This window comes from Macrosteles quadrilineatus, unplaced genomic scaffold (assembly GCF_028750875.1).
Source record: "Macrosteles quadrilineatus isolate MER2022 unplaced genomic scaffold, UCM_ALF_1.0 Scaffold_1__1_contigs__length_201487025, whole genome shotgun sequence".
Lineage (NCBI taxonomy): Eukaryota > Metazoa > Arthropoda > Insecta > Hemiptera > Cicadellidae > Macrosteles > Macrosteles quadrilineatus.
Genome location: NW_026542594.1, coordinates 191,153,410 through 191,441,767, shown reverse-complemented (window position 1 = coordinate 191,441,767; position 288,358 = coordinate 191,153,410). Strand labels below are relative to the sequence as shown.

General features: G+C 34.7%; 14 protein-coding genes across 25 annotated transcripts; 7 read left to right on the top strand and 7 right to left on the bottom strand.

The window, feature by feature from the left end:
- Positions 1-3,418: 3,418 nt before the first annotated feature.
- LOC128983400 (uncharacterized) lies at positions 3,419-14,913 on the bottom strand. The gene is made up of 5 exons (XM_054402679.1): positions 14,813-14,913; positions 13,485-13,545; positions 11,588-12,042; positions 8,244-8,262; positions 3,419-3,961 (listed from the first exon to the last, which is right to left on the bottom strand). The coding sequence occupies exons 1-5, from the start codon at positions 14,843-14,845 to the stop codon at positions 3,471-3,473; spliced, it is 1,059 nt and encodes a 352-aa protein (XP_054258654.1). The 5' UTR covers positions 14,846-14,913; the 3' UTR covers positions 3,419-3,470.
- A 6,237-nt stretch (positions 14,914-21,150) lies between these two features.
- Positions 21,151-29,262, bottom strand: LOC128983399 (uncharacterized). The gene is made up of 5 exons (XM_054402678.1): positions 29,179-29,262; positions 28,559-28,619; positions 26,319-26,773; positions 24,056-24,074; positions 21,151-21,691 (listed from the first exon to the last, which is right to left on the bottom strand). Exons 1-5 carry the CDS (start codon positions 29,215-29,217, stop codon positions 21,201-21,203), a joined length of 1,065 nt encoding a protein of 354 aa, XP_054258653.1. The 5' UTR covers positions 29,218-29,262; the 3' UTR covers positions 21,151-21,200.
- A 17,421-nt stretch (positions 29,263-46,683) lies between these two features.
- Positions 46,684-87,606, bottom strand: LOC128992722 (transcription elongation factor SPT6-like). 5 transcript variants are annotated; one of them, XM_054416456.1, is made up of 38 exons: positions 87,582-87,606; positions 85,092-85,272; positions 84,013-84,094; positions 83,128-83,330; positions 82,067-82,189; positions 79,503-79,517; positions 78,757-78,914; positions 78,108-78,245; positions 77,754-77,862; positions 76,924-77,064; positions 75,943-76,131; positions 70,144-70,286; positions 69,579-69,841; positions 68,684-68,813; positions 68,062-68,241; positions 67,180-67,345; positions 65,978-66,214; positions 64,815-64,970; positions 63,895-64,107; positions 62,812-62,949; positions 62,206-62,355; positions 61,745-61,890; positions 60,654-60,855; positions 60,155-60,329; positions 59,672-59,793; positions 58,044-58,139; positions 57,431-57,582; positions 56,576-56,780; positions 55,438-55,749; positions 54,546-54,683; positions 51,543-51,654; positions 51,209-51,345; positions 50,392-50,594; positions 49,896-50,072; positions 48,768-48,866; positions 48,255-48,352; positions 47,699-47,946; positions 46,684-47,024 (listed from the first exon to the last, which is right to left on the bottom strand). In XM_054416456.1, the coding sequence occupies exons 2-37, from the start codon at positions 85,128-85,130 to the stop codon at positions 47,723-47,725; spliced, it is 5,571 nt and encodes a 1,856-aa protein (XP_054272431.1). In that variant the 5' UTR covers positions 85,131-85,272; positions 87,582-87,606; the 3' UTR covers positions 46,684-47,024; positions 47,699-47,722. The 5 variants fall into 5 exon arrangements, with proteins under 5 accessions (XP_054272431.1, XP_054272439.1, XP_054272423.1 ...); XM_054416464.1 differs by lacking the exon at positions 87,582-87,606 and adding an exon at positions 87,357-87,425 and having other exon boundaries at positions 47,688-47,946; XM_054416448.1 differs by lacking the exon at positions 87,582-87,606 and adding an exon at positions 87,357-87,424.
- Positions 87,607-89,441: 1,835 nt separating this feature from the next.
- Positions 89,442-92,391, top strand: LOC128983396 (uncharacterized). Its single transcript, XM_054402673.1, has 2 exons — positions 89,442-90,455; positions 91,392-92,391. The coding sequence occupies exon 1, from the start codon at positions 89,506-89,508 to the stop codon at positions 90,448-90,450; it is 945 nt and encodes a 314-aa protein (XP_054258648.1). The 5' UTR covers positions 89,442-89,505; the 3' UTR covers positions 90,451-90,455; positions 91,392-92,391.
- A 6,955-nt stretch (positions 92,392-99,346) lies between these two features.
- Positions 99,347-125,207, bottom strand: LOC128992697 (keratin, type I cytoskeletal 9-like). Of its 2 annotated transcripts, XM_054416416.1 has the most exons (8): positions 125,111-125,207; positions 124,039-124,190; positions 104,471-104,672; positions 103,544-103,632; positions 102,644-102,783; positions 101,581-101,695; positions 100,655-100,827; positions 99,347-100,495 (listed from the first exon to the last, which is right to left on the bottom strand). In XM_054416416.1, the coding sequence occupies exons 2-8, from the start codon at positions 124,177-124,179 to the stop codon at positions 100,297-100,299; spliced, it is 1,059 nt and encodes a 352-aa protein (XP_054272391.1). In that variant the 5' UTR covers positions 124,180-124,190; positions 125,111-125,207; the 3' UTR covers positions 99,347-100,296. The 2 variants fall into 2 exon arrangements, with proteins under 2 accessions (XP_054272391.1, XP_054272399.1); XM_054416424.1 differs by lacking the exons at positions 124,039-124,190; positions 125,111-125,207 and adding an exon at positions 107,609-107,836.
- On the top strand, positions 110,304-121,964 carry LOC128992687 (proline dehydrogenase 1, mitochondrial-like). Of its 2 annotated transcripts, none has more exons than XM_054416393.1 (2): positions 110,304-110,492; positions 119,720-121,964. In XM_054416393.1, the coding sequence occupies exon 2, from the start codon at positions 119,722-119,724 to the stop codon at positions 121,609-121,611; it is 1,890 nt and encodes a 629-aa protein (XP_054272368.1). In that variant the 5' UTR covers positions 110,304-110,492; positions 119,720-119,721; the 3' UTR covers positions 121,612-121,964. The 2 variants fall into 2 exon arrangements, with proteins under 2 accessions (XP_054272368.1, XP_054272378.1); XM_054416403.1 differs by lacking the exon at positions 110,304-110,492 and adding an exon at positions 110,545-110,587.
- A 1,439-nt stretch (positions 125,208-126,646) lies between the features above and the next one.
- Positions 126,647-132,468, top strand: LOC128992679 (mpv17-like protein). The gene is made up of 3 exons (XM_054416381.1): positions 126,647-127,101; positions 128,152-128,283; positions 130,611-132,468. Exons 1-3 carry the CDS (start codon positions 126,835-126,837, stop codon positions 130,863-130,865), a joined length of 654 nt encoding a protein of 217 aa, XP_054272356.1. The 5' UTR covers positions 126,647-126,834; the 3' UTR covers positions 130,866-132,468.
- A 571-nt stretch (positions 132,469-133,039) lies between these two features.
- Positions 133,040-146,986, top strand: LOC128983395 (tetratricopeptide repeat protein 30A-like). Of its 2 annotated transcripts, none has more exons than XM_054402672.1 (15): positions 133,040-133,212; positions 134,413-134,478; positions 134,946-135,155; positions 136,109-136,234; positions 137,532-137,667; positions 138,260-138,424; positions 139,255-139,369; positions 139,535-139,688; positions 140,206-140,402; positions 141,258-141,318; positions 142,721-142,870; positions 143,382-143,557; positions 144,449-144,544; positions 145,041-145,153; positions 146,811-146,986. In XM_054402672.1, the coding sequence occupies exons 3-15, from the start codon at positions 135,000-135,002 to the stop codon at positions 146,939-146,941; spliced, it is 1,776 nt and encodes a 591-aa protein (XP_054258647.1). In that variant the 5' UTR covers positions 133,040-133,212; positions 134,413-134,478; positions 134,946-134,999; the 3' UTR covers positions 146,942-146,986. The 2 variants fall into 2 exon arrangements, with proteins under 2 accessions (XP_054258647.1, XP_054258646.1); XM_054402671.1 differs by lacking the exon at positions 133,040-133,212 and adding an exon at positions 133,811-133,962.
- A 173-nt stretch (positions 146,987-147,159) lies between these two features.
- On the bottom strand, positions 147,160-230,755 carry LOC128992647 (syntaxin-1A-like). 5 transcript variants are annotated; one of them, XM_054416337.1, is made up of 11 exons: positions 230,603-230,755; positions 225,684-225,773; positions 216,567-216,666; positions 180,841-180,915; positions 175,690-175,872; positions 175,218-175,291; positions 174,267-174,404; positions 169,813-169,923; positions 158,916-159,004; positions 155,613-155,665; positions 147,160-154,313 (listed from the first exon to the last, which is right to left on the bottom strand). In XM_054416337.1, the coding sequence occupies exons 1-9, from the start codon at positions 230,633-230,635 to the stop codon at positions 158,918-158,920; spliced, it is 891 nt and encodes a 296-aa protein (XP_054272312.1). In that variant the 5' UTR covers positions 230,636-230,755; the 3' UTR covers positions 147,160-154,313; positions 155,613-155,665; positions 158,916-158,917. The 5 variants fall into 5 exon arrangements, with proteins under 5 accessions (XP_054272312.1, XP_054272320.1, XP_054272328.1 ...); XM_054416345.1 differs by lacking the exons at positions 147,160-154,313; positions 155,613-155,665; positions 158,916-159,004 and adding an exon at positions 163,293-165,489; XM_054416353.1 differs by lacking the exons at positions 147,160-154,313; positions 155,613-155,665; positions 158,916-159,004; positions 169,813-169,923 and adding exons at positions 163,293-165,489; positions 169,471-169,581.
- Positions 230,756-230,928: 173 nt separating this feature from the next.
- On the top strand, positions 230,929-236,963 carry LOC128983389 (GTP-binding nuclear protein Ran). Its single transcript, XM_054402654.1, has 5 exons — positions 230,929-231,062; positions 233,749-234,013; positions 234,620-234,808; positions 236,025-236,195; positions 236,698-236,963. Exons 2-5 carry the CDS (start codon positions 233,774-233,776, stop codon positions 236,740-236,742), a joined length of 645 nt encoding a protein of 214 aa, XP_054258629.1. The 5' UTR covers positions 230,929-231,062; positions 233,749-233,773; the 3' UTR covers positions 236,743-236,963.
- A 3,909-nt stretch (positions 236,964-240,872) lies between these two features.
- On the bottom strand, positions 240,873-259,137 carry LOC128992638 (uncharacterized). The gene is made up of 9 exons (XM_054416326.1): positions 258,831-259,137; positions 253,119-253,191; positions 252,237-252,372; positions 250,342-250,467; positions 248,595-248,650; positions 247,503-247,581; positions 245,446-245,574; positions 243,145-243,353; positions 240,873-241,702 (listed from the first exon to the last, which is right to left on the bottom strand). Exons 1-8 carry the CDS (start codon positions 258,955-258,957, stop codon positions 243,147-243,149), a joined length of 933 nt encoding a protein of 310 aa, XP_054272301.1. The 5' UTR covers positions 258,958-259,137; the 3' UTR covers positions 240,873-241,702; positions 243,145-243,146.
- A 2,006-nt stretch (positions 259,138-261,143) lies between these two features.
- Positions 261,144-271,296, top strand: LOC128992632 (SPRY domain-containing SOCS box protein 3-like). The gene is made up of 6 exons (XM_054416313.1): positions 261,144-261,404; positions 263,321-263,511; positions 263,997-264,099; positions 265,309-265,434; positions 266,482-266,700; positions 267,542-271,296. Exons 1-6 carry the CDS (start codon positions 261,269-261,271, stop codon positions 267,694-267,696), a joined length of 930 nt encoding a protein of 309 aa, XP_054272288.1. The 5' UTR covers positions 261,144-261,268; the 3' UTR covers positions 267,697-271,296.
- Positions 271,297-272,958: 1,662 nt separating this feature from the next.
- On the top strand, positions 272,959-278,138 carry LOC128983664 (uncharacterized). Its single transcript, XM_054403040.1, has 5 exons — positions 272,959-273,282; positions 275,698-275,834; positions 276,115-276,194; positions 276,661-276,741; positions 277,933-278,138. The coding sequence occupies exons 1-5, from the start codon at positions 273,163-273,165 to the stop codon at positions 278,067-278,069; spliced, it is 555 nt and encodes a 184-aa protein (XP_054259015.1). The 5' UTR covers positions 272,959-273,162; the 3' UTR covers positions 278,070-278,138.
- A 3,912-nt stretch (positions 278,139-282,050) lies between these two features.
- Positions 282,051-287,311, bottom strand: LOC128983388 (ubiquitin-conjugating enzyme E2 S-like). The gene is made up of 4 exons (XM_054402652.1): positions 287,159-287,311; positions 284,573-284,720; positions 283,646-283,965; positions 282,051-282,542 (listed from the first exon to the last, which is right to left on the bottom strand). Exons 1-4 carry the CDS (start codon positions 287,165-287,167, stop codon positions 282,408-282,410), a joined length of 612 nt encoding a protein of 203 aa, XP_054258627.1. The 5' UTR covers positions 287,168-287,311; the 3' UTR covers positions 282,051-282,407.
- Between the last annotated feature and the right edge of the window lie 1,047 nt (positions 287,312-288,358).

Genomic DNA, 288,358 nt, shown 5'->3' with positions numbered 1-288,358 from the left:
ACAGCACTAGTATCGGACCAATGAGGTTCAAGGATTGAGAGAAAACAAGTGAAATTATTGTAAAGCTTCGAACGTCAACCTAGCAGCTGTTAAGAGCAATTTAATTGTTGAGTCACATCAAAATCAGTGGCAATAAGAGGTCATAAACGAAAACATAACCTCTCTTAGACGTTATGAGTAGTGATTGTTAGTAATTAAAAAATGATCGTAGGTAAGTCTACATAACTAGTCTTAACACGTTGCGTAAACTACTATTAAAACCCTGACTTTAAGTGTCATTTCAATGTTGAACGTTGTATGTGAATTTATAGACAACAAATAGTACCTTATTTCCAAAAGTAATCATGGATTTTCTATTCTATTATTTTTGTACAGTGCCATTTTTTTCTAACAATATAAGAGAGACACAGGTCTCCATCAACTACATTTACAGGACGGGAAATGCAAAATAGGTTTCATATTTCAATATCATAAAACGTCTTTGCCGTATCCATAGGCAAAGATAAAACGAACTGTAAAAGGCTAAAGTATGCGGTAAAACTCAATTAGTTTAATTAATTTGTACAAAATCTGAGTCACCAGCTCGACACTCTTTGCGTTATACAAAGTCACTTCACATTACTTGCAGCCATTGAATATTTGACTTGAGTCCTTTTGAAAAGCCTCAACCCCTCTGAGTCCTTAGAGAAAATGAAACAGAGTTGACGCTACTGGCTCATTTGGTTAATGGAATGTATCTAAAACAAGGAAAGTATTGCGTTTACTTGTAAAACTTCTTAAAATATCACTTACAATGTAATAAGTGTGATAGGCCTACCTTGCCTCCTTATTTTCATGTGTTAAGTAGGTCAAGTTGTAAAAAATGCAGAAACAATTTTTCATTAGGCTATCAATTATTGCAATATAACAAAAAGTCGAATATGTATAGTGACAAGAACAGGCATTGTACAATTTTTACGAACAAAAAACACACACACTGCGAATGATTTAGAAGATTTTATGCAAGCTAAGCTAGGACCAAAAAGGTGACAGTAGAAAATAAACATTAAGTGGGCCTAAATCGTAAACACTGATTAAAGAAAATATTTTCTGTTTTGATTCAAAGTGCATGTTTATATATTAATCCATTAAGTACATATAGTTCCTCATGCTTAAAAAAACACTGACTAATATTTTTGTGAACGTAATCTGGTGGACAATATTTTGCACTAATACTAATCATAATGGTGTTCATTTTGTACATACTTAGAAATCAAACTTTATTCAGTTTCTTTAAAGTGTTCAACTTAATATTATTAACATTAATATCAAAATTTTACATTACATAATACAACAGAAAACCACGCCTAAGTTAACATAACATATAGCAAATATTAATCTGGTTTAAAAGGGGTGAATTTTTGCTGAACATACCCTTAGTATCCCCTACTTAAAAACGCAGCCCGCGCTTTTTCACATAATGTGTTTGGACACAAAAACTTATTCACAGATCTGTTCTTTTGCAGAACGAAGGGTAAAATTACACAAAAACTCCCCTCGTCCTTTTTGAGAGAATTTTGACACTCAATGGGACATGTCGCTCGGAGCCTCGGGGCGTTTTGGGATCATTAAATGCTCGATTCCCCAACGTGAAATTGTATCCTCTATTAGCAAATGAGCTCATAAAGTACCTTCTCTTTATATTGTGAAAACGTGGAAAACGTGAATTGTTACTTTGCCCGGATTTTACCATGCAATAATAACATCAAAATGCAAGTTATATTGTTAAAATATTTAGGTGCCCCACCTGTCTCTATATGCCTCTATTAGGAAAATGAGCTCATAAAGTACCTTCTCTTAATACTGTATTGTGAAATCTCGTATGGACTGTAACTTTAAAAGGGGTTTTGCCATGCCATAATGGCATTAATACAAATTATATTGTTTGAATTACATGACAAAAAATTTAGGGTTCCCCACCATAAAACTGTATTATCTATTAGCAAATGAGCTCATAAAGTACCTTCTCATAATATTGCGAACATGTGACCCACAAATTTTACCATAAGTATATTACATTATAAATTAGATTGTATAAATATTGTTTGTCTTCTGAAAAATATGATTTCCGAATCTAGAACTGTACCCTCTTTAAAGAAACCATAATGCACCTTCACTTTATATTAAGAGTACCAGTAACTTACATTTAAAGACAAAGTTTACTTTGTAAGGTTATAAAAATAGTCTTTATAATTATCATCATCATCTTTTTTATTGATTTCCCTCAAGGGGTACATCAAAAAAATACATTTACAAAATACAATTACTGTACATGCAAAATAACCAAGGTTGGTAAATAAGGTTGTAAACTTTATAATTATAATGTCACATAATTCTGTCTTTACAAACAGGATTATTTGAAAAACAGGTAATAAAATGATTTATAACTGCATCAACGACAAAAGTAGTCTGCAGCTTTTTTTATTCATAGATTTATCATACCGTTTTAAACTGTCTCCCTTAAAGACTGCGGATGGCAAATTCGATGTATGTTTATGTCTCATAACGTTTATTTGTATTTTACTAAGTTGATGATCAATTTGAACATTTTTGACTAAATAGACCCATATTTAAAAATAATAACTCTCTGGTACGTATTGTAATAAAGCATACGCTGTAGAATTTTCAATAAAAACAGGGAGAAATTTAGTCATCATCAACGTATTCAAAGTGGTAAACGTAAAAACACGCATAACTAGATATTCCTTAAAAATTGTCTTATGATCTTCTGATTTTGAATCTTGTGATTGGCAATATAAACTTTGGATCTACTCATTTTGGATCTGGTGAAATGTCCCCATTAAAATTACCATGTTATTCTTATGAAAAATGAGTCAATCGTTGTAGATTGCTTGTTATGGACCTTTTTTCAATCCTCTTTTCTTGTCAATGGATTAATTTTATATTTTGTATGTGCTACATGATATAGACATGCTACATATAGATTTTACTAAAAAACACACTTTACTTTACTACCCTCCCTGAAGCAGCAAACCTAAGTACATGTTTTCATGTTATTCAATTACGGACTCAATCTGATATATTTAAAGAAATATTTAAGTGGAAATCCAATCAGGCAAATGGAAATTCGGTTAGTCAGCAGGTTAGCTGAGGTGGGGGTATTTAATGTTATCTAGTTTGTTATTATCATAATCTAAACTAAGTAAAACCAAACTGAACTTAACTAGCATAAACTAAGTGCCAAAGCACACTGTATAAAAAGACCTCTTGAAAAACAAACAATATTTATCGCGTGAAAACTGCATCTGAGTCTATATAAATATCGAACTAATACTCGTAGGTTCACCTAACTGGGATGTATGGTTCTAGGGTTGTAAATAATCCAATAATAAGTCAACAAGATTTTTATTTGGTTGATTATCCTTATTCAGACGAGAACTTCAGATGTTCGGGAAAGTGTATAAACCTGGCTAGTTGTCTTCAATTAACCAAATAGGTTTTTCCACTTTTAAGGCCTCGTTGCTAGTCCAATCCTTTGTCTTTGGGCAACTGACGTAATAAGGGTCGGTTCGAAGAATTCGAACTCTCGCTTTAAAATCATCGGATTCCAAAAAAATGTGCGTTTTATAACATTTTCCCCAAAAGTTATTCCTTTTAAATACAAGGGTAAATTTGTAATCATCAACGGCGTTCTTATCGACTCTGTTTATGTATATTCCTTCGTCCGTACAACGGTCTAGAAATAGCGTGTCCAAGATTATATCCTCATACGTTATGTATAGTCTTGCCATTGTTTTTGTGGTCGTCTTTTTGGTGCTGCTAATTGTTTCCTCTGTGTATTGTTGGCAATTCATCATGATTTTCGAATTAGCTTTCGCATTGAAAGTAATAGGTTTGCCGACAGGATTTTGAATTTTTTTATAATCCATGATTTCAGACGTATCCGATGGTAAAAAGTAATCTATAAAAACCAGTAAATTAATTAAAAATGTCAATACAATGGCAAGGTTACAGGAGTGGAGGAAAGAGAGAACGCTGTTCTGTAGATCTGCTGTATGATAAAGTTACACAATGCAATGGCAAGGTTACAGGAGTGGGGGAAAGAGAGAATGCTGTTCTGTAGATCTGCCGTATTGTAAAGTTACACAATGCAATGGCAAGGTTACAGGAGTGGGGGAAAGAGAGAATGCTGTTCTGTAGATCTGCCGTATTGTAAAGTTACACAATGCAATGGCAAAGTTACAGGAGTGGAGGAAAGAGAGAATGCTGTTCTGTAGATCTCCTGTATGATAAAGTTACACAATGCAATGGCAAGATTACAGGAGTGGGGAAAGAGAGAATGCTGTTCTGTAGATCTGCCGTATTGTAAAGTTACACAATGCAATGGCAAAGTTACAGGAGTGGAGGAAAGAGAGAATGCTGTTCTGTAGATCTGCTGTATGACAAAGTTACACAATGCAATGACAAGGTTACAGGAGTTTGGAAAAGAGACAATGCTGTTCTGTACATCTGCCGTATGATAAAGTTACACAATGCAATGGAAAGGTTACAGGAGTGGGGGAAAGAGAGAATGCTGTTCTGTAGATCTGCCGTATTATAAAGTTACACAATGCAATGGCAATGTTAGAGGAGTGGGGGAAAGAGAGAATGCTGTTCTGTAGATCTGTTGTATGATAAAGTTACACATTGCAATGGCAAGGCTACAGGAGTGGGGGAAAGAGAGAATGCTGTTCTGGAGATCTGCCGTATTATAAAGTTACACAATGCAATGGCAAGGTTACAGGAGTTTGGAAAAGAGACAATGCTGTTCTGTTCATCTGCCGTATGATAAAGTTACACAATGCAACAGGAGGGTTACAGGAGTGGGGGAAAAAGAGAATGCTGTTCTGAAGATCTGCTATATGATAAAGTTACACAATGCAACAGGAGGGTTACAGGAGTTTGGGAAAGAGAGAATGCTGTTCTGAAGATCTGCTATATGATGAAGTTATACAATGCAACAGGAGGGTTACAGGAGTTTGGGAAAGAGAGAATGCTGTTCTGTAGATCTGCTACATGTAAAGTTACACAATGCAACGGGAGGGTTACAGGAGTTTGGGAAAGAGAGAATGCTGTTCTGTAGATCTGCTATATGATAAAGTTACACAATGCAACAGGAGGGTTACAGGAGTTTGGGAAAGAGAGAATGCTGTTCTGAAGATCTGCTATATAATAAAGTTACACAATGCAACAGGAGGGTTACAGGAGTTTGGAAAAGAGAGAATGCTGTTCTGTACATCTGCCGTATTATAAAGTTACACAATGCAATGGCAAGGTTACAGGAGTGGGGGAAAGAGAGAATGCTGTTCTGTAGATCTGCTGTATGATAAAGTTACACAATGCAATGGCAAGGTTACAGGAGTGGGGGAAAGAGAGAATGCTGTTCTGTAGATCTGCCGTATTATAAAGTTACACAATGCAATGGCAAGGTTACAGGAGTGGGGGAAAGAGAGAATGCTGTTCTGTAGATCTGCTGTATGATAAAGTTACACAATGCAATGGCAAGGTTACAGGAGTGGAGGAAAGAGAGAACGCTGTTCTGGAGATCTGCTGTATGATAAAGTTACACAATGCAATGTCAAGGTTACAGGAGTGGGGGAAAGAGAGAATGCTGTTCTGTAGATCTGCCGTATTATAAAGTTACACAATGCAACGGCAAGGTTACAGGAGTGTGGGAAAGAGACAATGCTGTTCTGTAGATCTGCTGTATTATAAAGTTACACAATGCAATGGCAAGGTTACAGGAGTGAGGGAAAGAGAGAATGCTGTTCTGTAGATCTGCTGTATGATAAAGTTACACAATGCAATGGCAAGGTTACAGGAGTGGAGGAAAGAGAGAACGCTGTTCTGTAGATCTGCTGTTTGATAAAGTTACACAGTGCAATGTCCAAGGTTACAGGAGTGGAGGAAAGAGAGAATGCTGTTCTGGAGATCTGCTGTGTGATAAAGTTACACAATGCAATGACAAGGTTACAGGAGTTTGGAAAAGAGACAATGCTGTTCTGTACATCTGCCGTATGATAAAGTTACACAATGCAATGGCAAGGTTACAGGAGTTTGGAAAAGAGACAATGTTGTTCTGTACATCTGCCGTATGATAAAGTTACACAATGCAACAGGAGGGTTACTGGAGTTTGGAAAAGAGACAATGCTGTTCTGCACATCTGCCGTATGATAAAGTTACACAATGCAACATGAAGGTTACTGGAGTTTGGAAAAGAGACAATACTGTTCTGTACATCTGCCGTATGATAAAGTTACACAATGCAACATGAGGGTTACAGGAGTGGAGGAAAGAGAGAATGCTGTTCTGTACATCTGCCGTATGATAAAGTTACACAATGCAATGGCAAGGTTACAGGAGTGGAGGAAAGAGAGAATGCTGTTCTGTACATCTGTCGTATGATAAAGTTACACAATGCAACAGGAGGGTTACTGGAGTTTGGAAAAGAGAGAATGCTGTTCTGTACATCTGCCGTATGATAAAGTTACACAATGCAATGACAAGGTTACAGGAGTGGGGGAAAGACAGAATGCTGTTCTGGAGATCTTTTGTATGATAAAGTTACACAATGCAATGGCAAGGTTACAGGAGTGGAGTAAAGAGAGAATGCTGTTCTGTACATCTGCCGTATGATAAAGTTACACAATGCAACGGCAAGGTTACAGGAGTGTGGGAAAGAGAGAATGCTGTTCTGTACATCTGCCGTATGATAAAGTTACACAATGCAATGACAAGGTTACAGGAGTGGGGGAAAGACAGAATGCTGTTCTGGAGATCTGTTGTATGATAAAGTTACACAATGCAATGGCAAGGTTACAGGAGTGGAGGAAAGAGAGAATGCTGTTCTGTACATCTGCCGTATGATAAAGTTACACAATGCAACAGGAGGGTTACTGGAGTTTGGAAAAGAGAGAATGCTGTTCTGTACATCTGCCGTATGATAAAGTTACACAATGCAATGGCAAGGTTACAGGAGTGGGGGAAAGAGAGAATGCTGTTCTGTAGATCTGCTGTATGATAAAGTTACACAATGCAATGGCAAGGTTACAGGAGTGGGGGAAAGAGAGAATGCTGTTCTGTAGAGCTACTGAATGATAAAGTTGCACAATGCAACAGGAGGGTTACAGGAGTGGGCGAATGAGAGCGTGCTCTTTATGCTGTATAATATAATTACTCAAAAATTATTTACTTTATAAACAAAACACCTTTTTTACCACTAGTGTAGTTGAGTGGATGGACTGAAGCCCTTTGAGATCGGGCCTTATGCAATCTGTATAACTGAATCGTGCAATAATATATTGAGGCAAAATTTATAAGGGTTTCTTTTGACAAACAGTGACCATGTTATTTTACAAACTAAATTTAAATTGATATTGTCTGTTCAATCTAAAACTAACATAAACATTTTCAATTTTTAACTTCAGCCTTATCAATTGCTCTGGTTGTCACGAAGTATCACGCATATGTACACACAGAGTCTAGCATTTTCTCTTAGCAAACTAATATACGATCTAAATACAGTACATTGTATAAAAAACATTCGGGTGGAAACAGTTTATCGACGAATATACAATAAGGTATTACAGTTTATTACGATAATACCCCTGAATTGCCGTATTATAGGCCTACTGATTTTCTTTGTTCAATCCAAATTAGAACTAGATGGAATAATTTAATTCAGCTATTTAAACTTACTAGCAAACTGTCAAGCCAATGTTTATCCAAGGCTACGAATAGGCTTTTAGAAAAACGTCTTACTATTGATTGAAAAAAGTTACTGGCTACATGAATCATGCTGGAAATGTGCGCCTATGTCAATTAAATGTTTTTATTAGCATTCTGAAATCAAAGTATATTAAGGCTGTTATTAAATGATGTTGTGTTATTGACTCCATGCTAGTAGACTAAGTAGTCTACTTAATACACCTACTTACTAACGATTTCAAAGGGACAAGTGTCCGGATAGTGAAATATATATCTGAGCCTAGTGTTGGATGTGGAAACGGTTGAGTTCACCTACATTAACTAAATTGAATAAATATTTTGTTACTAAAATAGTATTTATCTACGCAAATGATAGTTAAATATGAAATCAAAATCAACTGTTCTATCAATTGTTACTTTTAGGCTTATATATAACAACAGTTGTAGACAATATAAGACTAAAGGTATTGTGATTCTAATTGTAGTAAGTACTTACCTGTAGTCGTATGAGGAGTCTGAAAAAAAGAAGTTGAATGAGAATTCTTTTTGTAAAAGGTTTATAACTGTCAATACCGTGTTCCAAAAAGAATGGATCAAATTTACATCTGATATACGCTGCATGGTAACTGGATGGCCAAGGGTCGTAGAAAAGTCAACTATGTCTGATTCTAAATCTGGATTTTTTTAGTTTTTCTTTTTACCCTTCACAATTAATTAGCTGTTCAATAGTTGTTGGTACGTAAGAATTCAAAAATGTACATTTGCGATATGGAGGTGCAGTTGAAAGCACAGAGAATTGAATTGTTTATAAAGACGAGATCTGTGGGTTTGTGAAAGATCAAGTGTGTCGTTCGCCGATTTCAAACGTAGATGAACGAAAAACAAAGATGAAGCAAAGGGAAGCCGTTGAAAAAATATCTAACGAAATGCGCCACAATGATTGACCACAGCTGGAACACTGACTTGTTCTTCGAGCAAATAACGGAGAATATGTAGAGGTTAGGCGATGAAACCATGGTAAAAAAACATATAAAGAAAAAAATGTATTAAGTAAACCCTTTATCTTTAACTGAGCGGAGCGAAACAAAGCGAGCAAAGCTCTTATACTACCCTCCTGCTTTTCTTTTACAAATACTCCTCCAGTACGGCTGAAGCAATCTGCACGAAAATTAGGAGTCATAGAAACCAGCCATGGGAAAGTATACATTTGAAAAGGTACGAATCGGACCACAGGGATTTTCCCGACGTGAATTTAAACTTCTGTAGACTTAACATAGGCCTTATGGATTAATTGGTCGCCATGATATTTTTTTGTGAGGTAGCAATAAAAAGGTAAACAAGAGTCGCAACATAGTCAACGAATCATCAAAAATAGCATATAACAAAAACCGTACAGAGAAAAAAGGAAGAACAATCGTATTTATATCATTGAGCATAATTTACTACAAATTTAAATGAATAACCAATAGTTAGGGTAGCGCGAATTAGGCTGATGCACCATTGACTTTAAATACTCCAAATAGCCATTCCATTTATGTGAACCGAATATAGCCCTACCATTGGGTTTGGATACTGCAAGTAGGTATTCCATTGCCGTGAATCAGACGTACCATTGACTTTGGATACTGCAAATAGGCACTCCATTTATGTGAATCGAATGAACCATTGACTTAGTATTATGCAAGTAAACAATTCATTTATGTGAACCAAATGTGCTATTGAGTTTGGATACTGCAAGTATATATCTCATTTACGAGAAACAGATGTAGCACTGACTTGAGAAAAGTATTGGATTAATGTGCTAGCTCCGCTCAATATTGAAAGCAGACAACCGCACTGTACACCTAGTAATAAAGTGATTATGTCAGTTTTCTTTTGATCCATTATCTTTAGACACCCGTTATTATGTTTGTTGCGATATATTATAGGTAGTTACCCAAAGATAATTATTGTAAAAGTAGATTCCTTGACCCATCCCCATTTACGGTGGCTGACTGGGACGGGTGGCGTCGTCCTGTAATCAAGCTACTAGGAGGTCACGAATAGTGGTTTTTTAGGCATGCACTGTGGATGCGATACTCCCTGGTGTGGATTAACGTACACACGAGTGAGTACTACGACCATCCGCAGTACTATCACAGAAAACATACTACTATAACCCAGAATGCCAACCGCATGGTAAAAACCATTAAGTGTTTTGAGAGAGCTTTGCCTATCAATCGTAGGCAGTGCCACCAGCGTTGCTGAGTGCATGACAACGCTGGTGGCGCTGCCTACGGATTGACAGGCAAAACTCTCTCAAAACGCTTAATGGTTTTTACCATGCGGTTGGCATTCTGGGTTATAGTAGTATGTTTTCTGTGGTACTATCCTGATAATTAGACCAATTCGTATATACCAAGGCAAAAATGTGGTTCGGATTCCACTATAAACGGTAGGTCCCTTAGTTGCCATTTATTAATTAACAGCTATGTCTAAGGAATGTCGGCCTTAGTCACTAACAAGACGACAAGATCGCGCCACTCATCCTACACTCATCTCCATTCATACTTGGCTTAAAATACCTACTTTGTGTGGTCGCCAATTAATAAGAAAGAAAAGAAAGTATGTTCGATAGCGGTATTTATGACCCTAGGGCCGATTGCGGTGGTTCAACTGCGACAAAGAATCTGATTGGTTGGTACCTAATTGGTAGAAGGTACCGACCTACTAACAGCCTTGCTACTACAGTAGTTATAGTTAGCAAGATGATGTAGCTAAAAATAAATACTCTTCGTGAAAAGCCCCATGGATTTATTTATCCTGTAGCAAACATTGCTCACATAAGAATTTGAGCAATGTTTGCTTGTATGTATATATGTTTGCTTGCACAAAGATCTCGAAAACGGCTTCGACTATTTCCTTCAAATGTTGTAAATGTATTTCTTTCTGTCCAAAAAACGTCACTGACGACAGCGACTACCTCATGACAATTCGTATTTCACTACACAACTCATTAGAAAATTAAAAAATACATTGGCGTTATGGGTTGCCAAGTAACTATGTTGGTTGAACAAAATAACAAGGAAAAAGTAAAAAAAAATACACGTGTGTATAACAAGCCATCCACATTCCACACTAGCAAATTACAATATACAGTACAGAGAGAAAAACATCAGTTGTTACTAATGAGCAAAGATTACACTGAAGATTACTGGATATAGGTGAAGATAGATCTGATCAAATACTGATTATTTTACTTGGCTCTCTCCTGCCAAAACGTAATCCCCGAAAGTACTGAGGCAATTGTTAGCAAACTTTGGTTTGACAGTGAAATAAATATTTGAAATATCAGTAAATAAAACGGTACTTTCCTGTTAAAGGGAACATTCATTATTATCGATTATTTCTTTCCGATACATCGATATTCTATTTTTGATCCGATAATGAACGAGATGTCAGCTGACAACTACGATAAGTAAATATTGTTCAGTATCAACAAACAATTTAAAAAATATTATATTGAAATGAAAATGTTCTGAACTAACCTTACCTAACCAACCAAACTTGCTGTAAAATTTCCTAAATATACATGCCTTTTCTTTTATCAAATGAAATTTTTTAATTATACAGCAAACCCAGCAAGTTTGGTTGGTTCTGTAAGGTTATTTTTGAACAGTTTTACTTGTTTATGTTTTGCCTAAACAAGATCAGTTGTCAATTTGTAATATAAATGTGTTTGAAGATATTAAAACAGAAGGTATGGATCGTAAAGGAAAACAAAAATATCGATATATCGAAAGAAATCAGATCGATAATAGTGAATGTTCCCTTTAACAGGAAAGTACCAATAAAACTTACCGGTGCACTATTGATGCAGTCTGTCAATATTGAGGGCTCTCTGTCAAATTTTGCGTAGTGAAGATGTGTGGTAACAATGTATTCTCTGGAGAGACAATCTTGATGAAAATTCCCCGAGAAGTATAAACGCTCAATCTTGTACTTGATTTTGAATTTCAAAACATCAACCGTAGGCCTAGTCACTTCATATCGAATTATGTCTTCCTTCACTTGATTGCAAACATTTTCAGTATTTCTTGGTTTAAATATATCTATTAGGTATCCTTCTGGTCCGTATATAAACACCTTGGCTTCTTTGCTATCTTTCACGCATTTTACAAGCAACTCTTTGCCTGCTACGAATGGTATATTGTATTTAGTTACGCCATCTTTCAGATGATTCTCTGGGTTGATGAACTTCGGCAAGTATTGATACAAATTAGAAAACTGGCGTTCTCGTTTAGGAATTACCTCAACTGAAAGATAAATATATGGGTTTATTATTATGAAAATATGTAGCATTACACAACTGTACTAGTTTTGATCATATCACAACAAAAATTTGAAACCCCCTTTCACTCAATTAAATAGACTTCTTCGAGTGTTGTCGAATTTAGTTCACAGTCTTTTTATTTTGTTGACAATTTGAAAGTATGTTAGTTGTTTTCAATTTTGGGTAACCTTTGAAAAGACAGGGTTTTGGTCACATAATGTAAAGCCATATAAACATTGGTTTTTTCATGTAGATTGTGGAAGGAAATGAACAAGTAACAGACAAGAATAAATTATCAAAGTCTACGAGTTTTAACTTGTATTCTAAATTGTTCAATTCAAATTATAAACTCAAAGCTTTAGTTCAATTAAGATTTATCATTATGATACGTTTTAGGTTTAAAAGATCATAACTTTTGACTGATAAAGTTTGGTGGAATATCTTTGAAGATGAACCTATTTGGCTGTAGTGCGATTATGTGTACATACGTGTCAAATTTTGAGGATAAATTAAAACAAACAGACTGGCATATATTCTTGGAATCGACAATAGTTAAATATACTTTAAACTTACCCTAGCCTACTTTTAGAAAAGTACTTGGCCATTATAAAATATTTACTGTGAAATAGAGACGTGATTCATAATTCCAAATCAACTAATGAACAGGTTTTTACCTAAATTATGGTATCCAAATTATAAGAGATGGTTGCTTTGAAAACAAAAAATTATATGAGTAAATATAAAATATTGAATCTTCTTGCAAAATTACTGTCGATTATTATATTAATAGGATAATGTGGGTGCTGTGAGTGGGATACACATAAAATAACTGTTCGGACATACAGTAATGATGATTTACGTTTCGTTTGAAAATCTCTTAACATATAAATTCAATGCAGACCCACCTTTTGGGTTTCAAGTTAGGGACCAGAATGATATACTATCGAGATGATAACTCTTTATAGACTACAGTTTTGACCAATTTAAATTATAGTAATTACAGCTAATTGTGTTGCTGATTATTCACTCATGCAATCAGATAAGTTCATTACGTACAAACAGGATAACGTTATACGACAGGCCAAGGAAGCAAGACTCGAGTTTGGTTTATAAAATTCAGTACTTAATGTTTTCTAATAAATTAGACAATTAAATATACTAAATTAATTCATTTCATCTTGAGCACTCTTTCGTAAGTAATACAACACGGTCCCTAAATGCCTGACAACATTTGTTTGTTTTGATCTTAAAAAACTTGACACGTATGAACACATGATCGCACTACAGCCAAATACGTTCATCTTCAAAAATATTCCACCACACCTTAACCGCTTCTAGCTAAACAAATCCAACTGTACAGGTTGTTACCTAAGTTTTAAACTACTATCTAAATAGAGAAATACTGATTATGGATATCGGTTATACCATGGCCTTTTATTTTCGACGTCAAAAAGCAAGAGGCTCCTTCAATATAGATCTGATGAATCTGAAACAGTTTAAGCCAATTTCAGTTTAAACACTCAACGAGCTGTTAGCCCGTCCTACTATCTAATACTATCTGATTGTACTTCAATAATCTAATAGTATCATCTAATTAGGTGAAAAAATCAACTATTCCCGCTATACCTCACTCTGTAACTCTACCTACGGTTGCATTGCCGTCTTTCGAAGTGGGATAAGTATACCATTTCATTGGCAGTTAATATCCATCACCCGATTATTAATCTCAACTAGTGAACCTGTGCGGATCAATGCCCCGCAAAATAACATAGGAATTTAGAAAACAAATTCATCGTGTTATATATTGACTCGACGTCGAAAATTAAATACAGTAATCATAAAGCCTTAGAAGAGGAGCAGTCCAGCCATTTTCTAGATGTATGTGTATTATATTTAGTAAATTAATAAGTGTTCAAGTTCAAGTTTGTTATAGGCAGCGAGCAAGGTTATAGGGTAGTTATTTTTTAAAGGTTTTTAAAACACATCTTTTACTATATCAAACCAATAGGTATGTAGCATATTTTGTGGGTCATAAAAATGCTGCTTTAAAGAAAGCACACTTTTAAAAATAAACACTAAAAAAACAATGTTTTTACCACAAAAGCACTTCCATGAATACTACGATTTTAGTCATAAAGTTACCTTCAGAAAGATTACCCTGCCGATTATTAATCTCAATTTATACAGCTATATTTCAAATCTGAATTCATTTAAAAAAAAAAATACCAGCTGTTAGTTAAACCACCACTAAATTAAACGACTAACTCGTCCGTCGGCTGCTAGACTTTTTTAATAATTTAAACTTAATTTCTAAAAAACTGGGACCCTAAACTAAAATTATGGCTTCGACATTCCCTAGTTCTCAAAATTATCTTTCTTTCAAGACAAAAATCATGAAAATCCGTCGAGTGGTTGATTCAGAATCGTGAAATAAAAAAACACTGTTTCGTTTTTATATTATAGATAGATTCCCCGAGCAAAGAATGGGTCAGCTGTTATTGTCAATTAAAAAAAAACAGAGAGTAAACAAAAAACAAACAACACGAAGAAAAATTTCGTCGTAGTCCTCACTAGTGCGGACATTAATCCACACCAGGGAGTATCGCATCCACAGTGCACGCATATACTTTACATCCTTAACCTGTATAAAATACAACTCTAGAAAAATTTCATTTTCATCAAATAACACAGTAAATATTAGAAATAATTAAAAGAGTATCTTAAGCAAATGAGTAAAACAGATAAAACCTTACCAGAAATGATCCAAAAACCACGATAAGTCTCATGGTACAAGAAAATGTGTCGTGAACTATTCGCGCACATGCATTTCGATCTCTAGATGTAGGCTTTCGTAATTTAGCTGTCAAACTGTGTAGTGACAAATGACAATTAATTGCCTACAAGTGGTATAATCTATCTAACTGACGTAGTACGCAGGTAAAACTCATAATTCATAAATGTATGCCGTGCACAAATTAATCTTACTTTGACGCAAATCGCTCACTGTTAACCGCCGAAGCATTAAAAACTGAACTCTGAAAAATATAAACGCGTACCTATATGAAAATTTAAAACTTTAAAATAAAATAAAAACCATTTTTGGAATAATAATGCGTATAATTTATATTATTTGAGTGCAACCAAATAGTTATTATCTAACTATGAAATACAGAAAATAAATCGAATGATTGTTTGGTAACCTTCCTCATAGCAAACCTGTAGACTACAAGAATTGAATTGTTAGTTATTTAGTGAAATCTTAAAAAAGGGGTGTTATAATAATAAACTTAATAAATCTTTCCCAGTACAATACAAAACGTGTTTCCCGAATGCATATTTAAGATGACCAGTATTTAAGATGCACGTATTTTTCAATTTGTGGTGAACTAAGACTCTTAGCAGAGTCCACTCATAATAACATAACAAATTATCATCTGTTTGAACTATTTACAGGTTAAGGAATATATTTTACCTAACCCGCCATGTTAAACTTCCCTATCCCAAGCGTGATGTATACAACTTCCTTACTTCTCGAGTGATGTAAAGTATCAAAAACTCACTCGGTGATGTAATGAAACCCATTTAAAAAACATTGAGTGATTAACTGAAATAGTTATTTGTGTAACTAGTGGTGAAAGTGGCACTTTGCTGCACACGAGAGCAATGTTTACGCACGAGCCGCAGGCGAGTGCGGAATGATCTCGAGTGCAGCAAAGGCCTTTTTCACTCGTGTTACACATTATATTTTTCCTACAGTCACTATACATCATATAAATAATAAGTCTTTCAAACACTATACAAGACGTTTTTAGATTCAGCTGGCAACACAAATGGTGTCCTTAGAGAAAGTAGTACCCGCGGTCCGTATCACTCCGCTATTTTTCCTCGGCAAGAAATGTGCTCCGCGTTTTGAGAATATAGTTCCGTATGTTTTTGTAATTTGAAGTGGTTTCCGCGCCTAAAAAAATGCTTTAAAGGTATTTTCTTGTTTATTAAGATCGTAGGAATGTTTTAAAAACGTTTAAAAGTAAAGTCCAGAAAGTTCAGAAATACCGAAAATATAAACACGAAATTACAGGTTAAATCGTAGTTATAATAGTCAATCAGCTGCTCATAGTATTTTAATCTTTAAGTGTTGCCAACCTATTTCCAAGCGTACACGGATTACGTGCATAATAGAACCACGCTGTTTTGTGTCGTTTCGTTGGAATCCTGATGAGCGGCAAAGTATAAACCGTACGGCAAAGTATAAACCGTACGGCAAAGTATAAATATGCAGCAATTAGCAGCTTTCTGTACTATAAACAGTACAAGGAAGCCAACTTTGGCACGTGACTGTAGGAAAACAAATATACCTCTATGGAGCCAACGACGTTCAACGCTAGAAATCAGCTGTGCGCTTGAATTTTATTGTTATGTTTTGAAGAATTTTCCTAAGCTAGCTTTTGTTTGTAAATGAACGTTACTGTTAGAAGATAAGTGAAATGGATAATGAAAAATATTGTTCGTAACCTCCTGTATATTGTCGGGTCAGGTAAAATCTTGTACGTTACACGTTTCGCAAAAGCGTGTTTACATCACTTAAGTAAATTATGCAACTCGCTTCCGCTCGTTGCACAACATTTACCTCCGTGATGTAAAAACGCTCTTACTACACTTGTAAGGTAAATAGCTATGACACCCCCACTTGATTTAATCTGGAAGGATAACCCATTGGTATTAATAAATTTAGAATTTAATACCTTTGTATATGAACTATAAGTTAACATACATCTTCGATCTATAAGACGACTTAAAACATAAACCTTTACCTTTAATGTTACCTTGAATTATTTGTTTTAGGTAACACCTATGAATTCTATTTATAAGGTAACTTAATCATTCCACTTTATTTATAAGATAATTGGCTGTATTTCCACAACAGTTGTAAACATATATTCCGCAGAGTGCGATACACCGGTCACCCTCTACTGGTTCTCATCCCTCTGTACCGACATTTACATACATTTACATAAGCCCCAAGTTCCATTCCATCACTACCTCAACTGGGGAACTCGTCTAATCGTTCGGAAAAGTTAAATATTCAATGTTGCGGTCGGAAGAATTGCGTTTTCAATATTTGCAGCATCTGTCTTTTCAAATCCGAAGAAAATCGTTGCAGTTGGAAAAAACGATCCGACTTGAAATTAAGTTTCTAGAGGCTTGAACTAACCGTCTCTCAGTGGTGAACAAAATTATAGAAATAAATTTGATCAAATGCAACAACGTCCGTAATGTTTTTTCAGCTCTTATACTGAATTCCCAAAAATGATACAGAAAGCAAGATGGTTTTACGTTAGTTAACGTTTTCAAGATTTAATTGATTATGTTTAATTGAGGCCGTTAAATTAAATAACCGGATAAGCAATCTTACTTATACTTTCTGCCACTGGCTTGTCAGCAACCCTTAAAGGTTAGCGGTAGGAGTATCTTTGATGTGATGTTATGGGGAAGATCACAATAGTTGCATTAACTTTTGAACAGTAATTTTGACAGCAATTGGAGTTATGCCATTTAGTTTTAGGTTGAAAGGAGTATAACATACTAAATTTTATTCCAAATCAGTCAAACCATTTCAGTTATGTTTTTTTTATAGGAAAATTACAGAAGTTGCAATAATTTCTAAACCGTAATTTTTACAGAAATAGAGGTCGTGCATGTTGATGTATTAAAGGTGGTTGGTCCCAGCAGATGAAAAATATTGACAAATCGAAACCTAACCCGGTAGGAACGATTTTGATTAAAAAACTACTATGTTATGGTACTCTTAGGCCTAACAAGAATTAAATCACCACTCGTTCATGATCACATTTTGATGATTCGTTTTTCATCACTTAAATTCCTCGGGCAAAAACCAATATAGAAAAAGTCGAAAGACAACTCCGACAAATCTGACTTCTAGAAGTCGTTTGGATCAAAAGAGAGCGCTACTTTCAAACAAGGCTAAGAAAACGCAATGACATTAAGAAAATAAAGCGGGGAAAACTTTGATCTTATACAAAAAGTTTCTCAGCGAAGCACGTGGCAGAGTAGGCTTGCTTCCTGGAAACTTTTAAATTAGTAAAATATGTTGAGGGATATTTACAAAACACTGACACGCCAATATGGGTAGAATAAATACCCCTGCTGCAGCAAACATACAGACTAGGCGAATTCCCATTTTAGTGATTGGATTTTACCTAAAATATTTCATATATTTATTCCCTATTCAAATAGCATCTACATTTTCAGGACGGGAAATGCAAAATAGGTTTCATATTTCAATATCATAAAACGTCTTTGCCGTATCCATAGGCAAAGATAAAACTAACTGTAAAAGGCTAAAGTCTGCAGTAAAACTCAATTAGTTTAATTAATTTGTATAAAATCTAAGTCACCAGCTCGACACTCTTCGCGTAATACAAAGTCACTTCACATTACTTGCAGCCATTGAATATTTGACTTGAGTCCTTTTGAAAAGCCTCAACCCCTCTGAGTCCTTAGAGGAAATGAACAGAGTTGACGCTACTGGCTCATTCGGTTAATGGAATGTATCCAACACAAGGAAAGTATTGCGTTTACTTGCAAAACTTCTTAAAATATTACTTACAATGTTAGATTTGTAAGTGTGATATGCTCACCTTTTAAGGCCTCCTTATTTTCATGTGTTAAGTAGGTCAAGTTGTAAAATATTCAGAAACTTTCATCAGGCTATCAATTATTGCAATATAACAAAAAGTCGAATATTAGTGACAAGAACAGGCTTTGTACAATTTTTACGAACAAAAAACACACATACAAGCTAAGCAAGGACCAAAAAGGTGACCGTAGATAATAAACATTAAGTGAGCCTAAATCGTAAACATTGATTAGAGAAAATAATTTCTATTTTGATTCAAAGTGCATTTTTTTTTATTAATCAGTTCCTCGTGCTTAAAAAAAACCTGCCTAATATTTTGCGAACGTAATCTGGTGGACAATATTTTGCACTAATACTTACATGTTCATTTTGTACATACTTAGAAATCAAACTTTATTCCGTTTCCTTAAAGTGTTCAACTTAATATTATTAACATTAATATCAAAATTTTACATTACACAATACAACAGAAAACCACGCCTAAGTTAACATAAAATATAGCAAATATTAATCCGGTTTAAAAGGGGTGAATTTTTGCTGAACATACCCTTAGTATCCCCTACTCAAAAACGCAGCCTGCGCTTTTTCACATAATGTGTTTGGACACAAAAACTTATTCACAGATCTGTTCTTTTGCAGAACGAAGGGTAAAATTACACAAAAACTCCCCTCGTCCTTTTTGAGAGATTTTGACACTCAATGGGAAATGTCGCTCGGAGCTCGAGGCATTTTGGGATCATTAAATGCTTGATTCCCCAACGTGAAATTGTATCCTCTATTAGCAAATGAGCTCATAAAGTACCTTCTCTTTATATTGTGAAAACATGGAAAACGTGAATTGTTACTTTGCCCGGATTTTACCATGCAATAATAACATCAAAATGCAAGTTATATTGTTAAAAGATTTAGGTGTCCCACCTGTAACGAACAGCTGTTCGGATCAAGATTATTTTTTCTAGCTGTCACTGATATGTTTACATTAAATGTTGTTTACAAACACCGCAAACATTTCCAATAACGTTTTTAAAGCAAAATCCAAACCAAGTGAGATTAAAAAGATTTTCCTTACATAAAGGATTTAATTAATCGAAAGTTCAATAATGTGTATTGTAACCGTAAATGAAATTAGAGATTCTTTGTGTATACGATTGTTCTGAAGTTTTGATAACCGGGAAAAAAGACCTTGAATCAGTGTTGCATAGGGCTGGGAACTTACATTTATAAAATCATCGTCGCCAATAGCTTACTAACAAGTTTTTCACTCATTGACGGCGTTTCAATGGCGGTTGAGTGAAGTGTACAGTGAAAAATCATCACTGCAGTGGGTGATAGTAACAGAGGTTTGCCGGTATACCGATGATGCTAAACTCGCTTTTCCAATGTGTCACTTTCGGTTTTACTCACCGCTATGTGCTGCAATCGCTGGACCATACAGCCAATAAGCCCATAAACTGTATCTTGGTGACGTAGACCTACCAAATTAATCATGACAACCTATTTGACGATGATCCTTGATACCGGTACTTTTACCTACAATACATGTCCTACCTACTTAGGAAATCAAATTAAAAACGTTAAAAAATACAACATTGTGTGATTTTTCACATTTCCTTCTTATGTTAACTACATGTACGAAACATAGTTTAGAGAATACGCAATCTTTTATATTACAAAAAGCTGTTTGGATGAGGTTGTTTTGTTGTCACCAAAATGTTTACATTAAAATTTGTTTACAAATAATTAAATTAATGTGAAATAACTTTGATTTTCTATAACTTTTTGTAATAAAATCCAAAACCAAGAGAGATCAATAGCCTCGGAACTAGATTAACGCATTTAATTGGTCGGATGTACTATAGTTCTTAACTGTAAACGTTAGTTTTTTGGTACTGGGTTTTTCCTTAGAACCGGTGGTATCAACAAGAATAATTTTTACGTACCAACACATCACTATTTACAGATTAGTTATCGTTAGTGTTGCACCTTATTTATTACAGTAGGATTCAATTTAACTGATGTCTTACTGTATACGATTTGCTTTTTCTTTATATGTCATTATATTAGTTTTATATATAATAGTTTTGCCAGCACATCTGAAAATATGCAAACCAACTGTTGTTCTTTGTATAATAAGGTTTCAACTGACTACTATAAGATCCCCGTGCGTAAAACGGACACACAGCTAGTCATAATCTAAACTAAGTAAAACCAAACTGAATTAACTAGCATAAACTAAGCGCCAAAGCGCACTGTATAAAAAGACCTCTTGAAAAACAAACAATATTTATCGCGTGAAAACTGCATCTGAGTCTATATAAATATCGAACTAATACTCCGATAATATATCTCGTAGGTTCACCTAACTGGGATGTATGGTTCTAGGGTTGTAAATAGTCCAATAGTAAGTCAACAAGATTTTTATTTGGTTGATAATCCTTATTCAGACGAGAACTTCAGATGTTCGGGAAAGTGTATAAACCTGGCTAGTTGTCTTCAATGAACCAAAAAGGTTTTTCCACTTTTAAGGCCTCGTTGCTAGTCCAATCCTTTGTCTTTGGGCAACTGACGTAATAAGGGTCGGTTCGAAGAATTCGAACTCTCCCTTTAAAATCACCGGATTCCAAAAAAATGTGCGTTTTATAACATTTTCCCCAAAAGTTATTCCTTTTAAATACAAGGGTAAATTTGTAATCACCAACGGTGTTCTTATTGACTCTGTTTATGTATATTCCTTCGTCCGTACAACGGTCTAGAAATAACGTGTCCAAGATTACATCCTCATACGTTATAAATAGTCTTGCCATTGTTTTGGTGGTTGTTTTTTTGGTGCTGCTAATTGTTTCCTCTGTGTATTGTTGGCAATTCATCTTGATTTTCGAATTAGCTTTCGGATTGAAAGTAATAGGTTCGCCGACAGGATTTTGAATTTTTTCATAATCCATGATTTCAGACGTATCCGATGGTAAAAGGTTATCTATAAAAACCAGTAAATTAATTAAAAATGTCAATACAATGGCAAGGTTACAGGAGTGGGGGAAAGAAATAATGCTGTTCTGTAGATGTACTGAATGATAAAGTTACACAATGCAATGGCAAGGTTACAGGAGTGGAGGAAAGAGAGAACGCTGTTCTGTACATCTGCCGTATGATAAAGTTACACAATGCAATGTCAAGGTTACAGGAGTGGAGGAAAGAGACAATGCTGTTCTGTAGATCTGCTGTATAATAAAGTTACACAATGCAACGGCAAGGTTACAGGAGTGTGGGAAAGAGAGAATGCTGTTCTGTAGATCTACTGAATGATAAAGTTACACAATGCAATGGCAAGGTTACAGGAGTGGGGGAAAGAGAGAATGCTGTTCTGGAGATCTGCTGTATGATTAAGTTACACAATGCAACAGGAGGGTTTCAGGAGTGGGGGAAAGAGAGAATGCTGTTCTGTAGATCTGCTGTATGATAAAGTTACACAATGCAATGGCAAGGTTACAGGAGTGGGGGAAAGAGAGAATGCTGTTCTGGAGATCTGCTGTATGATTAAGTTACACAATGCAACAGGAGGGTTTCAGGAGTGGGGGAAAGAGAGAATGCTGTTCTGTAGATCTGCTGTATGATAAAGTTACACAATGCAATGGCAAGGTTACAGGAGTGGGGGAAAGAGAGAATGCTGTTCTGGAGATCTGCTGTATGATAAAGTTACACAAAGCAATGGCAAGGTTACAGGAGTGGGAGAAAGAGACTATGCTGTTCTGTAGATCTACTGAATGATAAAGTTACACAATGCAATGGCAAGGTTACAGGAGTGGGGGAAAGAGAGAATGCTGTTCTGGAGATCTGCTGTATGATTAAGTTACACAATGCAACAGGAGGGTTTCAGGAGTGGGGGAAAGAGAGAATGCTGTTCTGTAGATCTGCTGTATGATAAAGTTACACAATGCAATGGCAAGGTTACAGGAGTGGGGGAAAGAGAGAATGCTGTTCTGGAGATCTGCTGTATGATAAAGTTACACAAAGCAATGGCAAGGTTACAGGAGTGGGAGAAAGAGACTATGCTGTTCTGTAGATCTACTGAATGATAAAGTTACACAAAGCAATGACAAGGTTACAGGAGTGGGGGAAAGAGAGAATGCTGTTCTGTAGATCTACGGTACTGAATGATAAAAGTTACACAAAGCAATGGCAAGGTTACAGGAGTGGGGGAAAGAGAGAATGCTGTTCTGTAGAGCTACTGAATGATAAAGTTGCACAATGCAACAGGAGGGTTACAGGAGTGGGCGAATGAGAGCGTGCTCTTTATGCTGTATAATATAATTACTCAAAAATTATTTACTTTATAAACAAAACACCTTTTTAACCACTAGTGTAGTTGAGTGGATGGACTGAAGCCCTTTGAGATCGGGCCTTATGCAATCTGTATAACTGAATCGTGCAATAATATATTGAGGCAAAATTTATAAGGGTTTCTTTTGACAAACAGTGACCATGTTATTTTACAAACTAAATTTAAATTGATATTGTCTGTTCAATCTAAAACTAACATAAACATTTTCAATTTTTAACTTCAGCCTTATCAATTGCTCTGGTTGTCACGAAGTATCACGCATATGTACACACAGAGTCTAGCATTTTCTCTTAGCAAACTAATATACGATCTAAATACAGTACATTGTATAAAAAACATTCGGGTGGAAACAGTTTATCGACGAATATACAATAAGGTATTACAGTTTATTACGATAATACCCCTGAATTGCCGTATTATAGGCCTACTGATTTTCTTTGTTCAATCCAAATTAGAACTAGATGGAATAATTTAATTCAGCTATTTAAACTTACTAGCAAACTGTCAAGCCAATGTTTATCCAAGGCTACGAATAGGCTTTTAGAAAAACGTCTTACTATTGATTGAAAAAAGTTACTGGCTACATGAATCATGCTGGAAATGTGCGCCTATGTCAATTAAATGTTTTTATTAGCATTCTGAAATCAAAGTATATTAAGGCTGTTATTAAATGATGTTGTGTTATTGACTCCATGCTAGTAGACTAAGTAGTCTACTTAATACACCTACTTACTAACGATTTCAAAGGGACAAGTGTCCGGATAGTGAAATATATATCTGAGCCTAGTGTTGGATGTGGAAACGGTTGAGTTCACCTACATTAACTAAATTGAATAAATATTTTGTTACTAAAATAGTATTTATCTACGCAAATGATAGTTAAATATGAAATCAAAATCAACTGTTCTATCAATTGTTACTTTTAGGCTTATATATAACAACAGTTGTAGACAATATAAGACTAAAGGTATTGTGATTCTAATTGTAGTAAGTACTTACCTGTAGTCGTATGAGGAGTCTGAAAAAAAGAAGTTGAATGAGAATTCTTTTTGTAAAAGGTTTATAACTGTCAATACCGTGTTCCAAAAAGAATGGATCAAATTTACATCTGATATACGCTGCATGGTAACTGGATGGCCAAGGGTCGTAGAAAAGTCAACTATGTCTGATTCTAAATCTGGATTTTTTTAGTTTTTCTTTTTACCCTTCACAATTAATTAGCTGTTCAATAGTTGTTGGTACGTAAGAACTCAAAAATGTACATTTGCGATATGGAGGTGCAGTTGAAAGCACAGAGAATTGAATTGTTTATAAAGACGAGATCTGTGGGTTTGTGAAAGATCAAGTGTGTCGTTCGCCGATTTCAAACGTAGATGAACGAAAAACAAAGATGAAGCAAAGGGAAGCCTTTGAAAAAATATCTAACGAAATGCGCCACAATGATTGACCACAGCTGGAACACTGACTTGTTCTTCGAGCAAATAACGGAGAATATGTAGAGGTTAGGCGATGAAACCATGGTAAAAAAACATATAAAGAAAAAAATGTATTAAGTAAACCCTTTATCTTTAACTGAGCGGAGCGAAACAAAGCGAGCAAAGCTCTTATACTACCCTCCTGCTTTTCTTTTACAAATACTCCTCCAGTACGGCTGAAGCAATCTGCACGAAAATTAGGAGTCATAGAAACCAGCCATGGGAAAGTATACATTTGAAAAGGTACGAATCGGACCACAGGGATTTTCCCGACGTGAATTTAAACTTCTGTAGACTTAACATAGGCCTTATGGATTAATTGGTCGCCATGATATTTTTTTGTGAGGTAGCAATAAAAAGGTAAACAAGAGTCGCAACATAGTCAACGAATCATCAAAAATAGCATATAACAAACACCGTACAGAGAAAAAAGGAAGAACAATCGTATTTATATCATTGAGCATAATTTACTACAAATTTAAATGAATAACCAATAGTTAGGGTAGCGCGAATTAGGCTGATACACCATTGACTTTAAATACTCCAAATAGCCATTCCATTTATGTGAACCGAATATAGCCCTACCATTGAGTTTGGATACTGCAAGTAGGCATTCCATTGCCGTGAATCAGACGTACTATTGACTTTGGATACTGCAAATAGGCACTCCATTTATGTGAATCGAATGAACCATTGACTTAGGATTCTGCAAGTAAACAATTCATTTATGTGAACCAAATGTGCTATTGAGTTTGGATACTGCAAGTATATATCTCATTTACGAGAAACAGATGTAGCACTGACTTGAGAAAAGTATTGGATTAATGTGCTAGCTCCGCTCAATATTGAAAGCAGACAACCGCATTGTACACCTAGTAATAAAGTGATTATGTCAGTATTCTTTTGGTCCATTATCTTTAGACACCCGTTATTATGTTTGTTGCGATATATTATAGGGAGTTACCCAAAGATAATTATTGTAAAAGTAGATTCCTTGACCCATCTCCATTTACGGTGGCTGACTGGGACGGGTGGCGTCGTCCTGTAATCAAGCTACTAGGTCACGAATAGTGGGTTTTTAGGCATGCACTGTGGATGCGATACTCCCTGGTGTGGATTAACGTCCACACGAGTGAGTACTACGACCATCCGCAGTACTATTATGATAATTAGACCAATTCGTATATACCAAGGCAAAAAAGAGGTTCGGATTCCACTATAAACTGTAGGTCCCTTAGTTTCCATTTATTAATTAATAGCTGTGTCTAAGGAATGTCGACCTCAGTCACTAACAAGACTACAAGATCGCGTCACTCATCCTACACTCATCTCCATTCATACTTGGCTTAAAATACCTACTTTGTATGGTCGCCAATTAATAAGAAAGAAAAGAAAGTATGTTCGATAGCGGTATTTATGAGTGGTTCAATTGCAAAAATACATTGGTCTTAGGGGTTGCCAAGTAACTATGTTGGTTGAACAAAATAACAAGGAAAAAGTAAAGAAAATATAAGTAGTAAAACATAAAGTGTATAACAAGCCATCCACATTCCACGCTAGCAAATTACAATATACAGCACAGAGAGAAAAACATCAGTTGTTACTAATGAGCAAATATTACACTGAAGATTACTGGATATAGGTGAAGATAGATCTGATCAAATACTGATTATTTTACTTGGCTCTCTCCTGCCAAAACGTAATCCCCGAAAGTACTGATGCAATTGTTAGCAAACTTTGGTTTGACAGTGAAATAAATATTTGAAATATCAGTAAATAAAACTTACCGGTGCACTATTGATGCAGTCTGTCAATTCTGAGGGCTCTCTGTCAAATTTTGCGTAGTGAAGATGTGTGGTAACCATGTATTCTCTGTAGAGACAATCTTGATGAAAATTCCCCGAGAAGTATAAACGCTTAATCATGTACTTGATTTTGAATTTCAAAACATCACCCGTAGGCCTAGTCACTTCAAATCGAATTATGTCTTCCTTCACTTGATTGCAAACATTTTCAGTATTTCTTGGTTTAAATATATCTATTAGGTATCCTTCTGGTCCGTATATAAACACCTTGGCTTCTTTGCTATCTTTCACGCATTTTACAAGCAAGTCTTTGCCTGCTACGAATGGTATTGTGTATTGAGTTACGCCATCTTTCAGATGATTCTCTGGGTTGATGAACTTCGGCAAGTATTGATACAAATTAAAAAACTGGCGTTCTCGTTTAGGAATTACCTCAACTGAAAGATAAATATATGGGTTTATTATTATGACAATATGTAGCATTACACAACTGTACTAGTTTTGATCATATCACAACCAAATATTTGAAACCCCCTTTCACTCAATTGAATAGACTTCTTCGAGTGTTGTCGAATTTAGTTCACAGTCTTTTTATTTTGTTGACAATTTGAAAGTATGTTAGTTGTTTTCAATTTTGGGTAACCTTTGAAAAGAGAGAGTTTTGGTCACATAATGTAAAGCCATATAAACATTGGTTTTTTCATGTAGATTGTGGAAGGAAATGAACAAAGAACAGACAAGAATAAATTATCAAAGTCTACGAGTTTTAACTTGTATTCTAAATTGTTCAATTCAAATTATAAACTCAAAGCTTTAGTTCAATTAAGATTTATCATTATGATACGTTTTAGGTTTAAAAGATCATAACTTTTGACTGATAAAGTTTGGTGGAATATCTTTGAAGATGAACCTATTTGGCTGTAGTGCGATTATGTGTACATACGTGTCAAATTTTGAGGATAAATTAAAACAAACAGACTGGCATATATTCTTGGAATCGACAATAGTTAAATATACTTTAAACTTACCCTAGCCTACTTTTAGAAAAGTACTTGGCCATTATAAAATATTTACTGTGAAATAGAGACGTGATTCCTAATTCCAAATCAACTAATGAACAGGTGTTGACCTAAATTATGGTATCCAAATTATAAGAGATGGTTGCTTTGAAAATAATAAATTATATGAGTAAATATTAAAATATTGAATCTTCTTGCAAAATTACTGTCGATTATTACATTAATAGGATAATGCGGTTGCTGTGAGTGGGATACACATAAAATAACTGTTCGAACATACAGAAATGATGATTTACGTTTCGTTTGAAAATCTCTTAACATATAAATTCAATGCAGGCCCACCTTTTGGGTTTCAAGTTAGGGACCAGAATGATATACTATCGAGATGATAACTCTTTATAGACTAAAGTTTTGACCAATTTAAATTATAGTAATTACAGCTAATTGTGTTGCTGATTATTCACTAATGCAATCAGATAAGTTCACCACGTACAAACAGGATAACGTTATACGACAGGCCAAGGAAGCAAGACTCGAGTTTGGTTTATAAAATTCAGTAGCCTATACTTAATGTTTTCTAATAAATTAGACAGTTAAATATCTATATATTAATTTGAAACTGTTTTTCTTTGTGACAGCTAATTTGAGAGAACGGCTGGGCGTAGAAACTCAGTAGAGGTGTCTAAAGAAAGGTCTTGGTCTGTAGATGAGCCATCAAAAGAGAAACATCGTGAAATCCCTTGGGGCTCTGCCCCAGTGGCCTTTAAATTCCCATCCCATGTTATTCTTATGGAGGAAAACGGTGTTTTGTGACAGCTAATTTGAGAGAACGGCTGGGCGTAGAAACTTGGTAGGGGTCTCTAAAGAAAGGTCTTGGTCTGTAGATCAGCCATCAAAAGAGTAACGAAGTAAATTCCCTTGGGGCTCTGCCCTAGAAGCCTTTAAATTTGCCTCTTTAGATTTGTTTACATTACGACCATATGCATAATTCTACACTACTTTTTAATGAAACAGCTGTTTAACTTAAAAAACTTGACACGTATGACCACATGATCGCACTACAGCCAAATTACGTTCATCTTCAAAAATATTCCACCACACCTTAACCGCTTCTAGCTAAACAAATCCAACTGTACAGGTTGTTACCTAAGTTTTAAACTACTATCTAAATAGAGAAATACTGATAATGGATATCGGTTATACCATGGCCTTTTGTTTTCGACGTCAAAAAGCAAGAGGCTCCTTCAATATAGATCTGATAAATCTGCAACAGTTTAAGCCAATTTCAGTTTAAACACTCAACGAGCTGTTAGCCCGTCCTACTATCTAATACTATCTGATTGTACTTCAATAATCTAATAGTATCATCTAATTACGTGAAAAATCAACTATTCCTCCTATACCTCAGTCTGTAACTCTACCTACGGTTGCATTGCCGTCTTTCGAAGTGGGATAAGTATCACCTGATGATTAATCTCAAATTCTACAACTATATTTTAAATCTGAATTCATTTTACAAAATATTCCCCGAGCGAAGAATGTGTCAGCTGTTATTGTCAATTAAAAAAAAACAGAGAGTAAACAAAAAACAAACAACACGAAGAAAAATTTCGTCGTAGTCCTCACTAGTGCGGACATTAATCCACACCAGGGAGTATCGCATCCACAGTGCACACCTACATTTAGGCATACGTTACATCCTTAACCTGTAGAAAATACAACTCAAAAAAAGAAAAATTTCATTTTCATCAAATAACACAGTAAATTGTAGAAATAATTAAAAGAGTATCTTAAGCAAATGAGTAAAACATATAAAACCTTACCAGAAATGATCCAAAAACCACGATAAGTCTTGGTATCATGGTACAAGAAAATGAGTCGTGAACTATTCGCGCACATGCATTTCGATCTCTAGATGTAGGCTTTCGTAATGTAGCTGTCAAACTGTGTAGTGAGAAATGACAATTAATTGCCTACAAGTGGCATAATCTATCTAACTGACGTAGTACGCAGGTAAAACTCATAATTCATAAATGTATGCCGTGCACAAATTAATTTTACATTGACGCAAATCACTCACTGTTAACCGCCGAAACATTAAAAACTAAACACTGAAAAATATAAATGTGTACCTATATGAAAATTTAAAACTTTAAAATAAAATGAAAACCTACTTTGGAATGATAATGCTCATAATTTATATCATTTGAGTGCAACCAAATAGTTATTATCTAACTATGAAATACAGAAAATAAATCGAATGGTTGTTTGGTAACCTTCCTCATAGCAAACCTGTAGACTACAAGAATTGTTAGTTATTTTGTGAAATCTTAAAAAAGGGGTGTTGTAATAATAAACTTAATAAATCTTTCCCAGTACAATACAAAACGTGTTTCCCGAATGCATATTTAAGATGACCAGTATTTAAGATGCAAGTATTTTTCAATTTGTGGTGAACTTAGCTTCTTAGCAGAGTCCACTCATAATAACATAACAAATTATCATCTGTCTGAACTATTTACAGTCGGTTAAGGAATATATTTTACCTAACCCGCCATGTTAAACTTCCCTATCCCAAGCGTGATGTATACATCTTCTTTCTTTACTTCTCGAGTGGTGTAAAGTTGAAAAAACTCACTCGGTGATGTAATGAAACCCATTTAAAAAACATTGAGTGATTAACTGAAATAGTTATTTGTGTAACTAGTGGTGAAAGTGGCACTTTGCTGCACACGAGAGAAATGTTTACGCACGAGCCGCAGGCGAGTGCGGAATGATCTCGAGTGCAGCAAAGGCCTTTTTCACTCGTGTTACACATTATATTTTTCCTACAGTCACTATACATCATATAAATAATAAGTCTTTCAAACACTATACAAGACGTTTTTAGATTCAGCTGGCAACACAAATGGTGTCCTTAGAGAAAGTAGTACCCGCGGTCCGTATCACTCCGCTATTTTTCCTCGGCAAGAAATGTGCTCCGCGTTTTGAGAATATAGTTCCGTATGTTTTTGTAATTTGAAGTGGTTTCCGCGCCTAAAAAAATGCTTTAAAGGTATTTTCTTGTTTATTAAGATCGTAGGAATGTTTTAAAAACGTTTAAAAGTAAAGTCCAGAAAGTTCAGAAATACCGAAAATATAAACACGAAATTACAGGTTAAATCGTAGTTATAATAGTCAATCAGCTGCTCATAGTATTTTAATCTTTAAGTGTTGCCAGCCTATTTCCAAGCGTACACGGATTACGTGCATAATAGAACCACGCTGTTTTGTGTCGTTTCGTTGGAATCCTGATGTGCGGCAAAGTATAAACCGTACGGCAAAGTATAAACCGTACGGCAAAGTATAAATATGCAGCAATTAGCAGCTTTCTGTACTATAAACAGTACAAGGAAGCCAACTTTGGCACGTGACTGTAGGAAAACAAATATACCTCTATGGAGCCAACGACGTTCAACGCTAGAAATCAGCTGTGCGCTTGAATTTTATTGTTATGTTTTGAAGAATTTTCCTAAGCTAGCTTTTGTTTGTAAATGAACGTTACTGTTAGAAGATAAGTGAAATGGATAATGAAAAATATTGTTCGTAACCTCCTGTATATTGTCGGGTCAGGTAAAATCTTGTACGTTACACGTTACGCAAGAGCGTGTTTACATCACTTAGGTAAATTATGCAACTCGCTTCCGCTCGTTGCACAACATTTACCTCCGTGATGTAAAAACGCCCTTACTACCCTCGTAAGGTAAATAGCTATGACACCCCCACTTGATTTAATCTGGAAGGATAAACCATTGGTATTAATAAATTTAGAATTTAATACCTTTGTATATGAACTATAAGTTAACATACATCTTCGATCTATAAGACGACTTAAAACATAAACCTTTACCTTTAATGTTACCTTGAATTATTTGTTTTAGGTAACACCTATCAATTCTATTTATAAGGTAACTTAATCATTCCACTTTATTTATAAGGTAATTGACTGTATTCCCACAACACTTGTAAACACATTATTCCTCAGATTGCGGTACAATGGTCACCCTCTACTGGTTGTCATCCCTCTGTACCAACATTTACATACATTTACATAAGCCCCAAGTTCCATTCCATCACTACCTCAACTGGGGAACTCGTCTAATCGTTCGGAAAAGTTAAATATTCAATGTTGCGGTCGGACGAATTGCGTTTTCAATATTTGCACCATCTGTCTGTTGATTGATTTAAATCCGAAGGAAATCGTTGCAGTTGGGAAAAACCGACTTGAAATTAAGTTTGTAGAGGCTTGTACTAAACGTTATATCGGTCCGTCTCACTGTGGTGAACAAAAATTATAGAAATAAATTTGATCAAATGCAACAACGTCCTTGTAATGTTTTGTCAGCTCTTATACTGAATTCCAAAAAATGTTATAGAAAGCAAGATAGTTTTACGTTAGTTAACGTTTTCAAGATTTAATTGATTACGTTGAATTGAGGCAGTGTAGTAAAATTAAATAACCGGATAAGCAATCTTACTTATACTTTCTGCCACTGGCTTGTCAGCAACCCTTAAAGGTTAGCGGTAGGAGTATCTTTGATTTTATGTTATGGGGAAGATCACAATAGTTGCATTAACTTTTGAACCGTAATTTTGACAGCAATTGGAGTTATGCCATTTAGTTTTAGGTTGAAAGGAGTATAACATACTAAATTGTATTCCAAATCAGTCAAACCATTTCAGTTATGTTTTTTTTTATAGGAAAATTACAGAAGTTGCAATAATTTCTAAACCGTAATTTTTACAGGATTAGAGGTCGTGCATGTTGATGTATTAAAGGTGGTTGGTCCCAGCAGATGAAAAATATTGACAAATCGAAACCTAAACCGGTAGGAACGATTTTGATTAAAAAACTACTATGTTATGGTACTCTTAGGCCTAACAAGAATTAAATCACCACTCGTTCATGATCACATTTTGATGATTCGTTTTTCATCACTTAAATTCCTCGGGCACCAACCAATATAGAAAAAGTCGAAAGACAACAACTCCGACAAATCTGACTTCTAGAAGTCGTTTGGATCAAAAGAGGGCGCTACTTTCAAACAAGGCTAAGAAAACGCAATGACATTAAGAAAATAAAGCGGGGAAAACTTTGATCGTATACAAAAAGTTTCTCAGCGAAGCACGTGGCGGAGTAGGCTTGCTTCCTGGAAACTTTTAAATTAGTAAAATATGTTGAGGGATATTTACAAAACACTGACACGCCAATATGGGTAGAATAAATACCCCTGCTGCAGCAAACATACAGACTAGGCGAATTCCCATTTTACTGATTGGATTTTACCTAAAATATTTCATATATTTATTCCCTATTCAAATAGCATTATGTTTAACGAGTAAGGTTTTCTACTACAGTGGAAATAATGTGTGTGTGTTAGTGTAATATAATTTAGCTTGGTATGAAACTAAATAAATTTAACAAAATTGATCAAAATAAGTCCATAACAAACTAAAAAATTGTACGTATCTTTAAAAGAATAACATTGGAATTTCAAATTTACAGCTTTTTGGAGTTATCTCCTTAAACAGCGTACAAAAACGTAAATTATTCAGTTTGATAAGCTCTAAAAGTGGTTTGGAAAATGTTTAAAATTTGTGTTAAGAATGTCAAAAACCGGAAAATATTATTATACATTCATAAACCATCCATAAAACTATTTGTTCATAATCCGAACATGTTGGTTCGCCAACTCCTTTGAATAAACGGACATTATAGCCTACTTTTGACCAGTGACGTATCCAGGGGGGGGGGTTATGGGAGTCTAGACCCCCCTTCCGGTCTTAAATATGATATGTTTTATAATAATACTGTATTGACGTTGGGGTTGATTATTTTCAATACCAAGAGAGCTAAAAAAGGCCGTTTTAGGACCTATATTTTTAGAGTTCTTCCCGGACCCCCATTTACCTGGGGGTGTAGAATACCCCCCAGACCCCCCGGTCGGTCGACCCCCCCTATTTAGAAATCCTGGTTACGTCACTGTTTGACCAAAATTATTAAGATGTTTACTCGATTTTACCATCATGACAGACACATATATCAATCTATCCTTAAATGTATGTAGTGAATTTGGACTGATGGTGTTTTTGGCCTCTGGGGACATCAAAACGATCAAGTAAACCGGCCCCGGGTCTTACCATGAGACACACAGTTACGGGAAATGCGCTAAAAACGTATTTAAATAGGGGAAGCTCAACACTTGAAGCATTCAAGCATCAATCTTGGAGAGTTTACAAGGTACGAAAGTTGAGAGTGAGTTGAAGCGATGTATGGGCGTATCAGGCTCTGGGGGACAATATACAACAGACAACAAGAACCAATCTAGCAACTTGTAGGTACAACTTGGGGAGAGACACGTCTAGTAATACCTTAGCAACACAGCTTGGATAATATCATGATTGCAAACACTATTAAGCTTTGTATTTTTAGGTAATTTATAATGAGTTTATCAACTTTTTTAACGTTCTTTCCCTGTAAATACTATATAGTAATAGAGAAAGTTTTGTTCGAGTTTTTTTTTGTGATTTTCCATAAACAACTATAAAATAATGGACAAATCAGATCCAAAAAACGGTAGGTACAATTTTTATTAAAATTAACTACTTTATGATACTCTTAACAATGATTGAAATGGAACGGCCCCCATTGTTATAAAGATTACGGTTCAAATGATGATCGTTTTTTATCTTCCTACAAAATATCACAGTTACTCCCACCACCATAAGGGTTACTAACAAGTTAATGGTTGAAAGTATTTTTCAGATCCCCGATATCGTTTATTTCATTTTACTACAGAGCCTATATTGCCTATATTATGAATAATTATAGTTTTAATCAATTAAATCTTGAAAACTTTATGTAACATAAAACCACCTTTTAAGTTTTCTATAAAATTTATGGAATTCAGTATAAGAGCTGACATAACATTACTTTTGGAGGTTGTTGCATTTGATCAAATTTATTTCTATAACTTTGTTCACCACTGTGAGACGGACCAATATAACGTTTAGTTTCAGCCTCTAGAAACTTAATTTCAAGTCGGATCGTTTTTTCCAACTGCAACGATTTTCTTCGGATTTGAAAAGACAGATGCTGCAAATATTGAAAACACAATTCGTCCGACCGTAACATTGAATATTTAACTTTTCCGAACGATTAGACGAGTTCCCCAGTTGAGGTAGTGATGGAATGGAACTTGGGGCTTATGTAAATGTATGTAAATGTTGGTACAGCGGGATGACAACCAGTAGAGGGTGACCGGTGTATCGCACTCTGCGGAATATATGTTTAAAAGTGTTGTGGGAATACAGTCAATTACCTTATAAATAAAATGGAATGATCGAGTCAGCTTATAAATCAAATTTAAATGTGAACGCAGCCCTATAAATGTAATATAAAGTTGTAAGTTACCTTGTAAATCAAAGGTTAAATTTTTATGTTACCTTATATATCAAAAGTATGAAGTTATCTCATAAATAAAATGTAATGGTGAAGATTTATAATGTTATTCATACAGATGCCCACGGTAGTGCCCTCCTCAAATTCACCCTATTTCCCATATTAGTGGTTTTTTTATGTATAGGCGTTGGCCTATTTATAGGGGGTTTTATAGGGGATTTTTATAAGGGTTTCTGCGTTACGTAAAAAACTATATTTTTACTAACATATATTGGCTGCAATTTAATTAATATTGCAATTGAGTATAGTGGTAGTGTATCTAAAGTAAAACGTAGTAAAAAGTTGACAGCAAAGGATTTTTACAGAAAGAAAGTGTTTCAACTTCCCCCGCTCTCTTGATCGCCGAATTCATCTCCGTCAACTAACTAGTGATGGATTGGAGTTTCGACGTCTTTTGGACAAAAACTGGATCCAAACTCACTCTATTTGAGTAGTGATCAACTGCAATGAAAACACTCGAGATACAAAATGCTTTATTTTCGTGAGGTCTCTCTATTGAGATTGTCTTGTGACAATTGTTTTGATATGATTTAAGTGTAAGTGGAAAAGTTAAAACCCACAGCATGTATGCGTTGGAATAGATGTCATTTTATTGGGTGTAATAGGACAATTGATTCAAACAATTCTTTCTGGTCTTAGAAGAGTACAAAACAAGCTATTTACTTGAAAATTACTCAAAAAAGGTAAATTGAGAAAATGCTGGAGAAATCCGACATGGCAGAGTCAAATGAAACATTACCACCTATGACTAAAGGATTTCAAGTAAATCTAGATGACGAAGATGCTACTGTAGCATACAGGGAGATTATTAGAAGTTAAACATTTGTAAGCACCACGTCGAGACCAGATATATGCAACAAGCTATTTGTGTCAGTTCATCGACAAACCAAGGCAATCAGCTTGGAAGGAAGCAAAACGATTTTTACGTTATTTGAAGGACTTGTGTACAGAAGAAACGATCACAATTTAATAGAGATAATTCTTATGCAGATCGGGCATCTTGTCAAAGAGACAGAAAAAGTTTCAGAGGCTCTCATTAAGTCTATACAGCGGAAAGACGATTTCATGGTTTTCAAGAAAGCAAACCCGTGAGTCTCTGTCATCTGCAGCAGCAGCAAATACATGTGACTTGGTACACATTTAAAGAATATGCAAAGATGATTTCAATGAAGAAATAACATCTAATCTACGTTGACAATAAAGGAACCCCGTAGACATTAAAATACATTACACAATCCTATGATAACAGTAACTAAGCACTGATACTCGCTATCAATTAAACTCGAACTTGGTGATAAGTGGACAAGTTAAAATAAAATACATTGATTAAAAAAACTAATTTTGCTGACATATTACAAAGTGCTCGTCAAAAGGACATTTTGAATTTATAAGAGACAAATTGAGTGTTTTGTAAAGTGTTTGTAAATTTATTTACAAATACGATGTTTATACTTCCAGACTAAAAATCGAGGGGGATGTCAAATATATTTCCTAACTGACTGTAAATAGTTCAAAATGATTATCATTTTTGTTACGTTGTTGGGATTTTTTTTAAATTGTAGCTGTTAAAAATGTACAATTTATAACGTCAAGCTTAATTTTTTTTACTAGGGTTTAGATTATGATAATAAAAAGATAATATTAAATACCTCACCGCAGCTAACCTGCTGACTAACCAAGTTTTCCTTTGCCTGATTGGATTTCCACTTAAATGTTTCCTTAAACAAATTAGATTGATTCCGTAATTAAATAACATGATTTTAACATGCAATCCTATATAAAAATGTATATATACGAATGTATTTATATATGTACTAGCAGAGTACCCGTCCTTCGTACGGGGTTGGAATATAAGTTTAAAATGCTTATTACAGTATACTCAAGCTTTGTGTTTGCAATGGGGGAGGACAAAGTTTGATACAATTTGCTTCTTTAAATTGACGGTATACTATGGTATTACACATATACCATAGCTATAATGTTTTACCACTTCAACACAATAAAACAATAAAAATAAATTATTAAAAATTTGCAAAAAAAAACACAAATTATTCATGACATTGAAAATATAAACATACTGTACTGCCCTGCTAAGCACAGTTGTGGTAACTGACATCTGGGTAAAATTGAGAAAATAAGGGTATTATATTTAAAACTATGCCCTACAGTCAAAAATTGAATTAAACAATTTTTTTTTGTCACATCTTATGTACTTTTTAACGCTAAATCTTTTTCCAAAATTATTTTTAACATGAAAAAATTCTAAATACTTAAGAAATTAGATAATGCTTTAGTTCTTATCAATTAAAATCAAATATACTTGGCCATATAGTGGCAGCTTAATTTTCCTAAGCCAATATGTTGTATCTCTGCAGATGCCACAAACTGGTCCAGCAAAATCATGGTTATTGTTTCAAATGCAACAAAATATAAGGTTCCCAAAATAAACAAAATTTCTGGATTGAAATATTTTTGATACTATGATTCTGTTTTGGCAACAAGTTGTTGAATTGTTTTTATGGGGGGTTGGAGAGGATACTGGTATTTAAATATATATGAATTATATCATTAGTGATGTTATTATAATTGTTATATGATTAATTAATCGTCCCCCTTAAATTGTTCAACTACCTACTAAAACTTTTCTCAAATAAGTTAGAAAATTGAAATATAAAAAAATATTTGTATTTATTATTAATTATTATATGTTAAGCAGGTGTTCCACCACTGTATCTAGTATCGCAACTATCACAACGTTATCGGTAACTTATCACAAAAGTCGGTAACTTATGCATTATGAATTTACCTATTTAAATAATTATTTATAATATAGAAGCACACGACACTACATATATGTATGTTATTCATGTAGGTTCGTACATAACTGGTATACAATTATAAACAATTGTATTATATTTTCCAAAAAAATTCTTTATAAGAAGAATTAATTAATTACCATGCGTTAACTGTACAATAATGATAAACATATTTTATTTTATTTTAATACTTTTCCAATTACTTTATTACATTTTAAAACAAAAATTTTTAAGCATTATAAGCTGTTATATAAACATGAATGATAAAACATATTTAGCTAGTATATATAATCCAAATTAAATGCATGCGACTTAAAAAATGGCCAAAACAGGGATAAAACCCATTAATTGAACAACTCATATTTGAATTGTATCTCATATTTAATCAAACATCAATAATCAAACAAATTAAACATTTATTTCAACATTGTTGAAACTTGTTTTTTTAAGAACTACACAAACTATTGTCTAATAGTTTTGCAAAAAATTTAAATATTGTAAAAAATTGATTTTAAAATTGTTGAAACTTGTTTTTTTAAGAACTAGACCTACACAAACAATTGTTAAATACTTTTGTAAACAATTTAAATATTGTTTGGAAAATTGTTTTAAAATTCTTTATAACAAAACTAAGAATAAAACAATTTCAAAATTGTTGTAAAATAGTTACAACTTGTATTAAAACTTATTTTGTATACTGCATAAAACGGATTGTTAAACAATTTAAAGATAATTTCAATCTTATATTAAAACTAGCTGTAACCCACGGGCTTTGCCCCGTTTAACTTCTTAATTTTCAAGATTATCTCGTTCGCATGGCTCAATCACGTCCTGGTCGAAGTTTGTTCGCTACGGTCACTCACCTTTAGGTTGGAGCTCGTTCGCTGCGCTCACTCACCTTTAGGTTGGAGCTCGTTCGCTGCGCTCACTTGCCTTCAGGTTAGCTCGTTCGCTACGCTAACTCGCCTCCAGGTTGAAGTTCGTTCGCTACGCTCACTCACCTTTAGGTTGGAGCTCGTTTGCTGCGCTCACTTGCCTTCAGGTTAGCACGTTCGCTACGCTAACTCGCCTCCAGGTTGAAGTTCGTTCGCTACGCTCACTCACCTTTTGGTTGCAAAGTAGCTGTTGTAATAAATGTAAAAGAAATAATAGTGCTGCACCCTGTTGGTAATCCTTGTAACTTTGATGCTATTGAACATCATAGAACAGAACCAACTTGTTTAATTGAAACAGCTGTTAAGATTCATTAATTCCTTTTAAATATGAAAAATCATAAGGTTAACATGGGAAACTCCAGAGCCACTGGGGCGGAGCCCGAAAGGATTTTTGAAATAATAATATGCCTATATGTTAATCGGGAATGTGAGCTATCATCATGCCAAATTTCAGCCCAATCCGACCAGTATTTTTCGCGTTCACTTGTCACAAACATACATCCATACATCCATACATCCAAACTTTCTCATTTATAATATTAGTAGGATTGTTGTAATGTGAAGTTTAAATCAAAATGCTTTTAATGGTTGTAAAAACAATTTTTGTAATACAACTTTTGAAAATTGTTTAACAATTTGTATGGTCATTGGGGATCAGCAATCGACGATCTGTCAATCTTGTTATGGGGCATCCTTTCCTCCCATCAGGTTTTGGTGACACCATTTTCATTAGACATATCTTGAATAATCCTATCATTGGTTTTGTTATAGTACAAGGTTGTAAAAAAAATGTTACCAACTTTTTGAGACGTTTTTGTTATGAGTAATTTCCATAAGTAGGTACATCTTCATTAAGATCATCAGATTGACCTGTTAAAATCTCAATTTCATTTATCAAGCCTACATTATCTGAACCAGAAACCCCTTCACTCAAGTCATAATTTATTTCATCAGATTGGCCTGTAAAAGTTTAACTTACAGCTTCATTTATTAGGCTTACATTATTGGCAGAATAAATTACCTCTTCTAAAGAAAGGCCCATCATTTAATAGGCCTACAAGATACTCTGTTAAAATTTTACTGTCAAAAATGATACTATTATCAATATCACCAAGTGGAATGTCAACATAAAGGAAATTAAATTCATTATATGATAATAATAGGTCACCTCAATTCAAAGAGACAAAAGCTTTGATTCCAACAACACGACACTTATATAGGAATACTGGGCCAATAATGGGGATGATGCTAAACTAAATTGCCGTAACTGATGGATTGCTAAAGCATTTTGTGGTAACATATCATTCCTAAGGAAAAATCGTTGTATCTGTTGTTGGATACAACTTAAATACCCTAGTAAATGTAAGTTACAACAACTGCGCTTAGTAAAACACTCCTAAACTGCAGATGAGTGAAAATTTAAAAACGTACGTTTTCATGTCCCTGGCCTTTTACTTCGTAGCTACTGGATTTGTAGTTTATTATTATGTGTTTTAATATTTTTTGGGATGGGGGCAACATGTTACACACATTTATTTGGTTTTAAATAGGTTCTATGTATTTTTTTCGTATTTTTAAAGTCTCGAAATTCACGACCATGACGTGTCCCTAGGGTACATTTTCCAACTTTCATGCTGTTTTTAGACTAATTATTCATGCCGAAATATATAAAGCCATATTTTTATGTCATCAATGGTTATTAAACTTACAAAAAAGGAGCATATTATAATTTTATTGTCATTGCAAACTGACTACCATGACATAATAAGTCTGTCCCTCGATTTGGCGTCACGACCATTTGGGAAAAATTTTCAACTTTGGAGCACGACAGTGGCAAGCCTGGCGTTGATGGAGTCAGTTGGTTTTAGAGACTAGTTCGGGGTGTACGTCAGGATTGTAGTGCCCGTCGTTTCGAGTTGAAAGGAGGAATTACAAGATTAATACAGGAAAGGTTGTGTTTTTTGTAATTTTGGTGTGTCCATGACCGTACATAGTCATTCGATGAAGTAGACATGGTGTTAATTTTTGTTTATAAGATATTTCAATTGCTAGATTAACCTAGAAGTCCACTTTGTATCCTCGAACATGAGGTGCAGAGCTACCGCCAGAACAGAGCCAAATACAGTCTAACCTTGATATAACGAACCTCGATATAACGAATTCCTTGATATAACGAATTTTTTTAAATCCCCTAGAACTCTCCATAAGACATAATGTATATTTTACCTCTACATAACGAACAAACCATAACAACGACCTTGATTTAACGAATTTTTCGTGATTTCAGCTAAAATAAGACACCTCAATATAACGAATTTATCATTGTCAGAACCTCTACATTGCGAATTTAACCTCTGCATAACGAATTGTCTACGTCTTTCCCTCGATATAACAAATCCCCCACCCAATTATTGTTTTGGGAGGTCACGTCATCGCTTGCGCTAACATTCGTCTGCTCCGTTTTACATCTTTGTCTGCTGTCGCTGCGCGCGCTATGTTGCAACTGAGAACTGATTTCATTCACTGAGGACTGATGACGACGTAATGTTTAGTAAGCTGTGATTGGGCGGTATGGGATAACTATGGTGAATTGGACAATTTTTGGATAAAGAGAGACCTAAGAAAGAATATAAAAACAAAACCAAAGAGAAAGAATAGCAACATCGTTATTTTAACATTCCTTTTACGAGTGTTTTTATTATCCTTAAGTTGGCTATGATTATACACTTTTATAATGACTTATCTAATAATTTATTGTTTTCAATACGATTTGTTTCAACTAGCAATACCAATGCTATAGTTAATGATTATTATTGACATTCCTCAGTTGTGATAATTCAGTACTGTACTGTAAGTAGCCTACCGGCCTATCGCGAGCAGTAGCTTACAAAACTTTCTACTGTTTTGTTTTGTTCTTTACATGGTTTATGACTACGCAATACAGTGTTTGGCTAGGTTTTAGGAGGGTTAGAACAAGCTGTGATTTTAAACTTACAGCTTTTAACCTGTACCAAGGTCAATGCCATTGTCATGATTGCGCAATATTCAAGATCCCTCCCCTTTATTATGCCGGATAATTTAGGTTCTACTGTACAATGTTAACACTGTACTGTAAAGTATTGTGGCCTATGCTACTTTAATTGTATTTTAATGAGGTCAAATCCCGACCTATATTGACCGACGCTGGTTCTGAACCTCGACTTAGCGAAATTCCTGCAAACCTAACCTCTATATAACGAACCTCGTTTTAACGAAATCCTTGATATAACGAATATTCAGTTCGGTCCCTTCAGATTCGTTATACTGAGGTTGGACTGTAACACGTAATTTCACGACCAAAGTTTCACGACCATCGCGGGTTTTTTCACAACCTATCCAGCCTTATGGATTATAGTGTGTTTGGTCGTGACAATAACTTTAATATAATTGTAATTTGAACAGTTTAGTTCAATTGAAACACATATTTTTACTATAACTAACAGTATAATTAAAGGATTGTTTAGAAAGATTTAGATTTTTTTATAAAATTCACGACCGTACCGCTTGTCTCTGACCATCACGTTTATGATTTCTGTCATAAAAATTTCAAAAATTAAAATATCGTCATATTTCAATGTTTTATACACAAAAGAAGCACGCCTCTATACAAACATAACGATTTTTCGGGTCTCAGGTAAGTTTTTTCAGAGTTATACAAACTTAAAAAGATATTATTGGTTTTTTTTCAATTTTTTTGAGTTTTTTATTTTTTTCTAGAAAGACCAAATATACTAAAAGCTCAGTGACCTTTTTAATGTATAATGGTCATAAAAGTAAATTAGTTAATAGCAAAACATAGTTATAAAAATAATATTAACTATTTTTAATATTCATTTAAACGTCTGTTATGGTCGTGACAGGATTTTGTGTTTTTCCACTAAAGATGCTCTTTTAAAAAAAAAACTACCAAAGATATTGCGTTACCATGGACATTTTATGAAACTTCAAATGTTAATGAAATCAAAAAAATAATAAAAGTTTTGAAAAAAGGGGAAAAAAATTTGCAAAGTGTGTTTCCTGAAAACGTACGTTTTTAAATTTTTACTCAGATACGGCAAAGAAAATAAGCATTTTATAAATAAATACAACAACATATACGGCATTTAAGGCTATTTATATGATCCTAAGTATGTGTAGAATCACATGGAAACCATATCTCATTTTCCCCAAAAATGTCAGTTACCACAACTGTGCTTAGCAGGGCAGTGTAAACAATCCTAATTTGAACGTTCTCATTTCCTATCACAGTTTTTTGTTGCTGCTTAGTTCAAATTAGCTGTTTACATAAATGAAAAAAAATGATAGTGCTGCATCCTGTTGGTAAATCTTATAACTTTTTAATGCTGTATATTATAGAACCAACTTTTTTAGTTGAAACAGCTGACTAAATGCTTTAATTCCCTTTAAATATGAATACTCATAAGGTTAACATGGGGAACTACAGAGCCACTGGGGCGGAGCCCGAAGAGATTCTTGAGATAAGAATATGCCTATATATTAATCGGGAATGTGAGCTATCATCATGCCAAATTTCAGCCCAATCCGACCAGTGGTTAATGTGTGATTGAACTTCAAACAAACAAACACACAAACTTTCACATTTATAATATTAGTAAGATTAAATTGTGTGAGTTATTTGTATATCTTACTCAAGTTATAAAAATTCCCTCTTGGGAAATCGAAATGAAAAATTAAATCGATCCCGGGTCTAGGTCTTACCGCGCCACTTACAGTAATAAGTACTTCTCTCTCGGGAAATCCGCTAAAAAATTAATTTGACCTATTCGCATTTTATTTGCCATTTTTTTCATATGGCTATAAACCTAAGAACTTTGCAAAACTTTTGAGAAGAGTTTCATAAAAGTGAGCAAGAAAATAGCCGTTAAAGTATTCATAATTAAGCCAGTTTACTGCCTAATAACAAGTTCAAAACCGCATCTGCTTAACGATACAATTCTGTGCTTCCCACTTCACTTGGTTGTTGATTAAGTTTTTATCACACTTTTAACAGCTTCTTGCTGGAATTAATTAATTCCTTTGTTCCTCCAATGCATAAAGAAGCAATACTACCTTTGTGATGGTTTTGCTTACTTTATGGCTTTATTAATAGATAAAGAATCAACTTGGGACTTTATAGAGTAAAGGTACTTTAAAAAAGGTGAAAGGATATCATCAATAGTCATAAGAAATTATGTTATATTCATAACTAAATTGACTATTGACATCTCATCTGCATGTTAAGGTTGTCGCCAGTTAAAAAAATCAAAATTGAGTTGATTTGTAAAAAATTTGATTTAAATAAATAATTTCTGTCATACATGAACACTATTTTTCCAAAAGAAAACTAATGGAATGACTTATTTGTGAGCTGTAGCAACTGTAACAACTCATCAACTTGGGTCAGCAACAAAAAATAAGGAAGAATTAAGAAAATAGTATATTTCATCACTAGGGCCTTTTCGACCCGAGATCAAGTTTTTACGATCGATGTGAAGCCGAGGTCGGAAAATGAGAGAGGGTTGAAGAAACTTGCCCGTGTGATGAACTAATTTTTTGTCGTTTTGCACCATTATTTCAACAAACCATGTTACAAAACCGAAATAGTTTTCAATCAAAGATAACCTCAAAAATACTGTCAAGATTGTTTTCAATTTCATTTGATAAGGGAAACAAGAAGCTACTGGTTAAAGATTCAATCGCATGCAATTAACAATCCAAATATACAACTGAGTTGACAACAGATTGTTACTCCCCTAGGGGCTAAAATTGTTCTTACTCCCTAGAGCTTTTTTTCTGTGGCATTCCTGGCTTTTTTACACAACTATGTTATCTTTTTCACAAAATTGGTGACAGTTGTCCATATAGATGGGACGTCAACTTCAGTCTCCAATAGTTCATTCTAATAAGTTCTTAGTAAACACAGATTTAGTTTACATTGTTAAATTACATAAGCATCCACATGTCAGTGGAGGCACCCATGGGACCAAGCAGTACAGAGGTTGAACAGAGGGGAGGTTTAAAGGGGGGGGGGGAGACACATATCTCTAGTGGACAACTTGTGTTAGAACCTACTTCATGAGTAAACATACAAAGGAATTACTCATCAACATATGGGGAAATGGAGGTCTGTTTGTGTTAACTTAGGATTTCTGATGGTATGGTCTGGTCCCAAAGAGAATTTTAAATACAAGTTTTAGCTTTAGAATTAATATAAAACATATAAATTAGTCTAGAGGATATATAAAGGATTTGTGTGAACCAGGGAAAGACAAAACTTCTTTGTAAAAAATATACAATTGAAACATTTTTAACAAAAAGTGTAATCTAAATCTAATATAAAACAATTATGTTGAAACCATTTATTTAACAATCATTTCACGATCACTGTATGTAACTTTTATTGAACAAAATAATTTTTAACATAAGTTTCATGACACGATAATTAAGTGTCGACAAAAACTGACAATGCAATTTCTTTTAACATTCAAAATGTGTTGTTTTGTTTGGGTATGCATTTACATCAGTCTTATACTATAGCTCAAATTGTATGTTTCTTTTAGTTAAAATTTCTCTTCTATTCCCTTAAATCAGCTTATTTTTCCCAGAAATGATGGACGTATGTAAATTTACGTACCTCCTTAGTTTCAGGTCTTTACCTTTACTGAGCTTTCACCCAATTGCTCGGTAATAGTTAGTTTAAGCAAATGACATTTCTTTGGCAACAATACTTTTTTTAATTTTTGCTGTTAATCTTTATTTAAACTCTTCCATAATGGGATTTATGTTCAATGTATTCCAGTCATTTTTAATTTTCCTTCTCTGACTAATGCCTGTTTTTAGTTTTAAGCTCGTCGGTTGAGTTTTCTCTTTTCCCTATAGGTTTATAGTACAGTATAGTGGCAATATTACTGTATTTTTCAAGGAACAATGTGTACTTTCTTTTTTTCCCAATGTTTTCTTCCTTGACCATTAAATTGCAAACTTTCATTTTTCATAGCTCTCCCTCTCTTATTCTTCCTTCTAGTGACTGTCAACCTGTTAAGCCTGAAATTAAAACATAGTCGTTATTGCAATAAGATTGTATCTATTTATTAGAACACACTCGAGAATTTTATTGAAGAATATAACAAGTTGTTAAACAGAGTACACTTACCAGAGGAAAGTCCTGAAGGCATGTGACACAATACAAATAATGCACCTTTTCACACAACTTTCAACATGAAACTTGTTCCAAATATGTAAAAAAAAATAATCATGTAATTTACAACCTTAGATACAGTCAAGGGTTTGATTGATTGTCCGATATTTTACTGAAAAGCACATAAGAAATTAATATATTTGGCAAAATTTATATTAATAATTAATAATTTCAAACCTGTATTTGAAACATACCAGAGGATGGACAATTAAGTACACAGAATCATACCATGTAAAGGTCTTCATCGTACGCATAAGGATGACTAATCTATTAGAGACAAAAGACAGGATAAGTATGATTTGATTACCTTAAAAATTATAGGGAAGCCTACAATCTTCAAGGTAAGCTTGCTTATCCTGTGCTTTGTCTCCTTAACTCTCAGGCAATAAGCACTTTCCAACACAACCTAATCTTATTGACAGTAAAAGTATACAAAACCAATGGTAAAACTCAATTTATCGGAAGACTTATCATACATAGCAGGGTTGCCAAGTTAGGTTAAAGAAAAATCAATAATCTAGCCAGCCCCCCTACCCCCAGATTAACACAGGCAAAAGGGACCAAAGTCAGGACTGTCATTTATTTATTTATTTGTATACGGTAAACACCATTTTACATTTTACATTGCAATTTATACAGATGGCAAAAAAAAAAAAAATGACGTAATAATAGTCAAAGCTACTACCTACACTTAATTAACAAAACAAAGTTGAGAAATAAATCAAGTTAAATCAAGTCTTGACAGAATCGGGACAGGGGGCAACCCTGCTCCCTAGGTTATTTAAACAGTTTTTAACACCTAACAGAAATGCACCTACTGGAACAAATAAACAAACACATTCAGTATATAAATAATACCTTTATTAAATATTTACAGATCACTGTAAAATAATTTTGAAGCAGTTTCTTTAACGATCAAATTCAAAAATAACATACACAATAAACATCTGTCACCACTACGAAAATGTTTACAAAATATAGTAAAAATGTTGTTCAAGATTAATATGATTTTGAATGAGATTTCAAATGACCACAACTATCTCTATATTTTATCAACCATGTACAATCATAAATTAGTGATAAAACTATGCAAATCACAAAATAGTATAAAATTTGTAGGGAAGGAAGAAGATAAAAACGGTCGATACTTTGACCTTAGATGAACTAGCAGTGAAACAACCTGAAAAGATATAAATAATTAAACTCTTTATACAGCAAATATTATTCTAATATATGCATTGATAGAATTACAATTATTGTATTTAAAAAGAAATAATCAAATAATAGGGTGTCTACTAATTGATCCAAGTAAATTTCAGTGACTTTAGGTGGATAGGACTTTAAAGGGGACAATCTCTTGTATCAATAAGATAAAGATACTTTTTAGGGACTTAAACATGAGATAGTTGGGCATAGAATATTTTGTCCAGTAGCGATTATGAACTTGTTGCCTACTCACAAAATATGTTCACTCTCTGATTCTGCACTATGAATTCAACAAAAGACAAGTTTGGAAAACTTTATTTTAGTTCGGCCCGATTTTTTTCTCAGTGACTTCCGTAACTTCAGTGACCAGTAGACACCCTGTATCTGCAAAACCCTGTAAATAAGATAGAACTAGGTTCTAGTACAATCTTACTGGTTTGTGAACTTGTTCAAATAAACATTGGTACCAAATTTAATTAAAATTTGATTATATTTCAAATAGAACATCTAATAACAACCACCTTTGGGGACCAGGAGCGTAACAGTTAAACAGAAATAGCCTTAAAATTCCAACCATTGATTACACAAAAAAGTTTTTGTACAGTTCCACACAAAGTTACTCTTCATAGTCGCTTACCCGCGTCTTACCTAACATTCTCAGTCTGTTCAGTTTCAGTTCTCGTTCTCGTCGTAGAGCGGCGTTGCGTCTCCCAGGCTGCTCTCTATCATGGACCTCGGGCTGTTGATGGTACGAGGGGTAGACCGCCCAGACCGTGGCGAGGGAACGTAGCGAGGGGACTTGGTGGACCCCAACCCATACGGGTCATACGGTCCTGTCCCAGGCGGCAGACGGGGCGACTTCAAACTGTCAAAGTTACGAGGAGATTGTTCGTAACCTGTGAAAAAAGTTTACGTTAGCAATATTCTTAGCTGAGTGGTTAAAATGCTTGCACGGTAATCAAAAAGTCACCGCAATACCGGTGCTGAGAGAAGTGTAGTTTGTTGATGTTCAAAACTTGGCCCAGCTGTTTTTGATTGAGTTTACAAATTGAACAGTTCATCCTAGTCAAAGCTTCTCAGGCCATCTCACACCATTCCACACTCACTATGGATTCAAATTAAGATTACAATATGAACCTATGTGTGCATCGCTGAAAGAATTGAGAATTGATCAGATTAAAATGCAGTTTTTAGTACAACATACCTTGGCGGGGGGAAGGCTTGTACTGGGGCTGCCGAGGGGAACGCAAGTTATTCCTGGGAGTCATCCTGCGATCTTCATACCTACTTGGAGTCGAACTTCTGCAAACAATCACTGTTCTTGACAAATACTCTTTTAACAACAATATTTAAAACTACTTGTAGTTTTAGTGGATGTTATTTACTCATTATTTTCAAAATTTGTTTTCAAATTCTATATGTGTTAGGCTATTCCCTAAAGTAAAAACAGTGCTGATATCTGCAGTGAGAACAATTAATGTCCGCCGTTTTGCTAATTTGCTCCAACATTGCTGAACGTGTTATGTGTGGATACAGCATTAACATATTTTTAAAACCTTTGGTCTGATGCCAGATAATTGAAGTAATAAATTTATTAAAGTTTGGAAAAATACAAAACCTTCAACCATTTATTTTATAAGGTTGTGGTTCTAAGACCGCTTAATACTTCTACTCCACAAGAATCACTTTGTTTATTGCTTGTCTACTATCAACTTACCCTTGCCGAGGTGTCGTGTTGGTGTTTTCTCTGTTCTTCAGTTTGGCCCACTCTTCAGCCGCCTTGCGCCAGTCCATGGGATCCGTCGGCATGTTGGTCCTGTAAAACAACCAACTTAATCAGCTGTTCAAACACATTTTGTTACAAAAATTGTTTACTGGGTAAATCATACAGAATTGCTTGCAACTGTTTATTAGTACATCGTTGTTGTTTTAGTAGGCCTATGTTTGTCATTGTTATATATTTTTTGTTGACATGATGGTGGTTTTTTTAAGAAAAGTATTGCGACCTCTTTTATGTTCCATTTACTTGTCCACATGGGCCACAGAGGCCTGTGCAAGGAACGTATTCAGCAAAGCAAGGGGTGAGCCGGTACTGGTACAATACAAGAGAACTTTAGGCCTACGGTACTGATAAAAAGTAGTGGCAGGGACAAGGATCCGATCCTTGTACATTGCTGCCTTGGGCCCGAAGTCCGTGGCGCTACCGACTGAGCCCCCAACTCACTAGCTCTATGCAATTTTAATTTGATGATAATAATGCAGTTAGACATAGACTATATGATTGATTACTTATTAACATTTTGTTGACAATTTTAGTCAATTATCAATTACAACCAATTCATCATTAGAACCATTTTATTGTTTATATTATTGCTCTATATGTAGCAAACAATTGCATCAATTTAAGGATGTAACATGCACAAGGGCCTAAGTTTTTAGGGTTTTTTGTGAGGTTAACAGGCAAACTGAATGGGAATGAATACAACCTGGCAAAAGAAACACAAAACTTAAAACTATACACAAAACATTGGAATATTTCCGTGTTGTTGATAGAATTTTCAACTACTTCATAGCCTACACATCCCTTCGTTGAAAATGCTGTCAGGAAAATATTCTCATGTTTTATGTACAGTACAAAGTTTTGAGTTTCTCGTGCCAGATTGGATTACTTCAAATTCCAAAAAACCTGCAATCCTACTCCTAAAAACAAACCCTTGCGCATTGTTAGATCCTTAACCTCGATTATACCAATTTAGTTTATTTTATAAACAATTACATTAATTGCAAATCTAGTTTATTTTTGTCCACGACCAGTGTGATTTATTTCACAAACCACGCCACTGACCCCAGTAATGACAGGAGTCTGGAAGTACGCAATGGTAGTTGGAAGGAAGCGGTGGAGTGTTGAGGGGAGGGTGCAAGAGAAGGGTGGAAAGAGGAGGGGGGAGAACAGCTGGTGAAGCTCTGGGTCGGGGAGTACGGAGAACTAGGAGAATAAGGACGCGCAAGAGGCGATAGTCTCCTGTAAAAGACATATTTGTGTGAAAAACATAACTACTGCATAACAGAATAACACGATGAAATAAAATTAGAAAGCGTTTTTTATACAAATTAAAATTAACTCTTATCTACAATAATTTGTTCAAATTGCAATTCTAGAACACAGTTAAACCAACCGTCTGATCAGATGGTACTAATTTCAACAGAATTATAGAAACAAAAAGGTTGGATAAAATAACAAAATAAATAAAATCTTGTCTTTTAAAAATAGATACATGCCGAATTAGGTTACACATTAGTTGTAAACATTTATAAATAACATAATTCCAAAGTAAACTCACCCAGACACTGATCTAGCAAACTGCTGTTGCGGAGGGGTGGGGGTAGGTGTATGTTGAGACGGCGTACGGCCCCCGCCAGGTGTGATGGTTCCAGGGTGTACAAATATTGGAGCCGCAGCAGACGGAGTCTGGCCCCCGTAGCGGGGTGTAGTTGTGGCGTGGTACGGCGTCATAAACGGTGTCTGCGCCGTAGGGGTATACGGCTACACAAAAAACGATCCAATTATATTTCTACATTCATACAGTATTTTGTTATTTTATTCTTCTCGAGATTTAGGATTGTTTGGTGTAAAAACTTCAGTACATCCTTTATAAATGAATTTCCAATCATTATATTCATGTTTCTCATATTGGTTCAATTGTCATGTTTTCAACTAAGAAAGAATGAAATTGCTTAGTTGAAAATAGTTGAAAATGCTGCCAATGACAGTGAAATATTTTAATGTTTTGTGTCTCATGTACCAGTTTGGACTTTCCCTATCAGGTAAGCCTGCTCCTCACTAAAAATTGATGGAAAGTTAGGTGGTTATAATATAAAGTGGTTGATAGATGGTATGTGGTATGACAATAGGATGGTAAGTAGTAGGTGGTAAAATGTAGATGGTAGCATGGTACTTTATAGGTAGTAGGGTGGTATACTGGTAACGTGGCAGATAGTAAGTTTTTCCCACACCTTCGCATCCTAGTCTCTAGACAGCTCGCTCCGAGCATGTAGAAGATTGTTAGGATGTAAATGGTAAGATGGTAATTAGTAGTCCGGTATGGTTGGATATGGTAGGTTGGTAGGATAGGATAGTAGACAGTATGTGGTACTCACCGTGTTGGGGTAGGTAGGCATGGTGTAGCCGCCAGGAGTGGTGGGATAGTGCGGAGTCTGACTGGCCACCTGAGCCAAGTTGTGCAGCATGTGTGGGTTCATGTTTTGAGCGACCCTGTGTAACGCTTCCGAGTTCACTGAAACATTACAAATCATCCTTCAAATAACCAACAATCACAATAGTTATTGTAAACATTCAAGTATGTGACAATCTCCATCAATATACGATTGAATCAATTCTATAGGTGTTAAAATATGTGGTCATGTCATGGTATACTCTGTTTTAGATTCATCATTTATGATTCATTGATTTATAGTCGATGTTAGTACTCACTGTTGATGTTGACGTTAGGTGTGTACGGGTTGTGAGGCGTGGTTGCCCGCCCTGTCATGATTCCGGACCTTGGAGTACTTGGAGTGCCTGGGATGGGATCCCGGAAATGTTCCTGGAAACAGGATCATAATAATTAACAACATTGATGCTGTTTTTGCAAAAATTGTTCATAATATAGTGTACCAAGGATTATATGAAGTTAAACAATTATTTATCCAAATAGGCTTAACTTGAGGCTATATTTTGAAATAAAACCAAAGTTAAAGTTGCTAATTAGAAACTAGGAATATAGTTCAGCTAGGCTTCCTTGAGAAAATTAGAGACCAGAGGGGGGGGGGTGAAAGACGAAGTCACAAAACATGACGCTGATATTTAACCCTATCTTCTATCAGAATGAAATAACACACACAATCTAGCTTTTTGATCTGTTATATTAATCTATTAGTCCCTAAACCTTTAAAGTAAGCTAGTTAACCCTTTTAAACCTGTTAAATACCTATTTAGACTGAAAGAGGTTGACAAATAGAGACATGAGCAGTCTTAGAAAACATTAAAGTATCATCTGCAAGGGCCCAGAAGATTGAAAGGGCAGATTAAACATACACCAATGACCATCAAGATTATAAAACGGTGGGAATGTTAGTTTTCTTTTCTACACGCACTTCAGATTTTACACAAGCAGGGTGTCTACTACATTCTGGATAAAAAATTCATGGACAATTCCCGTACATTTAAGGACACTTTGCCGTAACCTTTGTCGGTGTCATTAGGCCCAATTCACACCGAACGGACGTCGGGCGGAGACGTGGCACGGACGAGGCACAGACGTGGCAATGACGTGGCGTGTTCAATGCACACCGAAGGGACGGTGAAGGGACGGTACAGTGGCGAGACAACCTGTATGTAGACTAGAAGCTTTGGTTTTAGCTTATTACTATTAATGTCAATGGTGTTAGTTAATTTCTGTCAACTTAATTAGTATAAACAAGGGAATTGTTCTACTCTCCACAAAATTTTATACTAAATTCAATGTCATCTCGCATAGTGAAGAAATAACTCACAATCTACACACAAAAACAACTCTACACAACAAGGTTGGTAAGTACAAGCACACTATATACAAGACGGTTGGTAAGTACAGTCACAGAAAACGTACTATAGTAGTACGTTTTCTGTGGTACAGTACAATATTTGCAGTCCGAACAACGGGCGCCCTACGGACATGCCACTTCCGATACGCCACGAGGGACGCCGAAGCGACGTGGCGGTGGCGGGAGGGCGGCCGCCCGCGCCACGTCACTTGTGTGTGCATTGGCCAATTTGTTTACATGGGGAGGCGAGGAACGGACATATGTCCTCGCCACGTCCGTGCCACGTCTCCGCCCGACGTCCGTTCGGTGTGAATTGGGCCTTAGGCCTACCGAATAATTTTCCTGATTTGTCAAACTGTATTAATCTTGTTATTCACTGTAGTTGTACCAGAGAGAAAAGTAAATAATAATAGATCAGAGTTAAAAATTACAAAATAGAAATTTATTGAAAGTAAACAAACATAGGCCTACCTATACTTTAGGAAAGCTTTTATAGTGTAACAGAGAAACGCAATCATTGTCTCCTGCGATAGCGACAAATATCTCCATCTGTCACGTAAACTTCATAACATAGCTTATCCGATCCAGGCGGATTAATTTGGCATGATTCGCCCTGGCACAACGTTAGGTTCTCGACTACTTTTGAAAAAAAATCTTTAATGCATATTGTTACTCAATTCTTAGTACAAAATCAAGGTATGGTAAGCGCCTATTAATAAGCAATAAGCACAGAGTAAGATTATTGTATTTTCATTTGTAAAGTTAATATCGACACATAGCAATCATTAGTTGTTTATCTTATAGGCTCAATTACATTATCTTAATATATTTTACAGCTCTTTCAAGAATCAAAATACCCAGGCCTAAACCTAATTATTTAGGAGGGCCTATATAAACTGAGTAACAAACAATGAGGTTATAATAGCAGCAAAGTTACTATCATCATTCTAGTTCACATAAGATTTTGATTGCTTAAAGCATACAACTCAATAAATAAATATATGGAAAACAAAAAAACATTGAAACCTGAATAGCCAACAATATAAGACAAAGATACAGAAAATGCAATGACATAATTTGAAACCAAGCAGGCCTACATAGTGATAAAACATTAATGCAAACCACAATGCTTGTGGTTTTGTCAATTGAAAGATAAAATGTCCATAAAAAAGTGGTTAACTTACAAAATAAGACTGTAGATTATTTACCGGTACATGTTTAATATGAAACCATAAACAGTTTTATGGCACTAGGCAATGGCCGCGGCAAATTGAATCTTCAAGCCGAAAGTACAAGTAAGAAGTGAAATTTAACAGCCATTATAAAGCTATTATTTTCACAATAAAATAGGTTTGGGATCTAATAATAATTACCCTAGTAATAAAAAAAGAAGTTGTAAAGGAATAAAAGTGATACAACTTTTATGAGCTAGCTAGTTCTTGGAAGTACTTGACTTGACACTTGATTGTCGTGATAAAATATTAATGGGTTTGAGATTGTAATGGGATTTTTATTGCATAATTACTCTAGTAATAAATTATGAAAATGTAAACAAACATCTGATAAACCTTTTATGTGCTCCTAACCAACTAGCGATCAATGAAATTATGGCCCATTAAAAATTTAAGGACATTGTCTGGCATTTAAGGACAATTCCCGTACATTTCATGGCCACTAAAAATTTAAGTACAATTCCCGGTTTTCCCGGATTTCCCGGTTGGTAGACACCCTGACAAGGTAAACCATCAAAATTACCTATTCAAATCTAATGAATTTTTTTTTTGCAACCTTACAAGCCTTGTAAAATCTCTTTGTACTATGAAACACTTGACTTCCGCCAAGAACTTTCTCATGAGGTACTTAATGCACAATTCAAAATAACATAGAGTATGCCCTAGTGGGGCGTTCGTACCTTGAACCACTTGAAGCACATGCCGATGGTGTCAAAGGTTTGACCTCTGAACCGGAAGCCCTCTGGTGTTACGGTGATCAACTCGTGTTTGCATTTGTTCCTCGGCAGGTAGGACAGGAGGAACTTGCCTGGGTAGTTCTGTTAACACAGTGTAATTTCATGTCCTAGTGTACGGTACTTAGTTCTTTGAAAAGTGGAGTATCATAAAGTGATGGGTTCAAAAAGTGTAGGTAAATTCATGAGTAAAAAAATACCACTGACTGAAACATAAATGAATATAATTGTGCACATTGCAAAAAAGTCTTAAAAGTTAACTATATAAAGTTTTGCTGATTTCCTTATCTCCTCTGCAGAGTTATTAATTATTTAAGTATTACAAACAACACAACTTTACATAAATGCTTCACACATAAAATAATAATTGTTTTCTAGTGATTTCCAGTAAATCATGGACGCTAACTAATTCACTAAATGTTAAAAAACAATACGCTCTAGATTTTCATGTTTAGGGGTTTATGTGGTTAGAAACATTTTTTTTTAAACCTACGTTTATTAAAAGGTAATGTCAGTGGTAGTGAAATTACTGAACAACATGGGTAAATCTAACTATAAAGTTCTCATGCAAAGACCTGGAATAAAAGTGTTAAGTTACACACATACAAAAAGTGCATGCAAGTTCATTTCCCTTACACGCATAAATATTTATTAGCTGTGTAAATTCCTGTGGTAAATAAATATCTTGCCAGCTACAAATATTTTCATGCAAACAAAAATGTTCAATCAGCGATAATCACCCTTCTTGGGTCAAAATGAAGTGGAGTGCCCCATTATTCAGTTCTTAAGTTTCTTTAAAAATAATTGTAACTAAATTTTTAAGTTAAAATTTTTTTACCTTGGACACAGACACAATGTAGTGTATTTTCTGTGGGTTCTTCTTCTTCTCCTCCTTCAAGAACTCCTCGGCTTTATCCTTCAGCCCTCCTTCAGTGTCTTTATAATATCTGAAGGCAAACAAGTCTCTAGCGTGAGCCGCCATTGGGTTCACGTATCTCGCTATGATTTCATCCAAGTCTTCAAACTCTTCGTTGCCGATCCACAACGATGTGCCGAGTGAGAAGGCGTTTTCCTTTCCTTCTTCTCTCACGTCGATGTGCTGGTAAATTCCGTCCGCTACTTTCCATGTAACCGTTAGATGATCGGCACCCTGGAAAATACCAAAGAAACCATTGTTAAACAATTAACAGGATGCGTGGAAAGTAACCATTTTTGAACCTTGTATCCCCTACATTTAGGAAAATGCATAAAAAGCATGTCTAACATAGAAGAGACATTTTAAGAGTGAATTAAATATGTTATAGAATGTCAACAAATCTACTTCTATATATTACATAAATATTCCAAAATAACTAAAATAGTTACCGTAAGTGTTCTCATTCCTCAGGTAATGTTATGATCGAATGGCTACATTTAAACGTAATGATGAGAGTTAATAGAAATAGAAAGACCAAAACCACTAGCAAGTAACTGCAACTTCAAAATTTTGAATGAAGTACTAATTTATTTAATTTGAATTAACATGGCTTCTTGATCAACATTGTTTTGTATGTGTTAATCGTGTTATAAAATTTATAAAAAAGTAAATAAAAATATACCGTACGTCTAATAAAGGCTTCTGAAATATACCCATATTTACACTTACCTATAATGTTTACGGTAAGTGGTAACTGATTTGGATTGGACACTCAAATCATCATCAGACCTAAATAGGCGAATGACGCCAATATAAATCGATTACCTCTTCCTATTTTTATATTAATTTACCGTCTTGTGAGTTAACAGTACAAGTGTGAATATAAATTTTTAAAGAGTTAATAGACATATATTTCATTTTACTTCTGTGAGTTTAAATATTTAGGTTTACCATTATAGTCCACTCAATAAACACGACTGCGTCTTCAATCTTCAAATACTGCACAGATTACTTGTAGAAAGTTTTTTTTAAAGCGTAAGTTATCAAATGAACATTTTACCTTGCTAGATGGTCGGATGATGCACTCGCCCTGCTCCATATTAACCATGATCTTCTCAGCCTCAGCGTACGAAATGTTGTGGAACGCTGGATGCACAATCACTCTTTTGATGTACGTTTGACGTTGTTTCACCTTCTTCGCTTCTTCTTCAACTTTAATGTCTTTAGCTTCGGCTTCATGATCGTAGTACGGATCTTTGGTTGGTCTGAAAATATGATAAATCCAACTGAAGAATACAGTACTCTTATCTAAAAGAGTTCTTAGTGTGTAACCGGGTTAACACGTTTAAGTTACTGGCTATAAAAAGTAAAACGTGTTAAGTAGTTAATAAGGTTATTAAGAAGTATTCACGATTTCGAAGCTATGTAAAAGGTGATAGGGTTTATAAAGTAACAAGTTAGTTTACAAGATGTCTAAAACACAATTACAGTAGTTTAAGAAGTGATTAAGTACTTAATCTTTTTCCTACAATAGAAAGTGTTCTAAGCTGGAGAAAAGTGGGTTTACATAGTTTAAGTGGCGATGCTGTTGTTTAAAACTTATTTAGGTTGTTTAGGTTTTTAAAGTGTGTTTGGGTTGATAAAAATGTGTTTAGGTAGCTTAAAGTAAGTTGTAGTTGTTTTTAAAGGGTGATTAAGTAGTTTAAAGAGGTTTTTAATTAATTGTTAAAGATGTTCGTTTAAGTAATTAAGCTTATCGGTGTTACAAATTGGAAAAGTTTTTCAAGTGAGTTTAAGAACTTGAGGCGATTAGGTAGAAACGAACATAAAGTACAAAAACTTCAACTTGAATAGTTATGTCTGTATCCAAAACAGCATTTTAAACAACACCTTTACGTCAAACAAGTCAACTCACCTCCACTCATGTTTCTTGTCGAGCAGGTCGGAAGACTTGGAAGTGGCGTCTATGGCGAACCTATCAACGTCTATCTTGGTGATCCGACAGTGGATCATCTGTCCTCGACTGACTCTCTCCTCAGGGTCCGTCACATGTTTGTCTGACAGGTTCTACAACATAGCAGCAATAAAGGGGACTTAGTTGCACAACAGTTTTTTTTTGCCTCATATAAATAACTTATTTATCTTTTTCCTTAGTAGGCACTGAGCAGCCTACTATGACAAATCAAAGTTCAGTGTTTTTCTGTGATCCGTTTAAATGTTTTATTCAGTTTTGAATTATTTTGTTGGGGAACAATTTTTTAAACCACAATTTATATAAATATTGTATTATCTGGACTTTGTATACTCTACTGATTAGTTTAAAAAAGTTAAAACTGCCTCAGCAAAAACTAAATTGTTACAAGAAATTGAATTCTAGGTCTTCTAATGAGAGCCACGTCAAGTAGGTATTCACACTGTTTAAATACAGTAATTACCAACTTGACTCACACTGTACAAAACAATCAATACATTATACTTGGGATTAAGAAATGACGAACATTAATAGAACTGTAGACAAATATACATACCTTAATATGTATATACCCTGTGATACCATTGTCCAACCGGATTCGAACACCCGTCGCTTGTCCGGGACATCCACCAGCATCAAAGTGGTTCCACACCTGCAAACATTGCGTTTGGTTACTGCACACAAATAGGACCAAGTCCGGAGTCTTAACAGATAGCCAACATTTTCATTGGTAGAAGTAAAAGTTCTTTTAACAGTAACTTTTGAAGCCACAAAACAGATGCAGGATATGATTTTTTCTGTAGTTTAAAATATATTCAATAGGGATGGTCAAGTCTCGAAATTTCGGGAAATTTTCGGGAAATTTTAATTCTCGTTACACGAGACGAGATTTCTTTTTGGCCGAGATTTTTATCGAGACGAGAATTAAAAAAAAAAAAAAATTTAAAACGCCTGCAGAAAGTTAATGCAATACCCGCAATACAGGAGCGTGTTGTAGTTGCGTTTCCTTTGCGAAGGCGTTGTTATTTAATAAATTCTTTTGATGTAAATATTACTTTAATTATTTTAATAATATTACTTTAATAACATTTGAGAAGTTTTGTTAAGTGTAGGCAGTGTGAGGAATGTTTTATTACTATAAAAAGTCAAAACAACTAACTATTTTATAAAAATTAATATTGCTTTTATTTTATGATTTATTTTATTTTAGGATAAAATGAACTCTATCCTAACTGATATCACTATGTTTCCTAATCGTAGGCATTTTTAATAAGTTAGGCGTGATTAATAAAAAAATGTTATGCTGATGTTTTTTAAATAAAATATTGTAAATATTCTTGCCTATTATCATTATTTTTGTATTTAAACAGTCATCTAACAATGTTACAAAATCAGGTAAAAATTTTGAATGTGCATTTCCCGTTGTGTATGAGAAGGGAAATCCCGTCTCGATCTCGTCTCGAAATTTTATGAGAAATAAAAAATCTCGTCTCGTCTCGTCTCGGAACTAAAAATCCAATCTCGTCCATCCCTAATATTCAAGCTAAATATCATCCATTCAAAACATTGTCACTAGATCATAAACGTTCTACAATATTTACATGTAACTTGGCCTACTACTTACATAAGCAAGAAGAATTGCAAAATGTGGTGTATCAACAGGTTATAGTAGTTTACGCAACGATTGCGTAAAGATAGTGTTAACGACACGATAGAAAATTTTAGAAAACCTTCTACGAGTGTCGTTAACACTATTTACGCGAGTTGCGTACACTACTTTACCTACGACGGTGTTTTAAGTACTAAAAATCACTACTCATAACTTCTAAGAGAGGTTATGTTTTTGTTTATAGCCTCTAATTGCCACTGACAGTGATGCAACGAAACATTGTATCTAATACTAATTGCACCAATCATAAATTAAATTGGCCTGAACAGCTGATTAGTTGAATTTCGAATAATTACAATTTTGCTTCTCCTCTCTAAATCCTTGAACTTCATTGGTCCGTTACCCGTGTTTTTATGAGTAAAACTATGCTATTATGAATGTAAACAATGCGGTTATGAGACACTTTTCAATTCTAAGAACTGTACTGAAACGGCTACTTTAAAAAACGGTCGTAGGTAAAAAAAGTATCAAAGAGAAAAATAATTACTAAATAGCTAACAAAACAAAAAACTAACCTCAGAGAGTTCCGGAAAGTCATTCTTGAGACAGAACGGGCATTGCCACAAACCAGTGTCCTCCTTCCTTACAGGGTTGGCTTGATCTAACTGTTCTCCATCAGGCTTCTTGTGGGAGATTCCTGTGTTCAACATAATATATGTTTTTCAGTATTCATTAAAAGTAGGCCAGCTGGTGTGACAAAAAGAGAGTAAATTACACAAACCCCATATGACGAACAAGAGGTAAAAATACAAGTAAAAATATTAACATTGCTAATCACCACGCGCATTGCTTGCTCACACTTATTTCTTTTTTGTTTTCAAACCACTCTAATCTTATTTCCTCCAATAACTCCATTTTGGTAAAAGCTAATTAATTAACAAAATTAACAAATTCCCTAAAAGAAACCCTCAAGCCTAGCCTGAAGTATATAGTGAACAACGATTCCGCGCTAGAGCCTATTATGTGGAGGATATTAAAAAAAGTTAACACTAGCCTACCTGTAACAGTGGCTTGAACCATCTTGCCGATGTAAAACGTCTCCGGACACTCATGAGTGAGCATGTTGAACAGCTCCATGGCGTTGGGGCTCTGGTACGGCTGACGTAAGTCTTTGTACCTGTGATTCAGCTCGGCTCGGATGTCGTACAGAGTGATGCTCTTGTTGCCGAAACCCTACGGAAGACAATGCAACGGACTTTATAAATGGAACTTTACGTCATATTGGCCTACTAAGATTACAATACGTATTGCTAAGAGAACTATATAAAGATTCAGTAATTATTCGCGAAGTATGTAGTAGATGGATATCTTTTGTGGCTACATTGTGGTACTCTCTTCAGGCAAAAAAATATGTTTTACTATACAGGTTCAATGTACGTTATACAGCAACAACCAAGATGTTTAAGTGTGAAAGGACCCATACTCTTGCGGAAAGACTATAGAGTTGCCGTTGTTTACCACACAGTTAACAGTTAAATCACACCATTATTTCCTAACCTGTCTTTCCAACTCCTCAGCGAAGGCGTCCAAGTCGAGATCCTTGAGTCGTTCTGGAGCCTCCAGAATCTCCTCCAGTGCTCCAGCAGGGTTAGCGTCCTCATCATCATACTCCAGAGCGTCCACGGCCATCTTGCGCGCCCACTCGTACGTCTCTGGGTGTACACGCGAGCCGTCCAACACCTCTACGTATGACTCAGTACTGTGAACACACGTAGTTTGCTGATCAGATTAGTCATGACTTTATTAATCAAAATCACTGCCCTCGCAATGGAAAAAACTTTTTTTGTATTTTTGCTGAAACTGAAAACCAACTTTAAACACCTACCAACTCCTAAAGTGTGTTGAGCGGCAAAATATCAAAAGTTATGATGTTTTTTGGTAAAGATGGCTATAGGCGAGGGATTTCAAGGAATTTGTGGTGAATAGGTTTAACAGCACCTTACTGATAAAAATAGATGAAAATGCAGAAATAAACGCATAGAATTTTTGCAGCTACTAGCTCCTTCTTCGGCAGAGTCTTCTGTTTGTTCCTGTCAAAATACGCTATGTGTTTATTTGTGCAGTTTCATTAGTGCAAGTTCAGTAAAACCTCGGACAAGCTCAATACATATATAGGCCTCACAACTCAATCCCTCGGAAAAATGATCAATGGACACAGGCAAGATGTCAGACCTACCATGGACTCAATTTTCTCAGGTAATCTAGTTGGACAGATCCTTATTAAAAAACTCCTAACTAGCCATTTGGTCTTCCTTAAACATACAGATTGTTTAACTACTAGCACATATAAGTAAGTTGAAGAGGAGACATTCAATAGTGCACCTAAGTGGTATCTAGCACTAGTCACTGGTGTCTAGGGAAAGGTCCAGCATTGCCCTCCTAAACCCTCATGTACTACAACAGTGGAGGAAGACCTTGTAGGATAGGAATTTCCGCACAGAGCTTGCTGCCTAGGCTCTTCCTCGCTCATCACAAGTATACATCCGGAACAACATACAAGAGCTAAAAGTACATGGTCGTACCATAAGCATGTTTCCTCTGCACCTTGCTTCTCTGTGCTACTAGTAACTTATAGGCCTAGGGTTTACCTATCTCCGAGAGAGTTGGTGTCTATCTTGATGAACCCAGCACAATTGATAAACACTTTAGGTCCCATGTGACACGTGGTCACCAGCTGTGTTCTGTTCTCTAGCCTCTGATTGGTCTGCTTCATCAGCTTGATCAGTGCTGCACCCTGGAAAAAGGAGGAAAACACTCTGTAATATTGTAACTTCCAAGGGTTGAAGATGGTTTACCACTTAGTTGTTGATATGTATCTCCTGCTTGGTGAACACAATAAACAAAAACTGAGACAAACTGAGATAAAACCTAACCTAACTGCTGTCGCCATTCCTTTCAACACTGTGTGAAGACTTGAAAAAACATACAATCTATATTTATAGGCCTACCGTGAGAAAACTATATCCGATATGATACTACGAACTATATCCGACAGGACACCCTGCAACAGATTGATTAGTTTATTGAACGATCTACTAGAGGTACGTACCTTCCTGGGCCCCAGTCCACACACAAACTGCACCAAGTTGCCGCTGTACACGTTGGCCACCACTTGGTTGATGTCCACGCCCACCTCGTTTGTGCGGTTTACAAACTCCAGGTTCAAGGCCTCCAGTAACTCCTCCCTGACAAGATGGTCCTGCAAATAAACTCCATATTTAGGACATTTTGGATTATAGGTATTCATTATACATTTTGGGTAAATCGTTTAATCCAATACTTATAGTAACTGAGTAATACAAAGTGAGCCTATCATTTTTCTGCCCTATTCCGACACAAACACATTATGCTAAGAAGCAGTTAGTCATATTGTGAGTAAAGATTTCCTATGAGTATGTGGTAAATGGTCATGGTAAGGCCCTTCATTATTTGACGCGGTTATCATAAAAAATTACAAATGTGCATTAGTTAGATAGTTTCAACTGACGACTTTTATTGTACCAATGTCCAATGTTCTTAATCACTTAAGGAAATTAATCAGTATAAACTGAATGTAACAGTATCCTCAATTTCTAGACCAACCTTTAGCTTGCAAGGTTTTACAGAATATCAAACATGAAAATTACCAAACCTAAAAGTCAATCACATGCTTTACCTGTAAAGGATGGTATCTCAGACAAAGAATTTCTTCATCAGATGTGCAGAGCTGAGAAAACTCCACCAACGGGTCTTGTATCCTGCGAGCGAGGGAGATTGCTTGACGCAGCAACATTGGGTAGTCTCGGAAATCATTCTGTCAACAAATCAAACGTGTTTCACTAGAAAATGTTATGTAGGGAGGCAAAAAAGTTTTTCTTAACATGTTTCTCATATGTTTCACAGGACACTGTTTCTCAATAAGTATTTAGGATTATTCTACGGGATAGTAGTATTTATCGTCACCAAAACACTGCTACGAGTCTGAAATATACTTTTATTCTTAGATCTGAGATAAAACAACAATTATTTAAGTTTAATAACTGTAAATCTATTTAATGTTAAGTTTAAGGTTTTACATTATTTCTATTGACAAATTTGTGAAAGAATTTCTGGGTTATTCCGAAAATATAAGTGAACAGAAACAAGGCAGTTTATATAAGCAAAACAATGTTTGATGAGGTTTCATGTAACGTCTTACTTCAGAGGATAAATAGGAAGAAGAGGAATATCATGACATTGAAAATTCATTATTTAAAAATAATAATAGGCTATAAAGCGATGGGTTTAAAACAGGTGAACCCAATAAAGTATAAGAATTAAGGAAAACACAAAAAAGATATTCCTTCCAAATTCTACCAAAATTTGGGCAAAACTTAAAATATCCGTGATTTGTTTTTGCCTGCTAACTTCTGTGACGTTGACAATCTAGATTTTAATTGTTAGTTGTGCATAATTTCCTTCTTCAATTGATAAGGATGGAGGAACAAGATTAAGAAAATAGTGAATTTATGATTCTCTGTGGTTCTTATTTAATTGTTATTTTTTTACAAACTGTTAAAAATGGTATCTTACAAATAATTAATTAGGTCCTTAATCACCATGCTATATCCACACAGCAGTTGTAGCCCACCCATTTGACTTGTAAACTATTGCAAAGCTTCCTTTGAAACAAGCAAAATACAAAGGCTCCTATCAGCAAATGGAACTGGAAAATCAAAGGGGCTCCAAAACAGAGCCCTGTGGAACACCATTTCCTCACCTCTCCCTTGATAGAGTTGGCGTACACCTTGGCAAACTCATTGTCCATGATCTCCACGGGCAACTGAGGAAACTGCTCGTCCTCCACAAGAGTTCCGATGATCTCCTTCACATCAGCTGACACCATCATGGCGTCCCGGGACTCTCCTCCGATCACCACCGCGTGTGGCCGCTTGGTGGAGATGAAGTTGCGTAAAGCTAGCAAATCTGCCTCCTGCAACAACGATTGTTTGCTGTATTCCTTCCAAAATCCATGTAAAAAATTGGCAAATTAATTGTGAAATGGGTTTTTCCATCCTAGTAGCATATTTTTAATGAAAGTATAACAAGCACTTTTATGGCAACATGGTACAAACTCTCTTTGTTATACCAGGGGTTAAGCCAGTCTCTCTCGCAGTAAAATCTAAGAAGCTAACCACTAGGCTAGTGGCTAGTAACACAACAACACACCCAATTGAAAACTTAGTTTGAAATAAATTTAGTGGTGCCTTAACTTATGAATGGTCTTACAATAAATATTTACGGTATAGAGTTCGTAGCTAGCGAGACCAAGAAGTTAAGTAGGCCTACATTGGCGTAAGTTAAGTAATTACGCAAGTGTACCCTTCGTCTTGCAAGTGAAAATTTTTTGTCTTGTACAGACATCTACAATTTAAAATAAAGACAACTATCTTTATTTTATTAATAATGTTTATATACTACTGACAAAGGTGAGCCTAAAAAGTCCTAGACCTAAGGGTTGCGGCATTATCACTTAGAATCCATTGGTGATATGCAAGATTTGTACCAAGGACCTCAGGGACCAGAGTTCCGCTCCAGAGAACTCTAGACTAGCTTGCACTCCGAGTGACAGGAGCATCATAAAAGTGTCAAGCACATCGATTTAAAGTCTATCAGAGAAAATCCTGACTTCTAACGTACCTTGAGTAACTTCTCGTCTTCCCTGAAGGAGTTTTTCCGTTTCAGCAAGTTGGGCAGTCGCAGATGGTCGGTGCACTCTCCGTCTGGAGCTATCAGACAGGCGAAAGCTGCCTGGGAGTAGTCTGGCACATAGGCGATCGCCATCACTCGCAGACCCTGAAATCACCACAGTAAAGGTAGAGATGATTAGAAAGGATATTTGTTGTTACAAAAATGAATATGAATTGGTAGGTCTGCAGACTAGCCAAGGACCAATGAAGAAACATGACAAAACCAAGTAAGTAAAAAAAAACCAATGAAGATTTTGTGCAAACTGGTGGAATTCTCTGAACACTTGCAGCTCTGGACTGTTCAGTTCTAGTCCAGAGAAGATGAAATTTCAAAGGTGACTGAGGGCAAATGCAGTAATAGCTCCGGGTGTTCTAAAGCTGTTAGGATTCACAACAGAGCCTAAGGCTTGTGGAATAAATTATAAGGGGTGCTTCAGAAGGCTAAAAAAACATTAGGAGTAGCTGAAGGCCCTGAATTCCCCCGTCCAAAAAAAGAAAATCAAGACACTATTTGAAGATTGTTAGGTAACCTGGTCCACTACAGAACTTTTTACAAAAAAAATTTACCTTAATACTCTTGTCTTCCCGGATCAAACCACCCTTGGTTAGTTTTTCAAAGAAAGGCTCTAGGCCAGGATTTTGATTTGTATAATAAAGGGATAACTTACCTTAGAGGAAGTACAGATAGACCATAGCACACAAAAAAACCTAAAAACAAACAATATTTTTTTCCTAAGGGGACTTTTCAAGTGTAGAAGAAGAAAGTTGAAATATGGTTAACCCAATGCCATATATTTAGTGAACCCTCTTTGTCTACACTTGAACAAGTCCCCCAGGGAACGAAATATCGTCCGTTTTACGTGTCTTCTTTGTGTCCTATGCTATCCCTAAGCTATCCCTTCATTCTACAAATCAAACCTTCATTAGTTTGGAAATGCTGTGAAAAAGTGTTTTGTAGTGTAGTGATGTAGTGCAAATATTTTGTCGTCCCATAAGCAAGTTTCCTCTGTACCTTATTTAACTGTGCGAACACCTATTCACTGGTCACTCCTAAGTTAGGTCAGAGGAGAGTTAGACAATTGATAACATAGTCATAACACACGATCCCCTCACCTTGCTGGCGTCCCAGTCGTCGTCGTCCTCATCCCCAAAGTCCACACTGAGAGGTGCTACCTTGATCCAGTTGTACAGTTTCCGACAGCAAGCCTTCATCACCGCCTCCTTGGCTTCCTCCAGCAAGTGAGCTCGCAGTTCCTTCTTCAGATCAGGCAGAACCATCTTCTTCAATGCCATCTCCACACTCTCCATCCGCAGAAGGTTCCACTCCTGCACGTTCTTGCTGAACTCATCCTGGAGAAGAATGTTTTGTTAGATTTCACTCTTAATATTACACAAAAGTATTTTAAGCCCAAGGTTAAAATGGAGTGGTCATGTCAAAAGAATCACCTTACTTACAGGAGTAATCTAATAGGAAAGCGCAGGTTGGAAATGGATCAAATTTAGCTAGGTTACCTAAGAAGAATAGATTGTGTTCATTAACTGTGTATCTATTAACCCATTAAAGGCTCAGAATTTTCTCAGGTAAGCTAGCTGAAATCTATTCCTTTTCAAAAAGTCCCTAGGATGTGAGGTTATGGTTACAAAAAAGTTTTATTTTCTGGAAGTCAAGCTGAACAAAATACACACAAGTCTGTGAACTCTAATCATTTTAGGGATTTTTGGAAAGGAATTGAGTTCAGCTTGCTTCTGAGAAAATTAGAGTCTACAGGCAATAGATACACAATAAAAGACCACAATATAATATTCTTAGGTAACCTAGCTGAATTTCATCCCTTTCCAAAACAACTACTAGTGAAATTCAAGTATTTTGACAATAATGCAAGGTATTTGCTATGACTGGGCCAGTTTTAAAAGTTAGTTAAGTTGTCCGGTTTACCAGTTTTTATTAATAAAAAAACCGTGAAGCAACGGAAAATCTCAGGCTCAGGTTTTGTTCATCGGTTGCTAACCAATAATTTTGCTGCAATTGAGGGAGACAATGATGACTTCACAATTGTAAAAGATTTCCAATGATACATTTTTATGATTTTCATTGTTACAAAAGTAAATTTAAATTTATAAACAGTTAACTGTGGAAACACTTGTCTTGTTTATTGTTATAGCGTGCACAACACACACAGTCAACTTCCCATACCTGCACATCTCTTGCTACCTTACATCTTAATTTGTTACAGACTGAAACTTGTGGCTAAGTTAACGAGAATTACTTTATCCTCTATAGTTAGATTTGGAATGGATTAACCCCTTCGATTTACCCTGTAGTAAAGTTGTTTAGCCTCCTCCAAGTAAGATGAGCTGGTGATTCCCTCGATTTGGTCGTTAATGCTCATCGTGATAAGCCGATCACTCTGTGCGATAGACAACTTGAGGAACATGTCTGCGGTCAGATCTCTCACTGGCTTGCCCTTCACATACTTCATGCTGCAACAAACACACGTTTTTTACAGACACTCACATTTAGAAACCGATAACTTGTTAAAATGTCATTCTGGGACCTAGTATTTTTTATTCTTTGTTAAAGAAATGAAAACAATTATAACACAATTTAAGTTGGCTATAAATTAGAGATTGTTAATTATTTTATTGACGTACTTGTTTTTTTTTCTGCTTTAGCTAGTTTACCTGGAAGTTCTAGACAAACGTTTGCAAGAATCGTACTATTGGCCCTAATTAATTATTATTAATGATATTATTATTCAGGAGTGTTACCGCTGCAATTTATTGCACTTTTCAGAAACTTGAAACTCTATAACCGCAGTATAGATAGTGGTCAAATCTCTAGCGAAACTATAGTTTTTTACAAAACAGTTTATGATTGTTTTGGCGGAAATATTTCATCGGTGTTTCAGTGGAATAAAGACAAAATAATCAACATTTTCAAATATTCATCCAACTAATGCAAATTCAGTTACAAAAAAAAAATATTGTTGGCTCTCCACAACATTGATATTTGTCTAAAACATTCATGTAACATAAGAGGCACATAACATCGATAAAAAACATTGAACATCGATAGAAAAACACAGATGATTAAAAAACATTGGATGCTCATCCCCAAAGACTTTACCAGATATGCAGATAACCATACTGTAGTCAGAACTTCTTCTCTCTACTCTGACCCTATTCCCATCACTAACCTATAACAGGGATGGTTCTCGTCTATCTCCTTGAGTCCCTTCTTGGTCGGAGCAATGTCCAGCTTCGCTCGCTCAAAGAACGTCTCCCTCACGCAGTTCCTCACCAAGGGGTCGCGAGCTATCTGCATCGCAACCATGTACTTTGCGGCCCGCAGCGCGTCTTCTGGTGTGGTGAATTTGCTGCAAATAAGTATAGTTGTAAAACTGATTCTTCTATTTAATCTATTTTATTTTGTGCTAGGTAGAAACAGTCTTTAAAGTGTCTGATAATTTTCAAAATGAATCAATCAAATTAAATCTGTAGCTATTGTTAATATTTATGCTATTATAAAAAATAACATGAAATTCAATTAAAACTTGGAAAGAATAAGTATAGTCAAATTTATTCCCAAGATTTTTTTTTTTTATTTGAGCTTGAGTTTTTTAAATTACTTTAAGATTATGAGACAATATTACAAGTTGATGCTTCAAGAGGAATAGCCTTTTATCTCTGAAGAGGTTTTCATGAAGACAAAACAACAGTAGTGTGTCATTTTATTGATCTATAAACCCTGGAGTCTAATTTTCTTAAGTAAACAAGCAAAACCACATCCCTAAGAATGTTTGTGTTACATATACATACCCAGAGACATATTCCTGAGCCAGCTCCAAGGGTGAGACAGCCTCTTGCTCCACCTCGTGTCTCTGATAGTTGTCTCTCAGGTTCTCGCCAAACTGTTCCGGAGTCAAACCAAACCTCTTGGCAAACCCGTCTGAAACAAATATCACATCATCAATAGGCCCTGAGTCCTATGATTAAATATACACATTCCTCTTAAATATAACCAACTTTTAGGGATGTATTTATAATAGGATACTGATCCAAGTTGGTGGCAGTTTTAACGGCTAGGGAATCTTTTTTTAAGACACCATTCTAAGTTGCTTGAAGAACAATATTCACGCTATTTTGAGATTGCTAAGAAGGCCGACTAGATCAGTTGTTAGAGGTCTGCTGGTCCCCGATTTTCAGGTCGGGTCGGACAAGAATTGGTCCGAGAGGTCGGGTGTAGGTCAGATATAATTCAAAAGCCATGCTTGGGTCGAGTTAAACTGAGCTCTTATTTTTGCGATTGCAAGAAGCGTCTGTGAAGAAGCTTGATTGAAGATGTACGATTTCCTCGTTATCATGGAAGATGCACACAGTTTGGCCACGATTGTAGGAGACGATAATATCAACGTGACCGCGAAAGATGTTTAGAATTTAGCCGTGCCCAAGGAATATGTTTAAAATTTTTCCTGATTGTGGAAGATGTTCGCCAATTCACTGCGATATGGGAGAGATAATGGACAATATTGTATAAACTAATTGTAGTGTTAGAATTTATTTAATTATTTAATAAAAAATCAATATTCTTTAAAGCAACCCAATTCTGTCCGAGGTCTCAAGGATAGAATAACCCGAACCAACCTGAAATAAAATCTCTGACCCATCCCTACTGAGTTAGTCTTGTCAAATATGTTATGACACCATGACCTACCTATCTTTGCTTTCCTACACATGGCGTAAGGTCCGCTGCGCACAGCTTGTTTGATGGTGTCCGAGGGTGGTGGGGGCGGTGGCTCCACCACCTCTACCTCGTCTCCCTCCTCTCCCCCCGCCTCCCTCCGTCGTGCCTCCGCCTCAGCCGCACGCTCCTTGGCTCGCACTGCCTCCTGCATGGCCGGCACCTCGTGTCCATAGTGTAGCAGGAAGTGAGAGTGGACGTCCTTTAACTCTTCAGTGGTCTGGACGGCTCGCAACCTACAAATAGAATAGTCAATGTAGTCACAAATTTGAAAAGTGTAACTCTAGACACAAATTTTCAAATAATTTTACAATACAGAGTCCAAACTTAAACTTGTCCCAACGTAAAAATTTAATTCACGGTTTATTTGCAGTTTCTTACTGTAATTTTTGTACATTTTTTGTACCACTGATAAGGGACCATTGTTTAAACTAAGCACAAGGCAAAATAACAATATTGCAGCGTGTCAGAGCTAACCTCAAAGAAAAATTCAGTATGGAGACCCACAGTAAAAAACTCGACACATTTCTCAACGAACCTGTCAATATCCTCATCACGGATGAGTCTGATGCCCTCTGGTAGATCTGCGTTGATATCTTTAGTCAACTGTTCTGCTTGATAGTCCCTCATCTTCTCAAACAGGCTGATCAGTGTCATCTTGCGACTTCTCAGTAAGCACCACTGTTAGAAAAGTAAAAAATTATTAAAACAGCTACAAATCTTTGGTTTTCCAACATTTATGATTTAAGGTATTTTTAGAATATTAAACAGAACTTACTGTTAAATATAGTCATTAGTTTGTGTGGAATAAAACTGAAAAATTTTAAATAGCAGCCATTTTGAAATATTTATTGTGAAAAATTGCCAAAACTTGTTTATTAACAGAAGGCCATTAACCTGTAGGCTAATATTGACTGAGTGGATTCTTTTTAACTTGACTCTAGGCCTACTATCTCTAAAGTTCAAGAAGAACAGTTTAAGTTTCTTTACAGTAAATCAGGGCTGTGCGAATCCAGAAATTTTGGTTTGAATCCGAATCCGAATCATAGCTGTACAGATTTTATCGAATCCGGATCGAATCCGAATATTTTAATTAATCCCGAGTCGAATCTGGGTCGAATCCGAATCTCAAATTTACAGCCATTATCGAACCTGGATCGAATTCGAATCTGAAATTTAAAGCTGTTATCGAATCCGAATATTTAAACCTGTTCAGAGTCGAATCCAAATCCGAGGAAAGTCAGCAGTACCAATTTTCACATTTTTAGACCACATTTTCTGGGGCTGAAATAACTTAGGGAATTGCTTAAAAAAATTCTTGAAATGGGCCAAATAAAAAAGTTATAAAATTTAGGCCTACCTATTTGAAGTTTTGAAACTAAAAAATTGGGCATAAGTTAGGCATACCACCTAGGCCTAAGTTACTCGCTAAAAGTGGTGGACTACCAATTTGTGTAGTCTAAAACATAGGCCCAGCCTATTATACACCTCGGTGTTAATCCTCCACACAAGCCTATGTCTGCATTACTATTACAAGTAACAACTAACACTGTGAGGTTAAGTTTACTGATAGCCAAGATAGGGTTCAAATGCGACCTACACTAATGTGCCTAAAGCCTAACCAGGGTGGCTACTGCATCAGTAATTTTAAATTCCCTGACTTTTCCCTGACTTTTCCCTGACCAATATATAATTTTCCCTGACCAAAAATACAGGTGATTTGCGTTAAATTAATGTTCTTACTTAGATATAATCACTAAATAAAACATAAAAATTACTGACTTCAAGCTATAGAAGCGTTTTTCAGGTTTTTCATTAATAGATTGCTGAACGTAAAAAGTCGAATAAATAGGCTAGGCCTACTAAAATATAAATATTTTATGGTTAATAACTGATGGAGTAGGCTTACCCAAATATATACTAAGATCAAGATGATAAGAAGAAAAAAGAAAGTGAAAAAATATAGGCTAGCCTATCACTGCTAGTTTTGGGCTATTCAGATAATCAGATATAGGCCTACTCTATAACATAAATAAACTTGCTGCTGGTATTTTAAGTAGAATTTTATTAGTATACTTACAGCTGTAGTAGTGCTGCTAAGTTTTCAACCACTCCTATTAAATCAAAGTTTATGTACAATCTATTTACACTGCACTCCACGAACATTTGTACAACTTATTTACATTTTTTCACATCCACATCATTAGTTTTTCTTTACAATACTTTTGATCTGCTCATTCAGCAGATCAGTTTGTTTTTGAGCTTCTTCCAGAATTTTTATTTTCTTAGTTTCTAATTCCTTTAAAAGTAGCTGCGCTTTCCTCTTATTCTCATTCTTCTCTGCTTCTTCTGTCATAACTCTCTTCTTTTCTTTTGAAGCTTCGACAAACCTGGAATGGGCATTTCTGGCAGAATGTATGAGGAGCTTATCAACATCCAAGTTTTGTATGCCACCCTTGGTTGAAATTGTGTCATAAACGACCCTCCTTGCTACGAGAAGTTCACATTTCATGTTTTCCATTACACATTCTGAATTAACTGAAAACCCTCTTTCAACATTTGCGTTTCCATGAGAAAGGGTTGAGACCAACTTTAAAACTTTAAGTAAATGTGGACTTGAGCCAACGGTTACAAGATTTTTCCAAAACTTGTCAAGACGAACATTTCGATTGTAGGCTTTTAACTGGATCATGGACTCAGGCTGCTGACAAATAGTTTCATACTCCCTCATGACTTTGTCCACAACTGTGCTAGTGATCCAATTATTCTCCAACAAAATTGTCAATAGTAGCTCCATCCTCTTCTTTGCGAGACCAAAATTCACTGTGACTACTTGTGGATCGAAACATGATACTGCTCTAGTCAATTTAAAAAACAAAGGTGACTTTATTAACATCTTGTTGATAAATTTTAACAAAGCATTTTTACAACTTTCTCTAAATTTCAAAATTTGTTGGTCAGAGATATTTTTTTTGTTGACTTTTGAAATAGCATTTTTTGTGGCGATACCAATAGCTACATCTTTACAGGGCAATAGGTTACTTTTCTCCAATTTTACCTCTTTCACAGATTTTGCTCTCTTTAATTCTTCTGGATTTACAATTCTATCCATCTGTATTTTTACCAGTGTAGTCAGATCGTTAAAAAGGAAAGGCGCCATCGGGACATCACTTTGGAATTGTGTCAAAAAAGGCTCCACATCAGAAGCAAGACCTTTGAAAAATTCCAATTTAGCATGAAGCAACGGATCTGATATAGCCTTTGAAATTACATCAAAACTGTAGGTGTTGATGGCTTTGGATTTGTTTACTTCTTCAACAAAAAGTTTCAGGCTTGGAAGAATGTCTATTGCTCGCTGAGCCACATCAGCATTGTGAAGCCACCGAACTGAACAAAACTTCTTGGGAAACAATTCAGACTTTGTAACAAAAATGAAGTGAGCCCTCCTAGCCGGACTGTCCTTAAAGAGGTTATACAGGGCTCTAAGGAATGGCACGATACCCCAACCTGTTTCTATCATTGCTGACTTAAAAGCATTGTGTAAAGTATGAAGTCCACAGCTGCCCAAATCTAAGATTTGTTTGTCATCTGGCTCACTGTTCATGTCATCTTTAAAGTCTTTCAAAAATGTAAAGTTAACATTAGGTCCGTCCATAGAAATCTGAAGAATTTTCTTTACGTCTACAGATTTAAGACCATCTTTAAAGGCATTGACTAGATCAGCAGCTGTTGCACGGCCTAAGAACTCAGAAGTTAAATAACGGGTTACTACTTCATCAGAGGTATCATCCCAAAAGCGGATATTAAAATCCATCTGTTGCTTTTGGGCAACTTTGTTCAATGATTCATCGAATCCAACAACTAAAAATTCGCATGTGTTTACTTTCTGTATCAGTTCTTTTTGGAAATGTGGGGCAATGCCATAAGCAAGAAGGTAGCCTACTTTGTCACGCTGCATTTGCATCTTTTGTGCTATTTCACTGTCAGGGAACATATGCTTAAAAATACTTACATCACTGCCTGCAGTTCGCAGAGACTTATGCGTCATAACACTTTGTATAGCCCATATAATTTCAGATTTTGTAACACTGTCATTAAACAAAAACCTTTTTAGCCCACGAAATGTGTTGGCATCTTCTTGAGTAGGCCTAACCATAATAGCCGTATCCGTAGAGCTTGAAGCACTTGAGTCCGTCGTTGTTGCTTGCTGTTCACTTTCTAAGGGTTTGGAACCAGACGGGACCGATTGCGACTCACTAGGTCTAGTTAAAAAACATTTAACAGAAGCAGACTGTTGACGAGCTCGCATGTTTTTCTTGTGTTTTTCGCCTGTCATGTGACTCGTAACAGCGCGGCGGCCCATATTACTCAAATTAAATGTTTTTTGGCAAACTTTGCACTTAGCCACTTTTGTGTTTAGTGGTACACGCACAAGCCACGAACTAAACTCAACCTCGTTTAGCCAATTTTCTTGAAAAACTGTCAGTTTTGACATCGTTAATATAATATTAGGACGAAACGATTAATTAATACGACACTCAAAACCAAATCATACTGAAAAAACAATCGAACAATAACATTTACATTGCGCAATACCGGTAAGTAATGGCCGACCAAGACTCTGACTACTAACCACTTTTCGTGTCGTCAACGTCCGATACGAACTCCCCCACTTTCCATAAAAATGGAATCGCCCAGCCGTTGTCTTGACAACGGTCTCGTTATCGCAATCGCAGTCGCTGATTCGCTATGAGTCACTGAGCACGCGCATCATCATAATCGTCACTACCCACCCCACCACCCACCAAATTCAAGAATCCGACATTCTATTCTTTGTTTTTGAGGTGTTCTACTAAAAAACAAATTTCAATATCAACTAACTATTATTATTAATCAGTTATGTATATATATTTTATTGAAAAACATACTGTAACATCTTACTTTACATCACGAAAAAATGATAAATTGGTTTTTACAAATGTTTGCAGAAACTACGTGAACAAAATAGTCCGTATTTAAAATTCGAAGTATGTTGTAAATGTTAGGCTGTAAATAACTAATGCATTAGTGTGAGACATTTAGTCATCCGGCCTGTAATTTTGATAACAGAAAGAAAGAAATATATTGAGAACAACGTTAGAACAGAGGTAGAGTGTGTACGTGCGTGTGTGCGAGAGAGAGAGAGAAAGAGGGAGAGGGAGAAGGGAGACAACCGTAGAGAAACACAACAAACATAGGCGAATGGCTGGAGGGAGGGAAAGAGAAGATTGAGCAACGAAAGTGACCTTGAGGCATACTTAGCGACGTAGCTGTTGTAATGCGGGTGGTGGTGAAGGGGGGAGGGGTGGCAGGCGGCCTCACGGGGTCTCACAAAAACGATTACACCACTCAAAAATCTTTTTTAAACTCAAATATTTTTACTACTCGGGTACTCGACCAACCCTAGATAGCATAATTATTTGACGTTCATTCAGTTAAGTCATAAATTATCGGTAGGCTAAAAAATAATTCTTGCAATCAATATTAACCCATTATTTATTTTGGTAATGTTTATATTAATCATTAATTATAGTTATTTGTAGAAGAAACAAAATTTATTTAATTATTGAAGTCATTTTTAATAACAATAAAGCCAAGGAGCAGAGTGGGATTGGGCCACTGTCCCCCGCCCGATTTCCTCGCTGCTACTAGCAGACGAAACCTCTTGTCAACACGATAATGCGGACTCACGGCGGAAACGTATCCACGCAACAACATTCATTCAACTTTAAGTAATGTAAATATTCTGTGGTTATACTTTTCTATTGTAATCATCAATATATATCGCCAATCTACTTGTTTAACACAATTATTAAAATGCATATTTTCCCTGACCGTTTGCAAATTTCCCTGACTTTTCCCTGACTTTTCCAGAATTTTTTATATCCCTGACTTTTCCCGGTTTTCCCGGTTTTCCCGGTCGATCGCCACCCTGCTAACACCAAAGTTGGTCAGGTTCCTAACATGAACCAGTCAACAGCAAATCGGAGTGCACAAGTAGTTTTTTAGTGTCTAAAAAATTATATTGAAAATTATATTCAATCAGAATCTAGTAAATTTGAATATCGAATCCCAACTCGGATCTATTTCCAAGAAATTCGAATATCGAATCCGAACCCGGATCTCTTACCAGTAAATTCGAATATCGATTCCGAATCCGAATCCAGTTAGAAACAGTAGATTCGTTCTCGAATCCGAATCGAATATCTAAAAAGATTCGGATTCGATTCGTTTTTCGAACTATTCGCACAGCCCTGCAGTAAATCTAAATATAACATAACTTTTATGGTTATTGTACCTTAGCATCAAACTTGTAGACACGCCAAAGATCGTTGATGGTGAGTTCCGGCTGCACGTACTCTTTGCGGTAAAAAGCAATGAACGGAACTTCGAAGAAATGGTTCCTCATGAAATCCAGCGCCTTCTTGATCTTGCCCACCATTTGCGGTCCTCGCCGCTGTCTGTCGCGTTGCTCTGGCGGCCCGTCCTGAATATAACAGTTGTGAGATAAATAAACAAATTATGTCAAACTATCTAAACACAAGACATAGATGAGGGTTGTAGTAGGTGTTAGCTAAAATATTTTAATGAAGCTATCCAAGAAAAGCAGTAGCCTTAGCAGAAAGCACTGAGCCGTTATTTAAAGAGTTACGGAACACTTTTTACTAGTCAGAGAAGTTAAAAATAAACAGAAAATATACATCCACCACTAAATATCTTGCTACTGCTGGGGAGTCAAATGAATGCTTAGTTGACATAACCCCAACTATCCTAAATAAAGAGATTTAGGCCATTTCAAAACCTAATATTTGTTTTTTTAGGAATAGTTTAGCTAGCTTTCCTGAGAAAATAGAGACCAGAGGCTAATAGACACAAAACAAAAGAACACAAACATAACACTGATATTGTGTCCTGGAGTAAAACTTGTTCATAGAGTAGGTTGAAGAGGAAATCTACAAAAAAAAACTTACTAGCCAATTGGCATTCCTATATTATATTGTATCCTATATTGTAGTCTATGGTTGACATTCAAGAGCTATTTCGGTTCAAACACATCTGCTGCCAGACGTTTTTACATCATTTTATACGGCATTGTCGTCTGCTCTAATACACTCCGTTGATCAGCTACTCACGTCACATGGACGATTCCCGTAGCCTAGCTAATTCTGCAACCGATTTGAATTTCATTAACATGATTCGGTCAAGCTGGGTTATGGTTTAACACAGTGCGCTTAAAAAGGAATTTGTTGTATATATGTTGTAAACACTGTCAACATACCTGACTGGAGATGGTAGTTTTACAGAAAGCTTGTTTGTATATCCACTCGGCCTCCTTGTCCAGTTCGTCTGAGCCCTCGGCTGTCGGAGTGACTGGGAACTCTCTCAGTTGCATCCTCTCGGGGACATCCGTGTTACGTATCTACAAAACACACAGAGCAATGCATCAACATCGTCCCATTTAACTTGAAACTGAAATTCACGGTTTAGTGACAGTCGTCATAACAGATTTTCAAATAGATTTTTTGTATCATTATCAACTTGAATGCAACTGCTTGATAACTTGAATGCAATTGAAAACAATAATTTAGTAACAGACAAAAAAGTTCAACAAACGTTTCTCAGTGATTCAGGACCTTGTTACATTATTGGAGATTATGGATTTTTGATGCTGTATCTGTGTAATATAGTACCATCTTTTAAGGACACCTTTTAAGGACACCGGAAAATAGAATAAGCAAGAAAATAATTGACAAGTTGTGGAATAGCAAGAGTGACTTTAGGTGGATTACAGAGATTAAGGAGGGCATGAGAAGGTTGAAAATATCATTAGCAGATTTGGAAAATAAGTCAGAGGCGCTTGCAGTACTCAAAGACAAAAATATCATCCTGCCAATAGGAGCAAACAATCAGAGACAAGGAAGAGTGGTTTTGGAAGAAGAAAGAAAACAACGGTCGGAAAGAATGAAGAAGTATTGGGCGGACAAGAAGAAGAGACAGAATTTAAAAAGAATCTAACCATTATATTGACTTACGTGGTCCAATGCTGGCCATAAAATAATAATAAATAAATAGTACCATCTACTATCGCAAAATCTGAATCATACACACCTCATTATCCAAATCGGTGAAGTGACCTCTCTTGAGTTCACTGGGCTCGTATATCTCAAATATTGATTTTCTTGTTGGTTTTTTCTTCGCTGCCTTCTTTGGTTTTCTCCTGTAAGGTCAAATTTACATTATAGACAGCCGCTACTTTAGTTGTTTCCAAAATTCACAGCATTTTTCTCTTTTGTAAAAATTCACATACTATTCCCAGTTTTCCAGTTGCGCTAACAACAAAAATGTGAAAAATCAGGTAGCCTAATTTACTGACAAAATGGGTTTAGTTATTATATTTTTTTAACGTGGTTTGTTATAAATCTGAGGAATAAAGTAATTTGAGAGCTTAATTATCCAGCTAACCTTCTTTCAATGTCTTCATCTTCGTCCACGTACTCGTCTTCTTCGTCATCTTCTTCATCATAATCCTCATCACCGTATTTGTCAAACTCGTCGTAGTCAAAGTCAACACCAAAGATATCTTGAGCCTCTTGCAAAGCGCTGAAATCACAAGAAAATCATAAATCTGTAGATTCAGGCATGAACAATATATTTTTAAACGTGGTTTGTTCCTCTAATCTATTTTGACCTCAGTAGAATTTTATTAATATTTTTTTTTCTCATATTCAAGAATCAGAAGATTGCTACGATTTACAAATTGGTCATTTGTAAAGTGAATATTGTTATGCCTAGAGCAGAGTATGACTAATTCAATGGGTTTAGCTAAAACTTGACTTTTCATACAATAAGTAGACTGCTATTTCTATTTTTAAATCTAAAGCATGTTTTGATATGTGTGTCATGTTATGTTTTGCAATTCCCTGAAATTATCCTTTTATTTTAGGGCAAAATTTGCAGTGTCCACTTTTCCCTTCGGTTAAAACACTTAAGGAAAATAGTTAAGAGCTATGTTCATGTTTCAATTGTGTTACTCTAGCTATAAAATCAAAATATATTACGAACAAGTATAAAATATTCATAACCGATCTTAATTGAGACTATTTAAACTCACGCATCACTGAAGATGGGCTTTCTCTTCTTGCGTTTGTCTGCTATGGGCCGGCCGTCGTCGTCAACAATAAAGTCGTCTGCATCTGATTCTTCTTCCTCACCTTCCATATCGAGATCAGCTTCGGACCGATGGATCCGCTCGGATTCATGATCATCATCCTACCAAAAGAATTGTTAATACTTTTTTCACTCTACAGTTCTTTATAAGCTTCTGAAAGTCTTTCATACTTTATTTACAAATATTTTCCTGAATAAGTATATATTTAAGTAATTATTGGTAGCTGATTAAAAATAAACTTGATTACAATTGTTTGAGAGTTTAAACAAACAACAATTACAACTTGGTAAAATTACAAGCAATGGTAGCTGACCTGGAGCTCCTCTTAACAATAGAAAACCATATTTCAGGGCAATTAAATAACATTAAAAATTAAGTTGAATTGTAACCAGATTAAATTGTTTGTAAATGGTGAGGGAATGTTTTCAAATGAAAAAATGAAGACAATACAAGCTACTTATTGAACTGTCAACTAATTGAAGATAGCTAAGATGAAAATATGCTAAATGGTTAAACAACAAGCAATGTGCAATTCAATTTAAAATCAAGATGAGTGAATAATATGAGTACACACACTTTTAATTCGGCAGCATTTTCTTTCCAAAACCTTTTTACTTGACACATATTTACAAAATCAGCTGTACAACTAAGCACTGGGATATAAGGTTTATGATATGTAGGCAACGTACCCTTTCCTCCATCTCCTAATGTACCGGGGAGGACGCAGCAAGGCAGCAAACAAACACAAAGCATTAACAACACAACACATCAAAACACTACAAGTGAGAAGCAATGGTAGAGGGTTCTGCAATATATTTTCTAATTTCTCATTTTGATTTAAAACGTAATTGGCCCATTTTTTTATGGTACAATAGAACTCCAAATTATCAATCCAAACTCCAACTATCCAAATTGTCAATTCTCCTATTTGTTAATAGAAAGAATTTAAAAGCCCAAAACTACAGTTATAAGATGCGCAAAATAGCAAGGAATCGATGTTAAGAAGGCAGAAGCCGTGATCGCAGAAAAATCCTGAGCATATCCTGGAGTCCTGTAGACCTCTTCATTGTCCCCCGGAAACACGGAAACATCATCATCTTCCATGGTTGCGTGAATATCATTATTATCTTCTATGATTGAGACAAAATCTTGAAAATTTTCCGTGGTCTTTTGTATTAGCGAATTTCCCTATAGGGAAGTAGCTATCGCAGGTGGCACGGTAAGAGTAGGCCCAGGACCGATTAACTTTTTCATTTAGACGTCCCCAGAGGCCAAAAACACCATTTGCTCAAATTTGTATATATATTGGTCCGTGAACTTAAGTAGTTTTTGTCCGATTTTGATGAAATTTGGTTTAAATGCTTAATGCGGCCGATAAACTTTAATGAGTTTGGGAACCAGCATGATTGGACCATTGGAACAGGATTTTACAGGAAGTTTTATGGAGTAAAAATTGGTTTTTCTTATTTTTGACCCTCAAAACACAAAATTTTCCAATTTCTCTCTAAATCATTTTAAAGAGCTTAATAACAAAGATTTATTGTACCAAAGTGTTTTTTTACGGTTATTGGTTACGGAGAATATTGTAAAATGTTGCAGTTTGCTTGTTTATGGAAATATTTCGATCAAAGTTGGCAAATGTATTTATTTTATACTAAGCTACTAATATTTTACTAAAAACACACTTTATTATAGCCTCTCTTGTGGCAGCAAACCTAAGCACTTGTTAAACCTAATGTTATTTAAATGGATTTAATTTAAAATCAATTCAGGCAAAAGGAAATTCGCTTAGTCTGCAGGTTTGCTGCAGCATGGGTTATTATTATTGTCTCCCGCAGTCACGTTATCATCCACGCATTCTTTTAGCAAAAGCTTAGCTCGAGCGTAATTTTTCACTTGGTGCTCAAAGATATTTTTTATAAAATAGGCCTACTCAAAATTTGGATAAAAATGCAAGTATCAACATTTTTCATCATCCGATGTGGCACAGTCCCAATTAATTTGGATAGTTGGAGTTACAAGGCAACCAGTAGGCAGGCCTACTAACATGTTAATTAATTACATTGATTTGGTTCAATTGGAAAGGGCTAGACCTAACTGTACCTGAGAATTAAGGAGACAAAGGACTGGATAACCAGACTTACCTTGAAAATTGTATGCATCCCACTTCACAAAAGCAACACACAAAAAAATGAAAAGCTGAATTGAATGTCTACAATTTTTAAGGCAACCTGATTGTTCCTTTGTCTCCTATATACCTAACGTCAATTTATAATTTTCACTCAACAACATGTTTAAACAAGAAGTGAGGTCTACAACAATGTAAGCATATACAAAACATGTGAGTTGAAAACATGAGTTAGTTCTTTACTCTACTAACTACTGTGATTGCAGAACCCTTGATGATAGCAAAATCAGACAAAACACATAAGCTACTATGTACAGATCAAAAATGTTTCAAATGAGTAACAAATTCACTGGTCAGACATATAATTTTCAATGGTAGTATCACAATTTGTACATACTGTGTAAAAAAACTATTGAATGTAGGCTTTTAAATGAATAGGTAGTGGACCAAATCTAATTTCTATTTAATGTAAAATAAAAAATAATCTTGATCTTGATATTGGAAGTTTTAAAGCTGTGTGTAGATGAGCATTTTAACTAGGCTAGGCTAATTAATTTTTTAAAGGGATCGCTTACTAATATAAAGGCCTGCCCAAACTGCCGCAGTACGCAGTCCGCGGTATGGGTATTTATTTATACTACTTTGACAGATACCCCAGTAGCTGTATGGTAGGGTGCCCACACTGGTGTGGTACAGTGTACTTGGTACTGGGCGTAGCTATTAAAAAATATGTTGTAAGAATTTACGTACAGCACTGAGAATATGCGCATCCCTGAAATACCGCGCAGCAAAAATAGAGCATGCAGCTTTTTGGCGGTACGAGGGTAAATTGTACCACGCCGGTGCCGGTATACCGTGCTAGTGTGGGCACTCCCATTTAATAACATTGTTCTTTACTCGTACCGCATACCACGGCAGTTTGAACGAGCCTTAACCATTATATAGCTTACAAAACAAAAATGATGAGAAATGATGTTTGGAAACTAATAATCAACTTTTTAGCAACTTAAACAACCATCAATATTCAAAAAAATGTACATTTAGATGAAAAAATAACACAGCACACTTTTTAGTTAGAGGTAAAATAAAAACTTGTAAAAGATCAAAATGACGACTTTCACTCACGTGGTCTGAGCCGCCTTCAAACAGTTGGTTGGCGATTGCTTCTCTGTCTTCGCCCTCGTCTCCTTCTTGTTCTTCATTGCCCGAGTCGTCATCTTCGATTCTTTTCAGTCTTTTGAATCTTTTCTGTAAAATAATCATTTAATGTTTATGATGAAAGAGTGTGCAGTAAGAAGTCGGTAAAATACTTAAAGTATGTCTTAAATCGTATCGCAGCATAAAACTGTTCTTGGGATAACCAACTAAAGCCTACAATTCTTGAAACATTGTTGACATGAACACCTTCTTGAACATGAAAAATGATTTAAGTTAGTCCCTCTTAACTAAAAAACTTATGCTTTTTTATGCTTATTACTTTTAATAACTTTATATTTGCATTTCACTGACAACAAAAATATAAATCGTACAGAAAATAATCTAGGGTATAATCTTCCTCTGTTATCGTTCCATAAGCGCATTACGTACAAAAATCCCTTACTTAGATCAAAATAATGGAACACTGCTACAAATACAAATTAACTTAGAAAAAAGTTCCAGGTAATTAGAAGCACAAAAAAAGTTGTGTTTTCTACCAAGGGAACTCTTTTCTTAGGTAAATTAGTTGTGTATCCATCTTACTTATATTCCTAAGCCAAGTGTATCCAAAATAAACTGATACAAATAAACACAACAGTTAACTATTTGTGTAAGTGATAAATAATCAATCAAGTTTTAGTTTAAACTGAAACCAAGAATTAACTAAATCAGTAAATTCAAAAATGTCACCAAGCTTTGTAAAATATCTTTTACTTAGGCCATCAATAAATTTATAGAGATTATTAAAACGTCATAAGAATTGTTTTAGTGTAATATTTCCAGAATTAACAGCTGACATAAATTAGTCACACTATAAGAGGGAGGGGGGGTGAACAAATATCTAGGCTAAATATTTACTGGATCATGGAAAGGTCTACACAAATCTGAAAATACAAGACAGTTCTACAAAACCTGTAATAGGGTAAGGTAATCAACAGATTAAATTTTTTTTTATTCAAATCTTAAAAAATTATAGGAACTGTACTTACTTTGCGCTCAATTTTTCTCCCCAAGTTTTCTTCTAAAAGGTCGTAATCTTCATCCTCTAACCGATCATCAAAATCTTCATCATCACTTTTTTTCCGTTTTTTAGATCCCCCCGATGCATCTGAATCTTCTCCACTTTCGTCTTCCTCTATTGGATTGTCATCAATAAGATCTTTCAATTCTTCCCGCAGCTTTTCATCGTCATCTAAAAAGTTGAACAAGATATATTTCTATTCAAGTGTATTTTATAACCAGACTTAATGATTAAATTGTCTTTTCAAAGTTGTCAAACGTTGATTCAAACTTATTTTTAAAGCCTAACAAGACAGTAACACAGTGATATTTGTAAATTTAAATAGGTAACTCTAAAGCTAAAAGCTAAAGTGAACTACTAGGGTAAGACTTAACAAAAAATAGCTCTTTGTAATTTGGGTTTCTTTTTCTCCGGGTAGATCAAAACCTCTTGATGATTCAAAACTCTTGATAGGGCTTATCTTAAATCACTTTAATTTGCTTGGCTAATTCAATTTTAATTGATCAAGCATCTAAGTTGCTGAATGTAGAATGCCAGGTCACCAGATAGGACAAAAAAGCTTGGACAGTTATGAAAATGGTCTACTGACAGATCGGGTCGATTGACAAAAACATCCAAGTCTGATCAGTTAACAACCAACAGTGACGAGACAGGACAAGACTCTAATGACTAGTAGTAAAGACTGCAGTAAAAACTAGTTTGGATATTACTTTTTTCAAAGTTAAAAGAATGAAGAATAATTTAACTTAGATGGTAAATAATTCTTAAATAGTTTCATGTTTGTAAGCTACATTTTTTAACAAGCTCAACATTTAATGGCCAACAATAGGCTATGTTGAAATATTTATTGTACCTTCATCCTCATCGTCGTCACTTTCCATGGCCTTGAGTTTCTTCAGTTTCTTCTTCTCGTGCGGTTCCATCTCCTCCTCATCCTGAAATATGCATCACATTGTTAAAAACTATCTCTGAAAGTTAGTACGGTAAGTTATGTCAAAAGTGAACTGCCATGTACAGTTTAGATATTTTGTACATCCTACTGGTCATTTTAAGTTTACGTGCTAAACTTGTGCTGTCAAATGGTGTCAAAACACTACTGTATTTGAATTTGTTGATGTTGAGTTTTTCTTTAAATTAGGTAACAATGGTAGCACTGATCTGGTCTAGGCACTAGCAGCCATTTAGCTGTGGCTGGTAGCTCTGGTTTATGGTTAAATAGCCCAATGGCCTAATGTTGTATGGTTAAACTTTAAGTTAATTTTATGCAATTACTGACAATTGATAATTATAATTTTAAACCCACAAAAGAACAAAAACATAAGGCCTCAATGAGCGTTTTACTTACCTAAAACTTATTAAAAACCCCGACAAATGATAGTACAGTACAGTAGTCGCAGTTAGTCTGGGCACGCGGACCCTTGTGTACTAGCCGTGCTGAGAGTAACGGCTCGCTCACCCCCACAGCCTCGCTGACCCCAGAGAGCCGTGTGGGCCAGATGTTTTTGGAATGAGCAATAAACACTCCCCTCTACACCCCCCGCCCTAGCACGGCCGCGTGCTCAGACTTGCTGTGACTACTGTACAGGAAAAGTAGCCTAAGGATTTCAAGATAAAACCCAATATCTTTCTTATTTTCATTTAATTGACTTAAAAACATAGTGTTCATAAATAAATCTTTGGTAACTTAGTAGACACTACTTACAATACCGGTACCTAGGCAAAAAATTAGGCTTGTTACAAGGCAAAACAAGTAAGAGTGTTTATATTAAATAGACCCTAGGTAATTAAATTGTAAATAAATAGGTAACCTAAATTTTAGATGCCTGAACATTGGGCATCATCCTGTGCATTTACCCTGGACTTACATTAGGCTACTAAGTTAAAAAAACCTAGAAGCTTAAATTAAGATAAGGTATTTTAAGTTTTTCTTACATCACTCTCCTCAGCTTCAGAGTCCAAGAAGTCAGCCATGTTTTCCTTGTTGTAGGCTTTGTTACGTACGGGTGTTGTCTTTTGAAAACTTGTGCTGGTAAAGTTGTGAGAGAGCGCTTAAATGGTGTTAGTGTTTCTTTTGGTTCTCAGTAATTGGATTTAAACCAATTGTTGCTGCTACCTGAAAGCAAAAAATTTAAAAAATTAAATGTTTAATAAGAAAATTATGCCCTCAATGGGCCAATAAACTAAGGTTTGTAATATTAGTTTCATAGAATTACGCCTATGAATTGTTTTATGAAAACTAGGCCTTAGTAACTTATTGTGACAAGTCAAGTCAACTCAAGTTGATTACAGACTCGATGCAGTAGGTTTTCAACTTGAGTATAACTAAACAAGTATTTTACGAGTTAAACCTTAAATCAGAACAGAAGCAACTTAAGCCTTAACTTACTTTCGCTCCACTTAACTTATGTGGAGAAAGCCAAACATATGAGATATGAACTCAATACACTAGCCAACTATAACTTAATCACAAAAAAAAGTGAATTGGCTGGAAACGAGTCTGACTCGCAAAACTTACACCCCATTGGCCAGAAGAAAATAAATCAACCGACTCACTCTGGGACAAGAGTTGACCGACTTAACTCGTTACGTATTTTTACCACAAATTTGCACTCACAAGGAGGAGCCGAACTCACTATCAGTTGTCAGAATAAGCTGAAGTCTAGTGGCAAAAAATTAATCGGCCCCTGAACCCTGAATGATCGGGCCCTGACAAAAGGTCTAGCAACGATAGCTCGGAATCCAAAGGATAATTTACATCAATGTCACTACCTACTTCTCCAGGATCATCAACCTGCCCTTCAACATCACCTAAATATTCTTCTCGAAAGCACAACGTGTAGGCTTATCACTGCTGTCCATTTTTATCACTGAAAAACAACAATTTTAACAAAACAAACCCTCAGTGACCGATGTGAAGGTTAACCAAGTTGCTTACAAACGCACTTCGTCTGTCAGCTGTAAGTACAATAAGTAGATCGGCAGGAAATTGATAAAGGTCTAGAAACAGACATCGAGAGAAAGCATAGAATCTGACGATACCAATGATACCAATATCGATCTAGTACAAACCGATTCAGCCAGTCCCAGAGCCTTCACAGTAAACGATGTTTGTGTGTCGCTACAGCTGACGATACCAATGATACCAATATCGATCTAGTACAAACCGAATCAGACAGTCCCAGAGCCTTCAAAGTAAACGATGTTTGTGTGTCGCTACAGCAACACATAACACCCGGAGTGTTAAATCAAATTCTTTAAGAAGAAATTCACTTTGTTTGCACGTTTGCTATATAGGCTAATGGGGTATTTCGTTGCAACAGGTCTTTGACCTTAGGAAAATTGTCCAAAGGGGAATACGAAGTCAGAACACTTTTCAGCCTAGGGTACGGCCTATGCTAGGCTATCTAAGAACAATAAAATTAAGTTTTTATGAAACACATAAACTTAGGCCTAACTTACAGCTCTGTGTAACTTAAGTAGGCCTAACATGTCTGAATCCTAGGCTCTATTACAACTGCAACTTCCCTATAACTGAATTTAGTTTTTATAGGGGAATGTCATTAACTTAATCTCTGTTTGATTGAAGCACCAGCACCATTGTTTATGTATTTTAATTTTAGAAGTTAAGATTGGCCTAGATTGCCAGTGATAAATGTAAATTCGTTGCAAATTTGTATTTATTATTTTGATTGAATAGGCTAGGCCTAGTTTAGGCCAAAAAAGGCATTATCAAGTTATTGAGCTATAATAGGCAGGCACCAAAATCCTAAAAATCTTACACTAGCAAAATACTAGACTACTAAATTTGCTAAGCCTAATGGCCTAAATAGATAGGACTAGTCTATTCCAGAGGACTAACTTATGATAAAAACAGATGGTAGCCCAGAACAAATAAGTAACTTAGGCCTAAGTATATAAACGACATCATTCATTTATGAAAATTTAAACAAAAGGCTATATTGGATTATTGGAATTTGACACTAGGCCTAGGCTACAGCTAATCAAAATCTGTAAAAGTGTCTAGGCTTAGGCCTAGAAGTGGAAGCTGGAAGCTCACTTAACTTACAATAGGCCTACCCTTCGCGAGCAGAAAGCTCCGAGAATATCACACGAACTAAACTTACAAGAAGATAAATAATAATAGATAATACCTAAGAGTGGCTGATAATTGAAATATTATAGGTACTGTAGGCATACTTTTAGTTTTATCTTAATTTGTAAAGTTGGTCCTTGGGAAGATTTTACTTTGGCTGAAAGTTGGTTATTGTTAACTCCAAAGATAACTATAAACGTTGAATATTAACTGAATTTATACAAAAAAGAAATGTCTTTAATATTTTACTAAGAGTCCCAATAATAGTTTTAACAAAGAGAATACTTATTAAACTGGTTTTAAAGAATAGTACATCGTTTGGTACATACCTTCCGTGAGCAACAGCAACAGAACAGAAACACAAAAAAATAAAGGCAAAAGGAAAAGATAATGGCAGGACAGAATTTAGCTTGACCAATGAAACTCGATTTATTAAACAGCAAAAGAGCAAATATTCCAAAACACTTGTACCGTTGATTATTTTGTAGACTAGGGATTTACCTACTAACTTTGGGTTCTTAATGACGTTTTGTTTCGAGAACCTTTTACCTTTTACCTCTTCTTTCTTCGCCACAGTGCTCAGATCGGGGAGTCGTCAAAATTTCTCCTTCTTCATCTTCTTGGCAGCCTTTCAGCTAGCCCAATGTGTGTGTTCTTGTATGTTGTTATATTTCAACGATTGATGAACCTTTGTTATATTTCGTAAGAAATTAGTTTCCTAGAGTCCCAAAACATTCTATAATTACCATCCTCTTGACCGTTGACCATTTCTGGATAGGTTGCATCATTAATTATACAAATATCATAAAACTTACAAATAAAAAAATATATGAAAACCAGCACGGGTTTGTGAAAAAACAGATAGACAATCAGTGCCATATGCCTGGTCTCATACGTGTCTCATACATAAACAGAGTGGTAAGGGAAGGGATATGGATTCACGTCAGCAAGTAGCAAGGATGTTCTTTGATTTTAGCAAAGCATTTGACCTCGTGAACCATGACATACTATTGAGCAAAATGAATTATCTGGTCATTAAGATGATCTGTACTAAGATTCTCAAACTGCAAAAACAAGCCCTAAAAATATTTACAAGCAGCGAAAGACGGGAACATTGCAGACATCTTTTCAAAATGCTGAATGTTTTTACCATTTTCAATCAGTTCACCTATAATTGCTTTCTATTTACGTCAAAAGAAATTTGAACTCTCATGAAACAAGAGGTGACATGCATCATATGCATGACCATAATGTCCGAGGTGCATGTAAATAAAATACAGATCGCTATAGACTAACTATGACGAGAGATAGTTTCCCTGCAATAGCTGTCAGGATGTACAGTACAATGCTCTGCCTGATAAAATAACAGAACTTGACACAAAAGTGATCACAAATAAAATTAAACAATTTTTATTGGAGAACCCATTCTACTCAACTACTGAGTTCTTCAAGTATGAGAACTCACTTGAACAGCAAGTATTACGACTATCCGCAGGACTACCCCGAATTAGACCAATTCGTATATACCAAGGCAAAAATGTGGTTCGGATTCCACTATAAACTGTAGGTCCCTTAGTTGCCATTAGCTGTATGGGCTATTAACAGCTGTGTCTAAGGAATATGTCGGCCTTATAGTCACTAACAAGACTTCAAGATCGCACCACTCATCCTACACTCATCTCCATTCATACTTGGCTTAAAATACCTACTTTGTATTGTCGCCATTTCAGCGAAAAGTATAATAAAAAGTATTAAAACAATTTATTGTTAATCTGGCTTAGTAAAGGACTTTGAGTTTGACTTTTATAAGTGTTTAATTCCACCAAAAAGAACCAAACAACATTAAAGCAAGCTTCTGATTTTACAATAAGATAAGTATACTTGTCTTAGCTAGTCCATGGTAATATACATTTTGTTTGTTTTCCCATACGATTAATTGAATAAACAATAAATGCAAGTAAATTTATGTGGTAAATAGACTAAATAACAAACTGGATTTAATATGGATCAGTGACTGTTGGAGTGTATAATCAATGCTGTCGTTAACGATTCTCACTGCTGCCTTTGACACTAATGTGATTTTTCATTTACAGGACTATGTTTCCGTTTGGCAGCCCTAGGTCTTGCGTCGCGCATTGAAATGTATTTTCATTTTTAACCTAACTTAATTTAAGCTTTCCACCATAAGCTCTAGATAATGCAATTAAGATAAGTATTATTTTTAATCCTTTTTGTACAAGTTATGTTGTGAAAATGACATTCTGGAGTCATTGCAGATTCCAAGGTGATCATCCAACTATTATTTTTATGATATTTGATATCTGTGATAAACCTAGGCATGAGTTTATAAAATGGTTACAAGATCAAAAGTTAATTGCTTCCCATTATGAGTGTGTTAATTGTAAGAAGCCTATGGCTTTAACTGAAGATAAAACCACAAGTGATAGGCTTGTGTGGAAATGTTCTACAATGGAGGGATCAAGGCATACTGTGAAACGCTCAATCCGGAGAGGTTCATGGTTTGAGCATTCTAGCTTTTCTCTTCAAGATGTTCTCCTATTGACTTACTATTGGTATAGAGAATACCCTCACAGAACAGTGCAATATGAACTTCAAACTAGTTCTGCTCGTATAATCCTGGATTGGTATAATTTCTGTAAAGGTGCTTGTGTTGATATCCTCTTAAGCCGCAGCACTCCGATTGGTGGACATGGGATTAAGATTGAGCTGTATGAAAGTAAGTTTTGGAAACGAAACCATGGGGAAGATAACAGGGTTGTAAACCAATGGATTTTTTGTGGACTGGAAAAAGACACAACTAGTTGTTTCTTAGTGACTGTAAGTGACAGATCTCCCAAAACCATCGTGAAGATACTGAAACAGTACGTCCTGCCAGGTTCGATTATTTACAGTGACATTTGGAAGGACGGTACCATTGAGCAGGATGTACACCAACACATTTCTGTGCATCATGACATCACTTTCAGGGACATGGAAAATGGAGGTGTGGGCAACACAACTGAAGGCATATGGACCATGATCAAACGGCAATTCCCTGCAGCCAGAAGGAGTAAAGCTTTGTTTGACGGATTCATCGGGGAATTCATGTATAGAAGGATACTGAATGAAGCTCAGGATGGGTATCTTCAGTTGTTAAATGATATCACCCGAGTCTACAAACCAGCAACAAGTGGTTAATTCAGGTAAGTTATGCTGTTTTCATTGTGACCTGTGATCTAAGGCTACCGTACCGGAAGTAACAACACTGAAGTATTATAATTTGGTGGGCACAGGGTTATGCCTTCTGGAAGGTATATTTAATTGGTTTTATCTAAAAATAAAGCTTTAGATTTCTGAATATTCTGGATCTTTAGGCCACTAACTTAAGTTAGCCTAGTTCTACAGTTGCCCCTTATAAAGTACATCAGTAACATCTTGATTAACCTTAGGGAGCGAGCTGGTCTAGTGGTTAGAGAGCAGGACTCCGGATCCTGAGGGGTCCCAGGTTCAAATCCCACCAAATCACCTATGGATTTTATCTAAGTGATAATTCCGTAACCCCTAGGTCTAGCCTGAAGTAGGCCTAATGTGAAAAACAATTCCGGGCTCGTGCCAAGCGTCCTATGACAAAAAAAACCTTGATTAGCCTAGCCAAAAAAAGGTGAAGCTAATAAACTGTTTTTCCGGTTAAACCGACGTCCCCAAAAACTCGTTAAAACGGACTGTTTAATGGCATACTGTAGGCCTATACAGTATTCGTCTTAAATTTAGGAGAGCATTGTATTTAGACACGTGATTAGTGATTACTGGTCTCAAATCTTCCCCACGAGAACGGTCGTTTCAGTCCCGCCCACTTCCTGCCGATCTACTCCGGTTAAACCAATGTGCTGATAAAAATTGTCCGGTTAAAGAAATGTCATTTCTGCTGAGTGTAGTCCGGTTAAAGAGATGTCATTTCTGCCGAGTGTAGTCCGGTTAAACCGATGCCCGGTTAAAAGGTATCCGGATAAGAGGGAGTCTACTGTAAAAAGGCTTGAAGGTGCATAAAAGTTACAGCTAGACTTCAAGTACATTTCTTGACGTGATTGTTAACCTCAATTTTATAATTTTAACTACATTTGTTCCTTTTTTTGTTGCAGCTCCGAAACATAAGCAGAATCCTCGTGTTAATAAGATGTACACAGAATAATGAAAACCTCAAGATCTAAAATGGAACCGTACCGTAATTGGTATTGTATATATGACTATAATAAGCTTAAGATTTGGTTTGCGTTTACTACTAAAATAACACGAACAAATTGGTCCAGAATCCATGTAAACAATGTATTGTAACGTGTTAAAAGTACCATGTTAAAGTTGACTTTCGTGTAAAGAGTAGGCAATAGCGTTTTTGACTCATGAAGTGCAATTGTTTCTGTAATGTAAAATATCATTAATCAAGGTTGTATTTGTAATTAGTTTGAAGTAGGCCAATACAAAACTGTAATATTACAAACTCATCTAAAGAGTATAAAGACAGGTTCCTTAAATATTCCGTTAGACATTTAAAAAAAATATTGGGTTTTTCTTTTTTAAATTTTTTAAGGAATGAATTTCATAATGCATTCCTGCATTGTGAGTCTTTTTTCACCTCCATTTATGATTTCCAATTACATCCTTTTTCTTATGTGTAGGCCTATTGTTGATATAATTAGCCTATTTACTTTAATTGGCAGATTGAAATTTTTTTTATTGTAAAACAAAACCGTCAAGAACATTTAACCATTAATAGTGAGGATTTTTAAATGTTTAAAGTGTTATTTTGCTGAATCATCGTTGTTTATTTTTAACATAGCTCTGATCGACTGCTTCTGTATTGTCAAAATTTGGTCTGAAACATTAACGTATTGTGGAACATTAGATATTGATGATAAACCTACAGCATAATATTTTACCAAGTAAAATTAAATTGCAAGTCTAAATGTGAAGATAAGTTATTGCAAATTAGGCTCCAAGTTAAAGTAGCCTACAGTATTAGTTTTAACAAAGTTATAAATTAGAGAAATTGTATAACCTTAATTTATCTGTTAGAACTCTTTTGTTGGGTTTACCATTATTTTATTTTATTAACATTTAATCTTATTTTTATAGGTATACAAAAGCTCCATACATTTTTAAATCTGTTTTGCTATGTTTTGTTTAGGAAGTATTATTAGATGTTGATTTTGTTTTGTGATTTCACTTATTTTCTCAATTGTATATAACTCTTTGTATTCTATATCTGTTAAAAAATATAAAAATGTAAACCTAAGCCTATCAACTAATTTTATGTTTGATAAATTGGCTGTTTAAATTTATTTTTTAAAACATCTCTTCCAGTAGGCAGTTTGTTTGTCAGCGCTAACAAACTAGCTTACAAGTAAAATAAGACTAATATTGTCTACGTTGGCGAAAACTATCAAAAGTGTAAACTAAAAGTTTCTTGAGCAAATGCAACATGTAGGTTTAGTGCTTTCCTCCTTGATGCCAGAGGAACTGGTCAACAACCGGAGTTGTATTTTGCTCACTAACAAGCCCAAATTTTTACTCCCTCTATTGCTTGTTTAAATGACGTTTACAGAAATGTAATTCTTTTCAGTGAAATTGGCCATCTTTCATAGGAAATAGAATAAACATACTCCCTTTTAAGATACCGGGTGTTCAAAAAGACTGGACACCTCTTAAAATCTTTTTAACCAAATTGGTTAGAAAATTCAAACTCTGCACAACTACATTCTATGTATAAAAAATTGCTCTGCGTTCATTAATGAAATAAATAAAGGGGTTTCCTGACTTGTTTGAACACCAATAACAATAGAAACTTTAAATGGCTGCCATTTTGCAATAGGTGAACCTTTTGAAACGTGGTTTCCGGCACTGAACTTCAGTTAACAAGCCTTTTAAAACGATGTGCATATCAACCTCTGCTTACGTTAAATATTAGTACCTACTCCTCATGGGCAGTCCCCCGGTGGAGGTAAAAAATAGTAATCCTTCCAATAGTTCAGTAGTTTTTATACTTTGTGCAAAGTTTGAATTTTCTACCCAAATTTGGTTAAATAGCTATTAGGAGGTGTCCAGACTTTTTTAACACCCGGTATATCATCCTTATGGATTAGCTGTAGACAAATGTTAGTTCTGCCAGGTTTATTTAGAGGGTGTGTTTTTGTATTTTTCCGTGTTATTTCTAAACTAGTTTAACTAAATAAAACACTTTAATTATAAACAATAGATAATTCTCTGGGTTTGTAACAAAAAAATAGAACACTAATCATAAAATTTACGCTAAATTAATCAAAAAATATAAATTTTTACTCCCTTGGCAGTAAAAGTTAATGGTGACACGCAATGAATATATTGAAAAAAGCTTCTAATTTCATGGTGAGGTAGCCTCTGGATCACTACATTTAAGCTAAAAAGTTTTAAGTTACCTGGCTTCGTCAAGTGATCCTTCTTTAGTATTTCACTACTATAGTTTCGGACTTGAAAATAAGTCCATCTTCAGGCAAAAACGTCAATAGGTCATCTAACCAATTTGGTTAGATTCGTCGATACACTCAAAACACATACACGAACACGAAAAACACAAAAAACGACTCATCTTCCGGCGTCGCCACACGTGTCCCCCGTGATTAATTACACTGGCCAGTTTTTTACAGTATTATATTCGTTTTTTGTGTTTTTCGTGTTCGTGTATGTGTTTTGAGTGTATCGACGAATCTAACCAAATTGGTTAGACCTATTGACGTTTTTGCCTGAAGATGGACTTATTTTCAAGTCCGAAACTATAGTAGTGAAATACTAAAGAAGGATCACTTGACGAAGCCAGGTAACTTAAAACTTTTTAGCTGAAAAAAGCTGTTTTTGCTCCACTATGACATAAAATATGTTCACACCTTTAACAAATGTAAATTTGGGACTTAGCTAAAATCTACTATAATGAAGTAGGCTGCTAAGTAGTTCTGACTATAGGTTTCTTTGTTTACCGTCCATTGATTAATTCCCCCTGTGCCATCTTAACAAGACCGAATAACTAGGTATAAGATATTAAACGACAATGACCAATGTAAAGCCTGTATATAGTGTAAATACATTCTGAAAATTGTGTATATCATAAATGTGTCGTAGAGTGTTTTAGTGTTTATAAGAAATCTGCTCACTTCACTTAAACGTTTTGATTAATCGTTACTGTTACCTTGCCTTCTGTATTAAGATACATAAAAGCTAATAAATTTATTACATAACTCATATACAGTGTTGTTATTTACCATGATAATTACCTACTTGTGTTAGTGGGTTTTCAGCATAACCCATTGAGACGTGCATCGAATGGCAAATAATGTTTATCTTTTTTTAAACCTTTTTTTACCAGTCGACTTGGGCTACAGAGGCCTGTGTGTGGTACGTGTCCAGGAAAAAAGGGGTGAGCTGGTACAGTACAAGGGTGAACTGTACTGATAAAAAGTAGTGGCAGGTGGCAGGTACCAGGATCTGGACCCACAACATCGTTGCCTCAGGCCCGAAGTCCATTGCGCTACCGACTGAGCCACCGACTCATCAAATGTTTGCAGATATGCTGCCAATCAAACCCGTACTGAAGTCCAAGTCGCTAACCTCTAGGTTGTGGATAGCTAAGTATTTATAGTAGAAAGTCTTAGAATTTCTTAAGCGTCTTTAATTTTGCTCTGTTAAAGGAGGCTTTCTGTTTTATGTTATGACTTTGAAGGACAATTGGCATAAATACATTTAACAAATGGTTTCTTTTATAACAATTTATTTGGCTGGTCCCAAATTTAAAACAGACAAACCTGATTGCATTAAATTTTTAAAGGTCTATATCAAACAATGCAAATTCATACTCTAAAACCGAATTGCAGAGTAAATTGTGGAGGCTTTGGTAAATATTTTTGTAGCCATTGGCCTTAAGTGCTAAATCATATGGCAAAAAACATCATGAGTCATAATTAAAATGCAATGAAGGACACTATTAAATTAACCGGATGGTGTGCATTAGGCCTAGGAGCAGCAGAGAACGTATTTTTGTGTTTGGCTGAATGTTAGGGAAGTGAAAGAAAATTCATGTTATGACCTACCAGTATTTATTTATTGTCCACAAACTACTTTGTTTTATTTTGTTTATGTTCCCTGCTTTGCCGGGGGCGGTGGGGCTTGCTTGCTCTGACAACCTCGAGAGCTATACCGGCGGCAGGGTAGCTACTGGTAAGGCCTCCCTTGCCGGACAGGTCTTCGTGAGGTAGGAGCAAGACTAAAAAGGATACCCTGGTCCTTCAGGTTTGGGTTGGGCGTAAAGCTGAGAACCTTACGCCGGTAAAAGTCACTCATTCAGAAACGCCAACATTTTGCCTCGGACCCGAATAGAAGTAACGGATTTAGACCCAAGCTCCTGTTGAATGTAATTTTATTTTTATATAATATGTTTGCTGTTACTTGTTCTGTATTTAATTTAATTTATGTTGGTAACAGCTGATCATGTGTAAATAGTTAGGATTGTTTTTATTGTAATGAGAATTGTTGAATAAGTTATGTTTGAGTAAAAATGTTGTGTTATGGGCCCAGAAAAATCCATTAATTCAACCATAACTGTAAAAACAAGAAGTAATCTTCTAGTAAAACCCTAAGAGTTAAAGTGTAGTGAAGGTGAGTGAAAAAGTAAAAGTAAGACTAACAATGGCATCAGTAAAAGAAGATGATTTCGTAGAAAAACTCAAAGGAGTTGAAACTTTTCCATTGTGGAAATTTCAGATTAAAATAATATTTCAATCCAGTGATTTGATGAGTATTGTTGATGGTTCTGAGAAACTTGAAGATATGGGTGATGGAAAGAAGAAGGCTGATTGGATTAAAAGAGATGCCAAGGCTCAGAAGTGTATAGTTAGTTCTATTGAGAAGGGACCGATGTTACATATTATCATAGATAAAACATACTCCCTTAGTAGATTTCCCATCCTTATGGAACAGCTGAAGCCAATTTTATTGTTAGTTCTGTACGGTTTTCTGTAGAGGTCGTGTTTTGTTTACAATTTGTTTCCCGTTATTACAGCCATTTAAAACCTCGTTTAACCAAATAATACGATCTAATCATAAACAATAACTTGTCCCCTAGTTATATAACCAAACAGTAAAGCACAAATCAAGAAATTAACCCTAAAATAATAGAAACAAAGTTTCGTCGACACTAGCGCCTTTGTGTCACGTACATGAACTAGACACGAAAAACCAGGCCCGTTTTTGACCCTGTCAGCGCCCTAGGCACGTCTAATAGTAGCGCCCCTTTGCAATATATATATAACAGGGTGTACACCGACCGGGAAATCAGGGAATCATGGGGGAGATTTTTGAACCGTGAATTTTGTATTTCTACCTGGAGTTTTCAATTTTCCGTGATCGCGCATGACAACAGTGACGTTTCCGTGACCGCGGGAGACGATAATATGTCTACACACGGCCGCGAGGGATGATCAAAATTTTCCGCGATCGCAGAAGACGATAATGGTATCTACAGAGCCGCAACGGATGATCAGAATATTGCCACAATCACGGAAGATGATGATAATGTCCACACGACCGCGGGAAACCGCAAGAACTTTGCCGCGACAGCGGAAGACGATGATGATCTTCACAAAACTGCAGGACATGATTAAAATTTTGCCGCAATCGCGGGAGACGATTACCATGGATTCATGACTGCGGGATACGTACGATATCTACAGGACCGCGGGTGATACAATAAAATTTCTACACGGCCACGAGGGATGATCAGAATATTGCCGCGATCACGGAAGACGATGATAATGTTCACACGTCCGCGGGAAACAGCAAGAATTTTGCCGCGTTCGTAGAAGACGATGATGATCTCCACACGACTGGAGGAAATTATTATCATTTTACCGCAATCGCGGGAGACGATAACGATGTCTTCACAACTGCGGGAAACGATTACGATGTCTACAGAAACGCGGAATACAATAATGCTGCGATCGCGCAAGACGATGATAATGTCCAAATGACCGCAGGAAAAGATAAGAATTTTGCCTCATCCGCAGAAGACGATTATCTCCATATGTCCGCGGGAGATGATTACCATTTCGCCACAATCGCGGGAGGCGATTACTATGTCCAAACGACCGACGGGGACGATATAATAATGTCTTCACGGCCGCGAGGGGTGATCAGAATTTTATCGCAATCGCGCAAGACGATGATAATGATAATGATAATGTTGCCTAATTTGCGTAAGAGGATGATAATCTCCACAAGATCGAGGGAGATGATTACCATTTTGCCACAATTGCGGGAGGTGATTACTATGTCCACACGACCGCGGGGGACGATAAGATGTCTCCACGGCCGCGAGGGGTGGTCAGAATTTGACCGCGATCGCGCAAGACGAGGATAATGTCCTCACGACCGCGAAGAAATATCAGAATTTTGCCTCATTTGCGGTAGACGATGATAATCTCCTCACGACCGCGGGATATGTTCATATATTGCCTCGATCATGGAAGACAATTTTATGTCCGAACAACCTGACTGCAGAAAATAGTAAGAATCTTGCCGCAAACGCGGGACGAATACGATGCCTACATGGCCGCGAGGGGTTATCAGAAGTTTACCGCGATAGCATGCAAATACTACCACGAATTTTTTTTAATTTCCAAATTTTTGGCGCCCCCAAAAAAGCCAATTGCCTCGCGCCCTAGGCACGTGCCTACCGTGCCTATTCGGTAAATCGGCCCTGCGAAAAACGTGCTTCAAAATTTACAATGGGATGAGAAGTCTACTTGTGTTGGTTAGTCTATGATATTATCAACTGTGAGAACTCAAGAGAAATGTTTTTGAAGCTGTGTAATATTTATGAAAGAGACTCAGAGCAGCAGAAGTACTCGTTATTACAAAAATTCTTTAACCTCAGGTATGAGCCTAATTCTGATATAAGTTCTCACATAAGTAGAATTGAAAACATAGCACACAGACTAAAAACTTTAAAACAAAATATTGATGACAAAATGATAATATCAAAAATTCTTGTCAGTCTGCCAGATAGATTTAAGTATTTTGTAACTGCCTGGGAATCAATGCCCAATGAAGAAAAGACATTGGCAAATCTAACAGCGAGACTGTTAGCAGAAGAGTCAAGAAGTGAGTTAAATGAGGTAAGCCCAGAGAAAAATCTTGCGTTCCAAGTTGTTTGTCACAACTGTAAAATTCCAGGCCATAAAGCTCCCACACACAATAGGGCTAACTCTGATAATAAAAGGCGATGTTTTAAATGCAATGCTGTTGGTCATTTAGCAAACACCTGTGGAAATGTAAAACATTTGCAAAACAAGTTTGACAAAAGTAATGTAAAGCCAAATTTATTTTGTAATATATGTAAAAAGTCAAATCATAATGAAAAAGATTGTTACTTTAGAAAAAGCCAGAACCTAAATGTCGCTAGTTGTTTCTTATATAAAATTAAAATTAAGGGAAGGTGTTGAATGTAATTTTATTTTTATATAATATGTTTGCTGTTACTTGTTCTGTATTTAATTTAATTTATGTTGGTAACAGCTGATCATGTGTAAATAGTTAGGATTGTTTTTATTGTAATGAGAATTGTTGACTAGGTTATGTTTGAGTAAAAATGTTGTGTGTGTACTTCAGTAAAATAAAAGATAATTATTGTAACAGTAAAACCTTAGGTGTTAGTAATTTACTTTCACTTAAGTCAACAGCTCCAACAGACTTACAATTTGTAACTTGGAACGCAGTTCCTGCAGGCAGGCGACCACTGGGCGAGATTGCGGTGGTGAGACCAAGTCCGAAAAGACATGAGAAGAATTAATCTTACGGAAGAACTGATGGAAGATCGATGAAGATGGTGAAAAACTGTTGGCGAGGCCAAAAACCTGCTTAGGTTTGAGTGGACAACTAGGTAAGGTAAGGTAGGGTATGTTATTATTGCTAGTTTTTCACAGGTTATCGGTTAGACCTTGAGGTCTTAAATTTGCCTCAATAAAAAAGATTTTTTTATGAAGAGGTATTAAATTAATTACACATTCAATATTGGCATGTAATTTATTATATACTTTTTATAAACAATGTCAAAACCAATTCAAACTGACTATAAATCAGCGCACCATATGAAATAAACTATTCAATCGTAAATCGAAAGATTATGAGTTATATAGTCTAATTGAATATAACAATATCAATCGGTTATGAATTATATAATTGTGCATAGTGAATACCTTAAATATCAATCTTAAATGAAGACTAAATTATTAATATCAGTCTTGCTAAAATATCCAGTTGGTGTACTGTATACTACAACATTAAACATCTGAATTTGAAAAATGATGAATTCAAAATAAAAGAAGTTGTTTAAGAGTGGTTATTACTGTATCGTCCAATATTTCAACATTTTTCCCGAGGTTTATTTCCTGAATATTGGTTCCGAATCTAATACAAGCTTAGATAAAAATACTTGGCACTTTTAATGCTGGTGATAAATATAAACTATAAACATCTTTGAGTACTGGATAAAAATAATCCTCTATACGTACTAAAATCTACTGCCTTTGGATACAATAAAAGCCAATTAATACGCTATTTATAAAACACTAACATTACGAACACTACCGTTCCCTGTTCCTCAAATGGTTCTTTTTAAGGGTAATGATTTCAGTTTGATTTCAAAAACGTTTTAACTCTTAAATTTGGGTAAACATAAAAAATTGTTTACAAAGAGTTATAACACAATGTAAACAAAACAACTTCCGATTTTGCCTCAGATTATTCACAGCCATTAATTATAACCCCGATGAATTTGTCTCCCGAAGCGAAAGCGAGCAAAAGCATTCCCTTATAAAAAATATATTATAATAAACTTTGAACTGAAATCGGGATTAACGTACATCGATTAACATTCGTTTAGGTGAAATTCTAATAGACGAAAAGCGTCTTCAAAACACCGGCGTATAATTTAATTTAAAGAGAGCTAAAGACTTGTCATAGAGGTTGCTACTGGCTAGGGTCCCGATTGCCGCGGCCCCCGTGGTACTTGTAGTAATGGTTGCCGTTGCTGTAGTAACGTGACCGATTACCGTTGCTACCCGAGGGTTGGCTGTAGTTGCGACTGAGGTGGGGGAGTGAGGGACCTTCCCCTCCCCCACCCCTCCGGCCACTTCCACCACTAGAGGGCTGTGTTGAATAGTCAGGACTGAAACAGAGAAACTATTGGTCAGTATCAGAGATGTGGTTAAAAACAGTGTAAAGACACCAGTGGTGTGGTAACAATCTAATCTAGATAAACTTACAATTGAAAAAAAACCAGGCTTGAGACTAAATGAAACGGAGAGTGTGTATGTACACTTTATACCTGGTCTTGGACCTCTGTTGGGAGTGGTGCCAGTAGCTTTGTGAGTGGAGGGGAGGGAACCTGTGCTGCTCATGACCCCCCCTTCTGCCGCTGCGCCCCCCGCCATTACTGCTGCCTCCCTGACCATGGCCACTTCCACCGCTCTTGTTGACGGCTGCTCGCAAAGCTGATATCTGAAACATTACAGAAATCTCGTTTGGCAACTCTTAATGACTTTTGTATACTGTATATAAGTAGACATCACATTTAACGAACTAAAACCGGTTAAACTGAAACCGGTCGCATAAGACGACAACAATAGGATCACTGACGGACAGGTAATATAAACCATTTTATTAACAAACTAGCTGTAGAATACCACTGGTGTGTAAATTTGTATTTTCCCCTTTAGTTTTTTGTAAAACAGAGATATTTGATTTAACATATAAGATGCTATGGCTTAAAACGAATAAATAAACCTTTATTTTTCTTTTTGTACATTAAAAAGTAACATCAGATTTGTTATTGTAATTATATTTGACCATACTTTTTTTTAGGTTTTTTTATTGCAGCGCAGGACTAAAATTCAAATAAAGCTAATGTCATCAATAAATTTGCTACTAAAAACTGGAGAAATAACAACATAAAATTATTGTTTACACACCAGGAATTTTAAAAATAATATAAACTGTCCTTTAGTTTTAGATTGTAATTCTTTTTTGGTCAATGAAGAAAAAAGGACCAATCATGCAATAGCCTAACTAAAATATAAAAAAAACTGTATTATTCTAGGTCTTAATTAGCTCGGACCATCAACTAATACTAAAGACTTCATGAAAATGGTCCAATGAGTGTTTTAATGCAATATTGTGGCACTTGTGTAGAAATAAATTTAAGTCGCTGACAACTGTTACAATCATTTTATTGGACCATTTTTTTATACCGACCTCCTTTCTCTGTTCCTCGTTGTCCCGTCGCAATCTTCGTATGAGTCTCTCTGCGTCGTCCAACTTTGCTTCGTAATCTGCTTCTACCAGCCGTGATTCTTTTGCCATCAGCTGTCTGAAATATTGCAGTGTTCATATTCTCATCGTTCATTGAATTTACTAATACAAAATTTAATATTCTTTTACCCTAAGATTTTGGACATATAACTTCCATCACTCTGTACAGAAAGCAGCTATTTTATAAAACAGCTGATATTAAAGAAAACCGTTGTTTCCCAAGCTCTAACTTTGTGCAATGGAGAAACGGTCAGCTGATTTTTCCTTTGCACTAAATTTACTTTGCCTTGCTCTCAATCAGTTCTACATTGCCACCTACGCGCCAATGTTTCTTCATTTACAATTTACTTTTATGATTCTAATCAGCCGTTTTTATTGTTTAACAATCCAATGTAAACAGAAATAGGCATAAAGCTAGACTTTTGTAAGTTTTTAGTGTGTGTGTATACTGCACAATACGTAACCTTGAACTTCTAATTTTTACATTATTCTGTAGGTGTACTATAATCAATTACATTTGTTTTTACTTTTATATTTATAAAAATGTTAATTGAGAAATAATAGTTAAAGTTTGACTCAGGTATGTTATTCTGTGTTTTTGCATCGTAATCAAAAGTATTGTTCATAACTTGTACCGAAAGTTATTTTTTCCACTTGCCTCAATCATCCCTAACCTAGGCTTTGCCTCACAATTGAACTAGAAAATCGGTGCACGCAAATGTTTTGTAACATTTCTTAATTAAAATTTTACAGTAATTGGAAGATTTTCAAATACCACTTAAGAGATCTAGGTAAGCCGATTCTTTGTGTCAAAATTGTGAGCGACTGGGAAGTCGTAGAACGATGGGATAAGGCTCAAATTAATGGTCTCAATCCCGTGAGGGCGAGAAACATAGTGAAATTCCCCAAAAAGCCATCTGTAATAAGTAGTATTAATTATTCTTAAAGTGCTTTACTCATTATATTACATAAGAAATATAAAGGTGCTGTAACAGTATTATCTTACTTTTTCTGTTGTTCAATGACATTGTTCAGTGAGACATTCGTGGCCGTTGTTTCCGCCAAAGCCGCTTTCAACTCCGTCACTTCTTTTTCCAACATCTCCACTTGCAACGTCCTGGTATTGCAGTCCTTGGGGCTCAGGATCTGCGGAAATACGAGGTTAAAACTGTGTGATGTTGAATTGAGCCAATAATTGGATCAAGGAATGAGGGAGGTTAAAAATGTTTACAACGCCAACACACCAAGGTGCTTATTTTAAGGCGAAGAGGACTAAACATTAAACAATGGATATTGAATAAATTAAATAACGGCTTTGTTACTGACTGAGATCAGCTGGTTACTCAACCAGGATTGAAAGCCAAATGATCAAGAACAGCTGGGTGAAATTTCGAACTATTTAAAAAGACTTTGACTTTACTCAGGATTGAACTAGCAATCATCTGATTACCAGACGGAGTAATGAGATTAACAAACAGCCTTGTACAATATTTATTGAAACTATATAAACAAAATTTCAATTATACCCTACTTACTAGTAAACTTATTTCAAAGTTAAGAAGGTGAAAGAGTATACTTTTGAATAGACAATTTCCAGATTAATGTCAATAGAAATAGTTAAGATTGTCTTTTTATATTTTTCAATTAGTAGAACAACTACTATCCTGATCAATTAGTTTCGGAACCCATCTGCAGAGTAAAAAATCTGGATGGTAAGATTTTCAAATAAAAAACATCACCTCCTACTCCTAGACATAAAGTCAGTGAAAAGCAGATGACTCATCATCTGCTGACTGATATGATAATTATAATACAATAGAGACTCACTGCATCATAGACAAAATTGGTAAACATTTAAATATGTAACACGTTACGGTGAGGGGTGATGAAAAAATGAATGACTTACAATTTTGTTTTTATCGTCAGGGGAGGAATCGCTGCCCGAGTGTGAAATGGAAATTCCGCCCTTGCTGAACACCAGCTGAAACTGCAGATCTGTGAAACACAATCACAAGTTAAATCTGTTTCACAACAAATACAATATCAAAACTTGTACAACCCCTCAACATAAAATGACCAAAGATAATAGAGATGTTTAACCTATTTCCAGCAGTTATTATTATTATTTTGTCAACCTACTAATAACTAACAACATGTTTCAACAACTGACACATCGTAGGTAAATGTGCCTCCTGCAAACTACCTGAGCTACTTATGCTCATTTTTACGTCTAAATACTTTTCTGTATACACATCATTCAACTGGCAACAGATTGCATGAGGGATAACCAATTTCCTACTGATAACCAATTGCAGGACGTAATTCATACTCGGCAGGAGTTTTGTCCTGTGATTTATCATCCTTAACAAAATTGTCAGTTACTATAAGACAAATCGTCACATCAGAATGGAAACGGGCTAGATGATTATTGGATGAAGTAAAGAAGACGAGGCTGGTTTCGAATTTTGCCAATAACTTTCATGCAACACATAATATAATATGTCTTTAAATATATATATGTAAACATAAATACGCAATACATAAATATTATTTTCTTTGAAAAAAAGTGTCTGCAGTAGGACCTCTATAACAAGACTCTCGTGGGGATTATTAAATAAGACTTGTTATCAAGGTTAACTTCTTATCGAAGTTTGCAATAACATGTGAATAGGGGTAAATTGAATTGAAGGGAACTTGAAATTATAAAACTTGTTTTCAAAGGTTACTTGTTATTAAGGCTGACTTGTTATCGAGGGTGTTGTTATTGAGTTTCTACATACAAAATTAGAATCACATCTTGATGAATTGTTTGTTTATTTGTGACGTAACTAACCTCGGTTCCGCTGTCGCAACACTTCCACCTCCTGATGCAGCGACGACAGCATAATTTGGTGTTGTTCATGTAACCAGCGGATGTTCTGCTCCAACTGGGTGATGTGGAGAAGCGGATCATTGGACATGGAAGGTAGAAGCAGCCCCTCGCCTCTCCCCACCACTACCTCGCCTCCGCCAGAGCCGTTACACTTCTTACTGACCTGTGAACAATCCTTGACATTGGTATGAATGGCAAGCAGAATTCGCATGCACGCTTCAACCATGCTTCTTCAACTATGCTTACGCTTTCCTCCCCCACTATCTTCCCTTTTGCTATGTTGTACAGTCGCCACAACAATTGACTACCGTTGGATTAATTCGATACCACTAGCGTCTAGTTAGTGACTCTTGGAGCGATGAGCTGGTCTAGTGGGCACGGGACTCGGTCCTGCCAAATTTTCCCTTCCACAACACCACATGAGTCTGTTTGATCAGACACCATCCTAGAAAGGTGCTCGCTACTTCATCAACCTACCAGAGCACCTTGAGAACAATCCAGTCTGTTTAAGAAGCACCTGACAAGATGTCTTATCCAACCGCCGTTCTACTCAAAAGATTAGTTTGTGAACTCTGAGCTACAGTAAAAAAAAACTATTGTAGGTGTATTTGACACATGTTTCCTAGGGATATTTCAATTTCAATAAAGAATTTGTATATTGTCTACTAAATTAACTGTGATATACAGGTGTTTTGTGAGTTGGAGAATTGATCGATAACTGTCAATAAAAACCAAGTCACCTAGATAAAGAAACAAAAATATAACTAAGCTATCATATGGGGCTATAGTCCCCCACCCACACAATAATGGCTTTGACAGAAGCATATAACGCAACTTCATGTTGCGTTTTTAACCAAAATCTACAAAAAAGCAAATTATCTGGAAGCACACCATAATGTGCTTAGCAGGTTGATAACTAGGACCAGATAGGCATAATACAATAATAGATTAGATTAGATTTACTATGACAACACAACAGGGTGTGTATAGTGTAAGGCAACTGTTGAATGAATGAGATCATAGTTTTATTGATTAAAATCAGCTGTATATGTCTAAAAATGACCAAGAACAGCTGGGTCCAATTTTAACCAAGAAATTTTGCTCAAGTTTTTAGAATCGAACCAGCGATCTTCAGATAGCAGGTGAGTTCTTAACCTCTCAGCTACCTAGTCAAATTGTCACTAAGCCAAGAAATGCAGTAGTAAAATAATGAGTTTCGGAATAGTGTTGAGTCCTCTTTACAAAAAAAAAAAAAAAAAAAAAAAAAACATTAATGGATCACAAGTCAATTAAGGTAGCCAAACTAGAAAAAAACTTTCCTAGCTAAGAAATAATCAAACATTCAAACAATAAAACATATTGTATGATTGAGAAGAAGTCTAGTTTTAATGGACCCATTCAATGTACATGTTTATGTTGGTATATGATATGAATGTTTATTTTGAATGGAATTTAACAGTAAGTAGAAATTAATATAAAAAGTTTACAGCAAGGCGACCTCTTGATACTTTTATTGGATGAGGCTGTAAATTTGGATGTGTAAATTTCAATACATACCTACCATAACTACCTTACAATATTATTAATAAATACAAACGTATACTTTTTCTCTTTAAAAACAAACTTTTGAAGTATTTTAATTTTATTACTTTTTCTAAGTATTAATTGGTTCATACCGACATGTTAAAAAAACACTTGACGGGAACATATATTGCTCTTATATTGAGAACAAATACATTTGAATCCATACAATGTACTGTATATTGTATATTGTATTGTGCTGTGCACAAGACAAAAAGGTGACAAAGCTGGAAATGTTAACTTATCAGTTCCTGCAGTTAACTGAATTATCAATATTGGTTTTGCATGTAAGGGATCAATATGTTACAACAACTAATCCACCCCTAGATTCTAGTTTCATAAATCTAACCATAACATCCCACTCAGTACGGCATGGAGTAAAACAATACCTATAATTCCAACTTATTTTAAAAATTCAAATGATGTTACTCTGAATACTTGAAAGGTAGGTAATTTTAGTTTTAGTAATTTTATAAGTAGAAGCAAAATTACGAATTTTAATATTTTAATAGGATGTCGTCATAAATGAAAACTGCAAAATGATACCACCCAAAAACTCACTCAAGTCCATAATATTAAATTAGAGCTTTCAAGGATTCAAGGTTTTACATAACATTTTTGTATAAGCTTTTTAATTTATTACACTAAATTTTGGCATAATATTTTGCAGAAAAATTAAGTTCTGTACCTACAGTTAAGTATTAATTTGGATATATTGGGGATCTTATATGTATAAGTGTTATATAAGTCTGGATTGTTTAAATGGAATCAATAAAATTAAGGGCAGTGGTATTCCAAGGTGTCTAGAGTCATTCAATAATACGCCCATCACAGAAAAAATTAGAAAAAAAATTTTCGAATTGTGTAGCATGATCTTGTTTTTTTGTTTTTTGTTTTGTACAGTAAACTAAAGTATTGTAAACTGGATAGAAAAAACTATAAATTAAAGAGGCACGTTCCTATATCTGCAAGACATTTTTAAAAACTCTGTCCAAGGCAACCCAAGTTAAAAGTTTGTATTATAGAAGTTCAAATCAATGAGGGTTTAATGTAACAATCTTTTTCAACAATGATAAGCTAGAATACAAATATTTTTTATATTATTTCTTCAAGGCCAGACACATATATTCATTTTATTAGTTGTAAACCATTATAGTCATTAAATATTTGTTAATTAATTAAAAGTCATAAATAAATTTAAGTATCATCATGTACCGCATACAAATTATTTATACAAAAAACAAAAGTTATTTATGACGATCTCAATTCTACTTTAGTGATTTTAAAACATTCAAAAAACATAACTAAACTCAAAACCTGTACGACATAATAATGTGACAAAAAAATTGTGCAATACTTGTTGCAAGTCATCACAATTCATAAGCAGACTGTAGTGTATTATGCAACCACCATTACACTCGTTAGCTATGTAGAAAATTAAACACATTTTACCATCCTAGTTTTCAAGTCCCACTTGCAAAGCCGAGTGAGAGATCGAACTTTATCCACTAAACTCACCTGGTTAAAAGATACCGCCGGCATCTTTACAAGCACCTTAGAGGCCATTTCAACAATTCCGAGTTTGCTAACGCTCACAAACGAATCTACATCGACACAAAATGCTTCAGACTACGTACAACTTGGTGAGTCAGTATTTGGAGCACGGTTTGTACGGAATTACGCAAAGTACGAGTTGTATGCATGCATTTAATATGAGACCGGCCGGGGGCTGTTATTGATTATAGGCCTGGCACCTCTCAGTCTAGGGGTATTGATTTCCACCCCCCACCCCAACATTATCTCACCACCCACATTACCCCCCACCCCCACCGAAACAACCCACTTTCAACCATTTTCTCCTATTTCAATAATTCTATTCTAGGGTGTTTATTTATATCCCATTAAAACCTGATGGGAAATACTTTCAGTTTCAATATATTTGTTTGTGTATAGAAATCATTTTTTTAATTAAGAAAGAAAATATTGCAGATTGAGATTTACGTTTAAATGGACAGTATATTTTAAAAATTATATTCGTTAAAGTGTGGAATTCAAAATTTACTCTAATATTTATTTAACAGTGTTTTTAAGACAATTATTTTTAAATCAACTTCAACAACTTGTACCTATTTGGTACTACAATACCTATACCTTTTTGATTTATGAATACACTTGTTCTACCTTTTCCCATTCCCAAAAATCAAAATTACAAAAGATTTCTGTATCAAGATTTGTGACAAGGTAAATTTGGAATATTGCATTGTATTTAATAAAATAAATCACTTTACATCAATCCATTGATAGAAAAAAGTACACATTACAATTACAGAAGTACGGTAATTAAGTAGGGTACTTAAACTCTTTTTTATGTATTAGTTCATAATTAATTAAAGAAGGTGAAATTACGTCCAAAATTATCAGAATAATTTATTCTTACAAACTTGGTCATGATGGAAAATAAATCTACAACACTGTTTTACATTTTACACGGTGCTAAGTTAAGTACCGTACGGTACTGTAATAAAATTTAATATAGGCTGTATATTTTTCATTTAAAGGACGATTGCTTTTGTCTGTAAAATATAAAATAAACAGAGAGTTCACCTAAATATTTTACTTGGTTTAAGTGTCTATAAACAAAATTTAGGAATTTAAATTTGTAATCTAACGTATAAGTTAACTTAACTGTAGTTTTAATAAACATCCAATAATATATTGCTTTGGTTTTTGTGTCGCCATCAGTTAGTCTAAACAGTATTCACCATAATTAGTTAACATATCAGAAATGTCCACAAACCTAATTAATTTATTGTAATTGAGTTAAATAAATGTTCAACATAGATTGGACCTCCTCAATTACTTAAGGTTAAATTATTATTGTACCCTATGGCCTAACTTATAGCTACAATTCCTGCCTCTGGACTACAAGTATTCAAGTAAATTGGACCAGTGGTAATAGGCTATACTAGGGCGCAGACTAATATTTGTTTTTTAAGAGTTTTATTCAAATACTTACCGGTACTTCAAAATTATAACCAATTTGATTGTGTAGGTAAAAACAATTTTTACATTTAAAAAGTTAGGCTTCTAAATTATGGCATGTTTACCCTAGAATAACTAGGTTGTCTCTAAGAGACTTAAACTTATCAGGTTAATTTAAAAAAAAATCAAAGGCAAGTTATTGTAAGAAATTTATTGACTAAATTTGGCTGCACTTTACTTTAGGTCCTACACTCATTCGAATGAAAATATTGATTATTCGATTTTTTCAATCGATAGGCTACATCGTTTGGTTAGTTAGGTTAGTGTAACCTTACCTAACTAACCAAATGACATAAAATAAACTACTCTTATGAAATATCTAACCACCAAATAATGGAATAATAATAATAGGCTAATTTTTTTTTAATAATTTCATTCCGTTGTTAGTCTCATTCGGATTGTTGAATGAAACAGTCGATATATCGATCGATATTTTTATTTGAAAAAGTGTAGGACCTAAAGTAAAGTGCAGCCCTAAATTTTTGTTCAGCCTATTCCCAACTTTACGTTTTACATTGCTTTTAGTGTCCGTAAGTAAATAAAAGACTTACATCTACAGACTTATAAATTTACACATTTTTTTATGTAGTTCACTAACCCTTTGACATAACCTAAACTTAGCCACGATTTTTAAGGAACCATTAGGGTTAGGGTTAGGCCTGTTCTGTAAGGAAAATGTCTAACATGTCTATTAAGTTACCTTAAGTTGAGTTTACCTAAGTAAAACCTAGAGTGGCTTAGAATTAACCTTGCAAAACATATTTAGAAACTGTTGCCTTGAATATTAAATATTCTAGATTATGCTCATTCAAGCTAGGCCTACCTCAGATGATCAAGTAGAACGATGCCGATGCCCTAAACTTGACTAATCAAGATTAGACTCAATAATTAATTAAAAGTCGGTGAACATGCAGTTATAGATTACTAATAAATCGAAGGTATTAATAATATATTATTTAAAACATTTGGTTTTGATTGTGTTAAAATACTTCAACTCTTACTGAAACAGGATAAAATAGTGCCATATTGTTTAGAATACTGTTTGTTTTGTTTGTGTTTCGCGGTACTGTTTACAACCCTAACCTCAAACTTGTTGGTCTTTGGTATACTGTTGAACGGATTCTGATTGGTCGATATTTCGTTCCCTACCAGTCTGTCTCTAGTCTTTCTCTAACGTTGTTAACCCTAATAGAATAAACCAAAAAGCTGATAGCAATTTAATTTAACCCGGTTCGGTTTTCATTTGTGTTCATCAATTTGTCTCATTTAGTAATTGCCATATAATTTTATCATAAATATAGTTGTTAAACGCAATGAAGTTTGAGTTATAGCCTTCTGACTGAGCCGTCATAAACTGCAGGTAAGCTTTCAAAGAAAATAATGATAGAAGATAGGTATCGATTACAGAAAGAGTTAACCCTTTAGGGTGACAGTTATACGATTTCAAGCTCAAAGGTGCGGTAACTGCTAATAAATAACTAAAGGTGTCTGAAACTCAACACATTGGTCCAAACTCCTTAAAAATACTGTAATAGCCACAGTTAAGTTGTGTGAAATATTGTTATAATTTATTGATCATTACAGTTTTAATGTCTAGATCAACTTAGGCTTGTACAGGTAAATTAAGTAGGTATCGGCAGCCTAGGATTATTCATTATCAGTTAAAACCCAAATTATAAGGGCTAAATACCAAATGTTCCAAACATTGCTCAATATTTTGGCAGACCTTTTATACATAAGCTTATCAGCTTATTATCGTAAAACCCAATAATTGGATGAAACTATTGACACAAATATATTGATTAAGCTAACTTATTCTTAAGTTATTCTTAATCAATCTTAGCGATATTTTCTGAGTTTCAGTTCTATGATAAGTCATACCGGTACACAAGTTTCACATTTTTCTTGTGATTCTTAAGTAACTTATCAGTTTTGGGTGAGGTAACTTACTTACTACAATGATAGAGTCGGATAACTAAGTTTAGTTATTATTTTTATATAGGTACTAAGTTAGAGGTAGCCTAGGCCTTTATGCTATTCAGGTTATTGTGAAAATTGATAATAGGCCTAATTAGGCCCCAAGTTCTTTTAGTTAGTAGTTAATTAGCTGGCTATACTGGGCGTCCATCTAACGCCCATAAGGAAGGCTGGGGAACTGGAGGGTCAGGTAGGCCTAAATTTTTATAATGACCCAGTAAGTAAAAAGGGCTAAGTTAGACCCCGGAAAATATTTAAAACTTAAGTACCTACCGTAACTTACAAAATAGTTGGTTTTATGAATTTTCGTATTAACTTAATTTGCTCCAGGTAGGTACCTATTGTAAATTTATTGATTGTTTTCATATTTTTTTTAATTTGTAAGAATTTGGATGGTGTAGGGTCTTACAGGGGAGGGTCGGGGGGCCCACTTGCCCATATTTTTAGAGGTCCATGCTATCTATTATCAACTAAGCTTACTCAAAACGTAAACCATTTGGAATAAATGAAAAAAAAACGTAAGCTAAGAAGCAATGTGTTGGCATGGCACTCTTTGAGAGATAACAAGGTTAGGTACCACAGTAAAGTGGCCAAACCATTACGGTACAATGTAAAATTTGATGTAATTATTGTTGTAGATGAAAATGTCAACTCCATTTTAATCTTTTAGAGGTGGTAAGTTTAAAACAACAGATATATAAGTTTCCTACACTCTAATTAATTGAAACTATTATTAACCAATTATATATTCCAAATGTTCTTCAATTAAACTAATTCATCCATCACTGAGAGTCCGATATTCCCTCAATTTTCACACACAAAAAATGTTCATTCTAACCCAGAAAAATTCACTTAGAGTTGAAAATGTTTATAGTATTATTTAGTTTTGTAACCTGCCTAGACTATGCCTACCTGTAATCCAGATATATTTGTTAGGAAATTGTTTTTTTTTTAAATTAAATTGAAAGAACATTGTAAACTTTAATGAATCAATATGATTTTATCTATACCGAAGCTGAGGTCCCAGTACAATACAATACAATACAATACAATATTCTTTATTGTTAATTCGTCAAGAATTACAATAGTGTCAATACAATAGTGAATTGTACATGTTAATTTTCATAAAATTCCTTTATTGAGTAAAAGGGTCTTGCGATTAGCCACTTCTTCAACTCCTGGTGTAGCTTGTTGCCAGTCAGGTCTCTCAGGTAGTCAGGTAGATGGTTCCTCAGCTTGCAGCCGGTGTAGGAAGGTTTTTTCTCCCAAAGAGTTGTTCGGTGAACTGGTAGTGCAAATTTGGAGCCATGACGGGTGTTGTAGTGGTGCAGGTCTTGGTTTCTTGGGGGGTTTATTTCATTCACATACTTTATAGATTCAAGTATGTAGAGAGACACCACTGTGAGGATTCCTAGGTTTGCGAATGCTAGTCTGCAAGTCTGTGGTGGGACAAGGTTGGCGAGGGCTCTTATGGCTTTCTTTTGAAGGACGAGAATTCGATTCATATTTTTTGTTGAAGTTCCTCCCCACACTGTCAAGCCATATCTAAGATGCGACTCTACCAGTGCGAAGTAAGCTGTTTTGGCCACGGAGAGTCCGCCTATGTAGTTTATTCTTCTGACGACATATATTCCAGTACTGATTTTTTTGCTTAAGTGGTTGATGTGCTCTTTCCATGTTAGTTTGTTATCAAGGATAACACCGAGAAATTTTGTGTGGTTTTCTATTGTTACATCCTCTAATTGAGGGACTATGTCTTTTTTCTTACTGAAATTCAGAGTTGTAGTTTTTGTGGGGTTTATTGCTAAGTCATTGTTCTTTGAGTAGAGGATAGCTTTATTTAGGATCGATTTTGAATTAAGGTAAAGGTTTTGGGCTGTGTTGTCCTTGATCAAAATGGTTGTGTCATCTGCATACATGATTGCAACAGCATTTTCACTCTCAATTTGTTTGGGGAAGTCATTAGTCAATAAGATGAATAGAATCGGGCCTAATACAGAGCCTTGTGGAACTCCTCTCGTCTGCTTGCTTTTTGAAGATTTGAAACTTTCTGTGACTTCATTTGATGAGTTTTTCAGTTCCACAACTTGTGAACGTCCCGTTAGGTAGCTTTTGAACCATTCTAGCGCAGAGTTTCTTATACCGAGTCTTTCGAGTTTCTTGCATATCAGGTCGTGGCCCAGGCAGTCAAAAGCTTTACTGTAATCAAGGAAGATGGCGGAAATGTATTGTTTGTTTTCTATCTGGTCTAGGACGTACTCAATTAGTGCTGTTATAGCTGAGGATGTAGATTTATTCTTCCGAAAGCCATGTTGGCTGTCAGTTAAGAGTTTGTTATCATTAAGATGTGCCATTAATCTAGCCAGAGCAATTTTTTCTATGATTTTAGAGAAACTGGAGATGAGAGAGATGGGCCTGTAGTTTTGAGCATTTTCAGTTGGTCCTTTTTTATGTTTGGGGTATATTTTACTGACTTTTATGGTGGATGGGAATTTGCCTTCTTTAAATGATTTATTTATAAGATAAACCAGAGGAGAGATGAGTTCTTGAGAGCAGTGCTTTATCATCTTAGATGAAAACTCGTCCATTCCACTTGATGTTTTGGCTTTTAGGGAGTTTATTATCGTTTTAACTTCTTTATAGGATGTTGAAGTTAGGGTAAGGTGTATTGGGCAGACTGGTTCCTCTCCATTCAGCACTGTTTCAGGGTCTATAACGATTGCTCTGTTTTGGTCAAGGGTATTTTCTGCTATATTTGAGAAGAATGTGTTGAAGTGTTCGGCCATTTCTTTTGTGTCGTTTGTGAGTTTGCCATTTATTTCTAATTCTGTAAGGGTTTTCTCTTCACATTTTCCTTTTCTTTCCTTGTTTATAACTTGCCATAGTGCTTTTGGTTTGTTGTCAGCTTGTTCTATGAAGCTAGCTGTTGAGGACATTTTTAGGTTTCTTAGTTTCATGTCGTATATCCTTTTTCTATTAATCATTTCTAATTTGTCTTCATTTCTGTTTGTTAACTAAAATTTTTGCAGAGCTTTCAAAAAGTTCTCTTTAAGGTATTTTGCTTCAGGATCGTAGTACTTCATATGTTTTTTATTTGTACTAATTTTAGTTTTCTTTAATGGGCATGTATAATCCAATGCTGTTTGAAGAATATTATGAAATTTGTTGTAGGAGGTTTCAAGATTCGGTGAAGAGTAAACATGTTCCCAATTTTGTAGATGGAGGTGAGCCTTTAGATTGTTAAGGTTTGTGTTGTTTAGGCTTATTTTCATTACAAATCTTTGGGAAGTGTCTTCTTGGTGTGTTTTCAGCAGGCATAGCTGCGCAGTGTGGTCAGATAGACCAGTATGCACAACTTGTCCAGTAATATACGCATATGGTATGTTTGAGCATATACAGTCTATTGAAGTGGCTGTGTCATGGGTTATTCTGGTGGCCTCTAGAGGAAATCTCCAGATGTTTTGTGTGGTTAACTCTTCTTCCAGCATGGTGTTTTTGGAATCTTGGGTGAGCCTGTCGATATTTATGTCACCGATGAGTATGAGGTTTTTCTTGTGTACTTCTTGTAGTTCTAGCGTGTCTGATAGGAGGTCAAGGGCAATTCTTGCATTTTCGATTGGTGGTCTATAGATTCCCAGAATGTAGATATCCTTTTTCTTTGTTGTCTGCATGCGAATCATTGCTGCTTTGAAAATTAACTCCTGGCATGTGTTTGATATGTTAATAGCTGATACTGTATCAGCAAGGGATTCCTTGGAGTATATTGCAACACCTCCAAGTTTATGTTCTTCTCTACTAAAGTGGGTAATTAAAGAGTAGCCGGGAATTTTTGTAGCTTCTAGCTCTGTTTTTTTCAGTCCGTGTTCAGTCAAGACTAGAATGCTTGGTTTTGTGTCATTGAGAATATGGTGTAGTCTGTTTGTCTTTGTGGCAAGTCCTCTAATATTTTGGTGCATTATTGCTACACAAGAATTATTTGGAGATTTGCAGATTTTTCTTTTCCTTTTTTCAGGCTGTTTGTTTCTAAAAAAGGGGTTATAGTATGGGACACTGTAGAGTGATTGGATTGTTGACTTGAATTGGGTTCCTGCAGCTGCTCATGTTTCTGTTCTCCTTGAGAAGAGAGGCAGTCCATCTCGGTCATGTTTAGTCGCTTGGTGTGTGACAGAATATTCTTTTTATATAGGTCTATATTTTTCCAAAAGAAGTCTTCAATGGTCTCTCCCGGCTTCAGAAGCTTGGCGGTGATCAGGGGTTTCCCTGTGTTCTTTGGTTTAGTTGATTTGTTTGGGGGAGATATAGTGCCCTTGAAAGTAGAGCAAACTCGTTTTGGGATTTTGATGGCCTTGGGTTCTTTAATATTTTGATTTTGTGTTTGTTGTGGTTGACTTTGGTGTTCTGGTGCTTCTTTCCTCAACTTGCTTTTTGCTATTTGCAAGGAAACACTGAAATGGGTTTTCTTAGTAGTTGCCAATTTGTTTTTATTATATGAAACTCGTCTTGGTGTGTTAATTGGCTTGCAAGGAGTCTCCTTTTTCTCAGTTATTAGGTGCTGGGAATCTTCTACTGTTATTTTATCTTCTAATTTCTTCATTTTTGACTCCATATTATTCTGTTTTTCTTTTAGGGCCTTTAGTTCAAGTAGAATTAGTGTTTCTGTGTTTGATGCTTCTGGCTTTTTGTTGTCTGAAACTGTGGATTTGTTTGTGAGGTCCTTCGCCTCTGTAGTGGTTGTCTGTGTGCTTGTCTCTCTGAATGATTTTGTAGATTCTTCTCCGGTGTTTATTCTGCTGCATGTATTTTTTTGCCTAAGGCATTTAATTTCATTCTCCATGTCCTTTATTTTTGTGATGAAGCTATTAAAAGTTTCTTCCCTGTCTTTGTCATAATCTTCAAATGTTTTTGTGAGAGTGTTTCTTAGGCTTACTTCCTTTTCCAATTGGTGTTCTAGTTCAGTTATTGTTTCGATTAGGTTGTTGTTTCTAATTAGAATAGTATTTTTCTCGTCTTCTAGTTGTTCAATTTGAGCGTGGTAGTTCATGATGTCGATGGTTTGTATGTTTGTTAGTTTCTGGGCCAGACTCGAGTTTTGTTGAGTCAGGTTGAGTACTTCTTCTCTTAGTTTGCTATTTTGTGCTAGAAGTGCGTTTCCAACTTCTGCTGCAAGTGTTAGAGAAGTTTCTAAATCGGGATCTTCTGAGTTTTCTAGTTCTAGAATTTTGTTTTCTACCTCGCCCATTTTGTTACCCTGACTTTCAGAGGATATTTGATTTGGGGGTGTGGGAGTTTGGTCTTCTTTTAGTTGTAACGCTGGCTTTCCAGAGGTGAGGGAAGAATCACTACAATTGTTACACCTCCATAGGGAAATGTCTTCTTTAGAAAGGTTTTTTAATTGTTTTTCTGTGATATTGACACACCCACCATGGAACCAGGAGTTGCAGGGACCAGTACATTTTATACTGGAATATTTTACACCGATGTTGCATTCACCACACGGATATTTTGAAACTTTTGTTTTGTTCTTCGACATAGTTCAGGTGTAAAATTGTATCAGTTTTGAAAAGTTTGGCTGGTTCTTTATGTCAGGGGTCTTGAAGTTCAGGTGTAAAATTGTATCAGTTTTGAAAAGTTTGGCTGATTCTTTATGTCAGGAATCTTGAGGTTTAGGTTAAAAATTCTAACAGTTTTGAAAAGTTTGGCTGGTTCTTTATGTCAGAAATCTTGAGGTTCAGGTTAAAAATTATATCAGTTTTGAAAAGTTTGGCTGGTTCTTTATGTCAGGAATCTTAAGGTTCGGGTTAAAAATTGTATCAGTTTTGAAAAGTTTGGCTGGTTCTTTATGTCAGAAGTCTTGAGGTTCAGGTTAAAAATTATATCAGTTTTGAAAAGTTTGGCTGGTTCTTTATGTCAGGAATCTTGAGGTTCGGGTTAAAAATTGTATCAGTTTTGAAAAGTTTGGCTGGTTCTTTATGTCAGGAATCTTGAGGTTCAGGTTAAAAATTATATCAGTTTTGAAAAGTTTGGCTGGTTCTTTATGTCAGGATTAGAACTATTTAAATAAATAAATAAATTTATTTCTGTTGTCAAAAATTTGTGTAGATTAATGAAGAATACAGTGTTGCACTGTATTACTGGTTGGTAGTAGGTTGTAGACACTGTTAGAAGTGGCAGTGTCTGTGGTCAGTTTGCTGAGCGTCCAGTCAGCAACTCTCAGTTCAAACACTCCCAGGCAGCAGGTGTCGTGTTGGAAGTGATGAATGTGTAAAGCTGTGAGTTGGCTGTGACGTCACTGCTTGGTTGTCAGTTTGATATATTTGCAGAGTTTAATTAAAATAATTTGGGCACTTGTATGTAAAATTGAAACTTTTAAACTATGCAATGTTTACAAGATAACCATCTGCTCTATGAATTTTTGAGGTAAATGTTATTTTTGGTATTAAACTTGTATTAATAACTTACAGTCATGTTCAGTTAGTCATATTGGCTTTTCATGAGATTTTCTTGAGGGTCACTTAAAATCTTGATTGTCTTGAAATCTTGATGAGTTGTTGTTTCTATGTGTGTTGTTTAATTAGTAATTTTGTTGTTTTTTACCACTAAACTACACTTTAGATATGGGAGCACTTTGCAGGTGATGCTAGATGTCCGCCATATTGGTTTTTTCCAATACAAGTACATACGGCTCATGCGGCTCGTGCGTCCTACCGTCTCGCATTTGCGTATTTGCTGGCAGAGAGTGTGGGGCACTTTGTATTGCACGTAAACATAATTATTTTGTTAGTAGTTCAAAGTCGAGAGTTAACTACGGTATATGATAATTCATATGATCAATGTAGTTCTTGGGGGGGGGGGGGGGTAATGCATTAATTAAATTAGTTTATATGCTGCATTCTCAGGCAAACTTTAAAAATAAAAATGCAATTCTGAAGAAATTATGTTACAAACTTCCATATAATTTAGGTCTAGATGGAAATGCCTTGATTTTATCTGACATTCTCTGATCTACAGTGACTTTAATGCCCAAGCTACACAAAGGGAAATGTTTTACCCAAGGGTCATAAAGTATTAGATAGTTCATGTTATTAAAAATGGACATACAAAGCATTGTTGGTTTACAATATGGTTTTCTACACGTTACCTGTCTATACTCCTTTTATCTATGACGTTACAGACTACCCGTATTGTTATTAAATACAACATTTAAACTCTTGTTTTAATTTCTTATCTTCCAACATTTAGAGTTGTTTTAGCAAATTTCCTATATAGGGAATAAGCTATTGCCATAGTACTATAGCTAGCTTACTATGGTAAGACCTGGACCCGGGACCGATTTACTTTTTCGTTTGAGGTGCCCAGAGACTAAAAACACCATCCGTTCAAATTCATAAATATATATATGTCCTTTAACACGGTAACTCAAGCAAAAATGGTCCGATTTTGATGAGATTTGGTATAAAAGTGTATACCTACATTTATTCGGTCAAGTTTGCGAACAAGTTCTGACTATGGGTAGGGGGGTTTTATGAGGAAAAATAGGTTTACTTTTCAATTTAAAAAAATAATCAAACATTGCTATATAGGCCTATATATATTTTAGACCGTTCACTTAATTAATAAATAATAAATCCTAAAGCGAATGATAGGGGGCGTCCTTGCAGTCCAAAATGCCTGATTGGCCATGTGACGTTTTGATGGTCCTGAAATGATTATTGATCACTACAAAATTTGTAATTAGAATGAAAAACCTCGGCTCGTGCGTCCTACCGTCTCGCATTTGCGTATTTGCTGGCAGAGAGTGTGGGGCACTTTGTATTGCACGTAAACATAATTATTTTGTTAAATAGGTATGTATACAGTTTGTGTTTAAAAAAGGGTCATGTGGCACTAAATTTAGTTTTTCAAGTAAAAAAGAATTGTTATTTCGGTTATTGAATTTGGTTTCTTTAAAAACCACCTTCTCATTCATATGGCACATATGGCTATAATAGCCTATCAATAACATTACAAATATCCATGCTATGCATTCTAATGGCAGGTAATTCTATTTAATGATCTGAACCCATTATAATGAACAATGGGTAATTTTCAAACATAAATACCCCCACTGCATCAAACCTGCAGACTAGGCAAATTTCCATTTGCCTGCTTGGATTTACACTATAATATATCTCCTTTAAAATATGCTTATTCTCTATGGGTAAATCGCTAAAAGGAAGATGAAATAATCACTGACAAAACAAAAATTTGATCTGTCTCTTAGTCTTAGATTGGATACTAATTCATGTCTCTGTTACGTTTAAAGTCGAAGAACTAATTATTTTTCTATTTGCTGGGCCCAAAAAATATCCTTGACCTCTTCAAAGGTTCTAGATCTTGGTTTTATTGTTTATTCAGTAACCACCGTTTTACAAATTTACCCAAAAACAGGTCCATAGATTGTTGTAACACATAAAGTTGAGATGTAGCCTTATTAAACTATAAGAACAATTATTTAAAAAAAATATTTAAAAATTTTAAAGAGTAATGATAAAATGAAGTGGATTTTGACTAATAAATAATAATTATTATGCAGTAGTTTGTGCAAAGACTAATTATTCTTGTCTTTTTCAGGGATGGCACTAAGGGCAATTTCAACGAATTTCAAAACCGGGAGCGGAATGATGAAAAACTACAGTGGCATAAGAAACATTCTCTACCTTACAAATCTTAGACTACCATCAACTTCTGTGCTAATGCGATCACAAAGTCAAAGTCCTGCGATGTCACAGGCGTCTCCAGAGGCTGTCAAGAAAAGTGGTGTCAGCAAATGGGATCCTTTGGACACCAAGTTTGAAGATCACATAGCTGCATGCAAGAGTAAAACTACTTGGGAAGTATTACGAGGACTCATTGTGTTTCAGATGTGCTCCATAAACTATCTAGTAAACAACAATGCTAAGCTGATGAAATTGGCAAAGTCTGTCTTAGGAAACGCTATTTTTGCAAATATTATGAGAGCCACATTCTATGGACAATTCGTCGCTGGGGAGGATGAAGCGAAAATCGATCCTGTGTTAAAGCGAATGCAATCATTCGGTGTAAAAGCTATTCTCGACTACTCTGTTGAAGAAGATATATCAACTGAAGAAGCAAAGAAACGTGAAATGGCCGCGTTGCAACCTGAAGAGAAACCGAAGGAACAATTACCAGAAACAGGTGATATGGGGAAGGACATTCCACAATACCACCCGTCAGCCAAGTATGCTGACAGGCGATACAAAGTTTCCAGTGCCAGAACGTACTTTTACTTGGATGAACCAAGCTGCGAACGTAATCTAGAAATTTTCCTAAAGAGCCTGCAAGCTGTTGCAGACTCTACTGGCGGAACTGGAATCACTGCAGTCAAACTAACAGCTTTGGGAAAACCTCAGTTTTTACTTCAATTGTCAGAAGTCATCATGAGATCTCGTAATTTTGTCAACGAAGTAATGGGAGGCCATGGCACTATACTGAACCGTCACATAACTCTAGAACAATTGGAGGAAAAGCTGAAACAAGCAGGAATCAAAGACACTGCTAAGTTCCTGGAAAAAGTAGTCAAAGACAGAGAAGGTGTTATTCATTTGTTTCCTTGGACAGGAATCGTAGATGAAAATTTTGAGTTGAATGAAACCTTTAGAGTTCCTAGTTTACAAGAGGGGCGCATGGTTCGATTGATCTCCCAGCTGTCTCAGCATGAAGAAGCAATGTTTAGGAACACAATTAGAAGAGTGAACACGCTGATTAAAACTGCACAGGATATGAACATCCGCATACTAATTGATGCAGAGCAAACATACTTTCAACCAGCTATTTCTAGAATCACAATGGAAATGATGAATAAATACAATAAAGAAAAGGCGATAGTGTTCAACACTTACCAATGCTATTTGAACGAAGCGTTCAACGAGGTTTCGTCAGATTTAGCTCAAGCGAAAAGACAAAAATTCTACTTTGGTGCAAAACTTGTCCGGGGGGCTTACATCGATCAAGAGCGTGAACGTGCAGCGGAGTTGGGTTATCCAGATCCCATTTGTCCGACCTATGAAGCCACGTCTGAAATGTACCACAAAACCTTGACAGAGTGTTTGAAGCAAATCAAGGTTCTTAAAGATACTGGACAACCAAACAAGATTGCTATCATGGTGGCATCACACAATGAGGATACTGTGAGATTCGCTATTGAACAAATGAAACAAATCGGCATCAATCCTGAAGACAAAGTGATCTGTTTCGGACAGTTGTACGGGATGTGTGACTATATAACGTTCCCTCTCGGTCAAGCGGGATATTCCGCTTTCAAATACATTCCTTACGGACCTGTAAATGAGGTGTTACCGTACCTTTCTCGGCGAGCAACAGAAAACAGGAGCATGTTTACAAAACTACAAAAGGAGAAACGACTATTGCGAAAAGAACTATGGCGACGAATCACAAATGGACAGACATTCTATACACCACAGGGTAATTATGTTCCAGTTTAAAAGAATTTGTAAACAACTAGACGTTTTACCTACTTAACAGAACGCTTAAAAGAGTTCTAGCTTTAGGACCTACGCTTATAGTTATATTTTATCGACAAACAATTTTCATATTAACTTTATGAATTAATATTTACCTAAAGTAAAATAGTTAGGCTACTTAACTGTATGGATCTCCATGGTTGTGCCTCTCTTGAACTACTTAAAAACCAAGCAATAGAAAGTATATTGCACTTGTTTGAAATGAAACTTTAGTCAAATTTTGATCTCCTGTTTGATAGATAGGTGATACAAAATGTGTGATATTTGTTGGATATAGTATTATTTATTTTTAAGCAATAAAATGTTTGCTTTGTTTTAAACACTTTAATTTATTATCCTAAATCTTATTTTGGTAAAAAGACAGCTCTTGGTTATTTTAATAAAACAATGAGTAACTTATCCGTTAAAACTCTATTTTACTGTATAGAGCTCATACGCCGTTTCATGGCCAAAATATAGTTTTAACAGGCTTGTTTGTTGCTGATATTCATCAAAAGCTTATTTCTGTAGATTTCAACTATCAAACCATGTATTTTTTAACCTTCTCTGAATAATCTTAGCTCAAGGTTTTCTGTCTTAAATTTTGCAACATTCCAGAAAAACAGCCTCTAGATTTCATGGCACTAGCAAGTTTAAGATGTCATATTAATGCAATATTCTTTTTGATAATATTCATTGGTACACGAAATACATGAAAATAGCTCAGCGATTTCCAATCCTACAAAACATATGATTTTGTTTGTCCTAATCACTTTTCCTTATCACAAACAAAACTTTACCTTTCCCAAACAAACTTTTGCCTTCACGAAACAAAGATCTTGTTTGGATTAACAAAAGCGCTTAATGTGTATATTCCACTGACATTTAAATAAATTGTTGAACAATGCTACGACACCTATAAAGAAAATTTACTAAATTGTGGAAAGATATTTTATTATTAACAAAGAAGTTTTATGTGATTATTTGCTAAAATCGTTCCCTGCTCATGAAATCAGGGCTCGATAGTAGTTTTCCGTGCTTGCTCACAAACCACTATCTTGCCCCAAAAAGGTTCACTTTTGGGATTTTAGTGAATTACTATTCATTATTTGCATTCAAGAAGACAGAAAAGGGGAATTCTCACTAATAGTGAAAGACTGAGTGGACAAGTAAAACAAACTAAAATGTTCCAAAAATTAATTAACTTGACTCAACATCTTCCACACTGCTGAGAGCTTTACATCTAATACCCCTAGGGGAGCTTTACCCCTGCTGCAGCAAACCAACCAAGCAAATTTAAATTTGTCTGATTGAATTTTTACTCAAATATTTTTTTAGTCACGTCGGATGTACTCCTGTTTAAATAGCGTTAAGATTTAAGCGGCGTAGGGAGGACCAGGCAAGAACAGAGGAGTGTACCCGCTCTGGCAGGAGAGCTGGCAACTAGAGACAGGGAGAAGCTGGACCAGACGACTTATTCAGTAAATCCAACCTTACATAAATCAGAGTTACGGGGAGGTGGATTATTAAGCGCCTCTATTTTTGGTCGTACATTTTCAGGATTGGTAAAGCCGTGTCACACGATTGCATTTACTACCCGGGTACTCTTCACAACGAAACACACTTTTTCTGCTGTCCGTGTTTGGAAAGGAGTCTGGAAGCTCAATAGCATGTAGGACTGTTGATGGTGGACACGGTCATCTCGATTATGAAAATTAGACCTGTGTCGCTGTTCGTTCAGGGTATTCTTCATGCCAAGAAGCTCATCCTTGACCTAATGCCCTCTAGGTCATAAAAGAATTGAATGCCAGAAACATCGTGAGCCCTGAGGGCTTAGGTCAAGTGTCAATCTTGAATTAATGTTACAAACAATCCCAGGTCTGTGTCAAACAGAGTAAAGGTAGTTCTTTAGTGAGTAGTCTGATTCGTCTGATCAATTCAAGAGTCCTCCGGGAGGACAACGATCAAAAACGAGTTTGACCGGGGACTAAAGGTTTGAGGGGTTTTGTGGATCATAAAGGGGGAGAATTTTAAAATTTAAATGCAAAATAATTAGGTTTAAGTTAATACTTTCTCTTTATTTACATATAGGTACTTAGGAGGCCTAATAAAATTTCTTTATTTAGCCTATTTATAATTTTTAAATATATAACTTACCAAAATTTTGGGTAGGCCCGGGCCTACCCTCTGGAGCCGCCCCTGCTCCTCCCTCAAGCAAAAATTAAAAAGTTGAATGGTTAAAAAAGAATGTAGGCCTATACAACACTGCATGATGTGATCATCTCGTCGAAGATCGTACAAAAAACTAACACTGTAATCTTGGACTTGTTGCAATTTTGTTGTCAAAAACACGGTCAGTGATTACGTTATTGAACAGTTATTACAAATCTTCATATGATGCAATCTTACCCGAAGGAAACCAGGTACCGCTTCATGTCTCCCAGAAGGCGCAAGAGGCGCCAAAGGTGTGGCTCGACTCCATTGTGGGAACTGAGACGTCAACGGAGGAAGTCTTGCACTTCCAGTCGGGGAAGGCTCCAAGTCGGCCATTGCATCCTCGACTGACAAACAATCAAACATTACTCCCTCAGAAACTAAACACTAACTATAGGTAAATGACATTCTCAATTAATTGCTGGTTTAGTGTCTAGAAACAAAAATTCTAGATCAACAGTTTAGTATCCAGCTAGAATGGATATACTAATGTTATCAAAATTTGAACTTAAAACAGCCAACTGAATAACTATGCAAGTGAAAATCATCTTGTATTTTTACACACATCTACAATAATTATTGTGATTTATAATTAGGCATCAATAGAATAAACATAATATCTTTGACTAATGGTTCAGTACCCAATAGTCTGTACATGATAATATGTTATAACCTCAGCCAATCTTAACAAACATTTAAGCATACATAGTATCATTTTTGGCTACAATATGATTTAAACCTTACAAAACATAGTAAATAATTTAGTATTTATCAGGCGGCCCTGACCAATGCTTCCCCCACCCGTAGGTGCCCATGAAAAGAACTGTAGGCCTACATTTGTTCATCTCTCTAGCAACATTGGCATTACAACACAACTATATTTCGTTGGTGGTCGGTGATTTTAATTCAAGCCTCCAGATCAGTCGCCCCCAAAACTATTCTGTATTAAAACACACCAACTCTTCTCTCTTGTTTTTAAATCATAGTATTGATATCAAAACACATTACAAATAGAATAATAAAGTCTTACCTAGTTGATAATTTAGGCCTAACTACTGTAATTTATCTGTGAAAGGCCATAAAAAATTAAAACAGTATGGAAAAGTTAAATTTTAATCATTGTTCATATTCATCGAAAATTGAAATTATAAGGCACACTTTTTTATGATTGATACCTATTTCAATATACCTTGTACACAACCACAACTAGAAGTATTTTAAATTGTGTGAACAAGTGTTAGATTAATAATGTAGTGGGTATACTAACTTTCAACTACAACTGCTCATAAATTAACTATAAAAGTTCAAGTTAACACAAATAACTTTTATGAATAATAGAAAAGATGTTTAATCAAACATAAATGTGCTAGACATAAACTTAAATGTAATTTCTAGATTACATTACGAAATATTGACAGTAAAATCCACTATTATCACTTCTAACCACTACTTCACACATCAATAAACACACATTCAATTCAAACCTGATTGATTTGGTTGCCATGGAAACTGTCTAATCAACCGGTGATGTTTTGTTGACTACCAAAGATTATGTATTATTGTGTGTAAAATAAAAACATGCTATATGAATTGTATATGCTGTGTGTCATGGCTATAAAAAAATCATAAATCAATAATCACACATAAGTTGAAATTAACTAGCGGCGCGGAAAGTTGATTTATGTAACACGCTCAAACTGACATTGACTGTGGATAATCATCTAACATTAACACATTGAAAAAGTGGATGTTTTGAGGAAGGAAATAAATAGATAGTACAACGCTCTATTGAGACCTACACGAATCACATAAATTGACTAAACATATAGTGTGGATGTATATTAAACGAACAATTAATTACGGTAACCAAATAGACTTTGACCAGTCATAAAAAAAATATTAATGTGTCTTAGGGTAACCACAAAAGGATTAAGTTTCGTTCTAATGTTTATAGTGCAAACCAATTTTATTCAAACAATTGTCTGGGTAGCCGATTTATTGAAACGCCCCCTTCAAATCTGAAGGTCACTGGTTCGATTTCAAGCGCGATTGTTTCTGGACCGAGATACCATATGACTTTGGGCACTTTGGGCTATATTATTTTAGATTCCAACATTTGATCTATGATTGTGGTTAAATTTGATAACTAAAAATCAACATTACTCGTCAAAAAGTACTAGATCTTGGATTTTAAACATGGATGAAACTAACTCACTTGATAGATTAGGATTTGTCATCCTCATGGATCAGCTGAAGACAATTTTATTGTTAGCTCCGACTGGTGCTCTATAGAGGTCGTGTTTGCTTAAAATTTGTTTCTGGTTATTTCAGTAAAAACTATGTATCAATTCTCGTTTTTCCAAATAAAATGATCTAATCTTAAACAGTAACTCGCCCCCTAACTATACAACCAAACAATAGTAAAGCACAAATCATGAAATTAACTTTGAAAAAATAACAAAATTTCGTTGACAGTAGCGATCAGTGTCACCAACATGAACTAGACACGAGAAACGAGCTTAAAAATTTACAATGGGACGAGAAGTCTACTTGTGTTGGTCTGTTTATGGTTTATACCCCACCTTGTTACAATTCAATCGTATTTACCGTAAATAGAACAAATAAAAAATACTTATATACTCACGGTTGTATGTACACAAATATATATATATACTGACTATTGAAAACCATTGATTGAGACCAATGCTTAGACTATAGTTTTCCTATAATCTGTATTCAAGTTCTAAACCAGCAGAACCAGGTCAATGTCAACCTACCGTCATCGCCAAACGTCATAGCAAGCAGACGATATTTTTAAAATTTCCCCAAACCATGACCTAACTCCTAAATCTTTCCTTGTCTTTCTCCTCTTTCTTTCCTCATTCCTCCTGAGTGACAACAACAACTCTCAGTGTTTTAAAAGTGGTGTGTTCGTACGTTAGGGTTACTGTGCAGTTTATAAATCTGTGAACATCAATAACAGAGTCATCTATGAGTTCCCAAGTGACGAAATTTTCTAAGGCTGTTGCTTTTGTAAGAAAGCACCCTATCGTTAGAGGAATTGCATCTTATTCTGTGATTTGGCCTTTAGGGAGTATTGTACAACAAACTATACAGGGCGAAGAAGAATATGACTTAGCAAAAGTGGCCAGATATGGATTGTATGGATCTTTATATGTTGCACCTTCACTATATTGTTGGTTAAAAATTGCAAATACGATATGGCCTTTGAACACTCTAAGATATGCCATCACAAAGGTAAGTTACGCTTAAGAGATCTAAACAGATTGTGAAGTACCCCTTTTCAGTAGGCTACAGTATTGAATTAAAATTATCAAAAAAACCTATTAGGTACACTTTGTAGGCTATCGTAAAAGCAGTAGTGTAGTCGTTCATTTTTCAGTGCAGGATCGCTCACCAGAGTCTGGAAAACCCCTGGGTCATGTATTAATTTATTGGTTGTGTAGGATCTTTGAACAAAGTAGAATCGGAACGCTGTTTCCACATGTTCCCAGCCCCACTACATCACTGCTTCAAGTTTTTTAAAGAGCATTGTTTGCAAATACGCAGAGGATACGCGTCCGGTAACCGGACGTGGATTAGGCGTCCGGCAGTTACCTACTGTCATAACCTAACCTAACCAGCCAAACTTGCTGATAGTGAAAAAAATCAAATGAAGGTTCAATTCTCATCATAACATAAAATTATAAATGCCAACAATTCTAACAAAATATGTACAGCTAAGAAGAAATTACATTCAAAGAAAAATCTGTGACAAAAAGTTAATGCTACCGATAGGTTTCGAACCGGGGACCTCTCGCATGTCAGTCGAGCACTCTATCCACTACACCACGAACACTGATGGCTGAACATCGTATCATTGTGGTAATGGCGTTCCGGGACCCCCTACCGGACGCCTAATCCACGTCTGGTTACCGGACGCCTAATCCACGTCCGGTTACCGGACGCGTATCCTCTGTGTTGCAAATATTCTGAGCAGTAGGTCCGTTAAATGTGAACATCGTCAAGAATATGGCAAAAAAATAAGGTACCGAAAAATATTTTTGGTATTATTAAGTTAGCTACTATTTTAGGATCGTCCCTGAACTCAGTATCATTCCAGTCAGCAAAACCACAATATTAAATGTGTTTCTAAACAGATGCCGTACCAACAATTTGATTTGTGTTCAGGGTCGGATCAAAGGTTTTAAGGGTGTTAATTTTAGCTTTATTTGTTTCCACTTCTCTAACAAAACGTTTGTGTGTGTTTAACTAGAGTATTTTTTAATTTAAAATATATTTTTTTAGGGAGTTGTTGAACAGTTCACCTACACACCTTTTGCCATGTCCAGTTTCTACTTTGTCATGAGCATAATGGAAGGGAAGAATACTGAGGAAGCTAAGGCGGAAGTGAGAGCTAAGTTCTTGCCGACATACAAGGTACAGAAATGACTGCCACATTTTTATACATTTTTGTAATCAATAAATTCCAACCCTTGTATAAGTTACTGTAGTACTGGGGCAAAAAAGTTGTACCCTAGTAGCTAGGAGGACCTTTTATTATAGGAATCGATAACAATAATATTTTAAAAGAATTGACTCTTGTATAATTTGCAGTCGATAACTGTAGATTCGTTGACTCTCTCTTGTCCGAACACCTCGAGACTGGAACCTTCTCTGATCTAAAAAAAAGTCAAGCCATCAGAAGTTAGTGACTATGAAACAATATTTTCTAAATCATGTGTGCAAAATAAGTTAACTAGCCTACCTAGCCTACATTAATCTAATCAATCACAAAGGAATAATAGCTATTTACATTACAAGTGTAGTAAGACCGTTTTTACATCACGCAGGTGAATGTTGTGCAACGAGCGGAAGCGATTTGCATAATTTACGCTTATTGTGATGTAAACACACTCTTGCGGAACGTGTAACGTACGGTACAAGATTTTACCTGACCCGACAATAAACAGGGGGTTACGTGCAATATTTTTCACTATTGATTTCACTCATCTTCTAACAGTAACGTTATTTACAAACAATAGCTAGGTTGGGAAAATTCTTAAAGCATAAAAATAAAATTCAAGCGTACAGCTGATTTATAGTGTGAACGTCATTCGCTCCATAGAGGTATATTTTTTTAAGTTGTGCACTCAATGTTATTTAAATGGGTTTCATTACCTCACCGAGTGAGATTTTGAAACTTTACTTCTTATACCTACATCACGCTTGGGATAGGGAAGTTTAACATGGCAGGTTAGGTAAAACAATAAAATTAAATAGGTCTACAGCTACCAAACACCGCTAAACAAACCTTTGGTTTTCATGGCTTTGGAAAAACATTACGAGCATGCGAGTGTGTGAGTCCTTTTCAGAAGGCATCATAAATCATCCAACGATTGATTCAAAGGAGTCAAAACAAGAGCCATAGTACTGTTAAACAAACTATTTTAGTGTCTAACTACCTTTGATTGATAAAGGTATTCCGTTCCTATGTCAAATTTTTGCTAGTTTTTATCCATTTGCGGTCAAATGGCGAGTATAGGTTGCCGGGCGCCATTTTAGCAGTCGCGAAAATGGCGACCTATACTCGCCGAAAAATGAAAAAAAAATTTTACCTCAAAAGGTTAGTCAAAACGGACACAGTTAAATTTCGCCAATGACAGATATAAACTACTGATTTCTGTGGAATAGGCCTAAGTCTACTTTTTAACCAAATTAAACTGGTACCCGTAGGATGACTTATTGTAAGCTATGGCTTCTTTTATGTCACATCAACCGTCTCAGTTAACGAAAATTATAACCTTAGACTATGGCTCTCTGTTAGTGGCTCATTGAATTACTTTAGTTGTTCAATAAAAAATTGGCTACAGCTGGTCCATATAGATGGGATGTCTACTTCAGTATCCAAAAATCAAAACCATTATCAATGAATACAATCCTCTAAGAAGCACATTAACAAGTCAGTCTGGGAATATTTGAATTTTGGATAGTTCCGGCAGCGGCCGCTAGGTATATCGCGAGCGCCCGGCCAAGTCAGCTGACTGAGTGAGAGAGATAGTGAGACAAAGAATCGGCTTAGAGATAATTTGATAATAATTTATTTATTTATCCTGCCCTGGCTTAGACCGAAGGTCCACTCTTCCGCCAGGACAGGCTCCACAATTTTACAATGTTTTTTTCTAATTACAAACTGTTTAGGTTTAACCACTATTTATAGAAAACACAAATATAACATATTATACTATATTCTTATTTAAAAATAAAATTAAAGTATTCTTCCCTTTACTTTCTAAATAATACATCACTTAATAAAAAGAAAATATCGTTTCAGTTAATGTTCTACTTTACAGATTGTTTTGTTCTTAACTATTATCGATTCAGCATTAACATTTTTACCTTTTTTGTAAAACTGTTTTCTGATTCTAAACTTTTAATACTATTGTCTAGTCCATTCAAAAGTCTTATTGACGTCACAACAAATGAATTTGTGTATGTTTGAGTCCTATGAATGGGAAATTGTAAGATTTCTAGATAGAGAGAGAGATAAAGTAGCGCATGCCGCCGCACGAAGCTCATTTCGCCGGCAAAATGCCAGTCTGGCTATCCTCCATTTTAAGCATTTTGTTTCTTAAAGAGTCAGTATTCATTTCCGCCACCCATCAAATATTAGTAGACTAATATTTGACCCCTTACAGCAAATAACATTAAAGTAATCAAACTACATTCATAAAGCAAATATTGATAGTTACTTTACCCTTTTTCAGGTGGGAGCTCCAATCTGGCCAATAATTCAGACATTTAACTACACTATGATCAAGGAGAAAAATCGAATCGTGTTTGTCAGTTTCTGCAGCCTCATCTGGACGTCTTTCTTAGCCTACATGAAAAGTCTAGAGCAGCACGAAGTTCCCGGAATCGTGAAGCTGGAGGGGGAATCTCCAGCTGCGAAGAAACTCCGTGAAACCCACGAACAATCGAACGACAAAAGTTGGATCGTACAACGTCAGAATGACCGATAATGATCGTAACTTTTAGACAATTTTATATTAATTTTAACAAAATTATTATACATGTTGAACAAATTTATTTTTGTTATCCTAGTTATATGATTAAGTTTACTTGACTCCAAGTCATTAAAATCATTGTACAAGTTAAAAATATAAGATAGATGAGAATAAATTCTATATGTTTGTTTAAAAGCAGAAATTGTTTGTTTATTTTGTTATGAAACATGGTCATTTCTTAATAACGTTTTATAGCCTAATAAAGTGTGCAGAAATATTTTTCTAAAATCATTTTCATAAAAGATAATGGAAATTCATAACAATCTTAAATATTATACTCAACATCACGACGTTTTGGGGTCTACCGAAATAACCTTATTCCATTTTTTATAATGACAGCTATAAATATATCTAACTTTTTACTTTACCAGAATTTGTTCAATGTATTTTGGTTTTTAATTTCATCCTCTCTCTACACATTCTAGTCCTTTACAACTATAGGCCTACTTATAGTGCTTTCATTCCTCATGTTATAGTATTTTAGTTTTTATCTGTCTGTGGTATTAAATAGTATTTAGGTTTATTGTTGAACCGACCAGTTATTTTTTACTGTGAGTAATTCCAATGGTTTCCTAGATTATTGACTTTCAAAGTAATTTAAGGTTATTTTAAAATAGAATTTTCTGATTTCATGAATAGTACTTAATTGAATTACAACCATCCTGCTTTTACATAAAAAATCAATATTCAAGATACATTTCTTGGTAACGAACCTTAAAGGTAAAAAATAAATATTTTCAAAGAAACCTTAATAATATAATGTACTGTCCTTGACAGAGTAAAAATGTCCGCGAATGATTTATAAGCCAGACTGTTTGACTTCTTTCTTAAAATAAACTTGAAGCCTTGCCAACCATGTGTAAGCAGCTGGCAAAATGTTTCATGTTGAAATTGTGAAAATATAACTTAACCATTGTTATGGGTTCTGAAGGGTCCTTTAGTCTTTGTTTGAACATGATTTTAACCAAATTTCTATTTTATATTATTTATGAATTTTTTTTAATTCTTCACCTTATAGTGTTCCTAACCATCTACTAGTAGTGAGATTTTTTGTGCCTTGAATTCTTAAACAAGGTAATTGAAAATTACGTTTAGTGAATTTAGAAAACTGAAAATAACAAAGCAAATGTTTACGTAATTACAGCTTATTATGAAGAGTTTTTGACAACCCACCGCTTTTAGGAACAAAATTAGTTTTAAATATAACCGAACCTCACTTAAAATAGGTACTTTAAATGTTAACCAAAATATTGTGTGCTAGTTGTCTTAGTGGATTTTACCATTTAAGTGTTCATTGCAAATCTCAGGTATGCTTATAAAGTAGTATAGAATTTTCCCAATCAATTAAAAAATATAGTAACTTTATAGGCTCAGCCATATATTGAACAAACCCCGAGTGCATTATCTTTATGAGTATTGAGTGATAGATCTAATGAACAATATTTTATTTTATATCCATACACTGTACCGTATCTGAAGTATTTGTTGTAGTTATAGTTAATTAGCTTTTGTGCTCTTGTGATATGATTTTTAACAATAAAATATTTATGGAACTGTTTTCATGTGTTTGGTACTGTAATATTCCTCTTCTACTTAAATTTAAAACTTTCCTTGGAAAATTTCCACGTGTAAGTTGTTGTTTGGTCATTTACCCATTATCTTTTTAAGCTTCCGTATAACTCTAATCACTGTATTTTGAAAGTCTATGACCTATAACAAATTACAAAACAATTCAATGAAACACATTTACATTCTTTAGTAAAGAAAGATCTCTTTATAATATTGTTCAATTCAGAAATTTATAAATCAAAGGATATCAGACATATAGATATTTTTGCTCAAAATATAAGATATAATTTGCATTATACTCAGTATGGCAGAACATAATCAAGGGAGCTACACTCTAAATACAATTGGCATATAAGCAACAATTCAACACGTGATGGCCTTAACCTTTTGGTGTTATCATACAAGGTCGCTTATTGAATTAGTTATGATAGTGAATTCCACTTATCTAACAGCTGATGATGTAATTTCCGACACGTGCTTAGCTATCAGATAATTGCTTTAAGAAAAGTCACACATTAAAATCTATGAATCAGTCATGCCGAAACAATGATACAGTTTGATTCATCCATACAAGTAAACTATAACTAATTAAGCTTGAATAATTAAATGGTTCAACTTGTAGTGGTTAGTTAATTTATTTTAATGGTAAAATCCAAATTCAAGATACAGTAATGACAATTTGAATCACGTCATAAAAAGTCGTTTTGATGTCAACGAATCACATCAATATACGGTGCGTAAATTATATATTCATAATTGATTCATTTGTTTAAATCATAATGGTACTTTTGCATGCATTAAAAAATTGAATTACCAGGGGCCCATTTCATAATAAAGTGCAAACTAATATAATAAGTAAATCAGCTGATCACCCAATGGAAATTACAAGTTACAAGTTATAACTTGTAACTTGTAGTTTATTATGAAATGGGCCCCAGAATGTAAGTTATAACCATTTACCTTATATTTATTACCGTTGACAAACATATAATTAGCACTGGAAGAGTCCAGCCACATATGAACTTTGTTAAAAATACCTATGATGAAGACATTTGATAACTTTTGCCATAAGCAAAAACGATTGATTATCTATGCACTGCATTGCGCACTTTTGATTAGATGAACTATGAAATAATTTCCATATTATGAAGTATGGGATTATAAGCTACGACTCCCTTACAGTTTTATAACCATTGCCTGTGCTAATGGACTTGCACCTGCTCAATAGTTTTGTTGATATAGGAGGCAGTGGATGTTGCCATGGCAACAGGTTTGTTTACCTTACAGTGTTGTACTTTATCAAATTGAACTACTTGTTCTAATATCTTTGATGTTCAGTGTTTCTTTAAGTTTTATGATATCTTAAAACTCACATAACTAAACTAATTAGTAGCATGAGGTTTTAGGTGTGTTTTTTGAAATGATGTATTTTAATAACCTTAGGGTTAAAGATGGGAACTACACGAAAACCATTTATTCTATGGTAAGAGCAAAATTGTCATTTAATCATGAAATTAGTAAGATATTTGCATGTACGTAATTTAATTAATGATGTACGGTAATCTAAAAATGGGTCGAGTAACAAGACCTGGATTTGGACGGTCCCTTACAAATTAAAAATGAGAAATGGGTGTTTACATATACACAAATAAAACATAACAAAGAAAACCTTTCATGCAAACTATTTTGGCATACCATCAGGATCGATAGAAAGATTGTATAAGACGTTTTTTAATTGCTCACAGGATGGTAGTTTTTACACTGTTAACTCTAAAATCTCTGTAAGCTATGTTAACGCAACTTTATCATTGAGCTTTTGAGAATCCTTCCAGCTTATAAATGTACAAAAATTATTATTTACATGCATTTTACACTTTTATTACTTCAATTGTATGATTGTCATCATTAAATTGAACCTTAGACTTTGTTTCAGATTAAGGATCAGCACTACAACGAGGCACTTCAGATACTAAATGATGTTTTGACTAACAACCCCAACGTGAGTTAAAATGCCATTGTTCCAAGGGTTTAACTTTTAAAATAGCTAATTTACATAGATCAGGGAAATGTTTTATTTTATTGTTTTTTCTCTGGTTTATTTAGACTTTAGTTTAACTACTCAAGAGGAGACTCGTTCTTCACATGAAGTATCCTCGATGTGTAATCGTTCTTTATCATAATCTAATTTAAAATTCCCATGTTATTCTTATGGAGAATAAATAACTATTGTAGTTTGCTTATTCGTAGGTACCTATACTTTTTAAAATAAAATATGGCACTTTAATTTTATACTATACACTTTTGCCTTCCCTGTAGCACCACTCGTTTTAAAACTTAATAGGGAATAAAGTCTGACAATTTTAAGGAAATATTTCATTGAAAATCCAACCAGAAAATAGAAATTTACTTAGTAGGTTTGGTGCGCTGGGGTTATTCTGATTTAAAGTAATTGTGCAACTCTGTTAGTCTAGAGCATGTCTCTCGCTCCTTGCTTACTGCTTCTTCCACACGCAAGACTTCATGAATGCTGCCAACTGCTACGAACAGTTGGTAACACTGTTTCCTGACGAACAGGACTACCAACTGTACTATGCACAATGCTTGTATCAGGCCTGTGTCTATCAGGACGCCCTGAAAGTTGTCAGTCAAATAGAAGATCCTGCATATCATGGGAAGGTAAGTTGACTAGTAGTTGAAGAAAGGGATTTTGAGGAGCTTTTTTGGCACTCCCTCCCCAAATTTGATGGGCGAGTCTCAAATTTCCAACAATAATTAACTGACTGAAAAAATAGGTTATCCGAAACTGCACCCTTTTTAATACAGTTATAAATGGGATTTTAGTGTGCAAAAATATTTTGGAAATAGAAGCTTCTTTAGTAGGGTAGGCTCTTGTTTTGTATGATGTTTTATAATCAGGTTGCAAAAATTAAGTAAAAAAAACTTGATCAAAATCCTGAAAATACATTTTAAGGACACCAGTGAATGAAAAACTAACTGAAAGGAAAAATAATATTTTTTTACTGTAGGGGGCCTAAATTAGAAAATCGATAACAATTACTGGTTTTGACATCATTTATTGTTCCTAAACAAATTTTTCTTCTTACACAGAGTTATAAAAGTAACTTTGAAACACTTCTGCACTCGTACAGTTAAAATTAGGAACGTAACCGTTTTCAAAACAAAGCCATCCAAAGTATGTCACATTCATTTTAATCTTGTTGTAGGGATTGTGAAAAACACAATAATTTTAACAAGTTGGCTACAGTAAGAATTTTAACATATTTCAATCAATCAATCATTGAGATGGGGACGCCACCTAGGTGCGTATTTTAACCGAACTATGAGTGAAGGATGAGTGTAGAATGGTGTGAGATGATCTGTGTAGCTTTGTTACTGACTAAGATCAGCTGTTTTATTAGCCAGGATCATTTATTTCAAGCCCAATGATCAGGAACAGCTGGGTCCAGTTTCAAACCATCAAAAAGCTACTGACTTTTCTCAGGATCGAACCAACGGCCTTTTGATTATCAGGCGAGCACTATAAATCTTCCCTAACTAAAAATTGTATGATGCTCAAAGCAGAAAAATATCACAGTCCTTTCCAAATGTGTTTTTTGTTCATTTCATAGGTAATGAAGCTAAAGGCAGCCATCAAATATGGAGAGGAAGACTTAGTGAGTGCGAAAGTTCTGATGGAGAACAGTTCGGAAGATGATCCAGACACGGAGATAAATCATGGATGTTTATTGTACAAGGTAATTTAAAAGCAAAAAGAGGGAGTAAGCCGGGCAGTGGTGCTTGGGGCTTCAGTCCAGGGCATAAAATAACATGTTAACTGGCAAATGTTAAATTGTGTAAATATTTTAGAGTATTTTCAGCTTCCGTTAAGTAAACATGTGATTAACAATGAAACTGTGATTTCTTATTGGCAGCAGTAAGTGCCCTTATGCATGTGTGTGAGGGACGCTGATAAGATAGCTGCGGTCTGTACTGAATTTCATGTCACTACTTAAATCACCCCTCCCTCCCCCCGAGGTTATGATTTTTACCTGTCTAAAAATAAAGGTTAAAATTTATATTGTAGTTTTTATTTTTACGTAGATACCATTTTAAACATTAATGTTTGTAGTAGTACACTTTTGAAATTCAGCTATGATTTTTTTGCCCAAGAGGTGTCTTGGCCTGACAACGTTCTAGAATACGTAATTAAGTGAGATTATATGGACTATTTACAAGCAAATATAATCGGAAAATTCATTTAAAAGATACGTAGAAATGTGTGATTTTCACTTTAATTTAGCAAAAATTTTCCCAGACCCCCTTTTTGCTGGGGGGTATTGTAAACCCCTCGGACCCCCCGGTAAGTCTGGCGCCACTGTCACCCAATGGAAATCCCTTAAATATGCTCTGTTCAGTCCCAGAGGTCATGGGTTCAAATCCTACCAATCACAGATTGAGTCTAAGTGATAATGCCGTGACCCTCAAGAAATAGACAAAAAATTGTTTAAATGGTTCCTAGAGTCTAGCGTCCTAAGTGAAGGTGGGACACAAAGAAATTCTTTGTTTATTCACTTTGATTTGTAGCAGTTTGTTTGTTTTTTAATGGTTTAAGTTTTTGCTCTTGTTTTTTGATTTGTCAATTGAGATTTTTAGCTGTCTTATCGTATCTATTTTATTTCTGTAATCCACATGATGTTGGTTTTGGCTGTGAAGAAAGATGCAGAGTTAACAATCAATGGTACACTTATAGTGGTATCTAGGACTATAGACTAGGTGTCTAGGGAAAAGTCCAACACCCTCCCCCCCTCGCCATCATGTACTACATCGCTCATGGTGGAGGAAGACCCTTTGTGATAGGAATTTACGCACAGTGCTCGCCGCTGAGGCTTTTCCTTGCTCGTCACAATGTATTTCTGGCACAACGTATTAGAGCTGAAAGCGCACGGTCGTCCCATAAGCAAGATTCCTCTGTACCTGACTTCTCTATATGGTTGATATTAGTTTTTTCAAGTGTTTTTATGCTTTAATATTAAAGTTTATCTTGTGTTGTAGGAGATGAGGTACGAAGAGGCTCTTCAGAAGTTTACAACAGCGCTGGTAGTATTGGGCTACAACCCCCACCTCTCGTACAACGTTGCTCTGTGCTACTACAGGCTCAAGGAGTACGCTCCAGCCCTCAAACATATCGGTAGGAAATTTTAGATGAAAATTTTAAGCATTATATTTTTAAAGTAAGATGCATAAGATAAAAATATGCTCTCACGTTGATGAAAACATTAACTAGTTTTGCTGATGATTCTTACTCGGCAATCGATTTTTAAGAGTGTTTAAGTGTTGCTGAACAGAAATGTAAAGTTTAGCAGTAATACAGCGTTTCATGCATGAAATCCACCTAACCTAACACCCTGTGTAATAGAGGAAGAGCAGTTTCCTTTTAATATGTTTGGTCTTCAATGATAATTTTAATTTTTTATAGAATTCTTGGTCCAACACTGTTACAAACCATCCTACGTTAATCTTGGTCTGTGTTATTTTTACAACATTTAACACTAATGAGAGATCTAATCCATTGACTTCATAGGTTATTGATGAGTTTAATGTTTTTCCTTGTAATGAGTACCGTAGGGACAATCCAATTTAAAAGTTTTGACAAATCAATGGAGAGCTAAATGTTTACCAAAGCTATCTCATGTTTGATTAGATGCATAAACTACAAATAAATAACTTCATATCAACATATGGTGTAAGTAAGCTAATTAAAACATTCCTATCTATCACAGCCGACATAATTGAACGGGGAATCCGTGAACATCCAGAACTGAGCGTGGGAATGGCGACAGAAGGCATCGAAGTACGAAGCGTGGGTAACACGTTGACACTTCATGAAACGGCTCTCATTGAAGCGTTCAACTTGAAAGCTGCAATAGAATACCAGCTCAACAATAGTAAGTTGATTTGAAAGGGGTATAACAATCAGTTTCCTCATTCCTTTGGTTCTTGTTGGGTACAATAATTTTAGTGCCGGTGCCAGAAAGCGCCCCCAAAGAGTCTAAAGCCCCCTCCCCCCAACATTCGACCCTGTAAAAATAAATTTAAACATACATTTTGTCTTTAAAACATAACTGAGCTTTTTGGATACAGTTCTAGACATTGAAAAAGTATTTAGAAAGTCACCAAACAGCTTTGAAAATACAAATTTTTCCAGGAGAGGATCTCTGAGCCCTGAGCTCTTACCCCCCCCCCCCCGGAGCCTCCTGACAATTAAGGTCCGTCACTTCTCATTGGGAAATATTGATAAGTAAACATTAATAAGTGTAATAAAATATCGCAAAATCGACATAATTTTTATAAAAAAGTAGGAAAGTAGGACAAATGGTAGGACTTTTCCTACTTTCCTACTAAAAAGTAGGAAAAGTAGGACGACTTGGAGGCCTGTAGAACTGCCACTGAGTAGAGGCCCTCACATTTGACCTTGGCATAACTGATCCTTCAGGACCTAGTGTCTTATATTGTGGCCACAGAACTCTTAGGGTGTTGCGCATGAGCACAAGAACCCTTCTTCCACTCACGTCACCACAATTTTGAACAGTCATCTCTATGATTAATTGCCATTGGATTAATTTGAAACCAATAGCGTCTAGTGGTGTGACTCTCACAGTTGTTGGGAGACTTTTCCCTCCCTCCTTCTCTACATGCCGTCCTAAACCACTAACTATTCATGCTTCACAATTTGTTGTTATTAAAGGTTATTAATGTTTCCCTATCGTTATGGCAGTGGACACAGCGAGGGAGGCATTGACGGACATGCCTCCTAGATCAGAGGAAGAGTTGGATGCAGTGACCTTGCACAACCAGGCGTTGATGAACATGGAGTCTAAACCACACGAGGGGTGAGTCAAATACGTTCTCATTAATACTACTTAGCACCAAAGTATATTAATTATAGGTACATACATATACATTATGCATTGATTAACCTCTCGAATACCTCTGTCTGTCGTGTGACAGAGATAAATATACAGAGACTGGTTTTGAATTTCTTTTCCTTCCTGCAGGTTCGAGAAGTTGCAGTTTCTATTACAGCAGAACCCGTTTCCTCCTGAGACCCTGGGCAACCTACTGCTGCTGTATTGCCGCTACCAGTGCTACGACCTGGCTGCCGATGTGTTGGCTGACAACGCGCACCTCACTCACAAGTATCTGTCTCCTGTGAGTGCGCTCTTTAGAAAACAGCATGAGATAACGACTCAACTTGAACAATCTGATTTGAATCTGAATATCGTTCAGGACAAACAAACCATTATACAAAATCCCTGGCTGTTTCAAAGTTTTACGATACATTTTAATAGACTTGGGTATTTCAAACTTGAAGCTAATAGGAGGTAGTTTTAAAGCAAACAGTACCTAATTCAAAGTTAACTAATAGCAGCTTGAAGTGATGCTTAACACAGCAAAGATCCATTGAAACTCATCCATTTAATATGTGTCTTTGAATTATGGATGGACCGATAAAAGCCCCTCCACATCAGAAAATCTACAAATAGATGTCTTAAAGCAACTAGGACCGCTTTAATAAATGGGTTTTAGGTTGGTTGGAGTCACATAAGGATTAGGTATGGTTATATTAATCCTATGTTGGTCAGTGCTTAGATGATGGGTAGTGTTTCTTCCCACAGTTTACGACTTCACCACTGGAAATACGTAACGGTTTGTTTGTTTGATACAGTATCTCTACGAGTATTTGGACGCACTGATAACGCAACAGTCTTCTCCCGAGGAGGCGTATCGTAAGTTTGACGAGCTCGCCTCACGACACACCGACGTCCTTCGCAAAGCTACCAAGAGAGTTCAAGAGGCTCGGGAATCGCACAACGATGTTGCGGTGAAGAAGGCTGTGGCAGAGTACGAGGACACTCTCGATAGGTTAGGAACAAGTTTACGATAAAATTATATATTACCAGTTTTATTTGAAATGTAATTCATGTATTGGGGTAACCAGACAGTGTAGTTTGATGATTAATGATTATTGAAGAAGTGTCCATGTTATCCGTCAATAGTGGTTTATGGAACACAGTCTAATGGTTTGAGTACGAGACTTCTACCCTTGAGGTCTCTTGGTTCAAATCCTGCCAATCACCTCTGTTTAAGCAATGTGATAATGGTATTACTTTGTGCATCAGAGTCCTCCTTAAGCTGTGGGTCTACTCATCTAGAAAAAACAAAATTATAGTTATAAAATGCTGGGAAAAATATTCTATTGGAGAATTCAATCCACTTGAAAGCCTTAGACAAATGTTGCTGGAGTATGTATTGTCTTGAATCTTAACATGAATAGTTCAACTTTCATGAAATTTTGCTCATCTGCTGCTGTTGAACCATTGTTAAGGACTTAGTGACGTTTCCATTACAATCAATTTGACATTTCAGGACTGTGACTTTTGTTTTTTATTTAAACTCATCAGGGATTTTAAAATCACTGCAATTACAAAATCATGACTATTGTGGATGCAACAACACTTATTCGTATCAGATCTATCAACACTTGGGTATGGGATATTTCCATCCACCCACTTAGAATTAAATCAAAATGTTGATTTTTTAGCCAATAGGTTGTCAAAAGCCTATCAAGAACAGTTCCAAATTAAATGTTCCAAAATGTCTCAGTACCAAACCAGAAATCTCATCCTGATTGCAATATGAGTACTAGATTTGGCTACTCAGCTAGTCAAGTCTTCATACTTTTGAATGAACTATAGCAAAATATCTCCGTTGTTTTAGGTACCTACCAGTTTTGATGTCACAAGCCAAGATATATTGGGACATGGAACAATATTCTCAGGTAACCAGTTTCTTATTGTTTTTCTTCTTCTTTTTGAAAAAGGAACCTCAACACTGCCATCACCATTGGTTATGTTGGTCGCAGTGATCTTAAACCTTCCCAGACCCGAAATCGGGACATAGAACGGGAAAAATTATAGGAAAAAATAAAAACTAATTATCCTTATTTGTGTTTTGTTTTACAAGTATACATAAAATAAATACAATAGAACACTTTATACTGTCAAAATAATTTTTTACTCGTGGCGGATATATCCACTACCTGTCCGCATATGAGTAGAAAAGCAGCGGATATATCCGCCACCCGTCTTTAAAGATATGACCATGACAACGTTAGGCAATAATAAAGAACAATATGTTAACAATAAATAAAGACAACGTAGTGTTAAGCGCGAAACGTCAAGGGGGGAGCGTAGGAGTGGTTGGGGAGGCGCGGGAGAGGGGTATGCACGGGGACGGGAGAGAGAGGGGAGTGCAGGAGTGAGCGCAGCCATGGAGAGAGCAGGAAAGTGGCGCCTTGGTAACGCGAAACATCTGGTTACTGCTCAAGCACCTGCCAGTCCGTCTGAAGAGAAGGCGGATATATACGCTTCCCGTCCGGAACATCAAAAACCATAAGCGGATGTATCCGTCCCCCGTCCTTTATCGCCAAAGACCTAGGCGGATATATCCGTCACCGTCCGGGAAGGGTTAAGACAGTGAAGTGCCATTAATTTGCCAAACTCGTATTTTGATAACAATGATAAAATCAGCAATCTGGCTTATCAGGCCCGAGACGTTACCTTGTTTGGTATCACATCTAATTACTGATACTGAATTATTGGATATTGAAGTAGACATCCCAAATTAAATGCATCACCTATTGCCAATTATTTACTTGAAACTTAGTTGCACATAGAAGTAAGGTACAAAGGAAACTTGTTTATGATACCAATCATTCGTTTTCAGCTCTAGTATTTTGTTCAGGTACATACACTCTAGGGGAAATATACTTGTGACGAGCAAGACTGTGCGAAAGTTTCTATTGGTCTTCCTCTCCGTGAGCATTGTAGTACATAAGGGCGAGCGGGACGGTGTTGGACATTGTGCTAGACACCAGCAACTACTAGACACCACTTAAGTGTACAGTTGAATGTGTCTTCTGTACCTTACTTCTCTGTGAGAGTTGAATGAATCTCTCGTTGAGGGTGTTAAATTGAAGTTCTATTTCCTCTTCTAGCGTTTAAAAGTATTATAATTGATCCTAGATGTAAAGAAGCTATCTGGATAGGTCAAAACAATTAATTACCTATGGATTATTTATTACTACTAGCGTATACTACTGTGACGTGGAGAGCCTTTCTTTCATATCCCTCCCACACACCTTTTATGTAGTCAAATATTATATCGTGTTATATTTAAAGGTGGAGAATATATTCCACAAGTCAGTGGAGTTCTGCAACGAGAACGAGACTTGGCGTTTGCACGTCGCCCATGTTCTCTTCATGCAGGACAACAAGTTCAAGGAGGCGGCCGGCTTTTACGAGCCGATCGTCAAGAAACACTACAATAATGTGAGTCTTGTCTGATAAGTTTGTTCACTTTATCGCCTTTTATACAAAAGGAGGTTTTGCCTGAGGTTACTTTTGGAGGTGCAAGGAAAATGGCCTTATTAAACTAAGCTAGACAAGGAGTCGCTGAAAAGTCACAGATTTTACCAAGGGTCTGGGAAAAATTACTGATTTTTGCCTTCATGATCTAGAAGTCGCTGATTTTACCATGTTGATCTAATTAAAGGGTCCTAAAAAGCCTCTGATTCTACTAAAAGGCCTCGAATCTTGGCTTATAAATAGGACAGCGATTTAGAGATAAATCAGGTTCAACTGGCAATAATTTAACATAAACTATTATATAAAACCCTAACTAATTCAAACAAGAAATTAAGTACCGGTAGCCTCCGTATCTAACTTGTCTCTCTTCAGGAACATGCAGCAAAAGATGATGAGCTTTTGATACCGATTGTATTTTATGAGTTTAGTATTTTGAATTTCGTCCCTATGTTTTAAAAACGGTTTTAATTTTTAGATACTCGGAGCAAGTGCGATAGTCTTGGCCAACCTGTGTGTGTCGTACATCATGACAGCACAGAACGACGAAGCCGAGGATTTGATGCGAAAGATAGAAAAAGAAGAAGAAAGGCTTGCTTACGCCGACCCCGATAAGAAGGTTTTTCACCTTTGCATTGTGAATCTGGTCATAGGGTTAGTCTTGATCAATTTGTTAGCATTACTTAACTAGTTCTTAATTATAGTTAGAGTAAATTTTAGTACATAATAGAGAACAATTTAACTAATTCTCATTTAGTTGCAATCCAATAATAGACCTGCAGATACAAAATTGCTCGGGTGTGTTTTGATTAAATTTTATTGCCCAGTATGCAGACAAAATACAATCACAGGAAAAATGTTGGAGTCACATTTTATTTGACAGTTAATGATGCTTTTTCACAGGTTAAGATTTACATGGAAACAATAACATGTTTTCGACTAATCCGTTAATAACCTGTGTAGCCGGTAGAAAATTGAAGTACATATTGAACAGCAATGTTTGGTAATTCTAAGAGCTTGTCTCCCAAGTATCAGGCACAGTTTTTTTTTGGTGAGCTTCACTTGCATGGTTGGTTAATAAAAGGTTTTGTTATAATATATAATACATAATTATGACGCGTGGCGTCTCCCAAGCGCCGAGGCCATAAATTACCAAAGGAAAAATCATGTGAACCAAAAGAAATGCTAAGTGATGCAGAAGTAACACGGTTAATCCTTTCTCTTTTAAAATTGTACAATATGAGTTTAATCTGTGAAGTAGTTAAGGTTAGGATAGGTTAGGTTAAATCCACCTTAAACGTCCTTGAGGAGGAAGTAAAAGGTGACAAAAATAATAATATTGTTCCACCTTTTACTGTCAAAACTAAGGGTCTATCCCGACTTTTTTAATATTATTGAAAAGTAACGATATTTCCCATCTCTAGCAGCAATTCATCTTAAGGCCAAACACAATTTTCCCTTGGCCAATATCTTTGCCAATTCATCAACATTGTCGTCTAAAAACCAATATTCAACGAGATGACTAACTCTCAAATCTTGTTTTAGAACACTCTACTGTGCGAAAGGGAATTACGAGTTTGGAATTTCTCGGCTCATCAAGAGCCTTGAGCCCTACAATAAGAAACTTGGAATCGACACTTGGTAAGTGTTTATTTTATTTTCTAACTGAGAACAAATTATTGTAAAGGATGTATGAAAGTTCATTTTTGAAGAGATTATCTGTAAATAAAAAGGGACCAATGATTCTGGTACCGTACAGTTAATTAGTTTCAAACCAATAACCATGACCGAATTATAACATTTTTGGGAACTTTGATGTTAATTTTGTGCACAATATTTAAAGATTAATGTGAAGTTAGTTTGTTTTCTGTTGTTATTGTGAACTTTTTTACTAAGGACAAAATACAAACAAATCATATGGATGGCCAATTAACATATTTATCACAGATTTAAAGTTTTAAATACACTAACAAAAAACTCATGTCATTCAGGGTTAGAATTTCTTAATCCATTAAATAACCGAAGATAACTTGAGTATTCAATGTACAGCAAAATCAATAGACTGAACAAATAAATTTGTGGTAGATGAACCAGTTATTTTTGTTATTTTTCATAATAAGTGTTATTTGAATTGTAGGTTTTACGCCAAACGCTGCATGCTGTCACTAATGGAGAATCTGGCCAAACATACAATCACTGCGAGAGATACGTTCTTTCAAGAGTGTGTTTCTTTCTTAGAACAGTGTGAAGGTAAGTTGTATTTTTGTTTCAAATACTTTTCCTTTTCTCAACACTGTACTCATCTGATATGATTAACCCCTAACATTTCTTTTGATTATTTAGTGATTTTTTTACAATTTTTATTGTATTTCCCCCCGATTGTTTATTTTAAATGCGTCTCTGCCACCAAGTTCTAACAAAGATGTACATTAGTCTTTACTAATCAATCTTGTCAATGTTTCTTGGCTGTGGAAACAATACCTTAGCCAGCTTGGCCTTTGAGCCAACCTAACTGCCTGTACTGGTCAACTAAAAGCCCAATAGTGTGGATGTTCTAAAGTTGAATCCCGGGTCGTGGCACATACGGGGAGTTGTCAGCCATTTTTTTTTAGAAACTTGTTCAGTAGACTTTTAGTAATCCGGCAAATATAGGACCTCAGTAATCCGGCAGATATAGGACCTAGGTAATCTGGCAGATATAGGACCTCAGTAATCCGGCAGATATAGGACCTCAGTAATCCGGCAGATATAGGACCTCAGTAATCCGGCAGATATAGGACCTCGGTAATCTGGCAGATATAGGACCTCGGTAATCCGACAGATATAGGACCTCAGTAATCCGGCAGATATAGGACCTCAGTAATCCGGCAGATATAGGACCTCGGTAATCTGGCATATATATAGGACTTCAGTAATCTGGCAGATATAGGACCTCAGTAATCCGGCAGATATAGGACCTCAGTAATCCGGCAGATATAGGACCTCGGTAATCTGGCAGATATAGGACCTCGGTAATCTGGCAGATATAGGACCTCAGTAATCCGGCAGATATAGGACCTCAGTAATCCGGCAGATATAGGACCTCGGTAATCTGGCAGATATAGGACCTCGGTAATCCGACAGATATAGGACCTCAGTAATCCGGCAGATATAGGACCTCAGTAATCCGGCAGATATAGGACCTCAGTAATCCGGCAGATATAGGACCTCAGTAATCCAGCAGATATAGGACCTCAGTAATCCGGCAGATATAGGACCTCAGTAATCCGACAGATATAGGACCTCGGTAATCTGGCAGATATAGGACCTCGGTAATCTGGCATATATATAGGACCTCAGTAATCTGGCAGATATAGGACCTCAGTAATCCGGCAGATATAGGACCTCAGTAATCCGGCAGATATAGGACCTCGGTAATCTGGCAGATATAGGACCTCGGTAATCTGGCAGATATAGGACCTCAGTAATCCGGCAGATATAGGACCTCAGTAATCCGGCAGATATAGGACCTCAGTAATCCGGCAGATATAGGAACTCGGTAATCTGGCAGATATAGGACCATGACGCTGCCAGATTACTGGAATGTCATCAATAAAAACACTTAAAATGCACAAAACACATCTGCAAAGATCACGCGATTGGAAACCGCTATTGCTGCAATCGCGCATGACGTTTCTGTGACTTCGGTAATCAATGAAGATGTCTACACAGCTGTGGGGGATGAGTAATTGGAGATAAAAAGGTATAAAAAGGTAGAAAAGGTATAAAACAACAGGTATGATCAATTTTTACTAAGTTTCTCCCTCGCATGGTTGTTAAATAGTTGATAGCTTCTTTTTTGGGAGATTGGCGCTAAAATATGCATATTTCACTGATCATTATTGTTTCCATAATTTTGTATTTGCAGCTCATGGGAAAGACGTTAAGACAGTGGCTGAAAATCCTCTAGAAGAGCCGACCATTCAACATGGAAAAGATACTGTGACTTACGAGGCGAGACTTCTAAAGGCGTTGTTCCTGCGACTACAGATGTTCTGAATGTTTCTATGTTATGTTTGGTTAGTAAAGATGGTTGCATAATGACTCTTTTAGTGAATACTCGAATTCTTCTGCATAAATTAGAGCAACCACTTCTTTCTAATCAATCCCTGTGATTCTACGCTCTTCAATAAAAATAATATGAAATCTTTGGTTACACATTTTACTTACCTTATTGGACCCTGAGAAAACAAAGGTATAAAGAACGAACCATTCAATATTACAGGGACATATCTATTATGTTAAAGTAATTTACAATTGACTTGTGCTGCGGTTTTCATTCTCAACAACAATAAAAGGACAATTCTTTTGTTTACATTTTGATCACAATTGTAAGTAACCCTCGCTAACAAACAAATAAGAGTTTTATACCTTATATTACAAGAATATCGATAGTTCTCCGTAATTATAATCCGATTACATTCAATAATAGTAAATAGTAAGGCTCGTAACATTCCGAATAAATTGAAATAACATGCTATACACGACACTCATATTAAACTACCCTCTGACTAGACGATGAGACCTAACACGAGACGGGGCGAAAATACCGGTTTTATACATTAAATTTCAGAAAGGTATTTTACAAACGCCCTAGCTACATACAGTATAAAACTATAGGCCTGATAACACTCATTCTCTCCAACAATTATAAAAATCTCTAAACTATAAACGGAACTGATTTCGACTAGGCTATGTTATATAGAGAAACAAAGAGAAAAATAACTCACTTAATGTACAAAATATACAATTTACAGTGAATTTCAACTAACGATACGACACTAAAATAGAAATACTTCTTGGAAGTAACTCTCGGAATGTACGCTAAGCAGTCTGCATCGGCCAGGGTTGTCGCTAGACTACGTGCCACAAGCCGCATGCTACTTAGCGAGTGAATAGACTATTTGTAGCTTAAACCATCTCTCGAGCATTAGGAATGGCAGTTATATCATGATCTTGAAGGGGAATATTTATACAGACATTGGAATGAACACTCGCAATGTTTGAAATTTCAAGTAGTAAAGTTCAAGCTTGCTTGACTAATAGTAAAATAAATAATTCACAGACTTAGAATTTAGTTAGCTTATTATTTTTAAGGACTATCATACATAATGTTGTTTATAAATCATATTATCCAAACACCAACTGATTTCAAACACAATAGCCAGTAAACCCTCATTGATCTTAATTCGTATGGATTAATGAAAGTTTGGATTGAATGAAATCTTAATATAAAGAAAGTTGGAGGTATTCTGGGGCCGTTTGGGAAGTCCTATTCCTTGCACAAAATAATACACCTTTTACAGAAAACAGACTTAAAGAAAGTAATAAGTAGATTAAAAAACAGTAAACTATTTGAGACAACACTGTAAATTACAGGGGCACATCTTTAACTTTACTGCACCAAACTTTTACAAACTACTGTCAAATGGCTGTCTGAATTAAGCAAGGTTTGTTTAATAAGGGAAAGATTAATGAGGATTTTCTGTAAATAAAGTTTTCAAACAAACATAACATGTTGGGATATGTAGAACCTCAAGTCTCACAGAATCTAAATCACAATCAACCCTCTGCCAAAATTAGGAAGCTTAGTTAATTAGGAAATTAGGAACAAAATAACTGATATGACTATTGATAAGTTTAACACATTCGCTACCGCAATATTACTAAATTTTTCATTCATATGGACCAGCGACGCACATATGCGACGGCCGGTTCCTACCCATAGACTGCCGTCGCATATATGATGCGACTGCTGGTCACATTAAAATAGACTGACGTCGCATATTTTCTTCAGTGTCCAATGTTATTAAAACGCTTATATCTTCGTAACGGTCTATTTGAAGGCCCTGAATTCTCAGTGGTCTAAAGGGATGTATGTCGCATGTGTGCGTCACTAGATCCGTGGATATGATGATTAGTGACGTCATAAAGATAGTTGGCAAAACTGATATTTATTTTTTACTGGCTCTTGGTCTGCGTGTACTGTTAACCAAGTAACACCTGGTCCATGTGCAATATTAAAACGTATACCTCGGACCATGTCGATGACTTTAGCGTAGCACATATGTGGCGATCAGCAGCGAACGTGTTAAGCTTGTAACCAATCTATTTTTGTTAAATGATTCAGGTGATATAAATTATTTTGTATTCATTCTTCAAATTTATTACAGCTTTTATCAGACTTAAATAGCAATCTAAAAGTTCTCTGATAATAATAAAAGTTATTGTAAAATCCATACCTGAGTTATAAAAGAAAATTAAATTTAAGTGACTATTTAGTTTCTAAAAAAAAACTTATTCCAAAGCTGTTACATCAATGGAATGCCTACTTCTTGGAAAGAGTATAACTTTTATCTGCAAGGTTGTTGAAATTACTCTGACTTGAGTGATGTTACTTTGAGGTTCTACTATTAATAGAAAAATTAAAAAACACAACTCAATAATCTAAAACTTAGATATTAGAGAAAAATATTACTTAACAATACTACATAATCTTTGGAAGAAATCTTTTACTGGTAAATATAGGACAAAAAATAGGCAATAGGCTACATTTTAACTCACAATTCATTAAAACAACAAATTTGAAATATTTTAAACTTCATGGGTTGGTTGTAACAATCATTGCTGGGTTTACCATAACAACTTCATAACGTAATAGTGTTCCAATTGAGTTATGCTAGAATATAGTGAGATTTGTTTGAATAAATACACATTTTACAACGCATTGAAAAATTAATAGTAGTTAAAAAATATGTTCTTTTGAAGATGGTCTACAAGTAGGATCAAGAATAGATTTGAAACAGGAGTATAGAAAGCCCTCTACACCATTTAACTGGCTATAAAATAAAAAAGTTTGTCAAAAATAAAATAATATTCCTTTTTAAAATTTTTGAAGTTTCTATTTATTGACTTATCTTAATTAGTGCTGGATGAACAATGGATACAACGATAATACCGTTATATACTTAGCAAGGATAAACTATTTCCTCAGTTTTGTTCTACTTTACAACCAATTTAGCTCTTCGCAATGAGGCATTTAATTTATTTTTTACAATTTTCAACATGTAGCAATTAGTTCAGGTCTTTAAAAGTTAAATTGAACGATTGTAAGTATTAACTAATAGGAATAGGTAAGAGAAAACGTGTTTTTAAGTGAGCAAGTAATCTAGTATTAAAGTTTAAATAATCTCTGAGTATTGGATTGATAATAAGAATCCATAGTGTTTTAAAATTATCCTTTAGTTACTTCTAGGAGTGTGAACAGCTTCAAACTTACGAGTTTTCCAAAATATTTGGCTTGGTTTAAGATTCGGAATAAAGGATTAATGTGCTGACGAGTTGATAGTAATGAATTAGATTAAATCAAGTCCAGTAATAGAATTAACCCTTTGAGGTCGAATTTCCCCCCCATTTTTTGGAGAGTATATTTTGCCATTCGAGCAGTCGGGAAAATGGCGCCCGGTGGCCTATACTTGCCATTCGACCCAAAAAATTAACTTTTTTGATTTTTGCTTTTTTTTTGTCCTTATAGTATGCCATTTTCGAGCAGTCGGCAAAATGGCGGGCGGCGACCTATACTCGCCATTCGACCGCAAAGGGTTAACAAACCTGTTTTAAACCAGGTTTTAATCATAAAATACCTCCAGTATAAAAATCTAATCTTAAATGTGTTCTAGACTCAAAATTTGAAAGTTATCAGCTTAAAAAAGCTCAAACCTGTAGAATTAGGAAAATATTTCACCTAAAATAGAATAGTAACAGTTCTCACACCCCTAGTAATCTCACAAACATCAAGGATCAAAAAATAAATAAAAATAGCATAGTACAAACTACCAAAAAAGAAGATAAACTAAAACAGCCTATTTCAAAATTCTGTCTTAAACTACAAAAAATTAGGCAAAAAAAGTCAGAAAACTAATTTGTTAAGCCAATAACTACTCGTAAATGTCGTAAACGGTGAACATAAAGGAGTTCACCTCTCTCAGTTTTATCGACAAGACAATAACCTAAGCAAAGGCAACATTATAATAAACTACTATAGAGGCGACCAGCTCAAATGCGAACAAGCTTTCAGAGGCGTCACTAGCGTTCGTTAATACTGTACGTACAGTCGTACCTCCTAGTCATCTCTACCGATATAGTTGTGAGTATTTAATTGACTAGGTCTTGTGTTAAAACGACTATGGCGGCCTGAAACTAATTTTAAAACTACAATACTTTTTGCTTACTTTTACAATTTGGCATGGGGCGTTGGCGTTAGGTAAAACAGGCAGATTTTCCGTTCATCTACAAGGTGACACTTCAAATAGAAGATAATACAAATAGTTTGTGCTCTATTTAAATTTAAGCTTATTCCAACACTAATATATTCAGTTTACAACTGTTAAATATTTAGAAAGGATTGTTTTTATGACTATTGAGGGCCTTGTTAGCTGTCACAGATAATTTTTTTTTAGTTTTGATTTTTCTAATTAGACTACCTGAAAGTCCATTTATACATGTTTTTGTGTCAGTTTTACGTTTTGAATAAGTATTAGTAAATAAATAGTGAAAAACTTACGAGGTTAAACCCTAATGATTGACAGAATCAAATACAGTAGATTGTCGCTAATTTGGACGTCAATAGCAAGAAATACAATTTTGTACCTTCTTTGAAAACGTAAGGACTTGGCAACAAAAAAAAACAAACCACTAACACAGTTCAATAGCCTATCACACATCTTTAAAAGTTCAAATATGTAGTGCCTGATGTTTTTACTGTAGGCTGTACGTATGAATTAAATAGGATACAGTGCTTGAACATAAAAAAATGTTTTAAACTCATCTCTCTTTGGACCCATTAATAGACGTATGATAGAAAATATACAATTAAAAAAAGTTTTTGCTCAAATAGTTCATGCTGGCCCTTTTTAAAGGTAATTTCGATAATCCAATACCAATTAATCCAAATTATTGACGTTCTACTGTATTTTCCAAAAATCAACATTTAACTTTAAATTATTAGCTTGACAATACTTAGAACTTTTGATCTTTGATTTTGCAAGTTTTCTAACAGAATGAATACAAAATTTCACACTAAATCAAGACCTAATTTAACATGGTAGTATTTTAATTAGAAAAATTTACCATTTATTTAGTGTTATCTATAACTACAGAGAATCAAAACTATCATCACAACTATACACTGCCTCTATCATAAAATAGATGAAACACATCTCTATAACACGGTTTTATATTTGCGATTTTATCAAATGTCATAAAAAATATATAGACTGAGTTTTAAGGATGATTATTTTATCAGAAGCATCATGACCACATTCTTATCCTGTTTTAGGAAACCAAGCAAGAAACAAACGAGGAAAAGTCAGGAAAAAATATCCGGTACTGAATCGTTTTAAAGCTCTTATTTCTGCAAGTTTAACGACACTTAGTTTATTGCTGTAAAAAGAATATCTCTTACAATACCTCTTTTACACAATATCAATTGCTTTTAAGTCGTTAGCAAAACTTTACGTGTAACATAACTTCACACATTTGATTGCGTAAAAAATTACAAACAGCGATAATTTACAAAATATAGACACTCTCAGGGTTGCCTTTCCCAATGTCCGTTCCTCCTTAATTATTGTCGTAATTGATGTGTCTGGGGGCGAAATTGAGAAAATTTACGAGAAAATCACACATTACTAACACAACACCGCCCAAGCGAGATTATGGGTTTGTGAAAAATAAGCAATAAGCATTTTGCACCTACTTAGTAGCCCTTACGGACTTATATCTCTCAACAATAACGTCAAACAAGGTATAAACTTTAGGAAAAAACAGCTCAACTTTTTTATTACTAACTACAATATTATAAAATAGTCAACGTAGTGAACACTATAAGTACAATATAGACATGTAGATTTATCGTAACTCTTACGCACACACACACGCACGCACGCACACACTTGTCGACTGTACACATTATTGCTCTGCCAGTGTTAATACCTTCCCTCTCGCTGCCGTCATTCACACCAAATGCAAATATCGTTAAAGCTGTATAAATATAAGTAGACCTGTACCGTCGTCAGCTGGCTACGCTAAGATCAACACAAAGCTCGTTTAGAACCAAAAGATAACTCACAGGTGCTGACTTGTCAATACAGGTCCGGGTAAAGTTACTGTATCGGGTTTACCCTTTTGGAATTTTCACACTTATAAAGAGGAATGACAAAAATTTTGTTGTGATATGTGTAAAACCAAACCACAAGGGCAAACTGTACCAGTACCATGAACTCAGAAAGATGTTTTGTGATGTAGGAACACAAATTTGTAATTTTCTCGTTAATTTAAGTTTTATGTGTTCACAATAATTATTCAAGGGTAAGGAGTCTAAAAGATTACAATAACCTATAACACATATCATGTGAGGTGAGTTCACCAATAAAGCAAAAAAAGTGTAGGTTAAAAAATGACGGTATTTATTCCACAAATGTATCACGATACTTGGTAACAAAATCACAAAATGGTACTGGTACCAGAGCCCATCCAAACTACTCTTAGGATTCAGATTTCAAAGTAAAGTTGTAGTCGTTTAGCAGTGATTGTTCATTTGGTACTATATTTGTGTCACGGTTCTACAATTTGCAAGTGTACATTGTGATAAACAAAATTTGTACTATTACTTAAAATAAATTAGTGTAATCTTAAAAATAGTGATAGTGATGTGATTTAACTATGAGAAGGAATTCAGAAAGCAAATTTGACATATTTCAGTGTTGTTTGAACTGCTTTTAACATGGGACAATTTAACATTACGTTACACAATGGAATGCAATTGACTCTATTTAAACTTTCTGTTTATAGTTGTGTTAGTTGCAAATGATTGTAAAAATAATTTGAACATTGCAAATTAAAATGTTCTTTTACTTGAACACACAAACATTAACCACAAGACATAAACCCCCCCCGAGTCAAATCAATACCATTGGAAAGTACACACAGAGCGTAGCAATATAGGAACCTTAAACGTATACCACACAACCTGCTTAAACTATAAATTAAGTACAGCAAATAGTAACAGAAAATTTATTTTCAAACAGTCGTATTTTTTCTTTTTTTTACAAAAAGCCACAATAACAAGACATAACCAGCAACATAATAAACTAAAACCTCTAGACTAACACTAGACGTAACGTTCTTTTGACTGATTGATACTTAAAAAACTATAACTAGCGAGACATTGAGGATATCACAGTATTTTCCGCCGCAAAAATACAGACCAAATGAACAATCAACAGAGACCAATCCAGGTATAAAACTAAGCTATGTTGGAAGGTCGCTAGAGAATCTATGTGGCAGGGCTGGCGTCCTTACGATAAACGCACTGCAACAAAACATATGTAATCAGTGTCTGTAACACGTCAAAATAACATGTGAGCAAATCAGCACTTGTAACTCCGTAAAACTACAAGAGGAAAAGAAGTTTAATGGGGCTTGCTCACTGAGCGCTATAGTCTGTATGATGTAACCTGTCTCTACCTGGAGACTGCCCAGACTTTAAAGCATTGGCCAATCCTCAGGAGACAGGTTACATCATACAGAGTATAACAAATATTTGGAAGTACCAAATCAATCAATCAATCATTGAGATGGGGACGCCACCTAGGTGCGTATTTTAACCCAAATGAGTGAAGGATGAGTGTAGAATGGTGTGTGATGACCTGTGTAGCTTTGTTACTGACTAAGATCAGCGGTTTCATTAGTCAGGATCATTTATTTAAAGCCACTCACACACTATAGCCCTATAGCACTATAGCACTATAGTTATTAGTGGCACTATAGCCACTCAGCTACCCAGCCAGTTTATACCAGTTTTACCCACACAGTACTTATCGAGGGATTTTGTAGTTTACTGGGGATGGTTTGGTCCTTTTTTTTAGGTTAGATTTGTGCATAGTCTATTAACGACCATTGGCTGGGTTACAAGATTTTCAAATTACATTAATTTTTTCATGACAATAATTATTGAAGTGAAGGGAATAGTGAATTATAAATTAACATCATCGCTTCTTAGTACACTTTATCGCTGGTATTACCATGAAAGTTATATTGAAATTAACGTGACCTAACCTTAGAATCTAGCAAGTACCTCAGGTTATCACTAGGCCTATTAAATAAAAGGTTATGAATTAACTTTTAAACTATTCTGTCCCAGGTTTTTTTTTAGAGAGAGAGAGGAGGTAAAATATGCTTTTACGCACACATGCAGCCAGCTTGTAGTGTGAGACTCCTGAACTTATCAGACTCACTAAAAACCCCCTCTACTCTGTTGGACAGACGTGGGATTGTTAGTCACATTACTTCAGGTCAAATAATATCAAGTATAAACAAAAATAAAAATAAATTTAAGCCTAAATTAAAAGTGTCATGGTCAAAGAAAATTACAACAGTAATATTGAGGTCTGTTCTGCCCGGAGACCAAAAAAACCTAATAAATAAAAAATCACAGAATAATAATCAACAGTATCGAGTCCCCCTAAATAGTGGAGGATGAGGGAAAACAAAATATTGGTATCAGATTCAAACTAGCGACAGGAGCTAGATAGAGACCTTAATTTTCTGAAAAACCTTGAATAAAACTGAATTAGGTGTCGTAAGATAAAGAGAAAAACAAATTACTCACATTTATTAGAGCCCTAGACAAAGATGATGGAGATAACCTAGAAAGGTTTTTACCTGAAACAAATCATGCATTTGAAATTTAGTTGCATTTAATGAATAGCAATCTACTGTCAAAGATATAGTTGCTAAATAAAAAAGTCAATGCCGAACATATACATTCAGAGAAACCATAGAACTAGATTAAAAAAACATGAATTTCCTGGTTTTCCCAGTAATGATTCCCGGTCGCCAAATGTACCTTTTCCTAGGGGTGAGTGGGTCTCTTATATTTTCAGATAGGGATGAACCAACCCTTAGCCCAATGGATTGGTAAGGTCCGAAAAAGATTATGGGGGCCAAGCTCGGATCAAACTGAGCGCATATTTCTGCAATATCAGAAAGTGTTTGCAAAAATAGAAAATTTACAGTTTCGTTGCAATTATGGGAGATAATGATGTCGACATGACGGAAGATGTTCTTGAAATTTACCGTTATAGTAGAACACGTTTATGATTTGCCATGATCACAGCAATTTTTGCTATTTCACTATGACCGCTGAATATATTTTCGATCTCATTTCGCTATGACCGCTGAATATATTTTCGATCTCTTTGTTATAAGATATTCATGAGTTCACCACATAGCTGCAGAAGATGTTCTCGATTTTACCACAACTGCGTCAGATGTTTACGATTAATCCGTAATCACTGTCGATGTTCAGAATTATAATAATAATATAATGTTACCTTCTAACGTTCCAAAATGGTGTAGTCATACGACGCGTTTCGTCAACACAGTGACATCATCAGGTGATCCGCTATTGCTTCGTCTTGAACATTAACACAAAACAGTCATAACACATATCACGAACACATAATTACTACATTTAAGGACCGATCGGTATTGTCGTCGCTGTGGCCACAACTCGCGTACGCACATGATTAATTCTGGGCGACGATTAAATGTAGTAATTATGTGTTCGTGATATGTGTTATGACTGTTTTGTGTTAATGTTCAAGACGAAGCAATAGCGGATCACCTGATGATATCACTGTGTTGACGAAACACGTCGTATGACTACACCATTTTGGAACGTTAGAAGGTAACATTATATTATTATTAATAAAAGACGTTCCAGTAGTAGGAATGAATTCTAAATCAGAATTATGCTGTGACCGTTGAAGATGTTATCGATCTAACTGTGTCCTTTGAAGACCTCCGTGTCTAGACATACACGCTGGACCCACAGCCGTTCCGTAATAATTAGTTGTATGGCCATGGAGTAGTTTTTGTTTAAGTATTTTTCCGCAGTCATTTTCCACTTATATGTTTAAAAGACATTTGACAAACTCCTAGGAGCAAAAACTTCCCGTCTACTGGTTTCACAATAACACTTTAAGAGTTTAAAAACCAGTCGCCTTTCAGACGTTCAAAGGTTACTCAGACAACCGAGTGTTACCTCTTGTCAGTGTTGGGGAAGCTACTTTTAAAATGTAACTAATAACTTGTTCTATGAATAACACTTTTCAATGTCAAGAAATTGTCCTTTGCCATTATGCATAGGTCAAATTGTGCTTCAACAAACGTTGGTGCAGAAAACAGTATTCAGCAACTTATCCTAAACTCGGCTTTTAATTTAAACATGCTGAAAATTGTTAAGTAGAAATAACATTTAGGCGTACTTGGCTTTGTAACAAGTTGGCTTGTTCTTACAAGGACTAAACAAATATATTCCTATTAATTGAACTTGGTATTTGTATTAATCCAATAGCATAGCCTAGGAATAGTCCTTGACAAGAGCTGTTAGCAGGAGCAAACTACTGTATGCTACTTTTTCAATGCAAGTTTCATGTTATATGGAGATTTTTTTGTTACAATTACTATGTATTCTAGGCATATCTTAAATCTCATCAGGAAATTTCCTCTTCGTTCATTTAGAACCTTTGAAAAATCTTTATAATCTAACCAAGGAAGGGCTTGTGATGATGAACCACATCAACAGCTGAAGCAAAGGTTGATAGACCAGCTTTCTCATTATTTTAAGGTTTAGTGTTGGTTTCCGTTAAAACCCAAGTTTAAACTAAATTGATACAATAAAGAAACTAAATTGATTACTAATTTCCCTGTCAATCACTTGCAAGCATTCAATACTTCTCTTGTCACCGGTAACGTTTAAACGTCGTCTGCATCTAGCGATTTTATTTTATCTGACAGTAATCATAGAGTAGCAAATGAAGGAAATGAGAGCCAAATATGTGGATAACACTCAGATAATGGCCTCCATGGCCACACAAAGTAATGGGTAATGAAACGACTGTGACCAGCTGTATGAAGCCAAGACAGTAGGCCTAATTTTCTTGAAAATCTCAGTTTGAAAAAGGTTGTTTCACGTGAGGTTGTGATAAAAATCACTATCTCAATCAATGTTAATGTAGCGAGAAAAGTAGCTAAAATTCCGCTACAACTTACAACTTTAAAAATGTAGCTAGCTACAGCTAAAACTACAAAATCTTAAAAGTAGCGTAGCTACAGCTAACGCTTCAAAAAAAGTAGCGCGCTACTGTAGCGTCGCTACTTCCTAACACTGACTCTTGTATAGCATAATTGATAAGTAATCTGGAAGGCAACACCTCAAAAGTTTAGTTTTTTCTCATTACTAAGATTTATAAAATAGTACAATTTGTTTAACAGAATAAAAATTGAATTTAATGACTATCGATTGCAATAGAAACCATCCACAGGACCAACAACATTTTGACTCGATAACGATATAAAATAGAACCATTTTTCACTATTCAGTTTAGCTTTTTTATTAAGTGCAGTCACAGAGAAGTAAGATAAAGAGGAAACATGCTTATGGAACAACCGTGCGCTTTTAGCTCTGGAATGGCGGGGCGGAAATATACTAGTACCGAGCTAGGAAGAGGCTGAACGGCTATTGTTTACAAGCAGTAAGAGCGCACAAGCTGTAGTACGTGATGGCGAGGGGGTAGAGGAGAGCGGAAGGGGACGACCAATAGAATTTGCACTAGACACAAGCGACTGGTGCTATACACGAATTAAGCGTACCAATGAATGTTTCCTCTGTATCTTTACTTCTCTGTGGTACTGTACTTGATCAGTACGCCTGCTCTAAATGTTTATGTTTTTTCGTTGCGTGTGTAGTGTGTATATTTATTTGACTTGACAAATCTAATTTGGACGAAACATTCTTGTAAAGATCACCTGACGATGCCTGAATAGGCAAAACATGTAGTGAGTTTCACCACCACTTATTGAACTGTTGACGTAAGGTATGTACTTATTGTTTGATCAGTAGACTTACGTTTAGCTGAGTCCAGGAACGTAGCTCGCCAGCCAGCCTCCCACTATCACCACCAGGATTGTGACGCAAATCATGATCATGATCTTCTTCTGTAAACGGCAGACAAAAATAGTGTGAGAAACATAAACATCAAACGTTATAACAATTATTTCAAATAATATACTTGTTGGTTATATAGAACACCTAGTTAAATATTTTTTACTGGGCTTAAAAAGTGTTTTTGGACATTTTTGGAAGAACTCGAATTGGCCTGGATGATATGTTTTGATAGATAGAATATGGCTGCCAAACTATCACATGTAAATTTAGGTTAGGTTTGGTAACCAAAAAGCTTATAGATCGTGTCAATTAAAAAGGTTATCGAGTTTAGTATTCGTACAACTCCTCCCCCGCACACAACAGTCGGCTCCATTAATTTTGCTTTTTTCGTCCTCTATTAATTGGTTGAATAGGTTCTCTGTGCAGTAAGAAAATCTTAGTTAAATGTTAAGACCGTCAGTGTGCTCCAGAAAATACTATGGAAGAACACAATTGCATTATGATGAAAAACTAACCTAGCCACTACAGTGGCTCTATAAATAGGAATTCTGGGTAACCAATACGTATCTAAATTACATTATACAAAATTTCATGTCTGATAATACAGAAAACAGAATATTTGCACTCTGACAAATAAATAAAATGTTATTGAGTGTCTGGGTTATCTAGAAGTGCTTAAGATTAATACTTTCAAAAAATAGTAGTGTAGGTAGTTTAATGTTTATTGAATTTTCAGAGTGTGCTGTTTATTATCTGGGCAAGGGAAAGAAACGGAAGATTTATTTTCCTGAATTGTCAGACATTAAGTGTAAAATATTGATTAGAAAATTATTATTTGTTGATGAATACAAGGTAAATTTTGCATTTTGAATTAAATTTTAAAGAATGAATTATTAATGAGTCACAATATTCAATAAAAAAAAAAACTGTTCTACATTTTATGAAACATAACATCAGTAAAAAATTTGTAAAGATCTGATTAATTCTTTATGGATTTAAATTCAAAATAGATAAGTGGAAAATTTTAGAAAGATTTCTTAGCAGTCTAAAACTAAAGAAAAACTTAATAATAATGACACACAATTAATTATAACCAAATCACATAATATGAGGGTGGAAAAATAATTGGGCTGAAATAAAAAAAATACCCACTCTCATAAGTTTTGAGAATTATACGAATCAAAGAGCCTCGAAAAATGAAGAAGTTAATTTGTTTGTTGACAAGTAACAATTCCAATAGTCAAATACTAACTTACTTACTGAATAAATTAGAAAATCCCAATATTTCAGCTCACCTTTCATAAAAAAATATAAATTTAAAAGAAATGTAAAATATCTTAAGATTTTTTTCCATATCAAAAATTAGTTTCTGTCAAGTTATAGGACAATGTTTATCCGTTATTTGGGTTTTAAAATATTAAAGATTGATTGAATCTGTGCAAAAGTTAAGCTAATGATCGCATATTACAAAATACAACCTTCTAACATGGGTGTGTAAATGCTTTGATTTCGGCTGGTGATTTTTTTAAATACTTAAATATACTAAACCATTGGAAAAAATACACTTACAATTTTAAAATACATGATTTTGGAAATAAATAATCTTCGTTACAAATAAAAAATGTAAATATACACTCACCTGGTGGTGGTTTCTGAGAATTACAAATATGAAACCGTAAACAAAAAAGACGAGGACGAAGGAAAAGCTGAACAAAAGAACAGGTTACAATCTGACACATTTTTCCAAAAATTTGGTCGCTATACAATTATTGAAATGAAATAAGTGGCAACATAATGTAAATCATCTCTACAAAAAGTATCTTTGGCTTCAACAAAACACATTTGAACTTGTTTTATAATAATTTAAGCTTAGGGAATGACTTATGATGAGTTATAGCAACTGTTATGACCCATCAACCTTGTCAGCAACAAAAAAAGGTATAAAATAGAATTTCAGACACTAGCGCATTCTGTGACTGACTCCCACAACTACATTCTTTTTTAATATAAAATTGGCGACAGCTGGTCCATATAGATGGGAATATTATAGGAAGTCTACTTCAGTATCCAATAGCTTATTTACAAAATGTTGAAAAACAGCTGTTTTCAATGGATTTTGCAAATCTTGTATAATACTTTTAATACTCTTCTGTCAAGAAAAAGAATCAGCTGTTGCCAGGATTACCAGCTGTTTCATTATTTGTTAGCTTATTGCTAAAATGAGCTGCAAACACGCTGTAGGCTACTGTGGCAGAAAAAAAATCATAATAAAGAAAAATCAACAAAAAATATATCACTTGTTACCGAAGCAATTAGTTGTAAATTATTATTGTAATTCATTGTAGCATTACAGGGTTTTTGTAGTTAATTGTTACATAATAGTTCAAGTAAACGGTACGAGTGACATGGAAAGTTAAAAGTTAAGGTATTGTATTTACCCAATGTTTCCGTTTTATATTCCAATTTTAAATTACCTAACATAAATGTAATTGCTGTCAGGAAAAATTTAAGGGACATTGTAGTTGAACATAGGTTTCATAAAGCAAAGGTAGATTATTTGAAATAAACTTTAAAAAGTGAACCAAGTCAAAATAGTCTTAGAAAGTAGTAGTCTTAGAATAGTAGAATAGTAGAATAGTAGAATAGTAACTTAGTAAATAGCCATATTTACTAAGTTACTATTCAAAGTACAATACTTTTATGAACAAAAGGAATTGGAACAAAATACTATACAATTAAATTAAATATTGATTGATGAAATTTTATAATGGGCAATCACGAGTTGGAATAAACAGAAAAAACTAATCAAGTTCATTACTGAATCAGGTACATAATTTAATCATCATATATTTGAAATGAATCTAGATTAATTGAATATCAGTTTACTGGAGATCAACTTAAGTAATGGGTACGTAAGGCACTTAATCAAAAAGAGTCCCAAAAATTACAATGACTGCCAGTAGGATTAAAATATTAAAAGTTTTTTTTATGTCTTGGAAACAAAAAAAAAATTTAAATGTTTTCATAAAGTTAAAAACCCTGAATAAGGGTTTAAATAATTTGATTTCTTATAAAGCCGTGGAAATATTGTTCACTACATGATTGTATGAAGAGATTTCAAAGCTCATCAACAAATAACATAGCTCAACAAAAATTCGTTAAATCACAATTTGTAAAACTAAATCAAAACAAATCTTTATTAAAATGTACCACAACAACAAACTTGCTAAAAAGAAAAAGTACAAACGGGACAGTAAAAATAAAACACAAAACATACAAAATATTTCATAATATTAATAATTTAAATATATATACATATAAAACAATTTGGCTCATAAATAATAGTAACAAACACAAGTATAAAGTATAAGTAAATTATATTCTTGCGATGGGTTCGAAACCGTAGAAAGCAGAAATATACAATAATATCAGCAGAAATCAAGTATAGAGAGTCTAAACCCAATAGGATCACAGCTTAAAGAAATATTTTTATGGTTTAACCATTCTTGGTAAAATATGAATGAGTACTGATAATTTGAATCACCTCGATAACAAGTTGTTTAAAAGCCAAGAAGGTGAAGTGGAAAATACTATAGACTTTTTTGAGTAACTCAAAGAACCATGTACTCACACATTTGAAAAACAAATACCTAAATTACACATCTACACATTGCTTTTAACATTCATAACAGGTTGTTTAATACAACAGAAAATATCACAAGAGTTAAACAATCCTTGGAAATATCTTTAAATTTAAACAGTTGACATTTTAGTAGTTGAAAACAACAATTTTTTTACATTCGTTTTAACATAGACAATGGGTGGAACAAAATGTATTCAGAAAGGGGAAAAAGTGCAACTGAAATAACTGCATTAAAACAAATTATTTGGATTATGTAGCACTTTTGGTTTGAAAATTATTGGATTTTGGTTATGTAAAGACAATATCAGTCACAACATGGACTTGAATAACAAGCCAGTGGTAAATGAAAAACATTAATAGATTTAAGAGCTTTTAACCTATTACAAGTGTGTTCGATATCTATTGAAAATAATTGACAGAAAACCAACTAGGAGCACCATTTTTAGTTTATTGATTGAGTGAAACTGCAAAATCGTTGGAATAAGTTCACTTTTTCATCTCAATAATAGTTTTTCTATCGCTCCAATCACAAAAGGCTCTTATGTTATTCATTCTTATACCTACAGAAACATCTTCTGGGATTTCTAAGTCACATTAAATAAACAGTAGAATGAGAACTGACAAAATAATGGAACAAAAAAAACTATTTATTAAAACCTTTGGCACTAGGTAAACTGAATTAAGGCAAAACTAAGAAATAATAATAACATTATTTAAACTCATGTGCGTAATTATTTAACAGTAAAGCTTTAAGAGAAAAACTTCTCTTCTAGTAATAAATGCACCATTAAGATAAAACAAGAATTGCACAATGAAATACAGAAAACTTTACGAGAGAGCATAAGCACCTGGTTTTTAAACGAATAGGACGGAAATAAATACATATTACACTCCATAAACAATGTAGGAAACATTTTGTGAAAAATATAATTGACATAATTGTCCGAATTTGTTATTTCTAGTTCCGTCTAAATGGTAGAGTAAAGAAATAATAAAACTATTAGATAAGCAATAAAGCACGTAAAAAACAGAGCGACCACGTAAGACAAAGAGATGTTTGTTATACAGAATTGTCTTCAACACGACAAAATTCTATCTGTTTTTACTATCATAAATACTAGAAAAATTAACATTTACATAGAATTCTATAGGTAACTAACTAGTATAATAAAATACTGCCTTGTGGTCACCCGAATTTCAAAAACGTAACAAAGTTTTACGTTTTCAAACAAAGCTAACACAATTTCATCTAAATCTCTTAACAAATTGTTTTACGTTAGAATTAATTATTGTTTTAAGTTTCACAAGATCGTAAAATACTCTAATTGTTATAACACGAGATTCATTTTAAATAGAAAAAATTGCTTCCCTAAGATTGATCTAACAGTCTTGTCATGTCGGGGTAACAGTTACATTAATGTGAGTTTTGTCTCGGCTACTCACATTAATCATAAAAGCATTTTGGTTGAAGTTGATAAACGGACTTAAGTATAGTATACCTCGCTTTATCCGGGCTAATACATCATCGAGGACCAAAAACTCCTGAGAACCACAAACTTTCAGACTAATAGGGATTCAAGTTGTCCGAATTAAATTAAATTACCTTAATACAGTACAACCCCGCAAATCCGTCACCTACCCTGGTCAGAACAGTGAACAGCCAACGCCGAAGTCCCAAACGTGCCGGGTTAGCAAGCGTCTATTGTACTAGATTGTAAATCTATTGATAATATGTAATGGCAGGCACCAGGATCTAGCCCATGACAACGTTGCCTTGATTTCGCTGTCTTGGGTTTGTAGACCGTTGTGCTAGTCACTGAGCCAACGACTCAACGAACAGATAATAGTAGTGCTAATCCAAAACTTTGGCATAGGCCTATACTGTTTTATTCCCGACCACAATTTACAATCATAGCTATTCACCAATACTGCGTGATTAGAACAATCTGCAATAGGCCTGATGACGCTGCAAATTCATTCGAAAGTGTAAACAACGATGTAGTTATGATGCAGATATTTTAGAAGCATTTAACTTTAAGGTAATTTATTTCATAAACAGTTTTGATAGTGATGATGTTAATTTATGTCAGCCAAACTGAATGGAATCTAAGAAATTATTTACCTATTCGTAAAAATTCCTCACATCTTTAATTTGTTCAACCTACAATGCCAAACATATGTAACATAACCTAACAATTGCGTATTGAAATGCAGATTAAGAAAAAACTAGCACATTGACATTAGATTGTTAGTTGGGCATGCTATGAGTATTTTTTGCGACCACTCGCAATAGAAACATCACTTTTGATTGGTTCATTCAAGTTTTAGTGACAAAGTTTACAGTGATGATGTACTCTGACAGGGCATAAAACGAGAGCGCCAAAGTATGAAAGTTATACTCAAAGGAAAACACAAATTCTGTAATTAAATCTTCTCAAATTCCTCATCCAGGAAAAATGGATCCTAGCAATTCTACTCCAGATAAACCGAGGTTTACGATACATTACGCTACCATTCTACACTCTCTGATAAATACTATAAAATTACTCACTTCTGTGTAACACTAGCGTCAACTAGACTTTACAAGATTTCTACGTCAACAAAAACTTACGATTTGATTACGGGATAAACAGTCGTACGAACAAGAACATATTTAGAGTAGGTTGCGGGTACAACCAAAAACGTATCGATTCCGAGACATAGGAGTAAGGGGAAAATCACTGATCGGTTCACAAACGTCTGAACACTGAAGAGTATGTCTTCTTGGCGGGATAGAAGACAAGGATAATCATACGAACAAACAAACAGACACTCTTGAGATCAGACGACGACGAGGAAGAGCACAAGAATGGTGACAACGACGATCAGGCAGATGATTATCATCACCTTTTTCTGTGAACAGAAAAGTACAACAACAATTAACATTTCACCGACGTTTTTTTGCTCCTAAGCGGTTAAACAAAATGTAAGAACTAAATTATTCACACTATTCCCATCACAGCCAAACAATATGTTTATTCAGGACATGTTTCGGTTTCAGAACACCATCATTAGCTTCGGAGAATTCAAAAAATTTTTTTTTTTTTGCGCTGGTGATGGTGATATAACACCGTAACATGTCCTGATTAAGCATATGGTTTGAGCTGTCTGTCGGGAATTGCGTGAGTAATTTAGTCTTTCAAACAATGAAGGTAGTGACAAGATAGACCAGAATGTAATTGTCGAAGTGAATATAAACTGGAACTTGTAAACTATGGAGAAGATAACTGTCTCACCTAGGAAAGGTCAAGTGAATTGATAGTAAAGAAAGAGTTCACAACATTAAACTTGATATTTCGCCACAAATGTAATGGAAGGACAATATTTAGCATTAGAAATCTACTTTGAATAACAAAAAATGATTAAGCTTAGTATGTGGTGAATTTTTTATCTGCTATCAACTGTCTGCAACCCTATTCTCGAGTCAGTTACTTGTGTATGTGCTCCTTCTTTACTGTATTTTCCAAACCAAGGGTTTTTCTTTAAAAATCCCATCAATTTGTCATTTTCAACAAAACTAATATTTAATTGTATTGTTAAATTGTGATTTTATTTATTTTCCAAGTGGCAAGAACTAGAAAATTGAATTAGTTAAGTTACCTTTAATAGCCGTTGTTCTTGCAGAGTTTGTTCCTCGAATATATATGTCACCATGAAGGCTGTAGAGATGATGTATTTACATAGTATATACTTTAGACTATATACACAGCGGCACAAAATTGTTGAGTTTAGGTGGCGACATTTTCACAAGAACTAAAATCTCCCTCAAGCACAACGTGGCAAAATATATTGGAGTAAACTACAAATTCTGCAAGAACAAAGGCTACTAAACAATGTAACTTAAATAATTCAATTGAATTCTTGATTCCAGGGTACTACAGAGTATGTTGATATAGCATGACGTAATTCTTGAATCTAATAAAATCTATACCGGTAATCTAAATCTGATCTTTCTAGCAGAATCTAAGTACAATATTCTATTCTAAACTACAGTGCTGCTACTCTAAACTAGCAGTGCTTAAAAGTACTAAAACTCAAAAAAGGATTTTAATTTGACTTACGTTTTCATTTATTTTAAGGAGATTTCCAAGTAAAAAACTATTTCATTAATTATTATTTATCATAAGTTAAAATTTATTAAAATGTGTATATTCTAATGCATAACCTTTTACTTTTATTTGTTTTTAAGCAAGATAATATTTTGACTATATTATATTTAACGACTTACCTCATAGAAAATTTTAGATAGGTCTATTATAAAAATGTATCGGATCTGTGAAATTGTATACCTTAAACATGTCTGTATCAAAATAAATTAGGACTGTTAGAAACAAAAAAATGCTGTAAATTTGAGCTTTGAGTCAATAAAGCAGCATTTCAATAATTTTTCACTGATGACTAGAAAAAGTATTGGTACACGCCTTTTGGAAATCACATTGATAGTTGTATTAGTTGTACCATTAATTTAGCTATCTTTTTGAGCCTCAAACAAAATTTAAAAGTGAGGTATGAATAATTTAGATATCTAATATAAACAAGGACGATGTGTTCTAACGCATATTTTCGGGTAACTTTTGCAGGTAAATAAATTTTGTATCTCACAAGACAATATAATAAATAAAAGTTAAAAGTTTATCATCCTTCTTGATCTTCATTAACCAAACATATTATAACAAAACATATTATTAAAGTTGAAAATAACTGCTTTGATATATCTTTTTCGCAGTTTCGTAGCTAAATCATGTCAATAATATTTACCAATCATTATTTAATCACAGTTGAAAACTAAAATTGAACGTTATCATTGAATGAAAACTTTGAAAACAAGTTTTCTACTGAGATCACATTCTTTGTAATTGAAAACGTTTTAGGTAAAAAGAAGTCTTTAAACTCAAACACAAAGTAATGAATTTATAATATCAAGGACAAAAATTATCTAGAAATTGTTTACCTTATCCAAAAATATACTATACAGTTAGATAGGTTATTGGGGTTACTACTCTACAAAATAATAACACAAATCTTTGCAGAAGAAGAATATATTAGATAAAAGAGACATGCACCGCTACACTACTCTAAACAGCTTGCATTTCCTTTATATCGTTTGTTCTTTGGTAACAAAACTATTACGTAATAATACTGTAGCGACAATTGTTTGTAGAATGAAGAGTTGAACCATAGGTCATGTCATTAACCAATGAAAGAAGCCCTGGGCAAACAAAACAATTAACTCAGATAAAAAATTCAGAGTTCAATAATCAAGTTATTAGAAACCTAAAAAAAAGGATATTGCTAATAATCTAGGACTTAAGGCAACAAGGATTTTCCTATTGACATCTCTTTTTCACCTTTTCTACTCAAGTGATTTTTACGATTGATGTGCAACGTTAAAGCTTAAAATTATTTAAAACGTTCACATCTAGCGTAGGGGTGAATATTAATTGTAAAAATAATTTCCTTTGGGGCTTCACCCCTCCTAGTTTTTGATTTATTTAAAAACACGTGCTTTCAAAGATCCAGTGATGGTATTCACCCAATTACATAATAGTACAATAGGCTATGTCAATATTTAAAGTGAATTGTAACCAAACGGCTGATCCTGATTAAGTTTAATGTTTGACCAAAGTCAGATAGTAAGCAAGAGACAAAGTTTATCATAAATTAGTAGTCTTATTTATCAAAAAACTATGTTTAAAATATAATTTGGTAAAGGTAAAAGAATATTATTTTTTTTGTTTTGCCTCAGAAAACCTTTGAACCTATTAAAATGAGAATTTTGCACACGGGTTCTCTCATTCTGATATATTTTAATTTAAACTTCTTTGAAATTATTTCTTAGTTTTTAATTTAGGTTATTGCTTCAACATAATAATATAGAATGTCAATCCATATTTCTGAACTATAATAACACATTATGTGGACTTTTTGAACCGCTACAATAAATAACAAACCATTTAAACATTTAACAAAAATAATTGCACCCTGTTTAATTGACTTGCTGATTTTACTGTTGTTTTTTTGCAACTGTCATTAACATACATGAACAAATGTCTGTACCAATAATAGTTATAGCATAAACTTAACAGATTAAAAACGTTTCCTTAAATTGAGGATAGGGAGCGGATGACAAAGAAAAGTGCAATATAGAAAGCATTGCTGCATTAGACAAAAAGGGAAATTACAAGGACACAAATAATTAGTTAGATGTGCTGTTATTAACATTTGCAAGGGGTTCAACTATTATTTGTGCAATTTCTCCACTTCACTTGGTTTTTAGTATCTTTCATAAATCAGCAAACATAAAAGCCACATCATTTACTTAACAAATTTTTGGAGAACACATCTTTTAAACATTATTATGATTGAGCTAATGAACAGTTTAAAAAATTGATTTTTTATGGGCTTCTTTTATCGATACAATTGGAACCAGATTTAGGTGGATAAATAATTTTATATAAATCTCTTTGTAGTTTAAATCTACAACCAAGAAATTTAATTTATTGTAAGAAGAGGTTTTACTGTATTCACCCAATACAGTTAGTATTTTAAGAGTTACATAAACAAACGTAATCTTGGACAGGTAAAAGGTGTATTGCACTATTAGCTTTTCATCGGTCATGTGTGCGATTAGCGCTCAGGTTTCCTCGTTTCTATTTAAAATCTGTATGTTGTCCAAAAAACAAAAATTAGCTATTGGACAACGATCTGACCATACCTTACAGAGATTACTTTCAAGAAATTTCAACCAGTCTCACACAAGCGTGCTCAAACAACAAGGTGAAAATGCAAGCTGTCGAGTAAACATATACTAATAGCAACGTGTAGGAGGAGTACCTTTCTGGCCTTGTTCGAGTAATCTTCGGCAACGTCGAGTTCCGTCTTGCCCTTGCTCACTTGGTATTGCGTGTTGGCGACATGATGTTCTATCCTGTCCACCAGCTCGCCCTAGGGGAGGGGAACACCGAGGAAGAGAAGAGAAAGAGACAGAACGATCAAGCAACACCCCGAACACACCCATGTTAGCGACATTTAGTGAGACATTCGTTAGTCGACCAGTGAGAGTGGGAGGAGGAACGGAGGGGGGAGAAAACAAAATAAATTAGTAAAATAAAATTGGTAAAACAAAATTTGGGGAAAAACAAAAACGGAAGGCATCTGTCGGGACACATGACTCACCCGACGCGCTTTACTTTGGTACTTGAGTGCCTTTTTGGTATCCTGAGTGGCAGTTTGTACGTAGTCCACTGCGTGTTCCACGTGGTACTCGATGCGGTCGATCATCTCGCCCTACACCACCACCAAACAGACAAGCCAACACCGTCACTACATGCTCAAGTAGGGATGATAGTGTGATGTGATACAAAGTTGATGGTGAAGAACTGGGAGGCAGAAAGATCAAACCTTAGCTCAATGAAATAAACCTCAGAGAAATTTTTATCTGGACGATGTAATTACTAACACTTCAAATCTGACCTGTGATGAAACTGTAACGTGCGCCAAGTGATATGAATAAAAAGACATTTGGAATCGGGGGCAAACTAATTCATTCACTAATTGTATTCATGTTACAAAGAAAAACTAACAAGTATTGCCAATTAAGGTTTTAGTTTTAAAAATAAATTTTTAAGTTTAAAATTTTAATAACTTAGGATCGGGTTGTCAAAAAGCTTTTTGACAAGCATAGAAAGTGTATTCATTGTTCTCTGCTATCAAATTAGACTGATAAAGGAAAAATATGAAATAAATTCAAACAATTCTTGTATTTCTACCAACCAAGGAAATTTTATAAGGTCAATTAGGAGTGAAATTTTTAAACCATTGCTTGTACAATTTGGTATCAAATTTCAACCAAGACGGCTCACTAATTAAAAATTTATAGGACAAAATTGACGATTGGCCAGATTTTAAACTCAATTTTGTTAATAAAACAATTTTTAGGTCGTGACTGTATGAACGCAAGTTGTATTTTTAAATTTACTACTTTTTGGGCCAAGGTTTGTCTACCTCCCACCCAGCATGTTTATGAGTTAATGAGACCAAAATGTTGACTTAAATCTAGTGTACAAGGTGATACAAGATGAAGAGATTACAAAGAAAAGAAAAAGAAAAGTTAGTAAAAGAAACTAGAAAACCCCTCCTTTTTTATTGCAATAATAAAACTTGAAAGGTTGAAAAATAAATCAGTTAACAATTTTGAACAAAATGTATGACATATGTATGAATGAACAATTAAAAAGTAATTAATGGTTATTATACAGGGTTGGGCAAATGTGTGGATACCCCTAGTTAACTTTTTAATAGGTGACATCAGGAAAACTAAACTCCACATACCTTCATAAAAAATAAAACTGCACTTTTTGGACGGTATCTCAATTTTTCCCGGGACCCCGAAATGGGGTATTTTGGGGGCAGCTCAACGATTTTAAATGTAAAGCCCCATCGAGTGAGACCTCATTTTAAAGGCCTTTATTAAAGAAGAATATCAAAGAAAACTAGAGGTCTCTATCTCAACCCAGTACGACATGGCGGTCATTTGAAAATACATCGTACAATTTAACCTCATTAAAAGTTTCTAGCAGGCTGATGAAAATTTAAAATGACCGCCATGTCGTACTGGGTTGAGATAGAGACCTCTAGTTTTCGCTGATATTTTTCTTTAGTAAAGGCCTTTAAAATGAGGTGTCACTCGATGGGGCTTTACATTTAAAATTTTGGAGCTACCCCCAAAATGCCCCATTTTGGGGTCCCGGGAAAAATTGGGATACCGTCCAAAAAGTGCAGTTTTATTTATTATGAAGGTATGTGGAGTTTAGTTTTCCTGGTGTCACCCATTAAAAAGTTAACTAGGGGTATCCACACATTTGCCCAACCCTGTATAAGGTTCAAGTTTGTATAGCAAAAAAGAAATATTAAACACTTTCTTATAAATATGATTGCAATATTACTTTTTACATTAGGAATTTTAAATCATTGACTAAGGATTTAGTTCAGACTTTGATTACTGATAGAACTTTAGAAACCAAAAGGCTTTGCTCCAGACTAAAATTTTAATCCCCAAAAGGATGTCGTAAAAGTTAAGCAAAGCACATAGCAGCTAGTCAAATATAAAACTGAATATGATATACCAACTGAATAGAAAAATGTTTTAAATTGAAGTAAAATAATAAGAAGTACACATTTCTACAAGAATGTTAAAACCATATCAGTATCCAAAGTCAATGCTAAAACCTTTTAGCATTGGCTTTTAATGAGTAGAAAATGAGGTTAGAAATGAAGTCTGAGAAAAATGTAATGAAGTCATTAGTTGGTTAGAAGATAATTGAGCAATGTGAATAGAATATTTCACAAAAAGTGCTTCAAAGGCATCATTCACTTGAAATAAATGGAAATGTGCAAGAAAATTAAAATTGTTTTGAAGTAATTAACTGGTTAGTAGATTCTTAGCTTAAAAGTTAAAATTAGTTAAATTAAATTAGAGTTAAAATATAGTTAAGTTATATGCTTCAGAAAACCTTTAAAAATGAAAGATAAATAAAATATGTCCAATCTAAATTTAACACTTGTCACCAATTAATCACAAAGAGTCCCGCTAATCTAAACAAGTTAAGCTTGAACAAAACTTTTTGTTTCGATGGGAAAATATGTGATTAAAGCGTAGTTAAATGTACATAACTGTACAACATAACTTCAAATATTATGTTTTCTTTACTTTGAAAGTAATTTTCCTTTTGGATTGGTGGAACTCTAATGTAAGTTAATTTAAAATATAGATGGAAATAAGAGCTAAATAGACATTTTTAAACTGCATGATTATGAATAACACAGTAGAAAAGTTGTCACAGAAAAAGTACAAGAAAATATTAAGAATATGCTTACTACCAAGTACCCCAAGTACAAAAATTGAAATGAAGTTTTGTTCAAAAATCCAAAATACCACCGTTTTGTAAATCTTCCAGCCAGCAGCCACCTATAAGCCAAAAGCAGTCCCCAAGCAAGCGGTATCACTGTACCTTAAGTTCAATCCATGGGGTTTTATGCCAAAATGAACACTAGATTGCTCTGATACGACCAATAAAGTTGTCTCGGCCAACTGGTATGGAATGTAAATTATTTGTAAAAATATTATCGCAATGAATAACTAAAATAAAAGACCTAATTGTTTATAAATATTGTTATGATTTAAAATATGAGGGCTGTCCGTAAATTAAGGATGTTTGTTTCGTTAAATGGGAGCTCAAAGGAGGCCATAATTTACGGACAACTCTTGTACAAGGAGTGGTCGAGTCCTGGAATATTAAGTAGTTACCTTGACTTTTTTACAAGCTTTATCAGATGTCAAATATTTCTAAATATTCTGAAAATTCAAGTTTTAATAGCTCAGCAACTATAGGATTAGATTATTTCAAGTTATGCATCACACAATAAAAATATTTGTTACTCAGACAATAGTAGGCCTATCAATCATTGATAAATAAGTCATTTGATGACTAAGATTCAACTAATACATCCGGCTAATTTAATCAATCCTCTTCGAGTTAATGTGACTTTGAAAAAAAATCAGAACTCGCCCACTCCTAATAAATAAAACACACTCTATAAACATAAAACAAAATCATGCTAAAAATAATAAGTCAAAGAAATCAAATTCACCCTTTTTCTCATACTGTATTTTGATTATCTTCGAATAAGTAATTAATCATATATAATTTATTTAGGGAATCAAAAATAAAGCTGATTTGTTATTGCCAAAAGAAAATAATATTTATCGATCCTAGAAGCATTTAAAAAAATGACTACAGATCAAATTATCTTCACAGAGTTTTCATGTCACATATTGCAGGTCTTTGGGTGACATGAAAATTGTACCAAAACAGTTTAATCAGTACAACACTTCAACAGCCTCTATAGAGTGTCATCTTCGGGACCATTGAACTCTCCATTTACAGAGAAAACTATCTATTACCTATGTATTAGTTCTATCTGGTTTATGTTGGGTTCAGAATTACAATTGTTCTTGTTTGCCATACTTTTAGTCCTCTGGTATACAGCTAAAGATTGAAACAACTATTTTAACATTTACCCAAAAATAAGAAACAATTAGTGGAAATCTGACCTGTAAAAAGTCGTCAACATGAAACACACATCAAAACTGATTTCCGATTTTGCAAAAGGACTAGAAGTCTACTTGTAGTACAAAGTCAATGTTCCCGCATTGAATTTCCAAGTTTCACTCTATATTCAAGTTGTAGCGTTAGAGTAGTGATCATCATGTGAGACTGTTTGGTTGTACCCAAAGACTTTGACCACAAAAATAAATAGTGCAGAGTTGAATCTTACTAGTTTTTTTTTTTTCATTCAAATACTATATTCTTTTTTAAACAGGAAAAATCAATCATTCAAAAATAGTGTCGCCACTATTATCAATTAGGTTAGGTTACGTTGGGATAGGTTAAGTTGTTAGGTTGGGTTAAGATAGGTTAGGTTGGTTTGCATTACCTTTATTTGCATGGAGCAAATTTTAACAGTGGTTTCCCTAGAAGACCCTAAAAAGTTAAATTAACTATTTTTCAAATCCATTTACATGTAAAATATCCAATAATTATAAAGTCCTATTCAAAATATGTCCCCACCTGGCTTTCCACTAACATGGCCATGTCCATGAACATGTCGTGCAGTTCACGGATGGAATTTTCTAACTTGATGATGTCTGCGTGTCGAGCTTCGATGTCCGCTAGCGTCTGCTTGGCCTGCTGCGTCTCCATGATGATCTGCGAAAAACCGTTTCTTAAAGTTACACACTTTTTTTTACCTGAGCGAAAAGTCATAGTCATAGTCATGGCTAATGTTTGTGTAGTTTTTATACCACAGCTAAGATTTAGTGAGATTTTACTATATTTCATCACTAGGGCATAAAGTGACTCTTTTTGATCCAAACTGAGATTTGGAAAATTAGAAAGTTATTCATAAATAGCTGTTACTGTGATTTAGACGCAATAAATATCACTCTACCACATCACTCCATAGGTAACACATTAATTTTTTATTACTGAAATTCTTCCACATTTAAATTTGTCCAAATTACGATAGAGTAGTGGAATACACAATATAACACAATGATTAACAATAACAAACTGTTTTGTTATAATGATACTATAATAGTTAATCGGAACTATTTTGGTAGACATAAGCGGCATACGAATAAAAAAACTATAAAATGTTCAGTTGTGTGCTCGATTACGATTCCAGCTGATTTAATTGAAACACTAAGAAGGTTAAGTGTAAGAAAGGGCCATGTGGCCCTAACTTTGCCTGAAAAAATAAAGGATTTTTCATTTCATTTTTCATTTTCATTAAGAAGAAGAAGAGTGCCGGTCAACACGTGTAGGCTATTGAAAAAAGCAGTTTTTTGCAGCAGAATGATAAAAATGATTTATGTCATATAGTATGGGTGGCAGAACCACTAAAAACGTCCTAAACAAAATTCAACGACAAAAAAGGCATTATAATATAACGATTTATAATCAAAGTACAAATTGTGGACCATATTAATTGTAAATCTGTAAATTAATTTATAAACATACCCCTTGCGTGAACACAGCTGGATTTCCTTGTTCTAACATTTCTTCCAATTCTTCATTGGTTGTTTGTCTACCCGCTGTAAAAAAAGTTTGTTATGTTAAAAATTCCTCGTAATCTTCCTTTTACATAAGTTAAATTACACAATTGAAGAATATAAAAGGTAAAAAGTGACATCTGAGTAAAAAGACGGTGGCAAGAAGAACGTTGTCCACTATCAGTTAAAATTTGTATGACTATTTTTGGAAAATAAGTTCACAATGAGGGAACAACCCTGAAATACCATAAGAAATCCTAGACATGGTGTGAACGTAATGAACAGAAAAAGCTGTATGCAAACCTGAAGATTAAAAACCACTCAAAATTCAAATAATGCTTTAGGCCAGAGATAATAATTCGAGTTTGATGATCAGGCCATTTAAGATATTTTTTTATTTGCACCCAGGAATTTTGTATTTCTGTTTCTATAGCACTTACTAATTTCCAGTTGCCGTTGTATCCGGCCCTTACACCTCTCCCGGTAGTCGGTCTGTGTTCGGTTGTATTCGGTCATCACCTCGACGAACTTGCGGGACAACGTTGAGTGTTGCGTCTTGCGTATCCTGAGATCCGCTGACGATTTGTTTGTTTGCTCTTCCTGCTCAATGTTTTGCTCGATAACTGTAATATAACCAAATAGGATTAGTAAAAATACAAATGTTAATGGGGTTATTGTTATCAATAATATTGAAAGAAATTGATGAATAAGAGAATGGGAATGAAAATAGGAAAAGTAGTCATAGTGGAACAACCTAAAATAAATAGCTACTAAGATACTTTTGGTTGGACATGAGATTTTGTTGGTCATTTATCATTTACATGAATTGGCAGGTCATAATTTAAGCATACAATATGTATTTTATCCTTGTTAAACATTAAAATCTTTCTTAAGCTTTGTTAAACAAAATTTATTGAAATAAATACAATCAATTACATTAGTTACATTTTTGTTGAGTGTTGTATTATAATTTTTTTTTGTTACTTTCCCTCTCATCCTTTTACAGGGTGAATAAAAAGTCAAGACCCCCCCATCTAATATTTTTCCAAGTAAATATACAGAGATATCCTTTTGGTGGTCGTGCAATCTTAGCAGGAAGTTTCATTTTATGATTTTGAAATTTTTGAGTGTCCCCCCAAAAGGGGGTATTTGGGGGGCAACTCAAATATTTTAAATGTAAACCCCCTTCAAGTGACACCTCATTTTGAAGGGTTTACAAAAACTTAAAGAATGGTGAAAACTAGAGGTTGCTATCTCATTTCTATCCAAAATGGTAGCCCGTCAAATATTGTGGAAAATCAATAGTAAAATTGGTTCGTAATGGTAATATTGGCTACCATTTTGGTAGACAATCAAGGGGGTTTACAAAAGAATGCCAGGATTTTAAATGGTAATTGTTTGGGTACCAATCAAGGTAAATAAACGTTTTATACGTCAAATTGAAGTAAAATAGCTAAGTTTTGTTTCCCATGTACCAAGGGAGGAAATGCTCCTTGGCATGCGCAAAACAGGTGCGGGGTGGTAGGCTGCCGTTGGTAGACTCACACGCCTGTACGATGTTTACGGTGCAACAAAAGGCACAGAATGTAATATATGGTTCCCAAAGATTAAATTGATTGCTAAATTAAACTAAACTGATTATAAAGAAATTTGATGCTGGTTTAATGAGTTTGAATGGCACCGTAGTGTTTTGAAAGAACATTCACCTGGCCGGCAAAAAAATGTGCAGTAACTGCAGTTCAGTTGCTTTTTGACTGGTGACAGAGTCGAAGAAATCCATCAATTCTACATCGGAAGCCCGAAAAAATCTATTTCCCGACAAAGTCTTCAATTAATCATACCTAAATTGACACTAAATGTTATCCTTAAAAGATTGAGTCTTTGTACCTACAAAATTCAGTTAAGACATCAGAAAAAACCTGCCGATCACCCTAAGAGTACAACTTAGCCAGTTTTACGCTCATGAGATTGATGAAATTCTGAATGTTATTAAATTATTCCGAATGTTTCAAAGTATGAGGAAAAAATTTGTTCTTTTCCCTTCAATTTGACGTTTAAATAGTTTAATTATCTTAAATAATTCCCGAGCAATGGCCGTTTAAAATCCCAGCATTCTTTTTTAAACATACTGGATTTAAAAACCGACGTTTTGCATTGATTACTGAAGGAGGGGATGGAAGGGGGGCCTGGGGCACATTAAGCTCGGTTCATAATCAAATTTGGCCGACCACCAGCAGCGGTGCTTGTACGGGATTGTTCCACTAATACTCCCCTAATTTGCTGACACGATTAGGCGACAAATTCCACTGAAATGCAAGTGGATCATAACCAACAAATACAACCCAATGTCAAATGCAGGCTGATTTTAAAAAATGGTGCAAGACTAAACAGGTGGATTTTCTATCTACATCAATAAACACAGCTGTTAATGTCAACAATGGAAAGAATACGTTACTATTATGACACGGCTTTGTAATGTTTTGGCTACAAATTAAGTGTAACAGACTTTTTTTAAGAAATGGCTACCACCAAGTAAAAAAAAGCGTTTTCTGAGACGAGTTTGCCCAAACTGGAGCTGTATTGACTGTTCAGAGAAAATTCCTCCCTCAATGTAGTTACTATGTGAATATTTTGTGATTTTTTATTTCCGATTTAAAAACGAGCTAATATTGCTTAGAAGTATATAAACACATTGATTTAAATGCAGAGACTTAGTTAAGGAAGGAAGAAGTAGAACCATAGCTTCCACTAGATTACACTTCTGGTATTTCAAATTTTAAATATCAAGCAAACTGATAAATTATGAAGTTCATAAAGTAAACCACATTAGTACAGGAACAATAAACTATGTAGGATGAAAAGAAATATTTTGATTAGTTATACTTTAAGAATTTAAATAAACGTATCCTTACTAAAATGTATATCAATTAAAGCTAAAATAACATGAAGAGTTGGTTCTTGAGCAATGGATAAAAACTCAAATAAAAAAAAAAAACACCAAGCAATTAAATTTTTTTTAAACAATGGCAACAAATTTCAGTCTCTAAATTTGGCACAATCCCAATAAACTTCAAAGATAAAATAGGCGACCGATTAATTGACTAAGCCTTCTATTCAATTAAGATTTTCATAGCACCCCTTTTAGTTTATTAGAGCTTTTTTAGTATTTTTTAATTTTTTAAATTTAGTTTTTTAGATGTTTTAGTCCAATTTTGTTAATTTAGATTACCTTCATGTTTACTACTTTATTTTTTTAATTCTGTATAGCCTTTATCATTCTTCATGAAAAGAACGTTGTGTGCAAAAAAAAACTCTCTATACCTATGTAATTATATTTTGCCCATTACCATGTCGATACCAATACTTCTTGTTGAAGGAAAAGTTTTCCAGTGCCAGTAACCCGGTAACCATGACAATGTCAGAATCTATTCTCGGTTACCAAATTAGAACCACAACCGACCCACTAACTGACCAACCTTACTTCGTTACTGACCAGGTCAATCAGTCAATCACAGCTGTTTTCAGTCAATTTTACTTTTACTGTCACTGTTAGAGATGATTTGAATAAAACAATAGTTTAAAATACAAAATTAAAACTTGATGAGGGGGTTTAAAATGAGTTAGTCATAGATCTATTTCTTATTATTACTGTCCAGTAACATAGCTTGTCGTGATTGTTGATAAACCTTAATAATTTGGGTTAATAACTGTTAATAATTTGGGAATGTTCTTATTTTTTAACAATTTTTACTATTTGGGTATTTCTATTTCTGCAATGACTGTCGTTTTCAAAAGTATGTTTACTTACAGGTATAATGAATGAGTTCAATATTACCAAGTGTATCTTATTAATAGGTATAAGTAAGTGTAAATATTAAGTTATTAAGTATTTAGTGCTTGATTTGTACTATAATTTTCTCCCGGGTAGGTAGGGTAAATTTCCAAATTGCTGAACGACAGACATACAGAAATTAAGATAATAATCGTTTTAGCTTTTATGTACAGGTAGAACCTTGATAACAAGACTCTAATAGGGATTATAAAATAAGACTTGTTATCAAGGTTGACTTCTTATCGATGTTTGCAATAAAATGTGATTAGGGATGTAATAATTTCAAGGGGATTTGAAAATGACCCTTGTCATCGAGGTTCTACTAAATATAAAACGTAAAAATACACAAAAAACTTCAGGGTTCTATGCAAAGTTAAGACAAAACTCTATTTATAGGTTTAATCGGATGTGATTTGAAGACAAAAACCAATATTTAATCACACTTCGCCTATTTCTGCAACAAAATAATCTAATTTCACAGCCAAGCAATAGCCCCTCATGACTCGGCGATAAGCGAGGGTAGACCAGGGAGGGGGGAGTTGCAATGTTCCTAAGTTGGCACACAGCCAAGTCAGTACCAACTAAACTGCACGGAGACAGTGCTACCACCACATTAAATGTGAAATGTACGACCCCGAGCCTCGTAACAGTTGGCTCCCCAATACCGACACTGTTTCATATTGATTCTTGTAGGAATTTTTTTGCAAACAGAGCGGAAACGCACATTACAGCACCTGGAATCCACTTCAAAGGGAGAAACATATGTTGAAATACAAATTTGTTTAAATGCTTTTTATACTGTTTAGCAAAATTTAAATACTTTGTGCATATTTTGATGTTTATGACGTTACAAAATATATCCGTTGGAATGGTAATTACAGTATATGCATCTGTTGTTTCTAAATACTTGGTTAAATATGTGGAAGCATAGTAATTATTTAGTCCTTGATCATTGGGCTTTCAATAAATGGTTCTGACTAATGAAACATATAGTCTTAGTCAGTAACAAAGCTACGCAAGGCATTACACTCCATTTTACACTCATCCTTAACTCATATTTGGGTTGAAAAACGCACATATTCCACCCTTTTTATATAAACGATTTCTTTGAAATGCCTTGTAGAAATGTTTAAGTAGAGTTAGCAAATTAACTTAATTACTGTTGGATTTTGTTGGTTATGAGGTTTAACTATTTCCATTATTCTACATGCCAAAAAGTTTTCTTATCATAAAGATCAGTTGCAATATTTAAAATATGTACAATTATTGTAACATGTCTACTTTTAGGTAGTTAGCTATATTGTATTCAATCACTGACTATGCTATAATTTTAGCTATTTTATAACATTGTCAATAATTTAAAAAAATTCAAAAGACAATAAACATAGTTCATTTTATTTCATTTCATAAGTGGCGTTCCCATCTCAAAGAATATGAATATGAGCTAGTAGCCATTTTTATGTTTAATACTTAACATCGTAAAATAACACTGACTATACAGTGGCATATATCCATTCCTTTAGACCCAAGCAAATTCAAACTTTAATTTCCATACAGAAATGAAGGTGCGAAAAAAAATTACCTATACTCTTCTTATTTAAAAATTATTCTGAAAAAAAAGATGGTTGATAGCAATGTTTTTGAATTAGTCTTTGAGATTTTCCTTTTCCTAATTTTAATGACTTTCTTTAGAGATTTTAAATACTTTGATTATCAAATCATGTTTAAAATTGTGAAACAGTAAGTGCTATGTACTCACCCTTTAATTTGGCGCGGACTTTGTTGGCAGTTTTCTTGATATCAGCCATCAAGTCCTCCAATTCTTGCTTGACCTCTGTAACAAACAATAGACTTTAGTAAAAAGTACAAAATAGAAAACAAACGTTAGTAAATAGTGGAAAACAAACCACATACTGAAGCAAACTGTAGAAAACTTAGCAACATTAGCAAACATTGCAAAATAGAAAGTAAATTTCAGTTAATGGCTGGGGACAAAAGACAAAAAGGTCAACAACAGATTAATAAAATAGTAAGTGAATAAAACTAATTAAATAGGCAAAAAAGTAAAAAACAATCATAAGACAAAAAAATTAAAACGATAACTGCCTATAGGCATTCTTTTGTTGCCTGACGCTTTTAAGGCAAATCAAAATTATATAAAAACTTTAAATAAATTTTTATTAAAACAATAGCTCTTTACCATAAGTATTTATTAAATGAATAAACCAACACAGGAACCTGAAAACAAACATTTAAAAAGTGAAAATGGTATAAAGACCAATAATTATTGGAAAAGAAGACAACAAACATAATTTGAATAATGTCAAAAATAATTAAAACGAACAGACTAAAAAAATAATAATATTTGAATGATTAAGCGCAAGTTAAATGACCTAGGGGCTATGGTTCGAATTCCTCCAATAACCGAAGGCATTTTTAAATGTTATAATGCACTATCAGATGGTACCACACACACTTAACATGTACACTTTAAGCTGTAAGGTCCCGTTATTAAGTAATTGAGGAAAGATTGCATGGAAGATGAAAAAGTTTTTTAAATCTCTAAGAAAAAGATTTTATAATCTTTGAGGAATAAAGCATTCGGTTTGTTGGTTACAACTGCTCATAAAAAAAAGTCTACTATATATTTTTATACCATCATCTAAAATATTGCGTGTTTTGTTTGAAAGTATCATCATTATTTACATAACTATACTTTTCTAAGTAGTTTCTTTTGTAGTTAATTCAAAAACAATTATTTCTGTATAATCAATCACTAGTGTCCCTGTTGCTCGAATTTGAGCAATTGCTAAGTATTACAGGCGTTATTTTAAAACGAATAACAGTCATAATTTCTGATGACTTTAAAAGATTTGACTCAAAGATTATGGAAATACTGAAGATGCACTTAACGGATCGATATAATCGACATTTCTTGTAAATATCTTATCATTTTTCAAAAGCTGATCTGGTTTTTAGTGTTTTCTACAAAAAAAAAAAAAACAGCCTTACTCATAGCCGCATTAGGTTGGTCATAATAACGATTAAAATTCTAAAAAAAACAACATTTTTCTATTTCTTGTCCTTGGTGGTGTTCTATGACTTTCCTATGTTTCCGTAGTTTGCAAATCGGCTCTTTCAATGACTACTATAAGAAATGCAGCACAGCACAGTCTTAATCCAGTTTTTTTAGTGCATCAAATTATCCAGGCTCTCTCGCATTTTCCATTGTAATATTTACGCCAACCCAAATTCAAATAGTAAATATTTCATTTCAACCAAGTCAGTAAATGTTTGTAGCAAACTGTTTAAATAAACAAACTTATTGACTGTTTACAATTAACATATCTTCTTCTCACTTTTAATTTCTGACAACAGCTGGAGTTTCATAACAGTGTTTTTTCCCATGTTAATCTTATGGAGAAATACAAAACTTTAAAGGGCCCCAGGGCCTCACTCCCTTATTATTTCCTGTAAAATGAAAGTTTACTGCACAACTTCACGTTACTCACTTTTACAAAAATGTAAAACAAATATAAACCATCTACTTTAACCAGTTTTCTAAACCCACCAACAAAATACGAGTTCATTTTACATTCCAGTCTACTGGATCGAGGACAAGTATTCCCGCTATAATTAAGTGCAATGGAAATACAAATTCAATGGTTTTAGCCATCAATTAGGAACAGAGTTTAAGTTGCCACTTGGAATAAACAAACATACACCAGTAGAAGCTACATAGGGGTGGGGGGTTTGCCTCAAAGCCCCAGTTATGCGCTGTTAATTATTGTTGACAAGTGAAATACCAGTTTTATACGAACTACTGTGTGGTTCTCTTTGGAATAATTTAGTACACAAGAATAAAACCCCCCTGACCTTTTTACTGTACAATTTATTTCCCTAAGATGAATTGCAAACTACTTATTTAGGGTTGAAAATAAAATAAATAGATTGTAAATATTGTCTAGGATTCACTGTGAGTTCCACAGTTTAAAATGAAGTAAATATAAAGGGTTAAACGATAGAGAATATTTGAATAAATTATTGAGGTAAAACACGATCGAGCCAATACAAAAATTTCTTTGATCATGTTACAATATGAACCCATATTGTAACTCACTTCCCATAATAATTTTAATTTGTGCTAATACAAATTTCCTATCCATGATGAATTTGATATTTAACAGTAAAAAAGATCTTGAAATAAAAATCTTGCAGTTCTGAATTGTATACGAGACAAAACCAAGACAAGACCAGAAATTGTGTTGACTGGGAATTATCCGAAAATCAGATATGTTCTTACGTTTTAGGTTTTCTCTTTAAATCATTGAAACTTTTTTTTATTATCATTATTTATCCAAGATAAGTTTTCTTTTTAATTTCTCCTTCCTTTACGCACAAAAGTGTATTTTAATCATTTTTTATGTAAGTTTTCTTTAACAAATATTTGAAACAAGAGTAGAATGTCGATAAAGAAAGAGCAAAAGCGATAAAGTAATGGTAGCAATAGAGGTTGGAAGTCAAACGAATCGCTTGCTTAAACCCGCAGTTGTCGGGATTCCAATACTTTCAGACAAGTCATATTACATCATACACACAACTTGAGATGTATCAATGTATGCTTTTGAGATTGTAACAAATAGATACTACATTGGCTAATGGTTTTGATTGTTCACTTCCTAACCTAAGAGTTGGGACATTATCAATTATCAATTATCAATTATTTAAGATGGGGACGCCACTATGTGCGTATTTTAACCCAAATATGAGTGAAGGATGAGTGTAGGATGAGTGGCGCGATCTTGTAGTCTTGTTAGTGACTAAGGCCGACATATTCCTTAGACACAGCTGTTAATTAATAGCCCATACAGCTATCACCTAACTAAAACCTATTGATGATTTGGCGGGATTTGAACCAGGGACCTCAGTGATCAAAGTTTGCGCTCTTCCACTGGACCAGCTCTACAGCACTAGAACCAGCACTAGAGTGAGCTGGTCTAGTCACTTCAGTCCCGCAAAATTATTAATGGATTTTATCTAAGTTGATAACGCTGCAACCCCTAGTTCTAGCCTGAAGTAATGTGAAAAACTATCTCGGACTACTGTCTATCGCCCATGGGGGAAAAATACTAGATAAGCTCACTCCAAACAAAGTTTGCCTTGTGCAGCAAAAGTTCAATAAAACATTGACAAATAAATCATTCTACAAAAAGTACTTTATACAATGTCAATTAACATCACGACCTTGATACTATAAGATGTATTTATTGTTCCGAAACACCCTGCTACATGTATTGTAATTGGCGTGGAGTGGGAGGGGGGGGGGTTAAAGTTACAGCGACAGAAGAGAGGGTGATTTGTGAATGTCGGTTTTTGTCACTTCCGTCGAGACCTCATATCTCACAACGTCGTGGTGAATAATCCTACGAAAGAAAAGTGTCGAATGGAAAAATCACAACACGAGGAAATGTAACCTCAACACTGAGATTACGTAGATTCGGAAGGTAAAGACGTTTTACAAATGTGTGTTTTTTTAGTAGTGACCTTGTTTATTCTCGGTTTCATGACCCAGTAAATTTAAGGGTTACAGTTATTATACAAAGAGAATAAGAGTTCTTATTGTCTTCAACATTAATTAGGGGCTTTGCAAATAATATTACTTTAACAAAAATACACCATTATTTTGCCATTTTGTCCTGATTAACCAAAATCAAATGGGGGGATTTCACATTTGTTGTAGAAGAGATTCAAGTTCGTAGAGCGATTTTAAATCTGAGGGATCAAGTTCAGTTATTTTTATTTATTTTTTATTTTTTTCTATGGAGGCTAGGAACGATTGATTGATTGATTGACGCTAGGCACGAGCCCGGGATACTTCAGGCTAGACCTAGGGGTTGCGGCATTATCACTTAGATAAAATCCATTGGTGATTTGGCGGGATTTGAACCCGGGACCTCAGGTCATGAAGTCCCGTGCTCTAACCACTAGACCAGCTCGCTCCCCACACGTTCGGTTATTAAAGAAAATCAATTAAATCAGCGTACAACGTAGTACACTGGATATATTTCAAATTGAGCACATGCGTAACTGTAACCCGTGGTCGAATGAGATGACAATGCCGCAGCTTCAAGCCCACTCGCAGCGACATATCTCACAGCAATGTGACGCTTTATTTACATGCCACCAACACTCAGTGCTCTCTCCATTAGCTTTAACTGAAGCCGACTGGGCGATCATTCTAAATCTTTCTTTTTAATTTAGGTGAAATTCGGACGGACTCAATTTATTTTTATTTTGTAACTTTTTTTCAAAACTGATGAAGCTAAAAATAGATTGAACTTGTGTGACATTTGAAACAGTTTTTAATAGTTCTTTGGGAAGCAAGTTGATATTGATGAAGAACGTTTGAGGTTAAGTACCAGAGGTTCTGGGTTAAACTCCTGCCAATCACCAATGGATTTTAGCATTGATATGATAATGGCACCGTCGATGCTTTGTCTGAAGTAATGTGTAGAACATGGGCTAGAGCTCAGCACCCTAGATTATGAAGGAGGACAAATTCATAAGAACATTATTTTTGTAATGCTCTACTTCTTTGATGAATTTAAAGATTAACTTAACACATACAAACCCTACACAACAGATTATTCTAGAAATTAAATACCATAATAGTAAAAATGTACTGACAGAGTATTGTAGTTAAAAAGTATAGTTGAACTACCCCAAAAAACATAATAAATTATTTTTGGGAATCGGCTTCACACCAGAAGTGTACTGTAGCCAACGAAGAAAAAAAGCACACAAAACAAACTGTGAAGTCTAGTTAATAAAATACAAGAAACTCCCTAGGCAAGCCCATTAGATGGAATATTTAAAGCTTTAACCAGAGCCTGAGGGACATGCGTTTTTGCTTTTCTTGTACACTCAAATTCCAGAAATAAAAATACAGGATTTCCCACTTGCAGCCACAAGATGTTGCATATCAATTCTTGTATCTTTTAAAAACTGTACAATTTACACAATACACATTAGATGACCTGGAATGGCCCCATGATGTTAAAATATGTAATGGACCCATGACCAGCTTCGAAACGCAGTAGTATTATAAAAAGATTTGTCTATTGTTCCCATGATTTTACAGTGGTAAAATAATCTGTAAATAAATTGAATACGTCGACACACTCAAGCATCATGGAACATTAACACACCTTTCCAGCAGCATAATAAAAAGGAACATAGATCTAGAAAACAATTTAATCCGTGGTAAATTCACAGCTCTGCGCATAGTGATGTCCCGTTCAACACGGTTTTTTTTTTCCACAGACGCTAAAGATAGGATTTTAACATGGTATCAAAAAGTCAAAAGCATTTTACTATTGGATACCTAAGTAGACGCTTCTACAATATAAACTGGCAGCAGCCTTTTTTTGTATTTTTTTTTTTACATTAGTATAATGAGCCACACTTGCAAAGTGTGCTATGTCTACAATTCTACTTCCTTGGTTTCCTTGCTTGTATTTTTGTGGCATAAAAAGTTTTATAGCCAACAATAAGTTGTCCTATCAAAACTGGCTTGGTTAAAAGAGCTTTAAATTTTTTTTTATTCTTAAACTAACTAGAACTTTACTCGGGGATAGAACATCTAGTTTTATCAATAGACAAACAAAACGTCAATGCCAGTAACTAATTGTATCCTTCGCAAGGGCAATTATACCTAAATCTCTATTAGTGATCGTAGCTGTTCTTTCAAATTTCACCATCATGTCTTTGCATGTTTTATGTTCCTATTTATCATTGTTATGTGTCTTTGTATAGCTTCCTTGTTTTTATGTTATTTATATGCTGTTATTTATATTTTGATACTCCATCCATTGTTGTTAAATATTACCATGTTAAATTAATCTGTTTCCAAATCACTTCTATATTTGCATAAGTAACTGAACTGGTTAAACTTTCACCTCATTGTTCTTGTTGATTCTTGTTATGTTTGTTATTGCTATTCTTGTTATTATTGTTTAGAGCTATTTTTCCAATCATTTCATTATTGTTATTCTTATTATATTTTTATGCAAAACAGTGTAATCTGCCAATGTATACTATTGTTATATGGTGTTTCTGTATGAAATAAATAAATAAATAAATTGGTTTTGACTAAACAGTAAAATTAACAAATCGGCAGCAATTAACGAATTACGAAATTAGAACATAACCTTTCTGAATCAATAACCGCAAGGACCTAATCACAAAACAGTGGCCAGCTGAAGCCACCCCTATTACTCCTCAACAACTATCTATTACCGCAGTTTGGGGCCAATTAACTTGAATCACCCTTGTAAATCTCCTTAGCAAACGCAATCACTTTCCGCTGGTTTTGGAAAAACTCCCAACAACCCGGCTAATTGTTTGGTTTGATGAAATACAGTTTAATTTGCTCTGGAATAATTGGCCTTAAGTTTCACTGTGCCAATAAGGGTGAGGGTTGAGGTTGGTGTCTTGAATTTTGGTGCGAGTGGGGCAGGTTCGATTTCCAGCACATCCACAAAACATAAGAGTTTCGACTGTTCAACCTAAAAGCCTTTTAGCGAATTTCCCTATAGGGAAGTAGCTATTACCATAGGTCTCATGGTGAGACCTAAGCCCGGGACCGATTTACTTTTTCATTTTGATCTCCCCAGAGGCCAAAAACACCATTCGTTCAAATTTTTATATATATATATATATATGTCCATCCGCACGATAACTTGAGTAATTTTTGTCTGATTTTGATAAAATTTGGTTTGAAGGTGTAAGGCGGGATAAACTTGAATGAGTTCGCGAACCAGCATGATCGGACTATGGGAACGGGGGTTTATGGGGGGTTTTATGGCGTAAAAATAGGCTTTTCCCATTTTTGACCCAAAAAACACAAAATTTCACATTTTATTTTTAAACCATTTTGTAGAGCTTAAAAAAACAAATAATTTAGTATATTGAAGCGTTATTATGCGCCTAATTGTTACGGAGAAAATTCAAAAAATTGTAATTTTAAAATTCCCATGTTATTCTTGTGGAGAATAAGTCAACTGTTGTAGTTTGCTTGTTTATGAACATTTTGATCGATTTTGGAAAATACTTTTATTTCTTACTAAACTATTATCATTTTATAAAAAAAATCATTTTTACCCTCCCTGTTGCAGCAAACTTAAGTACTCGTTAAACTTATTCTATTTAAATAGGAAATGAATGTGCTATTTTTATGGAGGCATTTTAGTGTAAATCTAATCAGGTTAATGGAAATTCGCTTAGTCTGCAGGTTTGCTGCGGCGGGGGTATTTTAAACTCCTTATAGACGTGTAAGCGAATGGTTATAGTGTTTGCTGGATTGATTCTGAGAATTAGCTCTTTGACGGTTTTAAACTCAACCCAGCTATCCTTGATCATTGGGTTTTTTGGTAAACTGTCCTAGCTAATAAAACAGCTGATACTACTGAGTAACATTTTTTTTCACAAGGCTCCATTCTACACTCATCGTTCACTCATATTTGGGTTAAAATATGCACCTAGATGGCGTCCCAATCTCAATTGATATCTCAACAATAATACCTCCTTAGAAAATACCAAAGGTGTTGACCAAATATTACATTTTAAGTTTGCTCCTTTAAAACAGGCACATTTAAAGAAGATATTTTATAGGGATCGTAGGATGAATTTTTGACAGATACGCAGTAAGATTTTTGCTGGGTTCAACCCCAACAGCGAAACGTATATAGAGAGCCTAGTTTTAATTGAATGTAAAACCTATTAGAAACGTCAAAGTATTATGAATTAATCTGTATAAAATAGAGCAATTTAAAAAGTCAGCAATGAAAATAAAATTCTATATATTACATACAACAACCCATTTAATTTACTAGACATCTAAAGGTTATTGGACATAGCGCTTCAAAATTGTATCAAATTTTTATGTGGTTTGAAATAAAAGTTTTAAGATTACGGAACATGAAAAAGTGTAAAATTTTATGAATTACATGGAGCGATTATGGTGTAGATAAATGGTGGAGCAATAACAGCATTTGGAGCTACACATGGTAAATGATACACAATACTCAAAAAACTATATACAGAAAGACAATAGCAGCATATTGTCATATAATTATGACACATTAAATCGAATAAAGCCCGCTGAGTGTTTTTTGTAATATTGGTTCACTGTAAAACCATTGTAATTATTGAGATAAGTACTGGGAATTAAGTACTATAATTGACTTTTTGGATACTGAAGTAGGTAATCCATTAATATAAACAAGCTATTGTCAATTTGTTATTCAAATCGGACACAGTTAAATCATTTACAGACTCACTGTGCCACGGTCAAATTTCTTTTTTTTTATTTGTCTGGAAACTCCACTGGGTTAGCGTAGTTGACTGTTCAATTACCATAAATGTTATGTGTGTCAACTTTTGAAATGTTTACTTATATTTGTCCTAATAATTTATGTCAAATTTCATTGAAGTCTGACCAAAATTACTCGGAAACGCACATACATACATAAATATTTTAACAAAGTGTTTTTTACCTGTGGGAAAATAAATATAAAAAATTAAATCAGTTCCGGGTCTAGGTCTCACCCTATCACTTACGGTAATAGCTTCTTTCCTACATGGGAAAATCAAAATTCTCAATTATCTTTGCGAGTAGGTTCAACTCAAAATCTTTTCCTATTGATAAGATTCACTTTCCAAAATAAAATACTCATCTATTAATAACCTTTTTCTAAAGCAAAGCACTGTGTGCGGCCTATACAAAATGATCATTCTATAAATCACAAATGTGTTTTCTAGTTCTATTCTCGGCTGAATCCATGGGTGTGAAGTTTGGGGGTCTATTGTTCTCGTCAAAATGGGATATTGTCGATAAACATCTCTGAGACAATGCCTCGGCTCTTCACAGCGGGGAAACTTAAGCCCCGGTTAAAATACCCGTCTTAGGAGATACTTAGTGTACCCATTACTCCCTTCACATAACAATAAAAATCATTTGTCCACAAACAAACAAACCTTAATGTAAATTTTGGGAAATTCTTATAGTTTTCTATCAATCTTCGTAAATAAATATAAACAGTTATACAACACCTATGACAGTTTTTCTTACCGACCAACAATATGTTTTTGACTTAACCAAATCAATTACTTATCGTCAATTGAATAGTTTTAAACATACATAAGTTTTATATTTCTACAAAATAGTATTTCATTACCAAAATTCAACCAAAAATGTATTGACCACCAATAAATATTTGCAAAAAAATTGTGTTTCCTGATGTGTACATCTGACAATGTTAACAGTAAAAGCGGAGAGCTCTGAGACTGAGACGATGCAATTTGACCCTCGAAAAGCCTAAGCAATGAAACATCCCAGGGATAACACGAGACCTAGTTCCACCTGAACGTTGTAAAGATGAGCATTGCCCTTGTACAAAACAGTTTGCAGATTCAACTTGCTGTTGTCTTTGGTGCTTTTTAATTTGTTAAGTAATCATAGCCTCACTAACAATATTCTATTTTATGCACATATTTAACATATTTTGTTTTTTAGCGCTTAGCCTATTTAACTATGTTTAATACATAATTTCAAATTCATACACATAAGTACGTTTAGCATGATAACTCAAGCAAAACCGATCCAATATTGATGAAATTCAAAATAAACGTGTAAAACTCCATTATTTTAACAAGTTTTAGAACCGCCATGATTGGACTATGGGAACGGGTATTTTATGGGATAAAAATTGGTGTTTCCCATTTTTGACCTTGAATACATAAAATTTTGCAATATCTTTCAAAATTATTTTGTAGAGCTTAAAAAAATAGTATAATGAAGCATTGTTTTATGCCCAACAGTTACAGAGAAAATTTGAAAAAAAGTGTAAATTAAAAATTCCTATGTTATATTTATGGGGAAGAAATAAAAACGGTTATAGGCCTAGTTTGCTTGTTTATGGATACATTTTAGTCAAATTTGACAATTTTGTTTATTTAATACTAAGCTATTGACATTTTTATAAAAACCCAACCTCATGCCTTTCCTGTAGCAGCAATTATAAGTAGGCCTACTCATTACAATTAATGTTATTTAAATAGGAAATCAATCTGATAGTAAGGGAATATTTTATTGGGAATCTTGCTCAGGGAAATGGAAATTCGCTCAGTCTACAGGTTTGCTGCGACGGGTGTATTTTGCTTTTTAGATAGGTGGAATCAAAATAAAGCCACAAAGTTATCACACAACTTCTAGCCATCGGTTATTAGCTGGATTCGAACCCAACGCCTTCATGACTAAAGCTCCACTCACTAAACCACACCAGCCAAGCTAATACATAGACGAAAACATTCGTTAAGCAATAAAAGACTAAAATTAAATAAAAAAAACACGTTATAACCGTGCTATTATTTTAAACAGAATCTATTACACTAGCGTACGAAAACAGAATTAGAAGAATTTAAAACTAAAAAAAAAAAACAATGTCTAACTGTTTTCTAAGTCGCTACTAGAAATGTCAGACGCCTTCAATTTTCAAACCGCCCGAAGCATCCTGCCAAACAAATCAGCCGTGCGGGTTGCATATTCATTTAGTGCAGGCGTCTTGGTTTATTCAATGGTTTATAATTATATTGAATAAATTATACACACCCACGGATATTCTTCAGAGCAATTCTCGATATTGGCCACATTGTCTTATATTCAAAATTTACTATCTATTATCATATAAATCGTATACGTTCTACTTTATATAATTTACCCTTATGATGTTATTCTCCTCAATTTAACCAACAAATTCTATATAGCTTTCGTTTCTACTAGATTGAAATGCATTTTACCCACATTCAAATGTACACGCCTTATGACACAACATTAGCCTTATTTTATTGAAATTAAACTGGCCAACAATTATGGATGTATCAACTGTATTTCAATGAACAGGAATAGTATATTTCATTACTAGGACCGAAAGTGGCATTTACCGACGCGCGCTCAAGTTCCATATGTGAGGCAAAGCCGAACACAGGGAAACCAAATTTCACGTGCGAGGCGAAGCCGGGCAGGTGAGAGTTATTTTCACGTACGAGGCGAAGCCGAGGACGGGAATAATATAGAGCAAGTGTCGGGAAAAAACTTTTGGTCCGAGTTATGAACGATACTTTTCATCACGACGCAAAAATACACACATGCAGAATAACATATCTCAGTAATATTAAAATAGTTTTAGACCACTCTTCATCATTGCAAATACACTTCAAAACTTATATATGGTTTCATAATTGTAGATAATCTATATATTAATAGGCAAGCATGTTTCTTTAAAACCTTTTTTCTCAGCTCGTGTGTATCGTATGGAAAATCTACGCATACCGTTAGAAAGCTATTTTCCTGTAGATGTGCAGACTCCCTTTATAAATTAAAATTGGCTCAAAAATAAGCACAAAAAATGAATTTGAAAATTTAGAAAATTAACATGGGTCTTATGGGTTGCTATGGTGATAACGAAATAACAACAAAATATAAACAGAAAATCAAAACAAATGGAAGACATTCCAATCACATGTTTTATTTACAGTGTGGGGTGAAAATAGAGAAGTTTGCACAAAACATACTTTTGGTCGATTTTCGACCACGGGGCGTGCTCTCGTTTAGATAAATGTATAAATAAATACTTCATCACTAACATTAATTAATTTAACATTTTGTAATTTGTACCAGTGTCTAAGCTTTCTGTATTACTCTTCTTATCCTTCCCGTGATTTGATAAGTTAAGCTGTTTTCATCAAATCATCAGTATGTTCATGTTAGACATACTTTGAGCAATTTCAAACATGCACTATGTTAAAAACACAGCAAAACAAACTAATGCCTGTTTCTATATAGATTTAGATTGTGCAACAATAAAAACAGCTGTTTTAAATCATTAAATTAAACCGTAACAAAACACTAGCGCGCGTAGTGAGTAAATGGAGAACTATTCGAGAGCGAGGGAAAGTAAATTTAGAGCGAGGGAAAATCAGCTGATGATTTTCCCTCGCCCAAAATTAGAGCTTGGGAAACAGCGAATTTCATTGATGACAGCTGTTATCGAAAATAGTTACTTTCGGCGAGGAGTGATGAAAATAATATTGTTGGTTGACAAAACAAGCTTTTTACAAGAGGTATTTTCGCATTCGCGATCAAATGCTCATAGTTTCAAAATTGTGTTAGTCAGAAGTATACAGAAAATATACCTGCGGATAGTTTATACCTGCGGAAAAATCAAAGTTCCAATATCGCAAACCCTGAACTAAAACACAAAACAATTTAAAGTGAACATGCTGTAACATCGACCATAAAAGTATTCAATCAATCAATACACTGGACGAAATGTCCTTAGAAAACTTCCGTAATAATAAATGACTTATTCCCACAAGTGAGCAATCCCTTCTGTAAACAACCCTTGGGTTAGTGCGGGTGCGTGCAGCTTGTCACGGGGAAGGGGTTGTAAAACGATATTTTCGCACGCGAACAGTCATGCCGAGGTACAGATCAACACACACTGGTAGTGGCATTGACTTTGGATACAAGCAGACTGCACATAATATTGAATTTGGATTCGAGTACTCACTAAAAGTTGTTTCATAATTCTGACATTTGGAAAGGAAATATTTTAGTGAAAACCTTAGCAGGTACGTAAAAATTTGCTTTGTCCGCAGTTTTGCTGTGACGGGGGTACAAAGTATAGATTAGAGATGGATTAGAAACAAGACAATGACGTGAAATCGTAAACTAAAACAGCCCAAGTACAAAAAAAACGAATTATAAAATCATACACGTAATAGTGTAATTTTAAATTATAACAAGTTTCATTCTCCATTTGCAGAAATAAATCTAATGTATTAAAGAGAGCACCTACTCATAGGCACTGGCAACGTATTACCATCGTAATTTCAGCTACATCTAGATACATTATACATAAACACCAGAAAAGCCACAAAGATCAGCAAAATCCTTGGTTTTATAAGTAATAAGCTCCCTTGTTGTCGAAGCCTATCGACAGCTCTCGATCAATCTTCTGCAGCCTATCGTGTATTGGTAAACATTTAAATCTTTTAAAGTTCCCGATACAAAAACCACAGAGTAGGTTAAACAGTATTCATTTTTGTGACTTTATATCTTCTGCTCCTTTATGTTTTACCTAATACGTGTGTATATTAAAAACTTCTTAACCATTGTACAGTAATTGTTACTAACATTACATATTGTTTCACCGTTTCACAAGTAAATGAATGTATTGGCTTATGACAAGGCACTAACCGAAATCAGGGTGTCCACAAAAGATTTGTTATTAATTTTCATGACTATCCATGACCATTTACCATTGATTTCCATGACTCGCGAACTTTACATGAAAATTATAATATAACATACACACACGAATAATACTGCCTAGACAAGTTATTTTGCAGAAAATACTGAAATATGTAATAACAGATAATGGAGTACAATGAGTACAACAATGAACTAAAACAAACTCAAAACTCATAAAATAATACAACTTAATAAATTGAACTGTCGAAAATTTGTTAAAAATCCTGAAAAATAAGGCATTGAATGGTCCCCTCAAATCCACCCATCATTGGGGATTGTCATGACTTTCCATGACTATCCCTGACTTTCCAGAATGTGGACACCTTGGAAATAGTCTTATAACCTTTTACTGTGAACATGGCTACATTTCACACAGTAAATCTCGAACACAATCATACACTTTGTTCTCCATTTTAATGGTATTTACAAATAAGTTAAAAAAAAAAAAAAAAAAAAATACTGGTTGATGAAAGTTTTTGTGTGATGACATTTTACATTTCACTATCTCACCTGTATATTTTATTGACCATTTCACAATAATTATAACAATATACAAATCATTTTTCGATTCAAATTGGAATTTATTTAATGAGAGAAACATTTTACAGACAACACAACAGGGAAATTGATGAAAACTTCTACATTTTTTACACCAAGAGAAAATTTTCTTCCAAAAAAGCGATGACGTGAGGGTAGACACTTATTACCACCCCGCACAGTAAAGTATGGGCGTATTTTCCAAGATGTTTGGTGGGGGTGGGGAAGGGTAAAGTCATCTTGGACATGATATTGTCGTGATATGGGGTCGATATCGCGTGCGGGATTGTCGGCGATCCCCACATGATATACAGACAGCGCCGCTTCCGCAAAAGACACTGCCTATTCTGGTTGGGTATTAAATTAACCGCAGTTTTATGTTATTTATATAACTTGAAGAATTTGAGAATTAAATATATGTTTTGACTTTTTTGTGTACACAATTCATAATAAGAGAAAGTTTTACTGGAGATACTACAGCTCCTCTTGTGGTTGTTTGGGATTAAATTAAGCCTTGATGTTTAATGCTGCTTGGTTAACTTGAGTAATGGAATAATTGACATCTTTTGATTTTTAGCCCACATAAACCCACTGCAAGAAAATTTAACTGGAAAGACAGCTGTTTCTGAGACAACCTTAGCTATTTTCAAGCTAAATATGACTTTATACAATTTCTGACACGTTTTCATAGTTTAATTTCAAATTTTAAACTGTTACTTATGAGTATCAGGAACGATCTTGTATAGTGGTTAGAACATGGGACTTCGGTCCAAGAAGTGCCTGGTTCAAATCCCACCAAATCACCAATGGATTTTATCTAAGTGATAATGCCGCAACTCCAAGGTCTAGCCTGAAGTAATGTGAAAAACAATCCCGTGCTCGTGCCTAGCGTCCTAAGACAAAAATATCAAATCTAAATGACAATTAAAATAATTACATTACAATCCAAGAATTCAAACAAAAACGACTCACGGTAAATAATTTTCTAAAACTCAAAATGTAAAATAAAACATGGTATAAACCGATAGGAAAATAAGAGTACTCATTTTATATTTATTTATAATTTCACACAGTTTAGTGATTAAGTCAACATTGGCAGCACTGACAGACAGAGCGATAGCTGGGAAAACTGCCAAGAGACCTAGGGCCAAGAAAACTTGTCTTTACGATCCCGCCGTGGGGTAAGTTGTCAAGCTAAAACGTATTGTGGTTCTGTTCCAAAACTACGGTCCCAACCTTACCGGTGTTTATGGAGCTTAATTTATATATTCTGTAGAACAAAAAAACAACCACATCGACAGCCACTAAAATGTTATATGTTTTCACGAGTTGACATGGAAAAGTCACATTGTTCTCTAAACAAAATGAAGTACTTAACAGTCAAATAAAGTTTTGAGTTAGAGAATATCCTCAAGGCCGCGGTGTGTGGTTTGGCAACGTCGCACCGGCCGGCCTATTGCCATGGTAGTAACACTGCGCTCCTGTTAGAGTGCAGCAGCTGTTTCAGTACGCCGGCACGGCAACGTTGTCAAGTCTCACCACGTTTGTTTATCATTTGTTGACGCTTTGGGTTGTTCCACGATTTTGTCACTTCCTGCGAAGCCTTGAGTGATAGCGATAGTGATACAGTGTTGACTAACACTTATTTATTGTTTGCAACGTAAAAATGAGTTATTCGTCAGCAGCCATATTTTATACTATTTCCGAGAAAGCATGTCTCGTACACTTTAAAATAGTAATCGATTTTAAGTAAATTATACGGTAATAATGATACGATTTGTAGATACGGAGATTATTAATTAATCCATTTACTATACAAAATCAATAATAATACACATAATACTCAGAGTTTCAGCACTGATATTCTCGATTTTGAACTAAAGCCAAATTATGAATTAATTTTCACAATTTCTAGTATATAGAAAAAATATTTTTCGTCTATAGTTGTCCTACAAAATTTTACTTGGTTTGTATGAATTAATTTACAAAACAGTTTATCATCATTTTACTATGCCCAAGTACTAGATTACGGTGCAATATAAAAAGTAGACTCTAAACTCAACATCCACTCAAGTGAAATCTCATTTTAACTCAAAACTGTACAGTCCTCATAACGTTCGATGAAAAGTTGAAACAATTTTGAGCGTTAGGTTTGGGAGGAGTGGGAGTTTAAAAATTAGTGCTTTTTTGTATTTACGAAATATTAAAACATGTGTGATTTAGCGAAAATACGTTATTTACAAAAATAATCTATGATAAAAACTCGATAAAGTCAACGCACACTTTTTCTCTCGTCCCAAAAAGTGCCACTTTACTCGAGTTTTGCATAATTAACTGTTTATTGAATCCTTACAAAAAAGATCTAGTAGGTACATTTAAAGGTACTATTCAAATACACACTATGACAGTACCTACACGGCTACAAGAGCGTCGTAGAGTGAGTAACATACACATAACATACACACGGGCGAGGTGTTCGTTTACTTTGAGATAACCAATATAACCCAACCTTGCACTTTAAATACACTATCTTTACATGTGCAAACTTAACTTCTCCACTTCAAACACTCTAGTGTGTTGTAGTCTTAGCAATCGGGATTTTAAAAGTATATCATCATGGCGTTAAGTGACTCTTTTCGACACGAGATCTATTCATGAAAAGACCCAGTTCTTATTGACTACGATAAGGTAACATTTACGTACATACATAACATTGAAATCATCCAAGCTTAAAAAATGTCAACCTTTTACATATTTGTCTACATCTTTGAAAACCGTACACAAATTTACATTACAATCAACGATTGTATTTAGTTTTCTCAGATACACTGATCCATTGGTCTACTCCCAGGATCCCGTCCATGACCTAACCAAAGTGAGGTCATAATTACGTCATCCAGGCAGTCATATGACTCATCGCCCACCAACAATGACGTCACCATCACCAACAATTACGTCATCTTCGCCCAATGGGATTCCTAATAACAGATGCTGCACCTCTGGGTAAGATTGATCAAAAGACCTATAAAAGTTAATTGTTAGTTAAGTGACAAAATCAAAAATCTAAGAAGGATCAGGATAGGATGGTTTTTAATTTGATGTATGTATTTTGAATATGAAATAAAATGTATTTTGGAAAAGAACTATATAAAACGACTATCCTAACCTAATATGACCCAAGGATACTAAAGATTATTTATAGTAGCCTTAAATCTGGCCGAACTAGAATATAAACGAGTTGGGAGCCGCTACGGTTGGTACTAACTTTTTTAATAAAAATAGCCTTAAAATTGGTTTTACTACTGGATTTTAACCACAACTTTACTCAATATTGTTGGTGATTCAACAACTAAATGTTAAAAACCCCCATAAATTATTAATCCAAACATCAAAAGGGTCCAAAATCTATTTATTATCTACGTGAAGAAAAAGAAACCAAGAATGCGAGCCTTCTCTCTGGTATTTTATATGTACAGGGAATAAAACATGTAGTTTTTATTATATAGAGATAACTTTAGAACATTTAAAATAAAGTAACAAGAACTAGCATTGGCTACATCATGCTTTTTCTGTTACCCATCTAAATTTTACTGAAAATCGAGTTCAAAATATATATTTAAACAACACTACAATGAATTTTAATTGTTCCAGTGTATCGAATATAAAGAGAAAATCCACCTCCACTTGGGTAAAAATACACAATCTAAACGCAACAAAAACACACAGCCGCTGGGAGTGCTGGCATTGTGAATAAAAATTGCCTCTTTAACTTTACAACCCAACTTAATTATACTTAGGTTAAATCCCTACTCTAGCGAACAGCTGACCTAAAAACTGAAATACATAGTTAAGTATATTTAAATTCGGTTTAGGTATTTTTCGACAGTCGTAGAAACCGTTAAACTTATTGAGCGGAGCGAGCGAAGCGAGCGAAGCTCTTTGGGATCAACTTCAATGCGAACAATATAACACCATCACTCAATAACGGCTGAACACATTTCAGCCAAACTTAACAAGACTACTTAGACTAATACTGAGATGGTTTGTAAACAAACAAATTTCAATTAGATAATGCTAATGCAATTTAAAACGAACTTAAAATTTCAAATTTTTAACATTAGGCTTATGGGACTAAAGTAGCTATGACAGTTTTTTTGTTTACAAGAAAAATGTAAACAAGAGAATCATAAGGTATTTCTGAACTTTCTATACTTTTCTTTTAAACGTTTTTAAACCATTCCTATGATTTTAATAAACAAGAAAATGCCGTTAAAACATTTTTTTAAGGCGCGGAATTCACTGAAAATCGAGAAAATATACGGAACTACTTTCTCAATGCGCGGAGCATAAACTAGGAGCGGAGGGATACGTACCGGTGACTACTTTCTTGGGAACCTATTTTGTTGCCAGCTGATTAGTGATGTGACGAGTCGAGTACTTTCCCTACTCGAGTCAATTCGACTCGATACCACAACTACTCGAGTCGGTACTCGAGTACTGGACTCGATTCTTACCTGTATAGCACCGACGTTCTGTTGACTCGTAGCTGCCGTGCGAATACTGGAAATGGAACTTGTTTGACTCGGACTCGAGACCCTTTACTCGAGTCGGACAGACTTGGCTCGGACTCGTTTTAAACTCTGTGTAGATTTAAGATGAGAGCGAGATAGGTTATTTATCTCACATTGAGTTGATAATTAATTATGGATTTTATTCGTCATTATAAAACTTAGATTAATAACAAACAGTGTCTTGACTCGAGTAAGCAAATTACTCGAGCGCTATGTACTCGTAGCGGATAGTTTTGAAACTATATCTTGAACATTCAGCAGTGTACGAACTGTCAGTGTCAAGCACACAAGCGCTGTCGACTCGTAGTGTCAAAATCTGGAACAACATCCGAGTCTCGACTCGAGTAGTAGACATGCACCCAACCCAAGCGCTATGGACTCGTAGCGGCGGATCTAGTAAGCTTTAGTTAACGAGTAATAGTACTCGAGTATCGCCGATTCGGTATCGAGTCGACTCGATACTTCATTGGACTCGATACTCAACGAGTCAAGTACTCGACTCGTCACATCACTACAGCTGATTAGAAACAGCCAATGTTAGAAATCAGGATTTAATAAGCGATATATCGAACCGCATCGAAATCGGGATTTAATCCGATAATACCTCATAGGTTATATTATGTTGAATTACATCGACGGTACAGTAAGTTATTACACTTATATAAAACGCAGATTGAACACTGATCTAATTTAGGCATGTGGGGAGGTAGGTCGGGGTTTATGAGTTTTCGTGACTACATTAAGTGTTTAGAAGTAAGGTTAGATTAGGAAGGTAAAGTGTATGTTAGGCCTATAGGTAGGTGATCGGGTTGTTTATTTGTGTTGCACCATATAATTTTTAACTTTTGGAATGGAATAGTTGGTTAAGGTAAAACGGGGAAACGATTTCAAAAATGCTTGCATATGGTCTTAACTTAACAAACCATCTACAGTATTCTAGCTTTGACTTTATATAAAGTCAATGATTCTAGCAAATTATTACATACTGACCAAAAGAAAAGAGAACATTTGGATTTGGACCTTTGACCATAGCAAAACTAACACGTATACAAATATCAAATCACGTTTGTTCCGCTCAACTGGCTTTCACCTCTCTGAAAGCAACCCTAGTTTAACAATGGAAAAGCCTCTGGAGTACAAATAACTAAAACAAACCATAGTAATATTACCATTAATCTTACAAAGATTATGCGCGATTAAGTTGTTAGCATCTGAATAAAACTACTAATGTTGAATTGAATGTGTAATTTGTCGATTTATACCATAAATAAAGAGTGATGTACCTTCCGAATCAGGTAACAATTATCAATAAAAGATGCATATCTATAATCCATTGTCATAAGCGCAATTTCTCATCGTTTTACAAACTAACTGTGTCCAGACCTACGAGCACACAATATAATATGACATTCAACTAAAGTATTAGTGGTCAGCATCACATTTGTAAGCGAAGTCTAGAAACAAATCACATGCTAGGGGGTGAAGCCCTAAAGGCAATTACGTTAAAGTCCTTTATATTCTGAACACAATGGTACAAACCCCATTTCTGTAAAAATTACGGTTCAAAAGTTATTGTAAATTACGTTATTTTCCCTCAAAACAACGGAAAAATCTGATTTTCCCTAAATTGGCTCAAACAATTTTGACAAAAATTTAGTATGTTATAGTCTTTTAAATTCTGAACAAAATTGTACAAATCCCATTTCCGTATATTTACTCTCACCGCTTACACATGATAAAGGTTGTTGACAAACTTATGGGAGAAAGTATGTGTCAGAATGCTGATACCGTTTATTTAGTTACCATTCACTCCACTAGGTCATAAGCTGTTTAGTGACACCTCAAATGTAAAAATCGGTTAAGTAAGACACCGAAAAGGGGTTGTTACAGAGAACCCCTCATTGTATATAGATTATTTCGATTTGATTCAACACTGTATTATATCAATTTATTTTTTATATTTTTTTTACTTTAATAATTCGTTTTTACCCATTAATCTAAAATTTTCAACAAAATTCTTTCGAGATACATTTTACGGGCACATTCTTTTATTATAGTATAGGATTTTGTAAAATAAACAAGAAACCTACATGTTTAACCCTACTATTCACCACTATACAGCTTGAGAAAGACTGTGTGCTCAAGTCTGAGTTAATCCTGTGTCATTAATTAAATAACACACATCGGCTGTAGTTAGCGCTAAGCAGACTTTGCTGTGATCAAATTCTGTACAGTGATACAGAAACGGTTATACACTGTAATGTTGATTATATAGGGAAATAATGATTACACTCATACAAATTAACTATTAAAATTGTACTGGGAATTAATATTATTTTCTACAATGTTTATACAGTATGATTACATTTTATTCTCTATGCTATTTTTATAATATGAAAACAAATAACTATTTCCATTGAATTGTGTTAATTTATAAACCATTTTAAAAAGTCGAAATTTTACAAGAAATAATCAATTGTAATATTTGATTAACATTCAAATATTTTATTCACACGACTCTTTCAATGCACAAAGCACAAACAATATATTGACTATGACGAAAAATGGCATTGATATGAACGAAAAATGTATATAGAATATTCCACAGAAATTATGGACTTAAGGGATCAAGTTTATATAGTGGTATAGCAGTTTTTAGGCCTTCGGTCCCCAAGATCCCGGGTTCAAACCCCGCCGATTAGGATTTTATCTAAGTGATAATGCAGCCACCCTCTTGGCCTAGTCAAAAGTAATGTAAAACAGTTGTGGGCTACAGTCTAGTTTCCTATGACGAGAAGGCAGGACATACAAAACTAATATAAACAAACAGTTAATGTGTATTCATATAGATAATTAGTATAAAAGCAGAATCTAATCTTATCATTCGTTACATGTCAAAATATCTCATAGAATTCGTATTTTTCATTTGGACGAAAACCAATTGTAAATGCTAAAAAGCCATTTAAGTGGTTTTCCGTTGACATACTTTGAAGACAACATATAATTTGTGAGAAAAGTCCGTTGTAACAAATGTTCAGCTCGGGCTGTACAAAGGCTTTCTGTTCTGAAAGGATCCCAAATTGCTCGGCTCTGTCCTTCCCATCAGCGAATAAAAGAGCACATTGTGAAGCTGCATCTGCATACAGCTGATCGTTTATTGCGAACAGCTGATCGCCTCGGAATATTACCGAATAACCCTTTAAAACAGCTGATTTTAGATTGTGTTGCGACGTAATAAAGTGAAACAAATACCCTTATCAAACTGTATACGAAGCGAATTTACTTTTGGCATATTGGGGCGTTTGTCACTAAAATATATTATTTTGAATGTCAGATTACGTAATTAAATAACTAGGTTTAACGAAAACTTAGGTTTAGTACTAAAGGGCAGAAAAACAGTCCTTTAGTTAAATTTGTATAGCTTAAAGTTACCAAATCCAATCAAAATATATTTACAAACAATGCGATCTACAGCCCTTTACTATTCTCCAAGAGAATGACATAAGAACTTTAAGTTAACTATTTTTTTTTAGTTTTCTCCGTAACCAAAAAGCGTACAACGTTTCAATACACCAATCACTTGATTTTATTAAGCTCTACAGAATAATAAACAAGGAATTAGTAAAAGTTTGCGTTTTTACCTTGAAGTAAAAATTAGCAACCCTCTAAATTTTTACCTAATCTAACTTGGTTCCCGATGTCTGATCAAGTTTGTTTGCGTACTCGTTAAAATAAACGAAGGTTTACACGTTTATACAGAAATGTATCAAAACCGGATCGTGTTTATTCGAGTGTTTAAAAGTACGTGGACGTTAATTTTAACGAATAGTGTTTTTGGCCACTGGAGACATAAAAACGGAAAGCATCGGTCCCGGGTCTATGTCTTACCCTATAAATAAATTCGTTAAAAATTCGAATGAAGTGTACTAAACACATCTCTCGCTGTTGACTTCGAAATCACAAATCATAATTAAAACAATTAGCGAAGGAGAGGCAAAGTTAGATTAACAAGGCGAAACTTGGCGAAGTTTACATAACCATAAGCTTGCGAGGGAGAGCACCACGTTCCAAGATGTTCCTCAACTACATCCATAGCAAAATCTCTTTACGCATCCATCTTAGCTTAGCTTACGCATTCATCAATTTACTAGTATGATATACGTATACAGAATTCATTTAGTTGGTATCTGAGTAGAAATGGTGTTCCTCTCTGCTGAAAACACCTTTTGTTTGAAAAAAGGTAATTAGTGACACACAACTAACTTTCGTAATATGGCACTACCGACAAATTAAAAATATTTCCCAAAAATCTTTTAACTAAGTCTTTAACTAAATCTTCAACATGCAAAACTCCATAGTATCCACAAAACTTTTCTAATTTACAAACCTTTTACAACAAGTACAACCGAATTTAACCACGGTTGATAAACCACATCCGGTACCCAAACTTCAATTCACTGAGCAAAGCTCGACCCCCATTTCGCATCAACAAATCGATGAGTTCGCGTTATCAGGACTCTCCAAGTAACAGGTTCAAGGAGTCAGGCTATATCGTCTTCCGGTGTCCTAAATTAAATTAAATTGACGTCAACTAGAGTTAGGTCTGTTGTCTGCGATTTATCCTCCCGTCGAGACGATAAGGTCAAGGAGTTTATGATTGAAAACATTTATTAGGAAAATCCGAGTTTATGATTGAAAACATTTATTAGGAAAATCCATAACGTATTGGAATCTAGAAAAGCGTTGAGTAAGTTGATGGAAATGTGTATACAGAGAATAGATCAAGTAGCCATTGCATTTCAAAACTAATTTGTACAACCTATTTTACATTTTAACGGACAGCCTACGTTGAAAAAAACTGCTACTCAGAGTTTATTGTCGTAATAGGATAGACATTCTTTTGCTTTATCAGAGAATGCCACCTAAACGGTTGGCGTTAGCCTGGGTTGAATATAAATTATTTGCGGTCGCGAGCGAGGACAAGGATTTTCAACGGGACTTTAAATTCCCTCACCTACCAAGTGGGATATTTTATGATGAAATAAAAAAAATCATATAAAACCAGTGCTTTTGATGCTTTCTGTTGAAATTACGTGCATAGAGATCTAAAGGTGAGATTGAAAACTATAGAAGTACTTAGCATTAGCAGAGACACTTCCTTATCTAAACTGGCAACACTAATGTTGTTTCTGGCATCCGAAATGCATCTAGCTTAATATTGGTAATCAGCCCAATGAGTGCTTTATAATTTGTTAATGTTCAAAAGATAAGACTACATCTTCATGGATTCGTTGTACTGAATCATGGAGTTGCTGCTATTATTATGGGTTGTATTGATGTTACTGTAAACACCGTAAACAAAAACAATATGTTATATGAACAATAATTTGACCGGTGTAATTTTTACCAATAGTTAAGCAATTTGCTTCAAACGGCTTCAAATATCCCTTCCCATTTTTGAATCAGGATGGTTCGCAAACGTAATGGAAAACTTTCCACAAACGCTATAGCTACTTCCCTACAAAAAATTCACATCGTGAAAGAAGTATTTAAAGTTGACTCTTTATCGTGGTTTGTTCTATTAAGATAAAACCAGTAAAGAATGGAATTTGAAGGGATGTGGAAGTGTTATCGTTTGGGGTTTTCATACAGTTGATCCTGCTTAACTATTTTATCTTTCTCTGTTTAAGTAGAGAATTATACACATTTGACTTTCTTCCTTGAATAAATCCATATCACCAAAGGAAAATACAGAAAACTTCCCAACAAAACAAACTCTCATCTACCTCAGACGATAAACTCCCTATCAAAAAACCCGACCACCATACCCCAAGGTCAACCAAAACTTATCTCAGTGACTTCCCCAAAATTACAAGTGGTATTTGTTGGTGGTTGGGAGGGGGGTCAAAACAGGTGACGGCAGCAGCACTGCGGAGAATAGAAGGGGGGTTGAAAGGGGGGGCGGGGGCGCCGAATCGATGCTGAACTGACCTCGCGTCCGTACTCGGCTGGTACTGTTACCCTACCAGTGTTCCCACTTGTGGCCTTTTTATCCCGGACGTAGGGTTTTTATCCCAAATGTGGGATTTTTATCACGAATTTGGGATTTTCCCCATAGTTTGGGGATTTTTTAGAAAATGTGAGATTTAAAAAAATGCAAATGAGGTTTAAATATTTAATTTAAAATGTACAGTTTCAAAAAATTCATATTTTATTAAAAAATGTGGAATTTTTATACAAAGTTTGGCGTTTTTAAACAGTTACATTTTGGAAAACAATTTAGTGTGTAGACTGAGATTATAAAATGTAAAATTACTTTTTCATTACACTGTCTCAAAAACAGCTGCATTACGGATCGTTTTGAGTCCCTAAAGATATCTTTTTTTCAAACTAGTCCATAAAACTTGGACCCGAATCATATGGTTTATCAAAGCTTATCTCAAAAACAAATCAGCTGTTCTGATCCTTTAAAATGCTTCAACAACATTAACAAACTTTGTTTGTTTCTTACATAACCTAATTCATTCAGTGTTACTGTATATATTTTTTATTTTCTGCTTAAATATATGACAATATCATGAAAAATATTGTTAACTCGTCCTAAAATGCTTTTTTGTGACTTAATCAAATTTAATTGAAGTTAAACACGATATCGTCCCAAAAAAGCCTACTTTAGGGACTAGTAACAAAAACTACTATTGTATAGCAGGAAATCAATCGAATTAATCAACATGGTCTTTTAAAAACCTGATAATTAATTTGGTAGTCCTAATGTTACAAATAAATATCAGATGACAAATATACATGGTCGATTTGATATAGCGGTATAGCAATCTGCAACTAACTAGCTGATTCTTAAAAACTACTACAGTAGATTTAATGACCTAATGATAAAATGTGGGTAGTTTAGCTGATGACCATTCAAAAACTGTGCACTGTACATTAGACCTTTACAGCACTGTGCAGTGTGCACCATTCCAGCAGAATATAGAAGATTATAAATCGTGCTCTTTGGGCAACCCTTCCTTGCTATTCTGTGTACAAGTTTTACTTTCTCCCCCTATACCATAGTATATGGAGAAAGTATTGTTTTCGTCAAAATTTTCAAGTTTGAGTTTTGAGTGGATATATTCGTTTTGGGTCCGACCCAAAAAACTAGGTTTTCGAAGTGATGTCTGTCTGTGTGTGTGTGTGTGTGTGTGTGTGTGTGTGTGTGTGTGTCTGGATGTGTACAGAGCTAGGGACTACACCTGTGGTCCGATTTTGATGAGATTTGGTATGTAGGTTTTAATCCATGGTATCTCCGGACGTTTTTTTCATTTTTTAATTTTTAATGGGGATTTCCCCATTAAAACCGGAAAAACCGGCTTGAACGATTTTGATAAAAATTTAGTATGTTGTAGCCCTTTAAATTCTGAACAAAACGGTACAAATCCCATTTCTAAAAAAAAAAAAATCTGATTTTCCCAAAAATGGCCCGAATGATTTTGATAAAAATTTAGTATGTTATAACATACCGTCGGTCCTTTAAATTCTGAACAAAATTGTAGAAATCCCACTTCCGTATACTGTATTTAGTCTCACCGCTTACACATGATGGAGGTTGTTGGCAAACTTATAGGAGAAAGTATGTGTCAGAATGTGAGTTACCGTTTATTTTATTTTAGCATTGTAACAAAAACTTTTACAACCTATACTATTGTCTTGACTTGGCCTATTGCCTGATTGTGTTTAATGGCTGAATAAATTATTTGATTTGATTAATTCCCTGAATGTTATATCATTAAACTAAAACCAGTTACACGTAATACCCCATATTATGACACTAATTCAAAACTATATTTACATATATTCACACTCTACCAGCATATATTGAAGGGCAAGTGGAGAAGGGTTCAATGGTTCAATTGGATGTGGCTTGGGGTCAATGGGAGGTCAACAGTCAACCTGTACACTGTACATCACTGAGGGTTTGGGCCGTTTCTCTGTAGAAACGACTAAACATTGCTGCGACTGAGGTGTTTATCTGAGCAAGTCAAACAAAACACAAACAAAGCAACCAAACAAAGCACAAACTGAAACTAAACAACCACCTGTTTATAATATCTGTTTTCCGAAACAGAACCAGGAATAGATTTTGCTATTTAAATGCAAATGTTTTTTCCCCTCAGATTATATTACACTGTATTGGTGTTAATCTCGGCATTGCATTTCAATGCTCTTCTGGTACTATTTAGCGAGGGTTACCAACGATACAGGATCAACATATGTTCTGTTGCATATTAAAGCATTATCAAATAAAGTTTCATGCAAGTTTATTTGATTTCAACATGTAGCTGTCGACATGAAAGCAAACAAAGGTTCCACATGTACTTCACGTTAACATGCAACCTTACATGAGTACGGTTAATTACAACCTTTCACTACTGTGTAAAGGTGATTAATGTTATTACAAATGAGTATGGATAATTACAACATTTCACGACTTTGTAAAAAAGATTAATGTTATTACAAAGAAGTATGTTTAATTACAACATTTCACGACTTTGTAAAAAAGATTAATGTTATTACAAAGAAGTATGTTTAATTACAACATTTCACGACTGTGTAAAAAGATTAATGTTATTACAAAGGAGTATGTTTAATTACAACATTTCACTACTGTGTAAGAAGATTAATGTTATTACAACGGAGTATGAATAATTACAACATTTCACGACTATGTAAAAAAGATTAATGTTATTACAAAGAAGTATGTTTAATTACAACCTTTTTACTACTTTTCAAAGAAGATTAATGTTACTAAAAGGAGTATGTTTAATTACAACCTTTTTACTACTTTTCAAAGAAGATTAATGTTATTACAAAGGAGTATGTTTAATTTTATTATTTCACAACTGTGTAAAAAAGTTAATGTTATTACAATCGAGTATGTTTAATTACAACCTTTCACAACTGTGTAAAAAAGATTAATGTTATTACAAAGAAGTATGTTTAATTACAACCTTTTTACTACTTCTCAAAGAATATTAATGTTATTACAAAGAGGTATGTTTAATTACAACCTTTCACTACTGTGTAAGAAGATAAATGTTATTGTTATTACAATCAAGTATGTTTAATTACAACATTTTACTACTTAAAAAAAAGATTATTACAAACGTGTATGTTCAATAACAACCTTTCACTACTTTATAAAGAAGATTAACGTCGTTACAAATGCAATGTTTTCATTTCGCTAGTTTTAAAAGGAACATAATTTCCTCTGTTGCAAGTTATTGACAGAAGAGAGGACTGAGATAAATTGTTTGTCTTTCTTTTAGTTTTTGCCAAGCTGAAGGTTATCAATCTTGGAGAGACAACAGATTTGTGATTTCATGGCAATAAATAAACTCCAATACTGAATAATCAATTGTATAAAACTTTGCATATGATACTTAACTGGATTCAGTACTGATTGGGTAGTACACAAGTAAGGAAAATGTGATTTTTTCAACAATATCGCTAAACCTCTTTTTATTCCTTTGAACTGTTCACATTGTTGGTTTCTTATGATAAAATCTATCCATTAACTTATATTAACAAACGGTACGTAGTTTATAAAATTATGGTTGGAAATTATGGTTATGGAAACGTGCACTAGGGTTTTATTTAAGTGTTTCCCTAAACCCCCCAACCCATACTTTAAGGTCACTTTCCCTTGGTTGGGAATTATATTTAATCATTGACTATATAAAAACCAAACAAAATTATTAATTTGATAAGATGGTGTTTATGGACATCAAAACAAAAAATTCTAACAAGGGTAATAGCGTATAAGGTACTCCTTTGTACCTACAGGTATATAAAGTCTACATATTATATATACCTACAGGTATATAGACTATACATACCTGTAGGAATTACCTACAAAGGAGTACCTTATATGCTATTACCCTTGTTAGAATTTTTTGTTTTGATGTCCATAAACACCATCTTATCAATTAATATATAAATGTGTCTGTTAGTACAATGGTAAAATATAAAATAACATTTAATGAAATTTGGTACAAACGTGCAAACCTATGTTTTTTTTTTTTTCAAACGAGTTCGCGAACTAACATGATTGGATTCTCTGCATGGAAAATTTGCAAAAAACACAGTAATTTCTATTGCATACAAATGTTTTCTATATTACGTAAAACAACCGTTTGGTTTGGAATAAGCGCTAAGTGTTCCAATTGATACAAAATTATTCATCTGTTGAGTATTTTTCTTTATGACACGGTTAATAATAAAATTTATTTACATCAAGAACAAACACCTAACATCTAGCATTTTACATTGGGCGAAGCAGTGAATCACCACAATAACTTTTTTGCGTTTGACGGTCCCCCTACAGCGTACAGCTTGTGATAGTTGACGGCATTGAGTTTAATAGGGATTGCACACAACACCTATTTTGCTTCTTTTTACATTAGTAAAGAGGAGGAGGACTTGCTTTTTTCTTTTTTGACCTTTATTTTAATTTAATATGGACATATTGTGTTAAAATAAATATATTTTAAAGGACATAACAAAAAAGGCTAAAAAATATAAACAGAGAAAAACAAAAATAGGCTGAGTGCCTATTGTTAAAATTCATTTTTTCAGAACTTGGCGACAAAAGATTACAGATAGGGCAGGAAGGAAGAAAGAGGGGAGATCAGAGACTATCAAGAAGAGATATGACCCTTAAAATGACCTTAGCGATGACTTTCTCAGCAGGGTTAAAGACCTAACACTGAAAATTGCAACCCCCACATCACAAATCTATAGTGAAGCGATTAAACATTAAGATGTATACTTTATGACCCATCTTTAATAAATTTCTAAAATAAATAACTAAGAACATTCATAACTATATTTACTATTACTATTTTTTAAGTAATGTCAACATTTCTAACCCCAAAAGAGTTTAACTTAATTTTTCTTCCTTTAAATTGACATTTCTACCATCATATCAAAACTAATCAGTCAAATAGTTCAAAGGTTAACCAAAAGTAGCTCACTCGAATGCTGTATTCCCATGACAAAACTTCTTTAAACCCACCAGTCGTTTAATTTGTGGGACAACTCTTTGGTCTAACTTGTTCTATTTCTAGTTCGAATGAAGATAGCTTCTATTATATGTAGAACATTTAAGTAGTTAGCCAAGTTTAAATTGGTGACCTAATTATGCTTTCAAAAGTGATAACTTCTATAATAGTAATATATTTTTTATGTAGTATAAACTGCACTTAGTTAATAAGTGAAATCGATATCATATTTTGAAAATGTGTACTTTATTGGTAAACTGTATCCTGAAAGGTCACCGGTTCGAATCCAAGTGAACTCGATTCTAGACGTCGATGGCTGGTCTTTGGGGTATCAATTAATCATGGTTTCTCACAAAAAGTAGACACTATCTAACAAAAGATCGGCATTAGATAAAGAGATCAGAGATTGTACCGTTCCCATATAAAAACAAAAAAAGTCCAGTAGCGTAAATCCGCACCAAATAAAATTCGTAATCGACTTCCTGCCCAACTTATAACCACCAAAATTCACTCTGCGATCTTGCTGCAACAGGAACATTAACTTGTAAAGGAACGGGAAGAAAGTAAAAGAAACGGGAGATGATAGTGAAAAGGTTGATAAATATTTGATAGAGCTACAACCTTGGTGTTAGTGGCTGCCCCAGTTAGCAGCACATCAAAGAAATCACGTCGGAAAACACTGAATACTTCAAACACCTCCCACAAAACACTTTAACTTGACTTTTTACCCTTTAAATGTGACAGGATTGCCACTCGGCTACCCTGGTGATGAATACAACATGATGCTGTGGTCTTGGCTTTTAAAAATTGATTTTATGTACTGTTAATGACTTTGCAAATTTGTTAAACCTCTCTTGTTTAGTATGATATTCTGAAATTCACTAATTATTAAATGTATTCAAAATTCACTGATTTTACTGATAAGATAATTCAAACAATAATTGTAAAAGTTATTATTCTTTAACTGCAAAAATACATTTCACTACTATTAAAATACTAAATTGTCTCTAACAGTATATTATTTAGGCTACAGAAATTAAAGCCTTCCCTAATAGGAATGAACTGTAACACTATATTTGTTAATATTATTTAATGGTTTAAAAATAAATTCCAGCCATGAATTGAAAGGGGATACAACTTCTGTTTGTACTGGAGACCAACTACAATTTTTATTCTTTTTTTTCTGGATAAACAGATTTGATACAATCATGACATGCTTTTTTAATGAGGATAACCTAAATACCAAGGCCCTTGTGCTCTATGTTACATTCTTAACCTCAACCATTGCATTTTCTAACTATTACTTGATAGTGGACATTGAATAAAAACATAATGATTAAAGTTAAACATTACAGTAGATACAAATTCGTTTTTGTGTTCGTGTTAAACATTAGCTAACTAATTCCGCAAAATATCAATAACATGCAATGTAAAAAAGAATTTTTGAGGATATTTTGTCGCAAACCCAACTATGAACAACAATTGCCACTGTTGCTTATTGATGGTTGTCACTAATTGGTTTCCAGTAACGAGACTAATTATGTTATCACTCATTAGACACCCAGTAAAGTATAACCTCTGTTATCAATCTGTTTAAACTCTTCTGGGGAAATACAAACATATGTCTCAATACCATCGAATGGAAGTACAATAATAGGCCAATAAATCTATTGCAACATGTTATTTAATGGTAGACAAATATTTTATTCAATATACTACTTTTACTCAATAGGTGCTGTGGACAATAAATTATCTATTCACAAAAAACATTAACAATTTAAACTAAAAATATTTATTGAAGCATTGTCGAAATCAAGAATATTTTGAATAGGTGTGAAGAATATTTCGTTGTGGGTTTATTTGTGGTTTTAGGTATTGTTAGTGACCTAAAAGCCTTCAGATAAGCCATGAATTACTACCCGCTTATATCATTGTCTAACCTACTTTTACGAAGTTTCCTCGGAACTAATATAGTCATACTTATCTGACAGGAAAAGTAATGTAAAGTTTTAACCAACATTGCTTTGAAACAATGTCTAAGAGAATTACAATTAACATTTTCATGTTGAGTCTACAATTCGTTTGAAATATCTTATATTTCACTAATTTATTTTACAATCTGTGTACCTGAGTTGAACGGCTTGCCTTAGACTTTGAAGGTTGCTGCTCCGATCCTGGACAGAGTCCATTCTTTATGATTACTTTTAGAACAGGAATTTATTCATGGCCGGAATTTATTTTTAACCATTAAATAATATTAACAAAAATAGTGTTTCAGTTATTTTTAGGACAGTGTCACACATAGGTGTGTATGTTAGCTAAATATGAATGAAAAATTAGTCTAGAATGGAATGAGATCTCTGTAGTATTTTTACTCACTAAGATTGTCCAGGACCAATTGATTAAATGCCCAACGATAAAGGACAGCTGGGTCCAGTTTTGAACCATCAAAATGCTCAAATCAAATCAGATTAATGTCCCCAACAGTTTTACAAACAAAATAACAAGTAAAAAAACCTGGAAAACTTAAATAACAATTGAATTAAAAAGGTATTGATTCCAAAAAAAATATTAATGATGCTCTATTAATGATCTAAATGATGCTATAAAAGGCCGTTAGAAGGTAACAAGACCATCGTTTGGACTGTTCCCCCATATACCATTCAAAAATAGAATAGAATTCAATCACACTGCAAAGGTCTACTTTAAACACTTCAAAAATGTTTAACCAAAGCCGCTTACAATGTTATCTTTTGTCAGCGAGTATTGCAACCGTTCTAACGCAATGTAGCTCCAACACAAATGCAGATGAACCAACCGTAGGACAATACGTGTTCAATGGTAATATGAATTAACATGTTAATAGGAACGGAGCCACGGAAGGGTTTCCAGGTTTCTGCCGAATCTCGTTAACTCTGCTACGGGAAATTGCAGAAAGTTACAACTTTGTTTGTTGAATGAGCTTAATGTTTATTTTATGGTGTTTTAACGTAATTCTCATTTGTTTAGGCTTTTTAAGAGTGCAGTCCAAACATAGGTCTACATATAATAAATATTTCGTAAGAGATCTCCGTTAATGATAGCACAATGCAAATGGCGACTGAGTCCAGTAACAACCTTGCTTGGAATCGAACCAGGAATCAAACCAGCGACCTTTAGATTTGAAGGCAAACCCTATAACCACTCAGCTACCCAGACATTTAATGTTAAATATCTTTTGGCATGATGATAAACCCTGGTATTAGATTTGTATCAGGCTAATTTATTTATCATAGCTTGGTAGAGGATGCTACATTGTTCAATCAATCAATATTTAACAATTTTATTGGTGAAAATCTTATTTTCTGCCAGTGTTGGCCAGAGTTTATTCACAAGTTAAGAATAAATTGGAGTTAGAGACCAAACTATTTTTTTTTGTCCTAGGACACTAGGATCTAGCCCCAATTTGTTTTTTTGCACTACTTCATGCTATGCTTAGTGGTTGACGCATTATCACTTATGTACAATTGGCAGGATTAGAACCCACGACCCTTAAGGACCGAGGTCCTCCGCTCCACCACTAGTCAAGCTCGATACTCAGAGACCAAAAATAAAATACATAATGTAAATCGGCATACTATTCCATACTTTGTGTACGCTTGTAAAACATGTTTTAAATGTATTTTTATGAGAACTTTACCTTCCCAAAGTAACCTAAATTTTTATGTGATAATGATGCCCCAGAGACATAGGAGCATAACAAATGTTGTTTACATCTAAGGAAAAGCGGTGCTAGTATGGTTTATCGAACATTTTTTATAAAAAAAAATATTTTTAACACATAAAAAAATTTCAAAACATCAATTTAGTGAGACAAAGTTAACTCAATGGCAACAAAGTTGCAATAAATTTTCCTTAAAGGAAACATGTATGATTAAGTATTACACAAAGCTAATTGCAAACTAATATTAATAACTAATTAACTGTTCATGATGTGAACATTTTAAATGGCCATGAAACATGGAATATTACAAACTTTCCCACAGTTCTATTATTGTCTAATTGCTAAGACCCACACAAGAGAGCGCATCGCAGACGATGAATGAATGACATAACAAATTCCGCTGCATTCGCCTTGCAACCAGTATAAATACTACTTGACTTGGTTGTTTGAATTAAGTTAATTCTAATTTTGTTTTAAGTGTTCATAAATTAAACATTTTTTTTTATTTTTAGGTTAAAACCAATTTTTTAAACTTTCTTTAAATACAAATCTGTGATCTCATAGTTAGACCTTTGTTATACTTTGTTGTAAAGAAATGTTTGCAATTGTAGTTTATAAGTGATCATTAAAATTATGTATTTATTAAGTTATGTACCTAAAGACAATTTTCATTTTTTTTACAAACAAACGACTTTGTAGACACTAGCATTTTAACTGTCATCAATGTTTTCAACCACCAATGTCCGATTACTGTTGAGAAAAATTAAAATGGGTTTTGTTTTAAATCAAGATATTGGTAGTTAGGCTAAATAAAAATTATAAGGTTCGTTTTTAACCTCAGTATACATTAGTCTGTTGAAAACTAGAAATTAATTTTGCTTTGTGTTTCAAAACTGTGTAACTTATTAAGATTCACCCTTAATAAAAAAAATGCATATTTACCTAGACTTCATAATAATAAAAAAAAATGTTTACCTCCTAGCGTTCATCACATCTTTGCAATACCAATTTTTATTTTTAATGTTTTTTAAAACTTTACAAAATATAAAGCATAAAGATTTCATTTAGAGTTTAGAAGACACTTTTCTTATTCATAAAACAGCTTCCATCAAATCTCACGATAATATTACAAAAGTATTACAAGTGAGAACAAAAGAAGCGCACACACCGAAATCCAATTTGTAAGGCAAGTGTAGTGATGCGATGTGATGTGGAGATTGTCGGGGGAGTGGGGGGGGGGGGGAGAAGTCAAAATGCTAATCGCACCTGGGGGAGACAGGGTCATGTTTAAGTGCTACTTAGACGAATTACAGCTTCCGACGGGCAATGTCACTGTTACACCGTTAGAGCACTTCATGCAAGTGAAACTGTTAAGATTTATGTATCTGTACGAACGTTATTGAGCTTATTATTTTAGACGTTTATATTTATACTATAGAATTTGTATATAACTATACATACAATCATAATGATTTATAAAGATAATATTAGGTATAACCGGGAATAGTTTTTGAACCTATGTTTACCTTTATTTATCTATTTTGCTCCACTTGAATTCTAAAGGGGTTCAAATAAAATCATTTCACTCAATGTATGCGTTTGCATAACCTTTCCCATTGATGTTTAAGGTACTTAGACCTAACCCTGCCCAACAAAGGATTTACAGATAATCATAACATTTCAACCTCAAAAACATAGCGGTAGTCGTATAGCGTAAATTATTATTAGTGTCTAAATAAATATGTTTCATTGCTTTCTGTGCTTCCTCCCCATTCACAGCACGGGATACTGTATATCAGCCAGTATATTTTATTTCATAATCGGTTCTTTTAAAATATTCAATATAGTTAAATGTTGTAGTAGTTTTGAATAACATTTCTGATTTACTATGGTTTGAGAAAGACAATTGAAGTATTAAATATGTTTTCTGAACTTAGTAAATTACAAGCCATTTTCTCAATCATCGTTTTAATTCATTCATGTGTCACGAACAAAAGTCCATTTTTAATACCCCCAAACTCAGAGAGCTACAGTTTTCTCAATTTTTATAAAATTTTATATAAACATTGATTGAAATATCCATCTGTAGACAATGATGACATGAAGAGGCCATAAAATAACTCCAAATTGTGGTTATTAATTAATTTAGAGGTTTCTAACGACGATGAAAAACCAGAAGCAGGTGAGAAGAAGAATCATTCACAATTTGCAACTAAACTAAGATAGAAATTGTAATTTACTCACTTTCATCAGTCTGTGGGGCGGACAGGATGGCACTGTGTTTTTTCTTGACTTCTTCCACATTGGCCTGTATCTTGTCTATCATTTCCCGTATCTCCTCCACCTAAAGAGAAACATACCTTCATCAGCAATTGAATTGACACCATCCTGTATAGATTTTCAAATGCACCATCATCATAAATTTATCAAGTACAAACAACATCAAGAGATTGACTAAACACGCACACAGCTTCATCAGGGATTGATTAACAAACACACCACCATCAGAGATTGATTGACAAACACACCACTGTCAGAGATTGATTGACAAACACACCACTGTCAGGGATAGATGAACAAACACACCCCTGTCAGGGATTGATTGACAAACACACCACCATCAGAGATTGATTGACCAACACACCACCATCAGAGATTGATTGACCAACACACCACCATCAGGGATAGATTAACAAACACAACACTGTCAGGAATTGATTGACAAACACACCACTGTCAGGGATAGATTAACAAACACACTCCTGTCAGGGATAGATTAACAAACACACCCCTGTCAGGGATTGATTGACAAACACACTCCTGTCAGAGATTGATTCAAAAACACAACAATGTCAGGAATTGATTGACAAACACAACACCGTCAGAGATTGACTGACAATCACACCACCATCAGGGATAGATTAACAAACACACCCCTGTCAGGGATAGATTAACAAACACACCCCTGTCAGGGATTGATTGACAAACACACTCCTGTCAGGGATTGATTGACAATCACACCACCGTCAGGGATATATTAACAAACACACTCCTGTCAGGGATTGATTGACAATCACACCACCATCAGGGATAGATTAACAAACACACTCCTGTCAGAGCTTGACTGACAATCACACCACCGTCAGGGATATATTAACAAACACACCCCTGTCAGGGATTGATTGACAAACACACTCCTGTCAGGGATTGATTGACAAACACACCACCATCAGAGATTGATTGACAAACACAACACCGTCAGAGATTGATTGACAAACACAACACCGTCAGAGATTAATTGACAAACACAACACCGTCAGAGATTGATTGACAAACACAACACCGTCAGAGATTAATTGACAAACACACAACTGTCTGGGATTGATTGACAAACACACTCCTGTCAGAGATTGATTGACAATCACACCACCGTCAGGGATATATTAACAAACACACTCCTGTCAGGGATTGATTGACAATCACACCACCATCAGGGATAGATTAACAAACACACTCCTGTCAGGGATTGATTGACAAACACACTCCTGTCAGAGATTGACTGACAATCACACCACCGTCAGGGATATATTAACAAACACACTCCTGTCAGGGATTGATTGACAATCACACCACCATCAGGGATAGATTAACAAACACACCACCTTCAGGGATAGATTAACAAACACACCTCTGTCAGGGATTGGTTGACATACACACCACCGTCAGGGATAGATTAACAAACACACCCCTGTCAGGGATTGATTGACAAACACACCCCTGTCAGGGATTGATTGACAAACACACCACCGTCAGGGATTGATTGACAAACACACCACCGTCAGGGATAGATTAACAAACACACCTCTGTCAGGGATTGATTGACAACTCATACCACCGTCAGGGATAGATTGACAACTCATACCACCGTCAGGGATATATAAACAAACACACCCCTGTCAGGGATTGATTGACAAACACACCACTGTCAGGGATTGATTGACAAACACACCACCATCAGAGATTGATTGACAAACACAACACCGTCAGAGATTGATTGACAAACACAACACCGTCAGAGATTAATTGACAAACACACCACCGTCAGGGATAGATTAACAAACACACCTCTGTCAGGGATTGATTGACAAACACACCACTGTCAAGGATTGATTGACAAACACACCACCATCAGAGATTGATTGACAAACACAACACCGTCAGAGATTGATTGACAAACACAACACCGTCAGAGATTAATTGACAAACACAACACCGTCAGAGATTAATTGACAAACACACCACCGTCAGGGATAGATTAACAAACACACCTCTGTCAGGGATTGATTGACAAACACACCACTGTCAGGGATTGATTGACAAACACACCACCATCAGAGATTGATTGACAAACACACCACCGTCAGGGATAGATTGACAACTCATACCACCGTCAGGGATATATAAACAAACACACCACTGTCAGGGATAGATTAACAAACACACTCCTGTCAGGGATAGATTAACAAACACACCCCTGTCAGGGATTGATTGACAAACACACTCCTGTCAGAGATTGATTCAAAAACACAACAATGTCAGGAATTGATTGACAAACACAACACCGTCAGAGATTGACTGACAATCACACCACCATCAGGGATAGATTAACAAACACACCCCTGTCAGGGATAGATTAACAAACACACCCCTGTCAGGGATTGATTGACAAACACACTCCTGTCAGGGATTGATTGACAATCACACCACCGTCAGGGATATATTAACAAACACACTCCTGTCAGGGATTGATTGACAATCACACCACCATCAGGGATAGATTAACAAACACACTCCTGTCAGAGCTTGACTGACAATCACACCACCGTCAGGGATATATTAACAAACACACCCCTGTCAGGGATTGATTGACAAACACACTCCTGTCAGGGATTGATTGACAAACACACCACCATCAGAGATTGATTGACAAACACAACACCGTCAGAGATTGATTGACAAACACAACACCGTCAGAGATTAATTGACAAACACAACACCGTCAGAGATTGATTGACAAACACAACACCGTCAGAGATTAATTGACAAACACACAACTGTCTGGGATTGATTGACAAACACACTCCTGTCAGAGATTGATTGACAATCACACCACCGTCAGGGATATATTAACAAACACACTCCTGTCAGGGATTGATTGACAATCACACCACCATCAGGGATAGATTAACAAACACACTCCTGTCAGGGATTGATTGACAAACACACTCCTGTCAGAGATTGACTGACAATCACACCACCGTCAGGGATATATTAACAAACACACTCCTGTCAGGGATTGATTGACAATCACACCACCATCAGGGATAGATTAACAAACACACCACCTTCAGGGATAGATTAACAAACACACCTCTGTCAGGGATTGGTTGACATACACACCACCGTCAGGGATAGATTAACAAACACACCCCTGTCAGGGATTGATTGACAAACACACCCCTGTCAGGGATTGATTGACAAACACACCACCGTCAGGGATTGATTGACAAACACACCACCGTCAGGGATAGATTAACAAACACACCTCTGTCAGGGATTGATTAACAAACACACCACCGTCAGGGATAGATTGACAACTCATACCACCGTCAGGGATAGATTGACAACTCATACCACCGTCAGGGATATATAAACAAACACACCCCTGTCAGGGATTGATTGACAAACACACCACTGTCAGGGATTGATTGACAAACACACCACCATCAGAGATTGATTGACAAACACAACACCGTCAGAGATTGATTGACAAACACAACACCGTCAGAGATTAATTGACAAACACACCACCGTCAGGGATAGATTAACAAACACACCTCTGTCAGGGATTGATTGACAAACACACCACTGTCAGGGATTGATTGACAAACACACCACCATCAGAGATTGATTGACAAACACAACACCGTCAGAGATTGATTGACAAACACAACACCGTTAGAGATTAATTGACAAACACAACACCGTCAGGATTGATTGACAAACACAACACCGTCAGAGATTAATTGACAAACACACAACTGTCGGGGATTGATTGACAAACACAACACCGTCAGAGATTGATTGACAAACACAACACCGTCAGAGATTAATTGACAAACACACCACCATCAGAGATTGATTGACAATCACAACACCGTCAGAGATTGATTAACAAACACACTGTCATTGGGGATAGATTTATAAATAGACCAATATTGGTGATCGATTATCAAACATAACATCATCGGTGATTAACTAATACACCATCCCTAGTTATGTGTAAACAAACACACCTTCCAGCAGGCATTGATTAAATTTCGCTGACACCAGTGGTAAACTAACATCAGGGATGATCAATAAACACATCATCATCAGCTTATAATTAAACAAGAACATGTCTAGTGTCAAACGTTAATAATTTTGAATGAATTATAAAATATCTTAAAACACAAAAGGGTTTTCTCCGTTACATCCCCTTTCCCCCTGTCCTACTGAACCAATTTTGACGATTTAGGTGTCATTTTAAAGCTCATGTTCTAGCGGAGTGACAAATCGTAACCAGAAGGTCCAGAAGGGTGATTTCATTTAAGGCTTCGTCCCTTTAGCATTTAATATCTTTCTAGAGTCCACTTTTAAAGATCAAGTAATTCTGATCAACTTTCTACAACGGTTGTAAATGTTTAATTACCGTTGATCCTTAAGTTAAATGTTTAACCACAGTCAGATAGAAAACATCAGACGAAACAGTTTATGAAAAGGGACTTAACATGATTAGCCGAGGATATTTTTAGAAATGATTGTAACCTGATTGAGGTAGGTAAATCAATCTTTTGTGGTATAAATCTACAATAAAGAAATTATATTTATTCTGAATCTGGCAGATTAGTAGTCTAATCTACCTAATTGCTGTCTTCAGCAATCATAACTTTTTAAGTATTAAAGGGTATTGCAGTATTGAGTACATGCATCGGAGACGAGTTTTGTGCATAATTTATGTATGGGTGTCCTCGTATAATTATTATCAATATTTTACTAAAAAACTAAGTACTATAATTTCACTCATAACTAACTTAGCCAACACACCATTATCAGAGAGTAACAAACTGTGATTTTACTACTGAGGACCAACAAAAACATTAAGTACAGTGGTCCCATAGTTCTTGTTATGAATATGGCCTACACCTTCTTGGAAGTTTGCTGAAAACTATAAAAAAAACTATCTATATTGATTGGTGCCATGAATAGCCTCTGAAATAACTAGGTCATATAAAATGTATAAGACGAATGCGGATTGGCCAAGACGAGACGAACGGTTTATATAAGTCAGACATGCACTGAGCAATTCAGCACAGACAGAAACTGAAGACCTATGAGTCTACGATACATGATAGATTCTCTGGCAAACCGTATATATCAAGTTATGCTGATAGAACCCCAGATTGTCAAGAGTTGTGTGGTGCTGTAGATTGTCTTAACCTTTTTCATACAAGATATTTACTGTTTTGAAAATTCTTAGGAGAGGGATAGATTTTGTAATATATTTATAAGAAGACAACAACATTATCTTACAGTTTATGCTGAACGTAGGCTTAGTGGTTAATGTCTCGGACATAGGTGAAGGGACGCCCCCGACTTAGGTTCGATTCCCGGAACATCCACAACACGAGGGTTTGGACTGTTTTATATAAAATTGTTTAAGTACTTCCTTTTGGCGTAAATCAAGGGGAAAAAAGTTAACTATTTTTTTACATAAGTTAAACATCTTTAGGTGAAACATAAAAAATATTAAAAAAAAAACACTTAGGGAACCCTGTTTTACCTTGAAAAACAAAATTGTAACTTTATACAATTTGTAACACAACATGGGGTTAAAATACGGACCCCCATCTCAATGATCGATAATGATATAGGGACGAAGATTTGTCACTTAAGTATTTAATTATTATTTTGTTTACAGTAAAAGAAAGTGTAATAAAACATATTGTTTAGTTTAAACTTAGTTTATAAGAGGTTAACCGTAAGAAAGGACCATGTGGTCGTAATATTCCGATTAATAAATATTTTCATTTCATTTCATTATTGAAACGTGTATTTTGTAGCCTTTGAACAAACCAATATCTATGGGTCTAATAATTTTTTTTTTTTTTTTTTTTTTTTTACGAAAAACATAACCAATTTAATATAGATAATTACAAGAAAAATAAATCTAAATTTACAGATATTGCTAAAAATTTTGATTCTCTCAATAAATATGTTGGATGCCTGCTCCATCTTCGAATTCTCGAGCAGATCTCCATTTTTTTCTAGATCTTCTCAGGCACATACTTGTTGCCCTTAAAATTGAGCAAGTCAGTCTCGTTCTGATCCAATTAACTACCAGACTGTAAGGCTTAACCCATTTTTCTGACAATCTCTCAGCTAGTGCTCTTATTAGTGTTTGAAAATCTTTGCCTAAGATTCCGCATACTGATGTTATCAAAGGTGTGAAAGAGGCATTCCGGCTCTCACAGGCTGAAATATACTTTCTTTTCTTTTCTTCTTCTGCATTTTGTATGACATTGTCATGAGGTTTGGAAGCATATGAGGGAGCATCGGTGTCTACGACACGGATATCAAATAATGCTTCCCTCTGTGTCTCCCATACCCCTCTACATGCCAAGTCAGCTTTAATTGCAGGCCCGTTTGTATTTCTATTCTCTGCTATAAGGGGCTCTTTGATACAATTCCCCCATGCCTGTTCCATAATGTTTCCTAAAGCATCTCTAATTTCATTGTGTCGTTTGATAATTAGGCCACCTACAGGACACGTAAGGGCATGATCTGTGTTAAATTCTTTCCCACAGCCATCACAATTGGTTGGTAAATGGATTGGTGTCCGACCATATCTCAGTGCCAGGGAATCCCTAAATTCTTGAGGTGACATGTCGAAATTTAATTTCTTCAATGGTACACAGGATAACCAGCTGCTATGTTTTGATTTAGGGTCAGCATTTTGTAAAATTACATTTTGCCTTTGTAGTGAAAAATATTTTAAATTTTCATTTAATAATTTGTTTTCTTCAGTTTTCTTTTGTTCTCTATGGAACTTTAATGCTTTTTTTAAAGCATCTTCATGCTCACTGAACTCAAAAGAGGTTTTTAATGCAAGGGATTGTAAGAGAACTTCACAACCTCTTTTTGACGTTTCATATATGTGTTTCGATTGTACTATTGGATCAGCCATCCCTATTCCTCCACTTTTTACTGTTAGATGAAGTAATTCATGCTCTTCATACCTTAGTTAATAAATTACATGAATCACTGAGATGTTATACCCATTATACTAATTAACAATGCAAACACTCAAACAATAGTTCAATTAGTTAGGCTAATTGATTTGTAACTAGGAAAGCTAACAAATTTAAAGAGATATCTGCAAATTTCATTGAGTTAAACTATTGCAGTAGCGAAAAGGTCATATAACTGATTTTAACGATCCAACTGATTTCAATGCAAAAGTGAGCCAAAAAATAATATAGGCTATTTAAAATTATTGGGTTTTCTTTTCCGAGTCGGTTTGGCTCTTCTACCCCGATTGATTTTCATAATTTTCGTCTTAAATTAAAGGTATGCACGCACATATTTACCATCAAGCATCGTTATTCATTTATCAGTAAATATGTTTTTGAATTCTTACTTCAATTAAAGTAATCAATTAATATATTTCACCAGGTCTAATTACATTATTCTATACATTTTTTGGTGTAAGAACCTTCACTGAAATACAAGCTTTCATTTGAACTATTGATTATAAAGTTCAGGCGTACCTAAAGCCCGCTGCTGAATCACGAATCAACAATAGGCCTAATTATAATTATTTTAGGACTTATCTGCAATCAATGATACGTAACACTATTTTTAAATATGTCTTGGTCTTTAAGTACTCCTAGAAATAAAGGATTTCATTTGAGATATTGATCGTTTGAATCAGTTAAGAGATACTGTATTACTCAATTAAAAACCATAAATTTGATTATTTCTCAGATATGGAAAATTATTTTAGATATATTTATTCAATTCTAACTACATTATCCTATTTTCTTTATCCAAGAACCTTCTGTGAAATACCAGCTTTCATTTGAGCTATTGATTATTAATATTGGACATACTTAAAGCACACTGCTGAATCACGGACAACCCAAAATTCTCCAAAATTGAGCTTATTTATCATTGATTGATAGTTAAATGATTTTGCTTGAAACCTCAACAGTAACCGAACCGTTGATTTTGTTGATTTCGTTGATTTCTACGGACTTCACCTAGTATCTCATTAAAATTATACAAACACAGGCTGAAGTTCTTAAAAATGTAATACCATCTTTTTAGTGATGTTCCTTGTGAAAATTCACAACACACAAACTTTTTGGAAAAAATAAAAGTGCACATTAAGTCCCCAAATCACAAGTTGATCACTTATTAATTGAGGAGTAAAATACCCCTGCCTCAGCAAATCTGCATAGACTATGTGAATTTTTTGCAGTTGGAATCTCACCCTCCAGTGAAAAAAGTCTCAACCAAGGGGGGATGGAATTAGGGTCACCCGAAATTATTGTTAAAGGGATTTCTAGTTTAAACTATGTCCTACATCCTCCATCTGTTTCATACTCTCCCTACACTTCCTACACATAAAATACCCCTGCCGCAGCAAACCTGCAGACTAAGTGAATTTCCATTTGCATGATTGGAACACTAAAATGTCTACTTAAAAATATAACATTTATTTCCTATTTAAATAGAATTAGTTTAACAAGTACTTAGGTTTGCTGCATCAGGGAGGGTAAAACTGTTTTTGTTTTTTTGTAAAAATTATTTGCTTTTTAAGCTCTACAAAATGGTTTGGAAAGAAATTGAAAGTTTTTATGTTTTTTGGGTAAAAAATGGGAAAACCCTATTTTTACCCCATGAAACCCCCCGTACACCCCCGTTCCCATAGTCCGATCATGCTGGTTCGCTAACTCGTTTGAATAAATGTAGGTTTACACGTTTATACCAAATTTAATCAAAATCGGATCATTTTTGCTCGAGTTATCGTGCTAACGGACACATATATAGAGTACTACGGTAATAGCTTATTCCCTATATGGGAAATTCGCCAAAAATAGCCTGCCCAGCAACTTTATTACAGTTTAAAAACTTTTTAAGTAGAGAGTGCTATAGAGTGTTGTTTCACATTGTTCTTCCTCACATCAAACTCATCATTAAACAACTACAACATTGCATATGAATTGAACCAAAGATTATATGACATGTACGACTTACCTCCGCAAAGAACTCGTCCATGAAGCCGTCGCGGCCTTCCACGTTGACCGCGACGTCATCAGGACCGACGTCATCATCATCACTCTGCGCCTGAAACACAAGACAAAACATGTAAAACCATACATCTTTAAAAGTATACGTGACCAACTGCCAATTTGGAGCCATTGATAACGCGACTCGATGATCATTTCTAAATTAAAGAATGCTCTAGTTATCTAGAGGATGTGGCTTTTTGTAAATTAAATCATTAGTTGTCTTGAAAACCCCTTAAGCGTAATTGTAAACAAATGTAGAATAGAAAATGAAGGACAACTCTTTAATAAGTTACGGTAGAAATTACGCCTTTCAGGAACTTACGTTGTATTTTAAATGGTTTACGATACCTGCATATAGTAATCCTTCGTTGCTGTTTTGGCAACTAGTTTCAGTTCTTATGAACCATTCTCAGGCCTCAAGTTGTCAGGTGACACTTCATTTGAAAGTCGTTAACAGAGTTCAATAATTAAAACATATGGAGACGCAAAACATAGAATAAATATACAGTTACAAAAAACATGTAACACTTGAAGGAACATTGACAAAAACGAACGTGACCGGGCTGAAATAAAGTCTATAATTGAGTATATTTATTCTACGTTATTGTATCTCCATATGTTTTATTTATTGAACTATGTTAACAACCTTCAAAGAAGTGATCACCCTGACACCTGAGGATGGTTAGGAAGAACCGAAAGTTATCAAAACGAAGGATACGAAACGAAGCAACGAAGGATTACTATATGCAGGTATCGTAAACCATTTAAAGTACAATACAGAAATCCGGAGGCTAAACAACTCTTTTACACTAAATGTTTGAAGTTCAATGAATATTTCATTTAGAGGGGATGAGGGTTTCAAAAACTGTATCAGAATTTCCATACAGGCTACAACTAGAATTAGGTGAACACGCTTGAAAAATGTCATTATAGACTAAACATTATGTAATTTATGAATATTTAAAATAACAATAAGGGTACCGTACTTGTGTATATTTACATTTTTATATAAATATTAGAAAAGGTGCAAATACCTACTATTAAGCAATCCAATATTGTTAACACAACTAGTTTCGGTGCCTGTGTGGCACCATCATCAGGCTGTAAAAGGATGGTTTTCTTTCTTCATACGAAGAACGTCATAAATGTTTATTTATTATTTTCGTGTGAACTATATGACTCTCTTCGTATGAAGAAAGAAAACCGTCCTTGTATAGCCTGATGATGGTGCCACACAGGCACTGAAACTAGTTGTGTTAACAACAACGTTGGATTGCTTAATAGCAGGTATTTGCACTTTTTCTAATATTATTTGGCAATCCGGAGGCTAACACCTACAATGTAATTATATGAAGAATATACAATATAAAGTATAGAAAATACACCAGCCGCCATGCATAAATATTTGATTCATCGTAATTTAGATGGAACAAACAATAGGCCTACTGTTTTGTAACAGCAATTCTTAGAACACTTTTTTACCTCCCCATGTATAAATGCTCTCGTTTAATTCAATAGAACTTTAAACGCCTGATGACTGCCACCGGTGTAAAGTGTTTTATTTTGTATCTTGTGTAGGCCTATTGTGAAGAAAAAGCTGATGGTGTTTGAAAACAAAATTTTAAGGTGCATCTATGGTCCCATAAATGAAGATGGAATATGGAGAATACTCACTAATAAAGAGATTCAAGAGCTATACAGAGACCCGGACATAATAGCCCAAATCAAAAGCAGAAGACTCAGGTGGGCAGGCCATATCGCAAGAAGAGAACAAAATGCAACAGTTAAAGCGATAAATGAAGGACTACCAAGAGGAAAGCGGCCCTTGGGACGACCACGACTTCGCTGGAAGGACCAAGTGGAAAAGAACTTGAGAAGATTGGGGGCAGAGGCTCAATGGATGCAAAACAGAGAGAGATGGCGAGGCATGGTTGGCGAGGCCAAAAACCTTCTGAGGTTTGAGTGGCCTAATAGGTAAGGTAAGGTTGGCCTAAGGTATTGTGAAGAATATTTTTTGTGATGTAGGTACATTGTAACAACAAGAAACAATTAGAGAAAGCTTCATATTTAGATATATTTTTCGTCAGTTAAGCACTTGATGCGTTTAATGTCTGATTAGGTCAGGCACGGTTGGGTTGTGTCCCGTTAGGTCAAAATAAGCCTAGTTACCACTGTTGTAATTTCATAAACCAGGACTAAAATTTAGTAGCCTCCTAATAGGTGAATTTCTAAAGCAATTTACAAAGTGATATCAGTAGGCTATCCGTTTAAGGAGAAAAAATAAATGCCAGAACTACTGACATAATTACTATGGCCTGTTCTTAAATAGGCTAGATAGTAGGGAGTCAAACTACAGTAGACTTCCTTTTATCCGGACACCTTTTAACCGGACTACACTCGGCGGAAATTACATCTCCTTAACCGTACAATTTTTATCAGTACATCGGTTTAACCGGACTAGATCGGCAGGAAGAGGGCGGTACTGAAACGATTGTTCTCGAAGGAAAGATTTGAGACCAGTGATCACGTGAAGAGAAATTAATTGTTACATTTAAGTTACATGAGCCAGCTGTAGCCTAGTTTTATTCTAAATGTTTAAGTGTAGACTTCTGCAGAGAACCTACGATACCGGTATATTATCGTATGAATAACAATTTATATCGAAACTTATTCGGTTCGATATATCGATTAGGCCTAGGCCTATATAATTTTTTCTATTGCAAACATTGATTTAAAAATTGGCTTTTATTGACGTTTTAATTGATATTTAATAAGTTAAATAAAGCTATCATCATAAAAACATAACTTAAACACAATTTGTTTTATGAAAAGTATGTACCGTAACTTAACAAAACAAATAATAACCAAAACATAAGATAACAATATTAAGAAATGTAAACTAAAAACCTACAAACCATTTCTTCCATTTTTATTCTTAAATATTAAGTGGACACTAAGAAATAAATTTGTTAATGTCTTTGTTGTTGTTTTTATTTACATCATGATGGTAAAATGGGCAACTTTGTGATATTAATATCGAACCAGATATTTCGATATAGGTATTCGGTTATATGTTTCAATATTTATCTTTATTCATCCTATAATAGCCTCTAAGTTTATAGTATTAAGTTACTTAATGATACAATAAATCTCTTGAATCTATATCGTAAGTTAGGTTCTCTGTGAAGGTGTTCCCATGTTATAGTCATCATTTAGCTGCATTTTTTGCCCCACCACCATTGCCCATGTTGAGTGGGTCAAGTTTCCGCACAGCCCCAACCATTTTTAAAGTTAAGTGGTCTCCTGTATTAAGTTTAGGCTAGGCCAAGGCCTAATTTACTTAATTTTTCATGACGGTTAAGTTTATTCAGAGCAAATATTTTTCCAACATAAAGTAGGTAACTTAGTTTTTCATAGGCAATAAGTTACTACAGTATTTAACGTAATTTTACACGAGCCAAGCTGGCCTTTTTGGGGAGCGAGCTGGTCTAGTGGTTAGAGCGCGGGACTCTGGTTCCTGGGGTCCCGGGTTCAAACCCCGCCAAATCACCAATGGATTTTATCTAAGTGATATGCTGTTTTAACCCCTAGGTCTAGCCTGAAGTAATGTGAAAAACAATTCTAGGCTCGTCCTTAGCATCCTAGGACAAAAAAAAAAACATAATTTCAATTAAAATTACAGCTGTGACCAAGTAACTTGTTGTAGAAGTTGTGGCCAGAGGTAAGTTACAGTTTCGCAGAGAATGAATGAAATATTAAGGCCTACCGGTTGAAACAGTAACTTAGGCCTAGTTTGATTAGACTAATTTATGATGTATCGTAGGTACCGTATACCCCCACCAGGATAGCCGAACTCAGTTAGTTAGCCATAGTCTGGGAAGTCTCAATGTTAATAATGTAAACTTAAATGTCTCTGGCGTCAATTAATAAAGTTTGTTTGTGCAGTTATAAAATGTGAGTTTTAATCAAAGAATCCACATATAATAGTCAACCCTCAAGTATACATATCATTAGCGACGAGGATGGGATTCGAACCCTCGCGTGCAAAGCACATTAGATTAGTCGGTTGTCAACACGATTAAAGGTCTCTATAGTATGTACAACCGCCTTACTTTTGGGAGGTCTTAAGGTAACCCTTAAGATGTTAAGGTCTTAAGTTACTTAACTCTTTAATTTAAGTAACTTAAGACCCTACTGTAAGTTAAATAAGAATTTTTAGATGTCACGTAAGTTACTGTGATAACAACTGTGTAGACAAAATATGATGTGAAATTTGTGTGTTTCTGTTCTAATCTCAATAAAATCAACGTAACTTAAGAGGCTTGCCGAGTGATAAGTAATGTTAGATATAACTTAGGCCTAGATCTAGGCCTATACAGTAAACTTAAAATACTTAAACTTAATCCTTCACTAATACTTGAACACGCGTGTTCTTTTCACTTTAAATTTTTAGAAAAAACAAATGCTTGCCTAAGGTCTTTTATACAGTTTCAGAGATAAAAACTGTCAAAAGTTTGGTCCATAAATTTATAAAAACATTGTGAACAGTCAATTCATAGAAAATTAACCAAATCATTTTGACCATACCCAATGCAAGTTTAAATATCAGGGGGTGGGGCTGGGTTTTCTCCCTGACATGCTCCATCCCTATATGTGAAACTGAGATTATTCTCACTTTCCTCATTGATTGAATGGTGATTCATTTGTTGTAAAACAATACAGAGGAACTCATCATGATTGGCAACAAGTAGTACCTGAGAAACCAAACAATTACGATACTTTTTCAACTTATTTCAAAGTCAATCCCTGTGCATAACATAGAAACTAGTATAGTATTATTGATGTCAAATTGGGTGTAATACTAGTAACATAAAGCATACTTACAGCTTTTAAAGCTTGAAGCCTGTCCTTGGTCATCTTATAACCAGGTAATTTACACCGCTACTTCAATAAAAAATCCCATTCACTGAATTTAGCATGAAACAACACTACTACACTAATAGACGGACACTAAAACTGTAGACGAGTAGACGACGTTAAAAATCGATATGCTTCTGCATTGCCGTCTGTCAAACTGCGGCTGCGCCTGTGACGTCATTACAAAAGCTGCAAAACAAAGCTACTTTATTACCAACTTTTAAAATTGTAAAAGAAATATATAAAAACATGCTCAAAAATTTATAATTTTAGAAAACTGATGGAAATATTTATATATTTTTGTAGTATATAAAAGTATTGTGATTAAAATTTGAATTTTGATTTCCGTTTCCTGCCTCCATCATCACCCAATTCTCCTCCTCTCCAACTGAAACACCATTGTGAACCGTAACGTCTTTGCAGTGAGGTAAGTTTTATCGACTAATTTTCCGTGCATCCCGTAATATTATGTTCTTAAACTTTATTAGTAGATTATATAGGTAAATATGAACACAAATATATACAAATGATTTATTTTACCTCTAAATTGCATTTGTTATGCAATAAATACTTCGGTCAGTAATGGCCATTTTCCTTTGGAACAGAATTGGTGGCGCCATTTCATATGATTTTCGGCTACAATTAAAAAATACCGGTAATTTATGTATATAAATAGGAAGTAACATGAACTGTAATTCTTTAAAGCCCCTATATTTATACTCCTATGTAACCCTAAGCTTAATTTCATCAACCCTTTACCAAAATAGGTCTTACTTAGGCCTAGTAGTTTTACTGACGGCAACCCAGTTGCAACAGGAAAGTCCTTGAACTAATTTTCCAGACAAGCTTCGCTTCTGTTAAGATCTATTTGGGAGTAGGCTATATCACAGGCATTAAAACACAAGTTAATGCTTAACCTAATTTAGCATTTCATTGTTCATTGGATTAACCAAACATAGGCCTAAGTCAACCCTTTGAACCTTTAGTTTAGTTTTGCTAAGTTAATCCGGTGGAAGTTTGTTAACACGTTCGCTTACTGAGTCCTGCATTACTTAACTTATATGTGACAATGCGTCACTCCCACGGACCGAGGAGTTAATTTTAATTTCACACATAGACCAGGTGTCACTTGGCTGACAGTAGCTTTGTTAACCCTCCAAGTGTCCATAGTTTAGGCCTTAATGTCCATCTATTTTTGGCTCATTTGCAAGGTTTTATTAAAACGGATCTGAGAAGCTTAAAACAATGTTAATTCTAATGTTCTATATACCATTTTGTTTGGAAAATCATGGGCTTCAATATTATATATAAAACATAAGGAACATTAAAAAAAAAATTTTATGTAAAAAAAAATATAATTTCGAAAATTTTCAAAAAAAAAAATAAGTTTGCGCTCAATGAAATTGTATAAATTATAGGCCTATAAATATTTGAAAATAGCCACTTTGTTCTAAATTTTATGAGGATTACAAATATATAATAATATAAGGAAGTAGATTTGCAAATAAATAAGTTATGGGCAAAAAACAGATTTCAGTACATAGCGTTTAGCTAAGAATGCATAGCCTAACCATAGCTAGGAATCTGGCTGATAATTTACATCAATATCACTACCTACTTCTTCAGGATCATCAACCAGCACTTCAAAACCACTTAAATCTTCTTATAATGCAACACGTATATCACTACTTTTGATTTTTAACACTAAAACAATGATAAACGTAATAAAACACATCAGTCATCGGTCTGAGGGTAACCTAGCTGTTTACAAATACACGCGTCACGCACGTCAGCTGTCTGCTACAATTACGATCGGCTCAGAGAACGTACAGCGCTGAGACAGACATCTGGAGAAAGCTTAGAATATTACGGAAAGAACGATACCTAACTCGATCCAGTTCAATCCGATTCAGTCAGTCATAGAGCCTTCGCCGTAAACGATGTCTGCGTGTCGAAAAATCGACAAGTAACACTACACAAAGTGTGCTGCTTGTCGAATTTTCGTCAAGTAACACTGGGAGGGTTAAGTTTTAACTGAACTTTACACGCAGACCAAGGGGTAAACTTGTTGCACTGAGATAAATGTGCTGCAATAAGTTAACTTAAGTAGTAACTTATTTGTAATCTATAAGTTACCTAATTCTTGTTACTGGAGTTTAAAAATTGTTGTAATATTCACTCTCCATTCAAAAACAAAGAACTGTGTTCAGATTCTTTGTCACTATCAAAATCTAAGTTATCTTGCGATCAATTTCACTGTCAGTAACTTATGTAATGGCACTAAGTAAAGATTTAAGTTAACTTAGCTCTCCTTTTATTGTGTTTCTTCGTTTTCATCACACAAACTCACTTGGAAAACAAAAAGTTGCTAACTTATCTAGGAAATAATACCTTAACTTACAAAGACTCGCTAAACAAAAGCACGTGCACAAACTTTGTGTGCCTATAAGTAGACAGTGATGCGACAAAAAAACATTTTTCCTAACTGTCATATAATTTATGACATCACAAATCATCATAACTTAAACCTAACTTAGGTACTTACCCACAGTCACAGACCAGGTGACGCACATGTGAAACAACTACATCCCTGTAAATTAGTCCATTGCAGAGAACTCAGGGGCTTCAAATAGACTGTTACGAAGATAATAACATTAAGTTAGGACATTGACACAAATATATTCGTAGGCTGCGAAGTTAAGAATAGGCCTATAACTTAAGGACAGACTGAGGTCATTACGCAAGCTCGTTTCTTGGCCATTTCGTTACCCTAATCCGACAAGAGCTTTAGAAGATGTTGGGTATAACTTAAACATCATAGGAGGCCTATCTACGGTACTTGCTAACATAGGGTTTCAAATTACTTGCATAAATTGCCACAAAATCTTTTAAGTTAAGCTTAGGTACTCAACTGATGCTGTGGTAAAGATAGTTGAGTTACCACCTTTCTGTTTTGTTTAAATTATGATTTTTTCCCCCAATCCAATTGATTAACAATGTGTGGTAGCCTATATTTAACTATGTTTACATAATTGATCTACCATACTTGGTCTACGTGTAATTCAAGATTAAATGTAAGTTACTTGACTCAAGTTAGGTATTTTTTGTTACAGGTAGATTCTAAATTTTCAATTCAAGATGGCTGAGCAGGAGATGCCGACATTTAAGTGTGTCTTGGTCGGAGACGGTGGTACAGGAAAGACCACGTTTGTCAAACGACATCTTACTGGTGAATTTGAGAAGAAGTACGTCGCCACGCTTGGAGTAGAAGTGCATCCACTAGTGTTCCACACCAACAGAGGTCCAATCAGATTCAACGTTTGGGACACTGCAGGCCAAGAGAAGTTTGGCGGCCTTCGAGACGGTTACTATATCCAGGTAAAGATATGTTAAGAAAATGTTAGCCTTTGAAAGTTACTTAGGCTAGGTTTAAAGAAAAAAAGTTAAGACAATCATGTACTCAAGCTCTAACTGTATTACCTTCTCCAATAAAGCCAATAAAATAAAAGAATAAGCTCCCTAATTTACCTACAATACAAGTTTTGATTCTTTTTTAATGAAGTTTTTGTAAAGTACCTAATTGGTTAACTTACGGGTACGTCGTGAATATAAATTGCACAGTCCAGAGTTTTAAACAATGGATCTTCTGAACTATTATTTTGTTTTTCTAAGGTAGGCCTGCCGGTAGAGCATTAAAAGTAGGTACCGTAGGCTACTAATGGCTTAAGATTTAGCCTATATTCCCATTTTTAATTTTGTACCAATGTTACCTTTGTAACTTATAAGCCTATGTCGTAACAAGTGTAGATGTTTTAGTTACGGAAATAAAAGTTACTTCATTGTTAAATAAATTTTTAATGTGTAATGATTGCATTAAATTGTTGTGCCAAGTTTCAGCTTTTATTGGTCGTAAATTTAGTTTATTTTAAAAACTAAGCAGCTTACTAGTATGGGTGTCTAATCTTGAGCAATCATTTTTCACAGGGTCAATGCGCCATCGTTATGTTCGATGTTACGTCTAGAGTCACATACAAGAATGTTCCTAACTGGCATAGAGACTTAGTCAGGGTTTGCGAAAACATCCCAATCGTTCTCTGCGGAAACAAGGTTGACATCAAGGACAGAAAAGTCAAGGCGAAAAGCATAGTGTTCCACCGTAAAAAGAACCTCCAGGTATGTATTTACTACAGTTTAACAGTAGGCCTACACCCTTATTTAAATACCGGCCCTGGATTAACCATTGTTACAATGAGGTAAAATACTGTACTATTCAGAAAGTAAGGCACCTATCTGACGTCGATGGGCTGCTGCTTGAGCACTTTCTGGTACGGTACAGTATGTGTTTGCTTTCTCAATGACAATCCAGCCGTCAAAGCAAAAGTGTTGCTGTGCTACAATATCACTTTGAGAGGCGTGGTCTATAGTTACTTACAGTTTTTGTTGACCATTAACTTAAAGCCCTCTAGAAAGTGATTGTCAATCGTTTTAGTTGTACGGAAATAACGTAATAAATAAAGTTCTGCCTGAAAATGTTGCTTTCGGAATTTTCAAAATAGCTGTGTAGGCATACTAAATTTAATATCTAACTTTTATTTTTCCCTAACAATGCCCGACCTCATACAGCAATTCTCTTGCAAGATCTTTATTCATTCATTCAAATGGGTGAATGAATTCCCCCTAACCACCCGGGTGACAGTCCTGACCTTGCTCTGAGCGAATTTTACTTGTGTCCAAAATAAAAAGGTTTGGTTATAGTAAAGCGCTTTGATGACGGCTAGAGTGAAGCTCCAGTTGCGTGTCACTGGATAGCTGAGCTTGCAGACAGCGGAATCCTATGAGAAAGGAATTTTAAGGCTTGTCCAACTCTTTGATTTGTGCCTCTGTTTGGTGGGGCTGTAGAAAAGTACCAAATGCTCTTTGCTTTATTCAAACCCGTTTCTTACTTTCTGAACTTGGGTGGGTCAGTTTTTTATCCATTATTTTTGTCTGTCGTATTTTACATGCTTATTGCTTACCTTATACGACCCAGGCGAGGTCTCGATTTATATGAGAGAATCGTGTGATATAATATCATTAGCAGTAACAATTTTTCCAAGTTTTTTTGGTTCTTTTGGAGATAAGATTGTTAACCCAACAAATATCCTGATTTGAGAATGGGTGAGGTCTCCTTTTTCAATGAAAATAAAAACTTTAAAAGTTTTGGAATGAACCTTAAACAAAATCTTAAGATTTCTATACTTGAATAATGGTTATGTTCTTGCTTTTTTATTGGATTATGAAACCAGCATCACTCGACCACATTCTTTTGCTACATAAAACGAGGACTACATAAAATTAATGTCTCATTGAATGTTACTCTGTACATAATTTAAGTGTTGGTTATTTTCAGTACTACGACATCAGTGCCAAGAGTAATTACAACTTTGAGAAGCCGTTCCTGTGGTTGGCCAGAAAGCTGATTGGAGACCCCAACCTGGAGTTTGTTGCAATGCCCGCCCTCGTACCCCCAGAAGTTACCATGGATCCCCAATGGCAGACACAGATCGAAAAGGATCTCAAGGTAAATTATCTCCTTATTGTTTGAGGGTATTGTTTGAAAACAATACTTTCTCCATATACTATGGTATAGGGAGAGAAAGTATGTGTGGTGACTTTGCTATTAAAAGAGTGCAGTTCTACATCTCGAACACGGTTTATCTCTTGTTTGTTACACGATTATCGTTATTTCACTTGTTCGATCACACAGTTAAGACGTCGATAAAAATAGCATGTAGCCTAGTAGTAGGCCTATTTCAGTACGGCAATCTAAATACCTATTGCCGAAATGCAATTATTTTGTGATGTTTTTTTTTGTTACCTATGGAAGACACAATTTTAGCCATCGATAGTTTGCTCATTCATACAGTTCCGAGGGTATTCAGGGTATTCTCAGTACCAATTTAATAGGTTGTACTTCTGGAATAGTAGTATCAATGGTAATATTTTAACCACCTCTAGTGTAGGGTTTATAGGTAGGTACCAATAAGCAAAAACATTGACAGTTTGTTGTTATTTTGTTCCAGGAAGCACAAGATACTCCTTTACCAGAGGATGATGAAGACTTGTGATTCGCTTTTTATCGATGCCCACCTTCGATTCCAAGCTACGCAAGAGCGTATGATAACAAGCGCCTCAGCGTGGTGACACCCCATTGGCGTGCCCTTTTTATATTGTTAAATTTAAGCTTTTGTCATTTGGTTACTTATAAGTTATTCTCTGTTCTTCATGTTACATTTCAAGACTTAAAAAGTAAGTTGTACAAACCAAATAAATACCTGTTTAATTTGTATTTTTGCGTCTTTCATTCCTTTTATTTTAATTCTACTAGAGTGTAGCCTGTTTATGAAACTAATGTGATAAGTTAAATGATTTTTAGCAAAATAAGTTATAAGGTGTATGTTTATTTTGGGTCCGCGGAATTGGCTAACTCTGGAACTCGCTAACCCCATGTTAAATGCCCTATCTTCAAATTTGGTCGATGAGAGGAACTCGCTAACTTGTTCGGTTTCGGAATTGGCTAACTCCGGAACCCGCTAACCCGCTCTAGAGCCGGGTTAGCGAATTCCGTCCTCGTACGGAAGTCGCTAACTCGGTCCCTCGGCGGAACTCGCTAACTCCCAATCAGAAGCCTCGCGGGCCGTCCAATGGGAGCCAAGCACGAATATTTTTGGCCAGTGTTGCCGAAAGTGTAGTACCTATATCGTATCGGCACCATAATGTCGTATCCTACGATAAATTAGGAGTAAGAGCAACGTAGTCGATAAAATAAATATATTTAGAAGTATGTTTAACCACAGAGAAGTTCTTATGATTATTAGGGTGGAAAATGCATTATAGTCTTACCATAGACTAACCAACACAAGTAAACTTTACATCCCATTGTAAACTTTGAAGCTCGTTTTTCGTGTCTAGTTCATGTCCGGTGACACTGATCGCTAGTGTCGACAAAATTGTGTTTCTATTATTTTATAGTTAACTTCATGATTTGTTCCTTACTGTTTGGTTATATAACTAGGGGACGTGTTATTAGTCGTGATTAGAACGTTTTATTTGGTTAAACGAGGTTTTAAATTACTGAAAACAAGAAACAATTGTAAACAAAACACGACCTCTAAAGACAGTGCACCAGACAGAACTAACAATACAACTGTCTTCAGATCATCCATAAGGATGAGAAATGTACTAATATAAGGGAGTATGTTTTATATTTGGGTTTCTTACTTAAATAGTAGGTTATTGGTATGAAAAAGATAAAAATGCACATTTAATTTGGATCTATTACATGTTATGAAATATCTATTTTCGTAGTCCGCCATTTGTTTCTTTTATTCGAATAAATACCATTTTGTGAACTTCTGCAAATAAAATTTTTGAGTTCGTATTTTATATACTGGGCTTGTAGTAACCTTAAATCATAAATCATAATAAAATTTACACGTTAAACGTCATTACAGAATTACATTGTAGTGGTTATGTATTTTTAAATAGAGCTATTGAATTTAAATAAACATTTATCAATACATTATAAAGTGGTAGGCCTAATGTATTCATGGATTGCATTAAAAGTTAGTCTATGTATAAATACAACTTGTAAATTTCTTTTATCGTAGGCTATTAGTGTAGAACCCGGGTCATCCTCTTAATTTTGTTGAATTAATATTAATTTTACGTCTTTCAGTAGGCTTACTTTTTAAAAGTCTGGAGTTTTTTTCCAGGCTGGTTCTATCTTATCCAAAAACAAAGCTATTGTCTATTGTGTAGCTCAGTACTGGGGAATGGTGAACCGAGCAATGGCTTGGTATAGTTTATATCGTTTGTGAAAGCAATATAAAGGAAACCCAACACTCAAATCAGGAAAATCCGTCAATTAGTTTATTAAAAATCGTGAATTAAAATAACCCTGTCACGTTTTATTATATGAATATTATATCTTCTCCTATTGTTTACTAGTGGTGCTTAGGTGTACAATCTAAAAACCGTTTTAAAACATGTATCATTATTGCTAAAAAATTCAACACATTTTAGAATTAGGCAACTATTTACTATTAGGCCTACAATGCTTTGGTTCAAACTATTAGGCCTAGATAAAAACTTAGTCTATGTCATTATATTTGTACATGTAAGTTGGACGGTTCAACGACGAACATTTAATTTAAAATCTATGAAGTTATAAAATCTATGAAAGTTACGATGGTTGATGACTGTATTAATTAATGGTTTTGGTTTATTACGACGTTACAATTAAATCTGTTTTCCGTGTTTAAGAACTTGCGTGTATTTTAGCTTAATTTCGTAGAGGTTTAATTATTTATTACCAATTAAACTAAATTTTAAATATTTTTCATATTCTATTATTTTCTTTTATACTGATGGCATTTATATTTAAGATCGAAATCATAAACATTTAACTGGCCATTGTACAGTTTAATAAAAAACACTTTTTCATGATTTTTTAATTGTCTTTTAATTACTTTGGGCTAGTTATCTCTTAAAAGTGGAATTGATAACAAAAAACAATAACATTTACTGTATCTTTATAGACACTGACATTTTGAAATACGGCAGTGTACGATTATTTTGTCGTACAAGGTTGGCAACGCTCCAAGCAGTGGGCGCGGCCGGGTTAGCGACTTCCAGAGTTAGCGAATTCCGCCGCGAGACAAAATCGAGTTAGCGGGTTCCGGAGTTAGCCAATTCCTGACTGAGACGGTTAACCAGTTCCAGAGTTAGCCAGTTCCGCCACACGACCGAGATAGCGAGTTCCTGAGTTAGCCAATTCCTACGTCTCGTATGTTTATTTTATATTTTATTGCACAAAGACAGAGGGCTGGATTTGAATTCCGAGACCTATATTTTCACTCAATAGACATACGAGTATATTCATGTTTTATTAATAATAACTATTTGTGTATTAAGACTGCAAAGTGTGTTATTGCCGCTTGAGAACTGAAGATGGCCGCACGAACCTTAAGCTGAGTGTGGCCATACATGAGCAGCAATGACTGTTTGTGCTCGTAATATACACTAGATTTTTCCTACCACCATAATTGACTTACACAGATTAACTTTTTGTTGCATATAAAATGTCATTTAGGTAATGTTTGTGTTTGGTTTTTTAAGTTATGTTATTTGCTTACTGGTTAACATACCGGCTCCACGGTTGTGGTTTCTGCAGAAATGCCAATAAATCAGCTGATTTAGCAATCAGAAATTAACTCTTTTGCGTACTGTTTACAAATGTGTCAATGTGATAATTTCATGTGGTGGTAGGAAAACTAAATTAACAGTTAACAGTTTTACTTAGTCAGCATAAGGATTAAATTAATAAATTTTGTTAATTTTAGCGCTATCCAAAAACAGATGTAGTTGTGTTTTTTTACATGCCACTGTTGACTTAGTGCAACAACAGTTGTAAGGGTCGCCGAAAAAGACCAGACGTTAAGCATTGCTCATTTGGATTTGTGTAAATTCAAACCTTTAACTTATGACATTCAAGAAATACTTCTAAAATTAGTTAACTACACTTTTCAAAAATGTCCATTAGTTAGGAAAAATAATATCAGCCAGGTAGAGTCCACTTTGTTTCAAACAGGTGTTTAATACATTCCTTATGCTGACAGTACACTATCGCCGAGTTTTTGACTTGAGTTGTGACGACGAATATGAACCATGAGCTCACCCAGTACATGCCCATGTTAGCAGAACATGCTTGATAGTGGTTAGACATATTTTAACTTCCGACACTCAACTTTGACTCGTCCCAAAAACCGACAAAATGGAGCACAGGCTAGGCGAACTTTCCTGAGCAGACCGTGTGCTCGCCTATCGTTGCCGTATCCTGGTAAATTACGTCCTTAAGATACATTGCGGCAGGGATTAATTACCAACTGGACAATTTAAGGTGGAAATGATATCATGAAATCCAAATTAAAAGTGGACTCAACGAAGTCGCTGCACTGTTGTGATGAGACTAGCAATGCAAACATAGAGCATGGTACCGTCCACTGTTTCATGGCCTCTACAACGGTACCAAATTAAAAAAATTAATGACCCCACTCCCCATTATACTAGCGCAAATGTATAATTTTAAACTTACTGATACTCTAGGGCCTAATTTCATTTGTTGACCTATTCGGATTTTAAAGGTTATCTACAGAAATTCGCTAACAAGTTCAAGGATCAAAGGAATGATAATAGCTTAGTAAACATTCATTTAATAGACACAAATAAAAAACAAAACATACTTTAAAGCACAGCTTTTAAAAATACCTTATAGAAAACACCAAAAAGGTCTACAAGGCTTAATACCCTTCTTACGACCTTATTCTATAAAATTTATACAAATTCTATACTTTGTTAAGAGTATTATGTAAAAATCCAGTATAAAACTAATTAATAATAAGATCACTGGTTTTTAACCAACAAATAATTGACAACAATACAATACTTCCTATTTTAGGACAATTTCTTAAAAAGCTAATAAAATAAATATTTAAAATATAATATGAAAATAAATTTTAGAAATTCGTAACAAAATCTAAAATACTTTTGATCACTTGTAATATTGAGATTTTGTAAGCATGTTGTAACAATCAATGCAAGCAATGGAATGCATAATCGAGATCAGGAACGCAAACATATAAATACTGCTTGTGCAAAAATTAAACTCCAAAAATATTTAATTTATATCAATAACATCTAACGGTAATCAAAGATCTTTATATTTCATATCTGTAACTCTAGTTATGAAGTATGGATTAAGACAAATTTCCAAAACTGAAAGTTAAAAGAGATCTTAACAGAAATGTTCAACTAATATAATTCAGTTGGTAAAAAATTGTTATTCTAAATCGTGTTTTAAAAGTTATTTGTAAGAAATGAGTATATTTAAAATCATTGTTCTAACATTTGACTAACTAAACAATGCAATAGCTCACTTTTTATTTTTTCATACTTTTCCCTTACACACATAAATCTTAAAAATCTAATGGCTGGCACGTGAAGTGATATCAAAATGCTGAGAAAAACCTGAAACAATAAAATCTTTTAAGTATGGAAACAGAGTGAGAAGAATCAATTCTCAATGCTGATAATGAGGAGGTGAACACATGTAAAAGTAGGAATAATTAGCCTAGCACAGAAAAATTGACTAGGGGTGCAATTTGACTACTTGTGTTAGTATTTACCGATTTCCGTGCAGAGGGGTCCACACGTTTGTTACCGTACTATCTGAGCAGTCTGTTAGTTGCTTTGATGTGAGGAAAAGTTCGACATGAAGCGGGAAACAAAGATCCCTTACGTTCTTTGCAAAATTACGAGTAGACAAACAGCCATCCACACTTGTCGAGTAGTTGCTCGGTGAATGTCGTATGTGCGGTCCTGCCTCAAGAAAATGTTGTACATACAAATCAAATTGAATATTCAATGAAGTTACTTTCTATCTGCTTGCCACTAGTGGTACGGTACACATTGTTTGGAAGCACATCAAATACAGGGTGTCTCTCAAAGAGCTGCTATTTTTTAATTTACATACCAGACGTATCAAACACGCTGCAAACTTGAAACACTGCAGTTATAATAAATACTTATAAAATACCCTGGTCTCATTTTAGTCTGGGTACTCAGAACAAATTGGTAGATCAACAAAACAGGAAAAAAAATTGTTAGCAAGATTTGTACATAGCAATTTATTCGCATCAGATTAAATGAAGGGTTGTAAATGAAATTTATGAATTACCACTATCTTTTAAGTAACATTGTAAAAGAAAATCAAGAATTAATTTGAAATGATTTTGCAAATATAATAACTTTAATATAGCTATATAATTTATAGCTATAATAATATAAAACTTTTACCTACGACTGTTTTTAAGGTAGCCGTTTCAGTTCAGTTCTTAGAATTGAAAAGTTTCACATAACAGCATAGTTTTACTCATAACAACACGGGTACAGACCAATCAGGTTCAAGGATTAAGAGAGAAGTAAAATTTTAATGATTCAAACTTGAACTATTTAGTTAGTTGTTCAGGCCAATTTAATTGTCGAGTGGTGCAATTAATGTTTGGTACAATGTTTCGTTGCATCACTGTCAGCGACAATGAGAGGTTATAAACAAAAACATAACCTCTCTTAGAAGTTATGAGTAGTGATTTTTAGTAATTAAAACGCTGTCGTAGCTAAAGTAGTGTACGCAACTCGCCTAAATACTGTTAACGACACTAAGTTTTAAAATTTTCTACTCTTGTCGTTAACACTATCTTTACGCAATTGTTGCGTAAACTACTATAACAAAACCACACTTATTTATATGTCCTACCAATTTGTCCTGATTGGTCGCAATCACGGGGAACTCGGAGGTGTTTTTTTTGTTCGTTGCAGCTGTGGAGTTTTGAATTTTAGCATTTTGGATATTTCTGGTATATTAATTTTAAAAATACCTTTTCCAGGGACACCCTATAATCCACACAAACCTCTAGAAGTCCTTGTACTTGGGACACAGCTCCTGGTCCTCTGGTGTGCTGACCACCTTAGCGGGATCGACCAGCAGTTGGTCGTAGTAACCGTCCCTGTGCGTCTTCTCGTAGCCGTGCAGAGCGTGTTCCCTGATAAACTCCACGGCCAGCTTGGTGTCCGCGGTGGGCATCAGCATACGCCAGCCCCACGACAACAGCACAAACGGCTATCGGAAAATGAGCATTTAGTGAAATGTTTAAGTTTCTGGATTTGGTAAGTTCTGAAAGATTGTTCAAATTAATGGTTTGGATCTTTGTACATTGAAACCCACACATACAATACCATAAAAATATAGTTTTGCCAAAACAAGATCTGGAAGTATTCAAAACTAAGCCCTCATACTCTGGTGTAATGTTGTTAAAGTTTATTCCCAAAGAAATCAAATAAGATATTAATGGCATTAAAAGTTTAGAGAATTCTCAACAAAGTGTTGGTAGAAAATCCTCTATAGAGAAGTTTATGGACCACTCTACAAAATTAACTTTTTATGAATGTATACAGCTGTATAGTTAAGTACGGTATTTGTATAGGCTAGTATTTATAACCTGACACTGTTTATTGCACAATTTGTACATAATATAAATAAAGATAATTTAAATAAGTTAAATGATCCTCTTGTAGAGTGTAAGGCCCGATTTAACCAAACACTTAAACCGCCGTTAAACCATGCTCTAACTGCAGTTAACTCTTAAATGACGAAATCGGATTTCACCACCCGCCGTTAGAGCTAGTTTAGACTAAACCGTCGTTAGATAATTAACTGCCCAATTTTGACCGGTTAACTTCTTTAATCCTTCGTTAAGTAAATATCAGCTGGCTTTAAGTTTAAAGTTTATATGGAAAGGTGAAATGGTAGAAGAGAATACGGTACGAATTAGCTTTTGAAATTAAGTGATGGCAATGAAGAGTAGCCTATGTTGTTCGCCGAACTAGGTGGATAAGAGAAAGGGTTAATGATTTTAATAACAAAGATGAAATTGATTTTATTATTTGATACAAACTATCAAAACGTTTAGCCTTTTTCATTAAGAAATGAATACAAACCACTGTAGGTAGTGGTTGTGTTTAGGCTATCCCACATAGTGCATTGCTTTAGGTTATCCAACAAGGTTTTTAGTTAAGGAGTATATCTGTGATCAGTGACCGCATTGACCTGATTGGCGATCAAGAGCCGTACTCTTTAACACGTTGGGTGCTGATGACGGGAATTCCCGCCATTGCTTAACATTGAAATAAATGCAATTTTCATGTTCAAACATGTCAACGGCACTTTAAGTGTTAATCCCGGCTAAAAAGAGTGTCCCGGCTCTTCTACCAACATTATCAAATTTATTATTTCATTGTTCTAAAAAATAGGCTCCCTTTTCCTTCTCCCGGTTTTTGGTAACCCTAACCCAACGTTCAAACAATTGTTTTGCGTTTGGTCAGACGTAAGTAAGGCAAAATCTAAACCTAAATTGTCATTATTGTGCCAGTATTTTATAGAAAATAATAATTTCAGTGTTATCTTTGTGTCTCGTCTTGTAATTCTTTTGACTCCAGTTTTTTTTTTACTACTTCAAATGTACCAAACTGGTTAGTGAACAAACAGAATATTGAACAGCCCTGTAAAAAGTTGGATTTTGAGTCTTGACTCAACTGCAAAACTCAACCAATTTGTTCCTCGAATATGTTTGATCAACATTGCTTTGCCTTTATTTGCCTATGTTAATTGTTTTGGTATTTATTCTTGCTTTCTGTTGTTATTTTGCTCAGAATCTATTGTATTCCTGTAAGCTTGCTGTCTCCAGTTTTGTTTTCACAACCTCATAAACACTGATTTATTTTCTAGGTTATGTTTACTTGCTCCCGTAACAGCCCGATATTATGACAGTTCACTGCCACCGCCACCTGGATTTTACTCTAAACTCTCGTTTATAAAACCAGCGTTAGTGTTGACGCGTTTTCGTTGGTGAAACCAGATTTCCTTAACTGTGGTTTAAATCATCGGTTAGTTTTAACCGAAGTTTAACTAAACCATCGTTAGCAAGAATTTGGTGAAATCGGGCCTAAGTTGTATTTTCTTTCCTCGTTTTCCTCACAATAATAGTTGATTGGTGCATACAAAGTTATAGTTTATGTTAAGTAACACTTAAAACAGCCTCAGTAGCTAATGTGAGTTACAACCAAGCCTAATTAGGATTAGTGAAGTTAACTTAAACTCAAACAGTAATGAGCTCTGCATAAGTTCTAATTGGTATACAGTAGTTGGTCGTTACCCTTTCTTTAGGCACAAGACGAGAAGCACTGATGACGTGACGGTACAGACAACTCTTGACAACTTTCTTCAACTTGTTGACGAGAGACGGAGCTGCACAGGGATGATACAGGAAAATAATGCCTCCATGCTGTAAAAATAGAATAGGCTGTTAAAACTACGATGAGCTATACAGAAAAATAATGCCTCCTGCTGTCAAAATAGAATAAGCTGTTAAAACTACCATCAGCCATACAGAAAAATAAAGCATCTGTGATGTCATAATAGAATACGCTGTTAAAACTACGATAAGCTATATAGAAAAATAATGCCTCCATGCTGTAAAAATAGAATAGGCTGTTAAAACTACGATGAGCTATACAGAAAAATAATGCATCTGTGATGTCATAATAGAATAGGCTGTTAAAACTACGATGAGCTATACAGAAAAATAATGCCTCCATGCTGTAAAAATAGAATAGGCTATTAAAACTATGATGAGCTATACAGAAAAATAATGCATCTGTGATGTCTTAACAGAATATTCTGTTTAAAATACAATCGGATATGGAGGAAAATAATGCATCTGTGATGTCATAACATAATAGGCTGTTAAAACTACAATCAGCTATAGACGAAAATAATGCATCTGTGATGTCATAACATAATAGGCTGTTAAAACTACAATCAGCTATAGACGAAAATAATGCATCTGTGATGTCATAACATAATAGGCTGTTAAAACTACAATCAGCTAATAGACGAAAATAATGCATCTGTGATGTCATAACATAATAGGCTGTTAAAACTACAATCAGCTATAGACGAAAATAATGCATCTGTGTTGTTGAAAAAGAAAAGGCTGTTAAAACTACAAACAGCGATATTAAACTTTGATCTTAAAAGAACATAATTCATCGACAGTGAAATTGGATACAGATTCAAAAGTTTGAAAACCTTTCAATATTTCTTTTTTACTACAAACAGCAAGTACCTTCTTTACTAGGCCCAATAATAATGATTGAGAATAATATATGGTTAAAATTTTCCCCAACATAAAAATATGTAAAAGATCTATCAGATTTAATGTACAGACGAGCTTAAACAAATTTGGTAAAACAAATCAGTATGGATTTTACTTTAGGCTGCTATTGTAAAAGGCTTTGAGTTAAGTATATGACTTAACTATTTATATATTAATTTGTTAAGTCAATAAAAATTCACGTAAAAAGGGTTTTGATGAAAAACATTTCCACTACATAATTGCTTAAGTTACATATTTAGCAAATAAGCTTTTTAAAAAATGCCTGTAATTACTTTTTTTTCTAAATAACTTTTAAAACGATCTAAGTATTCGGAAATTTACGATTAGTCAATTATGCAAATCAAACTAAAAAAAATATCAATAGAATAAGTAGACAATCATCTGATCTATTGGTATTTTAACAGGTGTTCAAAGTCAAGTGAATTTAACGGCCATTGTTTCAAGTTCAAACAAGTTTTTCAAGACTTACGTCTTACGTTTTAAGTCTACTTCAAACTTAGGATTTACTTCTGGTAGCTAAATTACAATACGTTCACGGAAAACTAAACTTACATTCATAACCATAACTTCTTTAATAACCTTATTTTCTTTTATATGTAATGTTTTAAACTTCTTAAAATATGCGTCAAAATACTCCCTGACTTTAAAAGGAGTTTTCCTATGTTTCCCAGATTTTCTACACATTTTCCTTACTCCTCCCTTACATTTTCCTTATGGTTGATTTTTCTGCATATTTCCCTGGTTGTTCTATACATTGTCCTTGCTTTCCCACAAATTTCCTAATGGACTTTCCTGGATCCAGACATTTTCATAATTTATATTCAGTCACACTCTTAAGCTTACTTCAACTTAGGGTGAGCTCAAGAATAGTACGTGATTATAATAGACAATAGATGAATAATAAAGTAGGGAACAAATTCTTGTTCTTGTAAAATAAAATTGTTTTAGCTACATCATAGCTTTTTTTTGAACCAATATTCTACTCTTCCTATGATTTTTAGACATTTTCCCACATAAATTTCCCCGATTCTTACCTCCATGTTGTGAAGGTATCGCTGGGGAGGTAGGTACTTATATTCACCATACTTGGCCCACGCTGGTCGATGAGGTCCGCTGAAACAGGGATACCAACAGTAAAAAACCACAAAAAATCCTACTTTTCTTCATATTTTAAAATCCATGTTAGTTTTGAATTGTAGTTATAGATCGTGTCAATAAGGATGGAATTTTTGGGAATGAGACAAAGGTTCCCAACAACACTGAAAGTCACACCACTAGACGCTGGTATCAAATTGATCCAAGGGCACTTAATTGCCGAGATGTTAAAAAGAGGATTAGTGGATAAAAACACTCAAACTTTGTTTTAAAAATATTCCTTTCACAACTAATCACATTTTTATAGTGAAGGTGTGGCTTGGCTCGCATTGCAGTGCAAGAGTGCTCGTGTGAAAAAAGCTCAGGATCTATCGAAGACAATGTTTTCTTACGTAGGCTTTGCCGGCCGGTGTCATCAGAGTTCATGGTGGTGTTTTTTGGCGTCAACCGCATCGTCACCAATAGACTGTTGCCAGACGTTTCACTCTTACTCTGAAGTGGCATCTTCAGTGGCTAACTTCAGTAGCTAGAACTGATGATGCCACTTCACATTAAGTGAAACGTCTAAAAACAGTGTATTATGGTGAATATTCTATCCAAGGTTTAGATGTATTTCTTAAGAGTAAAACAAAAAAATTGAATTTGGGTTGCGGTAAAAATAAAATGTTAATAGGAAAAATTAGTATTTTCCAATGTCTAACCTTTCCAAATTTTGGTTAAATAATGTTAGGAGAGTTCCATATCACATTAACCATATAGATTTACGATTGATAAGCACCCGTATATTTTTATATCGAGCTATGGTAACCTCACTTAACCTGACTAAACACATAATGATACAAAAAATTACTTGGGACAATATTTTGAATTGTAGATAATTTTAGAATAAAAAATTGGGACAAGATTTACATTTAAGATATAATCAGCCTAAAATGTGATTTTTTCCCTATAATTCCAGGTAAAAATTAAATTTGAATTAGGTGTATTTAAAAAAAAACAATTGGCATTATAAAAAAAACGACAGTACTTACAATGTGAGCAGAGGATGTTCATACGGAATTTCAGACTTCATACAAACATGTCTGGCCTGGAACAGAAAGGAATTTAGAGCTAAAATGGCTCAATTTAGTTTCAGAACCGAGAAATCAGCTGGTATAAGTCATCAGCTGATTATTCAATTATCAGTCTGTCTTTCATAATGTAGTATAGACCTAAAAATTTGTGAAAAGTCAATAAATAACAAATTGTGTTGAGAGTAGGATCAATTAATATTAGCCTTCTGATTAACAATATGTTGTAAGTTTCGAAAACAGTAGTCACATGAAATGTAAGCTTAAGCTAAATTAAAAGTCAGCAGAAACCTTTTTTGAAGCCGATAGCTTAAAATGTTAACTTATATAGTAACCTTAAAGGAATTGAGACTAAAATTATTTGAATATTTTTTGTAATGCTGTCGATGTTTAAAATAGCAACACAGAAGTGATTTTGAAAACAAAACTTAAAAGATCAAATTATAATATAGCTTATGCGTTATCAATTGAAAATATAGTTAATCACATGAGTAAAGTGGCTTTTTGTTTCATTCATTTCTCTGCCTTGACCTTCATTCAATTTTAATCTTCTATAAAGATTTTCTTTTGTTCCAAATTATAAAATGAAAATATTACAACACTGATAAGCAATACAAAAATAATACTAGTGAATAAGAACATATAAAAACCGAGAATAATCTAGCACACAGTGCAAAGAATCACTCCTTTGACAGTTTACTTCATGCATTGCATTATTGAATATTACATCAAGTGACTTGGCAAAATCCTTAAATGGTTTCAACGTTTCAACAAGTTCTTTTGTCGAGGATTTCGTAGGCAGGTATTGGCAAACATTAATAATTTACAAGCCATATGCAACAATGACTTTTAGTTTCGTTGAATCATTCAGCTAAAAGTGCCGAGGCCGCAACTTTCACTAAGATTAAGATATTCACTTACAGTTAACTGACTGATCTAGCTCGTGTGCTTTTGACAAGGTTTTTTAAACGCAAAAGTAAAAATAATCCGTAAAACGCCTACATGAAGAAACAACCTTAAATGGAGAACACTAACATTATTTTTTAAATTGTCCACAGTCTGATCTGGAATTAACGTTTTAGGCAATCAAGTTAAACTTAGTGGCTGGCAAGGATTGGCTAGGTCCAAAGGACCTCCGAAGAGAATATGCTGTCCAGTCAATGGTGTTTGGTCAATATCTCTACATTTCGTAATTGATTTTTGTTCAAGAGGTTGGCCTCTTTTACCTTGCAATTGTCAGTAAACATGGGCCACAAAAGCCTGTGCATGGTACGTATCCAGCAAAGCAAGAGGTGAGCCAGTACAGTACAAGGGTGAACTTTACTGATTAAACGTAGTGGCAGGTACCAGATATTATATGATCAAAATATGTTCTATATCCTATCCATGCAAAATCCAAACTGTGGGAATAATTCAATAGAAACCAAAACATCATATGCTAGGGACAGCATATTTCTTCCTTCTTCCTGTGACAAGAACAAAGACTCTACAACTGAAGTAGTTGAGCTAGTTCCAAAAATTCGATTTTTCACGTGTTTATATATGTTTCACTTATTTCATAGGTAAAACTTGACCGGAACAAAAACAATCGGATAAGTGTAGCCACCCCTCACAAATTCGGAGCGGAACGGACCGAATCGGACAAAGTGTAGCCCTAACTTTAACTGTTCTCTAAAGTCGATTTCAAGATTTAATCTCATCTACTCACAATGTACATAGGAGGAATGTGCTCCTGCTCCAATGTAGCCTTCAAGGAAGTGTCCGGTTCTAGATAGTCTCCTTCGGCACAAATGTAGTCCATATCATTGTTGTTCCAATCCACTGTCAGGTTGGACTGAAAATAAAATAATTCATTACAAAAATAATAAGCACGATAGTCTTCTATTGTTATGGTTTTTGACTATTGACTATTTCAGACAGAATAATACTAATGGAACAAGAGAGATGTTGTGGTGTTTGAGATGTTAAGAAGTTGTTTAAAACTTGAACCATCGCTGGCGGCTGGATAAAGGTAGTATATAAATACAGTAGGTGTTCTTCCTTATTTGTTCTTTATTTCAAAGGTAACGAATAAATCGAAATTCATACCATCCTTGATTTCGAAATGGGAAAAATGTTTGAGTTAGGCCTAATTTGTGTTATAATCAATAGATTATCTTTCATCATGTTTCCTTTGGAAATAATTACCTGTTTTGTAACAATTTGGCTTCACACAATCAATTTACTAAGTAGCAAGTATCCTTCAGATATTCATAAAATATCAGACATGATCGGTCAGAAAGTATAATATGAAGATTAATGACGAATAAATCTTGTTAGACATTGTTTATTACTACTTGAGTCCTTGAAGATTTGACCTTCAGGACAAGTAATAAACCTAGCGAGTTTACTCTTTGTGGTTTGACCTTCAGGGACTTTTCTCATACTATTTCTCATGCCAACCTGCGACCTTGGCAAGTTGCAGCAGAATTCCTTTGTCACTTGTTTCTAGACCAGAGTACGCACTAGGAAGTCAATTATATAACTTTACTGCATTTTCAGAAGCTAATGAAGTGTAAAACAATTTTTTGAGTTGGTAGAAACTAAAATTATGTGGATATCAGGAATAATATTTAATTTCCATTTTCCATATTCAGGAAGTAAATAGTTTTTGTGTTTAGAAAACGATATAAATTATTTCTAGGTTAGCTAGCATAATGTTTGTTTTCTATTATAAATGCACACATTGTGATTTTAAACTTTAAAATTTTGAATTTTACTATTTTTTAGTATTCAATTTTTTAGATAATGGTTCAAATGTATAGTGTCTAGCCTACTATTATTTTTTTACAAATATAAAATAGTTTGTCCCATGTAGGGTAATCCAAATTGGTAGATCTACACAAATTTGGATCACATGACCAGACCAAAATGGATAGATGAATTTGTTCCTGTTTACTCTAGACACAATCTAAAGCTGAGAAAAAGTCACCCACTTATGAATTTTTATATTTTTTAATAAGCTTTTTTTGAAACTCAAAACTAAAATCAATTGTAATTTTTTAAATCAAACCTATATTTTCTTCCTTCAATAACATATTACAGGATATGCCTGTTTTTTTTTTTGTTTTTTTTTTATAATGAACAAGTGTGTTTTAACATTAATATTCTAAATATGATTTGTTAAAGTATAATGATTATTTTTTTCATTTATTTAACATTGATGTATATGAATTTTAATAAATTTCCACACTCTACCAATCAGGTTAATCAACTCTGTGATGTTTAAGGGCAAGGTCAATAGAATACCGGAACAGAAAAACTGGTTCCACAGCTTAGAAGGATTAAAAATCACATCAGTTCTTTTCCATTACGATTTTATGGAGCTATGTAGCATTGAGATTTGGAGATGGTGTGTGCATTTTGAATTCCCTAGGTAAAACATACCATAGCCATTCAAATATAAATATATAACTTCCAAAGAAGAATCATTATTTATTTATTTTCTGTTATTTGGGATTGTATAAATATATAACACTTTCAGCTCTCTGAAAAGATTTAAATTTAATAAATTAAGAAAGATCTGAACTAGCAAATAAATGTCTCGTATAGAATTCTACTTACCTTTCCGTCGTCACAAGTACTGTTAATCATTTTCCACATGTTATTGCCGTCCATTCCGCCGCCGGAACCCCCAGTTTTGGGTGCTTCTGTAGGCTTTTCAGGGAACCATTTTCCAGTCCATGATTCAACAGGCTCTCTGTGTGAATCAAAGAAGCAATTAAAATTTAACATCTGCACAGTTACTAAGTTAACTATAATTCAATGGTGGTGATAAAAAGCATAAACCAAAACTACAAAACTACATCCTACTAATATTATAAATGAGAAAGTTTGGATGTATGGATGTATGGATGTATGGATGTATGTTTGTGACAAGTGAACGCGAAAAATACTGGTCGGATTGGGCTGAAATTTGGCATGATGATAGCTCACATTCCCGATTAACATATAGGCATATTCTTATTTCAAAAATCCTTTCGGGCTCCGCCCCAGTGGCTCTGGAGTTTCCCATGTTAACCATATGAGAAATGGAATTATTGAAACAGCTGTTTCAATTAAACAAGTTGGTTCTGTTCTATGATGTTCAATAGCATTAAAGTTACAAGGATTACTAACAGGGTGCAGCACTATTATTTCTTTTACATTTATGACAACAGCTAATTTGCAACCAAAAGGTGAGTGAGCGTAGCGAACGAGCTAACCTGAAGGCAAGTGAGCGCAGCGAACGAGCTCCAACCTAAAGTTGAGTGAGCGTAGCGGACGAGCTCCAACCTTAAGGTGAGTGAGCGTAGCGAACAAACTTCAACCAGGACGTGATTGAGCCATGCGAACGAGATAATCTTGAAAATTAAGAAGTTAAACGGGGCAAAGCCCGCGGGTTACAGCTAGTTATATCATAACTCTAAAAATAATTCTAAAAAGTCCCACTAGAAAAATACTTACGGCTTGATATCAACATCCCTTCGAGTTTTTTGCTCTAGATCTTTTTTTATTTCGTCAAGATCAGCGCTGACCCCTGAAAAAATTAAAACAAATTATTGCTCGGAGAATCTAAGATATTTTTAGTACTGTATTACAGTACTGAAGTACATAAATAGGCTATAAGAAGAAACCTAACACATTTAATCTGTTAGACGTGGATGAAGACTTTAAGTATCAAGTTAGTAAGTATCAATGACAAATTAACGAGTTTGAATTATTTGTTTATTACCAATGTTTATACTGAAAGTATTTTATTTATTTATTTTTTTACTAAATATATCAAAAGCACTCAATGGAATGTCATATTTAAATTTAAAATAGTACTTTTTAGTGCCAGTCATCTTGTCCCTGAAATGTAAGTCGTCACAACAACTGGCTTTGCAGGAAGCAAACATAAAACGCAAGATAAATTTGAAGGTGATTGAAGAGAATATAGGCTATCAACTTGGAACCAATCAAGGAAGAGGAAGGGCAATAACCTGTCCGTTGATGTCCTTGAGTGATGTAACCTCGGAGTAAACAACATAACAACATATAAAAACATAGTTTTTTTTTTTTCGCTTAGCCAACATTATATACTGTAAACCACAATCTCACTAAAAATGTGGTTTTTAGACGTTCTACTATTTCAAATTAAATGTTGCACCATATTACACTTTGTAATAATACATTAAAACAATAGGTCTAGAAAAGTTACCCATTCACTAACCTCCACTACTGTATATTAACTTCCCCAGCCAGTTTATTTTTCAAAATTATTTTCTCTTGTCTTTCTGTAGAGAAAGGTTCAAAATACACCATAAAAAAGGAAATTTCTTTACTGTAACAGTGGTACCACCCATTTCTCAGTACTTTAGTAAAAATATGTTCTTGGCTGTGATTTTTTAAACATATGCCTACCATGTTTAGCAGTTTTATGAGGCGTATGTTACATGGTGCAAATATTACTTTGCTCAAAAATGTTTGGTCACTTGTGTGCTAAATTACATTGATCCCTTTGTGATGTGAAAAGTTCATTTATGAATAATAAAATAAAAGCTTGAAATCTTAGCTTAGCAAATTATTCTAAACTGTTATTACGCATTTTTCCATTCTCACCTACAATACGGTGTTCTCTTATGGGGTAAACTCTGTAGGAGCAAAAACCGTTTTCAAATGGCAAAGGAAAGCAGTTAGGTGCATTAAAGGAACAATGCCCAGGGAAGATTGTAAAGCAGATTTTAAGGCCTTAAATATCCTAACCCTTCCTTAATATTTATACATTTTAAATTGCTTATTATACGTAAAAGAGAATATAGACCAGTATAACATACAATCTGACATACATGCACATTACACAAGAAATAGCCATCATCTCAACTTACCACTTACAAGACTTACACTTATACACAATAGCTAGGCCTACAAATAAAATTTTTTAATAAATTGCCTCCTTCTGCAGTAACGATTCCAATAAAAAAGTTTAAAACAATCCTTGATTCATGGTTAAAATTAAAATGTTTTTACTCTGTAGATAAGTTCTTGTCCTTGGAGGTTTTTATTTATGGAGGCTTTATTATTTTTATTTATTATTGGAGGTTTTATTTATGTTTTTAAATAATTTATGATCAAGATTCCTGTTATTTATTCTATGACTATGTTCAATGCTTTAATGATAAGATACCATTTGGCAATGTCAATTGCATTTGTAGAGCTGAAAGACAATAAAGAGATTTGATTTGATTAGCTTTCAATTTTGAAGCAAGAACCTTCCCTGGCCTATTAAAGACCTCCGTTGAAAAACCACTGTATAAAAAGGCATACCAACCACTTGCGATAACTACTGACCTATCACTCTAGTTTCAACCAGTTCAAAACTATTTAAAAAAGTAGTAATAACAAGATTAATACAATATTTAGAAAGAAATAATATTATGTTTAAGAACCAATTTGGATTCTTAAAAGGGAAATCAACCACTCATGCAATGTTTTTACACTTATAACAAAAGTAGTATGGGATCTTGACTCAGGAGAAAATGCTTTAGGGCTTTTCTTTGACCTGAGCAAGGCCTTTGATACTGTAAATAATGATATGCTCATCAATAAACTAGAATCTATTGGAGTGAGGGGGCTGGCACAGGGGGTTATCCTCATACCTTCGAACGAGGGAACAATTCGTTGAGGTCAGAGGTATAACTTAGACAGTTCTGGATGTGCTCGGCCCTTTGTCTCCTCTCAGGACATCGTCACTTGTGGGGTTCCCCAGGGATCTGTCACAAACACCTGTCAGAAACACCTGTGCTGTTTCTGATTTTTATCAATGAACTGCCTTCAAGTGTTGAGGCTGGGGAGATCTGTCTTTTTGCGGATGACACGTCTTTAGCCCTGTCTGGCTCAACTTCCGAGGAATTGGAATTAAAATCGTTTATTGAAGCAAATAACATAAAGCAGTGGTTTGACACCAATTTATTAAATCTCAACTTCAACAAAACTTAATTGTTCCATTTTTCAATCCGAGGCAATCCACACACAACTATCCTTTTAGACAACGTGGAAATTGAGTCGACAGAAGGTGTTCCTTGGTTTAATATTAGACAAACACCTTAGTTTTTATGACCATGCCGACAGTGTGTGTATGAGTGATATTTCCGGCATCTTTCTTTTAAGATAATTGTCAAATTTTTCTGATCAGAACGTCCTTATGACGATAGCCTATAATGGGGTAATTTTCCCTCATTTAGTATACACAATGCCGACATGGGGATGTGTTTGATCAAAATATATTCATAAACAAGCAAACTACAACATTTGACAATATTCTCCATAAGAATAACATGGGAATTTTTAATTTACAATTTTTTTAATTTTCTCCGAAGTTACTAATAATCGAACAAAAATACTGTTATATACTAAATTATTTGTTTTTTAAGCTCTTTAAAAAGGTCTAAAGAAAAATTGGGAAATTTTGTGTTTTGAGGGTCAAAAGTGAGAAAAACCAATTTTTACCCCATAAAACCCCCCGTAAAGCCCCGTTCCCATGGTCCGATCGTGCTGGTTCGCGAACTCATTCAAGTTTATCACGCTTTACACCTTTGAACCAAATTTCATCAAAATCGGACAAAAATTACTCAAGTTATCGCGTTCACATATATAAAAATTTGAACGAATAGTGTTTTTGGCCTCTGGGGACATCAATATGAAAAAGTAAATCGGTCCCGGGTCTAGGTCTTACCGTGCCACCTACGGTAATAGCTACTTCCCTATAGGGAAATTCGCTAAAACGTACATTTTCATGTCCCTGGCCTTTTACTTCGTAGATACTGGATTTGTAGTTTATTATTATGTGTTTTAATATTTTTTGGGACGGGGGCAACATGTTACACACATTTATTTGGTTTTAAATAGGTTCTAGGTATTTTTTTTGTATTTTTAAAGTCTCAAAATTCACGACCATGACGTGTCTCTAGGGTACATTTTCCAACTTTCACGCTGTTTTTAGACTAATTATTCATGCCGAAATATATAAAGCCATATTTTTATGTCATCAATCATTATTAAACTTACAAAAAAGGAGCATATTATAATTTTATCGTCATTAAAAACTGACTACCATGACAAAATAAGTCTGTCCCTCGATTTGGCGTCACGACCATTTGGGAAAAAATTTCAACTTTGGAGCACGACAGTGGCAAGCCTGGCGTCGATGGAGTCAGTTGGATTTAGAGACTAGTTCGGGGTGTACGTCAGGATTGTAGTGCCGGTCGTTTCGAGTTGAAAGGAGGAATTACAAGATTAATAAAGGAAAGATTGTGTTTTTGTAATTTTGGTGTGTCCATGACCGTATGTAGTCATTCGATGAAGTAGACATGGTGTTAATTTTTGTTTATAAGATATTTCAATTGCTAGATTAATCTAGAAGTCCACTTTGTATCCTCGAACATGAGGTGCAGGGCTACTGCCAGAACATAGCCAAATAACACGTAATTTCACGACCAAAGTTTCACGACCATCGCAGGTTTTTTCACGACCAATCCAGCCTTATGGATTATAGTGTGTTTGGTCGTGACAATAACATTAATATAATTGTAAATTGAACAGTTTAGTTCAATTGAAACACATATTTTTATTATAACTAACAGTATAATTGAAGGATTGTTTAGAAATATTTAGATTATTTCAGAAAACTCACGACCGTACCACTTGTCCCTGACCATCACGTTTATGATTTCTATCATACAAATTTCAAAAATTATAATATCGTCATATTTCAATGTTTTATACACAAAAGAAGCACACCTCTATACAAACATAACGATTTTTCGGGTCTCAGGTAAGTTTTTTCGGAGTTATACAAACTTAAAAAGATTTTATTGGCTTTTTTTCAATTTTTTGAGTTTTTTTATTTTTTTCTAGAAAGACCAAATATAACAAAAGCTCAGTGAACTTTTTATTGTATAATGGTCATAAAAGTAAATTAGTTTATAGCAAAACATAGTTATAAAAATAATATTAACTATTTTTAATATTCATTTAAACGTCTGTTATCGTTGTGACAGGATTTTGTGTTTTTCCACTAAAGATGCTCTTTTAAAAAAAACTACCAAAGATATTGCGTTACCATGGACATTTTATGAAACTTAAAATGTTAATGAAATAAAAATAATAATAAAAGTTTTGAAAAAAGGGGGAAAAAATTTGCAAAGTGCTTTTTCTGAAAACGTACGTTTTTAAATTTTCACTCATCTACATCCTTGAAACACTCTTTTATGAAAAATAACATTTCCATTTTTTCATGTTCCAGATCTTATTTGCGAAACAGTCTTAATCTGCATACCACAGCATTCAAGCACCTTTTTCAAAAAACATTTTTGTTGTAACGGTAGCCTATAGGTAGTGTTTTTCAATGCATTGCCAACCCGTCTCAAAATTGATTCAAAACCTGTTATTTTTTTTAAATCACTTCAAAAATTACTGGTGTCCAAGTGTTCCTACCGTGTCCGTGATTTTATTGCTGATGGGTAGTCATGGCCATATGGTATGCTTGGTTCATGAATTGATTAAATGTAAATATTGTTTAGTTTAATAGTTATTTTATAGTTTATAAGACAATCTGTATTTTTATGTATATTGACTTATGCATTAATGTAAATCTGGCCAAATAAATGACTTAAGTTATGACTTCGGCCGATGACTAAATTTTTAGGCTTATACAATGTACAACCATCTTTAAAATTACAATTATAAATACAAATTACGGTTATACAATTGTTTGGTAACCGTTTATTTGGAGATCTAAAATCCTTACAAAACATGACTACTTATTCTTACTTAGTCGCTGCCACTACAGACAGCAACTAAGTTACAGCGACTATTATAGTCCCACTGTAATAGGCAGTTCTACCCCTTGAAGGGTTAACCTCTGAGAGTTATACCTAGGCTGAAAAAATATACATGATCTTCAGATTTTAGAGCCCAAGTTAACTAAGTTGAAAGTCGAGCTGCATGAAGAATTCAACCACAAATTATATTTGCTAGAAAATGGTATAACTTATGTATTGATTTTGTGAACAAGAATTAAGTTACTTCAGCAGACATTTTATTTGGCGAATAGGCTATTATTGACAAGGGAAACTAGGTTATGGACAACTTCTTTAACTTAGGACTAATATTCTATAATAGAACAAAATCACTCACCCTTCATTTTTTCATCGAGTGCGGCACTCAGATCAGGAAAAGCATAAGTTGTTGATAGAACTACAACAGATAATATAAACAAAGACCGCATATTGAAGACACAGATTACCATCGCGACTACAACCATAAACTCAGTATGAACTGATCTGAATGCTTAGAGACACCGGTTCTCTTTATATACCCCTCCTACTCCCGTGCCATCAGTTGATCCGTTGACTATTCAATTAAAGAATACAAAGGACCAAGACTCGTTGGACTGGTTTTGCAGGTTAATGATATCCATCGTTGTGCCAAAGTCTATGGATGGACTAAGGAGTGTTTTTCATTGTTGTTTTTGTTCGCGAGGGCGATTGACATGACAGCGTGACAGGTGGCGAGAATAGTTTTTGTTTATATCAGCTGTAATTTGACATTTTTACAGACTATTCAATTGTGTTAACAAAGACTAACAACAGACCTAAAGCAAAACGTAGTAGAATGTTTATGGCAAGCAAATCCGATGATTTTATTTTAATGAATTTACTTAAAAACACTAATACGTACACTTTTTTAATAAATAGTAATTCTTTACTAAATTGCAAGGCGTTCATCAAAAAACTTTAAATGCTAATTTATGTTGTTATTTTCCCTGGCTGTAGAAACAGACGGTCTCGGTTAGTAACAACGCTAAACACAAGACATCTAACTCCATTCAACACTCATAATTTCGTTTACATTTGGGTTCAAATTACTTTTGTAGTGTCCCATATAAATTGATGAAGATAAAAATATATCTGTTGTACAAAAATAAAACAATCAACTAATTGACTAAGCCAAATACTTGTCCTAAATTTATAACCAAAACGCAAATAACAAATGAAAAATCTCCCCTAATAACAATATAAAAACATTTTGTTGACGCAAGCGCTCAAACTCCACTAACTCACAAAGACACAGATAAGCTTCATTTTATTGGACGAAAAGTCTGCGGATACCATGGATAAGACGTATAGTCTATGCTTATATCATTCAAAGCCAAAGATTCTACGATTATCTTGCTATCATTTTCAGCAATACCCACCTAGGTGGTACCACTGGTACCTTACTCTAAACTCAAAACTTATGATCATTTTAAACATGTCAATAAGTATCACTTCAAAAATCTAAATATAACAGTTTTTGCAATAAATAGCATGTATAGCTAAAAGAGACAGCATACAATGTGAGCCAGTTGTGCCACATAGTTACAATACAAGACATAAAAAGGATGTAACTTCAACCTATAAGCTGGAATTCTCCTAAAACAAACTGACTTTTGCTGGATCACTAATTCTAAGGAAATGCCTGCCTATATAAAGGAGGAATCAATTGTAAATTATTTAAAGCTAAATTTAAAAAAATTATATTGAATTGGAAAGGCACCTTATACAATGGAGGAAATCATTGAATAAATATTCATACTTAAAATATATTTATATCCAGGCTAGTTTAGTACTTTGACACTATTTTTGTACCCATGTACATGTAGGGAAAATAAAGATGTTTTGATTTGAAGTATGTGTAGCTCCTGGACCTGGGCAGCTACTAATACTGTCAGTGACGGTTCTAGGACCAAAGGGAGAGGGCTAGATTCAAGATTCAAATAGTGGTAGTAATAGAGGGCTACCTGGTGGTTTAGGGTTTCCCAAGAAAGGAGTGGGGTCTGGAGGTCATCCTCCTGTAAAATGTTGTTTTTTAATGCAGTTTAGTGACTTTTTTACAGCCATTTTCAACGTCTAGAACTGTATCAAAAAACCTCCGTTACGTTTTAAGACGAAATGTATGTTAAAATTTATTTTTTCGGGGTCCAATGCTTTTGCTCCTGTAGCCCCCCTTCCTTAGAACCACCACTGCCACTGAATATAATTCTATGCTTATTTAATTCTCTCCTATCCCTGTGGTTCTCACCTTGCCATTGGTGACTATGGTTAGTGGACCTAACTACGTGTATCCTGTGTTTTGGCGTTCTTCCTATTTGCACACAGCGGTGATTAACGCGTCATAAAAGTGTTAAGTTTGAATCATCAATAATTTATTCTTTTAGCTTGACAGAAATATATCACAAGGTTGACATCCCATAGCATGGACAGTGTCAGCTCTATGAGACTTGAGACATGCTATTTTATATAGTGCTGCTTGGCTTTTAACAAAAACCAGTTTTCTTTATTCGTCTGTGACCAGTTACGTCATCGAAATTTCTCGAATATCGCGTTATTCGGCGTTAACTAAAATTGGTAGCAGAAAGTCAGTAAAATTACAATTACAGACAGCTGACAGAAAAACAAACAACGCAATTGTTTCTCGTCGGACGGAGTGAAGACGGCCATTATTATAATTTGCGGTTGTGACATTGTCAAGCGGCGATAAGAGTTTGTTTTGAGTGCAGTTTGTTATGTTCAGTGGTCTAATTTCATCCTAATATGGAGTTAATAAACAGGCGTATTGTCTATTGCAAGCAAGATCCCGACTACACAAGTCCTTTTGATGCATCGTTCTGCAATTGTCATGAATACAAAAATGGCCCTGTGATTTGCGATTGTGGAGAAGATATAGAAGGTAAATTTTAAATTTAGCAAAGTTTAAATTGTTTATCCCACTATATTAGCTGAAACTATTGTTATAAAATAAATCTAATGACAATTCAGTGCCATTCATTGCTTATATTTTCGTATATATCTCAGTTATCATAATACAAAAATGCTAATGTGTAGGCCTAGGGCCTGATAAATTCAAATTAATTTTAACGTTGTTTTTTCTTACTAACTTATTTGTTATCCTTTTGATGTTTTCTTTGACTTATTTTTTCCTGCAGAACTTTGATATCTGACTCTAACTTAATAGGATTATCGAACTGTGGAATTATTGTATTGATCTAACACTAATTATTCAAACAACCAAAATCCATTTTCTAAAGGCTAAATCGAGGCCCAATAACTTATTCGATGCTTATAAATTAAATTGATTATTAAACACATACAGTGCAATACTTTAGATTTTGTCATGCAATGCTAAGACGATTGTAAAATAACTTGGGGTCGGTCAAAGGAGGACCTATACTACGTTAGCGTGTACTGTGTGACTTGCTTTGTTCACCATTCAGCTGTTTCCTGGAAAATTTCCCAGGTAAATCCCCTTCTGGCAAGCATAGAAATAAACTTGGTCTCGTCTTTCTATACCTCCAGTTGGCAATACAATGGTTCCGGCTAGTTCCAGACAGTGAGCACTGCTATCTGTGAGTGTATCAGCAAACTACGTCAACTCTTGTCACAATGCAGCATGTCATTTGCTAGCCTATACTTCAGAACAATATTTGAACAACAAAAATATTTGAAAGCCAAACAGGATCACTCGACGCTGTGCTGCACTGGGGCTACACCTGCCATTGGTGGGCCGCAGCGATCATGTTAGCCTAAATCTTAATTTTTATTTAGGATAGCCCAAGAGCTAACTTAGTCCTGGATAGTTTAAGAACACTAGGGACATCTTTTGCGTTCTTTATTATTATGGTAGCCTATAGCCTCTGGATCACAGATTTTTACAACAAAAGGTTTAAATTACGTGTCCATAAGTGATCCTAGTTTCTAGTTGGTTAACTAACTTACAGCTGTTTAGTGTAGAAATTAACACATCTTCAGATCAAGATCAAACGTTACATTAATTGATTTATTTCATTAAATCGTCGTCATAAAGCTCAGAGTTAAAAAATAACACGTACACATACACGAAACATTATACATTATTTGGCCAAAACACAAATTTAAAACACAAAATTTAAAAAGTAAAACTGACACGTGCAACGACGGTAGAATGTAGGTCATGACTGGTTTTTCTTTAGCTCACACACTTCTATTAAAATCGTCTACTTATGACCCTCTTAAAACTTTTCCAACGAATTACGCAAACTTACCTCAGGGGTCATTTAAGTATTCATCCAAATTGAACACTAACTTATGGTACCGGTCTAGACCTACTATAGGCTGATCGACGTTGACGGTAACAATTTACTTAAATTACATAACTTAAATACCCTACTTAGGTAGGCCTACCTGAAATGTGTGTTTAGATACCAACAAGATTTTAACTTACGTAGTTTTTTTAATTTTCCGTGTTTATTGGAGTTTTTATGGGGGAAACTACATAAATTTTTTAATTCAAAACGTTACTTAGCATCATAAACTTAATAGTGCAAAAAATACTACTTTAAGGTGCCGTCTGTGATTGATTATGTAATATTACTCCTTTAAAAGAAACCTGTGTCCAAGTTTTTTGTACTGAATGGTGAATAAAGCTTTTGAATCTTTTGTTTGTTAAAATACAAATAACCATGACTCCAAGTTTCAAATAATTGAATAAATTCTCTGTTTCCAGGAGGCCCACTCTTTTTAACATAATTTATCCACTTCACTTATTCACGCCTACACTATTTTCACAAAGTATATTTCCCTCACATCCTAACCGGTGATGTTTTTCAGTGCATGAATGGGCTTGGGACCAGCAGCTAGCTACTGCTACGACACGGTTAAGCAATGACAACCGGGAAGTCCAGTTCCATCCGGGATACAGCTCCGGGACTGCCGCAATCCGAGGGGATTCTCCCTTTCAGCGAGGCCACATCTACTATTGGGAGATCAAGATGTTGACGGCACTCTACGGCACGGATGTGGTGAGTTGGCTTTAACACTTCTGTAGGCCTACCCGCAGGGAAAAGATGAAGTCAAAGTCAAAGATTTTTATTTTCTTTAAACACATGTGTGCAATTGACAAAGTCACAAGCATATAATGTTTGTAAATAGCCTATTATAAGAAAATGAAATTAAACTAGAATCTGTGCCAAGATATAAATAATTAGGCTAGTTAATTAACTACCTATCAGAATTTAATTTCTATTACTGTACTACATTTTGTTAAGAAAGATAATTTTATATGAATTCTACATCAATAACAACTGTGGGGAGGTTAAGACAGTGTACCACGAGTTTCTAATTTCGGACACCTCCTGTTCTTCTACCGAAAGCCCCTTGCAATTCAATGAATTTCAGCGCCAGTCACATACCATCAACAAAATTTTTACTATTTTAACCTATTTAATTTATACCCTAAGATAGGTTGTGGAAGGACAGGTTTAGTTTAACTTATTTATTTTTACAGATGGTTGGTGTAGGAACCAAGAAAGCCCAGTTGGACAAGTCTGCTTATCAGTTTTGCAGCTTGTTGGGATCGGACAAGGAGTCTTGGGGATTCTCTTACACTGGTAAGTGACATTTTTATTGTTAAAGCCAAACTGTGATTGTTATCTCTAGACCATTAATTAATCGAAAAAAAAAGACAGTACAAAGACTGTTTCCTGAAACTAATAAATATATGTTTTAGCTGTTTCAGATCAAACTTTTCATTAGTTTAATGATCTAAGCTTGTCGATTGTATTCAAATTCACAAACTCAATTAATTTAGGCCTGCTATTGATCAGTTTAATTATTTCCACCATCAATAGGCCTAAATCTGTTAATGATTTTCAATAAAAAATTATTTACTTAAACTGCTGAAAAAGGTTAGGAATTATTTTGGACCTGAGATAATTGGAATCCAGTTAGATAACAAATCCTTCCTTACTGCTATGGCCGTTTTAACCTAAATAGGTTTAGGTTTTTGGCCTCTGCAAAAAAGCGCTTCTAAGTTATTCTTCTCAGTTTTCGTCTTGCTCCCAAGTTACTCCTGAGGTCTTTGTCAAGCTACTTGGTCTTTTCAACTTACTTTAGGCCTTCTTAGCGGTCTGGTGCCTGCAGGTCTCCAGTCAAATATTTCTTAAAAAAAGCTGGGTTTTCCTAGGCGCGGAAGCGGAGAGAGGAACGCGGAAAGGGGAAAAGAGATAAACATTGTGTTCCGCTCCGCTTCTAGGAAAACAGTAACATTAAATTACCTAAGAAAAGTGGAGTCCGCTCTCCGTGTTCCTCTCTCTGCTCTCCACTTCCGCGCCTAGGAAAACCCGGCTTAAGGGTGTTTTTGGGTCTTCTCAGCACTTGCTCATCTTAATCTTCCGCACAAATATCACAAAACAAAACTCTAATATTTTGTTCTAATATTGAACTTCTTTAGAGAGTAAATTGAATACAAAATCAGCTAGAAATTAGAACTAGGTTAAGATCTGTTAAAGGAATACAAATCAGCAAGGTTATCTGGGAAAATTCTGTTTGAAACTGTATCCTTCAATCGACTCACTGAAAATGTCCAGAAGGAGAAAAGCAAATACCTATTTCAATGTTATGTTAAATGTGACCTTTCATTGTATCTTTTCACCTCTGTAGGGACTCTGATTTTCCCAGGTAGGCTAACTGAACACTATAAATTAGGTCCCTTAAAAAAATTTCCCATTTCGACATTTTGCTTTTCATTAAAAAATGATACTAGGTTTTGTATGTCTGTCGGTTTTCAACATTGTTTTGAGTCTTGTTTTGTTTCCTAGGTAAACTGCAGCACAACGGAAAATCTGAGTGGTACGGTCCTCCTTATGGTAAAGGAAGTATTATTGGAATCTATCTTGACATGTGGAAGGGAACTTTGGAGTTCTTTTTGAATCGTCGTCCTCTCGGTGAGTATCTCACATTCTTTGTCGTCAAGCTTTCAAACTGTGTACTTTACTTGTTAAAAGGTTTGATTCAGTTTTTCCATCAACGATTTTAGAAGTTTCTCAATCTGGAATCATGTTCATTTTCTTAAAGTAGGAAAATAAATATAATTAAGCAAAATTCTACTTTACTTGATTGTAAAATTCCTTACACAATCCCGTCAAAACGAGGCAAAAAAAGTGTTGGCTTGACATAAATTGATTTAATATTTCCATAAGCTACTAACACTTGAGTATTTGTTTCCTTTGAGAATAAAATCTTTTGAACATTACTACCCTACTGAGGATCGTGTTAAAATTATATTCTAAACCTAAAGCATTGTTTAGCCTCTTGTACTAAAATATAAGCTTACAGAGTATGTGAAGTGTAATCTTAAGCTGTACAATTTGCTATAATTACTCTGTAGGAAAGGGACTTTTTTTCTTTCCCATTCCCTCATAATGTTAAAATACAACATTAACTTCTTGCTGCAAACCAGCAGACTAATTGAATTTCCATTTGTTTGATTTAGTTTTTTTCTTAAACATGTCAGATTTATTCGCTATTTCCTACGTAACTTAGCTATCGACAATCCAATAAAAAAACACACAATTAAAATTAATGTTATTTAAATATAAAATAAATCTGATAACTGGAAGGGAATATTTTAGTGAAATCCAACCAATGGAAATTTGCCTAGTCTGTAGGTTTGCTTTGTTGGGAGTTTCCTTGTCCACTGATCTCAAGACTTGCTTCCCCCTTGCTTTTGAGTGTCTACTACATCGAGAATTGTATTCCAGTGCTCATAATCTGATACTCTGACAGAATAGTTGGTTGAGACTTTCAGCAAACCTATGCATTATCTGTTTCATGCAAGTATGCAAGTATTCAATTTTATTAAATCCCCCCTCTACATTCTGTTGCCATCTTTTTTATCCTTCCTTTTCTTCTTACTCCTACTTTATTACAACATAAAACCGAGTATTAAATTCTTACATTTTACATTCCAAAAACACGTTTTTTTGCAACAGGAGTGGCATTCCGATCTCTGCAAGGCCAGCAGTTGTACCCGATGGTGTGTTCGACAGCCGCACAGTCGGCCATGCGTGTGACGTACGCGGTGTCTCAGCCCGTAGACCTGCGGCTGTTGAGCCTCCAGGCGCTACGTAATGACTCGTACCTCATGGGACAACTGGCGTTGGTGCCGGGGCTGCGTCGGTTCATCGCGTCCACTTGGTGGATCGGAAGTGGTAAGTGCTCATGTTTATTGTTCACTGTGTTTTGTTTTACTGCATTAGGTTTTGGGAGGTAAGAAACTCTATGTTTTGAAAGCAAAAGGTGAGGTGTGACTATTGGCTAATAAAATCCACGTGCAGGGCAGGCCATTGTTCTGTTCTTCCTGGTCAGGTGGCCTGCCTCGTATATAAACCATTAACTGATCCTTTATGGTTATAAATTAACTAAGAGTTATAAAACATTAACATTAACCTACAAAGCTAGTTCCTTGCTTACCACGGCGGGAAATCAGTCTGGATTTCAGATTGTATCCTTTATCTATACAGACTCCTTGAGTGGTTGATTTTTTTCCTTTTTAAACTCTCTAATGTGTCTGTAAATATTTCTTAAAATTCTAATAGCTATTCTAATCGCTTCAGGATTGAGTAAGCCTGAAAATGGCGGAGTTAAAAACAACTGCAGAAACATAAGTAGCAAGTGTCAAATGATACTTTATGTTGAGGTTTGTCTGAGGTATGTTATGTTTATCCGTTGTCAAATATTTCTTTATCAAAATATCATTTTAGATTTTCTTGTACTTAAATAACGCTTTGCTTGTATGATTTTCTTAGTTGAGATAGCTGAAAAAACTATCTCTTATCGATAAATTGAAACTTCCCATCATTAAATGTGTTAGGTTTATTTTTTCTCTTAATATCGACCAGGAATGCTTTAAAAAAATTTCTTCGTACCAATTATTTCATATATAATTAATTTATTCCAGAGCACCGAGACGGCAAACGTCGTAATAATCGGAAGCGGATGCGATTGAGTTTGGGGCACGATACTCGTGTTTGTAGAACCGTTCTGTTGTAGGGAGTCGTCTGGATGAATACGACGAGGTTCGGATGAGCCGTCACTCTCGTAAGCGGCCACCCGAAGACTACGACGCAGTCCCTTGCCACCATCAGGCGGCGACACCCGGAGGTCGCGTCAGGCGGCTTTGTCTCATCTGCGACATCATCCTGTGACCATCAATGCAGCCTCGCAATCCACGACAGAGCCGACAGTATTTTATTTTCCTCGTGACTGTGATTCGTCTGGTCTCCGTTGTACAAAACGATAGTTTTAGCGCGCACTCTAGTTGAATGGAGCTTTTACTTAAGTTTTATTTTTTCAAATTAATTTATAGAGTTTATTGTCGGATTTGATGCCGCCGTCAATTTTGTTATTTGTTATCGAGTAACTTTGAGTTACGGATTATCGGATAGTACTTCTTTAATTTTTATTTTAAGGTTCGCTTCGGTCGAGATTAGTGTGAGTATCTGCTGATTATAAATTTTTTTATTGGAAACAATGCCCAGGATTCTTCAAAACAGGGTTGTAGCTTTCTGAATAGAGTATTATCACTTTGATTTATTTAGTTTATTACTATAATATAAATAGTAACAAAACAACAGATATGAATTGAAATAAAAAATTGAGAAGTGCTCATACTTTTTTATATAATTTTTTCATGCCATTTTACTTTGTATTTGACAACTTTGGTAATATATATATTGTAAACAGCGGATGCTCTTGATTTGAGTCCTTACTTGGGCCGAAAGGTAAAAAGACAGGTGTAATGTAATCTAGTCGTTTTTTTAAAACATTAATTGTTGTTCATTCTGTTACAAGAAGAGTTTAATTTATCGATTCGCCCTTATTCAAGTACAAGAAAGGTCATTGTATGTATTTAACAGTTTTAACGTTGTGAAATTTTGCACAAACCATCACCTTCACCTTTGTTTATGTTGTAAAAGTCCAGATTTTGTGATAGTGTAAGTTTGTTTTCTCTTATTATAGACTGAGTAAGACTGAGGCATAAGTTAGGCCTAGCTTAGAAAAAACCGATGTCAACTTATCAAATGTTCATATCTTTCTTTTTTCATATTTGCCCGAAATGTTATTTTCACGCTTAACATAATATTTAGACATAATATTCACCAATAAGAGAACATTCTCGCATATCCTACATCTCTTTTGGTGGGTTGGCATCGGTTTCTCAAATTTAAAATATGGGATCTCAATTAGTTGAATTTTGAATATTTAATAAAAAAAACCGAATACATCTTCGAATTTAGAGTGGAGTCATGCCGACAGTTTAGATATTTTGACTTGAAATTTTAATTGATTTAGGTCCCATTTTCATTTGATCTTATCATTTGTATATATTTTCATTTATTTTAGGGGCATACCAAGTTCCTAGGAAGTTGTTCGAAGGTTGATTTTCAAATATATTTTTTTTACTCTGAACAATCTCTTCGACTAAAGTGCGAGGTGAAACAGATGTTTTGTCGGACCCGCAATATCCTTAACTGATATACCATTAGAGTAAGACGCGTCGCAGGTCGTGACGAAAATAAAATACTTTGGCGAGGATCGTATAGTCGTAGCGTGCCACGTAGTTCATGTTTTAGAGTTGTGGCACAATAATAGTTAGTTGGATGTCAGTTGTAATCCGTGTTTTTGTCGTATCTTCAGGTCGGTCGCTGAACCTTGTCGTTTAGCTATGATTCTGTTTTATGTGATTGTATTAATTTTAACTTGTATGTGTTCTCGCTTTAGTTGTGTAGATATTTCGGTTTGTTGTGTTTTGATTGGTACCATGTACCAAAATGTAAATATGTGGCCGGTTTGGGAATCAGGGCGTAATATTGAATTGCTATTTTTAAGCCTTATGTTTTTTTTATAGAAATATTGTTTTTTACTTGTCCAACCACTATTGCTACAAGTGTAACAAGATTTATTTTCATTTTTGAAACCAATTAAAATTTACTGTTTAAAAAGACTTGCACTAATTTAAAACTGATAGTTTGTCCACTTTATGGATAAAATTAACATTTTTTCTGGTTAATCTAGTATTTATCATACCAGGTGGTGTACAAATGTGAAAAACTTAATGACTTTTTTGTTTATTAAAGTAGTCAAATTTGAAAACAGCCTTGTTGTAGGTTTTCACCTACAATAGCCATTCATTCCACCCACCGAAATGCTGAAAAAAACCATTTGAACGTATTAGTTCTATTCTTTATACTTATGTTTTGTTCAAACTTTTCACTTATAACTTAATTACAATTATTCTCAATTGAAAAATTATTATTTTAAATAGTTTTGTCAAAAAATGTTTAGTGTTATTTGCACTATGTTTTCTACGTTTTCGGTAATGGAACTGTCCTAACCCTGGTCTTGATACTAACGACCTTTTGTTAGAAAGCATCATTAACTGAGCCCAATGACAAATGGTATTTGGTAATGATCTTGCTTAGAATTGAACCCAGCGACTTTCAGATTTAAAGACGAGCAATATAACCACTCGACTCTTTATTTTACTATGTGTCTCGTTTACAGTTTGGATTTAAAAATAAAATAAAGTTATTACTTAAATTTCGCAAATCATATCTCAACCGGCCAGGTATTATTTGCTTTACTATGTAACCTAATATTTAATATTGTTTTTCAATTTTACACACAAAGTTGTTGTAAAATAGCTGTTACGCTATAAAATATGATGGACTATATTTTTTAAATTATGTCTGAATTATATATTGATTTTTTAAAACCTTTTATTGCAAGAATATTTTAAGAATAATCTTAAGAGTATTGTGGATATCATATGAGTAATGATGTTTAAGGGAAGAAGGGAATGTAGTAAAATTGGGGAAATATCACACATGTGTGTTCTGGGAACATGTATGGGTGCGGAAAATGCATCGTCCTGGGAGACCGGTGAGTTTACCTGGCAGACAGCTTCGTCTTCTTTTTTTCCTCCACTGGTGAAGGAAATCGTACTTAGCGTCATCATGGACGAAAAGAATTAAATATAGACTGTCGGCCTGCTATGGTTACCATAGGTTCTGGCGCACACCGCTTGAAGTGCAGTGTAGTTATGTAGCACCTACGCCGTAACTACATGACGCTCCCAGCGGTGTGTGCCAGAACCCATGGCAATGCAGCACGGCTGACGGTCTATATTTAATTATTTTATCTATAGTGTAAGACTCCAGAGCCCTCTGATTGGCCAGTTTCATGGACATCAGTCTGCAGCAAGATGGTGGATCCATCGAAATAATTGTGTATCAATTTGATGAATTATTATATTATGCAAATGAACGCAAGAAAATCATAACTAAACTTATTCTGTGAATGTAAGTTTGAAACTTTAATCTAGTGTGCGTAAACCAGTGGCTAACCGTTCTGGGAAGCCAAGACTCTTACCTCGGGGCGGTACATGTACACAGAACGCACACATTGTTCAAAGAAATGTCATTGAAGATCTGTCATAGACCGTGAAAGACTTATGTAAGTTATGTTTTGGAGTTGAGCATCATGAAACATTCCCCTTCCCTGAGACAATGTGAGAATATTAAATGTAAAAAAATACTATTTAAGTTTTACTACAAAAAGTGTTTTTTTTTATGTATACATATTAATGTATTGTTTTAAAGATTGATTTATATAGATTATAATCATTTACATTGTAATTTTTTTTACAATTAAAAATCTCTGTCTACAACGGATTGTTTTGTAATTCAAATTATTTCTCGGTCTTTGTAATTATTATAGATATTATATCTCAAGGAAAAATATATAGTTCAAAAGTTGAAAAAGTGTTTTATTGAAAGTCCTGTCAAATAAATTATATTATACTGGATTGGTTATTAAATATCATTGAAATATCATTTAAATGTGATACAACGGCATTATCTTTCTCTTAAAAACTTTGAATTTCTTTTCAGTCAATTTTAATTGTAAAATAAGCATTGAAAACTTAACTTTGTACAGTAGAACCTTGATAGTTCGACACTCCCTATAGTTCGACAAGGGCCGTGATAACATCACATGTCGGCAGCGGCCAATGAATGGTTTGCCAAGGTCAAAAACTAGAGCCTTCGCATTGCATTTGTGCAGGCAAAAAGAAAAAACTCAATACTCCAATCATTCAAAGTGAAAAGCAGATTACAAACGATTTTATACAGTAAGAAGGAACAAAATGTGTGGTAGGGATGTAAGTTGATAACTTTATTTATTTTCGTCGAGTTTTAGTACTATTTATTTAATCTGTTTGCTTTATCTTGTGTTTTAAACATTCACTGAGTAAATGTCCAATATACTCCTTCGACACCTTATAGGCACAAAGTATCTGACTATAGAGGTTCACTGTACATCTTCGTTTTAATTAGTTTAATAGATTGTTATTTGAAATAAAATATCAACAATAAAGGATGGTGCTCTCGTGGTTCAGTGTTAAAACTTTCAAATTTTGATTGCATAATGGTTCTATTAAATGTTGTTACTAGGTAAACAAAGGTTTTGACGCTGTCCAAATGTGTACACATTTTGAGGTATTTTAGAAAAAAGAGTATTTAAAAAATACTTTTTGACACTTCTCAACTTAATGCAATCTCGAAAGCTGACTAATTTATCCTACATGACTGACAATGTTTGACATGGTTAATGTAAATTAAATGTTTGACTTATTTTAGAGTAAATTTAGAGTGTGGGTTTTGCTCATTAATGATGATACCAGAAATTTTACAAATTTATTGATTTATTTGCTCAATTGTTTTTATTAGATAGTGAAATAACTTTTGAATAAAGATGGTACATCAACACACTCTAGAATTATCTGACATGTCCTTAAAATTGTCTTCAGATGACACAACCCGTGGTGTGGGCTATTTAATCGTTTCATTTATAACTGTATCCAGGGAGAGGGAATTAGTGTGTTATAGCTTGTATTATTTTGTTCAGTTTGCATTTGACTAGAAACCGGTTTAAATGCTAGACAAACTTGTTTGCTTTACATGTAATACCTCGTTTGGCACATTTAATATTACAGTTAAATCAGTATTCAGTGGAATTCCCGTGTGTTTGGCAGAGTTTTCTAGCAGTTGGTAGAGGTCAGTGGCCTGATACCTTTCTTTACTCTATTTTAGCAGTACTTATGAAAATATTCCAATAATGGCGCAAGGTGCTCAGTTATCCAGCATTTTTTGTAATCAAAGTCCTACACTTTTCAGCCTAGCAAAAGCCTTTGGTGCAACCTTGCCCCCTCTTTCCACATAAACTCTTAATTGTCTCTTCATAACTTTATTCTTTTTGTTTTGATTTTGAGTTCACTCAAGAACATAATTTCACCGAAAATCCTTGATTTTATGAATGAAAACTCAATAATCCAAAGTTTATGGTTTTTACCTTTATTTTTATTGACAAACAACACCACAACATAACAACACTAAAATCATTATTCAACAAAAACAACATATGCAGATCCACAACAGACGCAATGCAAATTTTTGAAATTGCGACGCAAAATTACAATGTCAAAAGTACAAAGCACAATTTGAGCAGAGTGACAGTGGCTTCATATGCAAATGTAGCATATTGTACGCACTTGTATATAAAGCAATGAGCAGTAGGCAAGGCAATACTGGTTGTACATCCAAACAAACAACATGTTAGGGGTTTTGCTAGCTACAGGATTGTTTTTCTTCATTTCGGTTCGAGCAGAGCTGGATTACATTGGACCATGCAGAAACACCATTCAGACTGATCCTAACGTAGATTTTGAACAGGTAAAGCTTAATTATTTTTTATTTATGTTTGCTATCATATTTCTAAGTAGTTTTGGTAAAAGGGTCGAGTGTTGTAGAGTATAAAATGGTTTAGTATAAATTTAATTTCTAGTTGCTCCCCTTATTTGAGTCGCCGTGAAAAGTATAAATTTTAAATGTTACAATTTGTTTAGAATTAACAAATTAAATGAATTCATTAATGTTTCAAGTCCATCAACATATATCTACATTATAACTTATAAATATATAACAACCTTCATTTTTGGAAGTTGATTGATAATCGGAAAAGTTGTAATCACTATCTCAACAGCTAACCTAAACTCTTCATTTGCGTCAATGAATTTAAAATGCCAATAATACAAATTTAAGTTTATTAATTGGATAAAAACACATAAAACTTTCTGATTGAATCAAATTTAATTTCAGGTAAAGGTTGAGTTGGAGAAAAATGATAATGATTGTTTTTTTTAGCGAATTTCCCATATAGGGAATAAGTTATTACCGTAGTACTCATGGTAAGAGTAGTGAAAACTTACTATCGATAGTCACACTATCGATAGTTCTCGATAGTTTTTTAAAAACTATCGATAGTCACTCAAATGGAATTTTAATGCATATAATATTGTATATATCCTGCCTGCATGAGTTTAAACAATGGTTTCTACCTAGTCGAAGATAAAGCTGTATCAGAGTATTAATTTTAACAATTTATGAGTGACGCCCTGGAGCCCCCTTTATGTTTTTTTACAAAATATTACAACATTTGTATAAAATAACAATAAGTTTTTTTAAGGGTTATAACAATAAAAAAAAGGAAAATTCTCTTACTATTTTCTTTTTATTATTCGCTACAAAAATATTTTTTTACTCACATAGCATAAATAATATATATATATATATATATATATATATATATATATATATATATATATTATGACAATCTAAAACCATAGATCAAAGGAAAATACCGTATACTGGTGTCTACTTTGTATGCTAAAACCCACGAGGCAAATAAATGTACCCATAAGTCCGGTAGTGAATTAGCAAATGCCCCCGCTTTCAAATGTTTGAGAAGGTAGCCTACTTGTCTACCAAGCTTTTCTACAATGAATTAAAAAAAAATAGTCTATAATATTAACTATAGGTATGCATTAACAGACAAACAATGAAATGTAAGAGTACCAGATAATGATTTCTTTACTTAATTTAACGTAAAAAAAACTATCGATAGTCTCATCGATAGTATAATACTATCGACCCACTATCGATATTTTCAAACTATCGATACTATCGATAGTACTATCGATAGTAAGTTTTCACTAGGTAAGACCTGGACGCGGGACCGATTTTTTTTTTCGTTTTGAGGTCCCTAGAGGCCAAAAACACCATCCGTTCAAATTCATATATATATATATATATATATATTTATATATTTATATATTTATATATATATATATGTGTCCGTTAGCACGATAACTCGAGCAAAAATGATCCGATTTTGATAAAATTTGGCACAAACGTGTAAACCTACGTTTATTTGAACGAGTTCGCGATCCAGCATGATCGGACCATGGGAACGGGGGTTTATGGGGGGTTTTATGGGGTAAAAATAGGTTTTTCCCATTTTTGACCCAAAAAACATAAAATTTAGCAATTTCTTTCCAAACCATTTTGTAGAGCTCAAAAAAACAAATAATTTAGTATATTGAAGCGTTATTATGCGCCTAATGGTTACGGAGAAAATTCCAAAAAACTGTAAATTTAAAATTCCCATGTTATTCTTATGGAGAATAAGTAAACTGTTGTAGTTTGCTTGTTTATGAACATATTTTGATCAAATTTGGAAAATGTTTTTATTTCTTACTAACTATTGACATTTTACAAAAAAAAAAAAAAAAAAAAAAAAACAGTTTTACCCTCCCTGATGCAGCAAACCTAAGTACTTGTTATACTAATTCTATTTAAATAGGAAATAAATGTTATATTTTTAAGTAGACATTTTAGTGTAAATCCAATCAGGCAAATGGAAATTCGCTTAGTCTGCAGGTTTGCTGCGGCGGGGGTATTTTTCTTTTGGCTCATTCCAAGTTGTTATAAGTAAAAATGTCGAGCTTGAACAGAAAGACAAATGTAGAAAAATAAGTTTCAACAAAATCAAACAAGTTTCAATAAAAATCATTGCGCTATGTTTTAAGAGTTTAAATTTTAAAAAATGTTTGTATTACAATTTGAGGGTTTATTTTGAACACCCTGCACACTACCTTATATGTAGATACTGCCATTGTTAATCTTCAAAATATTAGTTTTCCTTTATATTATAATTTTTTAGGTAGTAATTTACTTGAAGATAATCAATTATGCTCTTGTATTTAAAATATGTGTATGTGAAAATAATGCGTAGTCATTCTTCTTCAGTTTGCAAAGGAGAATAATGGAAAATGGAACTTTGTCAAAATTCCTGATACACCGGCTCTTTCTGACATTTCCAATCTAGAACTTACAGTAAACAAGGGAGAAGATGGGATGTACAAATCTACTATCACTTCCACAGTGTAAGTGCCTAGAATTGGATATTTTTTATTTGTATGAAAACTGTAAATTAAACCCCTCAGATTATTCAATAATTTCACGGTACTATTTTTTCATGTTTTTCTTTCATTATATGAATACACAAAATGTAAATTGTTAAAAACAGTTGTTGGTGGACACATACAGAAAGAATAAAATAAAGTGTGAAATGCCTTATTTGAAGTGCAATTCATAAACAATCCATTCTTGAATCAATAATTGGAATAACAAAGCCAGAAGTGTGTTAATTTTGTATTTTTACAGTGCACAGGGTAAAAAACGATTACTCTCTGACGAAACAATAGAAAATGCTGGAAATGGACTACTTAAAGCTACAACTAAAGGTGAGAAAATAGGCAGTCGGAATCATTTATCAGTCGGACTTGGACACAGTAAAGTACAGGTGAAACATTTAATGGTCCACTTAGTGGTGTCTAGCACCAACCGCTTCTCCCCTTAACCCCCCTTGCCGTGAGAAGAGGTGGTTAAACCAAACTGCTCTCAAAACAAGGTTGTGTTAAAACAATCTGTAATTTTTCACTAGCGAGGGTGGATAATGCAAGACAGTTAAAAGGGGGTCTACTGAATTACTTATCTAGTAATTAAGTTTTATTCGTCCAAGAAGAGAAAATATCTGATAAATGTTTACGACAAAATTTTTGTTTTACACTCATTGCATTATTTTTTTTCAATAAAAGGACAGCATATAAAATAACAAAACTATTTGTGTTTTATAACACGCCTGTGTTAGTTAAAGGAATAATGACAGTTTGTTTAAGTGCTAAATCTTTTATAGCCTTTTTTTTTCAGATGGAAATGAGTTTCAAGTGTACTTCTTGAAATACAAGCCATCAAAGTATGCATATTACTTTGTCTGTGGGAAAAATGGAGGTAAGAAAATACCCTTACCTTAGTGATAAATAATTGATGAAGAACTCTCAAATTTAGTTTCGAAGTTGTGTACACTTGATAGTTTCTCTAATGACAGTCTTGGTTTTCATGGATTTAGTATGAAACATTGACTTTATATCTACACATATACACTTATTGGAGTAGATATAAAGTCAATGGTCTAAACATAGCTTTAAAACTTAAAAATTGTTTGTGTTCCCTTTCTCATAGTACATACAAGGACCATTATATATTTGGTTGCTGTTTAGTGTTAAATAGAAAAGTTTTTAAATAGAGAACGTTTTTCAGAGCGTTCAATTAATAATTCAACTGTTTAAAAACATTTGATCCATTATCTTCAAATGCAAAACCTTATTTTTTCATTTCATGGACCATCTTGTATATTTGCAAAAACTTGGTTTTTCTGCTCCAAGTTCGTTTGGCTCTTCTACCTGACCGATTTGCATGATTGAGGTATCAAATTGAAGGTATACACACGTACAGATTTCACATCAAGCATCAGTATCGACGATAATAGAATATGAGAAAAAAATGATTCCTATTTGTTTTCCCTAGGCCTAATATAGAGAAAATTTTACCCTGTCACGTATAGACATTCCATTTCATTGTTACCATTGCAGCAAGTTTTTGATTGAAATAACTTGAGTTATAAATAATTTACTGCCTTGAGAAATAAGCACTGATTGATTCCATAAACACATTTTTTAAATTCAAAATTTGTACTTATATTATAAACTATGGCATTCCTATGTCTCCATCGGAGTGAAAATCTAAAACAGTAAATTGAATTTCAATAATATATACCTATACACTTGAGGGAGGAGCCTATTCACCATAATGGTTTTGGATGAATCAATGAGAACCGTGCGGTGTTGCCAAATCTAATACAATAATACCAGCTGATTTGACAATATTGCTTAGTATATTTTAATTAGTGTTGTCAATGGGCGATGTGGCAACGTCACACTAGCCTTGCCTTGTGATTGGCTGCCACCATCTGCAAACTTACGTGGTCCCGACAACAGTACTGTATAGGTAGTCAAACATGTTCTCTTAGTTGGAGTAAAAAAACTGGTTCATTGTCCACACATATAAAATTTCACTGTCAATATCCAAAGTCTACGTTCTTAGCTACAATTTATTTTGTTTTAAAACCGTCTTTTGTTGCAGGGGACAATAATGTTGATTATCGTTATGTTCTTTCACATGAACCGCTATCAGAAGAAGATTCAGATGAAATTTATAAATTGGAAAAACACTACAGCTTCAAAGGAGACCTGAAGGAAATATATACTGTGTTTTATTAATAAAATAATTCAAAATATTGTGCTAAAAATGTATAAATTTATGAACTTACAATAAAATTATGTGTTTTATATTTGTTCAAGTACACTTTTATTAACGTAGACGTAAAGTAGTTACGCTTTTACCATAGAGGTATTAAAAAGCTTATAAATCCTGTGCAAACATGTGAATATATAGGGTTTTCCTAGCTGTGGAAAAGGTATTTTCCTATTTTCCGCTCATCCAGCAGCATTTTGCTATGTTTCTTGGAAAACAATAAGCCTACCTTAAATTACTTAAGACAAGAGAAGAGCGGAATTTTTATTGAGGATTTAAATATGGATTTAAGTGCTAAACAAAGTATTGGATTTTTTACTAAAGACTAATATAAACAATTGAGTGAGTCGCAGCCGTTTTAGCTACAAACACCTGTTATGGATTTTAATTAGAAAAAAGTAAATAAAAAAATGTCAAAGGTTTAGCAGGATTACGTTCTTATTTTGTACTCTTTAATAATGCTGACTTGTTAAGGAGTTACCTTTGCTTTAAAGATACAATATTTTATAAGTTTAAGTATAAAGAGAAGGAAGTTTAAATCTTCTAAAATCCATGGATTTCAAAGATTTATCCATGCATATTTTGTCTTTATGGATACAAATAATTAAAACAAATTTTGAACCCATCCACAGTTAATTGATTATTCGTAGGACTCTCCATGGCCTCACGAGACATTAGTGGAAAAGCCGAAGTCCCGGTCTACTGATACAGCTGTTGCACTAATTCATAATGGAGCTTCTACGCAATGTTTACGTATAGACGTATGTTATTACCTTGGCCCAATGTGAGGTTGCCCCACCAATGTTAGCTTAGGTCAGATAAATGACACCTGACATTTAAAAATTATATTTTTACATTGAAAAAATTTGTGGTTGGGTGTGTTTTTCGATGGTATGTAGGGCAAAGTCCGACACCATCGCCTTTTCTAACCCCTCTCGCTATCACACACTACAACGTTCATGCTGGAGGGAGAGCCTGTGCGAAAGGATCTTCCACAGTGCTCGCCGATTGGACTCTTCCTAGCTTGACACAATTGACCTTAGCGTGAATGTTCGCGCACACACAACATTGCACATTGTCCCAAAACCAAGTTTCCTCGTACCTTACTTCTCTGTGGTTCCTGAAACAACTGAACTGAAAACCTAAAATGTTCCCATAAGTAGGTTGATCATGAACTTCAGCATATGATTGTATTAAAAACTAAACTTTTTACTCTTATTCTCCGAAAAACTATTTGTCGATTATGAAGTGATTCAGAGTAAAACTTTATGGCCTTTCCTATTTTGAATTTTATCATAATCTCAAAAATAAATTAAGATTGTAAATCGGTCCTGAGTCCAGGTCTTACCATGAGTACTACGGTAAGAGAAATTCCCCTGAGAGTTTCCCTCAACAGTTTTTTTAGTTTCCCTGTAAGAGAAATTTGCTTAAAGTTATAGAAAGTGCATAAAAGGTGGAATCAGCTATTTTAGGGCGTGTACGGTGCATCGAAATTCAGATTCGATTCAGTAAGTTCAAAAAACTACTTTTTCCTACAGTTACCTAACAATGTACATGTTCTCTCACTGATTTGAGAAAGCAAAGTGGCCAGTTCGCTCATCAGTGAGAACATTGTCTCACTCTAATTACTTTGTCTCACTCCAGATTTGCAACGTGAAGGCACGAAATAGTGAGCGCGTAACATGCAGGCAACGTCGTATGCGCGCGAAATACGTTGGCAGCACTGGCTGTAAATCAGCTGGTCAGCTGTTGTACTGTTGTATTTGTCACTTCACATTAAATGTTATGTTAAAAGTTCACTTCTGTGTAAAAATAGGTTATGTTTCTTCACAAATTTATTTGTTTTATGGTAACTGTAGGAAAAATATAATGTGCAACTCGAGTTCAAAGTACAATTGCCTCACTCGAGAAACCATTCCTCACTCGCCTACGGCTCGTGAGTAAGGATTTCTCTCGAGTGAGTCAATTGCTCACTTTTCTCACTAGTTGCACAAATAACTATATTCATGAGGAAGTCAGTATACATTAGTGATGTGCGATACGTATCGTATCCTATCGGAATATCGCGATACGCGAGGGACGATACGATGTTTCGATACAATATTTAAAAAACGATACGTATCGTATCGCCTAAAACGATATTTGTATTTATATCGGCAGATAGAGCGATACGATTCATGTCAAAACAATATTTTTAAGCTTTTTTTGCGCAGGCCGAGCAAACTGCAAAATCTGTACTCTGTCTGTGGATGTGTAGTTTGAAATAGGAGTTTGTGACGTCTATATTTTTGGTTTTTACTTGATAATGTACCAGTCCCATCCCAGTCCAGTCTCCTCCAGTCCATTTTCACTAGCGTCTATATTTTTGGGTTTTACTTGATAATGTACCAGTCCCATCCCAGTCCAGTCTCCAGTCCATTTCCACTAGCGTTCTATCTAGCCTAGCAGTGCAGTGCAGAGTGTGGGAACTGTCAACTGTATGTGGCAATTACATTTTATGTATCTGCAATCCTAGAATGCTATGGGAATGAAAGGGAAACAGGTCCAAGACGTAGGGAGTTGTGAAGGAAGTAGTAAAGGCGAGCAGTGTGGAGTAGTGTGGGAATGAATTAATGAATCTGCAATACTAAGACTGTTTCAGAGTAAACTAATGATTTTCCCCGAGCAAAGCTCGGTCCCCAGGTGCCTAAATAAATTTGCCGTTTCTAGGTTAGGTAGGGGAGGGGGGGAAACGATACGATACCGGTACGTATCGTTTTTCGATATTTTGACGATACGATTCGCGTATCGCGATACAGACGCCCGATTCAATACGGCGATACGATATTTTTTTCCGATACGTGTCGTATCGCTGTATCGCGATACGCGTCCGTATCGCCCATCACTAGTATACATTTTCCATATACGAAAAAACGCCTGCAGAAAGTCAATGCAATACACCCGCAATACAGCAGCGTGTTGTTGCGTTTCCTTTGCGACGTCGTTCTTATTTAGTTAATTCTTTGCTTGTAAATATTGCTTTAATTTTGACATTGCAAATGATAACGCGTGTTGTTGCGTTTCCTTTGCGAAGGCGTTCTTATTTAGTTAATTCTTTGCTTGTAAATATTGCTTTAATTTTGACATTGCAAATGATAACGCGTGTTGTTGCGTTTCCTTTGCGAAGGCGTTCTTATTTAGTTAATTCTTTGCTTGTAAACATTGCTTTAATTTTGAAATTGCAAATGATGATAAGTTTTGCTAAGTGTAAGCAGTGTGAGACATGTTTAACTACTGTAAACATAGCCAAAACAAGTCACCAAAACCATTCTGAAAATAACACAAGTCTGAAAAGTTGTTACTTGATACTTAACTTAACTAGTAACATTTGTTTTGACTGATAAATTTGGTATTTTTGTAGGTCTGATACTGATTCTATCCTCTCATTTTAGTCATTTTATCAATGTAAACCAATTGAAAGTATCAGTAAAAAACCTTGCAAATGTTTTTATTTTCAGGCAATAAGCCCTTTCTCTTCAAATCTAAATTATGAAATAGGCAAGTAAAGCAGCTCACTGACATTTCCAGCAATACAGGTTCTTCTTTTAATAGCCTATATGATTGAAAGTAAATATTTTTCACCAAAAATTCCTGTATGAATAGGACTAATACCACATCAACAAAAATGTTAATTACACAAATGTGGTAAATTTTAATTAGCTTATTGTTATTTCTATCCATTGACAAGTACGAATAGAAAAATGCCTTATTGCTTCAAATTGAGTTGCATCAATTCAAATCGAAAATCTTTTGAATCAAATCAAAATTTTTTTGCTGCTTCGCACACCCCTAGCTAATTTCATGTTAATTAACTCTGATCATATACTTTCTGAAAACGCAGATTATTTCTTAATTTAGCATTACCTAGTTGAAAAATGAATGTAAGGAGGAAAAAATGTACATACAAGGAAGATAAAAATTCTACATATATTTTAATACGTTTCATCAACTTTAAAAGGTCTACAGAAGGGAACATAGAAATAATAAAGACAATTAGGTGGAAGTGGCCAAATTATACTATGTAATACAAAAAGCGGTAAACTTCAAATAAATAGTGCAAAACAGTAGAAAGTTATAAAAATCTATTCGAATAGTTAAACCTATCCATTACACTAATTAAACAGATGTGACACCACGCTGTGTACCATCTTAAAATCAAACAACCACACATTTAAAATGATTTCATTCATGCATATGTACATTTATTTATATATATTATTTATATCTTTGTTAAGAGACCAGCTTTTACAGTTAAGTTACACACTTCACAACCTCTTCAAAGTCCTTTTTTTATCTTTTAGAGACTTCTTCTTGTCTGCCGCTAACTTCTTGTCACCCGCATGTTTCTTAGCCAAGGGCCCTTCTGAACTTTCGAGTCCAGGTTTTGGCGGCTTGGGGGCCTGAAAAATAACACATTAGAAATTACTGATGGGAGTGACGGGCCTTTGAAAAATCCTAATATCAATTTTTAGACAGAAAGAGATCCAAACATAGGTATTTTGTGTTGAAAAGGTTTTTATATTATAAAGAATACCTACTGAAAAAAAAAACATGGGAAATTTGTCAGAGATTACTATTTTTTATTACTAGAGTCAAGTTTACTACCAAGCAGCTAAGCAAAAACGCAAAATAAGTAAAGAGTAAACCGTTTCAGCAAATTAACGCATGCTTTCTTTCATAAGCTTTAAGTTCCTACTGTGTTTACAAGCAAAACAATTAAATACTGGGTAAATAGAGAGAGAGCGCACCAAGAAGCACCTTAAGATATATGGGAAAAATCCCAAAAACTGCAAAACTTTTTAAGCATAACCTTTACAGAGTTGTTGGCGTGCCATTTAGTTGAGAGTTAAAAGGGCTACAACGTAGTTAATTTTAATTTTTTAAATTAAAAGTGTTAGAGCTGTTTTTATTTATCAATTTTTTTCATTATTTAATGGTGATAATAAGAAAATACTCATTTTAGGCCTATATGATCATTTTTCAAGCAAATTTAAAAATATTGCTGCGGGTTTTCTTAGCAAATTAACTGCTACCAAAAACCACATTAAAAAAATATATGTTTCCGACAACATTAATTAATTCCTACGATTGCCATTTTTGACAACGTGATCAGCTCCAGCGAACAATAGAGCCTCTTGTGATCTAGACAATATCGTAACTGTCCCCCGCAATCACAGCAAAATCCACAATAGCGTAAACGAACATGAGCATATCTTTAGCGTCTCCCACTTACTTTCCCACACATGATGACATTACCGATAATATAGAACTGTCGGACTGCTGTTTATGAATGGACAATCAGCCATAGGCTTTTGACAATAAATTATTTCAAATTTCCAGGTAACATGCAAAACGTTTGTACAATTCACAAACTTATGCCCAATTTTCAAAACTAACTTAATTAATTATTTTCGTATCAGCTGAACATCCTAAAACTCTACCCTGTATTTAAACTATTTTTTAAAGATTAACATCAACGACTTTTCAAGTTATCACAACTCACCGCTGCGTGTATCTCGGTCATCATCCGTGCTCGTTGCGAATAGTCATCGTAGTGTTCCAACAACAGCTTGCCGGCCTCCTCGTTGAGCGCAGACTCTGCGTTGGGCACTATAAGCAGGCACTTGATGGTCAACAGAATGTGTTTGATCCCCAAGTCAGGCTTCCAGTCCTTCTTGAGTGTATTGACGCAGATTTCTCCATTAGTGGCAACGTTCGGATGGAAGATCTTGGTGAGGAAGAATGCCTTTGGAGGGCCCTGAGGGAAGTCCTTACCCAGAACTAGCTTTACTTTGAAAACTCCTCCAGCGTACGGAGTCCCAGCTGGATAGAAAGACGTATCAAGATTAGTTTATCAATTTAAAAACTTGTTTGTAATTTATGTTGGTTTAAATTGTAGTGGTCATTTTTATACACCAAAACTTTTTCCAATTCCCAATGATTGTGTGAATAACAAATTTGGCCTATTTATTATTTAAGTTGGGTTTTGTTGAGGACTAGTTGACAAATTTTTGTTTGTAAAATGCATTACCCAGCAAATAGGCTACTCTCCAGATAAGGTTTTTGCATCAGTCCCCCCCCCCCAAAAAAAAATTAATATGGTCCAAGTGAAATGTACGAAAAGAAATGAGTTAAGAATGTAGCTAAATTAGTTAAAGGCAAAGTACACAGACCAAAAAAGGCTTTACTGATGTATTTTTATACAAGAATCGATGTAGGGCCTATTATCGTCAGATTGTTCCTGAAGATTTTAATCAATCACTCTATTATGATTACATGACTCCCTATTGTTAATATGGCTGGATTATAGACATAACTTACAGATAAGTTTACCACACAATAATGAATACAAAATCTTCCGAAGCAAGATCAACGATTAAGGTGCTTATTATTTTTTCGAACCAAATAACTCTAAGGTTTAAGTACTTACCTGGGCCTTCAATAAACGCTTGGATGTCAGTAATGTCCTGTTCATTCAAATTAACTTTTATGCCTTCTGGTGGAGTTTTGACTAAATCTTGTAGCTCTTTAACTACTTGTCTTATGCATTGGGGAGATAAATTCTCCACATTAGACATCTGAAAAAATAGTTCAAAATGAAATTTGTAGGCCTATAGGCCTACACTGACAAAACTAGGACTATATAGTAAATTAACATATGAAAGTCAGAAACTCTACTTAGTTCAAGGATTTGTAAACTCTAATTTTGGTTTGAACGTACTTAAGTTAGGACTGTGTGCTCAAAGTTATTTAAACTAAAAATAAATCAATAGCAGTTAACATCCGTACAGCGCTAGACGAACAGGTGCTTACGTGTGTAGGTAAGTGGACTGTAGTGAAGTTGTACAGCTCGCTTGTAACATTTACCGTAGGTACCTAACTTATTTTGTACATGGGCCTAATGGAATTTACTGTAGCCTACCTGCCTATGGGTTGGCGTCACTAGGAAGCATAAACATGGATCATTAACTTATAGGATTTAGAACTACCGTATGTAACTTATATACCATAACATTGAGTTCCCTGTTTTCTCTAAGTAGGTAACGTTGACTTACCTAGCAAATGTAATTGTCTCTATAGATTAAACAAACAGGGATTGCAACAAACTTTTAAAAGCTAATTTTAAAAGCCTTAATTTATGAAATGGAGAAGGATGAAATGGAGAAGGATGAAATGAGTAAGAAAACCACAATAGACTAAACAAAAGTCTAGGTTAATAACAGTCACACACTGACTAGGATCAGGAATACTGTGATTTGCATAAAGTGTTGGGTTGAATTTTGGTTGATCAACCCAACACTTTATTAAATGGCAAAATCAGTTTCCAGTCCAACGCTCTGTATGACACTCTTATAACAAACCAAGTACAGCTGATGAATAAGGAGCTGAGAGGTACAAAGTCCACCGCCCGACTGTCTCCCGCATCACAGTCATGACCTTCACCTGTTACTGTGCGGTCGGACATTGTAAGTTTTCGTCGACGGGCCTACTCGTTTTTATTCGTAAAACATCCACGTTTGTACATAATATGTTTCCGTGTTTTGTATGTAAACTCTTGACGACCTTTTCGAAGTGACAGTGTTTTAATGTTCTTGTACAAGATCTGATGATGAAGACTTAACTTAGTCTTCGAAACGCGTTATCCGTAAGGAACAAACAGGATCATTCTGGCAGTACTCAGGTACTTTTATACCTTTTTATAGTTTGTAATGTGATCCAGAGACAAAACAACTCTAAATATGAATAAGTTAGCTTAGAATGTGAGCTTTTTAGTGTAGTTTGATGCTAAAATTTCGTGTAAAATCCCGTCTGGCAATACTTTTGTGCTGCGAGCCACATTACAATGACACTGGCTACGGACCCAGGCAGTGCTGCTCCCTTCGGATGGATGTTTCAGTGAACTACGTCCACTCTCAGGATAAAACAGCACAATCACCACTGCACTTTTGTGATTCCTCACACTGAAATATTTGAATGCCAATTGGGTTAACTGATTCGGTGGTACACCGTGGGATAAGCTTGGGCTTCGCTGCCATTGGTGAACGCCTGTTTAACATGTTCACTGCGGGCGTATCCGAACGGATACGGGCCGAGCGCTGTTCAGGTGCTGCCGTAACCGATCGGATACGCTCGGCAATGCCTTTCGTATATAATCGTTTTTGCTCTAGCGTCGGTCGAAGTCAGACCTATTCCACGTTAGCGTGTAGTGGGTGACTTGCTTTTTGTTGTGTTGTAGGTTGGTAGTAAAATTTCCCCATAAAATCCCCGTCTGGCAAACTTGAAAATCAACTTGTTGTCCCGTCTTTCTCCCTCCAATTGGCAATACGATGGGACCGGCTACGTTCCAAGCAGTGCTGCTATCTGTGAGTGTTTAGCGAACTACGTCGACTCTTGTTATAAAACAGGACATCACCGCATGTTATTTGCTATTCGTCATACCGAAATATGAGAGCCAATCACCCGGCAATCGGGTTTGTTCGACGCTGCGGGCTGCGCCGCACTGGGGCTACGCCTGCCATTTGATGGCCCGCAGTGAACGTGTTAAAGGTTTCCAGCACTCACCATGTTAAATTTAGCTCATTACTTAACTAAGCAGACCCGAGATGATTAGGGTCAAGAAAGAAATTTTACTAAATTAAATAAGCACTTAAGATAGTCCTAGTTCTGTCTCGTAGAAATATTGTTTTAGTATGCTACTTTGTATTTTAAATTATTAAACATCAATAATACTATACTTTTAGAAAAAGTAGTTCCTTTTAACCTATGGGCCTACTATAGATGGATTATAAAAGAAACTTAACCAGATTATAGGATATACCTGAGAGAAAACAGTATTTAAATAGGAGTCAAAACTACAACAAATCTATTGTAAAAAGTATAAATAAAGATGTTGGGCCCCACGTAAGCTAAGTCGTTGTTAGTCTCGTAGCATAGCATTTTGGACGCAAACAAAACGTCTATGGCTCCAACTGTAAAAGCATACCTAACAAAAAGTAATCAAAATTATTAAACTTACCGAGCTCATATTCCACACTTCTCTGATTTTAAATTAGCTAAAACTGAAAAACTTATATTAATAACAAATGTATAGAGATAACTTCATAAATAAAATATAATTGAAAGAATAATAATGGTCGATAATGGAGGGCAGAATTTTCTTCGCCTTCGTTTGACCAATCCAGCAAGTGTAGAACACAAAACAGATGAGAGAGGAGAGGATGGAAATAACCCAGAAATTTGAAAATTTCGACCAATAGAAAGCGTGCATTTCAGAGCTGAGAGTATTGAACTTTGCTAGAAACAAGCCAACGGAAATCGATAAATTACAGGTTGTATATATTTTATTGTGGCTGTAATATTTTTTAACGTACTTTAATTAAATCATTGAATAAACATACTCTCTTATATATGTTCAGATCTGCTGATATTTTATCATTTGATAATGATCAAATAGACAAGCTATTGGCGTAATTGGAATTCTTTCTGTATTTATATAAAAAAATAACCAAGTTCAGTACTTAAACACTTCAACACTTTTCGATGAAATGACAACCATACAAGGTAGGTATTTTAAGCCAAGTATGAATGGAGATGAGTGTAGGATGAGTGGCGCGATCTTGTAGTCTTGTTAATGACTAAGGCCGACAAATTAAGTAAAATATAAATTAGTAAAACGTTATGAACAGTATCTAACAGTATCTGACACATGTTGATAATGGTTAAAGCTCATTTTGAAATCGAACCCTTTTAGCCACTCATAATTTTCCCAGGCCTCTGGGGACATCAAAACGAAAAAGTAAATCAGTCCCGGGTCCAGGCACGGCCACTTTCAATTCCAGGCCGCAGCCTGGTAGATTGGTAACGTCGAAGTAGGGTTGTTTAGTGTCAGACGTCCCATAAGATAACATGGGCATGGCAGACAGGTGACAGCAGGTCACTAATTCGCACTTTATTGATTTAAATATAAATTTATTAAACTATTGAAAATAAAACATACAGAATTGAAACCAAAACAATGATATGAATTGAAAATCTACATCTTTACATTTAAAGCGAAATCAATATTTCCATAGTGCAGTAACCAAGCTTTCGTAAAAATATACAAATACAATAAACAGCTGCTCCCAAACAAAACAGCTGTTACAACCCTACTTGCGACGTTGCCACTTCGCGGTGGGGCACACGGAAGATTTCTCAGGTGCCGTTTGACGTCACT

Excerpts from the sequence above, each read along its gene's own strand:
- LOC128983400 (XM_054402679.1), bottom strand. The coding sequence starts at position 14,845 with ATGAGACTTATCGTGGTTTTTGGATCATTTCTG. Across the intron at positions 13,546-14,812 it reads TGGTTTTTGGATCATTTCTG|ATTCATCAGATCTATATTGA; the intron begins GTAAGGTTTTAT and ends AAACTGTTTCAG. Across the intron at positions 12,043-13,484 it reads GTCGAAAATAAAAGGCCATG|TTGAGGTAATTCCTAAACGA; the intron begins GTATAACCGATA and ends TTTATCTTTCAG.
- LOC128983399 (XM_054402678.1), bottom strand. The coding sequence starts at position 29,217 with ATGATACCAAGACTTATCGTGGTTTTTGGATCATTTCTG. Across the intron at positions 28,620-29,178 it reads TGGTTTTTGGATCATTTCTG|ATTTATCAGATCTATATTGA; the intron begins GTAAGGTTTTAT and ends AAACTGTTGCAG. Across the intron at positions 26,774-28,558 it reads GTCGAAAACAAAAGGCCATG|TTGAGGTAATTCCTAAACGA; the intron begins GTATAACCGATA and ends TTTATCTTTCAG.
- LOC128992722 (XM_054416456.1), bottom strand. The coding sequence starts at position 85,130 with ATGGCTGACTTCTTGGACTCTGAAGCTGAGGAGAGTGAT. Across the intron at positions 76,132-76,923 it reads AAACTACCATCTCCAGTCAG|GACGGGCCGCCAGAGCAACG; the intron begins GTATGTTGACAG and ends TGTTATATTCAG. Across the intron at positions 68,242-68,683 it reads GCTCAGGAATATGTCTCTGG|CAAATTCACCACACCAGAAG; the intron begins GTATGTATATGT and ends ACTTATTTGCAG.
- LOC128983396 (XM_054402673.1), top strand. The coding sequence starts at position 89,506 with ATGACATTCTGGAGTCATTGCAGATTCCAAGGTGATCATCCAACTATT.
- LOC128992687 (XM_054416393.1), top strand. The coding sequence starts at position 119,722 with ATGGCACTAAGGGCAATTTCAACGAATTTCAAAACCGGGAGCGGAATG.
- LOC128992697 (XM_054416416.1), bottom strand. The coding sequence starts at position 124,179 with ATGGCCGACTTGGAGCCTTCCCCGACTGGAAGTGCAAGACTTCCTCCG. Across the intron at positions 104,673-124,038 it reads CGGTACCTGGTTTCCTTCGG|GTCAGTAAGAAGTGTAACGG; the intron begins GTAAGATTGCAT and ends GATTGTTCACAG. Across the intron at positions 100,496-100,654 it reads CAACAGAGGTCCAAGACCAG|TCCTGACTATTCAACACAGC; the intron begins GTATAAAGTGTA and ends TCTCTGTTTCAG.
- LOC128992679 (XM_054416381.1), top strand. The coding sequence starts at position 126,835 with ATGAGTTCCCAAGTGACGAAATTTTCTAAGGCTGTTGCTTTTGTAAGA. Across the intron at positions 127,102-128,151 it reads TAAGATATGCCATCACAAAG|GGAGTTGTTGAACAGTTCAC; the intron begins GTAAGTTACGCT and ends ATATTTTTTTAG. Across the intron at positions 128,284-130,610 it reads AGTTCTTGCCGACATACAAG|GTGGGAGCTCCAATCTGGCC; the intron begins GTACAGAAATGA and ends ACCCTTTTTCAG.
- LOC128983395 (XM_054402671.1), top strand. The coding sequence starts at position 133,900 with ATGATGTATTTTAATAACCTTAGGGTTAAAGATGGGAACTACACGAAA. Across the intron at positions 133,963-134,412 it reads CGAAAACCATTTATTCTATG|ATTAAGGATCAGCACTACAA; the intron begins GTAAGAGCAAAA and ends ACTTTGTTTCAG. Across the intron at positions 137,668-138,259 it reads TCCAGCCCTCAAACATATCG|CCGACATAATTGAACGGGGA; the intron begins GTAGGAAATTTT and ends TATCTATCACAG.
- LOC128992647 (XM_054416337.1), bottom strand. The coding sequence starts at position 230,635 with ATGACCAAGGACAGGCTTCAAGCTTTAAAAGCT. Across the intron at positions 174,405-175,217 it reads CAGCTGTGTTCACGCAAGGG|ATCATCATGGAGACGCAGCA; the intron begins GTATGTTTATAA and ends GGTTTTTCGCAG. Across the intron at positions 159,005-169,812 it reads ACCAAAGTAAAGCGCGTCGG|AAGAAGATCATGATCATGAT; the intron begins GTGAGTCATGTG and ends TGCCGTTTACAG.
- LOC128983389 (XM_054402654.1), top strand. The coding sequence starts at position 233,774 with ATGGCTGAGCAGGAGATGCCGACATTTAAGTGTGTCTTGGTCGGAGAC. Across the intron at positions 234,809-236,024 it reads ACCGTAAAAAGAACCTCCAG|TACTACGACATCAGTGCCAA; the intron begins GTATGTATTTAC and ends GGTTATTTTCAG. Across the intron at positions 236,196-236,697 it reads AGATCGAAAAGGATCTCAAG|GAAGCACAAGATACTCCTTT; the intron begins GTAAATTATCTC and ends ATTTTGTTCCAG.
- LOC128992638 (XM_054416326.1), bottom strand. The coding sequence starts at position 258,957 with ATGGTTGTAGTCGCGATGGTAATCTGTGTCTTCAATATGCGGTCTTTG. Across the intron at positions 248,651-250,341 it reads ACATTCCTCCTATGTACATT|GCCAGACATGTTTGTATGAA; the intron begins GTGAGTAGATGA and ends TTTCTGTTCCAG. Across the intron at positions 247,582-248,594 it reads GAACATCCTCTGCTCACATT|CGGACCTCATCGACCAGCGT; the intron begins GTAAGTACTGTC and ends TCCCTGTTTCAG.
- LOC128992632 (XM_054416313.1), top strand. The coding sequence starts at position 261,269 with ATGGAGTTAATAAACAGGCGTATTGTCTATTGCAAGCAAGATCCCGAC. Across the intron at positions 265,435-266,481 it reads TTTGAATCGTCGTCCTCTCG|GAGTGGCATTCCGATCTCTG; the intron begins GTGAGTATCTCA and ends TTTTTGCAACAG. Across the intron at positions 266,701-267,541 it reads CACTTGGTGGATCGGAAGTG|GGAGTCGTCTGGATGAATAC; the intron begins GTAAGTGCTCAT and ends GTTCTGTTGTAG.
- LOC128983664 (XM_054403040.1), top strand. The coding sequence starts at position 273,163 with ATGTTAGGGGTTTTGCTAGCTACAGGATTGTTTTTCTTCATTTCGGTT. Across the intron at positions 273,283-275,697 it reads CTAACGTAGATTTTGAACAG|TTTGCAAAGGAGAATAATGG; the intron begins GTAAAGCTTAAT and ends ATTCTTCTTCAG. Across the intron at positions 275,835-276,114 it reads TCTACTATCACTTCCACAGT|TGCACAGGGTAAAAAACGAT; the intron begins GTAAGTGCCTAG and ends GTATTTTTACAG.
- LOC128983388 (XM_054402652.1), bottom strand. Across the intron at positions 283,966-284,572 it reads AGCGTTTATTGAAGGCCCAG|CTGGGACTCCGTACGCTGGA; the intron begins GTAAGTACTTAA and ends CTTTCTATCCAG. Across the intron at positions 282,543-283,645 it reads TGACCGAGATACACGCAGCG|GCCCCCAAGCCGCCAAAACC; the intron begins GTGAGTTGTGAT and ends GTTATTTTTCAG.